Source organism: Loxodonta africana, chromosome 11 (genome assembly GCF_030014295.1).
Source record: "Loxodonta africana isolate mLoxAfr1 chromosome 11, mLoxAfr1.hap2, whole genome shotgun sequence".
Lineage (NCBI taxonomy): Eukaryota > Metazoa > Chordata > Mammalia > Proboscidea > Elephantidae > Loxodonta > Loxodonta africana.
Genome location: NC_087352.1, coordinates 92,375,418 through 92,663,775, shown reverse-complemented (window position 1 = coordinate 92,663,775; position 288,358 = coordinate 92,375,418). Strand labels below are relative to the sequence as shown.

Genomic DNA, 288,358 nt, shown 5'->3' with positions numbered 1-288,358 from the left:
AAGCAGAGTGGGGACTAGCCAGAGTAGACATGAAGCCAAGTGGCAACATCTCTCTTGTGTTCCTCGTATCTCATTAAGAGCAGCACTACTTTAGCCAATCGCCCCCTTTAATAACCAGCAGAAACAGAAGGCAAGGCTGCTCTTAGGTGCTTTTGTTCCTCAGAACCAGTTCTTGAATAGTCTGAAAACTGTTAGCAAAGAGCCTCTTGGGAAGCAGAATTCTCAGGTTTGATTTCATTTCTTTCTGTGTCTTAGGCATTAAAATCCTAGGAAGAAGGGGAAAGTGAGGAACATCAATTCTGTCTGGTAACACCTACCTGCCAGAGGCATTTATTTCCCTGGAGGAGGAAAATCACCATTCTCAACCCAGTCAGCTTTTTGGTAATCTGGTTCACATATCTGAGGATCAGGGGCAGGTGCACCAAGCTTTGTCATTAGCTATGCGGATGTCATTAGCACTTCGTCTAACATATGCTCATTTTGTACAGATACTACAATGTCAATTTGCCTTCTGGACATTTCCTTATTTATTGAGGTTGCCTTAACTTTTTTTCAGGTGTGAAATAAACACTATTTTTTAAAAAGTTAGATGATTTTATTATTTATTTAATACTGAAATTACTCATTTTTGCATTCCTCTTTGACTATGAATTCTATATTAAACAATGCATAAAACAACTATACAAATGCAATTAAGATTCATTGTCAAGCTGGTCTGTATCTGGTAAGAATTTTTTTTAGAAACGCTTTCTGAAATATTGGTTTTGGATTCCTCAATTAGAATTAAGTCCTTTTTTCAAGTGAATAGGTGACACTAATATAAACCAAACTGAGTTACCGTTTAAACCAGTGGATCAAAAACAGATTTTAAGTGTATTATTTATTTTAACAAAGATAACCAAAAGAAGAAAAGCAACAACAAAAAAACCCAGTCACCTTAAGATGACCCCGAGTGGGTGAGAGTAGAACTGTGCTCCATAGGGTTTTTAATGGCTGATTTTTCAGAACTAGATCACCAGGCCTTTCTTCTGAAGTGCCTCGGAATGGACTGAACCTCCAACCTTTCAGGTGGCGGCCAAGCATGTTACCCCTTTGCACCATCCAGCGAGTCCAACAACAAAATAATAATAATAAAGCTGCTGTTGTCAGTTGCTGTTAATTCTGACTCATGGCAACCCCATGCGTGCAAAGTAGAACGGTTCCATTGAATTTTCAAGGCAGTGACATTTCAGAAGCAGATCACCAGGCCTGTCTTCCAGGGCATATCTGGGAGGATTTGAACCCCCAAACTTTCAGCTACTGGTAGAGTGCTTAACCGCTTAATAGCACTAATAAAATTTGAAAGCGGAAGAGGGCTTAGAGGCTAGTGAAAATGAGCTATTCCTTCATATTTCAGCATGAGAACTCAATAAACCCGTTGCCATCGAGTCAATTCTGACTCATAGTGACCCTATAGGACAGAGTAGGCCTGCCCCATAGAGTTTCCAAGGAGCGCCTGATAGATTCGAAAGGGCAGCCTTTTGGTTAGCAGCCATCACACTGTTTAAAAGTTGATAAATCAAGAAATAAAAGTATAAACATACTATTAGATATTCAGGTGGTAAATCTGCAGAAGAACTAAAAAAGCAATATTTAAAATATTTATCATGGAACTGAGTATTGGTAAGGTGGAAAACTGCAGAAATTTGCTTTTTATTTTCTAATTGAAAAAATATATACTATGTTTTTTTTGTTTGTTTTTAGAAAAAAAACTCAACAAAAAGCTATACAGATTTTTGTGACAAGTGTAATTCAGATCTTTCTGGGTAATGTTTTAAATTGCTTGCTAATATTGAAATTTGCCACAATTTGATCTTTTAATAATAATGTGGATGCTTTTCTTTCTTTTAATGTTGACATCGTACATTTGAATGGTGGCAACATTCAGACTAAGATATTCAAATAAGATTGGATTTGAGTTTGGTTCTAACCTTCAGAATTTCAGAGCATCCTTATTATTATGAGTTTCCTGTGGTTTTTCTATTGCGGTAGAATATATAAAACATAAAATTTGTCACTTTAGTAGTTTTTAAGCATAGAATTTAGCGGCATTCATTATATTCACAATGTGCAAACATCACCACTACCTATTTCCAGAACTTTTTCATCACCCCTAACATGACTAATGGTATCGAGCGTCTTTTCAGGTACTTAACGGCCATTTGTATATCTTCTTCAGAGGAATGTCTATTCAAGTCCTCTGCCCATTTTTTAATTGTGTTGTTTGTCTTTTGGGTTTTGAGTTATAGGAATTAAATTTCTACTTTTTGGTAACTAAAGTATATGATAAAATAAAATAATTAAAATATATATTTAAGAAGTCTTCTTTCCATACATGTCCCCTGACTCCACTCCCCAGAGGCATCCTTTGACACTAATTCCAGACACAGTATATCCCCCATATCTTTTCAGAAAAATTGTATGAGTATGAAAGTATTTGTATACATTCTTCTTAAACACACACACACACACACACACACAAATGGGGGCATATTATACACGCTGTTCTACTTGTTGCTAGTTTTGTTATTTTGGAGATTATTCCTGTATCAGCACACTGATAGTGTCTTTTTTAGTCATCCAGCGTGGCTATAACAGAAATACCACAAGTGGATGGCTTCAACAAAATTTTCTCACAGCCTAGTAGTCTAGAAGTTCAAATTCAGGGCATCAGCTCCAGGCAAAGTCTTTCTCTCTCTGCTGGATCTGGGGGAAGGTCCTTGTCATCAATCTTCCCCTGCTCTAGGAGTTTCTCAGGGCAGGGACCCTGGGTACAAAGCATGTGCTCCACTCATGGCTCTCGTTTCTTGGTGGTATGAGGTCCCCATGTCTCTCTGCTCACTTCTCTCTCTTGTATTTCAAAAGAGATTGGGTGTAAGACAAGATCTAATCTTGTAGATTTCATCAATATAACTGCCACTAATCCTTCTCATTGACATCATAGTGATAGGATTTACAACACATAGGAAAATCACATGAGATGACAAAATGGTGGACAATCACACAATACTGGGAATCATGGCCTAGACAAATTGACAGATATTTTGGGGAGGCACAATTCAATCCATGACAGTGTCCTTATTTACTTTTTGTTTCTAATGCATTTGCCTATTCTAGATATTTTATATATATCTGAGATCATACAATATTTGTCCTTTTTTGTCTGACTTATTTCACTTAGCTTAGTGTTTTCAAAGTTTATCCATGTTGCAGCATGTATCAGAATTTCATTTTTCTTTATGGCTGAATAATATTTCATTGTATGTATATACCAGTCAGAGAACCAACTAAGTTGACCCCATGTTTGTCAGAGCAGAACTGTGTCCCACAGGGTTTTCAGTGGTTGATTTTTCAGAAGTAGATTTCCAGGCCTTTCTTCTGAGGCATCTCTGGGTGGACTCAAACCTCCAACCTTTTGGTTAGCAACTGAGCATGTTAACTATTGCACCACACAGGGACTCCAATGTATATGCCACATTTTGTTTATCTATTCATCTGTTGGATAGACACTTGGGTTGATTCCATCTTTTGGAAATTGTAAATAGTGCTGTGATGGACACCGATTTACACATATCTGTTTGAGCCCCTATTTTCAAGTCTTTTGGGTATATACCTAGGAGGGAATTGCTGGGTCATATGGTGATTCTGTGTTTAACTTTTTAAGGAACTGTCAATTTTTTTTCCCTAGTGGCTGTACCATTTTACATTTCCACCAGCAATGCAGGTGGGCTCCAATTTCTCTACATTCTTGCTAACATTTAATATTATCTGCCTTTATGATTATAGTGATCCTAGTGAGTGTGAAGTAGTATCTGAATTTTTTTTAAAATTTATTATGGTGAAAATGTACGTAATAAAACATATGCCATCTCAACAATTTCTACATGTACAATTCAGTAACATTAATCATTATTCAAGTTGTGCATCCATTGTTGCTATCCTTTTCCAAATTATTCCACCACCATTAACATAAATTCAGTATCCCCTTAGCAAAAACTCCCTCCTTTTCCTCCCACTCCTGGTAACCACTAATAATCTTCGGTTTCTAAATATTTGCATATTTTATGTAAGTGAAATCATATAATATTTGTCCTTTTGCAACTGACTTATCTCAGCGTGATATTTTCAAGATTCATTCATGTAGCATGCATCGTGACTTCATTTCCCTTTGTGGCTGAGTAGTATTCCACTGTGTGTATAGACCACTTTTCGTTTATTCAGTCTTCTGTTGATGGACATTTGAGTCCTTTCGGCTATGGTGAAAAGTGCTGCAATGAACATTGGCGTACAAGTTTCTGTTTGGATTCTTGCCTTCACTTTTTCTGGGTATATACCTAGTCAATGTGGCTTTGATTTGCATTTCCCTAATGAACAATAAAGAGCACAATGGGTAAAGTGCTCAACTGCTAACCGAATGGTCGGCGGTTCAAACCCACTAGCTGCTCCGTGGGGAAAAAGACCTGGTGATCTGCTCCTGTAAAGATTACAGCCTAGGAAACCATATAGGGCAGTTCTATTCTGTCCTATAAGGTTGCTGTGAGTTGGGACTGACTTGACTGGCACACAACAGCAACAATGAATAAGATGTTAAGAATCTTTTACAAATCATATACTAGCTATTTGGAGAAATGTCTATTCCAATTATTTGTCCGTTTTTAAATTGTGTTGTCCCTTTATTATTAAGTTCTAAGAATTCTTTATATTTTTTAGATATAGGTCCCCTATCACATATACCATTTGCAAATATTTTCTTCCATTCTTTGGGTTGTCTTTTCACTTTCTTGATTGTATCGTTTGCAGCACAAAAGTTTTTATTTTTACATAGTCCAGTTCATCTATCTTTTTTTCATTTTCTCTTGTGCTTTTGATGTATTATCTAAAAAATTATTTCCTAACCCAAAGTCACCAAAATTTACTTCTTTGTTTTCTTCTAAGAGTTTTATATGCTCAGTTTTATATTTAAGAGGCATTGGTAGTTCAATGATAGAATGCTCGCTTTCCATGTAGTAGACCAGGTTCTATTCCCGGCCAATGCACCAAAAGAGCAGTCACCACCCATAAGTGTCAGCAGAGGCTTGCATGTTGTTATGATGCTGGATAAGTTTCAGTGGAGCTTCCAGAATAATACAGATTAGGAAGAAAGGCCCGGTTATCTACCCTACAGATCACAATGGTCCAATCCCATTGTGCATGGGGTTGCCAGGAGCTGGGAGCCAATTCTACAGCAGCTAACAACAACAACAACAGCTACTATATTTAGGGCTATGATCCATTTGAAGTTCATTTTTGTGCATGGTATGAGGTAGGGGTACAACTTCATTTTTTGCATGTTGATATTCAGTAGTTCTAGCACTATTTGTTGATTCTGGGTCTTATCGTTGTCTTTTACTAGATATTTCCAACTTGCATTCTGAAAGTTCTGACTTCAAATTCTAACTAACCGGCTCATCTTACCATATTTTTCTTTTAGCATGGAAAACTTCAAACAGAGAGAATCTCTAAAAGAATTTAAAAGATCACACATATACCCACCACCTAGATTCAACAAGTGTTAGCATTTACCTTATTTGTCTGTCTGTCTATCTATCTGTCTGGGTGGTTTTATTTTTCTGTTTTTTTTTTTTAATGATATGCAAGCAACATGATAGAAAAATATTCTCCTATATAACTACAATACTATAACAACTTTCAAGAAACTTGAAAATAACTTCCTAATATAATCTAATATCTAGTTCATATTGAAGTATATCCCCTTGCCTCAAAATATCATTTATTTCTTAAAAATAAATAATAGATAAGGGTAATGAGCGCTGCATTTGATTGTTATACCTTTTTAATCTCTTTTAATACCAGCATAACACTTCATATTTTTTGTTTCTCACGGCATTGTCTTTTTGAATAGATCAGAGGACTTGTCTTGGAAAGCATGATACATTCTTGATTTGTCTCATTGTTTCCTCATGGTGTCATCCACCTTTTCCTTGAATTTCTGTCAATTACAAGTCAGGTGTAAAGATTTAATTATATTCAGGTGAAACGTTTTGGCTAAGAATATTTCTCAGATAATGCTGTGTACTTCATAGTACACTACATCGGGAGGCATGGAATGTCTGATTGTCCCACGATTAGAAATGCTAAGTTTCATCGCTTGGTTAAGGACATGACTGCCTCATTTTTCCATTGTAAAGCTACTTTATTTTCCCCTCTGCATATAGGTTATCAATAATCAAGTTAACAAAATGATCCACTCTGTGTATATTAGTTAACACCTTTTCCCAGCCACTCTGGTTCTTTACTAATGTGCTTATGCGTGAAATAGTCCTAGCAAGAGGGATGGAAGTTATGCATTGGCTCAACAAATGTATATTCCTCCCTCAAGTCTGGTTTTGGTAACACCACTGTTAGGTGCCTAACATGAGACCATTGCCTAGCCTGTACTATGACCCGATTACTGGGAGACCAGCCAGCGACCTAATGGTACGCTTTTTACATTAAATTCCTTTAATCCTGATGATGGTAGTGATTGGTTTTCAGTGGAGCATCACTTATTTTGGAGATGGATTTCTTTTTTTTTTTTTTTAATTTTGCTTTAAGTGAAAGTGTACAGTTCAAGTTAGTCTCTCATACAAAAATTTACACACATCGTTATGTGACCTTAGTTGCTCTCCCTCTAATGTGACAGTATATTCCTCCTTTCCACTCCAAATTTCCAGGAACCAGCTCCTGCCCCTTTTTTTTTTTAATAATTTTTATTGTGCTTTAAGTGAAAGTTTACAAATCAAGTCAGTCTGTCACATATAAGCTTATATACACTTTACTACATATTCCCATTTACTCTCCCCCTAATGAGTCAGCCCACTCCCTTCTTCCAGTCTCTCCTTTCGTGACCATTTTGCCAGAATCTAACCCTCTCTACCCTCCCATGTCCCCTCCAGACAGGAGATGCCAACACAGTCTCAAGCGTCCACCTGATACAAGTAGCTCACTCTTCACCAGCATCTCTCTCCAGCCCATTGTCCACTCCCTTCCATGTCTGATGAGTTGTCTTCGGGAATGGTTCCTTTCCTGGGCCAACAGGTTTGGGGGCCATGACTGCCGGGATTCTTCTAGTCTCAGTCAGACCAGTAAGTCCGGTCTTTTTATGAGAATTTCGGGTTTGCATCCCACTGTTCTCCTGCTCCCTTAGGGGTTCTCTGTTGTGTTCCCTGTCAGGGCAGTCATTGGCTGTGGCCGGGCACCATCTAGTTCTTCTGGTCTCAGGATGATGTAAGTGTCTGGTTCATGTGGCCCTTTCTGTCTGTTGGGCTCATAGTTATCGTGTGACCTTGGTGTTCTTCATTCTCCTTTGATCCAGGTGGGTTGAGACCAATTGATGCATCTTAGATGGCCGCTTGTTAGCATTTAAGACCCCAGACACCTCATTTCAAAGTGGGATGCAGAATGTCTTCATAATAGAATTATTTTGCCAATTGACTTAGAAGTCCCCTTAATCCATAGTCCCCAAACCTCCGCCCTTGCTCCGCTGACCTTCGAAGCATTGTTTATCCCGGAAACTTCTTTGCTTTTGGTCCAGTCCAGTTGAGCTGAGCTTCCCTGTATTGAGTATTGTCCTTCCCTTCACTTATCCTGCCCTTTTTTGCCTTCTCATCTTGCCTCCGGACAGGAGCTGCCCACACTGTCTCATGTATCTACTTGAGCTAAGAAGCACAGTCTTCATGGATATCACTTTATGTCTTATAGGCCAGTCTAATCTTTGTCTGAAGCGTTGGCTTTGGGAATGGTTTCAGTTCTGGGCTAACAAAGAGTCCAGGGGCCATGTTTTCCGGGGTCCCTTCAGCCTCGGTCAGACCATTAAGTCTGGCCTTTTAACTAGAATTTGAGTTCTGCACCCCAGTTTTCTCCTGTGCTGTCAGGGACTCTCTGTTTTGTTCCCTTGTCAGGGTGGTCATTGGTGGTAGCCAGGCACCATCTAATTCTTCTGGTTTCAGGCTGATGGAGTCTCTGGTTTATATGGCCCTTCCTGTCTCTTGGGCTAATGTTTTCCTTGTGTCTTTGGTGTTCATTCTCCTTTGCTCCAGGTGGGTTGGGACCAATCGGTGTATCTTAGATGGCCACTCGCTAGCTTTTAAGACCCCAGGCACCACTCACCATAATGGGAGGCAGAACATTTTCTCAATAAAGTTTGTTATGCCAATTGACCTAGATGCCCCTGAAACCATGGTCCCCAGAGCCCTGCCCCTGCTACTCTGTCCCTCAAAATGTTTGTATTGAGGAAACTTCTTAGCTTTTGGCATAGTTTAGTTGTGCTGATTTCCCCTGTATTGTGTGTTGTCCTTCCCTTCACCTAAGGTAATTCTTGTCTACTATCTTGATGGAAACCCTGGTGGTGTAGTAGTTAAGAGCTATGGCTGGTAACCAAAAGGTCAGCAGTTTGAATCTACCAGGTGTTCCTTGGAAACCATATGGGGCAGTTCTACTCTGTCCTATAGGGTCACTATGGGTCGGAATCGACTCAATGGCAACAGGTTTGATTTTCTTGGTATTTCGTTGATGAATACCCCTCTGCCCACCCTCATAACCATCAAAGAATGTTTCCTTCTGTGTTTAAACCTTTTCTTGAGTTCTTATAATAGTGGTCTCATACGATATTTGTCCTTTTGTGACTGACTAATTTCACTCAGTATAATGCCTTCCAGATTCATCCATGGTATGAGATGCTTCCCAGATTCATCCTTGTTCTTTATTGTTGCGTAGTATTCTATTGTATGAATAGGCCATAATTTGTTTATCCATTCGTCCGTTGATGGGCAACTAGCTTGTTTCCACCTTTTTGCTATTGTAAACAGTGCTGCAATGAGCATGGGTGTCCATATATCTATTCATGTGAAGGCTCTTATTTCTCTAGGATATATTCCAAGGAGTGGGATTGCTGGATCATATGGTAGTTCTATTTCTAGCTTTTTAAGTAAGCACCAAATTGATTTCCAAAGTGGTTGTACCATTTTACATTCCCACCAACAGTGTATAAGTATTACAGTCTCTCCACAACCTCTCCAACATTCATTACTTTGTGATTTTTGAATTACTGCCAGCCTTGTTGGGGTGAGATGAGATCTCATTGTAGCTTTTGACTTGCATTTTTCTAATGGCTAATGATTGTGAGCATTTCCTTGTGTATCTATTAGCCGGCTGAATGTCTTCTTTGGTGAAGCGCCTGTTCATATCCTTTACCCATTTAGTAACTGCATTATTTGCCTTTTTGTTGTTGAGGTTTTGCAGTATCTTATAGATTTTAGAGATTAGACCCTGATCAGATGTCGTAGCCAAAAATTTTTTCCCAGTCTGTAGGTTCTCCTTTTACTCTTTTGATGAAGTCTTTTGATGAGCATAAATGCTTAATTTTTAGGAGCTTCCAGCTATCTAGTTTCTCTTCTGGTGTTTGTGCATTGTTAGTAATGTTTCGTATTCTGTTTATGCCATGTATTAGGGCTCCTAGCATTGTCCCTATTTTTTCTTCTGTGATCTTTATTGTTTTAGATTTTATATTTAGGTCTTTGAACCATTTTGAGTTAGTTTTTGTGCATGGTGTGAAGTGTGGGTCTTGTTTCATTTTTTTACAGATGGATATCCGGTTATGCCAGTACCATTTGTTAAAAAGACTGTCTTTTCCCCAATTAATGGACTTTGGGCCTTTGTCAAATATCAGCTTCTCATAACCAAAATCAAACCAAACCCAGTGCTGTTGAGTCGATTCCGACTCATTGCGACCCTATAGGACAGAGTAGAACTGCCCCATAGAGTTTCCAAGGAGCGCCTGGTGGATTTGAACTGCCAACCATTTGGTTAGCAGCCATAGCACTTAACCACTATGCCACCAGGGTTTCCATAGGTGGATGAATTTACGTCTGGATTCTCAATTGTGTTCCATTGGCCTATGTATCTGTTGCTGTACCAGTACCAGGTTGTTTTGACTACCGTGGTGGTATAACAGGTTTTAAAATCATGTAGTGTTGAGGTCTCCCGCTTTGTTCTTCTTCTTCTTCAGTGATGTTTTACTTATCCAGGGCCTCTTCCCTTTTCATATGAAGTTGGTGATTTGTTTCTCCATCTCATTAAAAAATGCCATTGGAGTTTGGATCAGGATTGCATTGCATCTGTAGATCACTTTGGGTAGAATAAACATGTTCATAATATTGAGTCTTCCTATCCATGAGCAAGGTATGTTTTTCCACTTATATAGGTCTCTTTTGGTTTCTTGCAGTAGTGTTTTGTAGCTTTCTTTGTATAGGTCTTTTAAGTCTCCGATTAGATTTATTCCTAAGTATTTTATCTTCTTGGGGTATTGATTTGATGATTTCCTCTTTGATGTTCTTTTTGTTGGTGTAGAGGAATCCGACTGATTTTTATATGTTTATCTTGTATCCTGATACTTTGTTGAAATCTTTGATTAGTTCCAGTAGTTTTCTTGTGGATTATTTGGGGTTTTCTGCGTATAAGATCATATCATCTGCAAATAAAGACAATTTTGCTTCTTCCTTACCAATATGGATGCCCTTTATTTCTTTTTCTAGCTTAATTGCTCTGGCTAGGACCTTGTTTTGGAGATGGATTTGCCCTTTTTTGTCCACAATATTTCTGCCCAATATATTTCTGATGAATAGAGGAAATATCTTATTCATCATTTAAATACCCTATACAACATTGCTTCTGATCAAGGAAAGCAATTCACAAGGGAAGACTATAATGGCCTCATGCCATGAGATTCACTGGTCTTACCATGTACCCTATTACCCAGAGGCATCTAACTTGAGAGAGCAGTTAAATAGGTTCCTGAAAATTCATTATGGCACTAATTAAGAGCTAACATGTTGTGAGACTGGATACTGCCCTACAGAATATGCTCTGAGGCAGCAACCAGGTTATGATATCATTTCTCCAATTGATATAACAAATGGATCTAGAAATTAAAAGGTGGATGTGTGAGTGGGTCTTCTCACTATTACACCTAATAACCCACCTGCCAAATTTTTGCTTCCAATCCCTACACATTTGGCTTCTGCTGGCTTAAAGGTCTTAGTTGTGAAGAGGAATGCTTCCACCAGCAAACAGAATAATAGATATATTTAATTGGAAGTTGAGACTGTCATCTGACCATTTTGGGTTCTTCGTGTGTCTAAACTAACAGAGAGCTAGTTGGGGAAATTGATTCTGATTACCACGTGAGTGGAAAGTTGGTTTATTTCATGGCATCAGATAATATTATCCAGAAGCTAAAAGATGTTTTTTAGGGTGGGGGCACCTCTTAACACTTCCCTGTTCATTAATAAAGGTTAATAGAAAAGTACAGCAACTCAGTAAAGACACAACCATTCAGAAGTTAAGGCTCTCTGAAATTTTGGGATTACTCTATCAATCAATCTGTCTTGTAAGATGTGCAACCAGGATGCTCCTTAGAAGGGAGGATGGTGAAACTTCCTCTCGTGTACCTCAGACATGTTATCAAGACGGACCAGGCCCTGGAAAAGGACCTCATACTTGGTAAAGTAGAGGGTCAATGCAAGTGAGGAAGACCCTCAACAAGATGGATTGACACAGTGGCTGCAATGATGGACTCAAGCATAGCAACGATTGGAGGTTGGAGCAGGACTCGGAAATGTTTCATTCTGTTTTATGGAATGATTCGATGGCACCTAACAACATCCACCACCACGTAAACTTCCCATCTAGGTTAGGCTCTGTTGAGGACCCAGGAAACATAGAATGGGAAGTAGAAAAAGGAAGTTGTAAATATCAAATACAGGCTTGCCACCAATAATAGAAATGAAGAATGTAGCAGCTAGACATATTTTCTTCCTTGCTTATGTATGAATTTGCATATTTTAAATACTTTTCATGATCCTCCTTTTCTGTATTACTTTGTATAAAAAGTTTTTATGGTGATTAACTTTAAAATTTATGCTTTATGTTATAAGATATGCAGGTGGAATTTTAAATGAACTAGGGAAGCAATTAACAACACCTTATGATGAATATGTAACTCCTGAGATTTTAAGTTTCTCATTTTGGGGATTTAGGTGAGAATACTTTTATTTGCACAAAAAGTAGTTGTCTGTAGTTGGAAAGAAGCATGAGGTTCTTACTGTTGTTGTGAAGAAGTTTAAATAAAATAAACCTATGTTTACTTATGATAAAATGAAAAAATAGATCTATGCTTAAATAAAAGAAGGTTGTGTATGGTCAATATCTCTTATAAACATAGGTGCAAAAATCCTACACAAAAAATTAGTAAATCAAATCCAAGGTATATAAAAATGATAATTCATCACAAAAAAGTTGGTTTATTTGAAGAACACAAGATTGTTGTAACATTTAAAAAGCAATAATTACAATTCATTTCATTATTATAATAAAGAGGAAAACCTACATATGATCACAAAAAAAGATGCAGAAAAATGCATTTGATAAAATTCAACATCCAAGATCAAAACTTTTTGCAGCTAGTAATGGAAGAAAACTTCCATAATTCATGAAAAACTATCAAAAAACCTGATTGCAAACATCATACTCAATGGTGAAAGAAAAATTTTCTTCTAAAATTAGGAATCAGAGAATGATGCCCACTCTCACCAGTTAGACTCAACATTGTAATGTGTCTTAGCCATCGCAATAAGACAATAAACAAACATGATAGAAAGAAAAAGTATAAGGATTAGGGTGAAAATATAAGTGTCATTATTTGCATGTTGTAATTATGCATGCTGAAAATCCAAAATAATACATAAACTATTAAAATTTAGCAAAATCACCAGGTACTCAAATGTATTCCTTTCTACCTGCAATAAAATATTAGAAAGTTTAATTTTAAATGATTTAATTTAAAATAAGTCAAACTTTTAGGAATAAATCACATGAGAAATATGCAATACCACTTCATCAGAAACTAAAGAGCATTTATTGAGACATAGATAAATGGAAGGACTCAACGTACTAATGGATTAAAAACTCAGTAGTAAAGTCAGTTCACCCCATAGTCATCTGTAGATTCAATACAATCCCAATAAAAAATGCCAGCAGATTTCTATGAAAATTTACAAGCTAATTCTAAATTTGATTTGGAAATGCAAAAGGCCAAGAATATTGAAGACGATGATGAAGAAGGAAAAAAAACAGGAGGATTTACTTGGGTCATAAATCATGTTATAAAGTTACAGTAAAGAAGAGGGTGTGCTAATTTTGCAAAGATAGCCAAATATGCCAAAGGAACAGAGCAGAGAATCCATAATCAGTCCCACACATATATGGATGATTGATTTATGAAAAGGGTCACACAGATGAGCAGTGTGTGAAGAAACATCTGTGTGATAAAAAGCGTTGGAGCAACTGGGTAGCCAAATAAACAAAATGAATTTTGACCTCTACATGCCACCATACCAAAACAAAAAATCAATTCTGGGCGAATTATAGATCTATGTGTCAAAGGAGAAATAATAAAACTGTATAATATAACATAAGGAAAGACTTCTTGAATGGGACAATGAAAGAACTTATCATAAAGGAAAAGTTGGATAAATTGGACTGCATTTAAATTAAGAAATTTTATTCATCAAAATACACCATCGTTAGTTTAAAAACAAGCCACACAATGGGAATGTGTGTACATGTGTGTGCATAATATTGGGTCTGAATCTAGAATATATCTTTTTTAAACTTCTACAAATCAATAAGAAATTGACAGTGTAACAGAAAAATGGAAAGGGGACTTGAATGGGCACTTCACGAAAAAGGCTACCCAAATGGCCAATAGACACACAGAATGTTGAATACCATTAGTAATCAAGAAAATGCAAATTAAAACTACAATATGCTGTACATTATATACATACACATCAGAATGGCTAATTTTAAAAAATGCCAAGTATTGGCAGAAATGTGGAGCAGTTGGTACTCTCATAAATTGCTGGAACTAGTTAAAATGGTAGAACTTTGAAAATCTGTTTAACAATTTTTGTTTAATTTAGAAATTCACATTCCATATATTCTGGGAATTCTATTGTGTGGTATATACCCCTCAGAAATGCGTATATGTGTGCAACAATAGATGTAATATGTACAAAAGAACATTCATAACAGCATTATTTATAAGTCTCAAATTGAAAACAACTTTATTAATCATTTTTTTTTAACAGTAGAACAGATAAATACATTATGGTATATTCATATAATGATAATCTAAAACAATGAAAATAAAAGGACTGTTACATTCAATAACATGTATAAATCTCACATTCTATTGAGTGAAAAAGCCATTTGCAAAAGAATATATACTGTCTGATTCCATTTAATTAGACTTTTAAAACAGGCAAATGTTGTCTATGATACTAAAAGTCAGTATAGAGGTGACCTTTGGACAAGAAACCAAAAACCAAACCAGTTGCCGTCGAGTTGATTCCGACTCATAGCGACCCTATAGAACAGAGTAGAACTGCCCCATATGGTTTCAAAGGAGCACCTGGTGGATTTGAACTGCTGACCTTTTGGTTAGCAGCCGTAGCTCTTACCACTACTCTACCAGGGTTTCCCCTTTGGACAAGAGGGAAGGGTAATCACTGAGGCGGTCGTTTAGAGGACTTCTGGGAATGCTTGTAATGTTCTATTCTCGACTTGGTTTACACACACGGATTTACATTGTGAGAATTAATTGGGAAGTACATTTATGATTTATGCTCTTTTATTTATGCAAGTCACACTTCTATGAAAGTTACTTGAAAGCATTTATTCATTGTCTCATTTCCTAAATATTTAAGCATCTAATGTGTGCTCGGAAACCCTGGTTGCATAGTGGTTAAGAGTTACGGCTGCTAATCAAAAGATTGGCAGTTCAAATCCACCTGGTGCTCCTTATAAACCCTATAGGGTGGTTCTCCTCTGTCCTATAGGGTCTTTATGAGTCGGAACGGACTCAACGGTAACGGTTTTTTTTTTTTTTTTTTGATGTGTGCTAGTCAGTGTGTTAGGCGCTAGGGATATAGATAAACACGAGATAGACAAGTCCCTGCCTTTATGGTATTTACATAGGGAAAGAGAAAGGCCATTAAACAAACAGTATAATAGGAAATAATTTGAGGAGCAACTAACTAGTCTGATGAGAAGATCAGGGAAGTTTCCTAGAAGAAATTGGTGACTGAACTACAACCAGAGGAATGAGAGGAGTTGGGAATATCAGGATGGAGGAGAGAGGGTATATGACAACATTTCTGGCAAAGGCAGCAATGTAGACGAATTTGAAAGTAACTCCGAGGAGAATGAGAGTCAGAGAGATACCGTGAAGAAGGCAGTGCAGTTGCCTGGGATTATGGGTGGCAGCTTGTTGTCCTGTGCTGTAGTTGTAGCAGAAAGGATGGAGAGACAAAGATTGATTTGGGAGTGAGTTTGCAGGTCGAATGAAGAAGGTTTTCTTATCCATGGGACTGTGATTGGTGATTCCCAGGTATACGGTGAAGAATGTGTCTATAAGAAACAAGTGTCCTGTAATAAACAGAGGCAAAGGAACAAGTTTGGGGCTTGGTGGTCTAGAGAGGGGTGGTGGTATTAATTTTGTGTTCTGATATGTTTAGTTGGATTGGCTGTGGAACATCAAAGAGAAGATCAAGTATGTAGTTGAACATATAGGACTAAGATTCAGGAGACACATCCTACCTGAAAATATATATTTTGAGGTCACCAGCATGAACATGGAGACCTGGTTGCACAGTGGTTAAGACCTCAGCTGCTAACCAAAAGTCGGCAATTCAAATCCACCAGCAACTTCTTGGAAATCCTATGGGGCAGCTCTACTCTGTCCTATAGGATTACTATGAGTCAGAACCGACTGGACAGCAGTGGAAACATGAACATAGAGTCCCTATGCAGTGCAAATGGTTAACATGCTTGGCTGCTTACTAAAAGGTTAGCGGTTTGAATCCACCCAGAGGTGCCTCAGAAGTGAGGGCTGGAGGTCTACCTCTGAAAAATCAGCCATCGAAAAGGCTTAGGAGCACAGCTATACTCTGACACACATGGGGTTGCCACGAGTCCAGATTAACGGGACTGCAACAGGGTAGCATGAACCCTGATGTTTAAGTCATGAAAATGAATATATTGCATGATAACCACGTAAGTAGAGAAAGAAGCCTAGGATAAATCCTAAAGAACTAGGCTGAGAAAAGGCAACTTAAAAAGAATTAGAAAAAGCACCCAGAGAAGTGAGGAAGAAACAAGTAGAGCTAGGGAAACACAGTTGTTTCAAGGACGGAGGTTTCAATGGTGCCAAATGCCGCAGGGAGGCAATAGATGATGAGGACTGATTGGTATTTTTGGGATTTAGCAAGAAGGTCTTTGATGACCTTGGCCAAAACAGTTCTGGAAGAATGGTGAGGGTGGAGACCCACGGGGAGCAGTGGGCTGAAATTGAGAGGGCGGGGAGCAGAGGAGCAGCTGTCGTGAGCGTGGGGTATGTAAAAGACCGGGAAGCTTGAGAAGTTAACTGCAGTTCTTCCTCCACCCACTGGCTTCCAACCCCAGCCTCACCCACACACAGTCACAGAGGCCACCAAAAGTAGTATTGGTTGTGGTGGCTTCTTATAGCCTGAAATGTGGATTTCATATGTACTTCTAGATATCTTTCATAATTTACCTCCTCAGTTCCACCCCCACAACCACAGTTCTCCTTACCGCTTTAATGAGTCATTATTGGTTGTCTCCTAACTGGTCTCTCTAATGATAGTCTTGCTTATTCCAGTCCACCTTTCTCATCAATGCCATTCAAAATGCAAACACGATCATCTTTTCCCCTGCTTAAAGCCTTTAATAACTCTCCATTGCATATGAGATAAAGTCAAATTCCTTAGCACAACTTACTAGCCCTTCTAAGTTTTGGCTTAAGCCCACTCCACTGCAAGGCTTACTCCTCTCCCCTCTTGGCCAATTACGCTTATGCCCCAGCAACGAATAGCTTCTCAGACTTTCAAACTGATTACTTTCTTATGTGTCTTTCCTTTTTCCAGGTGTTCTGAAAGATTTCTACTCAGTTCCTAAGATCTGCCTCAAACCATTCTTCCTTTATGATTCCTTCCTTGTCCATCCATCCTTATTTATTACTATTATTGTACTTTACCTTATTTATTTCCATTATTGTTCTCTTGACCCTTTATACATCCTTTATTGTATTATGTGGTTATATTCCCCAGGAGACTATGACTTCCTGGGAGGCAACAACTCTCTTATTCATCTCAGTACTTGGGGCAGTGCCTGGCATGGAGTGGGAACCTTCAACAGCTAAATCTGCTAGGTCAGCATTAGTGATGTTTCTGATATTAGAATCACTGATCTACCAGTGTCAGCAGTGTGTCTGCAGGAGGGTAGAGGATGGATGTTTCTGCAATCACATTAAGACTATAAGGCTCCAATGAGCGAGAACCCCTTTCACATTAGGCTTGGACCTTTTGTTCAAATTCACCTGGGATATCAAATACCTCTCTTTCCATCTCATGTACTTCCAGACATTTATTTTCAACCAAAATTCTCCTAAGGGTTATGGTTGACTTTTGCGAAGCAGGTCAGTCTTGTATTTCAGGACTTTTCAGTCCAGACGGGTCACTGAGGACTCTGCCCCAGAGATCCAGAAGTGTGAAGATACCCATGGGCTGGCTATGAAGGACATACCGCTCTCTCACTGCCTCCCGACTTTTGACTCAATGGCTAAACGTGGTATTTACCTTTAGGAAAAAGAGCTGCTGCAGTTAGTGTCTGAGGCCAGTCTAGGTAAAATTCATAAACAAGAATTCTTCCAAATTCACCTGCCTTTTACTCTTTGTTCAACTGGTTACATTTTCTGCCTTTATCGTGCACACTTGCTTTAGACATTTTTACAGTAAGTGTGAAGTTAATTTCTTTTTCTTGGTCACTACTTCAGTAAATCACATGTAGTGATTAGTCGGGTTTGATTTAAAAGTTCCCCAATTACTTGTTATTACGGTTTAATTCTTGAATTCTGATAATAAAGAAGGAAACGGCTCCATGCAAATGTATTCCTTTTGATCAGTTTGTCATGGGTGAGTTCCCATTGATTAAATTGGTCCCGACGTGAGCCACCGAAGACCATTCTTAACAGGCCAGATTGCAGTAACTGTTCTTGCTATAAAGTGATTTCTACTTCATTTTATATAATAGTTAATTTTCTATGTGTTTTAAGGGAATAATAATCTGACACGGTCCAATCTGATAATATTTCTATACGTAAATTGGAGCCCTGGTGGCTTGGCTGCTAACCAAGAGGTTGGCAGTTTGAATCCACTAGCCACTCTTTGGAAACCCTATAGGGCAGTTCTACTCTGTTCCATAGGGCCACTGTGAGTCAAAATCAACTCAACAGCAGTTTTTTTTTTTTTTAAATACATCAATTATTTCAAAACCCAACAGCTGTGCTTCATAAAAGGACCTTAAGTTGTTTTTACCTCCATGAGGGTTTCTCAAAATTACACTTCCTTTTTTTTTTCATATTAATTTATTATTATTATTTTGTTTTTTTTTTTTTCAATTGTACTTTATTTGAAAGGCAAGCTTTATTTCAAAAGAGCAGTTGGAGGTACCATGACTACAAACTGCTAGAAGGGGGCACAATAAATGTCCATTTGGCAAGCCTTTCAGTTGAAAGGCTCCCTAATTCCCGCTAACTGGCCAACACCTACCCAGTTTCCTTTTTAGGTTGAAACTAAAATGGTCAGCTTGAAGGTGCCCCTGTTGTGTTTATTACCCAAACACACTCTCATTTCAGGAAAGAGGACACCCTGGGTCAGCAGTGAGGGGGGTCTGCTAAGTTATGAAATATGTGCATTGCGAATAACATTAATTTAGTAGCTCTCTTCGCATTTTCACATTTTTAAAAGAGACACAGAGGTTTCATTCATATTTTAAGCAGCTGAGTTGGTAATAATCCTGTCTCCATTTCCTAGGAGGTAAGTTACATTCAATTATTCCTCGTGACAGCCAAATGGAAGATTGTTCCACTGATTCTGCAGCACTGGTTGGGCTGGCATCTGCAATGGTAGCCAAACAAATGAGATTTCTGTGTAACACGTGCGGGTACCGGACGCACTTGTTTGCCCGGCCTTTGTTCTGATACTCCACGATATAGCGACTCAGCTGGTCATTTTCCTCCAGGAGCCGCTGGATAGTCTCTTGATTCACTTCCACCTTGCCCCGTAGCCAGTTGGCACGACGGCCACCAGCATCGTGGGAAGACTGGCGGAATCGTGCCTCAGGCCCCAGGGTCAGGTCCACGCCTCGCCCTTAACTGTACTTTAGATGAGGGTTTACAGAACTAGTTTATCACCAAACAGTTGGTACACACATTGTTGTATAACACTGGTTAACAACCCCACATGTCAACACTGTCCCTTCTAAACCCTGGTTTCCCTATTACCAGCTTTCCTGTTCCCTCCTGCCTTCCAGTCCCTGCCCCACGGCTGGTGCACCCCTTTAGTCTTGTTTTGTTCCATGGGTCTGTTCAATCTTTCGCTGAAGGGCGAACCTCAGAAGAGACCTCACTGCTGAGCTAAAAGGGTGTCCAGGGGGCATACTCTCAGGGTTTCTCCAGTCTCCATCAGGCCAGCAAGTCTGGTCTTTCTTTTTGAGTTAAAATTTTGTTCTAGATTTTTCTCCAGCACTGTCCAGGACCCTCTATTTTGATCCCAGTCAGAGCAGTCAGTGGTGGTAGCCAGGCACCATCTAGTTGTAACTAGACTCAGTCTGGTGGAGGCTGTGGTAGATGTGGTCCATTAGTCCTTTGGACTAATCTTTCCCTTGTGTCTTTAGTTTTCTTCATTCTTCCTTGTTCCTAAAGGGGTGAGACCAGTGGAGTATCCTAGATGGTTGTTCACAGGCTTTTAAGACCCCAGACGCTACTCAAAAAGTAGAATGTAGAACATATTCTTTATACACTATGTTATGCCAGTTGAGCTAGATGTGCCCTGAGACCGTGGTCCCCACAGCCCTCAGCCCAAAAATTCAGTCCCTCAGAGAGTTTGGATGTGTCTATGGAGCATCCATGACCTTGGCTTGTACAGGTTGTGCTGTCTTCCCCAGTATTATGCACTGTCTTACCCTTCACCAAAATTACCACTTATCTATTTTCTATTAAGTGTTTTTCCACCCCACCCTTCCCCCCTTTGTAATCATCAAAGATTGTTTCTTTTTGTATGCAAACCTTTTCTTGAGTTCTTATAATAGTGGTATCATACAATATTTGTCCTTTTGTGATTGACTTATTTCACTCAGCGTAATGCCCTCAGATTCATCCGTTAGGAGACGCTTCACAGATTCATTGTTGTTCTTTATAGTCGCATAATACTCCACTGTATGTATGCACCACAGTTTGCTTATCCATTCCTCTGTTGATGGGCAGCTAGGTTGTTTCCATCTTTTTGCAATTGTGAACAATGCTTCAATGAACATGGGTGTACATATGTCTATTCATATGAGAACTCTAATTTCTCTAGGATATATTCCTAGGAGTGGGAGTGCTGGATCATACAGTATTTCTATTTCTAGCTTTCTAAGGAAGCACTGTATTGTTTCCCAAAATGGTTGTATCATTTTGCATTCCCACCAGCAGTACATAAGAATTCCAATCAACAGTTGTTATTTCCTGTTTTATTGATTCCTGCCAGTAAGGCTGGGGTGAAACGGTATCTCACTGTGATTTTGATTTGCGTTTCTCTGATGGCTAGAGATCGTGAGCGTTTCCTCATGTGTCTGTTGGCTGCTTGAATGTCTTCTTTGGAGAAGTGTCTGTTCATTTCCTCTGCCCATTCTTTAATTGGATTATTTGTCTTTTTGTTGTAGAGGTGTTGGATTTTCTTGTAGATTTTAGAGATTAGACCTTTGTCTGATTTGTAATAGCCAAAAATTTTTCCCCAGTCTGAAGGTTCTCTTTTTGGTGAAGTCTTTTGATGAGCATAAGTGTTTAATTTTTAGAAGATCCCAGTTATCCAGTTTATCCTCTGGAGCTTTTGTGTTTTTGGTTGTGGTTTGTATCCTGTTAATGCCGTGTATTAGGGCTTCTGGCATTGATCCTATTTTTTCTTCTATGGAATTCATAGTTTTTGGCTTTATATTTAGGTATTTGAGCCATTTTGAGTTAGTTTTTTATGTGGTGTGAAGTATGGGTCCTGTTTTTTGTTTTTTGGAGCTGAATATCCCGTTTTGCCAGTACCATTTATTAAAAAGACTGTCTTTTCCCCATTTGAAGGAGCTTGGACCGTTGTTGAAGATCAGGTGACCATAGGTGGATGGATTTACATCTGGGTTCTCAATTCTGTTCCACTGATCAATGCATCTATTGTTGTACCAGTACCGAGCTGTTTTGACTACCATAGCTGTATTGTAGGTTCTGAGGTCAGGTAGTATGAGTCCTACTTTATTCTTCTTATTCAGTAGTGCTTTACTTATCCAGGGCTTCTTCCCTTTCCATATAAAGCTAATGATAAGTTTTCCATATCTTTAAAGAAGGTTGTTGGTATGTGGATTGGGATTGCAATGTATTTGTAGGGTGCTTTGGTTAGAATTGTCACTTTCACAATGTTGAGTTTACCTGTCCATGGGCATGGTATGTTTTTCCATTTATGTAGATCTCTTTTGGTTTCTTGTAGTAGTGTTTTGTAGTTTTCTTTGTATAGGTCTTCTACATCCCTGGTTAGATTTATTCCCAAGTATTTTATTTTTTTAGGGGCTTTTTTTTTTTTTTTATTTTAAAAGGTATTGCTTTCCTGATTTCCTTTTCACCATTCTCTTTATTGGTGTATAGGAATCCAAATGATTTTTGTATGTTTATCTTGTGTCCTGATACTCTGCTGAATCTTTCTATTAATTCCAGTAGTTTTCTCATGGAGTCTTTTGGGTTGTCTATGTGTAGATCATATCATCTGCAAATAGGGACAATTTAACTTCTTCATTACCAATTTGAATGTCCTTTATTTCTGCTTCTTGCCTTATTGCTCTAGCTAGGACTTCCAACATACTATTAAATAGGAGTGGTTATAAAGGGCATCCTTGTCTTGTTCCTATTCTCAAGGGGAATGTTTTCAGCCTCTCTCCATTAAGGATGATGTTGTCCATTGGTTTTGCATGTATGCTCTTTATTACATTGAGGAATTTTCTTTCTATGCTTATTTTACTGAGAGTTTTTATCAGGAATGGGTGTTGGACTCTGTCGAATGCCTTTTGTGTCAGTTGAGATGATCATGTGATTCTTTTCTTTCCTATTATTTATGTGGTGGATTACATTGATTGATTTTCTAATGTTGAACCATCCTTGCATACCTGGTATGAATCTTACTTGGTCATGGTGAAAATTACACTTCTTGAATGATCCAGGAACATCTTCTTGTACACAAGTCACACATTCCGCATCTGTGTGTCTTTTTCTTGAAGGCAGATAAGGTTCTAAAGGGAAAGGCCAAGGAATCCAAAAGCAATCACCAAATGAGGTGTACTGGACAAAGAGAGGAGCTGGTCATTTAAGGCCAGGCCCCATCTCCTCTGATGGCCAGAATGGAGTATTCTTCACTGTCCACTGTGTCTAGTAATGTGGGATTCTCCCTCTGCTGTTTGTGAGGACCAGAGACTTGGGGGTAGGGCCAAACTCTGAAGATGTAAAGAGTATGGCCATCTCTTATTTACCTGTCCAATTCCACGTCTGTGTTGTGCAGGGCTCAAAAGGAGCCTTGGCAGCTTAGTGAGTGGTTAAGTGCTCAGCTGCTTATCAAAAAGTTAAAAAAAGATGTGGCAGTCTGCTTTTGTAAAGGTTACCATTTTGGAAATGAGTCAAAATCAACTCTATGGCAATGGGTTTGGGTTGTGCAGGGCCCAGAGAGTGAAGTACTGTTTACCTAGCTACTGTGCTGCCTTATTATTCCCTTTTTTCCTACATTCCAGTCTTATTTTGGCAAAGGCATGCTTCAAAGCCAAAGATGTCATTTACTGAATTACTTGGTAGTTTCAAAATAAGTTTTGTTAGTCATACTTCTTCCTGAGCCTTGAAATAAAGGATGTAGTTTCCTAAAATTGTGTGCTCCTTGGGCACCATCTATGAGCCCCTTCACCAAGACCATAGCATACAGGAGACACTAAGGACTATGATGCCCACTAAAGTCCTGGCCCATCTATAAATGAGTCAAAATATTCTCTCTGGGAAATATTGCTCTAGGCCCATGGTGCTTTCAAGTTTTATTTGTAGAATTCTCATTCAAGTTCTCAGATCTAATAACTTGTGAGATTTGAGGGAAACGAAGACACTGTAGTGAAGATTTGCAAGGCTACTGAAAGTGAGTTAAGCAAGTGTTTTTATTACTTGGCCGTAGGGATAGCCGTGTTCTTGGGAAATCTAACTTATTCAGTAACAAATCACCCCAGAAAAATGACAACTCATGCCCCAAATATCACAAGATTGGCTGTGTAATATTCCTGTATTGAACCATTTATTGAATAATGTTGATATTCACCTAGAGGTTGTGGTCCAAATTAAAATACCAAGCTATACAAGATTTTATCTGTGGCACATATGTTAACCTCAAAATGAAACCATATTAAAGCTGTTGAGTGTCTTTCTGGAGTCTGGAAAATGATGAACTACTTCTCATACTCAAGTTAGCATTCCCAAATGATGTCCTGTAGGTTCAATGCCAGAAGCAATGCCACAACCATTCCATTCTATGACTTTCCTAAACTTGGGTTGGAAGAACCATTTTCAATTTCCAGGTGTAAATAAAAAATGTCATGCCACGTTAAAGTTTGGTGGTAATTATACCCTGCCACCCTGCCCTCCGCCAAAGGAATAAGAACGCTATTAATAGATAAGAATATGAAACAAGTGTTGAAATTATTTACTGAGTCAAAACCCATATAAAAAATCCTGTTAAATAGTAGTTTGTATATAGTTCAATGATGGGGTCAGAAAGGCCCAGAAGATACCTTAAAGATACCTTAAATACAAAAGTATCATGGAATCTAGATATATTCTGATATCTAAATGGTAATCTAGAAGAATAAAGACAAATAATTAAAAATTATTGACTTTATTGACTTATTGTTTGAGTCCCCTATTTACATTTTGAAAACATTAGCAGTATGGCCACAAAATATGCAGGATTAAACAAATTTCCAGCTTATTCAGTAGCTAAAAGAAAATGCAGCAATGGGAGGAAGTGGTTTGTTTCCAGAGAGAATTCTCAGAAAGATTTCTGAGCTTCAGCTTGTATTATAATGTTTATGGGAACGTTGCCTTCAAAGATTTATTTATGAATGTTTTTGGAGAAATGTGTTTGTAGACAGGAAAAACAGAAATATAATTGATCAATAAAATTTGCCATTATATTTACTCATATATAATATGATTGTACATTTTTTTTTAATAAAACCAGGATCAGAGTGCTGTGACAAAGTACATAGTAGGAAGATTTGGCCTAGTCAGGAGATTGAGGATGAGTTCTCCTATAGAACTAAAGACTACAGGGAGCTCTCAAAGATTAATACAAGGTAAGTGAGCAGAGGAAAGAAGAAAGTCCTATTGCTGTTGTAAGAAATTACCACAAATTTAGCGGCTTAAAACCACATGAATTTGTTATCGTACATTTCAGAAGGTCAGAAGTCTGAAGTGGGACTTATGGGCTAAAATCAAGGTATCAGCACAGCAGCTTTCCTTCTGGAGGCTCTAGAATGTTTCCTTGCCTTTTCCAGTATCAACAAACTCTGCTTTCCTTGGCTCATAAGCCCCTTCAAAGTCAGCTGTGGTACATCTTTCAATTTCTCTCTATTATTATTATTATTTTGAGTTTAATCTGAGCTAAACTCCCCATCTCAAGGTTGTTAACCTAATCACATCTGTAGAGTCCTTTTTTGCCATGTAAGGTACCATATTCACAAGTTCAGGCGATTAGGCCGTGGACATCTTTGGGGGAGAATTATTCAGCCTACCACACCAAAGGAACAACATGTGCAAGGACCATGTGACGGAGGAGGCATGGTATGCCCCTTTGGGACTGGAATTTTGAAATCCAGAGGAGAACGATAGGCAGTGAGGAGGGAGGAACATAGGGAGCAGACCTTGAAGGAATCTGTAGATTTGAAGGATTACGGGGAGAGAAGACTTGATCAAATCTGACCTTCTAAAGATCATCCTGTATGCAATGACTGCAGGGGACCAAAAAAGGGCACAGGGTAACAGTGAGGAGTCTACTGAAGCATTCTCAGTGAGTGATAATGATAGCTTGAGCCAGGATGGTAGAGCTGAAGATGGGGAGAAGTAGGAGATTCAGAAGACATTGCAGAGTCAGCATCGACTGGATTTGGTAATGTGCTACATAGGGTTTTATGTATTTACTAACCATCTGTCATAGATTGAATTGTTCTCCCCAAAAATATCTGTCAACTTGGTTATGCCATGATTCCCAGTATTGTGTGATTGTCCATCATTTTGTCATCTGATGTGATTTTCCTGTGTGTTGCAAATCCTATCACTATGATGTTAATGACATGGATTAGTGGCAGTTATATTGATGAGATCTACAAGATTAGATTGTGTCTTAAACTAATCTCTTTTGAGATATAAAACAGCGTAGCCAGCAGAGAGACATGGAGACCTCATGCCACCAGAAAACAAGAACTAGAAGAACAGCACCTCCTTTGGACCTGGGGTCCCTCCACTGAGACGCTCCTAGACCAGGGGAAGACTGATAACAAGGACCTTCCTCCAGAGCTGACAGAGAGAGACAGCCTTGCCCTGGAGCTGATGCACTGAATTTGGACTTGTAGCCTACTAGACCGTGAAAGAATAAACTTCGGTTTGTTGAAGCCATCCACTTGTGGTATTTCTGTTATAGTGGCAGTAGATAACTAAGACACCATCTTTCAGAATTGCTTGGCAAGGACTTGTTGACAAAATGCCTCCGTTTCTAAAGTTTAAACAATAGCGTACACTGGGAAACATTCCACTATGTTTTAAAAGATATATTTAAGTTAGAATTTTTTATAGCAGAAATAATAAGATCCCCATATTTCTGAGAATATTTTAATTTTTTTTTTTAAATAATAGACTTCTTAACGCCAGGAAAGTTTCAGGTGTCAGATTGGCATAGAATGATAAAGACTTGTTTATTAGAAGGGTCAGGCTTTAGGGGGCATTGAGACGTAAACCGAGTAAATTTGTACCCTCAAATCTGTGTCAGTTCTATTGTTTGTGCCTACCACTCTGCTTTGGTCAGGACCAAATTGGAGTACCTTCTGTGCTTATATATGTAGCAAATTCTCATTACACTGTGAATCATAAATCCACCTTTGTTATACTTTCTTAAGTGCTAACATAGAAGAAATAATATTCCAAGTCTAGAGGTCTCGTGCACTAGTATTATAAAAGCTAGATGGGGTAGCAGTAAAAGAGGTCCCTTGGATCCCTGGGTGCTGCAAATGGTTAATGTGATTGGCTGCTCACTGAAAAGTTAGACATTCAAGTTTCACTCAGAGGCACCTTGAAAGAAAGGCCAGGCAACCTACTGCTGAAAAATCAGCCATTGAAAACCTTATGGAGTACAGTTCTACTCTGACACACATGGGGCTGCCATGAGTTAGAATTGACTCAATGGCAACTGGTACTGGTGCAAAGTTTTCCTCCACCACCAGCTGTGCATGTCTTTATTCCCTTCTTTTGCACCACACACTCTTGTATTTTATTTTGACCTAGATTATGAATGCATATAAAAATCAAGAGTACATTGAATAAAGTAAATTGTGATTTAAGGGCAGGACTTTCAAGAAGAAAAAATTTACTAGCACAGTTCCCATTGAGTATAAAATGATGCAGCATGTTAAAAACAAGGGCAAATTTAGTCATGTGTATACATAGTACTTAAATAGGAAATAGAAAATGCCAGAGACCATCTATTTCACTTTTTTCCATTGCCTGTAACTTCAGTTACTTATAATGGGCTGGGTCAACTTTCAAAGATGCAATAGACCGAGTCCTGTAATTGTAGGGTTTAAGTTGTGGAACAGACAAAAAGGGGTGCATTGAGTTCTCTAACTCTACCTAGAAGCTATTTCCACAGGAGACTTTATTTGGGTCTCATGTCACTTTAGGGGCAACGTACAGTTGAATTTTTTACTTTCTTTCCTCCAAGTTCTACTGTATCTTTAAGATTTAGGTTTTTGGCTTCTACCTCATTCCACTTTATTTTCTCTCATTTAGTTTTTAATCTTTATATATATTTGACATTACAAAACAGCCTGATACTGGTACAACAACAGATACATAGACCAGTGGAACAAAATAGAGAATTCAGACATAAATCCATCCACATACGAGCAGGTGATATTTGACAAAGTCCCAAAGTCAGTTAACTGAGGAAAAGACAGTCTATTTAACAAATGGTGCTGGCATAACTGGATATCCAGCTGTAAAAAAATGAAACAAGACCCATACCTCACACCATGCACAAAAATGAACTCAAAATGGATCAAAGACCTAAATATAAAACCTAAAACAATAAAGATCATGGAAGAAAAAAGAGGGACAACACTAGGGTCCCTAATACATGGCATAAGCAGTATACAAATCATTACTAAAAATGCAGAAGAGACACTGGATACCTGGGAGCCCCTAAAAATCAAACACCTATGCTCCCAAAGACTTCACCAAAAGAGTGAAAAGACTACCTACAGACTGGGAAAAAGTTTTTAGCTATGATATTTCCAATCAGCATCTGATCTCTAAAATCTACATGACACTGCAAAAACTCAACTACAAAAAGAAGAATAACCCAATTAAAAAATGGACAAAAGATATGAACAGGCACTTCACTAAAGAAGACCTTCAGGTAGCTAACAGATATATGAGGAAATGCTCACGATCATTAGCCATTAGAGAAATGCAAATCAAAACTACAGTGAGATTCCGTCTCACTCCAACAAGGCTGGTGTTACTCCAAAAAACACAAAATAATAACTGTTGGAGAGGTTGTGCAGAGACTAGAACACTTATACACTCCTGGTGGGAAATAAAATGGTACAACCACTTTGGAAATCAATTTGGCACTCCCTTAAAAAGCTAGAAATAGAAGTACCATACGATGCCAGCAATCCCACTCCTTGGAATATACCCTAGAGAAATAAGAGCCTTTACACGAACACCCATGCACACCCATGTTCATTGCAGCACTGTTAACAATAGCAAAAAGATGGAAGCAACCAAGGTGTCCATCAATGGATGAATGGATAAATAAATTATGGTATATTCACAGAAGGGAATATTATGCATCAGTAAAGAACAATGATGAATCCATGAAACATTTCATAACATGGAGGAATCTGGAAGACATTATACTGAGTGAAATTAGTCAGCTGCAAAAGGACAAATATTGTATAAGACCACTATTATAAGACTCAAGAAATAGTTTAAACAGAGAAGAAAATATTCTTTGATGGTTACGTTAGGGGGGAAAAGGGGAGGGAGGGAAAAGGGTTTTCACTTATTAGATACTAGATAAGTTTTATTTTAGGTGAAGGGAAAGACAACACACAATACAAGAGAGGTCAACACAACTGGACTAAACCAAAAGCAAAGATGTTTCCTGAATAAAGTAAACACTTCGAAGGACAGCGTGGCAGGGGTTTGAGGACCATGGTTTCAGGGGACATCTAAGCCAACTGGCATAATAAAATCTATTAAGAAAACATTCTGCATCCCACTTTGAAGAGTGGCGTCTGGGGTCTTAGCCCTAGTAAGCGGCCATTTAAGATGTATCAATTGGTCTCAACCCATCTGGAGCAAGGAAGACTGAAGAACACCAAAGACACAAGATAATTATGAGCCCAAGAGACAGAAAGGGCCACATAAACCAAAGACTGCATCAATCTGAGACCAGAAGAACTAGATGGTGACTGGCCACAACCAATGCCTACTGCCCTGACACGGAACACAACAGGGAACCACTGAGGGAGCAGGAGAGCAGTGGGATGCAGACCCCAAATTCTCATAAAAAGACCAGACTTAATGGTCAGACTGAGACTAGAAGGACCCTGGAGGTCATAGTCCCCAGACCTTCTGTTAGCCCAAGACAGGAACCATGCCCAAAGCCAACTCTTCGGACAGGTATTAGACTGGACTATGGGATGGAAAATGATACTGCTGAAGAGTTAGCTTCTTGGATCAAGTAGACACATGAGACTATGTTAGCACCCCCTGTCTGGAAGGGAGATGAGAGGGCAGAGGGGGCCAGAAGCTGGCTGAATGGACATGAGGAGAGAGAGTGGAGGGAAGGAGTGTGCTGTCTCGTTACGGGGAGAGCAATTAGGAGTATATAGCAAGGTGTATATAAATTTTTGTATGAGAGACTGACTTGATTTGTAAACTTTCACTTAAAGCTCAATAAAAATTAATTAAAAAAAAAATACCTGACATTAAATTCTACCTAGGCTGCCAAAGGGTCTTGTTAAAGAGGATTAAGCTCTTTGCTCTATAATCATCCATTTGCCCATCTATCTATCCCTGCACTCATTCATTCCTCCATTCAACCAACATTTAGTTAGCACTTATTATGTACTAGGCACTATGCACAGTCACTCAAGGATGTAAAGATGAGAAAGACATTGCCTCAAGTCCTAAGAAGTTTCAGTCTCAAAGAGACAAGGTACTTTGAGACACGAAAATGAGGGATTTTTCTTCTTGGCAGGTAGGGGTAGGGTGGGCATTGGTCATGGAAGTCTTGAGAGAGAATGATCTTCATCTTAAAGAGTGAGTAGGTGGCTATGGTGAAAAATTTTAATTCAGAAATACAGAATATGAAATGCAGTGTTGAAAGGAAATTTAAATTTCACTCAATCTCATCTTTTAGCTTATAAATAAACTGATGTTCTTACCATATAAGTAATGAGTCCGACATCAAGCAGTTAATGGTGGATCCGGGAAGAGTATTGATAAGAGAACCTACTATGTGCCACGCAGACTGCAAGCGCTTTACCTGCACTATCTCTTTAACCCTCACTCAGCCCTTCCTTCACAATAAGGAATCTTAAGGTTCAGGGAGGGTAAAGTGAATTGCCTATAAAATGGCGGAGCTAGCTCAGAGCTGGGTCTGGCTCCAAAGCAGTAGCCTCAGCAACATTTCATAGCTTCAAAAATTCCTAATCTGGTTTCCCTTCCACTCTCCCACATTGCCTTACAACAATTTATAAAGTATCAAATTAAAACCAGACGGTTCCCTATAATGTAAATGAAAACTTCTTGAAAGAAATTAGCATTAAAAATGTAATTGTGGCTTGAGGCCTCACATTCTTCTAGCCTTAACAGAATGTACTATTCATAAATCATGTGACTGATCCAAGAATATTCATTTATTCATATAAATATTGAAACCAAATTACCATTCCTATTGTCATTACAATCATTACAGATATAGATAAGATTTCTATTTCAAATCTTAGAGGAAGAAAAATCCAATAAAAATTATTGTTATACATTGGTATACAGAGTATTTCTGATACTAAGATTATCCTGTTAAAACAAAAATCATGGCAAGCCAATAATAGAAACTGATTCAAGTTTGTTTAATATACATTTTGGAAATTGGGGTAACATTTCAACTAGGGAGAGAAAAATGTTTGTTCCAGAGATGAAAAGAATTTCCAAAAATTCTTACAGTGCACCTAACTGACATTGCCATGGAAAAGAGCCAGAACAGTCTTTATATAGTAACAATTTACCCTAAAACACAGTTTCTAGTCTGACCCTGGAGTTTGTTTCCATGAAACTGAACTAAATTCTTCAGAAGAGCACAATGCTCAGGGCAAAGTGGTCTGTACCAATTAGCAAGACTATTGTTTGACTTAAAGGTGGCTTTTAGGAGACCAGTCTGCTTAAGGATCAAGGTTCAAAAGATCACCTTCAGGCAATGGCCTGGAGGGTCACCTCAACTCCACGGACCCTGGAAATAGGGATTCCAGGAGAATTAAAAACTGTTTTTCAATTCCCATGAATATTTCCAAACAAATAAAGTTCAAATGCATATTGATGTACTTAGAGTTCAGATTTGATGAGTATATTAGGTTAAAGAGTAAAGCAATAATGAAGGGTTAAACATATGTGGATTGAGAATGAGGTGGGGAAAACTACATAAAGAAAGTTTAAACCACAACATAAAAAAATTCAATATGTAAAGATTAAATTGAGGAGATACAATTTATCTAGATAGAGAGAACTCTAAGTAATTCACCAATTGTTATCCTAGGGTAAGACAGTCTCCCTTGAAGGTGAAGTGGAAACCCACTACCACCGAGTTGATTCCAACTCACAGCAACCCTATAGGAAAGAGTAGAACTGCCTTATAAGGTTTCTAAGGCTGTAAAACTTTAGGGAAGCAGGCTGCCACATCTTTCTCCTGTGGAGCAGCTGGTGGGTTCAAACTGCTGACATTTTGGTTAGCAGCTGAGTGCTTTAACCACTGTGCTACCAGGGCTCCTTGAAGTAGAAAAGTGAGGACAAATTAAAGTAATTCTACTTCAACTAAGAATAGTAAATTAGAAACTGAAAACATAAATAGCTTTACCGAATAAGAGAAACAGAAGCAATTATTGGGATTTTTATAGGGGTAAATCCTTAAGCTTTAGGTTACTATTGCAAAGTATTATATAGAAATTGCTACCTCTTTTAATAATATTGGAAACCCTGGTGGTGTAGTGGTTAAGAGTCCAGCTGCTGACCAAAAGATCGGCAGTTCAAATCCACTAGGCGCTCCTTAGAAACCCTATGGGGCAGCTCTACTCTGAGCATTTTAGGTTTTATTTTTGTGACTTCCCTATCTGGGTTGATATCTGGTTGCTCTGTCCTGTGTTCTAGTCTTGGGTTGTTATTTGATGTTATTGACGTTTTAACCACGGGACTCCCTTTAGTATTTCCTGTAGTTTTGGTTTGTTTTTTGCAAATTTCTTAAACTTCAGTTTGTCTGGAAATGTCCTAATTTCACCATCATATCTGAGAGACAGTTTTGCTGGATGTATAATTCTTGGCTGGCAATTTATTTCCTTCAAGGCTTTATATATGTCATCCCATTGTCTTCTTGTCTGCATGGTTTTTGCTGAGTAGTGCGAGTTTAGTGTTATTGGCTGTCCTTTGTAGATGACTTTTCATTTATCCCTAGCCGCTCTTAAAATTTCTCTCTTTATCTTTGGTTTTGGCAAGTCTGATTACAATATGTCTTGGTGACTTTCTTTTGGGATCTACCTTGCATGGGGTTACAATGAGCATCTTGGATAGATATATTCTTATCTTTCATGATATCAGGGGAATTTTCTGCCAACAAATCTTCAACAATTCTCTCAGTATTTTCTGTTATTCCCCCTGTCCTGGTACTCCAATCACTTGTAGGTTATTCCTTTTCATAGAGTCCCACATAATTCTTAGGGTTTCTTCATTTTTTAAAACACTTTTATTTGATTTTTCCTCAAGTATGTTGGTAATAAGTGCTTTATCTTCAATCTCACTAATTCCGACTTCCATTGCCTCAATTCTGCTCTTATGACTTTCTATTGAATTGTCTAATTCTGAAATTTTGTTGATCTTCTAAATTTCTTTTTGCTGTCTTTCTATAGATCCTTCAGCCTATTAAATTTACCACTGTGCTCTTGTCTAATCTGCTTAAGTTCCTCTAATGCTTTGTCTGTGTACTGCTTGGCTTGATCTGCGTCTTGCCTGATTTCCTTCCTGATCTCTTGAAGAGTTCTGTATATTAATCTCATGTATTCTACCTCTGGAAATTCCAGGAAGTTCTCTCAATATGGAAGATTTCTTGATTCTTTATTTTGGGAGCTTGCTAAAGCCATCATGGTCTGCTTCTTTATGTGATTTGATATTGACTGTTATCTCTGAGCTGTCAATAAATTATCATATTTATTTATGTTTTATTACTGTGTCCTAACTTCTTGTTTTCATATGCCCAAATAGGCTGTTCAAGTGAGCTAATTTGATTATTGGCACCTCTGAAGCTCTAATGTCCTGTGGCCAGGTGGTTAGAGCTGTTATTAGGTATGTGAGCCCAGGAGTCCCTTCACTTTTCTTGTATGGATTCAGCTCAGGTGTCCAGGTAGTCAGTCACCAGTTGTGTGGTGCAAGCTCTTACCTACAGTCCTAGAAGAGCAGGGGTGATTGGTATAGGCACAGGTATCTGGGTGCAGCAGTAAGTCACACGCTAAGCAAGGCAGGGGGCTAACAACCACCCCTGAGTGTCTGTGAGGAAAGTACATCTGTTCCCTAGAGCACGTAGGTGGGTGGATTTTGCAGCTGGACTATGGGCACCCAATGTTGTTGGCTGTAAGAACCGGGAGGCACCACTTATTCTTGGACCCCTGTCATGGGTGGCCAGCTGTCATGGATGGAGCCACCTGTCCTCAGGCCCTTGTTTGTGGGTAAGTGAGGACTCTGCTTAATAGGCAGAGCAGTGTCAAATGTCAAGAATCTGCCTCTCCACCATGTAGCTGAAACAGCTGAGATTAGATTTCAGGTGCATACCCTGTTGCACTGTGTTAATGAGGGCCTACACTGTTGAAATGAGCCCATACAGGTCTATGCAGGGGTGAAAGGCATTCAATGTCCATGGATCCCTTATGCCTGTGCCTAGGCAAAGGAGCTGTTTCTGCCCTGACTTCCCAGCTTAGGGGAGCCAGCAGATTATTTTTTCCCGTTTGTTAATTTGTACCTGCTCCAAGGTGGGGAGAATGGCTCAGGGCAAGTGCAGGGTCCCTCTTCTGGCCCAGGGAATGCAACCACCTGGGACCCAGTGAAGAGTGGGAAGGGAACAAGTAAGTGGGAGAGAGGTTTTTCCTGAAGGGGTATTTTTGAATCTGCATAATAGGTTAAATGCAGATACTTATTTTTTGCCAATTGAGGGCCGTTCTCACTTGTTCTGGATGGTTGAGCAGACTTTCTGCTGCTTGTTCTCTCCCGATGTGGAAAATGTGTCCCAGATGCCACTGCTTGTCTCACTGAGCTTGCACCAGTGGAATCAGCCTGCAGTGTACTGGTTTCTCCTGGGTCAGGTCTGGCAACTCCTTGTTACTTCTGAACCGTTTCTCCCTCCCCCTGCTGCTCAGTCCAATTCTTCAACTGTGCCTTTGATGTTCAGGGTTCCTAGCTTGTCATATATAATCGATTCACTTGTTTTTTCAGGTCTTTGTTGTAAGAGGGACCAAAGGAAGCATCTGACTACTCCACCATCTTGGCCCCACCCCTCACCTTTTGATTTCTTGATTGTTATTTCCATGGGTGTTGATTGTGGATCCAAGTAAAATGAAACCCTTGACAACCTCAACCTTTTCTCCGTTTATCATGATGTTGCTCATTGGTCCACTTGTCAGGATTTCTGTTTTCTTTATGTTGAGGTGTAATCCATACTGAAGGCTGTGGTGTCATTTTTATCAGCAAGTGCTTCAAGTCTTCCTCACCTTCATCAAGCAAGGTTGTGTCATCTGTATAATGCAGGTTGTTAATGAGTCTTCCTCCAGTCCTGATGCCCCATTCTTCTTCACATAGTCCAGCTTCTCATATTATTTGCTCAGCATACAGATTGAATAGGTATGGTGAAAGGATACAGCCCTGACTCACATCTTTACAGACTTTAAACCATGTGGTATCCCATTGTTCTGTTCTAATAGCAGACTCTTGACCCACGTACAGATTCCTCATGAGCACAATTAAGTGTTCCAGAATTCCCATTCTCCACAATGTTATCCATAATTTGTTATTATCCACACAGTTGAATGCCTTCGCGTAGTCAATAAAACACAGGTAAACATCTTTCTGGTATTCTCTGCTTTTAGCCAGAATCCATCTGACATCAGCAATGATATCCCTGGTTCCATGTCCTCTTCTAAATCCAGCTAGAATTTCTGGCAGTTCCCTATTGATATACTGCTCCACCTGCTTTTGAATGATCTTTAGCTAAATTTTCCTTGCCTGTGATATTAATGGTATTGTTCAATAATTTCTGGATTTGGTTGGATCACCTTTCTTGGGGATAGGCATAAATATGGATTTCTTCCAATTGGTCGATCAGGTAGCTGTCTTCCAAATTTCATGGTATAGACGGGTCAGTACTTCCAGCACTGCATCTGTTTGCTGAAACATCTCAACTGGTATTCCAATTCCCAGAGCCTTGTTTTTTTTGCCACTGGCTTCAGTGCAGCTTGAACTTCTTCCTTCAGTACCATCAATTCCTGATCATATGCTACCTCTTGAAATGGATGAACAGCGATCAATTTTTTTGGTATAGTGACCGTGTATTCCTTTCACCTTATTTTGATGCTTCTGGCGTCATTTAATGTTTTCACCATAGAATCCTACAGTATTGCAACTCGAGGCTTGAATTTTTTCCCTGGTTTTTTCAGCTTGAGAAATGCTGAGCATGTTCTTCCGTTTTGGTTTTCTATCTCCAGGTCTTTGCATGTGTCATCATAATACTTTGTTTTCTCAAACCACCCTTTGAAATAGTCTGTTCAGCTCTTTTACTTCATCGTTTTTTTTTTTCTTTTGCTTTAGCTACTCAATGCTCAAGAGCAAGTTTCAGAGTCTTTTCTGACATCCCTTTAGGTCTTTTCTTTCTCTCCTGTCTTTTTAATGATCCTTGCTTTCTTCATAGATGATGTCCTTGATGTCATTCCACAATATTCCTGGTCTTCCATCATTTGTGTTCAATGCGTCAAATCTATTCTTGAGATGGTCTCTAAATTCAGGGGGGGTATATTCAAGGTTGTACTTTGGCTCTTGTGGACTTGTTCTAATTTTCTTCAGTTTCAACTTGAACTTACATATGAGTAATTTATGGTGTGATCCGCAATCGGCCCCTGGCCTTGTTCTGACTGATATTGAGCTTTTCCATTGTCTCTTTCCACAGATATAGTTGATTTGATTCCTGTGTATTCCATCTGGTGTGGTCCATGTTATAGTCGCTGTTTATGTTAGTGAAAAAAGGTATTTGCGATGAAGTCGTTGGTCTTGCTAAATTCAATCATGTGATCTCCAGCATCATTTCTATCACCAAGGCCATATTTTCCAACTACTGATTCTTCCTCTTTGTTGCGAACTTTCCCATTCCAGTCACCAGTATTTATCAGTGCATCCTTATTACATGTTCGATCAATTTCAGACTGCAGAAGCTGGCAAAAATCTTCAATTTCTTCATCTTTGGCATTAGTGGTTGGTGCGTAAATTTGAATAATAGTCGTATTAACTGGTCTTCCTTGTAGGCATATGGATATTATCCTATCAATGACAGCACTGTACTTCAGGGTAGATCTTGAAATGTTCCTTTTAAGGATGAATGCAATGCCATTCTTCTTCCAGTTGTTGTTCCCAGCATAGTAAACCTTATGATTGTCTAATTGAAAATGAATCATTCCTAGTAAATCTTAGTAAATGTAGCGTAGCATCTTCATCTGGTGGCCCAGTACTTGAGACCAATTATCTGAGTCAATCTTAGCATCTACCACCCATGTATCACTTCAAAGACATCTATGGGAAGATAACTGCAAAGAAAGAAAGAGTCTATTTTCTGACTTACTGGAGGCCTTGAAGGGGACATAAGCTCTTTGCAAGGCTGAACATGAGTGCCCCTGTGTGGTCTGCTGGCTCACTACAGTTTGCATTCTGATGTGGCATGAAGCCACTTTTGTCCACCACCACTATAAAACCTCTGCCCTCCCACTGTAGGATGTGGAGATCTGCTCTGGTCTTACCTCATATTTAAGTCTCCCTAATATACTCCTTTGCTGCCACAGTGGAATTGCCTGCCTCTTTCTTTGGTGTCTCAGTACCGCTCATTTTTGGAGACAAATTTCACATTACTGGTCCATGCCTGGACAATGGGTGAGCCAGCCAGGAGACTGAAGAAATGGCGAGTGGGAGTAAGGCCCCTGCAGGGGAAATCCCAGGTTGACCTGAGTTGGGGGGCATGGTTGAACCCAGAATGGGCAGGTCAGACCGCAGACTGCTCACTCACAAGGCTGCAGAGCTTGTGAATCCCAGAGTCCGCAGATAAGAGAAAGGCTGCTGGCTCACGGGGCTATGGGGCTGGTGAATCTCAAAGCTGGCAGATCAGAGACAGGCTGCCGGCTCAGAAGGCTGTGGAGCTGATGAATTCCAAAGTCAGCAGGTCGGGCAACAGGCTACCGGCTCAAGTCCCAGGAACCAAGGGGCAGATGATGAAGAGCCAGAAATAGGATCCAGAGCAAGCAAGATAGCATTGCCAGAGCATCCATATATACATTGTGAGCAGGCCACACCCTGAGAAACTCCCCTTACAACTGATTGGCTGATCACATCAGATCACATCATAGAGGTGACAATTACATAACACTGATAATCATGGCCTAGACAAGTTCACACATAATGTTATCATAGTGACCATTTGAATGTCCTCTTTGGTGAAATGTCTCCTCAAGTCCTTTGTCCACTTTATGATTGGGTTATTTGTCCTTTTGTTGTCCTTTTGTTGCTAAGTTGTCAAATTTTTATATATATTTTGGCTATTAGCTTATTGAGCTTGCAAGCTTTTAAGACCCCAGGCACTACACAATGAACTAGGAGGCAGAGCAGAAGCACTAAACATGATATTAGGCAAATTAACTGGAATGTTCCATGAAACCATGACTAAACCCGTAAACCAAGAAACCAAATTCCATGAGGTGTTTGCTTGTACATAAGCACAAGTCTCATCACTTTAAAAGACAAATAAAAATATTTTAATGCAAGCATGATGTCTTCATTAGAATACTTGTTGCTAATAACATTAGTGACACTTCTTTGGTAACCAAAAAAACACAATACTGATTCTATTTTACATAATCAAGTATACAATACAATTTTTTTTTTTTTTACAAAGTTTCTTTTAGACATCTTACTAGAACTTGGAATCCATTTACCCATTGAAACAATATTTATAAATAGAAGTTCAATTCCTAGACTACTCCACAGTTTATGCAACTATTAAAACTGTATTTTGGTTTAAATAGGCTTTCATGGAACTCATCACTTTTGTAAGAGTATAGGAATAAATGCATTAACAAATCCAATTTGGAAGCCAGAACTCTAAGAACATGTCACCCTGCTTTCTCTCACCATCCCACCACCTACAACAAGAGGAAACGGAGTGTAGGGAAAGGGCACAGTTCAGTTATATCTCCCTCACTTAATAACCAAGTGAACTTGCAAAATTTACATTTACCTCTCCAAGCTTCATTTTCTGTACCATCTATAGTAACAATGCCATTTGTCATTCAGCACTGGTTCTTAACCAGGTAAGCCTGCATCCAAATCATCTGGGGAGGTTTTTATTTTCCTCAAAATAAAGATGCCCAGGTCCCAAGGTCCTACCCCAGATATGTGGGTTTAAAATCTGCTCAGACAATTCTGATGTGGAATCAGGAAGGCCCTCGTTATGCTGTGGCTTAACACATAAAAATTTATTTCTTATGTTACGTGTCCAAGTGGATTGTAATGGGGAGGGAATTCTGCCTCATAGCCACTCATGACCCAGGGCATTCCCATCACCACAGCAGGGCAAGAGAGGGGTGTCATGCAGAGCCAATAAATTTTTGCCCTGGATGTGACCTGCATCACAACTAGCCACATGACCCTGCCTACTAGCAAGACAGCTGGGGAGTGTTTCCTCTCATGACGTACAGAACTCAGTACTGGGGAACAGCAGTCATATCTATGCAAGGAAATCATTATTACTGACCTCCTTTGAGAATTACACGGATGCTGAAAATAAGGTCTGTCACTGTGCTACCCAATATGGTACCCACTACACAGATGTGGCTCTTTAAATTTACATTAATTAAAACTAAACAAAATGTAAAATGCAGTTTCTTAGTCGCACCAGCTACATTTTAAGTGCTCAGTAGTAGCCACATGTGGCTAGTGGCTACTCTATGGGACAGTTCAGATATAAAAGATTTCCATCATTGCAGAAAGTTCTGTTGGACAGGGCTGGTCTAGTACAGAGTAGGTCTCCTTTCCCTTGTTATGTCATAATTCTGGCAGCATACCACACACACATCCTCTGCATTAATGGAAACTCTCTGACAATGGTGATGGTAACCCCTCACATGTCCTCTATAAAGAAGTACATTTAGAGGTGTGACATGTAGGTAGGGGGCTGCATGAAGGCATGTGCTATGTTTCAGGTTAGCAAAGCTAAAGATAAAAGGACAGACCAGAAAAGAGCTGGGGTGCATAAAAAAGGGTCATGTGAAGACTTGTGGGTCAACAAAAGGATAAAAAGGTTTGTAAAGAAAAACTAAAAGAATTATATTATGATTACATAAATTTAGAAGGCAGGAAGGACTGATTTTACATGCTTTTAAAAGCAGAAATCTTATGCAAAAGAAGTGGACTAACCAATGTCTATTTCTTCTGAGAACAGAACAAAAGGAGATGGGCTTAAATTGACGGATGAAAAATTTCATGTGTGTGTATAGGCTAGGATGCACTGAAAGGGAAAAATAGCTAATGGCAAATCCTGATCTACGGTATTGTAAATTGGAAGTCATTTTCTTGTTTTCATAGCATGGAGAATGCTGTGCTTCTTGAAAATTTAAGGATATATGGTGTAGAACTTTATTAAATTACCTCTGAAGTGCCTCTTCCAACATCGTGGTTCTGTCTAAGGGTCTTTTGAATATTCAGTGACCTATGATTCTGTAATCGCTTAGGGCAGTCATTCTCAAAGTGTTGTCCACAGACTCCAGGAGTCCCCAAGAACTTTTCAGGTCAATCCATTTTCATGGTAATATTGTTGTTGTTGTATGCCATCAAGTCAATTCCGGCTCATAGCAACCCTATATGACAGAGTAGAACTGCCCCACAGGGTTTGCTAGGCTGTAATCTTTACGGGAGCAGGTTGCCAGGTCTTTCCCCTGCAGAGCTGCTGGTGGGTCCAAACCATCAACCTTTCTGTTGGTAGCTGAGTGCTAAACTATTGTGCCACCAGGGCTCCTTCATAATACTATTATGATGTTGTATTGGAGTTCTCCAGAGAAATAAAACCAATAGGAGATATACAGCTATAGAAACTTGAAGGAACTACCTCATGCCATTGTGGGGGCTGGTAAGTCTAAAATCTGTAGGGCAGGCTGGCAGGCAGGAAATTCAGGCAGGAGCTGATGCTCCAGTCCTAAGGCAGAATTTTTCTTCTCCGGGAAGGCTCAGCTTTTGCTCTTAAGGCCTTCAGCTGATTAGATGAGGCCAACCCACATTATCAGAGGTAATCTCCTTTGCCTAAAGTCAGCTGATTGTAGATGTTAACCACATCTACAAAACACCTGTACAGCAACACCTAGATTAGTTTTGATTAATAACTACAGGGTCTCTATGAAATGAGATCAACTTGATGGCAACAGTTTTCTTTTTTTTTAAATAGCCTACCTGGAACCCTGGTGGCATAGTGGTTAAGAGTTCTGCTACTAACCAAAAGGTCAGCAGTTCAAATCCACCAGCCACTCTTTGGAAACTGTAAGCGAGTTCTACTCTATCTTATAGGGGTTGCTATGAGTTGGAGTAGACTCAACAGCAATGGGTTTTTGGTTTTTATAGCCTAGACAAATTGACACATTAGACTAACCACCACAGATTTTTTTACCCTTCTCACTGTGCTATTTTCCCTGATGATGCACAAGCAATGGTGTGTAAAACTGCTGGCACATGAGAACAAATATAGACACTGGAACAAAACTGTTCTAGTAGTTATTGTGCTCTTCAACACAATGCATTTGCAGTTAAAAAAAAAAAAAAAGCCAGCTTCACTAAGAATGCCTGTGATGGTTAAGGTTTTGCGTCAACTTGGCTGGGCCATGATTCTCAGTGTTTTGGAAGCTTTGATGTAGTTTGGCAGCTATGTAATGATGTAATCGTTTCCATAATGATATCTGATGTAATGTAATCACCTCCATGATAAGATCTCTTATGAGTAGCCAATCAATTGAAAGGGAGTTTCTTTGGGGGTGTGGCCTGCATCCAATATAGGTGGACTTTCTGGCAAAACAGGCTGGCTTTTGCTCACTCTGGTCCAACAGCTAACTCCTGTTCATCTGACCTCTGGTTCTTGGGACTTGAGCTAGCAGCTTACCTGCCTATCTTGGGATTTGTTAGCCTCTGCACCCCGGGAGCCAGCGGCCTGCTATCTGACCTGCTGATCTTGGGTTTACAAGCCCCTGTAACTAAGTGAGTCAAGAGAAGCCTCCAGTCTAACCCATGGACTTGGGACTTTTCAGCCTCCACAATTGCCTGAGCCATTTCCTTGATATAAATCTCTCTATATATTTGGAAACCCTGGTTTGTAGTGGTGAAGAACCACAGCTGCTAACCAAAAGGTTGCTGGGTTGAACCCACCAGGTGGTTATGGAAATGCTTATGGGGAAGTTCTACTCTGCCCTATAGTGTCACTATGAGTCAGAATTGACTCGACAGCAATGGGTTTGGTTTGGTTTTATATACATATATTTATATGCTTCACTGGTTTTGCGTCTCTAGAGAACCCATCCTAAGACAGTGCCCCTGATGAAGCAGTAAAATTATTAATTTTATTCACTCTCAACCCTTAATATTCTGGCAATGAATTGGAAATATGCAAAAAGCACTTTTTCTGCATATGAATCATAGGGTTGTCCTGAAGAAAAGCACCTGTGGGACCATTTCAGTTGCCAGATGAACTTTATCTCATGGAATATGATTAGAGACCAAACCAAAAACCAATTGCCATCAAGTCAATTCCGACTCATAGGGACCCCATAGGACAGAGTATAGCTGCCTCATAGGGTTTCCAAATCTTTATGGAAGCAGACTGCCACATCTTTCTCTTGTGGAGCATCTGGTTGGTTCAAACTGCTGACCTTTTGGTTAGCAGCTGAGCACTTAAGCACTGCATCCCCAGGGCTCCTTGATTGAGAGAAAAATCATAGTTATCCACCTTGGGTATTTGGCAGACATTTTCTTAAAAACAATAAAAAAGCTTGCCAGTTTGGGAAAAAAATACTTTAACTGGAATTATTTTTTACCAATGATGAAATTCAGACTCTGAGGTGAAAATTGGAATGATGAAATGTCTTTGCCACTGTAAGCTTTTCGTCTTCCTAACACTTAAAGATCTTAAGTATCGTGATATTAGTGGTCATATTAACAAATGAGATTTTTTGTATTGTATAATTAAATGTGCCAATATTTGAAAATTTCCAGATGATCAATGCAAGATGTTACAAAATCGTACATGCAAGATATGCCAATGTATTATAATGTAACAGAATTTGAGAAGTTTGTTGGACATGCTTTGCAGATTCCACATATATCACTTGCAAAGTTTTGGTGTAGTATCAAAGAAGGATGTCCAAAATTATGTGAATGGATATTAAAATATTCCTTCCTTTTCCAATTATATATCTGTCTGAGACTTGATTTTCTTCATATACTTCAACCAAAATGACATATTGCTACAGATTGAATGCAAAAGCAGATATGAAAATTCAGCTATTTTCTATTAAGCCAGAGATTAAAGAGATTTTCACAAATGTCAAACAGTGGTAGTGTTCTCATTAACCTTTTTTGTTTTGGAAAATAAGGCTACTTTTCATAAAATATGTTATTTATGTTAACATATAATGAATTTATTATTCTTTACATAAATATTTTAAAATGCCTCCACGTAAATTTCTGATAATATAAATGTTGATAGATAAAACTGACATAAATCACCTTTCTTTTGGGTCCTCAACCATCTTAAGAGCGTGAAGTCCTTCCTGAAACCAAAAAGTTTGAGAATCGCTATCTCATGACTTATTCAACCTTATAAACAGAATACCATAAACAGCTCCAACAACTGATTTAACAGGATCAGAAATGTGTAAGATCTAGTATCTAGACTTCCATCTATTCTCTCTATAGACCTTAAACTCCTGAAGGCCACAAAATTTTTTTTTTAGAAAATGCTGGAAAAAGATTTCAGGACTAAACTTAGGAAACAGTCATTGGTATTAATCTGCCCCTTAAGAATACATTTAAGCAAAATTGTGATTCAATATCTCATTAAAATGATTCAAAATAAATTTCTACAATGACACATATGTGATGACATGATATATTGTTTAGAAATATAAATAAAACTTAAGAACATCTTGTTAAAAAAGCACAGGAAGGACAGTTTTACAAAAATATGCTAGAATTGCATGAATAGATGAACTAATTGTTTGTTAGCTGCCATAAAAGTGTTTTCAGGTTTTCTTTTTTATATAAAGTGTTCTATTCTTCTACTTGTAGTAGGTGCCTAGTTTTTAAAGTTTTAAGTTTCTATCACTTTGTTAGTATGTGAAATGAAACAGCATGTACGGTGACTTGACAGGACAGTCGTTAAACATAAAATCAGACACAATAATAAAAATAACTGCATAAATGAGCCTTGTTCCAAACCCTGCAGGATGCTAATAGCTTGCAGTTATCTCTAGATTAGAAAATGTTTTGTGATAATTTTGATTCTTCTTTAAAGCAGCAATAGTCCATAACAATAAAATGTGTACTATTTTAAGCATTTCCTCCCATTATTTAAGTAAAATGTACATAGCAAAAGTCTCAGTGTTGTTAGATAAGTACATCCAGAAAACACTGCATCCACGTCTCTTCTTTAAATTAGTATGAAAGCTGATCTTTTGTGCCCTAAACAAGCAAAAGAATAAATGAAGTATAGGTATTATTAAGCGGTTTTATTATACATGATGTTTTACTGCAATAGAAATTTTTATTAACTTTCAGGGATTTTAATTATTCATCAAATTGTATTGACATAGAAGCCAACAGAATGATGTTAACATGGAACATGTAAATATTTAAATATTGGCTTTTATGACAATTCAAACATTGACGTTTCAAAGATGCACAGCCTTTGGAAAAGAATGACCAAACATACTATTCTCGTCCTCTTTGGGATTTATTCTATGTTATCATTGTAGGTTTCTGAATAGTAAATTGGAAAGAATTGAATCTAATATGGAAGTAAGGTTGTCACAATGAGATTTTGTATTTTTCTAACCACATTTCATCCAAAGAATTTAAATCTAATATTGAATATTTACTAAACAATTGTTCATCATACTCTCTGAAGCAAAGAAACTAGTCAACTTTCTTCATTTAGTAGAGTGAAAACTAGAGTTGATGAAACAATCTGTATGTATTTTGCATTTATAGTATGTTGTATATATATATTGTTGTTCTATGTATCAGAGTATATATTGAACGACACAACGTGGTCCCAAACTGCATGAGACTTGTGTGTAGTTGAGCATTTGATGCAAAAGACACAAAAGAATGAAAGAATTAGAGAAGTCTTACATTCTAAGTCATTTGGTTCTCATTAGAATTCAGACAAGGAAGAAATCATTTGGACTATTTGAAGCTGGTGAATAAATTTTATAGCGGAGTGCAGTCTGACTTTCGCAAACAGAGCTAAGTGTGGCAGGACTTGAGAATGTAGAGGTAGATAGGATATCTTTTCTGACCACTGAAAACTTAAGTGTTGGTGGGAAAGAAAGACATATAGCAATACCTTCAATATAATGTTACATCTAATAGTAAAGCAATGCAAAGGAGCACTTTGGTTGGGGTGGTTAGCCATGGACAGTTGGCCATGATGCCTGGATTGAGCCCAAAAGAATGTGTAAGTTAACCAAGTGAAGAAAACAGGGCAGGGGCTCCGGGCAGAGGGGGCAGCTTGAATAAAGACACAGAGGTGTAAAATGACAATGTGTACAGAACAAGAAATTATTTACTCTACAGTAAATGCAGGCAAAGGGTTGATAAAAACTCTAATGGTACACCAGGTCTAAATCTTATTGTAAAGATAGATGGTTATGGGAAATGAGTTAGTGAGGCACTGGGATCTAGCTAGTGATGGATCTGGGTCAGACCGGTGACCCAAGCCTTTGGAGGATGGCAAGAGACTTTTAGTTTTCCAACCCTGTCCTAGATCTAGTCACACACCTCACTCGTGGCACTTTAATTCAGGGTCCCTGAGATACATGCAAGTAAAACACTAGAACTGAAACATTTGTAAGTCCTAATGCACCTTTCTTTAGCTCAGCCTCTAGATACACCAAAGCAGAACTTCCCAACTGACTGGTGTGCTGTTGCCTTGATGTGCTACAAATAGGCCTAAAGGTGTGCTGTGAAATATGGATTATAGTCTGTCATCTCTGGTCTGAATCATTGCAAAGACCTCCTAACCGTCCTTTCTGCTTGAATCCTTGTCCCTTTATAGTCTATCCCTAACACAGCAGAGAAAGTGATCTTTTCAAAACACAATTGGTTTTGTCACTCCTCTATAAAACCTGCATTGGCTTTCCATTTCACTGAGACAGCCAAAGTTCTCACAGTGGCCTACAAAGTGCTCCACAATCTGACCTCTTGTTTTCTCTGATTTCCTTTCTTGCTATTGCCCACCATGGTTACAATGGCCACCATGATGGTTCCTGAACATGCAGGACACACTCCTGCCTCAGGCTTTGCCTGTGCTCCTTACTTCTGTCTGGAATGCTCTCCTCCCACATATTCACGTGGGTCATTCCTTCTTTTTTTTCTTAGGTCTTTGTTCAAATATCACCTTCTCAGTGAGATCTTCCCTAACCACCCTATTTAGAATTGACCAGCACTGCCATTGCTAAATGCCCTGATTTTTTACTGTATTTTTCTCCATATCATTTATCACAGCGTAACATACTAAATATTGACTTCATTGATTTGTTTATCATTTATCTCCTCTGACTGGATGTAAGCTCTTTGAGGGCAGGACTTCATGGTTGTTGTTGTTCACCGCTGAATCATCAGTACTGACGGGAATGCTTGACAAGTAATAAGTGATCAATAACATCTTTTTGTAAGAATATATACATAAATACATTTTGATATAATTGATACAAAAAGTTCAATTGCAATTAAAATATATTAACATTATCCCAAGAATTTAAAAAATACATCTGTCAATATGATATTGACTACCTGGATGATTTTGAATGATTGTAAAATGAATGGTTTGTAAATTTTTTTTTTACTTTTTTAAAATTTATTGTGCTCTAAGTGAAAGTTTACAAATCAAGTCAGTCATATAAAAACTTATACACATCTTGCTATGTACTCCTAGCTGCTCTCCCCCAGCGAGACAGAACACTCTTCCTCTCCACCCTATATTCCCCGTGCCCATTCAAACAGCTCCTGTCCCCCTCCGCCTTCTTATCTCACCTCCAGACAGGTGTCTACTTGAGCCAAGAATCTCACTCCTCATTAGTATCATTTTCTGTCTTATCATCCAGTCCAATCCCGGTCTGAAGAGTTGTCCTCAGGAATGGTTCCAGTCTTGGGCTATGGTTAGCAAATTTTTTTTACCTATTTGTTTAAAAAATCATTTCCCATCAGTTGTCACTATCAGAATTTGAATAAATCATCATTCAAATCTTTTCTTCAGGAATAACTTTAAAAATATATTTGTAGAAAAACATGTCGTTTCTTATTAAAATTTGAAAAGATTTTTTATTATTTAAGAATCAGAATTATTTCCCCTAGTATACTGTTTTTTATGTTTTATCATAACTATATAAAGGAAAGGAGCCCTGGTAGTACAGTGGTTAAGTGCTTGGCTGCTAACCGAAATGTTGGTGGTTTGAACCCACCAGCCACTCCATGGGAGAAAGATGTGGCAGTCTGCTTCAGTAAAGATCACAGCTTTGGAAACCCTATGGGGCAGTTGAACTCTGTCTTACAGGGTCACTATGAGTTGGAATCAACTTGACAGCAGTGGGTTTGGTTTGATTGGTACATAAAGAAAAAGTAATATTTTTTTCATAAGCACTCAGATATCCTGAGGTTCTTCAATTTTACTCCATTTCCTATAGAAAATTATGATACACTGTGAGTGCTATAGGTTATGAGGCACTAATACACAGGGCTCACTATAAATAATGTATTAAAGTGTGAATATGGGCACTGATTTGAGGGATGGTGACCCAATGTATCTATACACAAGGCTATGGGTGAGTTGGGAAACTTCTAATGTTGAAGCCAAAAAGGTGGGCAGATTCTGTGATTGGGCTTGAATGTCACGATGAGGAGTTTGGACTTTATGGGGGCAGAGCAAGTTGTGGCAAATGCTGTTCCTAGCATATTAGACCAGATCTAAGGCATTTCAAAGGCCAAGTGATATATCAATGTATGCATAGTGGCCATTTGCATAGAACATGATTTCCTACTCATTGCTGTTTTGGATTCAAGCCCAAATCCAATTCCTGCCCCCATGCCACACTGCACTACTTCCTATATGAAAATAAATCTGATGGAGATGGTTTCCTTCTGAATTTGTTTGGTAAGCCTAATCATAGTCCATTTTACTTTGGAGGATCAGGTATACAGAAAGGCAAAGCCACTTGTTCTTCTTGATAAAGGTAGGAGAAGATTCTATTTGGGAAGGAAGATGCTCATAATATTTATAGGATTCTGTTTTTCCCTTTCAGCTGGCCATGCCTCATGGTCAGGACATCAGCAGTTGTTCCAGTTCTGGTAAAAGAAATGAGGTGAAAAGAAGATGTGATGGTAGAGGTTGTATGTCAACTTGGCTAGGCCATGATTCTCAGTGTTTATATGTGGATCACTCCCATGACTGAATCTGTTGTGAGTGGCCAATCAGTTGAGGGGGAGTTTCCTTGGGGGTGTGGTCTGCATCCAAATATAAGCAGATGTTCTGCCTTTTTGCTATCTAGATCCTGCAGCTGCCTCCTGCTCGTCTGGCCTCTGTCTCTTGGAACTTGAGCTGCCAGCTTATCTGCAGACCCTGGGGTTTGTCGAACTTCACAGCTTGAGAGAGGGAACCCTGCTCTCCAAGCTGCCGATCTCGAGTTCACCAGCCCCTGTGGCTCCGTGAATCGAGAGAAGCCTCTATCCTGATCCATAGACTTGGGATGTTCCAGCTTCTACAATTTCATAATATGTTTCCTTGATATAAATCTCTCTCTCTATATCTTTATACATTTAACTGGTTTTGCTTCTCTAGAGAACCCAGCCTAAGACAGAAGAGATGTCCAAATATCAGCAACACTGAAGACATTCTGCAATTCCCAACACTTGGAGGTAATTTGGAGTCATTGCCCCTGGATGCAGGGAGTCTACAAGCATTGCACTGTTGGTAATCAGAGAAAAGCATTAGACTTACTCTAGGTGATGACTAGAAGTTTGTCCCTTCCAAAAGACTCCAAAAAGTTCTAGGAAAAGCTGGAAGGTGGTGATGTCTAGGGTGAACACTCTGGTGAAAGACAGTGGACCTTGTGGATGGACTAGGCCAACTGTGTAATTGTCTGACTGATTAAAAGCTGCTCCCAACAATATCTCTGAAATGCGTAAAGTGGTCTCAGAACATACCCAAAATCTAAGCCATGACTCACTTCCACCAAGGTCTTGATCTAGACAAGATAAAGCATGCAATGATCTTGAACTTGGACATCAAGATTCAGGTGCTGGACCATACTGCAAGCACTGGTGGCAGGGTGATGTCTCACTAGGAATAGAGTCAGTTGGGTTCTCTTCACAGTGCCCTGGCTGTCCACAATTCAACTTAGGTGGGCCTAGTTCCCACCCGGGAATAAGGATCAGATCTCATTATGCATATTACACATACATTTATTAAACCACTGGACCACTGGTTTAATAAACATACATGTGCCAAGAATTGTGTTAGCTGCTGCAAATGGAAAAACTAATGTACAGTTTGTGCCCTCTCAAAAATCAGCAGTCTAGTGGGATTTTAGGTTGGAGAACCATGAACGATCCTGCCAGGGGATTCAAGCAGTGAGGTGAGCCTGGGAATACATTTGCTCCATCTTTACTTTGAAGACAGGTGAATCTTTTAAGCAGGACTCTGGCCACCTTCATTTGGGTGAGCTTGCCAAGACTTCAGGTCTAGGGATCTCTTAGGCTACTCTAGACCTGGGTAGCCATGGCTGGTGACTTTTCATAGTCCAGACCCAGGGCCAAGAGCTTGAAGCAGCTCACAGTCTAAAGTTGAACCCTGGTGATGAGAAACCTGAGAGTTGTGGATCAAGAGCTTCTTTCCGTTTGTGCTCTTCACGATGTCACTAGAGTTGGGCCACATATCTTGGGTAGTGGTCCATAGCCACTTTTTAAAATATGGACCAACAACTGAGGCTAATGAAAACACTCATCTTAAAGTCATCAGGGAACACTCTACAGGTCTGAGCTTTATAAAATGTCATACTTGGGTTGGGGGTTAGGAATCACCTCCCATTTTCTTGAGAACCCTGGTGGCATAGTGGTTAAGAGTTCAGTTGCTAACCAAAAGTTCGGCAGTTCAAATCCACTAGACACTCCTTGGAAACCCTATGGGACAGTTCTACTCTGTTCTGAAGGGTTGCTATGAATTGGAATCAACTCTACGGTAACATTTTTTTTTTTCCAGTTTCTCAGGAGGCAGCTAGCACAGTGTCCTTCTGGTCCCATAAATGCCTTACGTAATTGGCTGCTCAATACACAAGGCCAACTACTCTAAAATCAAATAAGGTAGCACACTCAAAAATAAATTCAAGACTCCTGACAAAACTGTTGAAAGTATAGCAAAACGATCTCGGAAACAGTGCAATGTCTTCCAATGTTGTTGCAAATACACTGGAAAATGAAATGTTATACAAATCTGGCACTATTTAAATTTAGAATGTATGTGACATTTTTGTGGGCTAAACCTGGATTTAAACAGAGAAGGAGCCTAAACAGGCCCTAGAACCCAGTACTATCATTTTCTCTTCTCTGAGTTAGGAAAATGAGCTTCACCACTATTTGGATTACCTTGAATATGTAAAATTATGTATCCTGAAAATATAATAGCTTGGATTGAGGCTGTAGTTTGGTAATTCACAGAATTTTTTCTGTGTAAAAAGGAATCAAAACTACAAATATGCAATTTCCTAACTGTATGCAGAATAAAGGGGTGTTGCAAAGGGCTCACGGACTCGCTTAGATGCTAACCTAAATGTTGGAGGTTTGGGTCCATGACGAGGTGCCTCTGAAGAATGGTCTGGTGATCTACTTCTGGAAAATCAACCATTGAAAACCCTAGGAAGCAAGGCCTATTCTGACACATGCAGGGTCACCATGAGTCAAGTCCACTTGGCTGGAATTAGAATGCAAAATGAAGTTGATAGGTGGACAACAAAATTAATTTTAATATATATAAAAAATGATGACGATTGGATGGGTTGTTTTATCAGCCCCTACCTCATTCCTCCACCACACATCTGTCAGTTTGTCATACTGTGGTGGCTTGTGTGTTGCTGTGATGCTGGAAGTTATGCCACCGGTATTTCAAATACCAGCAGGGTAACCCATGGTGGACAGGTTTCAGCAGACCTTCCAGACTAGGAAGAATCTTGGAAACCCAGGTAGTGTATTGGTTAAGAAAAGAACCTGGTGATCTACTTCTGAAAAAATTGGCCAGTGAAAACCTTATGAATAGCAGCAGGACATTATCTGATATAGTTCCAGAAGATGAGCCCCTCAGGTTAGAAGGCACTCCAAATACAACTAGGGAAGAGCTGCCTCCTCAAAGTAGAGTTGACCTTAACGATGTAAATGGAGTCAAGCTTTTGGGACCTCCATTTGCTGATGTGACGTGACTCAAAATGAGAAGAAACAGCTGCAAATACTCAAACATCGGAACATGGAATATATGAATTATGAGTCAAGGAAAACTGGAAGTCATCAAAAATGAAATGGAACACATAAAGATCGATATCCTAGGCATTAGTGAGCTGAAATGAACTGGTATTGGCCATTTTGAATCAAACAATCATGTGGTCTACTATGCTGGGAATAACAAATGGAGTAGGAAAGGGATTGCATTCATCGTCAAAAAGAACATTTCAAGATCTATCCTGAAGTACCATGCTGTCAGAGATAGGAATAATAGGACTATTATTCAAATTTATGTACCAAGCGCTGATGCCAAAGATGAGGAAATTGAAGAGTTTTACCAACTTCTGCAGTCTGCAATTGATCAAACATGCAATCAGGATACACCGATAATTACTGGTGACTGGAATTGGAAAGTTGTAAATGAAGAAGGATTGGTAGTTGGAAAATACAGCCTTGGTGATAGATGTGACACTGGAGATTGCGTGATAGATTTTCACAAGACCAACGACTTTTTGCAAATACCTTTTTCAACATAAACGGTGACTACACACGTGGACCTCACTGGATGGAAAACACAGGAATCAAGTCGATTACATCTATGGAAAGACAATGGAAAAGCTCAATATCATCAGCCAGAACAAGGCCAGGGGCCAACTGTGGAACAGACCATCAATTGCTCATATGCAAGTTCAAGTTGAAGCTGAAGAAAATTTAAACAAGTCTGTGAGAGCCAAAATATGAACTTGAGTGTACTCCACCTGAATCTGGAGAACATCTCAAGAACAGATTTGATACATTGAACACTAATGATTGAAGACCAGACACGCTGTGGGATGCCACCAAGGACATTATACATGAAGAAAGCAAAAGGTCATTAAAAAGATAAGACAGAAAGAAAAGACCAAAATGAATGTCAGAAGAGATTTTGAAACTTGCTCTTGGACTTCGAGTAGCTAAAGGGAATGGAAGAAATGATGAAGTAAAACAGCTAAAAGGAAGAGTTCAAAAGGTGGTTCAAGAAGATAAAGTCAAGTATTATAATGAAATGTGCACAGACCTGGAGTGAGAAAATCAAAAGGGAAGAACATGCTTGGCATTTCTCAAGCTGAAAGAAGTGAAGAAAAAATTCAAGCCTCGATTTGCGATTTTGAAGGATTCTATGGGGAAAATATTGAATGATGCAGGAAGCATCAAAAAAAGATGAAAGGAATACACAGTCATTGAACTAAAAGGAATTGGTCGACATTGGACCATTTCAAGAGTTAGCATATTTTGAAGAACAGATGATACTGAAGAAAGGAGTCCAAGCTGTACTGAAGGCATCAGTGAAAAACAAGGCTCCAAGAATTGACGGAATACCAATTAAGATGTTTCAACAAATGGATACGCTGTGTTGGAGGTGCTCATTTGTCTATGCCAAGAAATTTGGAAGACAGCTACTTGGCCAACCGACTAGAAGAGATCCACATTTGTGCCCATTCCAAAGAAAGGTATTCCAACAAGATGTGAAAATTATTTCACAGTATCAACATCACAACTAAGGCAAATTTTGCTGAAGATCATTCAAAAACAGTTGCAGCAGCAAATCGACAGGGGACTGCCAGAAATTCAAGCCAGATTCAGAAGAGGACGTGGGACAAGGAATGTCACTGCTGATGTCAGATGGATCTTGGCTGAAAGCAGAGAATACCAGAAAGATGTTTACCTATGTTTTATTGACTATGCAAAGGCATTTGACTGTGTGGATTATAACAAATTATGGATAACATTGAAGAGAATGGGAATTCTAGAACACTTAATTGTGCTCACACAGAACCTGTACATAGACCAAAGGGCAGTTGTTCGAAAAGTGCAAAGGGGATACTGCATGTTTTAAAATCAGAAAAGGTGTCCATCAGGGTTGTATCCTTTCACCATACTTAATCTGTAAACTGAGCAAATAATCAGAGAAGAACACAGCATCAGGATTGGAGGAAGGCTCATTAACAACCTGAGTTATGCAGATGACAAAACCTTACTTGCTGAAAGTGAAGAGCACTTGAAGCACTTACTGACGAATATCAAAGACCACAGCCTTCAGCATGGATTACACCTCAATATAAAAAAAACAAAAATCCTCACAAATGGACCAATAAGCAACATCATGATAAATGGAGAAGATATTGAAGTTGTCAAGGATTTCATTTTGCTTGGATCCACAAAATGGAAGCAGCAGTGAAGAAATCAAATTAAGTATTGCATTGGGCAAATCTGCTGCAAAAGACCTCTTTAAAGTGTTACAAGGCAAAGATGTTACTCTGAGGACTAAGGTGAGCCTGACCCAAGCTATGGTATTTTCAATCACCTCATAAGCATGCAAAAGGTGGACAATGAATAAGGAAGACTGAAGAAGAATTTATTCATTTGAATTATGGTGTTGGTTATGAATAATGAAAGGGCTGCCAGAAGATGACAGCACATGACTGGGCAGTGTTTCGTTCTGTTGTACATAAGGTCACTATGAGTTGGAACTGACTTGACAGTACCTAACAACAACAACAGCTAGAAAAACAAACAAGTCTGTCTTGGAAGAAGTATAGCCAGAGTGCTCCTTAGAAGCAAGGATGGTGAGACTTCAACTCACCTACTTTGGACATGTTATCAAGAGGGACCAGGCCCTGGAGAAGGACATCATTCTTGGTAAGGTAGAGGGTCAGCAAAAAAGAGGAAGATCTTCAATGAGACTGACTGACACAGTGGATGCAACAACCGGCTTAAACGTAGCAACGATTGTGAGGCTGGCACAGGCCTGGGCAGTGTTTTGTTCTGTTGTAAATAGAGACGCTATGAGTTGGAACTGACTGAACGGTACCTAACAACAATAACACCACCTCATTTGTAGAATCAGCTGGATAATCCTGTTCTTCAGTCTGATCATATTTGTTCCTCTATTCACCTGGGGCAGACTCTCCTTAGCAACAGTGCAGAAAGTGTTTGTACTTAAAACTGATACAAAATTAACTTGCTACATAAATACAGTGCTTCTCTTGGTTTGAGTTAATTCCCACTACATTTTCCAGATGCGATTGGGAAAACATTCATTCCAGGGAAACGGCAGTACTCTAAATGATGCTGGCTGTGTGCAGACCAAAGCCTGCATAGTGTGTAGGCTGGAAACTGTTTCTCTGGCAGTAGACCTAGTAAAAGTAGGGAGAGATGGACCTCATTAGCACCGCTCATTTTGAAAAAAATAAGGCAAAATGTGCTTTACCCTTCAGCATATTATTTCAGAAAGGTGAGGCGTGTTACCTCAGTTTCTTAATACTGAATTTTCATAAACATGTGCTAAACTCAATCCAGATATGCGGGACCTAGTATCGAAGAGCAGGATTCAGAAGGTTTAAAACTGGGTGTAGACAATTAAAAATGACCTTTGAGAAGCTCTGACAATATTTAAAAGTGACACCTTACATGGGATGGCAATAACTGAGCTGCAAAGACAAGACTCCCATGAGGAGGAGGACAGACAGGGTGCAAAGAGGCACACATGTATCTTTTAATGTATTTGGAGTGCACTTGCTCTGTGGCACACCCCCCTCCACACACACGCCCATAGGCAATTTAGGCAATGCGTAAATCCTGTTTTGGTCACATTTGGCCAATCAGGTAGCTCACCAGCTCCCCCTTTCTCACCCATAAATCCTGCCAAGTTATGTTGATTTGTAGACAGTTTGGAACCCAGAACATATGTTCCAAGAGAAAAAAATTACACAAAGCTTCCTGAGCCACCAGGCAAACCAATGAAAGCCACCTACCTGTAAGGAAACCACAGTGCAATCAGGAATTAAGAGTAACTTAAGGCCTCAAAAAAAAATTTTTTTTCTTTTAAGGCCTTACCTCAGCACACTATGACCAGTGGGATAGGACACCTCCTTCCCTAGACCAACTGGGCTGGGACAAGACCTACTGCCTCTTACCTGCAGCTGCATATTGTATTGAAAAGCGTTTTGAATTTGCCTCTGGGAGAAGGGAGAGAGAGTCCTATAATAAATGAACAGTGTCTGTCTTGAGAATAGGAAGGAGAGGCAGTACAAATTTGCTATCATTTGGCAAAAACAGAATTTGTACAGTCTAAAGGACGTAACCAGAAATGAATAACAGCCTGCAATGTGTCAGGCACTATTCTAACTGCTTTACATTTAATGAATCCTCATAGCATATGAAATTGCCATTTCTGTAGGTCAAATATTGGCATTTTTATATGGTTCAAACTGGCATTTTACAGGGTCTCCCACCTTGCAGATTTGAAAAGAAGACATGATTTAATTAAAAGCCCAATGCCACAAAGCTAATAAGTGGCTGAACAGGTCAGCGGTTTGCAGAAACAAATGCTATACTCAAAAGGGGAGGATTGAAGACACTTAAGGAAAAACTCTACATGTGGTGCTGAGGCAGAATTAAGGGGAACCAACAAGTGTGGGGAAGGCCCTGAAGTCATCCTTGGAGAGTGGGGTGGGGACCTGGGGATGCTGGACCTGTAAGGAGTGGGCTGAATAGAACAAAATATAAAAGGTGTGTGTTGGGAGGGTGGCGTGGTGATGTTAAAAGACACCACTATTCGTGCACAGCCTTATAAATGCTGTTGGCATTTTTCTTTTTTTCAGATCTAAAGGGGCCAAAGTCAGGTGTTTATTCTTTTTAACATATAAAAAATAGCACCTGTCAAAAAACTCTGTGGGAGTCATTCTGGGCCCAGCAGGGGCATTCACGGGCCACTGCAATGGAATGACAACTAGATGATAGCCATTCCTTCTTAAGTAACATCCACTTAGAGTTAACCCTTAATTAATGGGAGCCCATCCCCCCCCATCTCCACTCCCTGCGAACTTACTTTCCAGAAAAAAAATAGGGAAAATGACAAGTAAACAATCGGATATCAGAGGTTCAAAAAGGCGTCTGTACCAGAGTCAGTCCTTGGCAGGTTCCTGGACTTTGGCCCATTAAGCCTGACTCTGTTCTTGGTCCTCCTCCTTCATTCCTGTCTGTTCCCAACTGCGTGTTCTGACGCGCTGTCCCATGTACTCCAACCTTGTCACGTGGTGCCAGGCTTGTCCAGCTTCTGTGACTCCTGCCAGGCAACTCGGGGCCCAGCCCTGGTGGCGCTGTTGCTCTCCCCATTTCAGGTGCTCCTGGGTCCCATTGTGCCCTTCCTCCACTGATGACCACCCGCTGATGCTGATAAGTAGAACAACTGTTCCTTCCCCAGAAACCACTAGAAGAAATCTGAGAAATAGTTCCTACAGACGGAAGCCAGGCTTGCCCCATACTGAATGTCTGAGGATATCTGCCATCCTGAGGATAAACTCACCTGTTCAAAATTGAAGTGAGAACATCCCAATCAATACCGATGATCTCCGAGTCTGGCCTGCTTTCCTGGGATGCTCAGCTAATCCAGTACTCTCCACACATTAAACATGAGAGGCAATGTCATACTTCAGACGGCTCGATCCTATTCCTTTTTGCAGAACGTTCCCCTTCATCTGAAATCCAAGTTCTTAAAAGTTCAAAGGCCTTAACATTTGCCCACACATTTTATGTTACACGTTTATGACAAAGTCACATGACGGACAGACTGTCATCAGGAATTTATTTGGAAAAGCCACTTTCAGGCTCTGTCCTGAGGTCAGTACACATTCAAGTCCATTTCCTTCACCTCCTGCATCCACACCACTATAGGGAGAGCATATATGCTGAAGACTCTGCGATGTGGAAAGAGCCTGGAGGGAGGGTGTGCTGTATCATCAAATAAATTATTCATAGTATTACTGGCATGAAGTCTGTTATACCATAATGTCAGTCTTTAAAAGGAGTCTCAACTCAGGTATGAAATATATGGTATAAACTACTCAGACCATTCTATCTCAACTATTTCTAGTAATTTAGAGTTTTTAATAAAAAAATCCATTTAATTCTTAGTTCTGCCTTCTCAAATAGTTTATTCTCTTACTTTATACTTGAATAAACTGCCCTTTTATTTTTAAAACTTTTTTTCCTTTTAAAACACTGCCACCTGTATGATATAAATCCAGAATTACAAAAATTGGGACTACTACTTGATAAGAAATCTAGTCCAGCTCCAAACCTTCATGCAGGATATCCTAAGGCCCTCCCCAAAGGGAACATTTGTTCTACCTTTTGGTTTTCTTTCAAGACTACTAAAAAGGAGATGCCCCACTATCGTCATCACATGCTCCAAGTCATAAAAATCCTTCCTTCGTGCCCAAACTTCTCTTTCAAAGTCCTGACTTCAGACAGGAGACCCTGCTCCTTCTGATGGCAGGAGCTGCAATCAGAAGTTGCTACCGATGACTTTCGGTGACGGTCATTTGCTCTGGTATTCTTACTCTTGGGACGGTTCCCTCACAGCTCTGCTTGTCCTCATTAAATTCTCACTTAGGTTTATGTTCCCAGTTATCACAGTAGAGGATAGAACAGGGAGTGGAGGGCTGTCTGGAAATCATAATGTCCCAGACCTATGAGCCATTCCAGGGGGAGAAGTTTCCATTTTCTGAGAGTCCTGTTTCTAAGCATGCCAACCTCCATTAGCAATCTGGTGACCCCAATATAACCATACACTTTGGATCAATTCCAATGTCACTTCTTCTATCCTGCCACCTAGGACAGGCTCTTTTTCTTCTGAGCTCTTAACTTTCACTCATCACTATTACATCTTCTATCGCATCATATTGCATACTGATTTCTTGTCTGCTCACACACCTCTTTATGAACACCTTCACAGGTAGCCATGATTGACTATTCTGCAGTGAAGTTTATCCCAAGGCTTTTTGAATAGCCTACATTTCAGGCCTGCCTGGTGTGATTACAACAAACAAATGAATGCTGTAGCACTTGTGGGCACCTTTGCAATATTTTTGGACTATTATTGGTGTCTCCTTGAAAAATTTCTACTTTCTGTCACTTCAGTAATTCTTACCAGTGCTTACAAGGCAATGTCTGATGTCCCTGTAAGATACTTTTTTTTTTTTAAACTGCAACCATTATTTCTATGCTGACTTTGGGTAATACCAGTTGTTGCTTTCATCACTTTATCATCCTTGTTCTCTTGGTGTTCCTGGCAATCGCCCCACTTTATCTCACAGATGCCAATATGTGGAGAAATAACAGTATTGCCTTGTGCTTGCATAGCACTTGAAACATTCTTTATGATGACTTTCAGAATGTTGTCTCAACAAATCTCTACAATAATCTGTAGGTGGTTAAGTTACTTCCCTTTTGTAGAGGATGAAGCAGAAGCAAAATAGGTCAAGTAACTTGCAACTCAGCTCTTCTCACTCCTAAACCGGTGCTCTTTCCACTGGGCCAGCAGTTCTCAGGGTGTGGTCTCTAAACCGGTATCATCAGTAGTACCTGAGTACTCATTAGAGATGCTAATTCTTGGGCCTTGCCCCAGACCTACAGAATCAGAAAACCTGGGGGTGGAGTCCTCCACGAGATTCTGACACAAGCTCCAGTCTGAGAACCTCTGTTCTAGGCCAGTGATTCTCAACACTGCATGTTAGACTTATCTGTGGATCTTTTAAAATATAGTCATTCCTGGGTCCCACCCCCAGACCAATTAAGCTAGAATCTCAGGAGTGAGGCTCACGCACGGTATTTTTTCAAAAAAAACCCCCAGCTGAGTCTAATGCACAGCAAGGGCTATGACCCCCAGTTCTGGACGAGGCTGAGCCTACGTAGCCTGTGGATTCCTTCTGCACCAGTCCTCCACAAGCATCCCCAGAAAAGGTATCTGAAGTGAATCTAGGTAAGCACACGAATGTTTTATGGAATTTTGAGTGCTATCACTTATCAAAGCAGTCCTGGTGTTAACAGTTAAGCACTTGGCTGCTAATCGAAAGGTTGGTGGTTTGAACCCACCTAGTGGGGTTTTTTTTTTTTTTTTTTAGTGGGGTTTAGTGGCTTCCGTGGGAGAAAGAGCTGGTGATCTATTCCTGTAAAGATTACAGCCTAGAGAACCCTATGGGGGCCATTCTACTGTGTCACATGGGGTTACTATGAGTTGAAATAGACTGGAAGGGATCTAACAATAACAACATAATTTATCAACTCAGTATATTCACACAAAATTTGCCAATGCAAATGTAAAACTCTTACAGAGAGTCATTATATCTAATCCACTAATATGTGTATGCCTATATAGATACACGCCTCACCCGGCAAACAATGTGATCATCGTAGAAACGTGCATGTTTAGGTTTTGGACCCAGTGCACATTTACTACATGTTTACTAGTGCCCAGCAATAGTAAACGTTTCTACGATGATCACATTGCTGCTTTCATATTCACTATTGCCTTGACTATGGTAGCTAAATTCTCACCACAGAAAAGCATGAACCACCTACATAAGGGTCACTATATATATATATATTCCTTTTCTGCTCACCTGAACGAAGTGAAAATTGGCCCTGGTACAGGAAGAGTCCTAGATACGGCCATTCACATCTCTGGATCCACAACGAGGAAAAGATTTTGTAGCTTCTGAACTCTTTCCCCAAGATTTTTTTCTTGAAAAGAGGCAATTGCTTATTCCTGAGCTAAGCCTGTTACATTCTCCTATACTGAATAAGTACTGCACAGTGTTGAGAAGGAGAGAGAAGAGGGGAGAAAATTAAGTCATGAGATCACAGTCATTTGACATTTCACAAAGCACTTTCTCAAACATTCCTGTTTGGTCATGAGCTTTCTCACACAGCCTGAGGGTTTTCATCACAACAACTTTTGTCGCTGGCATTTTAACTACGAGTTCCCATTTTAACTATAAGTAATCTGAAGCCCAGAGTGTCTTATGGTACAAAGCTAATAAGTTGCAGGGCACAGGATTGCTGACTTCAGGGTCTGTCTTAGCTTCTTAGTGCTGCTGTAACAGAAATGCCACAAGTGGGTGGCTTTAAAGAAAAAAAAATTTTCTCACAGTTCAGGAAGCTCTAGGGGAAGGCTCGCTTTGGAGGAAGGTCCTTGTGTCTTTCAGCTTGTGGCATTCCTTGGTTCCTTGGTGATCTTCATGTTTGTGCTTGTGTATTTCGGAGTCCATGTTGTTGTTGTTGTTAGGTGCTGCCGAGTCGGTTCCGACTCATAGCGGCCCTATGTACAACAGTGAAACACTGCCCAGTCCTGAGCCATCCTTACAGTCGTTGTTATGCTTGACCTCATTGTTGCAGCCACTGTGTCAATCCACCTCGTTGAGGGTCTTCCTCTTTTCTGCTGACCCTGTACTCTGCCAAGCATGATGTCTTTCTCCAGGGACTGATCCCTCCTGACGACATGTCCAAAGTGTGTAAGACGCAGTCTTGTCATCCTTGCCTCTAAGCAGCATTCTGGCTGTACTTCTTCTAAGACAGATTTGTTCGTTCTTTTGGCAGTCCATGGTATATTCAATATTCTTTGCCAACACCACAACTGAAAGGTGTCAATTCTTCTTCACTCTTCCTTATTCATTGTCCAGCTTTCATATGCATATGATGCGATTGAAAATACCATGGCTTGGGTCAGGCGCACCTTAGTCTTCAGGGTGACATCTTTGCTCTTCAATACTTTGAAGAGGTCCTTTGCAGCAGATTTACCCAATGCAATGAGTCTTTTGATTTCTTGACTGCTGCTTCCATGGCTGTTGATTGTGGATCCAAGTAAAATGAAATCCTTGACAACTTCAATCTTTTCTCCGTTTATCATGATGTTGCTCATTGGTCTAGTTGTGAGGATTTTTGTTTTCTTTATGTTGAGGTGCAATCCCTACTGAAGGCTGTGGTCCATGCTGCTCTTCATATTACTAAGAAGTGATTAGGTTTAGGACACAACCTATACTGGTATGGCCTCATTAACAAAACAAATCTGTTCTGTTGCCCTCAAGTTTATTCCTACCCATAGTGACCCACAGGACAGAGTAGAACTGTCCCATAGGGTTTCCAAGGAGCAGCTGGTGGATTCGGACTACCGATCTTTTGGTTAGCAGTCATAGCTCTTAACCACTGTGCCACCAGAGCTCCAGAAACAAAGAAAACCCTATTTCCAAAAGGATTACATCCACAGGAATAGGGAACAGACTCCAATACATATTTTGGAGGCACACAATTCAGTCTGTTATAGAGTCTATTTTTTTTTTTTTAAACTATGCTGGCTAGTGAGAGATGACTTTTGCAGAATGAAGGGAAGGTTAAGGAAGCCCAGAAAAGAATTATCTTTCAATTTATATGAACACTTTACTTCAACAGTGTACTAAAGAGCCCACTGGAGCCCTGGTGGCCCAGTGGTTAAGCATTCAGCTGCTAACCAAAAGCATGGCAATTGGAATCCACCTGCTCCACTTTGAAACCCTGTGGGGGCAGTTCTACTCGTGCTATAGGGTCACTATGAGTCAGAATTGATTCGAGGGCAACATTTTTTTTTTTTAAATCTTTTTGCTATTGTAAACAGTGCTGGAATGAACATGGGTGTGCACATATCCATTCATGTGAGGGCTCTTATTTCTCTAGGATATATTCCAAGGAATGGGATTGCTGGCATCCTATGGTACTTCTATTTCTAGCTTTTTAAATAAGCACCAAATCAATTTCCAAAGTGGTTGTACCATTTTACATTCCCACCAGCAGTGTATAAGTGTTCCAGTCTCTCCACAACCTCTCCAACATTTATTATTTTGTGTTTTTGGATTAATGCCAGCCTTGTTTGGGTGAGATGGTCTCTCACTGTAGTTTTGATTTGCATTTCTCTAATGGCTAATGATTGTGAGCATTTCCTCACGTATCTGTTAGCCGCCTGAATGTCTTCTTTGGTGAAGTGTCCATATTCTTTGAAAAACCATTTTTTAATTGGTTATTTGTCTTTTTGCTGTTGAGGTGTTGCAGCATCTTGCAGATTTTAGAGATTAGACCCTTATGGGATATGTCATAGTGAAAAATTATTTCCTAGTCTGTATGTAGGTTGTCTTTTTACTCTTTTGATGAGAGTAAATGTTTGATTTTTTTGGAGCTCCAAGTAATCTAGTTTCTCTTGTGGTGTCTGTGCATTGTTAATAATGTTTTGTATTCTGTTTATGCCACATATAAGGGCTTCGAGCATTGTCCCTATTTTTTCTTCCATGATCTTTATTGTTTTAGATTTTATATTTAGGTCTTTGATCCATTTTGAGTTAGTTTTTGTACATGGTATGAGGTATGGGTCTTGTTTCATTTTTTTGCAGATAGTTATCCAGTTATGCCAGCACCATTTGTTAAAAAAAAAAAAGAGACTGTCTTTTCCCCATTTAACAGACTTTGGGCCTTTGTCAAGTATCAGCTGCTCATATGTGGATGGATTTATGTCTGGATTCTCCATTCTGTTCCATTGGTCTATGTATCTGTTGTTGTACCAGTACCAGGCTGTTTTGACTACTGTGGCATATAACAGGTTCTAAAATCAGGTACTGTGAGGCATCCCACTTTGTTCTTCTTCTTCTTCAGTAATGCTTCACTTACCCAGGGCCTCTTCCCTTTCCATATGAAGTTGGTGATTTGTTTCTCCATCTTGTTAAAAATTGTCAGAATTTGGATCAGGATTGCATTCTATCTGTAGATCGCTCTGGGTAGAACTGCCCTTTCTTCAATGTTGAGTCTTCTTATCCATGAGCAAGGTATGTTTTTCCATTTATGCAGGTCTCTTTTGGTTCTCATAGTAGTGTCTTGTATTTTTCTTCATATGGGTCTCTTCTGTCTCTGGTTAGATTTATTCCTAAGTACTTTAATCTTGGGGGCTATTGTAAATGGTATTGATTTGGTGATTTCCTTTTCAAAATTCTTTTTGTTGGTGTAGAGGAATCCGACTGATTTTTCTATGTTTATCTTGTGTCCTGATACTTTGCTGAACTGCTCCATTAGTTTCGGTAGTTTTCCTAAGATTTCTTTAGGGTTTTCTGTGTATAAGATCACATAATTTACAAATAGAGATATTTTTACTTCTTCTTTACCAATACAGATGCCCTTTATTTCTTTATCTAGCCTAATTGCTTTGGCTAGGACCTCTAGCACAATGTTGAATAAGAGTGGTGATAAGGGCATCCTTGTCTGGTTCCTGTTCTCAAGGGGAATGCTTTTAGGCTCTCTCCATTTAGGATGACGTTGGCTGTTGGCTTGGTACAAACGCCTTTATTAAGAAATTTCCCTTCTACTCCTATTTTGCTGAAAGCTTTTACCATGAATGGGTGTTGGATTTTTGTCAAATGCCTTTTCTGCATTGACTGATAAGATCATGTGGCTCTTATATTTTGTTTCATTTATGTGATGGACTACATTGATTCATTTTCTAATGTTGAACCATCTCTGCATACCTGGTATGAATCCCACTTGGTCATGGTGAATTTTTTTTGATACACTGTTGAATTCTACTGGCTAGAATTTTGTTGAGAATTTTTGTGTCTATGCATGTCGTGTCTTTGCTCTTAAACTTACAACACAATTAAAAAGTTCAGACAGCATAGAATAAAGCTGTGTTCAACAGAGTATAATGAAATACCTACCTTAAAAGATTATTGTGAAGATTCTATGTACTGTGTAATGTGTTTAGAACTGTGCTTAACATATAACATTTAATGTGTGCTTTCACTGTCATTAATTGCCAAATGAAGGGCTAAATGCAATTAGGGATCTAAGAAAGGAGAGAAAGTGGAAGGGAGGGTATTCTGCCTGAAGCTGGTGTAAGCAAATGTCCTGTGGCAGGAGTGACTACTGCCCAGCAGGCACTCTGAGGGCATCATGCTGGTGGGCACATAAAGTTGATATTATGGAACATGAAGGAAAAAAATAGAAAGCTGAGGTACAGCATGATTATGTAAGGAGTTCAGAACTGGCCCTTAAGCACTGAGTGAGAAGGCATCACTGAAGGCTTTTTGATAGTGTCATGACGATCTGGAAAGACTGACCTGGAGTGAGCAGCACAAAGGACTGAGGGAGTTGGGGGAGGTGGGTGGATGAATGGGGCCTAGAGACCAGTGAGCAGGTGAATACAATAGCCCAGGTGAGAGATGAAGAAAGCTTAGGGTAGAATAGTGTCTCAGTTATCTAGTGCTGCTATAATACCACAAGTGGATGGCTTTAGCAAAGAGAAATTCATTTTCTCACCGTCTAGTAGGTTACAATGCCAAATTCAAGTGTCAGCTCCAGGGGCAGGCTTTCTCTGTCAGCTCTGGAGGAAGGCCCTCATCATCAATCTTCCCCTGGATTTGGAGCTTCTCTGTGCAGGAACCCTGGGTGCAAAGGATGCGCTCTGCTCCTGGCACTGCTTTCTTGGTGGTATGAAGTCCCCAACTCTCTGCTTGCTTTGCTTTCCTTTTATCTCTTATAAGGTAGAAGGGGGTGCAGGCCACACCCCAGGGAAACTCCCTTTATATCGGATCAGGAATGTGACCTGAGCAAGGGTGTTACATCCCACTCTAATCCTCTTTAGCCACAGGCAGAGATTATGATTCATAACACACAGAAAAATCACAAAATGGAGGACAACCACACATGGCCTAACCAAGCTGACCCATATCTTGGGGGGACACAATTCAATTCATCACAAATAGTAAAGACAAGGCCAGATACAAAGGATCGGTGAAAGAAATGAAAACGTCATAAGTTAAGCCTGTACCACTCTCACTACCATGATACCTTGTTTGAAGCACTGACATTCTTGAGAAACACTTTCTGAAGTGGCGATGACTTCCACTGTCCACAAATTGTGTATGTAAGTAAGTCTATAGTATGGATGTCTTTCATAAAGCAACCTCAGCTTCCAAGGCCACTTTCACATACACAGGAAATTTAGAGCATAATGATAACCAGAAGTAGACCTCAGCCTACTCTCTGAGACCAGTTTAATTGAGGCTGACTTCAGAAGATGAGTACTAATGCCTCCTTTAATCGGGGAGCAGAAACCTACCTGTTACTTCTAATTAATGACAGATCCTTAAGAAGAAACCATCACTTGCTGAAGAGGGGCCTTCCCAGAGAGTGAGTGCCTCAATGAAAATGGTTATAGAGCTGATGAGGGATTTGAAACAGAAACTATTTGCATTGGGAACCTGTTCATCACACTTGCTGGGCTTCAAAGAAAATTATTTTCAGAGACAATTTGATGAGTCTCAAATTTATCTTAGCAAAGAAACATTTATCAAGATGTTCATTCGTTCATGCAAATATTGATAGATCTGGAGCTGCTGAAGAATCTTCGGCTCGTGACGAACTTATATACAACAGAACGAAACATTGCCCAGTCCTGTGTCCATCCTCATGATCACTAGCATGTTTGAGTCCATCATTACAGCTATTGTGCAAATCCATCTCACTGAGGGTCTTTCTCACCCTTGTTGGCCCTCTATTTCACCAAACATGATTATCTTCTTCCTTGATGACATGTCCAAAGCAAGTGAGTTGGACAATGGCCTGTTGTGATCCATAAGGTTTTCATTTGCTAATGTTTAGAATTAGATCGTTAAGTCTTTCTTCCTAGTCTGTTTTAATCTAGAAGCTCCACTGAAACCTGTCCACCCTGAGTGATCCTGATGGTATTGAAAGACTGGTGGCATGGGTTCCAGTATCACAGCAATACACAAGCCACCAGTGTGACAAACTGACAGATGGGTGGTGATACAAATATTGAGCACTACTGTATGAGCCAGACACTGTGTCTGGAGCTGGGGCAGCATCTGTGAGATCCAGGACACCCAGAAGAGATCCATCAAAGAATCTGACAGATAAATGCAAAATTACAACCATGGCATATTCTATCAGAATATGTGGTTCTGAAAGCTTATATGTAGTAGAGAAAGTTGGTCTGCAAAATCAGGAAAGGAACATTTGAGCTCTAAATCAAAACTGCGGGCTGAGCGATCCAGGGCTGGGGATAGCTCCAGTATTTAAGTAATTACGTAGCAGGGGAGAGAAAGGGACCTTGGTACACTGAAGCAACCAAATGAAGACGACTTCCGAGACGAAGTGGATAAATTGTCGGATATGTGGCTAGAAAAGCTGGTGGGTAGGAGCCAGCCAATGCAAGGCTTTCAGGACACATTAAAACAAAAAAGCTTTTTAGGCTTGGGATTGACTGAAGGTTTGCATTTCTCAGAAGATTGCAAGCTACAATGTGAAGGACTGGGGTGTGGGAAGACAGTTAGCAGGCTAGTGGAGTAGTCTAGGTAGAGTCATGGTCAGACTTAAGGCAATAAAATTGACAGGCGGCGGGGGCGGGGGGTGGTGGTGAGTGAGGGAGATGGCAGTGGAGAGAAAGCCTCCCAGGCCTCCGGCTTGGATAACAGGATGAACAGAACACCTATATTCACAAGTTGTTTTATTGAGAGTTACTTCTATGTAAGGTTTGTTCTTGGATTTTTTCTTGTTACTAAGTTAGATGTCCTTTAGTGTCCCTGCACTGAACACAGGAATCCCAGGACAGGCAGCGTTGAAATGAATGGCTAAGGGATGACAGGCCAGAGCCTTTGGTGCTGTCTTTCTGCTGTTCTCCCTCTGAACCAGCACGTGTGCATGTGTGTGCGTGTGCATGTGTGATTACCCACACACAGGGTAATCACTGCTTTTGTAGTGCTTCTTCAGGGTAAACAGCTCTGATAGGCCACTGTCCAAACAAAATGCTGCTTCTAACATGCATCAATGACTTGTCACAAAAACGTAGTTTATCTAAAATAGAATAATCTGGTTTTACTTCATAAGTATTTATTCTTCCCTGAGTAAATGCCCAGCAAAACACAAGGCCACCTCTACAGCAACCAAGGCAGATGCTTCTTAAACTGGTTGATTTAGCATATTGAGAAAGGTTTTTATAAAATGCATTTAACAGAAGGTATAACCCTTTTTAAATTTTTTTTTATAACTCTTATTTTAATTTAGAAGCCATTTTGGAATCATGTTCTAGAGTCCATGTTGATTTTTAAAAAAAACAGCTAGGATTCATGTTGATTTAAGTAACAGGTAACAGGTGTGCTAGGTAGAATTTGATATAATGAAGACAATGGATTACAGTGATTGTTTTAAAAACTGTGCTGAATGTTTCTATAAGGTACATGAGCTAACTCACGATGGCCCAGCACGAGGGACCTGACTGCTCTGTGAAATGGAAAGGAATACAGAGGGGATGGAAAATGCTTCCAGGAGAATGAAACTGCGTCAAATTCCTACGCTGTTCATGTTGCCCCATTTCTCTTGCTGGGGCAGTGAACGGCTCAGCCTCACAGCAGTTGCACCCGCTAATCCCAAAGCTAAGAGTAGAATGTGTCCCCATGAGCAGACACTGTCGCTACCCAGGTGAACCTCCATTCTAACTCCCCTGGAGAGGGAAAACAGGAGAGCATTTAACAGAATGAAGCTCAAGCCGGCTCCCACCAGCACATTTTTAAAAAAAAACAGCCACAGCTAACATGATCTATTATTATAAGGGGCCACCTGAGAAACCATGAGGTGACGATATAAACAACCACACAAAAATGAGAAAAAATACTAAGCTGCTCAAGTGTACACGTTGTTGTTTTTGTTAGCTGTGAGCCCCTACACAGGAGGATGCAATGCTGCCGGGTCCTGTGCCATTATCACGATTGGTTGCAGACTGGACTGCTGTAACCCACAGGGTTTTCATTGGCTGATTTTCAGGAGTTGATGGCCAGGTCTTTCTTCCAGAACATGCATTTACCGTACTGCTACCATCTATGGCTCTAGAGAAAATATTAGGTAGCTTTTTTTTTTCAGGCTAACGCAATAACTAATGTTTTTGCAGATTCTTGTGTGATCAGCATGGAATTGTAGTCTACCAGTGGGCTGGACCACAACGCCTTAAGGTTTGCAATTTGCTTTTCTGCTCATGTAAGAACTGTAAATTCTTGTCTTACGATCCTGGACCCAGTCAAATTGTGAGGGGAGCTTTTCTGTGAGGCAAATGGCTAACTGAAGTGAGATTTTCCATTTCTGAAGGGGTAATATCTGGGGTGTACTTCACACCTAATATAATGCTACATTTCTATGAATCAGTAGTAATAGCTAAAGAAAACAATCTGAGATTACCTAAGAGTTAAACAGTAAGGTGTTAAAAACAAACAAACAAAAAAACTTGCCATTGAGTCCATTCCAACTCATAGTGACCCTATAGGACAGAGTAGGGCTGCCCCCATAGGGTTTCCAAGGCTGTAATCTTTATAGAAGCAGACTGCCACATCTTTCTCCTGTGCAGTGGCTGGTAGGTTAGAACTGCTGACCTTTCAGTTAGCAGCTAAGTGCTTAACCACTGCACCACTATGGCTCCTGAAGTCAGATGCAAACGGTTAATGCACTCAGTTGCTAACTGAAAGGTTGGCAGTTCGAGTCCACCAGAAGCATCTTAAATGAAAGGCCTGGCAATCTACTTCTGAAAAGTCAGTCACTGAGAACCCTGTGGAGCACATCTGATTCACACGGGGTCGCTATGAGTTGGAACTGACCCCATGGCAACTGTTTTTTAGTTAAGTCCAGCTTTAAAACTATCAGGCAGTGTTAGTGACTAATGTCCAACACTTAAAATTTAAAATCTAAGTTTTAAATTTATTGATGTCTGTTTTTTATTTTTATTTGTGACTTGCTTCTGACCAGTAGAATATGGCAAAGGTGATGGCAGGCCACCCCCTTGATTGTTATATAAGATACCAACTTGCTAGCAGACAGTTGCTAGAGTCCCTCTGTTCCTGGCTTCAAGAAGCAAGCTGCCATGAGTCCTACAATGAAAAGGAATGAATTCTGCCAACAACCTGAGTCAGCTTGAAAGCGTATCCTTCCCTAGTTGAGCCCCCAGATGAGAACCCAGCGCTGGCCGACACCAGAAGATCCAGCAAAACCATGCCTGGACTTTTGGCCCCCAGAGACTGTGAGAGAATACATGTCTGCTGTCTTAAGGCACTAAATTTACAGTAGTTTGTTACACAGCAACAGAAAAATGACCAATTTTTGGTACCAGAAGTGGGGTGCTGCTGTAACAAACACTTAAATATGTGGGAATGGCTTTGGAATTGAGCAGTGGATGGAGGTGGGAAGAATTCTGAGGAGCATTAACAGACAGGAAAAGAAAGCTGAAAATGCAAATTCCTTGATAATGTAAATTTTTATAATAATGAATGTGTACTTTTTGCTGAGAAGAAACATAAAAGCACCAATGTTTGGTTTAAAATAGTTCCCACGGATACAACCTGAAGGACACAAACTAAACTGACCTGCTGCAAGCAGTCTTTGGGAGACCACTGACCATTCTTGCATAATAAAGTGTTAACTTTTCTGCAAGCATTTTTGATTGGCCACAAACACAATGAAAATGATGCTTCAGTTTCTAAAATGAATATGTATCACAGACAAGGAGAAGCCAGTAACTTCCTCAGAGGTAGGGGATAGAGATCTGACTTCCTCAATAAGACCAAGATATGTGGTTGAATCTAACAATATTCTGAAAGTGTATCTGTCTTTCTGACAGAATTTTTTTTATCAGGTAGTTAGGTAAAGCATGGCATGGTAGGAAATGCCAACAAGCACAGGGGCTAGACCAGAAGGGGTGACAAAAAGTCTGAGTCTCTGGCGGGAAGGGAGTGTGGTATGGACAAGCTGCCAAAACATGCTGCAGGGGCCATCGCAGGGTGTGTGCTATTTGCCTTTAATGAACTAGAGTGATTTGCCCACAGGGGGTCTCTTTGGTAGATTAATAATAGCACCTAGAAACACTGGGTTTTAGAGCAGAGCCCTTTTTCTTACAAAAACCTAAAACTTTGGAACACAAGATTCTGGTAACTATGCTTTTTAAAGCCTTTGTAGGCAAATATACGTAACTACATACAAACACACTGAGCAGTTTCCATTAACCCAGTACAGGCCAATGTCCTTCCTCAAGCACAGCAATGTGTTAAGTAAAAGATTAATGAGCCTGACTTGTATTTTTGAGCTGATATTATGGTGAAGTTACCTAAAAGATGGGCATCAGATGTTTGGACATTCAATTTCAGTGCTTGCCATAGGTAGCATTTTCTGTAGACACACCACTGGCTGTACCAATTAACAGAAATTGCTCAGTGGTGCCACGTGCCCAGGGCCAGTGCAATACTTGCCACGCCCCAGTTACACCTCTATACCTACACACAAACACTAACACACATACAGGCAGTCCCCAGGTTACGAACAAGATCTGCTCCTTACTGTGTCTTTTAAGTTGAATTTGTAGGTAGGTTGGAACAGATGCATATGGCTCGTCTTTACTATAAGAAAAGGCTCGAAGCCTTTTCAACGATTTAAAAGACGCACGCATACGTGAAAGTGACTGTGATAAAGAATTTGCTGAGAGTAGGTGTTGGTTCAGTTGTTTCAAAGTGAGGGTAAATTTATGTAACATTATAAGGCAAGTACCAGTTGTCTGCAAGTTGGACATCTGTAACCCGGGGACTGCCTTTATATGTATATATATAATGTATTGTTGTTAGTTGCTGTCAAGTCGACCCAAACATTACCTGGTCCTGTGCTATCTTCATGATTGTTGGTGTGCTCGAGTCCATTATGTGTATTTTATGTGACTTCCAACACTAGCACTGTACTGGATATGCTTCTGTTGTGACTCATAGAGTTTTCATTTGCTAGTTTTTGGAAGATTGCCAGGCCTTTCTCCCTGGAAGCTCTGCTGAAACTCATTCACCGTGGGTGGTGCTGCTGGTATTTGCACTACCGGTGGCAGAGCTTCCAGCATGATAGCAGCATGCAAGCCGCCACAGTATGACGAACTGTTAGATGGGTGGTGGATATCTATGCGTATGCGGAGTTATGTATGTATTTTGTCATATGAGCATATATATGTATACACACTACCAAAGGCCCACAGGCTTTGCTGTGAGGAAAGGACAAGCGGCATTTCTCCCCCATCTCCAGTATTTTGAAGGGCCCGGGTACTGCAGAGCAGTCTGGAAAAACACAGGACATCCCTACAATGCAGATGGATGAGGCTCGTCACATCATGCAGATGTCACCTCCGGCCTGAACGTGTTCGACACTGAAATTATTAAACAGAGGAAATTAGGGTTTTAAATGCATTTACCGCTTTTATTTTGCTATGCAGACACATACATTCACCATGGGCTGTGATGCACTTGAGAGTGTAATGGACAATATATCTTTCTGAAGGATATTTATAACTAAACACTAAATAGTTTAATTACAGTGGAAATTCTGTACAATTTAAGGCTTGGATCTGAACTAGATTGTAAATATGGACCAGATTTGGAAACAAAACACTGTTTTTCAAGTAAAAGAAGAAAAATTAATTTAAAAAATACAAGGAAAGAGAAATGAAGAAAGAAAACAAAGCAACAAAAGCATAACAGGTTTTTCTGGAGAAAAATGTCATAATTATCATAAACTAACAAAAATACAGGTTTTCTTCCCCAAATAATGACAATTTACACATTAAGGGCTTGTTAAGGGAGTCTGGAAACTTTCTGGATTGAATGCAGACCAAAGCAGGAGACGAGGAAGAAATGACATTAATATGCTGAAATCAGTACTACCTTCTAATGAATGAAATTAGATCCACAAAGCAAGATTGTAAGCATTAAATATTTTCGTACGATCAGAGAGTTGTTACTGTTTATGGGTGAGAGTAAGAAAACCAGGTGAAACAAGTACAAGATTCAAGTTGTTTACTGAATAAACTTGGTTACTGGCACATCTATTCTGTGATAAACATGCCACGCCAGACCTATACAGCTTCTAGCATTTTAGGATAATTTTCTTTTATCTGTAAACAAAAGATCTGTCACCTAGGAAATTGCAGTTTTGTTTATACTTTAATCATCAACTAGGAAAGGCATGGATTGTTTATGTGTTACATGAGATCACTGTTTATATTGTTGGTTATGAGCGTGCAGGTACGGCTGAAAACTTAGACATTTTGTGAAAATTAAAAATGCTGCTCCTTTGTAATTGTATTCTTGCTTCATGCAATATCAGTTTAGTGATGCTGATTCGGACTGCTTTATTATGGGAAGATCTCTCTGCCAGTGTCTTTATTAATGGTCAAGGTCAATTCTTCTGGATTGAAATTTTCCACCAATACAAGTCAGTTGGGTTAGAAGAGGGAACTCCACATAGGCTCTGGTTTTCCTACTGGTTGGCATGATGGGGCTCATGTGTAAGCTAAGTTATTCCTGTAGAAAAGAGATTTGATAAGTTACTCATTTGCAAACACCCAAAAGTTCTTCTCAGGTCAAGGCCACAAAAAAATATCTTGCAGGCTATTAAATGCTCCTTTGGACCAGATGCTGTAACATTCCAGCTCAAGTCACTGCTGATGATAGGCTTTCTCTTAAATAATTACTCTACCACCACCCGAGTGGCTGAAGCTCACTCAAGAAAACCATTTTTTTTTTTTTTGCTTTCCATCTTCCAAAGTAGTTCAGTAATTTGAATATAACAAGTGATTTTTCTATTTCATTTTTAAGAGACGCCACTCATCAATCTATGCTTCTTAAGCCAATGTTAGAGAACTTTTTATTTCATTTATACATGTAAAATAATTAAGAGTCTTTGATCACATACCCAAGTATGCAGGTAAAGTAGCTCAGCTTTTGCATTCAGCACTCCAGGCCTGCTAGGGATGCTCGCGGCCCCACGAGCTTTGGCGGGAGGGTTAGTACGCATGGCAGGTTTGCACACACATTGAGGGCATGGCCTGCTCATGGGGCCAGCCATGCAGAAGCCGGGAAAGCATGCGCTTTCTGGAGGAACGCAGGGCCACGCAACTACATTTTTGCCTCCTCCTCAGGCACAATGCTACACTAGACGAAAATCATCCCAAGGCATACAGGAAGCAAGACATCCCCAAAGAAAGGACTGCTCAGGTTTCAAATGAAAAAGAAAGAAAACGATCAAAGCATAAACGAGCTATCACCAAAGTTGCAGATAAAGCTGACAATGGGATAATGCTGCCATCAGAAGGAGAAAGGGGCTTGTTTTATTTATTTCCCTAGTAGTTGGAATACACTGCACCTCTCAGACAAAGCTGCCTTAGTTCTGATGAGGCCACAGCAGAGCGAGAATCAAATCTGACATTGCAGGTTTGGATAATGAAAGAGTGCAGAGTCTTTTCTTTATTCTCTAACTGGCAGGACATGCAAAATGTCCATGGGTATGGAACCTCTGAATCCGGAACCAGCACCTGCAAACCAATTCTCCCTTCTCTTGGTAACCAGCCCTACAAATGCCAGTGAGAGAAAAGGGAAAGGGAGGAGTCAGGTGAAGGAGGAGAGGGTGCTCCATGCCACATGCCAGGTAGGCCAAGCCTAGAAATCAGCACTGCCTCTTACCTGTGGTCAATCCTCTCCATCTTCAGGTGTGATCTCGGTCTCTTTATGGACCACTACTTTGGTCACTGACATGTCAGGGTGCTGCTCTTTGGCCTCTTTAATTGCCTGAGCCAGCGCCTATCCCCAGGAAACCAAAGAAGGGCAAAAACAAAAAGGAGGTGGAACATGCATGATGAGAGCAAGGTGGAAACTTATGGGCCAGATCTATATCCCCATCTACAAACAAGGTACAATGATTACACCAGGAATCACACGTTCATATATTGGAAAGTTACTCAGGTTTTTAGAATACATGCTGGACTGGGAGGATAGTATTGAGAACAGTAGGCCTAGCTAGTTTTTATTTCTCCGCAGGGTATTTACCATCTCAAACATAATACCTGGTCATGGTCAATGTCTGCATCCCCTGTGATGACTATTCGTTTCTCAATTCTCGTCTCTGAAATGCCTCCCTTCACAGTCTGAAAGGAACGAAGACAAGCTTTATGAATTTACTCACTTGGAGCAACAGTCATTGTTCAATGGGGGACACAGCAAAAAACACAAATGAGTTTTAAGTTAACATCACTCAGTGTTACTTCAGAACTGAAACAGAATTCTATGGATGTAATTATAATTTGTTAATTTCAGAAGTTACGATCTGGTGGCATCTTTTTTGTTTGGGTGACCTGCATTTGTGGAACACCTACCATACTCCAAACACTGGAAGAAATGTTAAGCAAAGGGTATCAGAATGCCTATTCCTAAAGAGAAACCAGCACATGAGGGCAAGTGCATTGCCAATACAGCAGCTGTCAACGTTCCCCCTGACCAATCCTGGCACCCTGACAGTGAAGGGCCTGCTTGCTTGTGCAGCCCAACCTGTCAGAAGTTCTGAATGAGCACTTTTCTCCAACTTTGAAGGGATGCTCATATGGGTTCCCATTCACTTACTTTGGTGATGTGGGTGGTGGTTGTGGTACTGGTGGTTTCCGAGGTGATCGTCTGTGCACTCATCAGCACGCCTGGCTCCAAATCAGCACCCGTATCCACCTATACCATCAAAGGGAGAGACACCACACTCAGATCACTGCATTATCTTTGCAGAAGCTCACCACTGTTAACTTAAGGCACTGTTGTTAGCTGTTGTCCAGTCGTCCCCAGCTCATGGTGATCCCACGCACAACAGAACAAAATGCTGCCTGGTCCATCCCTATGAGGGAGTGCAGATCAGACCATTGTGATTCTTTGCTTTTCACTGGCTGATTTTTTGACATAGATCACCAGGCCTTTCCTCCTAGTCCATCTTAGTCTGGAAGCTCCACTGAAACCTGTTCAGCATCACAGCAACATGAAAAAAAACCCAGGGCCGTCATAGCAACATGCAAGCCTGGAAATCGAACTGGGGTCTCCAGCTGAAAGGTGAGAATTCTACCACTGAACTACCACCGCCCTATAATTCAAGGCATTACAGTTAATTATCTCCACAATCATTGTGCTTTTCAATCAGTATCTTGGGGCTGTTGTTCAACTAAGTGGTGGTTAACAGCCACAATAAACTGTCATAAAACCAGGACTTCAGAACTGTGGGCAATGGACGGTTGTGTTAGTAGTTTTCCTTATCTATGTTTAGGTAAATAGATTTTGTAGCTTTTTTCTATATTTTGAGATACACAAAGACCTGCTGAAGTCACCTGCTGCTCCACGATCGATAATAAAGTTAAAATTATTGCATCGTTCTTGATAAGAGTCTGGCTATTGGGTTCTCTAAGTCTCATGAATTAAATACCATAAAAAACAAAAAACAAAAAAAAACCCAAACCCACTGCCATCAAGTCAATTCCAACTCATAGTGACCCTATAGTTATACTTAAACCATATACGTACATATATATTATACTTAATACCATATAAACAAACTAAGCTTTAAAAATTACAAACCATCTTACCTGTGATGATTCATATGTTATGGTTTTTGTTTCTGTATGAACTACCGGCACTTCCTTGGTAGAAATTTCTAACTTTACACCTTCTGGTGAAACACTGCCAAAACTGATGGTTTCTGTCTTCACAGTTGATGACTGTGCCAATGGAAGCAAGCAGAGCAGCTTTTACAGTTTGTGCAAATATACGTGTTGGTTTTTTCCCACCTCTTGGTGAGTATAACCATTGGTTAGTATGACACAAGTGTTCACACTTTACTTGGGGGCTAAGCTGAGGAACGAGGCACACACAGATATATGTCAAATGGGCTCCCAGAATTTTATACAACTTTTTATAAGGAATTTTCCAGGTAAAGGAAGGCACTTAGAAGGAAATTTAAAAAAAAAAATTATTTTTAAGCTCCTCTTCCTCTATCTCATGAACTAAATTTGACAGATTAAAAACCATGTCTCTTATGTAGTAACTTCTTAGAAAGCAGGAACAGTAAGACATTAGCTCTCAAAATAGTTAGGACTCTCAATAAAAGAGGACTAAGAATAATCACGATCCTGGTGTTCGGCACCAGGGCAAGCATCATTCTTGGCTCTTCTGGGCAAGTATACTGATGAGAGATAAATTTATCAAATTTTCAAATATTTTCGCTGACTGTGCACTCCCCAGGTTCACTCACTGCCATTTATATAATTATAATGAGAGCAGACATCATTTCCTGGGACTTCACATTAGTAATAATCGACAGATACGTTTGCATGTGGCCCAAGAGATGGAAGCCACTATGGAGACCCGTGCTTGCCATGCAAGAAGAAAGTAAGTGGAGAAACAAGCTGTACTTGAAAAAGAGAAAATTAAACTTAGCTCTACCTTATATTCAATATAAGGGAATGATACATCAGTTTTACTTTAGTGTTAAAAGTAATATTAACTACTAGTTACCTCAAAATGTGGCTTTTGTTCCAAAGTCTCAGAAATGTGGACCGCTACACTCTGCTCCTCCTGTTGTTCCTGGGAAGCAGTGGCTATTTCCTCCTGCTCAGGGAGGGCTCTAACAGCCAGCTCCCTCTCCTCCTCTTTGGCCCTCTCTGTCAGAGCACAGCCCTCCTTCTCCTTAACGCTGGAAGCCTCAGCTGCTGCCTGTACGGCAAGATCCACGTCATCTCCAGCTGCGTAAGACGCATCCCCACTCGCGTGCACGCTCATCACGTGTCTTTCTTCCACCAACACAGTCTCCTGCACAACCTTCTCAGTGCTGAGTGGCTGGTGGTGCTGGGCTGCTTCTGTCTCTATTTCACTGGAGCCCATCTTGGTTTCCATTTTCTGCATGGAAAAAGAAGGTGATGGCAGTGTGACTCTCAACAGAGCAAAGATTAAAACAAAACAAAACAAAAGAAGCCATTTGCCCGTAAGACTAAAGCCAGGGTCAAGTGTGTATAGCCAGAAACACACAGAGAAAATATAAATTATCTTTCATGCCCCCCACAAGCAACTTTGACGCCTGCCTGCTGCTGCTGGCACACACGCTTGAATCCATGCTGCTACTCGAGGATATTCACAAAAGAAAGTAAATGTAGTAGTACAAAACACAATTAAAAAACAAAAAACAAAAGCATTATAACATATTTGCATTGGTCTTGGTTGCTTTCGTAGACCAGGTGAGATAAAATGCTTTTAAAGTGAAATGCCATTAAAAGTTTTAACATGATTGTGTTTTGAATATCTGAAATACATTCTTGAAACGGAATTAAATGCATATGACAGACACCCCAAGCAGGCACAAAGGAAAATAACTGGTGACGCTTTCGAAGTACTGAAGGCAAAGCTAGCTGGATGCAAAACACACAGACACACACCCTTAAAAAGCATAAAGCAATGCAAATGAAGTCAGAAACACAAAGGATGGAATCAAATGGCCACCTGAACCCATTTTTGAGAAGTAGAAGTAACCCCTCCTATGAATTCCGTCGGCTTCCTTGCAGACTCTAGTAAGCTGAGGATCTCAGAGCTGTCCATGAGTTTTTCACCAGAAGACTGTTTAGTCTGAGTGAACCAAGAAATGCAGAGTCAAGTACGAGAGACAGACACAGACATTCACAGATTGTTAGACAAAACCGTAGGCAGAGGAAAAAGGGCGGCGGAATGAAGGAATCTAAGATACAGAGTTTGGAAACAGAAAAGAACGGGAAATAAAATAGCAAATTGAGGTGACCACGAGCTCTTTTTAGGAAAAGCAGAGTTACTGGGGTTGGAGTGGTGCTGGTACAAGCAGATCATTTCCCTTCATTGCAAGCCACAGCAGCACTATTACATCTCGGGAACAGGGTGCTGGAAATAAAACAAAGTATTTTAATGCTTATGGTGGACTGCAGTATTGATTCAACCAGGAAAAATAAAAAGCTGGGTTGGCTGCTCTCAACATAAAGCCAAGCAGCAAGAGAAACAGAAAGGTTCAGGGTAGAAGGGTACTGCCTCAAAAAGAGTCATGCTTGAATTTGAAACTGTGGCCCAAATAGAAGCCATTCGTTACCACCACTTGGGAGGAGGTCGACTCGGTAACGTAATGGGCAGTAGCAACGGTAACGGCAGGCTCCTGGGAATATCGCCATTCAGACAGGCTCTTCTTTCTGGGACCAAAAGGTCCCACTTTCAAGGCCTCGCTCTCAGGGACCTTCTCTGTTTTGCTGAACCGCATGCTTTCCAGGCCACTGTAGAGTCCCACGTCCTTTCCCAGCCTTTGAGCTTTCTTGAGCTCTTCTTCTTCGGGACTCTGCAGCTGTGACCTGGCTTCCTTTATAGGCATCAGGGACTCTGACAATTTCCTCCTGGTTGTTTGGACCTCAGGCTCCCTCTTGGCTTTCTCATCCAAGATGGTGTCCAGGACCTCATCCTCTGCCATGGCGGGAACGATCTTCACTGACTCAGACAGCTCTCTCTCTACCTTCTGAAGAGCATCCAGAGTGGAGATGGACACTCCTTTCTCCCCCTCTTTAGCTTTCCCAGTCATGGTAACGATTTTTCCAGATACAGTGTCATAGGATTTTCCTAATGTGTATATTTTCTGCTTGCTTTCTTCTGTCAATTGCATTTCTCTTGCCAAGTCCTCAAAGCTGTCCATTTCCAAGGTGCTAGATTTTAATATGTCAGCTGGGATGTCACTGGTCTTACTGCTCACAGTCACCACCTTGTAAGTCACAATCTGTTTCGAATCACCATCAACTACCTCAGTGGGTATTCTGTCTACAATAACCCAATCCTCTGTGCCCTATATTTGAAATATAAAAGCTAAATTAGAAATTCTGATGACATCTCACTCCTCAAACAAGAATCCTTTTAAGAAAACCAGGGCAACAGCTACATTCAGGTCTGTGATGTAAGTGTCCAGGGCTGGTCTTATCATTTATGAATCATGGCTGTATCTCTTACCTGAAATTTAGAAACTATAACCTTCAACTCAGACTACATTCTGTGTGTAGAGCTGTTATGTCAGATTTCTTAAAATCTGAACAGACTCTGATGGTAAATTCTGTAAGCAATGTATTTCATCCTAGGGTAAGTGATTGTTTTATATTTTGACATTAAATAGCATTTTGAAGTTGTTGTACAAGTTATTAGCTTTGCTTGGGTGGATACAAACGGATAGTTTTCCATTTTAAACATAGTACTACTTGTCTTTGGTTTTCACAAAGAACTTGCCAGCATCCCACAAATTTCTGTAAAAACCATTTTCCATGTAAGGAAATTATACTTCCTTATACAGGGGAGGGAATCCATGACAATATTATTATCCAATAAATACTGTGTCTGTGTTCTAGGCACTGTAATGAAATATTTCCCACCAATGGGCACTGCTGAAGCCTTTTATAAGTAGGCCGCGGTGATTTGGACAGTGTTCTAACGTTATCTACACCTGTAGTTCATCATGTTGGTAGTCTTTCTGCCACTTTCTTTAATGTTAGGTTCAATAAGGCAGAAGAAATTAAAGTTAAGAAATCTTTGTATTTTGGAGGCCTAACAGCATGCAACCAGTCAGGTGAATAGCTTAACAGGTTATAAACCCATTCCCATTGTCATCGAGTTGATTGCTACTCATAGTGATGTTATAGGACAAAGCGCCATAGCGTTTCCAAGGAGTGCCTGGTGGATTCCAACTGCTGACCTTTGGATAGCAGCCGTAGCTCTTAACCACTACGCCACCAGGGTTTCCTAACAGGTTATAAAGGACCAACAAATCAAACCAGAAGCAGGTAGGTGCCTTGGTTTACATTTTAAACTATGATGTTACTATGTTCTTATTTTTCACAGCCTAAAACTTGAATCTGTCTTGGAAGAAGTGCGGCCAGAATGCTCCTTAGGGGCAAGGATGGTGAGACTGCATCTTATATACTTTGGACATGTTGTCAGGAGGGATCAGTCCTTGGAGAAGGACATCATGCTTGGCAGAGTACAGAGTCAGTGGAAAAGAGGAAAAACCTCAATGAGGTGGATTGACACAGTGGCTGCAACAATGAGCTCAAGCATAACAATGATTATAAGGATGGCACAGGACCAGGCAGTGCTTTGTTCTGTTGTGCATGGGGTCGCTATGAGTCAGAACCAACTCGATGGCAGCTAACAACAACAAAACTTGAATCTAGAAATATGTGTACCTTAGGGAAAAGGGTTACAGATTTATCTATGTGTTGGTGCTTGATTAAATGAAATAAATTGAAAAATAACCTCTAGTGTCGATGGGACAGTTTTCTGGAAAATTATCTGACGAGAAGTGACCACAGTGCCAGCAGAGTCTCCTTCCTGAATTTTCTTTATCACACTTAGCTAGTAAAAAACCAATGAAAATTGAGAACCTTCAGAACCAATCAGGATCATCTACATTAGCATCACTCTCTGGGTAAAACAGAGTAAAAAGTTTCAGTAAGATTATTATTAGAAAGTAGAATCATAATGCTTCCATGACAGACATGCAGATATAACCAGCTCGGAGTAGCAACCATAAAGAAATGAGGGAAAACTGATAACTAAAATATTAAGAAAATTCAGAAAACCTCCCCAGAGTCTAAGCAAACATTACATACTTACTTCACTTTTTCAAAGAAGGTAAATTTAAGAAGGAAAGTAAGAACTAAAGACATTTTAAGGACATTAAGCCTGGAGAGCAATCCCTCTTGGGACGCTCTTTCATGTTTGTTTTTTACCTGAGGCTCAAGGAATGGAGAGCTTCCTTGCTGCAAAAATATAACTTTTTCAGAAATCTCTCTTTCTTCTTTGGTCTGTTTGAATAAAGGGGGTTGGGTTGGAGAAGAGGAAGTAGACAGTTTCCAAAAAGGAAAGTTAGGAAGACAGTCTGTATTGTGCTGTATGTAAATACATCTACAGAGATACATACACTCATAATATTCATTTGTTTTTTCTGAAGTATGCTACTGTTTATTAATCTGAAAAACGGTCTGAAACTATCTCAATATTTAATACTTATCTCCAAAGAGTAACACTGTTTTCTGGAATGTAGGAGTTTATGTGACTTAAATGTTTGTCTTTTCTGCAGAGAACACGCAGGAGTGATATGAAGGGTTCCTTGGCATTTGAACAGTGATTATATGTGTCGTCTCCCTACAAGTGAGTAATTTTAAAAAGATGCTTAGAAATTGGGGGGGAAAAAAAAAGTTACGAATAAACACCCTCAATTCTATTTCTGACAAGTATTTTATTGTACTCCCAATTCCTGCGTTGTCCGACACAGAGTTGTCTACTGCACACAGGGTTTCCTGCATCAGCCACTGATGTGAACAAACCTTCTCATACTGAGATTGTCTGCTTTACTGTTGCAAAATGAACATAAAAAAATACTGGAGGTTATATGCTTTATTTCAACTTTTATAACATGATGAATAATTTTTAAAAGTGAACTTCAAAATAAATCTATTGAATCATACTTTTCTTTAACATGCTAACATAGTTAACATAGTTAAGAGGAAAACATTAAAGTAACTATGTCCCATTAGGAACTTTTTAATAAATTTTGACTCTATTTTTAGTATTTAACAGGCACAAAGCAAATGGTAGTGCATCAGCTACTGATGCTCTCTGACAGTGTACACTCCACAAAGCAAGGGTACACAGAGTGTTGGAGGATTAGCTAATAGCAAAAAGTAAGAGAAAAGTCAACATTTCTAGGAGAATGGAACTCTCTAAATAAAGCCTACCATGGCTTTAAGCAGCATAATTTTATGAGAGCTTTGTGAAACTCCTGTTTGTCAATGATCTGCACGAGGCTGCAGGGGAACATCTGAATACTTCCTGATGGACCCACTGACAGATTCTGACAGCACTGTTCTTAGTAGGGGAAAAAATAAGTCATTTTCAAAAGAGAAAACTAACTTCTTGCTCTACTGCCTTTTGGGGTAAGCTGTTGGAAAAGATATGAAATGCACCGTGTGTAATCATTAAGTGTGAATTTTTGTTTCATATTTTATTTTCAATTGTAGCCTGTTTCTGAAACAGAAATGAGAGACAGGGAAGAAAGGTCAAAATTACAGATGCTTTTCGGGGTAACACTGCTAGGCTTCCAGTTATGACCACTGAGTAAACCTCCTTCCTAAGATGAATGCTTCAAAAACAAAACCAGCCAGCAGCGTGCCCTGTTATCTGACATCAACTAATTTAAAAAATGTGTCCTGTGATTAAAAATGTCAACACTGTCTACATTCAGAACTGGGAATGTCCAATCACAGAAAAAGATAGCATAGGATAGATTTTAAAGTTAAATTCCACATATGGTCAACTCTAACCGAATTTAGGATAGCTTAAAAAAAAAAAAAAAAAAATTTTTTTTTTTTTTTTAATAGAGATGTGAACAGGTTCTGATACAGAAAAGCTGAAAATCTATACATTTATTTTTATTAGGTTCTAGAATATAATCAAAAGGCTCTGGTGCTGCAAACGGTTAAGTGCTCAACTGCTAACGAAAAGGCTGGCAATTTGAACCCACTTAGTCGCCCCTCAGGAGAAAGACCTGGCCATCTGCTTCCATAAAGACTGTAGCCAAGAAAACCCTGTGGGCAAGTTCTACTGTCACATGGGGTCACTGTGAGTGAAAATTGCCTCGATGGCACCCAATAACAGAATACAGTCAGGGGTCCGTTGGTCATGCAAATGGTTCCTTGTATGACTACTAGCCAAAAGGTCGGCAATTCAAACCAACCCAGAGGTACCTTGGAAGAGCCCTGTTGATCTGCTTGTGAAAGGTCGCGGCCTTGAAAACCCTGTGGAGCACAGCTCTACTCTACACATGTGGTGTCGCCATAAGTGGGAATCAACTCTACGCCAACTAACAACAACAACAACAGAATATAGTCAAATGGACACTCCAACTATTTAGTTACTTAACTATCCATCTCTATATCATAATTGGGAAACAAGGCCCTCTACTGCCATGCAGGTTTCATAAAGGAGTCATTCACTCTCCCTGGGTTTTGGTAAGAGCGGTGACCCTCACTTCTGACTGGATCAGTGGTCCTCAGACTGGCGTGTTAGTAGAATCCTGTGAAGAGCTTTTAAACAACAGTCATGTGTGGGTGCACTCCAGACTAATTAGATCAGAGTCTTTGATGTTGAACCCAGGCATGGATATTTTTAAACATTTCCTTAGGTGATTCCAGCAGCATCTGGAGTTGTATCCTGAGGCCTAGGTAGGAAGTTAAATTGAGAAAACGGAGATAATCCTCCCTAATCATAAATCAATCATCCATGCTATACTGTTTTTTTCCCCTCAACTGGAGGCCCATCCAAGACCTGCACAGCCCAAGTGGAGCTCAACAAGAAAGCAGAAAAGCCACAGATACTAAAGGTCCGGCTCAAGGAATCACTGCACAGCGAGTGCTTCTGTCAAACTCACCAATGGAAGAAAGAGGACAAGCTCACCAACAGAAGAAAAAGAGGACAATGCCGGCACTCCGTAAGTGCGAAGGGGTGCTGCATTTTAATTAGGATTGAGAAACTTTTGTTATTGAAGTAACCACTAAGAAATATACTTGTAATATGGACTAGGCCTGGGTGCAGCGGAAAAGGCTGTCAGGGGAAGTATTTGTGGAACCCTTCACACATTGTGTGCCTGCACTGCCTGTCTTAGGCGTCCTATATAGAGGGGATTTGTCTATCTTCCAAAGGTAATGAGCTGATATTATCTGATCCTTTGGGGCCATCCTTACCCCAAATAATAACTCTTCTGCTATTAACTCAAATATTTGAAACTTGAAATCTTTGGCAAAAAAATTTCCATTTTACAGTAAACATATAAAATATTCTCAGAAAACAATCACCTTTACTAGCTCATTAAATATATATATTTCTAACTCTTAATTTTCTAATTGTTCATAAATTGGTAGCATTTTATAGAAATAAACAGAATCACTTGGGATTTATTAACCATAAAGAAAAATAAAGAAAAAGAGGTCACATTAAAAATCAGAGGTCATTAGATTTTTTTTCAAAACCCCATTTTATCACAGAGATTGAAAAACAAAAAACAAAACTAAGCCTGGGATCATAAGGTATTCTAAACCTAAATTTCTTCATGATTCTGATGTAATTTGTAGTATTACTTTATTTGAGGTGTCATTTAAAAATTAAGTTAAATGTTTCCATTTAAAAATAATTTGAGAAACGGTGATGGCTCCATCATCCTGCACTTGGCTCTGGTAAGGCCGGGCCTCACAGATGCTCACTGAGTAGGTCAGGGCCAGCCTGGCCTGGAGGCACCCAAGCCACCAGGTGTATACCATGGATGGCAGGTTGGGTTCTCCTCGGCAAGAGGGGTGGCATTCGTGGTACAGAGCTCCAGGAGCCTCGGAGTAACACCGTTTCTACCTATCGGTAGCCAGGGAGTATGGTTTTCATTCAGTGTGAGGGCTTTCTAAGGGATAATGGAATGCTGTCTGTCCTTGGATTTAAACAGCAAGTTGTTCTGAGGCATTCCCACCTCAAGATTTATGGAACTGGACAAAATGGCAAGAACTGCCACAAAAAAGAAGTGGGAAAGGAAACATCAACAACAGCTTTGGCTACTCTAAGTTGACTGCAGGACCTGGAGGCTGAATTTGGGTACAGTCAGGCTGGGAGCCACCAAGAATGCTCAGGACAGGGAGGTCAGCCAGCCCTCTGTCAGGAAGGACCACACTCCCAAGGTGTCAATTACTAATCCTTCTGCTGTAAGGATCTCAGTCACTAGCTGTAGCCTGGCTCATTAGCACCCAGGTGAAGAGTATGTATTTTCATTGTCCAATTCTTTCAACTTCCTGGGAAAATTAAACAATTTCAAAATAAAAAATTTGACTTTTTCTAAACTGGCAGACTGCTGTTTAAAGTGATCCCTATTAAATAATAAGATGATATCAAATTAGCAACTTACTAAAAATAAAATGCCTCCTAAAATAAAACTTTTTAGGTATATGTTTGCTTTTATGTGCCTTGGTGGGAGGGTAAAATTATCTTTTGTGTTTTTCATGAAACAAACAACAAAACCCATGATTTTAATAGAGAAACTGGAAAGAATTTAGAATGTAATAAGGACTTTCCAATTCGTACTTAAGCCTATTTATACCATGCCATACTAGTTGCCATCAAGCTGACTCCAACTCATGGCAACCCCATGTGTGCCAGAGTAGAACTGTGTCCACAGGGTTTTCAATGGCTGTTTCTTTGGAAGTAGAATGCCAGGCCTTTCTTCTGAGACTGTGGACTTAAATCTCCAACTTTTCAGTTAGCAGCTAAGCAAGTTACTCATTTGCATCAGCCCAGGACCTCTAAGCCTATCTGTAGGACTCTCTAATTAATACAGTATAAACTTGGATGTTAGCAATGACCACAGCGTGGTAGAGGAGGAAAGGGAGGGACAGACAGGTGACTTTCTCCAGTCCCACTGACAATGAAAACAAGTGCCTCATCTTCCCAGGGAGCTCTCTCTTCTACAACTTATAGCTCCTTGGAGCTGCTTCATCAAAGCTCCTTTGATACCAGTGCTTACCACCCTTGTTTTTAAGAAGTTCTTTATATCTAGCCTAGTTCTTTGTGCAATTCCCCTTTTCTAGAGCAGTGAAGGAGAACAGTCACTCAGCACACAGCTGAAAGCAGTTACTAAGTGGGCCTTTGCCTGCGTCAATCTAAGTAACCAAACTGCTTTGCTCTTTCGCAGAGGACATGTTCGCATCCTTTAATCCTTAAAAAAAATCCTTTCCTGGGCTCATTCCAATTTTTCTGCACTACACAGAAAATGCATTAATATCCAGGGCAAGCTCAGTGTATTCAAAGAATAGCATTCTTAAGTTAGTAATGCTCTTTGGGGGCATCTAACGTCACTCTCTCATAATCAGAGAATTTAATCCGAAAAATTATTTTTTACTAGTCTAATAGCCTTTTTTTTTTTTTTTAATAGCCTAGGCTTTTAAATTCCCCCATTGCTGTGAGTCAGTATTACCCCTACCATTTAACTTCTCAAAGGTACTATCCTAAACTCTTCCACTCAAAATGGCTACAACCTATTGTATTCTTAAATAAGCATGGGAAAAGACTTTGTTTTGTGTTAGGTAGCCATGCATTTTGTGTTTTAGTAACTTGATCCAGTATCTTTAGAATCAGCGCTTTCTTGTTTACTTCCAATAGAGGTAGTAGAAACAGCCAGGGTAAGCCAAACTTGATCAGTAACACAACGAAATTTATGCGATCACAACTGTCCAATGGCATTCTAAATAATGCAAGGACTACAATAATGAAATCAATCTGAAAACGAAATTTTTATCTCTTGAGACTAAAGTAATTTCTATGGAACTAGAGTTTAGTGGCACAGGAAGAACTTTGTTAATAAATTACTTTTCATTCACTCTGCATAACAGGGCCCTTTTAAAGTAATTCAAACAGATACTTATACTTCACTTTTTAGCTGGGACTGGAATTGTCATGAACATAGTGATAGTGGATCTTGGTCACTTTTGATAAACAGCTTTAAAAAGAGGTTTAGAACATGATCAACAATGCATATAATTCTATTCTTTTCACTGCAAGGATCTAAGCATCGCATATAGACCACTGTTTAAAGGATTTTTCTCCCATTAAGGCCTAAGTTTTAATTTTTTTTTTTTCTATTTTGTCACAGCTCCCTGAATAAATATCTCACAGTAAAGGGGTCTTGATAAGGAAGTTGACCCATACAAATGCTAGTCAGATGCAGCTTTCAAAAACTACTTGTTTTGAAAGTGAGAGAAAGCAAGACGATATCCTACAGAAGGAAGTCAAATTAGCACTACAGCAATCTGGGAGTCCTACACAGAGGAACCCTCACGCTCCCTGGCTGTCTGTTTAAAGTGGGCTTTCCCACAAGGGAGTGTCTCACTGAAAAAGAAATTTCCGGCCCCTACTTTTGCTATTAAAAATCAGATGTGACACTGATTTTCATTCAACAGAAACAGTCTGGTATAGAATCTCAGCTACACCTGAAACACTATCACCTTGGGATCACCGTTCGGTCAAGCCTTAACAATCTCAACAGGACTTGTAACTGAGGAGAAACACGTATGAGTTTTCAGGACATCTGTGAATGGCGCAGAAGAAAATTTATTTAGAAATAGAGTCAGCTCAATAAGATAGTGTCTCAGTTTCTCCCCATTGTAAAATGGAAGTTTATGGTTGGAATAAGCCAATGTGCAGTGAGCCTCCCCCGCTTCCTTGTGCTAACTCCCTCCTAAGCCACCTAACCATTTCCTCTGCAGCCTTCCTTTAGAGTACCGAGTCTCTCGTTCAGGTAAGATTCTCTATTCAGAAGCTCGCCAACTCCTTCTCCCATTTCCAGGCCCTGTAGAGGAGCGGGGCTCATGAACAGAAAACAGTTCCAACAGAAAGCCGCAATACTGACCTCTTCAGGCACAAGTGGTTCGATCATGGGCGCGTCCTCCTGCCTGGCAGCCAGTCTCACGGGGGACGTGGAAAGCCTCTTTTCCCACTCGTTCGTGATGGCAGTGTCTGTGGAGGTTTCTAAAAAGGTCCTTTTCAGCTCACTAATGTTGGTTTGATGTTTCATCAGGTCATCTTGAGTTTTATCTAGCTCCTATATTTAGAGAATAAAGAATCAAAAAGCCAATGTTTTACATGTTTTTTCTTCCTGTCCTTTTTCTTTATAAAGTAATGCCAATCTCATTAGTAGTTAAACAGAATTTTGAACATCGGGGCTCATGACACTACCACAAGCACTCTGGTGAAAATGTGGTATTTCCAAGGAAAAAAGAAAGAAAGAAAAAAATCTAGTTCACACAAGCAGAAAACTCAAAACAGTCTTAAAAGGTAAACTGTAAATAATATAATTCACATGTAACCACAGAGAATTACATACACACACAGGAAGAGGAATCTACATCTAGGAGTGAGTGAAGAGTCAAAGGAAGCTGAGAAGTTCCCTTTCCCCCCATTCACAGGCAAGAGCACACAGAGCATGCGTCAAAGTGCAAGCCCACAGGTATGCCACTGAAAAGACACCACACACCAACATGCACTGGTATATACCAATACCAACCTCTAACATAAGATTACTATGTTTGACATACACATTTTCACCCTTTATTCGCTTAATCAGACTATTCTGAAAAAAGTGGAGAAGAAAGGGAGAGGTAAGGGACACAGTCCAAGAAGGAACAATGCCATCCTATACTAGCACCAACCAGAGGGCAACTGGCTACGGAGCATGCTTAGAGATTCCAACACTGTAGACAAACAATCACTAATCACACACTGGTTTTTGTTTCTGCTTTTTAAAAATTTTCTACCTGTGCCTTGAGCTCTGCATCTTCTTCCTGGTCCGACTGCCAGCATCAAGAAAGAGTGGGAAACTAAGTCTTACCATGCAATTTATTCTGAGACTAAAGAATCATGGTCTATATAAACTTGCTAAATGTGGACACCAGTTGGCACTTGCATGTGAAGGGCAGTTCTTTTCTTACGCACAAACCACAATATCCTCACACAAACGTGAAGAGGCTTGATAGCAATATGGGAGTAAAAGATTCTTTGCTTCATTGGTCTTGGACATTTCAGCCTGGAGACTTCCAAGTGTGACCAGAAGACACACAGGCGTTGAAAGATGGCAGGTTGTACTTAATGAGTGTTAGAAATGGTGTGATGAGCCAGATTAAAATAACAATTCATATGAAAAGAATGACTGTGATTACACAATAATTAGAGTTCCCTAGCATTGTATGAATACTCAAAACAATCCTATGAGGTTAGCTCTTAACCCCATTTGGTAGACCAGAGAATCGAGGTGCCAAGAATTTAAACACAGAGTTCCCACATTTTACAATTTCTTGGAACTTTGAATTTCATGAACCCATATAATTAAAAACAAACTGGGGAGAAGGATACAGACTTAAGTTTTCTTTTTTTTTTTTTTTTAACAAAACTATCATTTCCTTAAAAAATAGGACGATTTCTGAGTTTTTTTTAAAAAAATGCAGTAAGTTGATCTAAAACCTGCTTAATTCTCCTTATTTTTCTAATTTCAAGGACCTGTCTAGTCCTTGGTTTGGCATCCCAGTACCAATAACCTGGGTAAGGTCAAGCTGCATATCCATGCAGTGGTAAATCTGTGTCTCTCACCACTGTGCTACAAGGGAATGTCCTGAGGGAAATCTTAGTGAGAAAAGCAAACACTCTACTGAGTGGCCTTAAACAATTCACTGAGTCGAGGGCACTGGGTTTTGGGTTATCTGGGTCTTAGTCTTCTTATCTGCCAATGGGGACAAAATTGCCTGCTCTGCCTATGCCAGACTATACTCCTGTTACCCTGGCTACCTGCATAAAAGAAGCGAAAGTGGTTAAGAAATGTCATAGAGAGCACGGTATTGGGGACATCCTACTGTCTGGTAGGTTCGCAGCTGTTCACTTTATTTTTAAGCTTCACAATCCACCTATGTTACATGCATTTCTTTATCTGCTTCACATGTTATATAACAAAATTAAAGCTTCTACAGAAACTTAGGAAACCCTGGTGGTGTAGTGGTTCAGTGCTAACCAAAAGGTCAGCAGTTCGAATCCACCTTGGAAACCCTACGGGGCAGGTCTCCTCTGTCTTATAGTGTCTGCATGAGGCAGAATCGACTTGATGGCAACGTGTTTTATAGAAACTTAAGGAGCCCTGGTGGCACAGTGGTTAAGAGCTCAGTTCCTAACGAAAAGGTTAACGGTTTGAATCTACCAGCTGTTCCTTGGAAACCCTATGGTCCTATGTCCTATAGGGTCGCTATGAGTTGGAACTGACTTGACAGCAACAGGTTTTAGAAACTTAAAGAATTAATAAAATATTTTTCATTTATAGCACACATTAAGATTACAGGGAAAATGTACTGAATCAATTGACATATATCTACATGTAACCAATCTTACAAAATCAAGATATAATTTTGTTGTATTTAGCATAGAGTTATTAACTTGCAATAAATTTACGTATGATTGCTTAGAAGAATCTGGATAATAGTTTTAAAATATTATTTTTAACTTTTTAAAAATGATTTCCAAGTTTTGAATAATAAAACACCATTATGAAATGCTTTTCTGGAGATATTTTCAATTAAATGATGTACAGATACTACTTACAACATTTTTAGTTCTTCTTAAATAAACAACTAGAAAATGTTGTTAGGACTGGATTATGTAAAAAAAAAATGCACAGCCTAAAGGAAACATTCTCACCAAGTAAAAAAATTAAAGCTGCTAACACTTCAGGGAATAAACATCTTGACTTTCATTACTATAGATAGATACTGTTTTTACAAAAATTTTAGTTAATACTGGCAGAGAAGATCTGAAAAACAGCATAAGATACATACATACGTACACGCTTAATGTAGCCCAAAGAACTAATGGAGGTGACGTAATAGCACAGTACCTACCTCTCCCCTATCATTGTTCAATGTGATTACATTTTTTTTCAATAAAGCACTAACAGCCATTTGCTAATTTTCTTTCCCCTAAAGAATTCATTTCTTATGAGTGACCCAGGCTATATCCAGTCTCCCAAATTGAGTGAAGAGAAATGTTACTTTTAACAATTTTTATTTGACCATGTAGGATTTAAAAAATATATCCCTACCCAATCAAAAAACTAAACTGTGACTGCATTCCCCATTCATCATGGCTACTGTACATAAATACCCACTAACTTGGGATAGGGGAGTACATTAAAAATATATATATATATATATTATATATATATATATGTATATACAGACAAAAAACCAAACCCATTGCCACTGAGTCAATTTCAATTCATAGCCACCCTACAGGAAAGAGAGAACGGCCCCACAAGGTTTCCAAGGAGTGACTGGTAGATTTGAACTGCTGACCTTTTGGTTAGCAGCCGAGCTCTTATCTACGTATATGTATATTGAAAATTTATCGTTTTAGGCAAGTGGTTCTCAAAATGAGACCTTATAATTATCAGAGTCGACCTCACCTGGGACTGGTTAGAAATGTAAATCCTTGAGCCCCACCCAGACCTTCTCAATTAGGAATGTTGGAGGGACCCTCCTGGTGGTTCTGATGCTGGCCAAAGTTTGAGAACCACTGGTCTAGGCAAGGGAATGTACTCAATGCCTACTGTTAAAAGATACTCCTGAAACCAATCTGCAAGTTCGTCAGTGCAGAGTCCCCCACAAGGCTTTTCCTCTAGGCAACTTGCACCGCACCCAGTCTGTGTGGATACCAACCTCGGTGGCAGTGGTTTCCCCATCGGCTGCGGTATCCGTCCGCTCACTGTCAGTCTATTGATCACACAAGTGATCAGGTTCCAGGAGGGAGGCAGGAATAGAAAACAAACCCATCCTGTTACACAGAGTATGGCACAGGTCCAATAGCTCATTCCCCTGCTCTGTGATCTGCATGATAGTACCTTCCCACAAGAACGCAGGTTCAAGCAAAAGCAAAAGAAAGGCCAGAGCTCGCTCACTCAACAGAGCAGACTCAGAGGAAGACTCAGGCACGTGCAGTCTTTGGGACTGCACTGGCCAGAACCACCTGTCTCGTTTTATATCTCAGGAAAACCAATTTCTTTCTTCCCTCCCCTTTTAACTAAAATGGCAAAAAAGATCTCCTAAAAATGTATAAGGCAAAAAGAACTGTTTAGATATATTTTTTAATTCTAGTCAGATGTCACATTTGAAAGGTACATTAAAATGCAAATTTAAATAAAAAGCTACTATAACAGTCACCAGACTTTCAGCCCCTCATTTATACTATTTTGATAATTTACATCCATTATGACTATCAGGATGTCTGCATTACTTGTTAATTATAAAAAACACATGCCAGGAACTCACCAGCATATGTTTTATAAATGAATAACATAACTCGATTTTCAAGCAGCATTGCTAACTAGATAATTTTTAGGACTGTATGTTGGGTTTCTTTTGCCCTGCGCTCCAATATAAAGAGGTATATCAAAGTGTGTAAGAAAACATTTTGTTCCAAAAATACCATTCAAACGAAGCAAAAAATGATAATGATAAAAATAAACAGAGCGAGAGAGAGAGACATCTATTTGGGAGCAAATAAAACAAACCACAGCATTGTCAGGGCCTAGGCTTTCGGGGGAGAATTAGAGCAGTGACAATTTCAGAACAGGCTTTTAACCTGTTTCATAGGGTTTATGATTAAAACAAACACTATTTTCTCCTGTGTAGAACAGAGCCATGGACACTGACAGTAGAACATCTAAGTGCCCTGATAGAATACTGACTTTTTCTCCACAAGTTATCAACCTAATCATTAATAGAATTCCCTTGATGGAAGATTCATGATTAATGTTTTGAAAACAATGATCAAAACTGGGGCTTTAAGGTTGTGAACCTGCCTCCTAAAATGACCTCTGACTCCAAAGGTTAAGGATGTCAAGAAGGGGGGGAGGGGTTGGACAGAAGTGTTTACATCTACGTAACTCCTGCTAGGGTGATTTCTTGGCACTATCCCAGACTTTCCTTTTGTGTCTTCCTAAAAGGAAAGGAGTTGGAAATTATGCTTGGCATATTCTCCCAAGGATGCCATTGTGGTAACCCTGCTGCCAAGTCTAAGTGGAAAATAATTTTTATATATCTAGTTGGTCAGTCAAGAAGGTGTCCTGATCAATTTTTCATGACCTGATCACCTCAGGTAACAACTGCAAGGAGGGAAAAGCCAAAAAACCAAGCTCATTGCCATTGAGTTGATTCTGACTCATAGCGACCCTATAGGACAGCGTAGAACTGTCCCATGGGGTTCCCAAGGATCAGCTGGTGGATTTGAACTCCTAATCTTTTGGTTAGCAGTCAAACTCTTATAACCACTGTGACATCAAGGCTCCATGGGGAAGGTAGGGGGAGATATTAATTTTCTTCTAAGGGTGATTACTGCTTATGGCATTAGCCTGGCTTCACTAACTGACAGCCTAGGGGGAAAAAAAAAAAAAAAAAAAAAGGGGAAAGGCCAGGTTGAATTAGTAAGAGAAAGAATTACAGGCTCTTAAAAAAAAAAAAAGATATGGGCTGTTCTTCAAGTGTAGACAGTAACTCAAAGATATCTCAGGCACTGGAGTATACAGTAGTAGTTAAGAGGGAGGTTCTGAAGTCGGCCTGAATGAGCTCAAATGCTTGCTATTCAACCTTGCTGTGACTCACTGGGCACATTTAATATTTTTGACCCAGTTTCCTTCTCTGTAAAATGAGGAAAATAACATCCCTAACCATATGGGGTGATATACACTAAGTGCTTTTATACAGTGCTTGACACACAGTTGAAGCTCAACAGTGCCTATAATAATTTCAATTTATTGATATTAATGTTATATAATTATTACTACTACTCTTTTTCTAGCTATACACAATAGCTTAAACCACATCTAAACTCCATCAAATTCCTTATGTGGCAACTTGTTAGACAGCTGGTTAACAAGCACAGTGTCTGACCGATAAATATTTAATAAATGAAGTACTAAAGGTCGAATAAAGCAACTTATTTATATAATGTGCTATGGCTAAACTCAGGTCCAAAATGCATAGCCTGTCATGAACTATCATGATATAATACTACACTTCTGTAATCTAAAATGTTAAAAACCAGTTGACCAAATGATTTTTTCCCTCTAGATTTGAATTCAGTTTCTTTTATTATTATCATTTTGCATTATCAAAAAAAAAAAAAAAAAGACTCAGAAATCTCCATGAATTATAATCAATAGTACGGTGAGCTAAATTTATCTTATGTTTCTTAATAGATGATTTGACATTCTGCCCCTTTATACGTGACCGTTCTGAAAGTACAAAAGAAAAAAAAAAAAGACTGGCCAACAGGTTTTTAGTTTGCAATGATTTAAGTCCTTCTATACTGGGTTTCTTCTTAAGAAAGGCTGAAACCCACTAAGCCAGTCTGACACTTGAAAAAATGTAAGCAGGATGATAAAATATTTAAAAAAATACTATATAATCACTAATGATTTTGGAAAACAAAAGTGACAGAGCTGAAACGTACGTTCAGAAGTTACCCAGTTTAGCTGCCAGAGTGCTTGAGGCCTAGAGAATAAATAGGTCATGTAAGCAAATGATAATTTTTTTTTTTTTTAACTGAATGACCTAAATATAAGTTCTCCAGCTCAACTTGAGCTAGAATGCAGAGCTCTTAACACTTGGGGTTAAGCGATGACATTGAACAGATGGCCAGATACAGAACCTTGTGGCAGGAGAGCACGGACAGAAGTGTAATTGGCTCACCCCACTGGCAAGGAGGGCTAAGAGGACCGCTCTGCAGCTGAGCCAGGGCCTCAGAGGTTTGGTATAACAAGGGAAGTTGCGCACTGGGACGCTCCAGCCACAGGGTCACTACCTTGCAACAATTAACTGCTGTGATTTGTTTTGCAATGTAATGCAGACATGCCCAAGTTTAACGCTGATTCTCATGCACCCATGACAAGATGTACACCCCTGGATTAGGCACAAGATCTGTGTGGTTTGCTATATCAGAGTGCAAAATTTAGAAAAACATGAAGCTGCAATCTTTTTGATTTATGTTAGCTTGATAACTAATTCCACTGATAAAGGAAAACACTTATTTTCAGGTTGGAAGTCAGCTAATATTATAAATCAGCAGATAATACCGTGTTCGTAACTGCAGTTTGTTCTAGGCCTACATTGATAATATGGCCACTGTAAAAAATAGTGATACTAAGCCTAAGATTTAAAGCAATCGTCTCCTAAAATATATTTCATGTATGTAAAAAAGGTATACACATATCAGTTCCACCTAACAGTCACAGGTGACCCAAGCAACTTGAAAATCGCTATTATGCAACTATCACATTCTAAAGACTAAACTTATATTTAAACACCTGTGAGACCATTCACATTTTCTCCTTCTGCTGCAAAGAAATGGTCACAATACCTGTAAATATAGATACTTACACACCCCTGCAATTCTATATACTCACGGGTGTAGTTCAAATTACGACTTGCTGGCTGAGCATTACACTGGATAGACTTTCTTTCCTTTTCTAGTGTTGCCTTGACTTTGTGACCTTTTTATCACTATTAAATGCTGCAAGTATCTGGCTTGTTTTCTGCCCCGGGGTGCCTGGACGGAGGCAGGGGAGAGGAGTGGGCAGGGGAGATAGATGACCACCTGGTCACTCTGTATACAGCACCTATTCTTCCTTCTTGGGCCCTATCTGAAGCCTGCAGGAGGGAAACTGCTGGACTGCTCACATCCTGGTAGAGTAGGGGGAAAGGGAAGCAACAAAGAGGAAGCACTATCGGCCACAACATGGACTGGAGTAGCATGGTGAGTGACGGGAGCCCAGTGGTTGGTGTGCCTCCCAGAGAGCAGGGCAGGCCTGGGTGTCTTTCCTGACCTTACCAGACTGCCCAAACGTGTGGACTCTGGCATCGTGCAGGAGCTGAAGGATGGCTATCATTCAATATATGCACTGGCATTGCTCTACTGATGGGGTTCAGCCCATGTGGAGAGCCTTGCCCTTGAACATCACTTATCCAGAGCACGTCCCCACTCTGTGGTCACATCAGAACACTTCTTGGTGACACTTTATAAACCTAGTCAAAAGTCTGTTCTGCTTATACGTAATTTATGTTACTAAATGATAATATTGCTTTGCTGGTATTAATATGGATATAAGCAACAATAACCAATCAGAACCTTTAACTTAATCCTGAATTTTTCACATAACTAATGAGTTATTTAAAACTGGCTTAACCCGAGTCCTCACCACACATGTCACTTAGTGGGCAGCAGACAGACTTCGGGTGGGCTCAAACTGCTCCAGACACAAGGTGTTGTGCCTAACCCTGGGGCCCGGTTGTCCTCCCCACACACACGACCTCTCCACACATTGGCACAGACAATAAATGAGGCTCTGAAAGTTGGACCACTATCGCAGCCACCACCTGACATCATTTCGGACCGAAGCACGGAACACGAGGGGAGTGTGTTCTATGCTGAGGTACACACCTCTTCCTCTGAACTGTCACTCGGGTCATTGTCTAGTGAGGCACTCAAGGAGGCCGCCTTGGGCTCCAGGTAGCAGAGGCACATAGCCAGAGGGAAGGAGAGAGTGAGGGCGTATGGCACTGAGAAGGAGGCGGAGAGCAGGAAGAAAAAGATGAAGAGGAAGCAGGGCACCAGGGAGGGAGAGCGGATGGGGAGGTAATGCTGCAAGCTCTGGGGGAGAAGGTTGGACTCAGAGAGGTTGGGGAAAGAGAGGTACCCATCATCATCTAGAAAAGAAGGAAATGACTCAGGAAGCTGCAAGGAGAAGGAAAACAGGGTGGTCCCTCTGACGGCTGGCTGTTTGTAGTTACAAGCCACATCTGGGTCCCCCAGGTAAGGCTTCCCTTTGCCATCAGCCTCCAGGGCGGGCTCACCGTGCACGTGCACGGGGTCGTTACAGGGCTGGGAGCCCATGGCCTCGCGGTCCTTCTCCTTGCACCTCCTGCGGAGCTTTGTGGGAGATGCGGGGGGGCTATGTGCTGATGGCGGTGACAGGGGGCATGGGTCAGTGCCAAGCCCGGGTGACTTATGTGAGGGAGACAGAGACAGAGCGGCAAACAGAGGTGCAAAAGGACAAAAAGAAAACTGCAATTAGTTAATTTTCTCACGGGTATCAATATAAAATCGTCGAACAAGAATTTTAGCACAAGGGTTGTTGCTCATGGATTTTAAAGTATTCAAGCCACATGCCAAAGTTGCCATGAATGGCTACAATTCTCCCATCAGACCGTCAAATATATGTTGTTGTTGTTGTTTTTAAATCAGAACAGAACACATTTGTGGGCAATTCTGAAGTTTACATGTTTCAGGCAATCAAAAAATTTCATTTTCGACCAACAATTCTAGACAGTGGTAGGGTTTTATGAGCAAAATAACTTTCTGACAACTTAAAACGAATACTTTCAATAAACTTCTTCTGATCTCCTGCTAAAAAGATCTGTTACTATAGTTCAGTTGGATTAAAAATAAAAAAGATATCTAAATATAGATTATTTTTTAACATCTCTAGCAATTAGTCCCTTCCTTGCTTAATCAATTAGGTTCACATCAGGTGGGTTTCCAAATCAAAGCATTTCTGGCCTCACTCCTATCTGATAAACAGCTATGATCAGAGACTTCAACAATTTACATTTTAGGAAAACCTGACCCTCCATAAAGAACTGAAGTTCCTTTAAAAACTCTTATTTTGTTTTTAGCTCCTTTATCCACGAGGTCAATGGAATTTAAACTAAAAAGTAACTGGCTTCAACAAGCAAAAAGAATGTATTTTCTTGTAATGTTTTGTAAGTATTTACTTTGTATTATTTGTGGTCCACATATAGCATAAAGATACAATTTCCCAGGCTTCTTTTATTTTTTAGCAGATAAAGAGCACATTTAAACCCCTTGGTTTGAGCCCTCAGTAAAATGGCAAAAGCAGGCATTCCACAATAGTGTCTCCCCCGCCTCCCTCACCCCCTCCACCATGAGCACAGGCTTCTGTGGGGAAAGGAAATCTAGCTCCCATTCTTTCTGGACCTGGCAGTGTCATTATGAAAGCCACTTGCATCTGAAGGTGGCCAGGCACTGCTGAGACGGATGAGGAGGAAGGCATGCAGGCAAACAAACCCCAGCACAACCTGGGCAGCACACTGAAGCTACAAGTCTAGGGAGTTCACCATAAGGTCAGAGGGAGCCTGGGGACAATTAGACTTCTGTTGTTTTTGTTTTCTGTCAAGTTGTGTGTGTGCGCGTGTGTATGTGTGCGCGTGCGTGTGTTTGTGTGTGTATACTGGCGACCTGATAGCATGGAAATTACCTAGCTGCTCTGTGGCAGTTTCCAATCCTGACCATAGAGGCACCCACCCACCCACTGCTGTCGAGTCGATTCCGACTCATAGCGACCCTATAGGACAGAGTTGAACTGCCCCATAGAGTTTCCAAGGAGCACCTGGCGGATTCAAACTGCTGACCTCTTGGTTAGCAGCCGTAGCACTTAACCACTACGCCACCAGGGTTTCCAGACCACAGAGACAGAGGTTAAGAAATTACACAAAACAGTATCATGGATATATTAGAATTTAGAAGACTCTCTTTTCACTATTAGACCAGTATGTCTTTTCCCACATACTTGCATTTCACATTAAACACTGCATTATAAGCAGGAACCTGCACAAATCTCATTCAACCAAGAATCCTGTAAAAATTACAAGCCAAGTTCGGCATGAAGACATTCATCCCCCAGCAGCAAGAGGCTGCCACCACACCTGGGGTGATAATTAGCCAAGGAAACACGGCCTCCTCTCCGGGGAGCTTAGTGGCCAGTATTTCAAGAACTATTTTCAGCAATACATTTTCATTTTGGTTAAGAAATAAGTATCCCCTATGAGACTTTTTGAAGATGGAGAAGAATAAAATTAAGATTTAATCTTCCATGTTGCTTTTTAACGAGAGGTTTAAAAGACAGCCTTGCACTGTGGGAAATAAAGACAGCCAACCACCTATTTAAGCACTAGATCTCAGCTTTCTGAAGGCATTTGAGTCAAAGTGCTGGCTTCTCAGAGACTCAGAACCATGAGGGTAGTTGTTTGTCTATTTCCCGAAGGCATATATGGCACAAGGTGAACATAGCTGACTGCTACATCTTACATAAACAAATTGACGGTCTTTTAAAATAAAATAAAATTGCCTAGAGCTATTTTTTTTGGAGCAAACTAAAAATCATTTACTTTTATGTGTCACATAGTCATATGGATACATCTATCAGAATCAGATGTTGGCATGGGTGATTTCAAGAAATCTGGGAATAACTAAGTATAAAAACCACACATTTGTTTTTTAGATAAACCACCTGCTTTTCACGTCCTATTTAAAATCTGCCTTGACTTAGTTGAAAAGGAAGATTGAATGTTTTAACAGCAAAATGATCCAAATGTCCTGGCTATCATTTTTGTGATTGGATCATTTGGAATGTGATGACTACGGAAATTATATGTATTTGTTGATCTATCCTTCAGGATGTCACTGTTAAATTCTTGTCAAACAGAACATTTTCCTACAGCATTGCAGGTGGTGTGTCTGCTACATAAATAATCTATATTTGAAGAACCCATGTGCAAAAGGGCACTTTTGAATCACTTAGGTAAGTTTTTGTATAACCGGTTGGTTATACAAACATGACGTTACTTTACTTCTTCTCCAAGAGCCATTCCAAGAGCCACTCTGTTTCCCCATTATTATCATGTATAAACTTCCCAATGTGTCTTTTGATTTTTAAATTATTGTTCTGAAAAAGCTGCCTTACAGAGCTAGACATCAAGATCACCAGAAATAAACATCATGTTTAAAAAGAAATTTAACTCTGGGTGAAATGAAGTCATAAAATATAATGAATAAAACACTGGGAGAAACTGCTCCCAAATTCACTTTCTGCCTTCCTTTGTAACCATCTACCTCAATATCTACCACTCACTACTTTGATAAGTAGATTATAAGAAGACTAAGAAAGGAAACAATATAAATACACAGGTTATGGCCACTCAGGATAGTCAGAAGGATGGCAATGTGACAACTGTATATCTAGAATATACAGTACTCAGGCAGGAGAATGGGGCCAGAAACAAAACAGTTTTAGTGAAACTTCTGAAATGTAAGCCAAAATGGAAACGTGTAACCAGCCAATAAGCATATTTTTTAAGATATACATACAGTACAGCTGTTCGAAGTCTTACAAAGCACAACAGTTATTAAAACAAAAAAAATTAAAAAAAAAAAACCTCTCAGAAGAAAAATGTTGAAACAAGAATAATAATTTAAAAATTGGCAATATGAATGCGGCCAAGGCTGAAGTACAAATTACTCTGAGTCTTAACACATTCCTGGTTTCTAGCCTCAGAATTATTTAGTAGTTTTAAAAGTCTGCGTAAGCTGGAGCAGGCAGCTGGGGGATATACCTTTCCTTCATGCCGGACTGCCGCCACGGGTGTGGCTTCCTCAGCCTTTTTCCGATGCTCCTCTTCCTCGTCCCGCTCCTCCTCGGCCTTTTTTTCGGGCGTCACAGTGGTGATCAAGTTGGTCTGAGAGATGCCCTTTGTTGTGGCGTACTGGCCAGTACCAACCTCTGCAGCAGACATAGAATCCTTCATGTATATTTCATGGTTTTCATTCACTGACGCTAAAAGCAAATACAATTGAAGAGATAAAATCTGAAATAGTTAATTCAGAAGACTGATTAACACCACTGATTAACCTTACTACTGGGCGGGGGGAAAATACCAGTACGAAATGCCAAGCTTATCTTGAAAACTGGTGGAATTCAGCCCTGCACGTACCTGCAGCTAAGCACCAGCACAGACTCAGCTTTCTGTTATCACCTATAATAATTGTAAAATTATTTAAACGCTTATCTCCTGAAGCCACTAGAATGATTCCCATCATTCCCAGGCTCTTGGGTGAGAAGGTATCAGGGGGTGGGTGTGAGTGAAGGGATATGAGGCTGAGCTGCAGTCATGCCCATCATCCCACAGAATAGCGGGTAGGGGACAGGCGCCAGACACCTGGTAGCGAGTCCCACAGCTAATCGTGGTGCCTCCAGTAGACAACTGTTATAGTACTCTCATTTTTAAGCAAAGCTTCGGAAAGTCATTCACCGATGAGCACTGAATAAGTTTTTTTGTTGTTGTTTATTAATAATAGTTGAAAAGTTTATTATTCCTACAATATAAAAGCCCCATGAGTAATGATGAAAATAACTGTCTTGGCAGAGACTCAAAAATTCAGACAGCTACTCTGTTCAACTGAAGTCCAGAAATGCTTTAATTTCTACAATCTTCTCTGATATTTTGGGAAAACAAGATCAAAGCTGCTAACTAAAATCCATGCAAAAGCCAAACATGCAAACGTTAAGAGACAGGAGACAGAGCCTTTCATCACAGCTAAAATGTCTTAGTGAAACAGATTTCCATCAATTTTAAAAATGTGGTACTCATGATTTTAGGCTTTATTTAATTTTTTTTGATTTTAGGTTGTAGAGATCATAAAATTTATTAAACTGTATAAAAACTGCTTTCCAAACACACTGTAGCTAATTACAGGCAAAATATAATCTGCATTATTTTAGAAACGTTAAAATATTTATACTAGACAGGATTCTGAAACCTTTTTTAATAGCTATACCATTTCACTAAGCACATGCCTGTTCATATAGAATAATTCTATATTTTAAGTCTCCTTATACTGATGAAAAAGCTTATGAGACAGTTGCCTAATGGAGCAGTTATGCTTTTAAGTAAGATGCAACCTTGCAAAAAGCAGTTTCTGTTCCACAAAGCAGCCACGGCACCCAGCTGAGCAGCAGTACAACAATATACAAGAAGTGGTAGAACCCCAAAGAGTGAGAGACAAACATACTAACATCACTTTTGGGCAGGGAAGAAGAGACAGCATGAAATTAGTACACTTATTTCACAATTGTCTTCTGTCTTCTCAGCAGTCATTAACACACAAAAGGTCATAAGGAAAACAACATTCACAGCAAATGTGTTCCCTTGGGTACACAACATCACTGAACAAAGTAGAGGGTATTCAGAAATAGAAAGGTGTGATTCTACAAAAGTTCCTTGAACATTTACTTATAGAATATAGGCAAAAAAGTTAACTTAGACTCTCTAAAAGAGAAAGAAAAGTAAATGGGACAAAGCAGAAAGAAAAGCTAGAGTGTCAATATAGATATTTCAATATCTTAATTCAACTACAAACCATCCTAATAAACACTTTATTCCAAAAGTTTGGCTCTAAGTTAGGTATTCTGAACATAGGAAATGCTTAGAAGATATATGCAACAGTAACGAACTTCCTGGATCTGTCCAAAAAAACCTATGAGAATAATTATCAATATAATTATTGTTAAATAAGTGATGAATGTGCTTTCACATATATTGGTGGCCTTACCCCCATGTTAGAAGCTCCGGTGGAGTACTGGTTAAGAGCTATCGCTGCTAACTAAAAGGTCAGCAGTTTGAATGCACCAGCCGCTCCTTGGAAACCCTATGGGGCAGTTCTACTCTGTCCTAACAGTGTTGCTATGAGTCAGAATCGACGACGGCAACCAGTTTAGTTTGGTTTTGATTTTACCCCCATTTTACAAATGATGACAAAAACTGAGGCTTGGTGAGTTTAAACCAACTGCCAACAAATAAACAACACCGTGATAAATGGAGAAAAGACTGAAGTTGTCAAAGATCTTATTTTACTTGAATCCACAATCAACACCCATGGAAGCAGCAGTCAAGAAATCAAATGATGACTGCATTGGGCAAGTCTGCTGCAAAAGACCTCTTAATAGTGTTAAAAAGTAAAGGTGTCACTTTGAGGCCTAATGTGCACCTGACCCAAGCATGGTATTTTCAATTGCCTCATATATACGCAAAAGCTGGACAGTGAATAAGGACAACAGAAGAAGAACTGATACATTTGACTTATGCTGTTGGCAAAGAATGCTGAATATACCATGGACTGCCAGAAGAACGAACAAATCTGTCTTGTAAGAAGTACAGGCAGAATGCTCCTTAGAAGAGAGGATGGTGAGACTTTGCCTCCTGTACTTTGGACATGTTATCAGGAGGGACCAGTCATGCTTGGTAAAGTAGAGGGTCAGTAAAAAAGACGAAGTGCCTCAATGAGATGGACTGACACAGTGGCTGCCACAGGGAACTCAAACACAGCAACGGTTCTGAGAATGGCGCAGGACCAGGCGGGTTTCGTTCTGTGTACACAGGGTCACTATGAGTTGGAACCGACTCGATGACACCTGACAACAACAACAGTGCAGACAGAGGGTGATGGCAGGTGAGCCTGGACTTGAATCTAGATTTATCTATGCTAGGTGAGGGTTGTGGTGGTGAGGTGAGGGTTTGTTCTGTGTCACTAATGAAGGCTCAAACATTCAAGTCCACCCAGAGGCACCTCATGAAAAAAGTCTGGAAATCTACTTCTGAAAAATTAACCACTGAAAACCCCATGAAGTGCTCTTCTACTCTGACACACTAGAAGGTGCCATGAGTCAGTCAACCTGACAGTAACTGATGGTAACAGCCATAATATAGCTCTCATGATCCAATTTTGACTTCTATGAACTTTATAAAGTATTCCATTAGAAACACAGTCTTTTTAATCAGGGGATTCAGGGGGTACACTGCCTGAATCATTGTGAAGGGGGAAGGGAGAACTGTAGGAGGATAATCCTAGGCACTTATAACTTTTATTTATTTTTATTTATATTTTTGATTACTATTGAAATTGTACACTCAGGCTAGATAGTTCTAACTTTTTATATCTGCACAGAATAGTTCTTCTGTAAACGACTAATCTCCAGGTAGTCTGAATTAGGACACAGCGGCACATAGAGAGAGGCCTGCCATGATTCAGTCCATAAATTCAGTATTGCTCTAGCTACCAGAAATCACATCCGCATACAACCATGGACAGCAAGACAAAACCACGATAAAATAGAAAAGGTCACTAAAAACGCACTTTTATGTTATTCCCTAGGAAGGTTATTTAAACAATTATCTCCCTGTAGATATCACTACTTACTCATTTGACTTAACAGGAGAGAATACTTATTCCCCATCCCAGTGTTTAGTACTAGAAGAATTTAACTTAGAGCCCTGTGCTGCCATTTGAGAATCATCCTTCCTCCTAGTTATTATTTAACTGGCTGATAAAGGCCACATCTTATTCATAAAAATATTTTTAGAAACATATATTTAACTTACAGCTATTTTTCTGAGTCTGAAACAAATGTGCTGATCATTTAGGATTTGCTGGCAAGAGAACTAAATCACATAAACGTAGAGTATGTGACTACTGCCTTTGGAAGGAGTGCATCTTTATCCAAATTCAGGGTGCCGGACTATGAAAGCTGTGCTCTTCAGTCCCTAAATGCCATTCTTTTATGTACTTTTGTATCAATTTCCCAATAACAGAAATTAGACTGACAAAGGCCCCCTGACCTTTTTTTTTTTTTTGGTTTAAAAATTTGCCTTTCAGCCATAAACCAACAACTACGTTTCAATTCACAATATCCAAAAGGATCTATGTTTATAGGAAGCTCATAAGGATTTCATACAGTTAATGAAAGCTGGTAACGGCTGCATATTCCCGTTTGGATAGCCACTAGTGATTATCAAGGGCCAGTAAGTGAAGCTCACCTCCATCTAAGCTGCGAGACATGGTGTAACGTTTGCTGGATGAGCGCTCGAAGTAAGGGGCTGGACGATCTATCAACGCACTGGCTCTTCTCGTTTGGGCTTGTGTTCTGCCACTATAACGGAACTTGGAACCCAAGGTAAGGAATTTCTTTGGAGGTGCTTCTGGTAACAACAGTCTAAAGACATTGGGAAAAAAAAAAACAAGAAAGACTATTAAGTCAAATATTAGATGCTACCTTATTTTTTTACTCTGTTATGGGAAGAGTCCCTGGGTGCTGCAAACTGCTAACTGAAAGGTTGGAGGTTCGAACCCATCCAGCGCCTCCACAGGAAGAAGGCCTGGCAATACACTTCCGTAAAGCTTACAGCCAAGACAACCCTATGGAGCTCAGTCCTACTCTGTAACACATGGGGTCACCACGGGTCAGAACAGACTCAATGGCACCACTTCTTCTTTTGTTTAATGTGAGGTAAAGTGCTTTGTGATCTAGTGGTTTACCACACAATTTACAGACTAATTTGATATTATACAAAAACATCAATTCACACAGTATGTATCAGCTAGGGATGTAGTAGAGGGGATAAAAGCAAAACGGGGCTTGCGGATGAACTCTAACGTTCTGCACAACTGGGGGGTCTGTGGTTCTATTAAGCTAAAGAGCCCAAGAGGCGATGTTAGACAAGAACAGGGTACTTGATTTTTCAGTAAAAATTTTATGGTCTATATGTGAATAAAGGAGTCTACGGTATTGAGAAATTACTGAAAGTAGTAAGGTACGTATTGTATACATGAAGTGGACACTCTATACAAATAATGAGTCGATACTAGAGATAATAAAAGCAGTGAGGGGACGAGGCAGATAAATACAGGACAAATTAAGGAGAATTCTTCACATTTAGTCAAAAGTCCTTTTAGGATTCTTGTCAAGAAATCCAGTGACAGTAAACTTGAAGGAACAGAAAGGACATACTTTTACATTCTTCTCCCCGCCAGTCTTTTTCAGTATAAGTAATTCCAATCATTGCAATTCTTCATTAGAAAAAACACTACAGGATTCTCCACCTACCTGAAAAACGTATGGTGTTCAACACATACTTTCCATAAACGCTTGGCAGCTCGGTGGTTTGGCAGCTTAAACCCAATCGTGCTTTCAAATTGTTCAAACTAAATGTAAAAACATACTAGGGTCAAGTTTGGAATTACGAATAACATGGAAGCTTTGTAAATAATTTGCAAAATCGATACCACACACAAAGTTTTATTCAACTCACTAAATCAACTGCTATACACAGAATTCATGCTTTAAATAATAAAAAAAATCTCCTTATCACGTAACTCCTTGAAATGCTTACATTATAGATAATCCTATTATGAATGCAGCAAACATTTATGCACGATACAGATTTTATGAAAACTAACATGCAAAAAAGGAGGGTATTTGGTTGTTCACTGGACTTCTCTCCAGATTGAAATTTGTTCTGACCTCATTTGGAACTTTTATTTTCATGGTTTCTTAATAATGACACCATAACTTCAATTAGAATGTACAGTAACAAAATATGAAAAGATAGCTTATTGTATTCTTGGGAATGACATTTTCTCCTAGTAGATGATCAGGAAAAAAGTATATTTCCTAGGTACTTGATGATGTGGTTATCAGATACTGGTGATTTTATTTGAGTGCTCCAATATGGATTATCATGTTAAATGCTACTATTTCTATATATTATACACAAGATCAGAATTTAGGAGAACATTTTCATATTCTTCAGCATGTATACTTCAGATGATGCTCTTAGCAGCCATTTGAATTTCCAAGGTAAAGCGTCTCATCTGATCTCCTAATGTATTTTAATATTATTGCAGACACACAATAACTTGTTATTTTCTGAAGACAGTCTACATCAGGCCACCAGAGGGCAATCATCTTAAACAATAAGGGCTCTTCAAAAGAACACAGAACCACCAGACTGATGCAATCGAGAGCAAAAGTAGTTTATGGAGCAAAGAACCAAGGTGAACAGTCCTGTGCAGGCCACATGAGAGATCATCATGCTTGACCTCTATTTCCTGCTTGTTCAGGACGGTTGGGGAGATTGGGCAAGGTATTACAGGTTGCTCCAACTGCAGTGGCCTTTCCCAATGTCACTTACTCAGGATGCTCATGTGTAGTGTAGCCACTCTTCAACTGACCAAGCCAATAGACACCCAGAGGTACTACAGAGCTTGACTGAACTATCATCCATTGATTAATTCTGTATCGACTATGTATCAAATACTAGGCTAAAGCCAAGGATTATAAAGAAGAGTAAAACTCACTCTCTGCCCTAAGAAGCAAGATGATCTTATCTCCACCCTCCTCACCACAAGGAAGACACATGCCCTTATGCTTTTTGAATGTTTATCTGTCTCCCTGTGCTTTGTATATATTTCTTTCAACCTCTTCTGAGCCTTTGTACCACCAAAAACTTCTTCTCACTCACTCTGCTCAGCCTATAAACATGATCATGGAGGGGGAGGGCTTTCTTTGAGGTTGCTGCTGCTGGACCCCAAACCTCATCTCTTCACTGCTAAACTTCATTCAACAGAAGCCACTAGCTGCTGCCTCTACTCCTTCACTGCTCACCTCACTGCAACCCCTTCCTGAACTCGGGTCTTAAAAGTCATACTTAGATCTAATGTGCTTTTCTCTGTTCTTTTCCCATGTGCCTTCGCTGTTCCATATGGCCGTCCTGGTTGACGACTTCCCCTGAAACTTGTCTCCTCAGCCCAATGTGCTTTTCTCTGTTCTTTCCCATGTGCCTTCGCTGTTCCATATGGCCGTCCTGGTTGACTACTTCCCCTGAAACTTGTCTCCTCAGCCCAATGTGCTTTTCTCTGTTCTTTTCCCATGTGTCTTCTCTGTTCCATATGGCCGTCCTGGTTGACGACTTCCCCTGAAACTTGTCTCCTCAGCCCAATGTGCTTTTCTCTGTTCTTTTCCCATGCGCCTTCGCTGTTCCATATGGCCGTCCTGGTTGACGACTTCCCCTGAAACTTGTCTCCTCAGCCCAATGTGCTTTTCTCCGTTCTTTTCCCATGTGTCTTCTCTGTTCCATATGGCCGTCCTGGTTGACGACTTCCCCTGAAACTTGTCTCCTCATGCGTGGTCTGTGTCCCTCCTTTTATTTCTCTTGCCATTTTTCTTAATATTCTTCCGCTTCATATGTCTTCTGCCTGCCCCTCCCTCAAAGAGTGGTGGTGCCTAGAGTTTTATTTCAGGCCCTCTCTTCTCCAACATGACTTGCTCTTTGGGTAATTTATTCCATATCCACGACCTTGAACAAAATATATACAGTTGATGACTCTGTTTAAGTTCTGTATTTTTTAATACATAAGAATTACTCTCTGAAAATCTGCCCCAGGGAAATTTCAATCCTTTTTCTGAAATTCTTTCTCTTTTTTCCCGTCTTGTCTCCATCCACCCTACTCATCCAAACCAAAAGCCTCTGATTATCCTGGACTCTTCCCTTCTTCTATCCCTTCTCTCATACTGTTTCCAAGACCTCGTTCTACCTTTGAAACCTCTCTTTCAAATTTGCTCCCTGCATTCCTTTCCCACAGCCACGGCTCCAGTTTAGGTCTTATCATAGCTATCATCCTGTTACGTTACTTCCGAATGCAAAACCTTCCATAGCTCACTGTTGTCCACTGACGTTTCTCCAGCTTTCCCTGCTGGATTCACCTAAGGCTGTACTCACTGTGTGCCTGTGGAACATGGGCACATCTGTATGGCAGCATTATCATTCACAGTGTGCAAGTCTGTTTCTCTGCTCAACAGACAGTCCCTTGAGGACAGGAACAAGGTCAGATTTATCATTCTGTCTCCAGTGTCTAACCTACTACCTGGCATGAAACAAGTGCTTACTCAGTAAATGTTCAATGAATTCAAATGAAGAGATACTGGTCATTAAGTATGACATGCAATTTTTAAGTATTTTAATAACACTAGTTTCAGGTATTTACATGAAGAGCTTACAGATTATTTTCAATCTTCAAATATTAAGTATGATTTTGTATCCACATGAAAGATGGTTGCTTGCCTTTAGATCCTGATTTTTATTTTTATCGCGTTTTGCACAAAGAAACTCTAGTGGAGATGTAGATTCTAAAGACAGGAGATAAAGCTATACCATACTGGAAAATGTTTAGAGACACAAATGAGCCAGGTTCTTAGAGCTCTGACTGCCTCCATTACATTAACCACACAAATGAAAAATTGGAGATACTATCTACCATGCTGATAATAGCCAATATTTATTACCTCTTACGTACAAACTGGAAACCCTGGTGGCATAGTAGTTAAGTGCTATGGCTGCCAACCAAAGGGTCGGCAGTTTGAATCCGCCAGGCGCTCCTTGGAAACTCTATGGGGCAGTTCTACTCTGTCCTATAGGGTCACTATGAGTCGGAATCGACTCGACGGCACTGGGTTTGGTTTTTGGTTTTACATACAAACTAGAAATCCTGGTGGTGCAGTGGTAAAGAGATACAGCTGCTAGCCAAAAGGGTAGCAGTTCGAATCCACCAGGTGTTCCTTCGAAACTCTGTGGGGCAGTTCTATTCTGTCCTTTAGGGTCCCTATGTGTTAGAATCGACTCGATGGCAACTAGTTTTGGTTTTTTATGTACAAATCACTAAGGAGGATATAAATGTTAAGTTGATCTTGGTTGCTGTTGACCAAAGAATAAGCATTGGTTAACAATTCTGACTCTTCCATTAGCTTCTCTGATTTAAAAAACAAAAGGCTGGGATACATGGATACATGGCTACATTGGGCTAAGGAAGATTAACAGAACTGAAATTTACACTCGGCATTCTCATATCTTGATGCACATCATTTCTAACCTGCTCAGTTCAGGGTACCACCAGATTTGTTCTCATCACAGGAGAGATAGGAAGAACTCTATATTCACGAAGAGGTTTATCAACTAAGAGTTTCTTTTACACCACAGCCTGAAATATGCAAGCAATTATTCATGAATCTTGGATTCATATTAGAATATGTAAAAAAAAAAACCACCTTTCAATTAATGGATGCAATGAGAAAAATTGGAACAAGATAATAAAAAAGAAAGAAAGTTTTATTTACTACTGCTTATTGGGCGAACCTATAATAAATTCTCTCAGGCATTTAGAAATAATTCACCATGTCCCACAAAACTCAAAATTCACAGGCAAGTAATTTACATTTCTGTTTGGTGCCAGGCACCTTTCCTCCCTACTTACATGCGAACTCAGGTCTACTTACCTCTCCTGGCCTGATCTTAATGTAAAAATTGTTCCGTTTGTAGGAAATTTTTAGAACCTTGGGCCAGGCAAATCTGTTTATTCGAAGTCGGTCACGATATATCAACAGACCACTCGCACAAACTCCTAACATAATTTCTACTCCTTCTGAATCCTGTAAAATAGCAGCAAGAAACCACAGATCAGCATCTTACTTTCTTCCATGTATGGCTGGAGGCAATGGCTAAGCTTCCCTCACAGAACCTATCTACTGATTACCTCAACCTCAATATAAGTATGAAAACGCTACAGCCATTTAAGAAAATGACCATTAATTTTTTGATGAAGATATTCATCTCCATGGAGATTTGACATTTTGAATAAAATCTGCTTCCCACGTATCTTAGACTTACCATGTAAATACGGCACACAGCGAAGACTGGCTCAGTAAAATGTGTGTTAATATCACAAATATAATAACCACAGGTATCAGTTACTGAGTGTCAGGCACTGCTCTAGCCACTTCACATTCTTTTGATCCTCAGTATGATATCCTGAGGTTATTGCTATTATTATTCTCCTTCTACTCATGAGGAAACTGAGGCATAGAAAGGTTGTCTTGCCCAGTTGAACTCAGACAGCCTGGCTTAAGGCAGCACTCTTTGCTTTTTATTTTAATTTTAAGAATTGTGGTCAAAACATAAACAACAAAAGGTAAGTCAATTTGACAATTTCTACGTGTATAATTCAGTGACACTGATTATATTCTTCAAGTTGTGCAACCATTCTCGATGATTGTGTAATTCTCAATACCCTTTTCTAAATTACCCCATCGTCATTAACGTAACTCAATACCCCCTAAACAAAATCCCCTCTTTCTCCCTCTCTCCCACCCCTGGCCAAAGGCAGCACTGACTAACATGGCCACCAGTAAGAGGGCTCAGTTGTTTCCTATCAGTGTTTTGGGGTCTGTTTCTTTAAAAAGAGCCTTAATCTTTTTTTACATACCATTTTTATCAGAGTAAAATTTACAAATTATAAAAAAATTAAATATAATTTTTTAACCTTTTACTGCTTACGAAAGGCTAAAGTACTTTAACCTAGAGACCAAGTATTTTTTCAGCCTCTGAAGGTTTACTGCGAAGCTGCTGTACCACTGACAGTGCAGGCTACCGCAAAGCAGGGGCCTTTATGACGGACTGAAACCAAAGAAACGGGTCTGTGCCACAAATTACTGTTTTTACAGGGTGTTGTATGAGGTGTCTGAATTTTTGGTAGGAAATTGTGAAAACTTTTACTCGTACACGTATGTACCGACAGACCCCGGTGGGGACTCTGGGGCATAATTAGTGGTACTTTACATGCACCACTATACACTTAGGTTAGCCTTGTGGGAGGAGGCAAGAAAAAAAAAAATCTATACTACCCATCAAAAATTCAGACACACTTGATGATTCAGCATGCTTCCATTAATGAAAACACAAATCAACAAAAATTCAAGGCAGAAAATAATTAGTTCACGAAAGGGTTAAAAAAAAAAAAAAGTATGAACACATTCCTCCAACTTCCTTCTCCACACACAAGCACATTGCTCAGTGGTTACCACAGTTAACGATACGGTTCACATACATGAATACAGATACATTTCATATGTGGGTATAGTTTTTTTTAAAAAATAAAAGTGGAATCATACTATTATTACAACTTGAACATTTAATTTTTAGGTCATTTCTTAGGGATGTATGATGGCCAGAGGTCATCACAACAGTCAGAGACAGCTCAGGAGACAGATCAGGTATAGTCTATCCCTCCTAAATTTTTATTCCAGTGAAATCAGGGTAAAATTAACATTGATGGTGGCCTTTAGTGGGTAAAAAAAAAAAAATCACAGAAAGCAGGAGTTTTTGTGAGGTAATGTCTCCCACCCTCATCTCACTGATTATTAGGAGCAAGCACAAGAAAGGTGAAGGGTGGTGGGCTGCTCACACACAGGAGGCTAAGTTCAGGCTCCCTGCCACACTCATAGGCAGGACCGTCCCCTGCTGTCCCTGAGTCAATTCAGTACCACCAAAAGGGAGAGGGGGATGAGAAAACCCCAACAGGAGACTCTGAGTCATCTGTATTGCGGGCATTTACTTCATAAAGGTTGCCAGTACAAGGCACAAGATGAACATTTCTAGAATGAAGAGTAATTATTTTGGTCCATTTTGAGGAAAAGTAAGCTTACAAATAGAATATAATTGGTTTAAAACACAATGTTTTATACTGGAAATGTATCAAATTACTCTAAAACCCACTGCCATCGAGTCAAATTACTCTAGAGGGGTGGAAATAATTAATAGCAGGATATTACAGCATCATAAAATCTGAGGAGAACTCAGCACATTTTAGTCCAAAGACCAGAAGCCGTGTACCATTTATTAAGGGCTTTAATTTGAAAAAGCAATTTGAAGAGCTATAACCCGGTGCTGACAAGTGCTGGAATTATTGATCCTTCACAACCCCGCCACCCAAAATGTGTCTGCCTCCACCACAAGCACAAATGTAGGGGAGAAAAGGCACGGTGTGGGTAACTCCTTTTTCATTCACTTTCTTCTTTGAGAAATCGAGAATAAGTTTAGGAAATATGCCTTTGACTTGCAGAGGACAAGGACATTTAATCCCCCTTGCCTTATTATCTTTTTAAAATTACCCATTAGTTTCTTTGCATGAGAAGGAAGCAGGACCTCCTCATGAGGAAGATCAGGAAGGCTTCTATGAGTCCCCTCTTCTCCGCATCCCACCTAACTCTGCTAACTGTAGCACACCGTGGGCAAAAGGCACCAAGGTGAACTCCTGCTTGCCATCCTTCTCCTCAAGACAGGTCGGGAGCAGAAGCCGCTTTCTCCTGGTAACCCTGCTGTTAGCATAGGGCCTAGCACTTATTAAGTCAGATGTGTGTTGAAAGAAACAGTAAATGAAGAAAGCAAATGTCAGGAATAGTGGGGTTTTTACACTGGGCAAGAGTCTTAATTTCATTCACTGTACGGCAACAAAAAACGAATTATCTTGATACCAAATTTGCTGCCACAGCCCATAGTATACAGGTTAGTTTTACAAATTCTTTTTATTAAAAGCTGTAACAGCAGTCTTTCTTGGGGACATATGTATTTCACTATCAATAAATACATTTAATATTCTCTTTACAGGGAGTACAGAAAAAGACCTGGATAGTTTCCTGCTAGTCTACCATCATTAAAACAAACAGGTATACAGGAGCCCTCGTGGTGCAGTGGTTAAGAACTTGGCTGCTAGCCAAAAGGTCAGCAGTTCACATCCACCAGTCTCTCCTTCGAAACCCTATGGGGCAGTTCTAATCTGTCTTATAGGGTCACTATGAGTTGGAACCAACTCGATGGCATCAGGTTTGGTTTTTGGTATACAGTTCTCTTAACTCAGAATTACTTTTCAAACTTCATCATCCTTCATTACTCCTTAGCCCTTGGAATATCTGATATGGATTTATATCTACATTAAAGGACTCCAAGCAAAGCCTATTAACAAACAAGCAGAGTCAGACGATCCTAATAAAAAGCATATAGCACAGGCCTTCCAAAATGGGGAACGCTCATCTGATGTGGGTGTTTATTCTTTATACAATTCAGAATTTTTAAACGGATCCTGAAGCTCAGGGCCTTTCATGCCATCGACAGAAGAGAAGCATCTTACTTATGGCCAGAAATTAGCTCTAATTTAATTCAGTAAATTTCCTTCTGGAAATGACAGAGTATCCTGCATGAGAAAATGGAGTCTATCACCGAATCACTTGTTATACTTAATATTCAGATGAAATCCTATAGCAGGCTGCATTTGCACTTCCTTAATTCTCTCTTTTTTAATTGGCATAATTTCAAATCATATTACCAGATGAAAAATCAGCTGTATATTTCACTATAGTAGCTCTAGCAACATTAAACAATTTTGCTTTTACTGGTAGGAATACCGATCTATCCTGAGATGCACTTCCCTAAATGTACACCTAATTTTTATTTATCTATTTGATTTTTCTGGGCAGTAAGTGAATCAGTGTGCATGATGGAATTCAAAAATAGCTTCAGATTCACTCAAATGCTCAGGCCACCGTCATTTCCTCCTTCTTTCCTTACTGTATAGCCACTCAACCACCTACGAAAAAAATCTTGAGAGGAAAAAAAAATTTTTAGTGTGTCCTTATTTTTACTTTAAATTCTTCACCTTTCCTTATACCTGGCATAAAATATAGAACAACTTTGTTTTCTGAGCACAAAATGCATGAAGAGTATAACGATGAACGGGCAAGTCAGTGGGGCTCCCCTGCCATTGTGATTACACACAGATGTCCAAGGACTTGGCATGTAACGTACTAGCATGCCCCTGGTGTAAAACCCAGCCAATTGTAAAGACTGTGTCAGGGGCCAGGTCTTGGAAGTGCGCACCCTTTGTGATGTTCAAAATGACTGACAGACTTCACCAGTCAAACCTGCATTAATTCAATAGCCGCCACGTTCTTGTCCAAACTCACTGTGGATTCATCCGCTCCCAAAACACCAACCAGAGAGCAGCCCCACTTGCAGCATCCACAGAACCTAGAGATCAGATTTCTTTGCCATAGGTCTTCAGGTTAAAAGATGCTTGCTTGAGCAGAGCCAGCTAAAACCATCTTTCATTTCTGGGCCCTACACCTGACTGTCTAAGGCACCTGCTTGCCTGGAAGCCTATAACTGCACATTCTTTTGAGCCCTAGACCACAAGATCTATCTATTAGAAGTAAAATACACATTCCCATACAGAAGCGATCTTATATATATATTCACATATTCCTACACAGGATGCTATCTTGTCAGTCCAACTCAGAGGAAGCTGCCCCGTCTCTTAAACACGCTGACCTTTTTAACACCACTCAAGTACCAGAATCTATCCCTAAGAGCCTAACAAATTTCAGGTTCTTTGCTGACACAAGTTCTCATCAAAGCTTGCCTATAATTCCACTACTGTTTACACAGAGGAGCACTGGTGGCACATTACTTAAGAGCTATGGCTGCTAACAAAAAATGTCAGCAGTTCAAATCCACCAGCTGCTACTTGGAAGGGAACCCTATGGGGCACTCCACTGCTGTGGAGTTGATTTCAACTCATAGCGACCCATTAGAGTTTCCAAGGCCGTAAATGTTTATGGAAGCAGACTGCCACATCTTTCTCCTGCGGAGTGGCTGGTGGTTGGCAGCCGAGTGCTTTAACCACTGTGCCACCAGGGATCCTAAACCTTAGGATCCTAAAAAAAAAATACAGTCTAATTCCTATTTCTTTCTCCCCAAGACTTTGTGCCCAGATACATCTTTTAACATTTTACCAAACACCTATGCAATCCTTAGTCTAGGTGGTTAAGTTGAACTTAAAAAAAAAAATCTTATTTCAAAGTACTAGTTGGTTGTCAGAGTACCTCAACCTTAAGAGAGAAAGTTGTTTAAATTCTGCAAGAATTTACTTAGTGCCTAGAGGATATCCAGAATGGGAGCAACAACAGTGCCCAGCACATAACAGGTGTGACAGTTGGGTCTTGGATGACCGATGCAGTTCAGACAGGCAGATAGCAAAAAATAGGACAGTCAGCAAAGACAGGCACTTCAGAGCAAGGATGACAGGGTCTGAGTGGAGCAGAGGGCCCGCCCCATGGGGTGAGAAATGCCCCTGTGACAGGTAAGGTAGGGTGAGGTAAGAGCTGTGGAGGTCAAGTTAAGTTTTAACTGAATCAGTAGGAGACCTGGGCCTTTGCCTACCGCTGGCTTCCAGGGGGATAAGACCCCAGTTAATGGGAGCGTGAGCCCACAGAGCAGACCCCTTAGTACATATTAGAGAGCTACATTTGCTTCGTCATCAAGCAAGGCTGACAGAAAAACACAGGTGTAAACTCCCAACATTAAACTAACTAAAAGAAAAATACCCAGCTTAGAGCAACAGCAACAGCAACAAACAACAAAAAGTTGAATCACATAAAATTAAATAGAAAGTTTGGGGTTAAAACAAATACATACCTTGGCATGATGTAAATCGACCCCATACATGGATAGTTTTTTGGCATTTTCCAAGAAATGCATCTCTGCTTCTGCTGGTGTCATTCCTCTGATAAGAAAAAAAGGGAGGGGTGTGTTACAGTGCTGCTTCCCCTTTCCCTGACCGGGCTGCAACAGGCCCCACTTAGGCCTCTGCTACCCAACCAATAAGCCAGCACAGAACTGCCAGGGCGTATATCCTCGGGGGATGGGGAGAGGGAGTAACAAAAAGAATGGGTTTCAAAGAAAACATTACAAAGAACTCCTGAATGTTCCCAGTGAGAGACAGTTTAACTATCCCAGGACTTCACCACATACAGGCTCAGTTGGCTGAAGTCCTCAACCTTAAATTTAAGGAAATCAATACTGGAAAGACGGGTTTGTGTAAGTGATGCCCACCCATCAAGGTTAATGTGAAATGCAAGCCCCCCCACCCCCCACCCTGGCTTCTGGGACTGACCTGTGGCTCTTGTGCAGTTCAATCACTTTGTCTTCCAGTTCTTTAGTGTGGTTTGGTGCAAAGCGGAACTCACTCACATAATCGTTTCCACATTCGTCGGGGTCATAGTCTCCCAGCTCTGACTGTACAGTGTAAGAGCCCAGCAGGGCCAGAGTCACAAAGGAGCAAGGCAGCCTCCCAGACACGATGTCATCACGCAACTGTAGGCAGAGGTAGTACCTTCCAGGGGGCAAGAGACAAATAAAAAAGCTGGCATTAGGACGCGGGGGAAGGAGAACGCTCAGTATACATCGTGTTGTAAACAATTCCTCCCTGATGAATCACCTCTCCAAACAAATTTTCTAACACTGTATTTTGATCTAGATATAAGGAAAAAATACTTGGCCACAAAATGTAACATTTAAGAACATCCAGAAGTAAGTCGGAAACCCTGGTGGCATAGTGGGTGAGTGCTATGGCTGCTAACCAAAAGGTCGGCAGTTCAAATCCACCAGGCACTCTTTGGAAATTTTACAGGGCAGTTCTACTCATTCCTATAGGGTTGCTATGAGTAGGAATCAACTCCAAGGCAATGAGTTTAGAAGTAAGTCAATGCTCAATATAAAACAGGATTTTATTACTAAAATATAGAGTAAGAGAAACCATGCCTCTAATTATCTTTTAAAATAATTTTTAAAGTCAAATGAACAGTCCCCAACAGATTCCCTGAAATCTTTGGTTAGAATAATCACAATGAAAAATGGTGCTCTTAAATATAATTTTTAGGCCCCAACTAGAATTAAGGAAGTCTCATTTTGGTATCTAAATGAAAAGTCTTCCCATATATACGACCAATCAAGATTTCAGGTAATTCGACAGCTATGCCATCATAAACTCTGATCTCAATTTCCTGCGTTCCTGATTAGACAGTCTTTTACAAAGAAGAAATAATTTCTCCTATTTTAAGTTCTCATTTATTGGTTTAATTAAGTTCCCAGAATCTGATGTAATGACTCATTGTGAAGAGCTACTATCTTAAATCTGATAATCTTGTCCCCACAAGTCGAGTTTCAAATTGGGGGAATGTAAACCATTTTCCATGTATAAAGTATCTCCACTAAGAGATGCCCTGACCTCTGTTAGCTTGTTGTCAGGGTTTACACATGTCACACAACTGTAGAAGGCCTCACAGTAAGTATTAACACTGATGAGCTTTACTAATGCCCATCATGGCCTCCTATATGGGTATGAAAATAAAATACACCTTGAACCGTTCACAAAAGAAACGAACTGTAATCCGCTGGAGTAGGTAATGTCTGAAAATCCCTTCTAAGCATGATTTTAAGCTGGTGATGTAAGTCCCTTAACCAAACCCGCTGCCGTCGAGTCGATGATTCCGACTCATAGCGACCCTATACGACAGAGTAGAACTGCCCCATACGGTTTCCAAGGAGCACTTGGTGGATTCGAACTGCTGACCTTTTGGTTAGCAGCTGTAGCTCTTAACCACTATGCTACCAGGGTTTCCGGTGATGTGAGTAAATCCCACATAATTTAGATACAAAAATTCCCAAACATTTAACAGGCTCCAAAAACTTTCCACAAGTAGATAAAAAGGAATCACACACTAACTTTTCAAATGCAGGAACATACAGGCTCTATAAGAAGCCCTGGTGGCACAATGGTTAGGTGCTCAGCTGCTAACCGCAAGTCCTCGGTTTGAACCCATCAGCCACTCCATGGGGGAAAAGACCTGGCTACCTGTCCCCATAAAGATTAGGAGCCCTGGTGGTACAGTGGTTAAGAGCTTGGCGGCTAACAAAAACCCTAGGAAACCCCAGGGCAGCTCTACTTTGTCCTAAAGGATTGCTGTGAGTCTGAATCAACCCCACAGCACACAACAACAACAGAGGCTCTATAACCACAATTTAGCCATAATTAAAGTGTTCCTAAACCATTTAAAGGTATCTTTAAATAACAAATTACAAACTTTCTCTGATTTAATGCAAATACAAAGCAGATCCTCTGGAACTTGTTTTTATCCTCCTAACATGTCTGGTGAAGTTATTTTAATCAGATCAAGTGATTCAACCTGTTTTGAGTAACTTCACTTTTTTAAAAGCCCTCCAAGAAGGATGCCAGGCTTACACAAAACTTTCAGCACACACTGTACACCATCGCTTTGACTGGCCACAGATGTACACAGCAGGAGTGTCAGGGGCCCCAGGCAGAATGCAGAGAGGCCTCAGACAAACCCCTTTCACACTTGCGGCTCCATCACCAAACCGGAACGTTTTTATGTTAGGTGCTTAACAGCTTTTCTCTTTGAATAAACAACTCTTAAATGTATGTGTGTGACTGTGTATCTGTACACGTGTATTTGTGTATCTGTACATATGTGTGTATGTGTCATTTTTTAAATGGCTTCAAATACCAAATATAAAAAGCATTAAGTATCCAATGATATATTTTCCCACCAAGTTTTAAAGCAGGAGTACTAAGTAGTAGTACATCGTTTAAGGCTGAATCCCATCCAATTTGGCTTTGGTAGGTAGATTACAGCCTCTCATTCGGTGTTTTCCCACCAGGGTCAGGCAGAAGGAAGTATCAGCCTAGGACCAAAGATTCAACTGTGAACAGATATGGTTTGGAAAATCCTCTCATCAGATGTGTGCTCTCAGTTAACCGCCTTTTGTTTGCCCTGAGTGTGGACGGTTGTGAGGCTACCAGATGTAAGCATGTTCTTCTCCACAGAGTTTCTGAGAAGCACAACTCTCCCAATAGGCCTGCTTTTTTACAGCCAGAGTTCAATTACCTGGTGATATCTTCAGAAAGCTGGGCGGGGTCTGGGGGGTAAAACTTCACGTTGAATGAAAAGTGCCAAGCACCACCTGCAGGGAAGGGAGAAAAGGGTAAAACAAAACCTCAGAAATTCTACTTAGGATTCCTAACTGATAGCCAGAATTGCCTTCACTCCAAGCATTAACATTCAGGAAACCTTTGATCACCTTTGCTACTGGAGCACACGGATGTCATAAACGTCCTATAATTACTCATCTTCTTCCCAACCAAATCCTTTACTGGTGCTTCTAACTAGCGAGGAAATTGACTAACCTTCCTTCCCTTTTCCAGGACAAAGGTAAACATTCGGAAGAAGGAAAAAAAGTTAAGATATGGATAATCCTCGATTGGACAAGTCTAGAACTGACTGAATTTATTGCTATGAATAACTGGTTGGCTCACATATAAAAATTACAGCCATAATTCCCATTTTCTTTGTCCTTTTTACTTTGCTACTGTAGGTCAAATTCCATTATATGTCAAAGTACTATTCAAACTATTTTTATTTTATGGGAAAGGCTTGTTATAGTGAATATTGCTTTAATAAACAGGCTGCTGAAAATTCTTCCTCAGGGAAAGTTCTGATTAAACAGACACTTGAATCTATTTACTTTGCATCCCCACATTCCATCTGTCCTCAGCCCGTGGTGTGGGCGGGTCCTCTTTACATTTTGCCATTCCTTCTCCCGTTTTTTTTTCTCCCGTGTCATCTACCTAAGTCTTTTCCAGCAGTGAGGTTGTTAGCTCTCAAGTACCTGTTCTCTGTATTGTCTACACACACACTCCAGACACTACTAAGTCTTACTAAGCTCCATATTTTATTAGTACTATCTCTAATTGTGTATGGTTCATCATTATAAACATGGAAAAAAAAAATCCCTTTTTTCTTTCTAATTTAATCTCTATGTGATCATTCCTTTATCTCATACTCACTTTGTTCTTTCCTCCTGGCCTCTAAATGCAGTAACTTACCAAGCTCTGGGGACTCTTTCTCTGGGGCACCATTTACACTTGTTCCCTCCACCTAATAAAAGCTCTCCAGCTTAGGTCCTGCTTGTATTCTGCACGGATTACTGGAACATTCCTCACCATCTCCCTGGCTTCTCCAGTGGGGGCCCTTTGTTTACCGTAGCCATTGCTCTTATTCCATGATGTTGTGGCCAGCCCTTGTGCTTCAAATACTCTCCTAAGACTTTCAAACATTCCTTCTTCCCCTTAAATGGCATCTGGAAATTCCTTTTTTCCATGAACCCTTCTTCAACAGTCAGTAGAAAGTACAGTATTACGAGTACTTCCTAGCTCCCTGTCTTTGCACTATTCTCTTGCATATGTGCCAAGTTAAGCACTTCATAACCCCAAAAAACCAAATCTACTGCCATCAAGTTGATTATGACTCATAGCGACACTACAGGGCAGAGCAGAACTGCTCTATAGAGTTTCCAAGGAGCGCCTGGCAGATTCGACCTGCTGACCTCTTGGTTAGCAGCCATAGCACTTAACTACTACGCCACCCGGGTTTCCAAGCACTTCACAGGTTTCCTAAAAGGTCTGTCATCAACGGCACAGATTCATTTATTAATTCTACTTTACTCTTGACACTGAGATTCCACATGGCAGGAACAATACCTGAGTTGCCTTAAAGGCCTTAGCACAGGACCAGGTATTACTTAGTGCTTAAACCATTTTTAAACCATTCAGCAAATATTACATGTATTCTGACCCCCAAGACTATGTTAAAAGCAAATATATTTTTAGTATTTTTTTCATTGTCAAAAAGGGCCTTTTGTTATTGTAAAAATAGTCTGGTCGGGTCTCACTTTCCTATTGATTTCCTACTGAAATAGATCCCTTCAACATTTGCCAATGGTGAGGTTCAAAAAGAGATGTGGTTTCCTCAACCAAGTGGAATTAAGACTAATGGGTAATTACGAAAAATATAATTTTTATCCACTTCAAAGTATGCCTTATATGCAATGAATAGTTTAGCAATGTAACTAAATTAACTTATAATAAATTTAGGGTAAAAAAATTTTAGGTTGGAAACTAGTAAGGAACAAAAGTATAGGAAAGATATTTCAACGCAAAAATCCTCACCCTAGGAAAGTGACTTTTGAACCATAGTTGGCCCAAAAATCTTCTGTGGTACTTGTTAAAAATGCTAATTGGGATCCAGCCCTAGTGATTTCTATTCCAGAGATTTGGAATAGAGTATTAAGAACTTGCGGTTTTTATAAGCCCTCTTATGGTTCAAATACAGTGGGGCCTTGGGGCCACACTTTGAAACTCACTACTTCTAAGGAAGCCAAATCACCGCAAGTTTTCAAAAGGCATTATTTTGAAAGAGTGGGAAAGTTTAAGGAAACTATAATCTATACTCTAATCAAGAAAAAAAAAATCCAGTTAAATCAGGCATAAAACTAGAAATTGAGAAAGGCAGATTAAAACTTAAACATATATTAAAGTGAAGTGAAGAATCCCATAGAAACAAGTCAGCTGGAAGGATATGCTTATGCGATGAATTGGGTTGTGACCCTGTATCTCTCAGAGGATGACTGGCCCTATTTAGAAACAGGAAATGAAATAGCTTGAATTCATTAAAATGAATATATCTATATGGCTGATACAGAATTTCAAGCGGCAAATTTATGATAAACAGAAAACTGTGAAACTGAATAGAATTCATTCTAACAAAGAAATTCTAATTTTAGTAGCCTATGCAAGCTGATGGAAACCCTGGTGGCATAGTGGTTAAGTGCTACAGCTGCTAACCAAAGGGTTCGCAGTCCGAATCTGTCAGGCACTCCTTGGAAACTCTGTGGGGCAGTTCTACTCTGTCCTATAGGGTCGCTATGAGTCGGAATTGACTCAACGGCACTGGGTTTGGTTTTTTTTTCTTTTTATGCATGCTGAATCTTAAAGTTTCCTAGCACACTGCATTTATATCATAAAATCACTATGAAGTATACTCTGTTTCAAAATTATTGTTGTTAGGTGCCTGTTGAGGAGGTTCCAACTCATAGTGGCCCTATGTACTACAGAATGAAACACTGCCTGGTCCTGCAACATGCTCTCAATGGTTATGCTTTGAGCTCATTGTTGCAGCTACTGTGTCCATCCATCTCCTTGAGGATCTTCCTCTTTTTCTTTGACCCTGTACTTTACAAAGCATGATGCCCTTCTCCAGGGACTGATCGATCCTCATAACAAGTTCAAAGTATGTGAGATGTAGTCTTACCATCCTTGCTTCTAATGAGCATGCTGGTTGGACTTTTCCCAACACAGATTTGTTCCTTATTTTGGCAGTCCATAGTATATTCAATATTCTTCACCAACACCACAATTCAAAGGAATCAATTCTTCTTCAGTCTTCCTAATTCATTGTCCAGCTTTCGCATGCATATGACGTGACTGAACATACCATGGCTTGGGTCAGGTGCACCTTAGTCTTCAAGGTGACATCTTTGTTCTTCAACACTTTGAAGAGGTCTTTTGCAGCAGATTTGCCCGATCCAATGCATCTTTTGATTTTTTGACTGCTGCTTCCACGGCTGTTGATTCTGGATCCAAGTAAAATGAAACCCTTGACAACTTCAGTCTTTTCTCTGTTTATCTTCATGTTGCTTATTGGTCCAGTTGTGAGGATTTTTGTTTTCTTTATATTGAGGTGTAATTCATACTAAAGGCTGTAGTCTCTGACCTTCATCAGTAAGTGCTTCAAGTCGTTTTCACTTTCAGCAAGCAATGTTGTGTTATTTGCAAAACGCAGGTTGTTAATGAGTCTTCCTGCAATCCTCATGCCCCGTTCTTCTTCATACAGTCCAGTTTCTTGGATTATTTGCTCAGCATATGGACTGAACAGGTATGGTGAAAGGCTACAATCCTGACGCACATCTTTCCTGACTTTAAAACACACAGCGTCCCTCTGTTCTGTCTGAACAACTGCCTCTTAATCTATGTACAGGTTCCTCATGAGCACAATTCAGTGTTCTGGGAATTTCCATTCTTTGCAATGTTATCCATCATTTGTTATGATCCACACAGTCAAATGTCTTAGCACAGTCAATAAAACACAGGTAAATATCCTTCTGGTATTCTTTGCTTTCAGCCAGGATCCATCTGACATCAGCAATGATATCCCTGGTTCCACATTCTCTTCTGAATCTGGCCTGAATTTCTGGCAGCTCCCTGTTGATATACTGCTGCAGCCACTTTTAAGTAATCTTCAGCAAAATTTTGCTTGCATAGAGTATTAACAATATCGTTCAACAACTTCCACATTTGGTATCACCTTTCTTGGGAATAGGCATAAATACGGATCTCTTCCAGTCAGTTGACCAGGAAGCTGTCTTCCAAATTTCTTGGCATAGACGAGTGAGCATTTCCAGCACTGCATTCATTTTTTGAAACATCTCAGTTGATATTCCATCAATTCCTGGAGCCTTGTTTTTCACCAATGCCTTCAGTGCAGCTTGAACCTCTTCCTTCAGTACCATTGGTTCCTGATCATATACTACCTCTTGAAATGGTTGAACATCAACCAATTCTTTTTGGTATGATCACTCTGTATTCCTTCCATCTTCTTTTGACGCTTCCTGTGTCGTTTAATATTTTCCCCATGGAATTCTTCACTATTGAGACTCAAGGCTTGAATTTTTTCTTTGGTTTTTTTTCAGCTTGAGAAATGCTGAGCGTGTTCTTCCATTTTGGTTTTCTATCTCCAGCTCTTTGCACATGTCACTATAACACTTTGTCTTCTAGAGCTGCCCTTTGAAGTCTTCTGTTAAGTTCTTTTACTTCATCATTTTTTCCTTTCGTTTTAGCTATTCGATGTTCAAGACCAAGTTTCAGAGTCTCTTATGACATCCATTTTGGTCTTTTCTTTCTTTCCTGTCTTTTTAATGAACTCTTGCTTTCTTTATGTATGATGGCCTTGCTGTCATTTCACAACTCATCTGGCCTTCGATCAGTACTGTACAACATGTCAAATCTATTCTTAAGATGGTCTCTAAATTCAGGTGGGATATACTCAAGGTCGTACTTTTGGCTCCTGTAAATTTGTTCTAATTTTCTCCACTTTCAACTTGAACTTCCTATGAGTAATTGATGGTCTGTTCTGCAGTTGGCCTCTGGCCTTGTTCTGACTGATGATACTGAGCTTTTCCATCATCTCTTCCCATAGATGTAGTAGATTTGATTCCTGTGTGTTCCACCTGGCGAGGTCCATGTGAATAGCTGCTGTTTATGGTGGTGAAGAAAGGTATTCGCAATGAAGAAGTCGTTGGTCTGGCAAAATTCAGCATGCATGCAATCTCTGGCATCGTTTCTCTCACCAAGGCCATATTTTCCAACTACCAATCCTTCTCCTTTGTTCCCAACTTTTACATCCCAATCACCAGTAATTACCAGTGCATCCTGACTGCATATTTGATCAATTTCAGACTGCAGAAGTTGGTAAAAATCTTCAATTTCTTCATCTGTGGCCTTAGTGGTTGGTGCATAAATTTGAATAATAGTTGTATTAACTGGCCTTCCTTGTAGGCATATGGATATTATCCTATCACTGACAGCATTGTACTTCAGGATAGATCTTGAAATGTTCTTTTGGACGATGCATGCAACACCACTCCTCTTCAAGTTGTCATTCGCGGCATAATAGACCACATGATAGTCTGATTCCAAATGGCCAATACCAGTCCATTTCAGCTCACTAATGCCTAGGATATGGATGTCTATGCATTCCATTTTTGACATATTTCCCATTTTCCTAAATTCATACTTTGTACATTCCACATTCAGATTATGAATGGATATTTGCAGCTGTTTCTTCTCATTTTGAGTTGTGCCACATTAGCAAATGAAGGTCCCGAAAGCTTGACTTCATCCACATATTAAGGTCAACTCTACCTTTGAAGAGGTAGCTCTTCCCCAGTCGTATTTTGAGTGCCTTCCAACCTGGGGGGCTCATTTTCCCGCATTGTATCAGGTAATGTTCTGCTATTCACAGGGTTTTCACTGGCTAAATTTTTTTTTAATTCTTTTCAGAAGTAGACTGCCGAATCCTTCTTTCTGGTCTGTCTTAGTCTGGAAGCTCAGCTGAAACCTGTCTGCCATGGGTGACCCTGCTGGTATCTGAATACCGGTGGCATAGCTTCCAGCATCACACCAACACGCAAGCCCCCACGGTATGACAAACTGACATGTAAGTAGGGGATATAAAAATTAGTATATCATAAATGTAGCATATAGTATATTTAAAAATTTTAAGGTTCAGTATGCATAAAAGTTTGTTAAAACTACAATTTTTTTTTCATAAGAATGAATTCTTCAGTTTCACAATTTTCTATTTATCAGAGATTTGTAATTTAAAATCCTCTATCAACTCAATCTCCATTCCCTTGTAAGATCTCATTCTACAAACATACACTAGACTTACAGCATAAAAAAGATGAAACATCCTTTTACGGTCCATATTGAGGAACAGGAGGTAATGGTACAATACTTACACTAGATATGGGAAACACTGTCTTGGTAGAATACAAACTTTGTGGAAAGAGGGCATTTTAGTGGATGTGAAACAAAGAATATAGATAAAAACATTAAATTCTGTTTTTAAAAAATATTCCAATTTTCCTTGCCTCTTCCTTTATCTGAAAGACTGTCACACTTAGGGTTCTTTACACTGCAGTCACACTGCCTAATCTGTATGATGGAAAAATCCTTTAAATCTCATGTTCTGATTGTGCTGTTAGGTTTTTTCTCTTTGAAAAGAAGGTAGGGGACAGGTAAAAAAAGAATTCTATTAACAATAGAAAAGAAAGACCATTTTATACAGACTTCTTTGTAACAGTATTACAGCTTATTCTTGAAAATTTTATATGTACAATTATTAATCTGCCAACTACAAAGCAGTATTTCATTAATTAGATGAATATGGAGGATTTCATATACATAGTGTTATGATATATACTCAGCATATCTGCTTTTAAGAACTGTATATAAAATAATCCTTAGAATATATTCATCATCTTGAATTTTTTTATTAGCACTCTCCGAAACAACAAAAAAGTAGTGTTTCCACCAGGGCTTCAAACCACTTCAAACTGGTTCAGTCATGGCCAACAAAGTAAAACCGAAATGAACCCAAATTTTTACAATTTAGGTGCTCCTGAACGATAACCGGAATGAGAAAAATTATGGGTCGAAGCGGTGGAATGGAAGACTCAGAAGAGGCACAGTGAGCCCTTTCAGGAGCCTAATGTGTGAGACTGGATTAGTGGCAGGACTGCGGAGAGCGGCACACATCAAAGTGGTACAGTCGGCTGCCATTTTTGAGTGGGGCACTGCTGTTTCTGACTCTGCTCAAAATCTGATGGGCAAGAGATTTGGTTGCTATACACGTATGCTGCCCTTGTTTTCTAAGATTAGGTGTCTAGCAGGGTTTAAACCTGTAATTTTTCCTGTTCTGGTTATGGTTCCTGTTTACCCCAATTTTAAAACTTTGGATCTCTTCCGGTTTCGCTTCCTTGGCCATAACTGCACTGGGAAGAACTGGTTCAAAGCCCTGTTTTCCATTTATTTATCACAGCTGTAGCTGTCCCTGATTTAATCCCAATTCACTTATTTCTATCAAACTACTTCAGGACCAAATTTCTGGTGAGGGGATAAATTTCTCTAGAAAATACAGTAAGGATGTTTTAATTGTCTAAATAATCAGCAAACCACCTAATATTTTGAAGTATGATTTTTTTCTTTTTCCTGAAATATTATACGCTATCAAACCATTTCAAACTACTCCTCACTTTTTTATTAGCACTTTGGATATTTTGATATCTCAGGACTTTCAAGGGTACTAGAAATATTTGCTGTCTCTTTTAGTTATAAACTGTTGAAAACTTAAATGATAGTGATGCTCTTATTAATAAACTGGTCTTAAATTCATTCTTCAACTAGAATTAGTTGGACAGGAGAATTAATCTAGATTTTATTGGAAGAATATAAATTGTTTAAAAAAATTAACACATTATTTCAAATTATAAAGATTATTCATGTTTATGGTAAAGTGAGAGCTACAGAAAAATGTAAAAACTAAAAAAAAAAAAAAAAAATTCTCTTTCCCAATTCCCCACACTGCAGTTTGGATGTAATTACTGTTAATATCTTTCATGGCCTTCCAAAATTTTTCCATAAATTTATATGCATATGTCTTGTTTTAAACCAACCTGATTTTCTCTAAGGAGAGCTAAGACATTTTTAATTCTACCTCATTCGTTTTTAATAGCTGCCTAGCGTTTGATGGTGCAAATATTCTATGATTGATTTAACCATTTCCTGACAAACGGACACTTAAGACGCTTCTAGCTTTTTCCCATTGCAAACGTATTATGATCAAGTTTCGTGTATGTACACACACGTGCATTTTTCCCTCTTGCACATACGCTGAATAAAGTTTCCCATGTAGAATTAAGGGTCAAAGACTGTGTACATTTTTATCAATACTGCCAAATCGCCCTCTTAAAGGGTTACATCACTTCTACCAACTGTATACATTATAGTTGCCAACGCAGAATATCATTAAACTTTTTAAATCCTGGCTAATACAAATATGTGGAAAATGCCTTTTTAATTTGCACTCAATTATTGGCAAGATTTAGCAACTTGTTACATATTTATTAGCTACTTATATTTCAATTTTATGAGGTCCTCACACAATTGTTTGATTCATTAGAAAATAAAATACGCATTTCTTAACCCATTTTTAGGGACCAAGAGAAGAGGTTGTCACAAGACAGTAAATTTCAATCTGATTTGCTATTTCATTTCTGAACTATCAAATGACTATTTCCTTTAGCTTGATTTTTGTGGCAGTTAGGTTCAGGATATCATTAGTAAATAAGTTTGGAAATTTTAATTGGCTAATTGCCATTTGTGCAAACCCTGATGGCTTAGAGTTTAGAGCTACGGCTGCTAACCTAAAGGTCGGCAGTTTACCAGGCGCTCCTTGGAAACTCAATGGGGCAGTTCTACTCTATCCTATAGGGTCGCTATGAGTGGGAAACGACTTGACGGCAATGGGTTTTTTTAAAATGCCATTTGCAGCTTCACTTGATGAAATCATGTATTTTATATCACATGGGGGAATAGGTCGAGTGTAATTCCTGGGTTGTGCTTATTAAATACGAACACTATCTGAGCTAGACCAATCTGCCAAAGATCAAATTTGAGATTTTAATCTGTCTTTCAAAAAAGTTTATAGTCACAGTAGTCAATTAGTTATATACTACCAATGTCTTCATATTTCCATTGAAAAAAAAAAACAGAACTTACTTCGAATCTGTTTTTTTATTTCCTTAGACGGGTCCAGCCAATTCTGAAAAGGAAATAACATTCTTAATTTGAATGAAAGAAGAATAAAAATTACTTCATGTTGATCAGAGATAGACATCCACTCATGTGGTCATCCCCTAACAATGATATCCACTAAGGAGCTGGTTGTTGGAGGGTCTCTGAGCAGCGGTCCTTCCCTGCCAGACACCGCAAGGCCCGGGTCCTGGTCTAAGAAAGGATAATAAGAAAACCCGTGTGTGTACCCAGTTCATGCTTGACAAAATTCTCTTCCTTTTACAACCATTGCCTTCAGGGATTCAGGCTACCACAGAAATAAAAAATTCGAGGATGATTCTATGTTCATACATGTTATCAGAATAAGTTAAAGATATATGTAACTTGACACACTGATGTCCTGGCCATTTGGTCCCATGTCAGTGGCTCCTGTAACTGCAGGTTCTCACGCACCCACTCATCTGGAAAACTTCCCTCATAAATGAATGCTTGCTTGAGATTTGTGATTTTTCTTACCTGGAGAATCAGATGCTTAATCATAAAGTTAGAAATGGTCCCCTGAATTCAGCTGGCATTAAGTATGACTTATTCCACAATACCAAAACAAGTAACCTATGAAAAAGATTTCTGTGACTCCATTTCCACCACCAACACAATGGAAACATACTTTATTTTTCAGGTAGTTACAGGGATTAGTGAGGCAGAGCCCTGAGTGCCTGCATTCGTGACTCAGGCATTACAGTCAACTATATTACACACTAAATGCCCACTGAATGCAGCAGACATATTTAAGTCAGCTAATGACCCATTCATCCCATCTACTGATTTGGAAAGGATATGAAAGCATAATGACATGAATTAAAAATAGGATAGCAGCCCCAATCTTCAACTGCCCTAACAATTTATGTCACAACCCTGATATCCTCATAGAATTTTGGGATATGAACCTGTTTTCTACGTATGTACCAATGTATTGATTCTCATTGGCTCCAATAATCTGGTGTAATATGTCATAAAAAAAGCATCACATAACATGCTTCTCTGGAATAATAAATCACTAAAAACATGAAAAACAGAACAGCTGACTTACCGCTTCTAGAATAATTAAGATTTAAAAAAAAAAAAAACTCGTTGCCATTGACTCATAGTAACCCTATAGGATAGAGTAGAACTGCCCCATAGGATTTCCAAGGAGTGGCTGATGGATTCAAACTGCTGACCTTCTGGTTAGCAGCTGAGCTCTTAATCACTGTGCCACCAGGGCTTTCTTTAATCTTAATCAAGATTAAAGAAAGCTCTAAATAATTTCCTTCACAAGGAAGTAAGGTGATGAACAGCACTTAGGGATTCAAAGTAGAAAGTGCAGGGACGGAGGGAAAATGGAAAAAAATGATCCACCTGTTTAGTTTTAGCTCACCTGTGCACAGTAACAAGCAGCTCAATCCATCTTATTTTGTATTGCTTTTATCTCTCACCTTTTGGTTTTCAGCATCTCGATATGTAAGCCCAAAGTAGTCCTTTTCTAGCAGGTTCAGGTGTTCACATACTTTATCAAACAGCACTTGACCTCTAGAGCGCTTCTACAGAAAACAAGACGGGAAAACAAATCAACACACAAAAAGTTCTGTCAACTGCCAGGAATAGAACTGCATACAATGTTAAATACCATTTGCTGTGACTGTTCAGGAAGCCAGCGACAAGTGTGATGACTTTACCATCTCATGTTTATCTAATAGAAAAGCTCAACAGAGTGGACCTAAACCTACAGAGGGGGTTTGTACCTGGGTGGTAGAAACAGTTAACGTGCTCAGCTGGAGGTTTGAGTACACTCAAAGGTACCTCAGAAGAAAGGCCTGGAGATCTACTTCTAAAAAATCAGCCGCTAAAAACCCTAGGGAGCACAACTGTACTCTGACATACATGGGGTCGCCATCAGTCAAAACCCACTTGATGGCAATGCGTTTGGTTTTTTGTTTGTTTAGCTTGGGAAAGTGATGTGAGGCCTGGAAGCCTCAAACATATTGTAAAATACAAAAATCCTGACAGTGAAAGAGAGTACAAAGCCCTGATGAAACTCACGTTTTAGGATGTCCTCGCTCAATTCACCATATTATAAGATTGTTAGCCTGAGAAGAATTAACTCTATTCCTTGAATTAGGCAGATTGTCACTTAAAACTTTCCATTCCAATCCTTACTTAGAAGTTCTAGCTATGAGTCACTTTCTAAAGCCTGTAAACTAGCCTCATTAGATATTTGTTTTTTAAAGTTTCTCATGAATTTCAGTTTTGTATTACAGTTTTCAACGTTCTCTTATTTTAGAGCAAATCTTCCTAATTAAAGGCAACAAAACCTTTATTAAGTTTAAAGGAGATTTTATCATATATAAATATAACATATAAATAAACGTGCTTTATCTTTGACCAGGGAGCCCTGGTCATGCAATGGTTAAGTGCTTGGCTAGTAACTGAAAGGTTGGCAGTTCAAACCCACCCACCACTCCGTGACAGCAATGGCCTGGAGACTGTTCCTGCAAAGACTTGAGCCTAGGAAACCCTATGGGGCAGTTCTACTCTGCCCTATAGTGTTGCTATAAGTCTGAATCTACTCAACAGCACACGAACATGTCTTTGACCATAAAGCAATCATATGGAGAAAGAAAAAAGGCAGTCAAGTGGGGAAAATCATCCATCAGCCTAACGTATTATAATATTTTTATAAGTCCAAGTTATATTTTTCTAATTGGAAGATCAATTTTCATTAGAATCCTTTGGTAAAGATGAGCTTCACTAACATGAAACTGACCACATTGTACCATATTTTCATCTACTCCTTTTAAGGTCTTAAAACACGGCCTTGGAGTCTGCGGTGGATTAACTAGCAATAACTAAGCTAAATTACTTTCACTTGTTGGCACTAACATTTCACATCTAATGTATTAAGTATCTCTGCCTTTAAGATTTAATGTAATAAAGACATACGAGGAAATGACAAACTATCTCTGCCTAAATAATAAGCATTTTAAAGACTATATGTGGTTGTGTATTACTGTGCAACCACTAATTATACTGCAATTTAATTAATTGCTCAGTTCCTTCAAGCGTGACTATTTAGTAAAAAAGATATTTATGATACAAAAGTAAAGACTAAATTCTATCCAGTTAAATCAATGATGGTCTTGAAAAAACAGTTCAGTAAAGGAAGAAAATAAATTAATGTTAGTAAAACTACATAATAACATTGCTTACTGGATATGAATAAATGATATGACTATGAAATGCCGCTTGTTGGCTTAAGTCTTTTATTTATTAATAACTGCATATTATTTCTAAATAAAGCTTGGTAAATTATGAAGTTTTCATTAAAAAAAATTGGTTCTCCTGATGTGCATATTTGGTGTTATCTCTAGTTTACAAATAAGAGCACACAGGTTCAGAGAATTTAGATGCAAATGGCAGTATTATGTAATGATTATGAGCAGAAAGAAGAAACACTGGTAGTTGGAAAATACAGCCTTGGTGTTAGAAACAATGCTGGAGATCGAATGATAGAATTTTGCAAGACCAACGACTTCTTCATTGCAAATACCTTCTTTAACCAACATAAACGGTGACTATTTTATACACACGGACCTCGCCAGATGGAACACACAGAAATCAAATCAACTACATCTGTGGAAAGAGACGATGGAAAAGCTCAATATCATCAGTCAGGACAAGGCCAGGGCCCAACTGTGGAAGAGACCATCAATTGCTCACATGCAAGTTCAAGCTGAAAATGAAGAAAATCAGAGTAAGTCCGCGAGAGCCAAAATATGACCTTGAGTATATCCCACCTGAATTTAGAGACCATCTGAAGAAGAGATATGACGTATTGAACACCAGTGACTGAAGATCAGATGAGTTGTGGCATGACATCAAGGATATCATCCATGAAGAAAGCAAAAGGTCACTGAAAAGACAGGAAAGAAAGAAAAGACCAAGACGGATGTCAGAGGAGACTCTGAAACTTGCTCTCAAACATCGAGCAGCTAAAGCAAAAGGAAGAATCGATGAAGTACATGAACTGAACAGAAGATTTCAAAGGTCAGCTCGACAAGACAAAGTAAAGTATGATAATGACATGTGCAAACAGCTGGTGATGGAAAACCAAAAGGGAAGAACACACTCGGCATTTCTCAAGCTGAAAGAACTGAAGAAAAAATTCAAGCCTCGAGTTGCAATAGTGAAGGATTCTATGGGGGAAAATATTAAATGATGCAGGAAGCACCAAAAGAAGATGGAAGGAATGCACAGAGTCATTATACCAAAAAGAATTAGTTGATGTTCAACCATTTCAAAAGGTGGCATATGATCAGGAACCGATGGTACTGAAGGAAGAAGTCCAAGCTGCTCTGAAGGCACTGGTGAAAAACAAGGCTCCAGGACTTGATGGAATATCGATTGAGATGTTTCAACAAACAAGTGCAGCACTGGAGGTGCTCACTCATCTATGCCAAGAAATATGGAAGACAGCTTCCTGGCCAACTGACTGGAAGAGACATGTATTTATGCCTATTCGCAAGAAAGCTGATCCAACCGAATATGGAAATTATAGAACAATATCATTAATATCACACACAAGCAAAATTTTGCTGAAGATCACTCAAAAACGGCTGCAGCAGTATATCAACAGGGAACTGCCAGAAATTCAGGCCGGTTTCAGAAGAGGACATGGAACCAGGGATATCACTGCTGATGTCAGATGGAACCTGGCAGAAAGCAGAGAATACCAGAAGGATATTTACCTGTGTTTAATTGACTATGCAAAGGCATCTGACTGTGTGGATCATAACAAATTATGCATAATATTATGAAGAATGGAAATTCCAAAACACTTAATTGTGCTCATGAGGAACCTTTACATAGATCAAGAGGCAGTTGTTCAGACAGAACAAGGGAATACCGATTGGTTTGAAGTCAGGAAGGTGTGCGTCAGGGTTGTATTCTTTCACCTTCAATCTGTATGCTGAACAAATAATATGAGAAGTTGGACTATATAAAGAAGAACGGGGCATCAGGATTGGACAAAGACTCATTAACAACCTGTGTTATGCAGATGACACAACCTTGCTTGCTGAAAGTGAAGAGGACTTGAAGCACTTACTAATTAAGATCAAAGACCACAGCCTTCAGTATGGATTGCACCTCAACATAAGGAAAACAAAAATCCTCACAACTGGACCAACGAGCAACATCATGATAAATGGAGAAAAGACTGAAGTTGTCAAGGATTTTGTTTCACTTGGAACCACAATCAACAGCCATGGAAGCAGCAGTCAAGAAATCAAAAGACGCATTGCATTGGGTAAATTTTGCTGCAAAGGACCTCTTCAAAAGTGTTGAAGAGCAAACACGTCACCTTGAAGACTAAGGTGCCCCTGACCCAAGCACGAAAATGGTATTTTCAATCGCATCATATGCACATGAAAGCTGGACAATGAATAAGGAAGACCAATGAAGAATTGACGCCTTTAAATTGTGGTGTTGGCAAAGAATATTGAATATATTGTGGACTGCCAAAAGAACGAACAAATCTGTCTTGGAAGAAGTACAGCCAGAATGCTCTTTAGAAGCAAGGATGGTGAGACTGCGTCTTACATACTTTGGACATGTTGTCAGAAGTGATCAGTCCCTGGAGAAGGACACCATGCTTGCCAGAGTACAGGGTCAGCGGAAATAAGGAAGACTCTCAATGAGGTGGATTGACACAGTGGCTGCAACAATGAGGTCAAGCCTAACAACGATTTTAAGGATGGCTCAGGACCGAGCACTGTTTCGTTCTGTTGTGCATAGGGTCGCTATGAGTTGGTACCGACTCTATGGCACCTAACAACAACAACATGAACAGTGGCTTCAGAAGTGGGTAAACCTGGTTTGATTCTCATTTCATGTCCCTTCCAGGTATGTGAAACTTCGTTTTTCCCTCTGTAAAATGGGTGAATGGTTTCTAAATAGAAATTGTTTGGGAAAGCAGTATGATGATTTGAAGCCTCAAAAACAGATACCACCTACTGCTTCAGAATGACTGACATTAAATAACACATGAAAACTCAGACAAGTGGGAGCACATACCAAGCATTCGACAAGTGACAGCCATTATTATAGCACAAGTATCTGACAAATGGCAGAATACCTAGTGTAGAATTTAATCATACATCTCTTCCCTTGGAGCACCTATACACCTTCCAGTGGTACCACAAGCAGCTTCAGTGTTAACATGTCCTGCTGTCTCTTTAGACATCTATTTTCTGCTTATTACCTAATTAAAATTTTTTTTTTTTACCTAATTGCTTAAAAAAAAAAAATTTTTTTTTTTTAAAAAAAAATTGCTTTAGCTACACTATATTATTTACACATACACACAAAACACACAAATACACAATGCTGTCTGGCCAAGTACTTTCTCAATGAATAAACAAAACAAAAACGTTACAAGGTTTCTCTCCCCTAACTGCGTCCCACAACTCTGACCGACAGACCACAGCCAGCCCCTCCGTGGAGGGACAGACAGCCTTGGTCACTCTTTACCTTGGCTGTCTTGAGCTGCTGCATCCCTCTGTTTGCCTAGTGGTGGCAAGGATACCTCAGGCAGACTGCCACCCGAACTGGCTCCTCACTTCTCCAGCTTTTCACAAGTTACCTTTTATAAATGACCCTGAACTTTCACTACAGTAGTCCAGATCTACAGCGTATTTTAAACACTGTGACTACTACAGTTTCTTTTGTTTTTGGCCCTAAGTACTTAGATCAGTTGTCTATAATCTACTGTCAGTGGTTTATGGAAACAACGAAATTCCTACCTCCTAAATATCAGCACAGCCACTAGGTAGTGGATGACTTTGGTAATGTCTTTAGATTTTGGGGGCCTCCATTTCCTCGTTCCTCAGGAAGGATTTAAAGCCATGGATCAAAGTGATTACAGGCTTGAGGGTGTAACTAGGCTCCCTCGTGGATATGGCAAACGTTACGAATGAATTATCACTCTCTCTGTTGGAGCCCAAATGGGGCTTCAGTTCCCTTCTGCACACAGCAATGAGCAAAGTGAGCCATTGATGGAGATGGAACATGATGTGACATATTTTTCAACCCTGGACTGGATCACCTCTTAGATCTCTACAAAATTTCTGGTTCTTTGGAACTCAGATGTTTTTTTCCCTACCACATTATTCAAATTTTCAATTCAATTATTTCTATTTGTCGACATCTGCATGTATCTTTAGGTGATAACATTTAATACATAACTAAAGCTCAACAATTGGAATGGAAATGATAGAGAAATTACATTAAGTCGTACGGTTACCAAAGACATGATGTTTATTAAGTGATCAAATCTAGGTGCCTTACTGCCAATGGCTGTGGTTACTCACAGCCATTTGTGAGTCGAGAATTGACTTGTTGTTGTTAGCTGCCTTCAGGTAGATTCTGACTCCTGGCAAGTCCATATATGTCAGGGTAGAACTGTGCTCCATGGGGTTTCTGATGGCTGATTTTCTGGAGTTAGATCACCAGGCCTTCCTTCTGAGGAGTCTCTGGGCGGACTCAACTCAACAACCTTTCTATCAGTAGCTGAGCACGTTAAGTGTCTGCACCACTTACGACTCCTACTTTAACCTTAGTATATGAAAACCAAGCTTTTATTAACACTAGACATTTCAGAAAAATTAAAACTTTACTCACAACACATAGCAATAAGAAAACTATTATAGAAAAAAAACTGCCATCTTCCTCCACCCCACGTACACACACCCAGGAACCTCAAGTCTGAAGTGCCTAAGAGCTAAGCCAAGATGATCTGGGCAATAGATCCATGTGACTTCTCTTGAGCTACATTGAGCAACCAGGCAATCCAAACCAGACATAACCGAAATGATGCATTAGCTAAGGCTCAGAGGCTTATTTTTTTCACCAAATTCAAAAGGATAGGCCCACCATCACCACTCAAATACAGCATTCATGAAATTTCCCACAAGGGTCATTCAGGAAGCTTTTTACAATAATTTATGTAAAACACTGGTTATCAAGGTATGGCTCACCAACCAAATCGCCTGGAAACTTCTTGGAAGAGAAAATTCCCAGGCCTCACCCCAGATCTATGGAATCAAAACCTCTAGGGGTGGGCCCAGAAATCTGTACCTTAAGAAGCCCTCAGGTGATTCATATTTGCACTCAGGTTCCAGAACCTGTGATGCAAAAGAATCACAATCTACAGAGTTGATAAAGTTTGTTTTAAAATTGTTATTTTTATTTATGACTTCAGAGGAGCAATTTTTTAAAATTATTTTTAAAACTTTTAGAACGGGAGATTTCAAACATGTATAAAAATAGACAGGATAACATAATGAAACTGCAAAAACTCACCACCCCTTTTCAACAACTGCCATCTCAGAATCACAACCCTGCTGCACCTACAGTTACACTCAACTGCTTTTCCTCCTGGTTATTCTGAAGTATCTCAGAAGTGAAGAAATTTATGCATATGTATAAACAATTGTTTTATTATAATTTAAAAAATATTTTACATTTTTATTATTTATTTTTATAAATGAAAATTATATATATATATACATATAAATTATTTACCTGTGACATATATATATGCTTGCGTGCGCACGCACACACACACACACACACACACATTCCTGGCATAGTAGGCCATATGATTGTCCAATTCTAAATGTTCGTATCAGCTGACTAACGTCTGCTGTTGTTGTTGGGTGCCATCAAGTTGATTCCAACTCATTGTGATCCTATAGGAAAGAGTAGAGCTGCCTCATAGGGTTTCTAAGGAGTGGTTGGTAGATTTAAACCACTGACCTTTTAGTTAACAGTGGAGCTCTTAACCACTGTGCCACTAGGACTTCTACTAATGCCTAGGATACTGAAATTTATACATTCCGTTTCACTTCTGACAACTTCCAATTTTCCTACAGTCATACTTTACACATTCCATTGTGTGTTTGATCAACTTCAGACGGCAGATACTGGTAAAAATCTTCAATTTCTTCATCTTTGGCATTAGTGATTGGTGCATAAATTTTGAATAGTAGTTGTATTAACTGGTCTTCCTTGTAGGCTATGACGGTTAAGATTGTGTGTCAACTTGTCTGGGCCATGATTCTCAGTGTTTTGGCAGTTGTATAATGCTGTGGTCACTTCCATGCTGAGATGTGATATGTGATCACCCCCATGATGGGATCTGCTGTGAGTGGTACTGATGCAGGTTGGGCCTGTAGCAGCTCACTGCCCCCTCAGCCTTCATCTCTCGGCCCTCTGTCACCTAGTCCTTGCTGCTCTTCTTGCCAGGGCTTTTGCTTGTTCAGGATCCTGCAGCTGGCTCCTGTTCGTCTGACCTCCAGTTCTTGGGACTTAAGCTAGCAGTTTACTGGCAGTCTTGCCTCTAGATCTTGAGATTCCTCAGTCTTCACAGCCTGCAACAGCACTGCTCTCCGATCTGCGGATCCTGGGTTCTCCAGCTCCTGGGGCTGCATGAATCAGCAGAAGCCTGCAACAGCCCTGTTTTCCATTCTGCCGACCTTGGGTTCGCCAGCCCCTGCAGCTACCTGAATCAGAAGGAGCCTCTCTCCTGCCCTACAGACTTGGGACACTGCAGCCTTGAAAAACTGCATGAGCCATTCCTTGATGTAAATCTCTCTCTCTCTCTCTATACACACCACCCATGCATTTGTCACTCTGTCGTACTGTGGGGGCTTGTGTGCTGCTGTGATGCCACAAGCTATGCCACCAGTATTCAAATACTAGCAGGGTCACCCATGGCGGACAGATTTCAGCTGAGCATCCAGACTAAGACAGACTAAGAAGACCCGGCAGTCTACTTCTGAAAAGAATTAGCCAGCGAAACCTTTATGAATAGCAGCAGAACATTGCCTGATACAGTGCCGGAGGATGAGCCCCCCAGGCTGGGAGTAACTCAAAATACGACTGGGGAAGAGCTGCCTTCTCAAAGGCAGAGTCGACCTTAATGACGTGGATAGAGTCAAGCTTTCAGGACCTTCATTTGCTGATGTGGCATGACTCAAAATGAGAAGAAACAGCTACAAACATCCATTAGTAATCGGAACATAGAATGTATGAAGTATGAATCTAGGAAAATTGGAAATCGTCAAAAATGAACTGGAAGACACAAAAATTGATATCCTAGGTATTTTAGTTAGCTGAAATGGACTGGTATAGGTCATTTTGAATTGGACAATCAAATGGTCTACTATGCTAGGAATGACAACTTTAAGAGGGAAATGATGTCAAAAAGAACATTTCAAGATCCATCATGAAACACAACACTGTCAGTGATAGGATAATATACATACGCTTACAAGGAAGACCAGTTAATACGACTATTATTCAAAATTACCCACCAACCACTAAGGCCAATGATGAAGAAAATTGAACATTTTTACCAACTTCCGCAGTCTGAAATTGATCGAACATGCAATCAGGATGCACTGATAATTACTGGTGATTGGAATGCGAAAGTTGGAAACAAAGATGAAGATCCGTAGTTGAAAATATGGTCTTGGTGACAGAAACGATGCCAGAGGCTGCATGATTGAATTTTGCAAGACCAATGACTTCATTGCAAATACCTTTTTTCACCAACATGAATGGTGACTATACACATGGACCTCACCAGATGGAATGCACAGGAGATGACAGAGAAGCTCAATAGTCAGAACAGGCCAGGGGCCAACTGTGGAACAGACCATCAAGTAAGTTCAAGCTAAAACCGAAGAAAATTAGGACAAGTCCATGAGTGCCAAAGAGAGCCAAAGTACGACCTTGAGTATATCCCACCTGAATTTAGACACTATCTCAAGAATAGATCTGAAGTGCTGAACACTAATGACTGAAGACCAGACAAGTTGTGAGAAGGACATCATCCATGAAGAAAGAAAGAGGTCACTGAAAAGACAGGAAAGAAAGAAAAGACCAAAATGGATGTCAGAAGGGACTCTGAAACTTGGTCTTGAACATAGAACAGCTAAAGCAAAAGGAAGAAATGATGAAGTAAAAGAACTGAAAAGAAGATTTCGAAGGGCAGCCTGAGAAGACAAAGTATTGTGATGACATGTGCAAAGACCTGGAGATAGAAAACCACAAGGGAAGAACACGCTTGGCGTTTCTCAAGCTGAAAGAAATGATGAAAAAATTCAAGCCTCGAGTTGCAATAGTGAAGAATTCCATAGGGAAAATATTAAATAATGCAGGAAACATCAAAAGAAGATGGAAGGAAGAACTGGTTGACGTTCAACCACTTCAAGAGGTAACATGATTGTCAAGGACTACATTTTACTTGGATCCACAATCAACAGCCATGGAAGCAGCAGTCAAGAAATCAAAAGGCGCGTTACGTTGGGCAAATCAGCTACAAAAGACCTCGTTAAAGTGTTGAAAAGCAAAGATGTCACCTTGAGGACTAAGGTGTGCCTGACCCAAGCCATGGCATTTTTAATCATCTCATATGCATGCGAAAACTGGACAATGAATACGGAAGACCAAAGAAGAACTGACAAAAAGTATGCAGTTTGAATCCACCAGGTGCTCCTTGGAAGCCCTCTGTCCTATAGGGTTGCTATGAGTCACAATTAACTTGATGGCAAAACACAAGTAGGTGTTATCCATGCTGATGGTCTTAGTGTCTTGGTGGGGGCATCTTTCCTTCAGCTCCTGCCCAGAGCCAATTTCCAACTGCTCTGCACAAGCACCATGTGAAGAGTGGCTTCATTATTTCTTTGACTGGGACACTGCTCTCCCATGTCACCAAGATGACAAGCATTATCTTGACTCTGCTCTCTCCTTTTCCCGCACTGCAGTTTTACCATGGAGGACTCATTCTACTTTGGCAGTAATTGTTAAGCTTTTGTTCCTACCCTAATTCAGGCCCTCTTTATATTTTGTCTTCTAAGAGATTCCCCCAACTAACTGTGTCCTAATCTACCCTAGTCACAACAGCCAAACTTTGGAATAGAAACTTAATTGCCTTGCTAAAAAACTCCCCATGGCACCTTGCTGCCTCCTGAGTTAGGCATGATACTCTCAACATGGCAATGAAGGATTACCAACAATGAAGCCTTCACCTGATATATCTATACTGACACCTAGACCATGCCCTATGACAACTACACTCTGTGCTGGAACAATTCCCTGAAAAGGCAGAACTTCCCTCTGTTTCTGCTCAGGTAGTTGTGTTCTATCTGAAATGCTCTGCCTTGCCTGTGGCCTGTCAAGTCCTCTCATCCTTCAAGACCTTTCGTGAGTGTCACTTCTTTAAGGATTTCCTGTCCTCCCAGCCAAATGTGACTTCACCGTCCTTTGAGCACTGGAGCCCTTGATACCAGGACGAGGACACTTACATATTCTTCCTGTATCACAGCCATCTCTGTGCATCACCTCATAGTCCTCCTGACTGCAGACACACAGGGACTGGTACTGTGGCCCCTATATTTTATCTCTTATATGGCCTCATATTTGGTCAAGTGCTATTAAGAGATTAAAAAGGTAACTTGATGAGCTTCGTATAAAAATTTTCTTATTCTTAACCAATGCCACAGAAGCAATATTTTAAACTAATGGTTTTAAACTGTGGATTTGGAAGCAATTAAAAAATGCCAATGTCCAGGCCCTACCTCAGGCATTTCTACAGCAGACTGTGGGAGTCAAAGTGACAATTTCTGGAGTTGTGCCCAAGGCTTCTGCATTTTTTTTAAGTTCCCCAGGTAGATTCATAAAAGCACGGGTGAAAGGCACACTTTAAGCTAAATTATGTTTTTAAGTTAAGATATTTAAATATGAACGCTAAAGTAATGCACTTTTTTTTTTTTTTTAAAGTAAATTTGCAATGTTTTCAGGTTTAGTTTAGAACTGATCCAGTTCCTTTCAGGCTTCTTACACCAACACTCATTTACCCACATATACATACTTGTTTAAAAGCTGAAGACATCCTTTTCAATAAATTTTTGTGGGAAATGCTCAAGAAATGATAAATCAGCCAAATTCTAAAATAAAATAATTCGAATGAGAATAAACCACCAAACACTGAGGAAAAAAAAAAAAAGAAACCTAGCTCACATTTAAAGCTATGAATAAAACATGAATTAGAAATGTTTTGACATTGAGAGTTTTAATATGTTAGCCTTTGTATATCTGGAGCCCTGGTGGCACAGTGGTTAAGAGCTCAGCTGCTAACCAAAAGGTTGGTAGTTTGAATCCACCATGCGCTCCTTGAAAATCCTATGGAGCAGTTCTACTCGGTCTTACAGGGTCACTATGAGTCAGAATCAACTCAACGGCAACGGGTTTTTCTGTATAGCTACAATAGAAACTTTTACTCAAGATTCTGCCATGTTACTAAGCAATGACGCCAGGTAGGTTAATAAAAGCTTTGCTCTTTGTTTATAGGGCAGATGTGTTACCGGCTTCCCTAGCAGGTATCTGAGGCGACTGCAAGGAATACAGCCTTGGGCCCAGAGAGGGATGACATGAGGGAGATGCCTGGGACCTAATGCGAGGAATACAGCCTTGGGCCCAGGAGGGATGAGATGAGGGAGATGCCTGGGACCTACAGCACACAGGGCTTCCATGAAATGTGCAAAATTTCCACACACAAGTCCCTCAAAATCACTTCGTAAGTTTGTGCTGTAAAACAAGGAGTGCAAAAGCAGGAAACACAAATTGCGCTCAATCTCAGCACAAGGCTATAATAGAATTACCTTTTTCCTTCAATCTCACAAGACTATGAATCAGCCTGAGTAAAGCTCTCTTTGGGCAAAGTTGAAAAGGTGAAATTAGAGAAATTTTTCAAGTCAAATATAATCTTTTATCCTTAGAAGATGGGGTACAGTTCTTCTCTCTCCCAAGCTGCACAATCATGAAGAAAATGAGAAAGAGCAAGTTGCTTTGCTCAAGAACTTGAGCTAATCAGCAGTTGCTCCTGCTTAGGAAGGGAAGGGGAACAAGACTAAAATGCCACCAGGCCAAGCACATATGCTAAGGCTCCTCAGAGATGTATGCCTGCATTTCTTTAAACTATCGCATAGAAGAAAGAAAAAAGAAGCCTTGTTATATTGACTTAGGCTTAAACTACTCATGTTAATATAAGAAAATATTTTAGAGCTATGATAATCAAGAACTTTCAGGAAGATGGACACTTTAGTACCCTTTTATCACAGAGTGCCAACACGGTTAAGTACTTTATTCTTCCTTTCACATATTGTCCTCAGACAGACCCCTGATTTTCTTCTGGATATTCTTCCATGTGTTGTAGTATTCTGCGAAGTTGTATTTTTGCTCGGAGGACAGCAAACTGTTCAGCCTTTTTAGTGCCCTTGATAGTGTCCAGAACACAGAAAGCACTCAACATATGTGCCTACCATGTGCTACTGGCATGAACTCAAAAAGGCATTTTCACATTATCTTAATCTTGAAACAAAATGCCATCTTCTTTTTATTTTTTTTCATGCTATCCTCCTCAACTGCATTTTTCCTTACTAAATTCTATTCCATTTCCCTCATTTCTGAAGAACAATCAAAAGTCTCTATTTCTAAAATGATCTGTACCACCACTTCACCCAAGTACAGGAGCACAGGAAAAGCTCACCGAACTCTCTAGGTCAGTGCCTGAGCCCAAATCACACACCTGGACTCTGGGTAAATCATCTTTTCTTGGGCTTGCTTCCTTTATTAGATTCTTGATAAAAAAAATATAGTCTGCTCTTAAATTTCAATGGAGAGGTTTTTTTGTTTTGTTTTTGTGTGTGTGTGTGTGTTTTTTATTCACACTGAGAAAATATTAAGGTTCACACCCAAATGGTATCTGATACGTGAAACAATTCATAAACCTTTTCAAGAGAGCTACAGCCTGGAAGTTCTAGGAAGCAAGACAGGGCACAAGTGGCCTTACAGGTATCTAATTCCTGTCTCAGGTGTACATTCAATGACAAATTTAATAAGTAGAGTTGTTGTTAGCTGCTGTCGAGTCGGCCTCCCCATGGTGACCCCATGTACAACACAAAGAAATGCAGTTTCGGATTGGTTCATTGTGATCCACAGGGTTTTCACTGGCTGATTTTTGGACGTAGATCACCAGACCTTTCTTCCTCGTCTGTCTTAGTCTGGAAGCTCTGATGAAACCTGTTCAGCATCACAGCAACACACAAGCCTCTGCTGACAAATCGACGGCTACACACGAGGTGCACTGGCTGCGAATTGAACGGACCTGGGTCTCTAACACGCAAAGTGAGAATCCTACCACCAAGCCACAAATGCCTCAGAGTAAGTATAGCAGAAAGTCCTTTATCCATATCACTGCTGCCAGAGTCCATTCCCAGAGGGCAGGACTTGATATGCCTGCCCAGGTGGCTCCTCCGCTCGACAGGGTCTTCCCGCCTAGGTACTAATCCCCAGTGTGGTCTGGGCAGCATATCTGTAGAGGGTTGACATCAGGGGCAGAGATCAAATTTTCTCTCTCTAGGTGCTACTTATACTGCTAGCCTTTCTTGAAATTCATGAGCAATCAGCTTTTCAGAAAACCAAGATGGTTACTTCTTTCAAACACTATCAATCAATCGATAATTATTCTACCATGCTCTCAACCAAGTTAGCAATGATTATCTGGGGGTACTCTGTTAAAGGAGGAACAGGCTACTATTTCCTAGTCTTGATAAGGTTTTAAACACAATAGTGAACATAGGTGATTTATTTCCACATCTAAACTATCTAGAGACTGGAATTCACCTAGCATTATTTAAACACCTTTTAAAATGGATATTCTTAGGTATTCAAGTTTGCTTTCCCACCATTCTATTACAAGTGGGGTATATCAGACAGTTCCATGGCTGGGTCCTGGCTCTACTTTGTGAAATCAGACAAGTTATTTAACTTTGCTGAGCTTTACAGCCTTGATTATAAAATGGAAACAATACTGGCACTTACTTATAGAGCTGTTGTATTAAGTAAGGTAAAACACCAGAGAGCATATTGCCTAGCTCATGGGAAACAATAAGCACTAAATGCTGGTGGCTATTATTACGGCCTTTTGACAAGGAGCCCAATACATTTAGAGTCTGTAATGCTAAAATTTACTATGTATTTCTTCTGCAATGAAATAAAAAAAAAAAAAAAAGTCATATCACTCTTGTGAGAAAAAAATCCCTTCTTATTGTATAGGGGCTAGATGAAAAAATCAGTCTCTGTCGAGTCAACTCCAACTCATGGTGACCCCGTTTGTGTCAGACTAGTGTGCTCCATAGGGTTTTCAATGGCTGGTTTTTCAGAAGCAGATTGCCAGGCCCTTCTTCCAAGACACCTCTGGGTAGATTCAAGCCTCCAACCTTTTGGTTAGAAGCCAAGTGTGTTAACTGTTTGTGCCACCCAGGGACTCCACTATATAGATAAAACTGGGAAATTGTTCAAAAAACAGTATTATCATCACTAAACTGAATGTACATCCAATTACTTTTTACTATGCCTCTCCCAAGTGGTCTTTACAATATATTGGGTATATTGGTACATTCTAGGCTAAAACATACGATGGTCGCATATCATCATAAATGTGGCATATAGTACTGCCAAAAGAAAAATGAACTGTTCAAATGCAATAGTGACCTGTTTTCAATGAGATTTTTGCATTGAGTACACAGATACTTCTAGCACTTTGATGACAAAAGTCCCTTCCTGCACATTAAGCCCCTCCACTTTTTTCTAAGAGGCCTTTTTCTTTCAGCCCACAAGCCCTTTCTGCCTTCATTTGCTGTAGCAATTTCAGCCTCTATTGGAAATGAGACTTTTGTGCTCAGAGACCCACAGTGCTGTAGATAATAGCTTTCCTCTGAAGCATGCTTCTTCTTGGTCAGCATGAACATTAAGCTTGGTTTTTGACAAAGAGTTTTGCATCGCACACATGAGACCTCGGCACTGAACTCTCAGACAACGTTTCCTGCTGCTAATCTGTAAGAATTCAGGTCATTAAGCCAATGTGTGCAAAACAAATGCAGAAAAGAATGCCTAGGAAAAAGGAATGTTTGAGAGAGACACAAACTTGAACCATGTTAATCATGTTAGCTAACTGAGTGACATGGAACTTGGAGAATTTTTTCTTGTATGAGGAAATACTTAATCTCCTTTCTAAGGTAATTCTCAAAAAAAAAAAAAAAAAAAGACAAAACAATAAAACTCAACCAAGTGGGATTATAATTCATTTGGTCAAATAAAAGAGCTGTAGGCAATGCATATACCTGGCAGTGAAAACACATTTAATAATATGAATTTAATGAGTATAAACCTGCAGTTCTATCACTTTTCAATTCTGGAAAGCAACGATGATCAAAAAAATATAATAATACTGTTATTGCTTTAAAACATTAGTAACAAGTGAACTGTGCCCTCTCCATCAACCATTTCAGCCTGTTAATAAGGCTGTGAGTAATCAGGAAACGGAAGGATATCAGTGTTATTAAATAGCCTACCAACATAATTAACAAATGTAATTACATCATTTTACCAATAAAAGTTTTAAAATTAAAATGATCTTATTAATCAACGTAAGCCTATAAACCTGTTGCCATTGAGTTGATTCCAACTCATAGCGACCCTACAGGGCACAGCAGAACTGCCTCCATAGGGTTTCCATGGAGTGGATGGTGGATTCGAACTGCCAGCCTTTTGTTTAGCAGTCGAGCTCTTAACCACTGCACCACCAGACCTCCATACAGCCTACAGTGAAGTACAAATAAATATCTGGTAAAAAAAAAAAAAAGAAAAAAGGCAGGACAGATGATCACATTAAGTGACACTCCGATCAGTCTCATCTTTGAGCATATATCATATTTTGGATTATCAAGCATTTAAAATCCATTACATAACGGGGAAAAACCCTTTTCGATCATTAAATATTTTGATTATATATACATTTTCTTCACCTTTTCCTGATGCTTTTAATACCCAAAATGTACCAATCTGGGATACAGCTAAATCAACACATCAAAGTCAGTATCGGTTTCCAACACTACTCTGTCAGGGGCATCCTGGCTTAATACTGCCTGAGCTCACAATCCTGAAAAGCCACCCCTAATCCTCTTTGCCTGGCTGTCCTTACTCCTGTGAGTGGGGGTGGGGACAAGGCTGCTAAACCCTGCTATGAGACGGGAAGCCTGGTTCTAACTCTGGAGCTGGACCAGTCAGGCCCACATCTCCTCCCGTCTGCAGAGTCAGGAGATGATGGCCTGCACAAAGGCACCCTCATTGCTGCAGTCCCAAGATGGCTCCTAGCCTCTTAAGGAGCTTAGTCACGACTATTATCCAGAGCTGTGATGGAGACTTCTTTAAGTTTTATAGTTAAAAGTTTTAAAAGTATGAGTAGGTAGGAAATGGTACTAATAAGTCACATGAAAATTAAAACAAGGCGGCAAACAGAATGAAGGAAAGCATATGGCTTTTTAAGTAGGTACGACCTTTTACCCTGACAAACAACTGTAACATTTTTGCTTACAAGGGGAAAAAAAAATCCTATTCAAGCAAATAAAGGCAACCTGGCGGAGCAGTGGTTAAGTGCTTGGCTGCTAACCAAATGGTCAGCGGTTTGAACCCATCTGCTGTTCTGTGGGAAAAAGATGTGGTGGTCTGCTTCTATAAGGAAGAAAAGCCTAGGAAACCCTATGGGGCAGTTCTACTCTGTCCTATAGCATCGCTGAGTTGGAATCGACTTGATGGCAATGGGTTGGGTTTTTGGTTTTTATTCAAGCAAATAATAAAATACTACATACTTGTTCAGATTATTTTGCTTCCAATAAAGCAACTATCTTTTCTGGAGCTTATCTGAACTCATAGGTGAACTGGGGCAGTTCAGGACTGAGGGGCTTTCAAATGCTACCAGGAACTCAGGAAATTCTGCTCCCTTTCTTTCAAAAAAAGGAGTCCCTGGGTGGGAGAAACAGTTAATGCACTGCGCTTGGCTGCTAACTGAAAAGCTAGTGGTTCAAGTCCACCCGAAGGAGTCTCAGAAGGCAGTCTTGGCAATCTACTTCCAGAAACTCAGTCACTGAAAACTGTTTGAGAGGCACATTTCTGCTCTGACACACGTGGAGTTGCCAGTGAATCAGAGTTGACTCAACGAAACCTAGTATGGGTTTGTGTTTTATTCCTCTGGATTTCTTTTAACAAAGCGTTGATACTATAAGGCAGTTCTAGCTGCACTAGCCAGAAGGTTGGTGGTTCAAACCCACCCAGAGGCACCTTGGAGGCAACCTTGGTGATCTGCTTCTTGAAAACCCTGTGGAGCAGTTGTACTCTGCACACATGGGGTCGCCATGAGTAGGAATTAATGTGATAGCAACTAACAACAACAGCCTCTCTAGGCTGGTTTGACAAGGACTGCCAGGCAGAATGACCACAATCTAGGGCAGCATGGTAGGACATGAAGCGAAAATCCACGGGGGTTACTCTGAGACTTTACCTTATTTTAGCTTCTGTTTTCACAATTTAAAAAAAAAAAAAAAAAGGAGGCGGAGCCAACATGGAGCTATAGACAGAAGCACAACGTCCCTCCACAGCAAAGGCCTGAAAAACTAAGTAAAGAGAGACAAACGTCAATCCTGGGACCCTCAGCATCAAATAAAGAACTCAACCAAGCAATGAATGGAATAAGAAACTGACAGAGAACAGAGAGGGTGAGAGCTATGAGTAGAGGTCCCCTATCAGCTAACGCAGCATAGATATACCATCTTGGACTCCTGTCAGAGATCAGTGGACATGGAATATGGGAAAGCAGATTCACGGAGTTCTCAGCAGGAGACAGAGCAGCCGCTAACCAGTGAGACAGGCTTTCCCACTCCCGACCCTACGTCCCCCTGCTCAGTCTTCACCACTTTCTGGCTGGCTGATCTGCCGATTCCCAGTGGGTCGATTCCCAGAGGACCAATTCACTGCCTTTTAAGCAGGCCGATTCCCGGCTTCCCAGACAACCGATTCGCTCCTTCCAGGCAGACATATCTGCAGCTTCTCAGTGGAAGAATTCTTGAATTCCTGGAGGGCTGATTTACAGCTTCCCAGCAGGCCCATCTGGGGCTTCCTGGCAGGCTGATTCGCTGCTTCCTGGTGGTGCGATCCACCACTTCCCAGAGGACTGCGAGTGGCATGGGAAACACTGGTTCTTTGCCATAAGGATTCATCCCACCCATACCAGCGGGCTTCTTCACTGCCATTTCTTTGTTGCTGGTATTGCTTTTTTTGGCCTCTGGTGTTTTCATCCCTGCCTCTCACCTCCTGCCCCTCCATCCTCTTGAACATCTGACTCTGTGTGCCAGCTTTGCTTCTTCCTGACAGGCTGTGAAGCGCCTCTCAGCTGGGGAACAGCTTCGATGGTCCAAACCGCCAGGCTGGTGGGATCCCTGGGGGCTTTCTTGTTTGTTTTCTCTTTCTTTTCTTCTTTCTATTTTTCTTCATTTCCCAGTTTCTTGTCTCTTTCTACTTACCTTCTTTTCCTGTCTCCTGAATACCTTGGGCTGTGTATCATTTCCACCTCTTCTAGCCGGGCTCTACTGCGCAGCTTCGGAGCTGCTTTCCTGGTCTGCACAGCTGTACCAATGGGATCCCTGGGGGCATTTTCTGAAAATTTTTACATACTTATTTTTTTCCTTCTTGTTTTTCTTATTTTCTCGGTTTCTTGTATCTCCACTACAACGGCAGGCTCCCTCAGCCCCTTTTTCTTTTGCTCCTGTTTCTCTCCCCTTTCTCTCTTTTCCATAGCAAACCTAGCTCCACGCATTACGATCTCCCCCTCCCCTCCCTCCCGCCTATCTGCACCATGTGCTGAACACTGCACTCCCGAACAACACAGGCACCGCATACCAGAACCTGCCCTGCATCGACCTCCAGCTCAGATTGTCGGTCACACGATATGCCTCAAACAACCCATCCCAACCCCTCCTCTTCAGCTGGCCCTGCCCTGATGCAACATAGCTGAGCAAGCAAATGGCCCTACCTAGTAGACGAGGAAGTGAAAAATATAGTGTTCACAAATGACCAAATAACAAAGAATGCACACCTCACCTGTTGAGACATAACCAAATAAAACAAAAAAGCAGGATAAAACAAACAAATCTACAATCAATAAACAAACAAAAAAATAACTACGGAACGTCCCAAAGACATCAGACAATATCAAAACACATTAAAAAAAAAAAACAAACAGGACAGGACGGTTCCCGTAGGCATCCAAAATGAAGCACCAAATGACCTTCCAGTAGAAGAAAAAGCACTAGACCACCTGATAGGAAACTCAGATCTCTAATATTCAGAGCTATCCAGAGTTGATGCAAAAAGCAGACAAAAATGAGGAAAAAATAGACAAATTCATGGAAAATGCAGGCAAATTCATGGGAAATACAGACCAAAAAATGGAAGAATTCAGGAAAATAATACAGGTACAAAATGACAAAATAAATTCACAACTAGAAATCATAGAAAAACAAGAACTAGAAATCCAAAAGATAAACAACAAGATTTCAGAACTGAGCAGTGTCATAGAAGGGCTGAGGAACAGGTTTGAATCAATGGAAGACAGAATCAGAGAAATTAAAGGCAAACATTTGGATACAATTCTGCTTGAGAAAAAAATCAGAAAAACAAACTAAGAAAAATGAAGAAACCTTGAGAATTATGTGGGATACAATCAAAAGCAAAAATTTGCAAGTGATTGGCGTTCCAGAACAGCGGGGGCGGGGGGAGGGGGGAACAAAATAGAGAGGATCACTGAAGAATTTCCGGCAGAAAACTTCCCTAAAATCATGGAAGATGAAAAGCTGACAATCCAAGAAGCTCAGCGGATCCCATACAGGGTAGACCCCAAAAGAAAATCACCAAGGCATATCATAATCACACTTGCTAAAAGCAAAGACAAAGAAGGTAGCTCGAGAAAAACGAAACATCACATACACAGGGGAAACAATAAGACTAAGCTCTGACTACTCAGCAGAAACCACACAGGCAAGAAGGCAATGGGATGACATATATAAAACCTTGAAATAGAAATATTGTCAACCACAAATAATATATCCTGCAAAACTTTCATCTGCGTATGATGGTGAAATTAGGACATTTCTAGATAAACAGAAATTAAGAGAATATGTAAAAACCCAAGCCAAATTTACAAGAATTATTAAAGGGAGTCCTTCGGTTTGAGAACAAACACCATCACATGACAGTGTGAATCTAGGACACAAGATCACATCAGCCAGATACTGACCTAGGAAGTGAACTCTCAAGGGCTATCCAAAACCAAAAAATCTGCAACAAGGAACCAGAGGGGTTAATCTGCAAATGACAGCAACATCTGAACAATAAAAGAAGGAATAAACGATGTAGGTGTAGAACTTTCTAATGGAGAGGAACTCAAGGTGATACCAAGTAAGAATACACTGGTTCAAACTCAGGAAGATAAGGGTAAATATCAAGGTAAATAAAAAGAAAGTTAACAAACCTACTCATCAAAATAAAGAAGAAAAACGAAGTTTCAGTAAAAACAAAGTCTAAACCACCAGTACCCAGTGCCGTCGAGTCAATTCCGACTCATAGCTACCCTATTGCACAGAGTAGAATTGCCCCACAGAGTTTCCAAGGAGCGCCTGGTGGATTCGAACTGCCAACCCTTTGGTTTGCAATACTGCTTAACCACTACACCACCAGGGTTTCTGAAACAAAATCTACAAAAACAAAAGAAATGCAAAAAACAAAACAAAAAAAATCCACGAACGAAAGGAATTCAGCACTGGAGAGTAACAGGAACAAAGAAATTGTCAGCACCACACAAAAAAAAAAAAGCACTACAAAATGGTAATAAACTCACACCTATCAATAATTATACTGAATGTAAATGGCATAAATGCATCCATAAAGAGACAGAGAGTTACGGAACAGATTAAAAAACGGGGCCCATCAATATGATGTCTACAAGAGATGCACCTGAGAAACAAAGACTTAAACTTATTAAAAATCAAAGGATGGAAAAAAATACATGGAGCGAACAGCCACCACAAATGAGCAGGACTGGCAATACTAATCTCAGATAAAATAAACTTTAAAATAAAATCCACCATAAAAAATGAAGAAGGGCACTATATCATGATTAAAGTGATGATTCAGCATGAAGACATAACCATAATAAATATCTACGGACCCAATGACAGGAGTCCAAAATATATACATCAAACTTTAACAGCACTGAAAAGAGAAACTGACAGTTCCACTATAATATTAGGAGTCTTTGACACACCATTCTCAGTAAAGGACAGAACCTCTAAAAAGAAATTCAACAAAGACAGACGAGCTAAGGGCACAAATCCGCCAACTTGACCTAATAGACATATATAGAACACTCTACCCAACAGGTGCAAAGTACACATTCTTTTCCAACGCAAGTGGAACATTCTCCAGAATAGACCACATCTTAGGCCACAAAGCAACCCTCAACAAAATCCAAAACATTAAGATAATACAAAGTAACTCCTTTGATGATAACACCATCAAAGTAGAAATTAAGAACAGGAAGAGCACAGGAAAAAAAAAATGTGGAAAAAAAGAACACCTTGCTTAAAATCCACTGGGTAATAGAAGAAATCAAAGATAGAATCAAAAAACTCTTAGGATCAAATGAGAATGAAAATACATACCAAAACTTTTGGGACACAGCAAAGGCAATCCTCAGAAGTCAATTTGTAGCAATAGATGTACACATCAAAAAAGAACGGGACAAAACCAAAAAATTAGATACACTACTCAAACAAACAGAAAGAGAACAGCAAAAGAAGCCTACAGCCACCAGAAGAAAAAAAATAATAAAGATTAGAGCAGAAATGAATGAAATAGAGAATAGAAAAACAATAGAACGTATCAACAAAACCAAAAGTTGGTTCTTTGAAAGGATCAACAAAATAGATAAACTACTAGCCAAATTGACAAAAGAAAAACAGGCGAGGATGCAAATAACCAAAATAAGAAATGCAATGGGGGAACAGACCCAAATGAAATAAAAAGGATCATAACAGAGTATTACGAAAATCTATACTCCAACAAATTTCAAAGTCTAGAGAAAATAGACAAATTTCTAGAAATACACTATCTATCCAAACTATCACCAGCTGATGCTGAAAATCTGAATAGAACTATAAGGAGAAGAGACTGAAAAGTTAATAAAAAGAACTCCCAACAACAAAAAAAACCCTGACTCAGATGGCTTCACTGGAGAATTCTACCGAACATTCAGAGAAGACCTTATGCCAGTGCTACTCAAATTATTTCAGAACATAGAAAAGGAAGGAATACTTCCAAATTCATTCTATGAGGCCAACATAATCCTGATACCAAAACCAGACAAAGACACTGCAAAAAAAAGAAAATTACAAACCAGTATCTCTCATGAATACAGACGCAAAAATTCTCAAAAAAAATTCTGGCTAACAGAATTCAGAATCATATCAAAAAAATAATACACCATGACCAAGTAGGATTCATACCACATATGCAAGGATGGTTCAACATTAGAAAATCAATCAATGTAATTCACCACAAAAATAAAAGCAGCACATGACCGTCTCGATCAATGCAGAAAAGGCATTTGACAAAGTTCAAAAATCATTCCTGATAAAAACTCTCAATAAAATAGGTATAGAAGGGAAATTTCTCAACATACTAAAGCGCATCTATGCAAAACCAAGAGCCAATATCATTCTTAATGGACAGAGGCTGAAAACATGCCCCTTGAGAACAGAAACTGTGCTGGAAGTCCTAGGTAAAGCAATAAGGCAAGGAAAAGAAATAAAGGGCATCCAAATTCGTAATGAAGAAGTAAAACTGTCCCTATTTGCAGATGATATGATACTATATATAGAAAACTCAAAAGACTCCATGAGAAAACTAGTGAAACTAATAGAAAGATTCAGCAGAGTGGCTGGATAGAAGATAAATATGCAAAAATCAATTGGATTCCTATACACCAATAAAGAGAATCATGAAAAGAAAATCAGGAGAACAATACCATTTATAACAGACCCTAAAAATAAAAAAAAAAAAATACTTAGGAATAAATCTAACCAGGGCTGTAAAAGACCTATACAAAGAAAACTATAAAACACTACTGCAAGAAACCAAAAGAGATCTATACAAATGAAAAAATACCAACATTGAAAATGACAATTCTACCCAAAGCAGTCTACATATACAATGCAATCCCAATCTAAATACCAACAACATTCTTCAAAGAGATGGAAAAAACCTATCATTAACTTTATATGGAAAGGGAAGAGGTCGGATAGGTAAAGCATTACTGAAGAAGAAGAAGAAGAAAGGATTCACACGACCTGACCTCAGAACCTACTATACAGCCATGGTAGTCAAAGCAGCCTGGTACTGGTACAACAACAAATACATAGACCAATGGAACAGAATCAAGAGCCTAGATGTAAATCTACCCACTTACAGACACCTGATCTTTGACAGGGGCCCAAAGTACATTAAGTGGGTAAAAGATAGTCTTTTTAACAAATGGTGCTGATAAAAGTGGATGTCCATCTGCAAAAAAATGAAACAGGACCCACACCTTACACCGTACACAAAACTAATTCAAAATGGATAAAAGACCTAAATATAAAACCAAAAACTATGAGGATCATAGAAGGAAAAATAGGATCAATGCTAGAGACCTTAATATACAGCATTAACAGGACACAAATCATAACATACAAACTCCAGAAAATAAGTTAGATAACTGGAATCTTCTAAAAATTAAACACTTATGCTCGTCGAAAGACTTCATCAAGAGAGTAAAAAAGGAACCTACAGACTAGGAAAAAAATTTTGGCTATTACGTATATGACAAAGGTCTAATCCGTAAAATCTACAAGAAAGTCCAACACACCTCTACAACAAAAAGACAAATAATCCAATTAAAAAATGGGCAAAGGAAATGAACAGACACTTCACCAAAGATGATGTTCAAGCAGCTAACAAACACATGAAGAAATGCTCAAGATCACTAGCCATTAGAGAAATGCAAATCAAAACCACAGTGAGATACCATCTCACCGTGGCATTACTGGCTTGAATCAAAAAAACAGAAAATAACAAATGTTGGAGAGGCTGCAGGTAGACTGGGACTCTTATGCACTGCTGGTCGGAATGCAAATGGTACAATTTTGGAAAATGGTATGGCGCTTCCTTAGAAATAGAAATACCATATGATCCAGCAATCCCACCCCTAGTGATATATCTTAGAGAAACAAGAGCTGTCACATGAATAGACATATGCACACCCATGTTCACTGCAGCACTGTTCACAATAGCAAAAAGATGGAAACAACCTAGATGTTCATCAACAGAAGAATGGATAAACAAACTATGGTACATACGCACAATGGAATACTACACAACGATAAAGAACAATGATGAATCTGTGAAGCATCTCACAACGTGGATGAATCTGGAGGGCATTAGGCCGAGTGAAATAAGTCAATCACAAAAGGCCAAATGTTGTATGAGACCACTACTATAAGAACTCATAAAAAGGTTTACACACAAGAAGAAACGATCTTTGATGGTTACTAGGGACTGGAGGGGTAGGGGTGGAAAAACACTAAATAGACAACAGATAAGTAGTAAATTTGGTGATGGGTAAGACAGTACACAATACCGGGGATGCAAGCACAGCTTGTTCAGGGTAAGGTCATGGAAGCTCCATGGACAAATCCAAACTCCCTAAGGGACTGGATTACTGGGCTGAGGGCTGTGGGTACCATGGTCTCAGGGAACATCTAGCTCAACTGGCATAACATAGTTTATAAAGTAAATGTTCTACATTCTACTTTGGTGAGTAGTATCTGGGGTCTTAAAACCCTGTGAGTGGCTATCTAAGATACTCTACTGGTCTTACCCCTTCAGGAGCAAGGTACAATGAAGAAAACTAAAGACACAAGGGAAAGATTAGTCCAAAAGACTAACAGACCACAACTACCACAGCCTCCACCAGACTGAGTCTAGTACAACTAGATGGTGCCCAGCTACCACCACTGACTGACTGCTCTGACAGGGATCGCGATAGAGGGTCCTGGACAGAGCTGGAGAAAAATGTAAAACAAAATTCTAACTCAAAAAAAAAAAAGACCAGACTTACTGGCCTGACAAAGACTGAAGAAACCCTGACAGTATGGCCCCAGCACCCTTTTAGCTCAGTAATGAAGTCACTCCTAAGGATCACCTTTTTAACCTAAGATTAGAGAGACCATAGGACAAAACAAGACTAAAGGGGCCCACCTGCCCTGAGGCAAGGGCCAGAAGGCAGGAGGGGACAAGAAACCTGGTTATAGGGAACCTGAGGTTGAGAAGGGAGAGTACTGACATGTCATGGGGCTGTTAACCAATGTCACAGAACAATATATGTACTAACTATTTAATGGGAAGCTAGTTTGTTCTGTAAACCTTCATCTACAGTATAATAAAAAATAAAAAAATTAGTAGACAATGGGAAAAAAAAAATAGCGCTCAGGGAAAATAAATTCATGTGGGAAGACCAGAACTGAGCTATCAGATTCAGTGATAAGGGATGTTTATGGGACACAGACAGTCAAAGAATGAGTGTGGGAAGATTCCGCTCATGGCCAACCTGGCCTGACTCTTCAGCTTCAACCATCATGATCTCCCCACTCCTGTCCACACTTCAGTCATGCATCTCTCTTCTCCTTTCTAGGATTCCTCTGCCAAAAGGAGTCTGTACGAGTTATTTCTGCACCCGGGAATGCATTTACCTCCTCCTCCTTCAGATCTCTACCCATACACTCATTACTCAGGATACCATCCTTGACTTTCATGACTCTGCCCAGTTCCATAGCATATGCTTTTCTAGCTCCTGCACTGTGCTTGTCATGGGAGCAATTTTACACGTCTGTACTATTAATTGAGAAACGTTAGGGTCAGTCTCCCAGGTAACCTCTTTTCACTCATGATTATACTCTCCACACGTACTACACAGTTCCTGGCACAGAGAAGAACTGCCTTTTTAAAATAGCAAAGAAATTCGAGCTAAATAAATGCATCTGGGATTAACTTCCTGCTTCAAAATTCTTCAAAGACTTATGTGAATTTTGAAATTTGTTCATGACCAATTTGTTTCTATTTCTCTTCCACATAGGTATAATCTCTCCTGGTGAGATCCAGAGTATTGTTGGATTTTTTCTTTTTCTTTCCTATTTCATAAGAAGACACCCTTTTAGTCCCACAAATAAAAGATGTATTTGTTTTTAAAAACTCCGCTCCCAATGTTTCAGGTTAACTTCCTGATAAATTTCTAGTCTGCTCTTCTTAGGTTCAAGTTCTCAAGAAGCAAGTATTTCTGAGCGGTGGTTATTTCATTACTTTCATTTGATACATACTTTAGTCCTTATGGAACAGAAAAACATAAGCTTGATCCTGATTTTTAAGGACCTTCCCTTGGTTAAGCTGCATTAGGTCAACCTCATCTGCCAAGTATTAATGATTCAACAGACCTGAATCTTCACATCACCTGCTTAGTAGGTGCAGTCATTTGACGGATATGGATGGCAGTTCTGTGGCTAGTATAGAGAGGTGTCCTGGATCCCCTTTTCAAACTTTATTTTAAACATTTGGGTAAGTAGAAAGAATATTCTCTTTCCCCTACCCAACTACAGAGAAAAGATAAACATGTGGATAACAGTTTGGAAAGTAACCAATAAGAGCGTCAATTACTTGGTCCTACAACCTAAAAAAAACCAAAACCTAAAACTGTTCTAAAACTGAAGTCAGCGTTTCTGCAGCAGTCACAATATTTAATGAGAATACAGTTAATATTCCTATAAAACAGGTGACCTCATTTAAGTATCTACACAGAAATTTTGCTTCAAAGTGATCTTGAAGGGTATACAAGAAGTTAGACTGCTCAAGTTTAATGCAGTATGTGTGCTTTAAAGGTTTTGTGGGCTAAAATTGTTGAAGTCATGCTCTATCAAGAATAGTTATGAGGTCTTGAGTATCTTTTTGTTTCTACAATGGCCTAGATCCCAAACTAATTTTGGAGGCAAATCTTAACCACACCCCAGGCATTTCCATGGCAATCTCTTTGCAGAAGGTGGTGGTGCCCCGTTTGTGATCATGTTCTTGTCAAGCCCTCACTTCTCATGAGAACATGTCAATATTATCCCTAGTTCTGCTATTGAAATACATAGTTGTGCATTAAACCAACATCGCAAAAATCTATATCCCTGATAATCAACAAAGAACACAATCTCAAACTGTTAAATCGTTACTTAACGTTTATAAAAGGTTTGACTGAGAGAAGTGGCAGTCATTGAGACTTTCAAGGAGGCTGTTCACAATCTATGCCAAGAATAAGCTAGCAGAGAGGAGTTTCTGACAACTGGACCAGGAATAAGCCTGCTTCTTTTGAACCACTGAGGCATTTTCATTGTGTGGATGCTGTGAGTCATGGTTTTCTCACCACTAAGCGTCGGAGAGCTTAAAGCATGCGTTCTGTGTACTGACCTCGCTCCTGGCTTCTCACGTTCTCTTGGTTCTGCTTCCTATAAATATTTTCTTCTCATTATATTCCATACATTTACGTAAAAAACCTTAAATCTTTGCTAGAATATGGTGAGGTATAAAAAAATAGAAGTTAAAATAAGATGTGTTTTTAAATGGATTACATTTCCAATTTTACGTTTTTTCCCCCTTTGATAACGAATTCTTGATTGTACTACAAAAAGAAAGCTCTGCCACTCATGACATTCTGAGCAATCTTTTTTTCCTAAAGGAATAATTGGAGACATTAAAGAAGCATTTTGCTTGGGGTAATCATTTAAAGGCATTCATGTGCTTTACAAGCTCAGCCTAATGGCAGTTCCCTAAAGAATGTGGTGGTTCTTTAGTGACTTTATTTGCTGTCACCATGACATTCCATAAAAAATAATGAGTCTCTTTATTCCTCCAGTTTTCCACACACCATAACAAGCGCCAATTCCTTGCGCAGGCTGTGCGTCTGCACACCATCACTCCTTCCTCTAAGTGGCCAAGGGAAATGAGGTGCATTCCTAAGTACATCCATTTTAGAAAATTACCCCAAATGTGCACACCAGTTAGACACAGCTGTCTGCCACACTGAACAAATACGTTCCCAAGCAACAAAGATATGTTGTTTGTTGACAAGAATAAGCTCCCACTGGCCAAAGCATTTCATAAACTACTATCTAATCTGGCCTAAATTTTAATTTGCCAGTTGTAGAGTTATCCTGACCTAGGTTGCAGGTAAACCGGTCAATCTTGGAAAGAGAAGCAATCGGAAGACCTTAAATTTCACTTATCTAGAAATAAAATATCCATGATAGTTATATGGCAAGGGAAACCATACCAACACATTAGGGAGCTACCTTTATTGATAAAAATGTTATGTGTTCCAACAAAATGGTCTCACAACTTGGAGTCCGTGACCCTTTCTAGGACAAACATATAAGGAGCTTAAAGCACACTGGCTGGTCCATACAACTGACAAATTTAGAGAGGAAAAGGAGTCCTCTGCTGTAGAGAGAGGGGGAGAGACCAGGTGTCCAGCACTAGCTGCCCGTCCGCCCTGCATCAGAGGAAGGTGAGGCCCAAAGACAGAGGCTAGGCATTACCTACTACTATATTCTCCAACTGAAGAAATGCTGGATGCTATGTTTAGAGTTCATTTCTTCTAATTTGAGATAAAATTTTTATTATTCAAGGGGAGGACAAATTTCTTAACACCACCACTCTTTCACACTTTAAAGGATAATAATGGTACCTTAAAAATCACAATTATACAGTATGCTAATGCAAAGCTATCCCAATACTGCTCTTAAGTTGTTCAAAGAAAGTAGGGATCAGTCATTCCTCATAAGCAATGTAATGTTATGGTTCTTATCACTTTGTATAGCTGAAATTCTAATATACAAAAGGCAGCAAAAAGCCAAATTAAAGACATGAAAGGAGAACTGGCATGAACTAGAGGGAGGCAAAGGAATCAATCACAACACATGACAACACGTAATTATTCCTCCATTGATGGTACCTTATACAACCCCCAGCTTCCTGCTGTCTACAGCTAATAGTGGAATGCTTTCAACAGCATTTAGAAAATGATACCCAGAATGTTTTTATATGTAGACTCATTCTTCAAATCATTTGAGGCAGACTCATTCAACTATTGAATAATCGTTACTGAAATTTTACTCCTGGGGTCAGGCACACCCAGAGCACAAGCTGAAAGTATGGCAAAAAGGGGCAGGGACTGGGTGTACAGCAGAACCTGGGGGAGAGGCTTGAAAAGCTCTCCTCATTCCCAACTTTAAATGTTAGTACCCTATCTTATGTAAATAATGTGCACTTTTGGTTGCCGACCACACCCTCCCCCTGCGAAGTATTTTTATAAGCATGCTATGCTAATTTTTTTTAAAGTAACATGTAAAAAAAAAATAGCATACAGGTGCTTATGAAAATACCTTGTAGGGGGAGGGCACGGTTGGCAAACAAATGTAGAAGATGTGTGTTGTTTGTGTAAAATACAGTATTCCCTAGGACTCTGCTATTGAGCCTTTTTTCTTACTACCCATTAATTCAGAACCTACACCACCTCATTCACCTCCATTTGTGAATCACTATAAAAGACAATGGCTTCCAAAAAGTCTACGAGCCTGACCTCTCTTCTAAGTGCCAAACTGTGACAGTAGATTGCTACTTTCATATTCCAGGCACTTTAAATTCAACAGGTCTAAAATTAAACTCATGATCTTTCCCCATAAACTTTTCTTCCAGCATTCTACATCCTAATCAGTTACTCAATCCAGAAATCTGGAAGTCGTTATCAATTACTATCTCTTATCACAACCCATCCGCCCCTTCACACACATCCAATTAATGAAGTCCTCCAGTCTTCAGGGTAAAGAGAAACAAAATAAAAACCCAAACTAGCTGCTGTCAACTCATCCTGACTCACGGCAACCTCACGTGTTGCAAAGTAGAACTGTGCTTCCTTTTTCACTGTGTTCTTGATTCCAGTTCTCGATATGATTTCCTGGGTTCACTGTAACAAAGCTGATCATTCTCCCTGCTGCTAGTCTCTTTCCCTTCAATTACCATTTAGTAGAAGTAAGTTCAAAAAACACAAGTCGGCCAAATGGTTCCTCCAGGTAAAGCCATGCAGAAGAACCCCCATTACCTGTTGTGGTAGGAAGAATGCTAAGATGGTCTCAACATTTCCTACCCCCTGGCGTACAAACCCTGTAACATCTCTGGGACTGTGAATATACTGGATTTTACTCCTGTGATTAGGTGATGTTACATGGCAGAGCTGACCTGAAGATAGGAAATTATCTGGGTGGGCCTGGCCTAATCACACGAGCCTGTAAAAGCACAGTTTTCTTCTGGCTGGTAGACTTGTGGTACATTCTCTGCTGCAGAGATGGAGGGGCCCTAAGGGCAAGGGCCTGAGAGTGCACTCTGTATCAGAGAGCAGTTCCTAGTTGACAACAAGCCAAGAGTGTGGTGACCTCACTCCTACAACCACAAGGAATGATTCTGCCAACAACCTGAGCAGGATGAATGTTGATCTTGCTCTAGTCGAGCCCCCGATGAGAACGCAATTAGTGAATAACCTGATTTCGGCTTCATGACACCAGAGCAGAAGAGCAGCTAAAATGGGCCGGATACCTGACCCATAAATACTCTGAGATAGTAAATGTTGTTTTCAACTCTAAGTTTAGAGTAATTTGTCATGCAGCAGGAAGAAACTAACACACCTGCAGAACACTCTCCATCTTGTTAGCACAAACCAACCCTTCGGGCCTGGCTCTCAGCCTCCCTTTCCAGCCTCACACCCTGTCCCGGCTGCCCTTAATGTTTCAAATACACCCAGGGCTCACTTAAGCCAACTCATTGCCCAAAAGATGAAAGTGTTAAGCAGAATGAAATAACTATCAGAAACATAATTAGAATTATTCTGGAAAGAAGTAGAATAAATAAAACGAAATATGTGAATGCTGCTGAAGTCTATGTTGCCTTAAACACCACTGCAGGGATAGTCAGCCAACATCTTCTAACAATTAATATCTACCTGCTAAATGAAGATGGGAGACTTACTTAACCGTTTTTTAACAGTATGAACTACTGCTGAGGAATCTTTACTCCTCAGGGGGTATTTACTGCCATGTAAAGATTTCCAGTCATGCTTCTTATACAGCAGCCCTATTCTGAAACCAAGATCCTAACACAGAATAATCCAGTAGCCACTGTTAATTTACTTGAGGCAAGAGAGAAAGTTCTCTTCAGTAGCAGAGGAGCTGTTCCAGCATGAAAAGAAAGTGAGCTGGGTAGGCTAACATCTGTTTCCTTCTTCTTCGATGACCTTTAGTGTGTCTGGTTATTTTATTAAAATACAGCATTACACAGAACTTCTAATATGATAAAAGGCAAAAGAAGAGTTTTATTATCCTATACTATTCTATCCTATACAGGAGATCAAATATAGGGTGATCTGTATTTTTAAGACACTTAAAATCAAACTAGGGGCCCCGGTAATGCGGTGGTTAAGAACTCAGCTGCTAACCAAAAGGTCGGCAGCTCAAATCCATCAGCTGATCCCTGGAAACCCTATGGGGCAGCGCTACTCTCTCCTATAGGGTCACTATGAGTCGGAATCAACTCAATTGCAACAGGTTTTTTTTGTAAATCAAACTGAATAGTAAAAAAGGTCTCTTGAAATGCACCAGTCAGAGAAATCAGAAAATACAGTGAGTTCAGGCTTAGTGGAATTAAAAAGAACATTCCATGCCAACTTCCACAGGGAATAAAGATGAAGGAAAAGCAGGGCGACTTCAGGAGACTCCTGAAATAGACCTTCCTACATAGCTGGAGGGAGCCCATTATCTCAGCCAAGGAACACTACCTCCTTGTGTACCTAGAACGTGAGTCAGTTCAAGATAAAAGCCAGAAATGGAGTGCACGTAACTATTTTCAGAACATATTCAGGCTTGCTAAGCACCTACTAACTTCTGACATAACAGCACTGGAACCTTAGCTGCATCTTGTCTCGGCTGAGCAGGCTTCATGGGGCAGTGTGAGGAAAAGCACATCTCCTGTGTCCTTCAAACTGCTTTCTCAACCCTACAGGCCTCTTAGGGAAGTTTTTGTTTTTAACTTAAACATGAGCACAGTGAATACGTCCTCCTTTTATATAACATGTTTTTCTGCATTTCCAAAACCACCAAATTAATGATTAGTTTTTGTGAAAACAGTGATAATATTCTTTCCAGGTAAAAAACCTAAATTGGAGTCAAAGTGAAATCTTCTTGTTGTCAGGTGCCGTTGAGTCAGTTCTGACTCATGGTGACCCTGTGCACAACAGAACAAAACACTGCCCGGTCCTGCACCATCCTTACAACAGTTGTTATGCTTGAGCTCATTGTCGCAGCCACTGTGTCAATCCACCTCATTGAGGTTCTTCCTCTTTTCCACTGACTCTGTACTCTGCCAAGCATGATGTCCTTCTCCAGGGACTGATCTCTCCTGACAACATGTCCAAAGTATGTAAGACGCAGTCTTGCCATCCTCGCTTCTAAGGAGCATTCTAGTTGTACTTCTTCCAAGACAGATTTGTTTGTTCTTTTGGCAGTCCATGGTATATTCAATATTCTTCGCCAACACCACAATTCAAAGGCGTCAACTCTTCTTTGGTCTTTCTTATTCATTGTCCAGCTTTCACATGCATATGACGCAACTGAAAATACCATGGCTGAGGTCAGGTGCACCTTAGTCTTCAGGGTGACATCTTTGCTCTTCAACACTTTGAAGCGGTCCTTTGCAGCAGATCTGCCCAATGCAATGCGTCTTTTGATTTCTTGACTGCTGCTTCCATGGCTGTTGATTGTGGATCCAAGTAAAATGAAATCCTTGACAACTTCAATCTTTTCTCCGTTTATCATGATGTTGGCTCACTGGTCCAGTTGTGAGGATTTTTGTTTTCTTTATGTTGTGATGTAATCCAGACTGAAGGCTGTGGTCTTTAATCTTCATTAGTAAGTGCTTCAGGTCCTCTTCACTTTCAGCAAGCAAGGTTGTGTCATCTGCATAACACAGGTTGTTAATGAGTCTTCATCCAATCCTGATGCCCCGTTCATCTTCATATAGTCCAGTTTCTCGTATTATTTGTTCAGCATACAGATTAAATAGGTATGGTGAAAGAATACAACCCTGACGTACACCTTTCCTGACTTTAAACCAATCAGTATCCCCTTGTTCTGTCCAAACAATGGCCTCTTGATCTATGTAAAGGCTCCTCACGAGCACAATTAAGTGTTCTGGAATTTCCATTCTTTGCAATATTATGCATAATTTGTTATGATCCACACAGTCGAATGCCTTTGCATAGTCAATAAAACACAGGTAAACATCCTTCTGGTATTCTCTGCTTTCAGCCAGGTTCCATCTGACATCAGCAATGATATCCCTGGTTCCACGTCCTCTTCTGAAACCGGCCTGAATTTCTGGTAGTTCCCTGTTGACATACTGCTGCAGCCGTTTTTGAATGATCTTCAGCAAAATTTTGCTTGCATCTGATACTAATGATATTGTTCTATAATTTCCACATTCAGTTGGATCACCTTTCTTGGGAATAGGCATAAATATGGATCTCTTCCAGTCTTTTTCCAGTCAGTTGGCCAGGGAGCTGTCTTCCATATTTCTTGGCATAGGCGAGTGAGCACCTCCAGCTCTGCATCTGTTTGTTGAAACATCTCAATTGATATTCCATCAATTCCTGGAGCCTTGTTTTTCGCCAATGCCTTCAGAGAAGCTTGGATTTCTTCCTTCTGTACCATCAGTTCCTGATCATATGCTACCTCTTGAAATGGATGAATATCGACTAATTCTTTTTGGTATAGTGACTTTGTGCATTCCTTCCATCTTCTTTTGATGCTTCCTGCGTCGCTAAATATTTTCCGCCATAGACTCCTTCACTATTGCAACTCGAGGCTTGAATTTTTTCTTCAGTTCTTGCAGCTTGAGAAATGCCAAGTGTGTTCTTCCCTTTTGGTTTTTCATCTCCAGCTTTTTGCACATGTCATTGTAATACTTTACTTTGTCTTCTCGAGCCGCCCTTTGAAATCTTCTGTTCAGTTCTTACTTCATCAATGCTCGACGTTTGAGAGCAAGTTTCAAAGTCTCCTCTGACATCCATCTTGGTCTTTTCTTTTCTTTCCTGCTTTTCAATGACCTGTTGCTTTCTTTATATATTGACAACTTCAATCTTTTCTCCATTTATCATGATGTTGCTTATTCGTCCAGTTGTGAGGATTTTTGTTTTCTCTATGTGAGGTGCAATCATTCCACAACTCGTCCGGTCTTCGGTCACTAGTGTTCAATGCATCAAACCTAAATTCAGGTGGGATGTACTCAAGGTCATATTTTGGCTCTCGTGGACTTCCTCTGATTTTCTTCAGTTTCAGCTGGAACTTGTATATGAGCAATTGATGGTCTGTGCCACAGTCAGCCCCTGGCCTTGTTCTGATGATATTGAGCTTTTCCATTGTCTCTTCCCACAGGTGTAGTCAATTTGGTTTCTGTGTGTTCCACCTGGCTAGGTCCATGTATATAATCGCCATTTATGTTGGTGAAAGAAGGTATTTGCAATGAAGAAATCGTTAGTCTTGGAAAATTCTATCATTCGATCTCTGGCATTGTTTCTATCACGAAGGCCATATTTTCCAACTATTGATCCTTCTTCTTTGTTTCCAACTTTCGCATCCCAATCACCAGTAATTATCAATGCATCCTGACTGCATGTTCGATCAATTTCAGACTGCAGCAGCTGATAAAAATCTTCTATAACAGAAGTGAAATTTACTTGCTCATATTTAAAAAATAGTTTCCAGTGTCTAACCTATTGTTAGTTGACCAAAGTAAGTCTCTAAAGAGCATGGAGACTATAATCCCATTTATATTTTAAAAGATCATCACCACTTTATAGAGTGTCTCCTATTCATATCCTTACTGTAGTGTGACTGATTACTTATTGATTGCTTTTGTGTGGCCTTTCTAGCCAGGATCTTGTAATTCCCAACCAGGTGATTGGGTGGAATTGTGTGATAGGGTAATCCAAGGGGATTGGCGAGTTTTGTCTTAAAAGAGAGCCAATTTCAGAGTAGAGGAGAGGAGCCCACCACCACCAAGGAAGGAGGGACCAGCGGGAGAGACCCACAGCAGTGACCTGGCAGCAGGAGATGCCCCCACAGAGAAAGAATGCTGAGTGCCTTTGGGCATAGACTGAGGGCCAGGGAGAAGCATGTCTGCAAACATGGCTGGGAAGAGGCTGTGCTAATAGGAGAACAGTATCCTGAGTGTTCCTGTTCCTGAGGCTGAATTGTATCTGTTACTTCTCTATTAAATCCTATAATTGTTGAGTGTGGTCTGCGAGTTCTGTAAGGCCACTACAATGAATAATTGAACCCAGCAGAGAAGTAGGGAATGCTGTGGGAAGGACTGTTGGTGTCAGAATTGGTAAAGATGGTGGAGAGAGAAGGCAAGTCTGAACTCCACCTCAAAGGAATCAGCCTTGGGCTGTTGATCTTGATTCTCCTTCTCCCTTGTGGGACTGGAGGAGGCCAGACACCTCCTCCACACCATTATTACAGTCTTACATACAAAAGTCTGGAAGGATATACTTCAGCTGTATGGGACAGAAGTTCCAGAGAGTTAGTGAATCTATCAAATTTGCCAACCATGGTAGACCCAGCAGGTCCCTGGCATCCTGTAGACACTGAAGATTCACTCTACTACTCAAAACAACCCTGTGAGGTCTACTTTACACGAGGGAAAATTAGGATTTCAAGGGATAAAAAACATACAAATGCCAAAGCCAAGGTGCCAGCCAGGCTAACGTACTATGGCACACTATGTCCCAAAGCTTAATAGTCTTAGAGCCAAAGTTGAAATCTTTGGCAAGAGGGAGGGGTAAAGGGGGCACCGAGTTCTGTTAAGGGTGATAGAAAAATCCGGAAATGAACAGTGGTGATGGTTTCACAACATGATGAACGTAATTAATGCCACTGAACTGTACATATAGAACATGCTGAAATGGCGAATGTTTTGTTACATATATTTGTACTACAATAAAGAAAAATTCAACTCTTTGAAGAGTTGACTGGGAAAACTTATTTTACTGTACAACAACACTTCAATCTGATTTTATTCATGATACTTCCATAGAATTTAAAGTATTCAATTGTTAGGATATTTATACATTATAAGCTTAATGGAGACATTTTAAAAAGTCCGGGAGTGGGTGATCCTTTTAATTGAAATACTAAATGTTGGTTCCACCTTTGGTTGAATGGATTCAGAGTCAAATCAGAGTTCGACATTTCCAACGCTCTGTCCTTAACGAACCCTAGATATATCAAGTAGCACAGCACAAAAACTGACAGGGCAGGATTCTTAGAGAAGTCCCCAGCTATTTAAGAAAGTTAAAATTATGTCAAAGTTGTATCCAATTTTAAATTAATCTAGAATTCTGAAATGATCATCTGTTTGAGTGACTTGCCCTAGATGCTCTCAGAATGTCTGACTGATATGGAAACCTTGAGGGAATAAGTAAAAGAAAAATGTAAAATGCGGGCAAGAATGCCCCGAAAGCCCCAATGAAGCTTCCATTCAAAGACAGATATACTATTAGCCTTGAAATAAGAGCCAAAATCAGCCACTGTATTTATTAATCACCAATAAATATTAGCCATGGCATATGCATTACTAACAAAAAATATAGGAAAGGAAGCTATTTCATTTCACTATGTAACATTTTAGCAGAGCTTTTTCCGGACTTTGTCATAATTTCCTCTCTTTCCCACTGGGTTATTTAATTGCCTTATCTAAACAGCAAACAGGATAGGGCTGAGACACTCCTAAGACCGACTTTCCCTTATTCCTCTGCTATAAAAATGAGCAAGATCATAAGGACTTGTAACACCACAAAAGTTATTCAAACATAAAGATATTTTAATACCTCCTTTTAAGTTAAAAACTTTTTTCAAACCAATAGCACCAAATTCCTTTTGTGATAAAGCGAAGAAGTGCTGCCTTTTTTCACATGCCAGTCGGGCACTGGCCAGTGAAGGACGTGGGCCAGCTAAACCCTGACTCGAATCCCTGCCTCGCCGTATGCGCTTCCTCTTTAGACGGAGTCAACAGGCGTGCATGTGCCAGCAGCCGTGTGAATGCTAGTCCTTGCAAACACTTCACCATATCCCTATGCCAGGCCTTCAATATCATGCTGTGAACCTGCTTCTATGTAACAGCAAAAGGTTTCCTTTGTTACAGTATTTTAATGAATTTGCTGGACATGTGTGTGGGTGCCTGCAGTGTACACACACACACACATTTTTGGGGAAATTGGACTGGAGTTCTTGTCTTCCTCCAAATCTAAGAGCCGGTGTGCTGTGGACTGAATCCTGTTTCCCCAAAATTTATGCTGAAGTCCTAACCCCTAGTACCTGTGAACAGAGACTTTGATGATGTTATCAGTTAACAAAGAGGTGATACTAGAGTAGGGTAGATCCTAATTGCATAAGAGAGATGTCCTATAAAAAAGGAGAAGAGACAGAGACACAGGCAGAGGGAAGACAGCCAGGTGTTGATGGAGTTACGTGTAGCTGTAAGGAAGGAATACCTGGGCTCCCAGAAGCTAGGAGAGACAAGGAGGGATCGTTCCCTAGAGCCTTCGGTGAGAACAAAGCCCTGTAGACACCCTGAATTTGGACTACTAGCCTCCAGAACTGTGAGACCATAAATTTCTGTTCTTAAAAGCCCCTCAGTTTGTCGTATTTTGTTTCATCAGCCATAGGAAATGAATGCACTGTGATTCTACCCGATCTCACCATTATATTCAAAAAGAGGTCACAGGTGCTCACAGTGGTCACACTGGCCTCAGAATTTGGGGACAAGGCCAAAGGACAGCCCCCTCTGAAACTGAAGCTAACAAAAAAGTGATGTAAAATTCAAGAGATGATTCCCCATGCAGAAATATTCCCAGGTTATTCTCCATCTACGAAAAGATTTTCTAATCTTGCGGCTGATGTCAATAGCCTGTTTCCTAAACTTTCTGAAGGGCCAAGGGAACTTTCATGAAAAGAAAGGCATCAACTTAAATGCTAAGGAGAGATGAGCTATAATCTTGAAAATTACAACCTGTCTTTCATGGGGAAAGGCTGTAATTATGAAATAAACTGGCAATTGATTAGGAAAACTGAGAGTCATTGGATGGTGAAAACTGAGAGTCATTGGATGGTGAAAACTGTTTCAGGAAGGGATAGTCAGGGCCCTCAGCTTAGACTAGCCTGTTTTGAGTTGGGCTACTGATGACTAAAGAGTCTTCTTAAAGTCATTCTATACAAAGGCGTAGAGCTGGGTCAAGCTTTGAACCTTGTTCCACATGTCACTTTGAAGAGATTCCATATTATATATCTCCCCAAATATTTTCTTCTCTTATTCAAAATGAAAAGCATTGCTCCCAAACTCTATTTTTCCAAATAGTAGCTTATTTTATGACAGTATAACCAGGTCCAGAGATTTAAAGACAATTTCTTAGAATTCAGGTTGGTTTCAGAAATCTTGAAAGAGTGACATTCTTCCTATTGGACTGTACCTGTCCTTCTTAAATAGGATCTGCTCCTACCCTGAGCCCTTCAGCTCCTTAAAAAAACCAGTTGCTATTGAGTGAATTCTAACTCATGGTGACCCCATGTGTGTCAGAGTAGACTGTGTCCACAGGGTTGACAATGGCTGATTTTTCAGAAGTAGGCTGCCAGGCCTTTCCTCCGAGGTACCCCTGGGTGGACTCTACCCTACAATCATTTGTTTAGCAGCAAGTATGTTAACCATTTGTACTACTCAGGGCCTCACTTTATATTAAAGCCCCCACAAAATTAGTAAAGCTCTTTGGTATCTTTTACCACACAACATGATAACATACTAGCTCTACAGATTAAAAACTGGTAAATATCAAAAAAGAATATGCATTAAGACAAATAACTAAAACTCAAATGATTCACTCCCTTGTTAATAATATTGCAGTACCTCCTATGCACAAGCTGATGCATTAATCTTAGAAAACACAAAGCTTTTAACAAGGTGACTGGTAGAGACTACACCCTGAGGGTCTGAAGAGCTGCACACTGCACCTCCTTCTAGAAGCCTGGAGCAGCTCCTTGGCAGCAGACACTCCCTCCTGGGATCATCACTAGACTGAAGCTGTGTGCATGGGAGGGCATGTCTTCACACAGGGTCTGGATGATGTCAGCATGCTGGGAAGAAGTGTTCCCTGAGGAAGGAAATGAGAAGCCCCGAGGAAGGGGGGCAAGAGCATCCTTTTCTCACTGGGGCGAGGACTGAGCAGGGCCTGGACTGAGGCATGTGAGCTCAGCTTCCATGTGCAGCAGAACACGCAGCAGGCAGGGAGACACTGAGAAGAGACTGTGTGTTTGGGACTTGGAGCAGCAGGCATGCTTTCTGTATACAGCCTTTCCTCAAACCTCTTTCCTCAAACCTCTAGTAAAGCCTAATCTCAGGTATGCCATGCAAATCAGGGAAAGCCCACTCCATTTCTGAAGCAGCAGCCAAGAGGAGCAGTGCCCTCCCCGTGAGCCCAGCAGGGGGCCAGGGGCATTCACAAGTAGCTGAGCTGTGATCTCCTTCAGTCTGTGGCAATAAGGCCACCAACAGAGAGGAGTCACAGGGCTTGCTCCTGAGCACATGGGAAAAGTCCCAGAAAGGATGTCGGAGGAGGTCCTGAAGGAAGATAATTCCAAGCAAGTAAACTAGACAGAAACACTGAATTACAACCTGAAATTTTAGTTGCAGACGGTGAGAACTAGAGAAAACCTGGATTATTTTCAAACCTGGAAGATTGCCTCCTCTAGTAAACACATAGCTGATGAACATCTACTATGTGAAAAATCAACCACTGTGTTGTACAAAATACAGAGATAAATCAGACAGCATCCTCTGCAACAGGTAAGACAATACACATCGTCGAGAGTGGTTTACTTAGGAATACCTCTGCCCAAAGTCAGAATTGGAAACATGCATTTCAAGCAAATCATGGACACAAAGTGGCCCTAAAACACAAAGGTATGTGAAGAGTACTGCGAGAAACCAAACCTAGTGTTTCAACATCACAATTTTAGAATATTAGCATTGGAAAACAATTCCCTATTTGGCCTCACCACAACGTGACAGCTAGGGGGAAACACAAAAGGAATTTCCCAGTGATTTTCACCTTTTATAGAGCACCCAGCACCGAGTGCACACAGCACTCAGGTCCCCAAACTCATTCAATTTCCAAAGCACAACCCATTATGCAGTTGTACACCAGAGGGTTCTACTGTATTTATTTCTGGACATACATGCTCATATTTTTAACCTTAATATTGTTAAGAGTGTTTAGTAGGCCACCGTATATACTAAGGAAACCCTGGTGGCGTAGTGGTTAAGAGTTATGGCTGTTAACCAAAAAGGCCGGTAGTTTGAATCTACCAGGTGCTCCTTGGAAACCCTATGGGGCAGTTCTACTCTGTCCTACAGGGTCGCTATGAGTCAGAATCAACTCTAGGGTAACGGGTTTGGTACTTTTGGTTTGTATATACTAAGGTTTGAAAATGAAAACTAGGTGAATAGATTTAACAATTTTAGTAAAAAGGTTTGGGTTTCTTAATCAAACCTTAACGAGGACAAATCTCAATACCTTGGGAAGAATATTTAAGGCTAATTATGTCAGTAAATGGGGGCAGTGTTGGCTCAGAGGCAGAATTCTTGCCTACCAAGAGGGAGCCCCTGATTCTGCTCCCTGGCCAACGCACAGCAAGCGCGGCCACCACCATCTGCCACTGAAGGTTTGTGTGCGCTGTGATGCTGAACAAGTTTCGGCAGAGCTTCTAAACTAAGACACACCACGAAGAAAGTTCTGACAATCAGCTTCTAAAAGTCAGCCAGTGAAAACCCTACGGATTACAACAGTCCTACCTGCAACTGATCATGCGGATGGCAAAGGACTTGACAGAACTTTATCTCGTGGTGCTTGGGGTCTTCATGAGTGGGGGCAGACTCGACAGTAGCTACCAATGACAACATCACATTGGCAAATGACAAAGTGCCATGTTAATAGTCCTTGTATGTACGGTTGCTCCAAAGAGTCATTACACAAGAAAACAAAGATAATTAATGGCCTCTTTTTTTCTCATCCTTCAGAGTCCCTGGGGGCATCCTCCTTGAAGCAGAAAGCTGCTCTGCTTGGCTGCTTATTCACTATATCACGTGATGGAAGGTCTGATGTGGCACATTATTTTATTGCACACAGACCACTGAAAGAGTGCCATGTCACAGATGGAAAAGAAATTTATAGTTACACAGGATCAAATCCTCTGAGATTCACACATCGAAGGCCTCAAATATTTGCTTAATAAGCAATATTTATACTGGCTTGAAAAAGTGCTTATTTTTTACAATTATTTATAATTTCTTATAATCCAAGAAAGGCAACAGTTGCTCTAATCATCCTTCTGGGTCATGTCTTGTCAAGAACTTACAAAGGAATTGGTGAGTATTTTAATCACGTCATTGTAGAAGTTGGAAAATTCAGGTACTCAATTTGGTTCTCCAACCAAATCCCATTAAGTGAAGTACACAAAAGAGGAGTGTGTTTTGGACAGGTAACTGAATCACTGACAAAAGAGAGCATGTGACAATGTTGTTGAATGGTCCATTCCTCAGCAGGAGTCAGAATGTGACAAAAGCGCACTGACGACATAGTTCCATAGTATTTCCTTATCCTCTCTGGTTCCTCGGAAGTATTGCTGGATGGTCTCAGCAAATGCATCTCCACATCAACTCTATAGTTTGTGTTTACTCCAGGTCTGGTTTAGTACAGAAGACAGGGACCCCTGTTGGGCACGTCTTGGAGGAATCTGTGTGGTCCTTGGTCAGGTAGCCCTCAGTTAACCAGCGGGCCTCTGGACAGTCCTTACCTGGGGCCAGGGTTTAATGGTTTTAGTGCTACACTTAAGTACCTCTATTTGATTTGCACCAGTCAACCACCATCTGTCTGTCAGTTTGTTGTATTGTGGGGGCTTGCATGGTGCTACGATGTAGGAAGCAATGCCATCGGTATTTCAAATATCATCATGGTAACCCATGATGGACAGGTTTCAGTGGAGCTTCCAGACTAAGACAGACTAGAAAGGAAGGCCTAGCGATCTACTTCTGAAATATAGCCAATAAAAACTCTGTGGATCACAACAGAATACTGTCTAATATAGCACTAGAAGATGAGCCCCCTATCATGGATGGCATCAACAGACTCAAGTATGCCAGCTCATGAGGATGACATGGGACCAGGCAGCATTTTGTTCAGTTGTACATGGGGTCACTGTGAGTCAGAGCTAACTGATGGCAACCAATGTCAACAAGTAAACTGAGCTTTCACATGGGGAGAGAAACATGGCTGGACCCTTTTGAGTAACACCTGCAAGATAAGGTGTTACCCTCACTTCTCCGGTCATGCTCTAACAACTCCACTATTAGGGTTTCTAGTGGAAAACATGGAAACCCTGGTGGCGTGGTGGTTAAGAGCTACGGCTGCTAACCAAAATGTCAGCAGTTTGAATCACCAGGCGCTCCCTGGAAACTCTGTGGGGCAGTTCTACTCTGTCCAATGGTTCGCTATTAGTTGGAGTTGGCTCAACAGCAATGGGTTTGGTTTCTTGTTTTGGTTTAGTAGAAAACATAAACCAACTGCATCGTAAGATGGCTTACAAAATTTTACACACAGCAGAAAGCTAATACGGTAAAACCTGCGAAAGCCAGAACCTGTGTAAGGCGGGACCTATCAGAATAGGAAAATTCAAACATTTTTCATGAAAACAAGTAATAGAAAAGTGGTAAGACTGTACCCTGTCAGAGGTGGAAAACCTGTGAGACCCAGAAAAACAAAGCAGTCCTGTCAAGTTCTGGCTCTCGCAGGTTTCACTATAGTATAAAATATGGACTTAAATTTCAGGTCAAGTCTGAATTATTTTCCTAAAGCCAAATCAGACTAGATTAGAAATAATGTTCACACAAGAAAAAACAGACATTTCTAACTGGATGGCCATCAGGGGAAATGTGCACTAACTGGTCAGACTAAGCACGGAGTGATGGTACTAAAATCAATGTGATAAGTCCACTCTATTTCCTCCTCTTCATATGCCTGGTATTTTTGTTTCTCCTTTAAAATTTGTTTAATAAACAGCAACAACAATAACAAACTGGCTATAGGAAGCTGCTTGTGTTCCTTGATAGTAAAATAAAAACAGATGAAGGGAATGACAGCTTGGGTAATTTTTGTTGCCATAAATGAAAATTGGGTAGTATGTAAACATTTCCCAAACATATTTACCAAGTCGCCTGTAAACTAGTTACTTTTATTTTAGATAATCAAGTGTGTGAACAAATTACTGAGGAAAAAGGTCTCTTAAGAGGAAAAGCATCAGATGCTAAAATCATCTACACCTGCTGTTACAAGGAAACTTGAAAAAGCCAGCACAATTGAAAAAAAACTAACATCAAAACATGGGTGTGTGGTGAGGGCCTACTATCTGTCCGGTCACTGCTCTCAGAGAGCAACAGTGTCTTATAGGGTTTTACTCAGGTGCTGCGTTTCCCCACTGCAGCACTGCCGGGACGAGGCAAAGGCTGCTTGGTGGCTTCAGGAGAAGAGAGCTGTGCTACGCTATTCAGAGGTGTCTGTTTTCTGGCAGGAAGTCCTTTATTGGTAATGATAAATTCCAGTGATAAAGTGGTGCCAGGGTTGAACCGTGTTGATTTTGAAGATGACGTAATGAAGACATGAATTAAGCCATGGGAAAAAACACTATCCTGGGCACAATCCATTAAAAATGAAGCGCCTCCTTTGGTGCCTTATTAAAGTTACACATGCTATTGCCTCCCGTACTCTCCTGAATTCACCCACAATTGCATGTCCTGGGGGCAGGGGTTGAGGAAGCAATTCTGCCTTTACAATGCTGAATTTTGTTTGTTTCTCTTCTCCATGGGTCTTAGAGTGGGAAGAGGCATTAGAAGTCACCTGGTCTGAGATGCCACCAGGGGAATTGTTGGTTTCCATAAGGGCACCTACAGGGTCTGCTAATGGCAGGAAGCATACATCATCATGTCAGTAGCAATAACTTAAAAACATTATTGCTCTGTTTATTTAAAACCCAACTTCATGTAACTTCTTCCTTCATTTTTCTTTCTATATGTTAAAAAAAGAAATGTTATGACAACCTTTTCCAGTAACTGAAAATAGTTATACTGTCCCTTCCAAATCTTATTTTTTTCCATATGAAACACATTCTATTTCATTCACCATTCCTCGTGGGATGGTTTCTAGATCAGTCAGCGTCCTGTAATTCCCTGCTACGCATACTCAAGTCAGAGTTCACTGTTATTACTGTTCCCGTAATTATTAAACAGCTAGTATTTTTTTTTTTTTTTATCAAGAGGAAGCCCTGGTGGTGTAGTGGTTAAGTGCTATAACTTTTAACCAAAAGGTTGGCAGTTTGAATCCACCAGGTGCTCCTTGGAAACTCTGTGGGGCAGTTCCATTCTGTCCTATAGGGCCGCTATGAGTTGGAATCGACTAGACGGCCACAGGTTTGGTTTTCTGGTTTTATTTATCAAGAATCTGCTACATCACAGGAAGTATTTAAATAAATTTATCTGCTTCAGTCTTTTCAATAAAGCCTTTTTGAGGCAAGTATTTCCATGCCCATTCCACTGTTGAGGAAGCTGAGGTTCATAAAATTGAAGGGAATTCCTGTAAATCACACAGTTACAAGTGGACCAGCCAGTTTCCAAACCCCCGTCTGGTGACTGTGGAGTATGCGCACGTCTCTGCGGGACACAGCCCAGTAGACGTGCTCTCTGCAGCCTGGCGACAGGGACTACTCACCACCTGCTGGGAACGGAGCACTATACTTACCCAGAAGCAGCCTGTGATTATGTGAACGTTTCTGACAGCTACGCTACACTGTTGGTTCATGTAGAGTTTGTAATGAACTTAAACTCAAAGATGAATTTTACCCAAACTGTTATTAAGCATGACCAGCCCTTACCCCAAACACATTTTTGTTTTGCACTTGATCCTTAAAAACAGAAAGAAGTTTTGCATCCATTCCCGTTAAATGTTATTTTGCTCACTTTGGCTCAGTGTTCCACACTACCTACCCCATAATGAACCTGGATTCTGACACCTGGGGCATTAAAACCATCACCATCGAGTCAATTCCTATGCACGGTGACCCCATGTGTTACAGAGTAGAACTGTAATCCATAGGGTTTTCTTGGCTATAATCTTAACAGAAGCTGACTTGCCAGGCCGTTCTACCACGACACTGCTGGGTGGACTCAAACCACCAACCTTTAGCTTAGCAGTTGTGCTCCAACCATTTACGCTACCTAGGGATTCGAGGCCCGGGGCATCGGTATCTTTTACAGCTGTGTATTACTAAAAACATATCATCGAGCTGCTTTTTGTTCCTTCATTCAAGTATTTGATAAAACAGTTTAGAGGAGAGCAAAAACATTGCCCCATCTTCCTGGGGCAATGTTTTTCAGTCTCTGTTTACCTGCTACACCCCAGGTGTACTTTGCTAGCCAAGCTTTACTTCCTATAGGTTGTATCACAAAAACAAGAGGCGTTTTGAATATGCTTTTTCAACTAGCATGCCACTGCCACCTGGAGAATCACCTCACTGATTCATAACCCGTTTTCTTATTCAGTCAGTTACAATGAATCCATTTAACTTCACATGCCCGACCTTCTCCTCCATTTCCTCCACAAAGATCTCAGTGAACATTTTTTCTTCTTCCAATGCCTGTTGTTGTAAAACTAAAATATTCTGCTAGTAAAGGCTTTATAGTCCAGAAATCTGTCAAATTTCTAAAGTGAATTATAAAGGAAAACAACTGACCAATATTGCCATGCCATTTAAAACGTTCACAGCGACATTAAAAGTAATTGAATTGCATCCAAAGTCAATTACAAAAAAAAATTCTGTATCCCCAAAACACAGTGATTACCTATAATGAACTAGAAGCACAAAATATAAATTAAGTTTGGCAAATATGATCAGCAGTACATGCACCACAGCCATCCCAGCGGCATTTATTCTCCCAACATCAAACACTGTAAACCTTCTTCTAGACTCTTCTTCAGAAAACTCTGGTAGCCATGACTAGATTGTTGTCAGTTTGCTGTTGTTAGCTGCCGCTGAGTAGATTCCAACTCATGGCGGCTCCGTGTGTTACACAGCAGAACTGCTACATGGGATGTTCTTGGCTGTAATCTTAATGGAAGCAGTTCTCCAGGCCTTTTCTTCTGTGGCACTGCTGGGTGGGTTCGAACCGCCAACTTCAGTTGAGTGCAAACCATTTGCGCCACCCAGGAACATATCAGGTACCCCTATTTATTCTATCACATGAGCACAATTAATACAAAGACCCTCCTCAAAGTGAAGAAAAAAGGCAAGCTTCTCTTGACTTATGCTAAATTTTCCAGAAAGTGGATCCACACTGGAAAAACAAAATCTCTTTCAAGGTTATAAAAAGTTCTTTAAGCTTCACAGTAAGACCCACGTAAGAGGACATTATTGGATCTCCCCATGTCCAAAATAAACACCTATATCAATAAATGAACGTTTTGAACTAAGAAATTAGCCAAAATGAGAGCAAGTAAAATGCAAGAAATAGATCTGTTTAAGTACAACCTTAGATAGGGTCCTCGAGACGTGTTTTACCCCTGCAGCAGCCCATCAGCATTTGTCTGGGCTTATTAAGTTAACCAAAAAACCAAAAACTTGCTGCCATTGAGTTGAATCTGACTCATAGTGACCCTACAGGACAGAGCAGAATTGCCCCACAGGGTTTTCAAGGCGCGGCTGTTGGATTTGAACTGCCAACCCTTTTGGTTAGCAGCTGTAGCTCTTAACTACTACACTACCAGGGTCTCCTATTAAGTTAAAGGATGACTAAAATTTTTTATAAATTAGTATATGATAGATTAAAGAACTTTTGATCTAGGAATTTATTTTAAAAAACTAGTAATTTCGCATTTCTTACAATCTGTAATAATTTACTAACCCGCCCGCAACTCCACCACAAATGGCATTTTCAACATGGAATGCATTTGAATTCTCTGTTCCAAGAGACGCATCTGGTGCTTTTATGCAAAATGTTAAGAGGAACAACGTGGCTGTAAGATGCGGAAGAGGAGATAAATGAATGAATGTGGAATGTGGGAAATGAGATGGGCCCGGTGCCGGCTGCCTCCTGAGGAAAGAAGGATAAAGATGAGCGGCAGCACACACAGACGCCGCCCATACTTATGGGGCCAAGACAGGACCAGGATCCAATCCAGCCTCAGAGACAAACTATGCGGGAGTGTGACAAAAGGGGCTGGCTGGGTGTGATGAGCTAACGTCCCTGCATGATGAAGGGCAGAGGCTGAAGGTAGGCAGAATGAACTCCTAGAACGGAAAATCTTACACTTGGGATCAAATCACCTTGCTAAAAAAGCAAGCTGCTCCTTCTAGGCCATGGAGAGAAGATGCTGTGGTAGTTCACAGACCTGCTCCTAGGGCTTGGGTTCGTGCCCTGCGCGCATTCTTGTGATACTCAGACAACTCAGACATCACCTCACCCTGTCTGCAACCATCGACACGTGTGCTCACTGATAACTGGGCTTTGCTGGAACCATGTCTGACAAAAGCCATTCAACTGCCTCTTCTCGGAGAGGAACTTTCATTTTCTTTACAAAAACAACAAGAAGCAGCATACTCTTTTACACCAAAGCTGCAACATCTGCCATGATGTGCACTTAAAAAACCACTCATTCTCCAGGTGAGAAAGGGACAGTCATATTCCGTTTCTCCTGTCTATTGGCATTTATAAGTCTTCCAAGAAACAATGGATTTGGCCATAGAGTATTCAAACAGAAAAGGTGAGATTCATTTAAAAAATAGGTCATAGCCAGGATATTAAAGAAAACTTGATTTTTAAAGTATCAAACATTTTTCTCCTACCATGGAGATTTCCTTTATTTTTTTTTAAAGCATTTGATTGTACATTTTGTGCATTATACATTTGATTTTAACATCTTGGGAAATAATAAATATTATTAGTAAATTGACCTCCCATCATAAATTTATAAATTCTGGAAATAATTTTGTCTTTAGAGACTGGATCTGAGTAACTTTCCAGAGTTTTAGAAAACTAAAAGGGACATCTTGTATGTTTTATAACAACCCCTGCTCTCAATCTAGGGCAAAAAAGTTTTAAAAATACACTCACCTCCACATCACAGGTATATTCTGACCCGTCCAGAACTATCACTTTGCACTGCATGCTTCTAGGCTTTTTGACAATCTTCAATGGAGAACGAGAGAGTTTGCTGCTAGATGATTTCTGAGACAGTTTATCGTCTTCAAGCTGCTGATACTCCAGCTGTTTTGCAGCTTCAACGGCAAAATCCCGTTCCTTGTCAGTGACCTGTGAAGAGCAAACAAGAAAGAGTTTTCATTGCAAGACAGAAAATAAATGCTGCATTGCTTGGGCAATAGTAGAACATGTTAGAAAGAGGCTTTCTTATTTCCTGGAGGATAAGAGATGTCTGAATTAAGGCACTAAGAATGGAAATGCATACATAGATATCCATAAGGCTAGTAGTTTCAAATAAGTAATTTTTGCCATTTAAATGTACCAATAACCAAACCCACTGCCGTTGAGTAGATTCCAACTTATAGTGACCCTACAGAACACAGAAGAGCCCTGGTGGTGCAGTGGCTAAGAACTCAGCTGCTAACCAAAAGGTCGGCAGTTTGAATCCATCAGCCACTCCTTGGAAACCCTATGGGGCAGTTCTACTCTGTCCCATAGGGTCGCTATGAGGTGGAATCGACTTGATGGCAATGAGTTTGTTGTTGTTTTTTTTTTTTAAATAGCACAGAGTGGAACTGCCCCATAGAGTTTCCAAGGAGCACTGTTCTAATTGACTCATGAATATAACCTACAAGGGCTGCATTAACAAATGCCATCAAGATTTCAATAAGCCAAGAAAGATACAAATTGACTCTTGACTTTTTAAAGAGGCATTGGATAGTATACCCACTGCAGTCGCGTTGACTCTGACTCATAGAGACCTCATAGGACAGAGTAGAACTGCTCCATAGGGTTTCCAAGGCTGTAATCTTTACAGGGAAACCCTGGTGCCATAGTGGTTAAGTGCTACAGCTGCTAACCAAAATGTCGGCAGTTCGACTCCACCAGGTGCTCCTTGGAAACTCTGTGGGGCAGTTCTACTCTGTCCTATACGGTCCCTATGAGTTGGAATTGACTTGATGGCAGGGGGTGGGTAGGTAATCTTTACAGAAGCAGAGGTGTCTAAAATAAATCATGCAGGTTTTATCTAATGTACTCTATTTTCTTAATTCATTGATCCTCCTATATTATATGACTTGTTATAATCACTCCATATACACACACGGTATCTTACAAACATTAAGGCCTAGAGAGCTTCAAAAACCTTCTCAGTAATTTTATAACAGTTAAAATATTTGATTTTGCACTAAGTTAATTCCATGAAGTCAGCGGCACTGAAATTCATCACAAAGTGATCCCCTAAATCAGTCCAAACACTTTAATCTGCTTTCAAATCAAAATGCATTAGTACTGGATAGACTCAGAACTGCACAGGACGTCCCATGTACCAATATACCCCCTTGATCAGCCCAGGGCACTGCTTTTCACCTGCTCTCAGTACACCTGTCTCCTGTGTACTGAATGACCACCAACGCGAGCAGTCACAAATGCAATCCATACACCAAACTACCTCTCCACTGGTCTGAAATATGCACTGACAAACACTCCAAAGAAAGACAGGCACCAAAATCCAGTTTGGGCCCCTTGAGAAAGCATGAAATTTCCTCTCTTATGGATACACTACCAGTCTGGTAGCTAAAAATACCTGGGCTTCAGAGTGAAGACTCAGTATGGACAGATTATCATTTCCATTTTTTTATTTTTATTTTTTTAAGTTAGCCTCTGCAATTTTACAACACTCTAATAGAATCTCAAAGTTATTTTTTGGTGTATTTATTTTAGATTTCAGGTATAGATTTCTGCTTTTACAAACATATTTTCTATCTTGTTTGCCATCCAGAAGATTACTAATATAGTCCATTCCTCCATTGCTTTGCCCAGGAATTCAAGGCAAAGTTCTGAAAAGTTCCTAAGAATAAAAACAGGCCAATTTGCTAAGCTTGTAAGAGGAAACTACGAAAAAATGCAATAACCAAATTCAAAGGCCAAAGTCACCGAGAAGGCAAGCCTCGGCTAAAATACACGAACAAACAAAAGAAAGTCTGCTCTAGCAGCTTCGTCCAAGGTTTTCTGACCCTAAGTCTTTCCATACCTATTAAAATGTTGTTGTTGTTAGGTACTGTCGAGTCAATTTTGACTCATAGTGACCCTACATACAACAGAATGAAACACTGCCCAGTCCTGTGCCATCCTCATAATCATAGCTATGTTTGAGCCCACTGTTGCAGCCACTGTGTCAATCCACCTCATTGAGAGTCATCCTCTCTTTCACTGCCCTTCTACTTTACCAAGCATGATGTCCTTCTCCAAGGACTGCTCTTTCCTGATACCTTGTCCAAAGTAGGTGAGACAAAGTCTCATCATCCTTGTTTCTGAGGAGCATTCTGGCTCCATTAAAGTAGTAAGTACAAAAAAGTCATAACACCATTAATTTTGGCCTTGAGGTAGTTTAAGGAGAAGTTCGGTAAACTTGGACTTTATAACTGTTAAGTGCTTTATAATTTATGAGACTTTTACAGACTGAATTTAAATTTTCATCTCATCACAGGAAAGGTCACAAAAAGCCACATTTTCATTTAAATTTTACCTGTTATCAATTTTTTTTATATATATTAAAGAAGATGAATTCCATTTTTCCTATGCTAAAAGTAAAAGGATCTATACAAGAATAAACTTTCTGGGATACTTAAATGTTAATTCCATAAACATCTTAAACCACCATTACTCAAACGGCAGGCCTTCTTTCTGGGAACACCTGACACATGAATAGACCACTGAGGCTCTTACACACAGTTTTTAAACAACTTAAACAACTCTAGAAGAGCAGACCAAGTACTTCAGGGAAATGTCAAATGTAGCCACACAATGCATCATAATTAAGAAAGCAAATCTACTATTTCAGTTAGTCCTCAGAACAGCTCTGTGAGATACGTATCATTACCATTATTTGCAGATGATGAAAGTACAGAAACTTTCTTAAGGTCAAAAAACTAGTAAACTGGAACTCAAGTCCAGCCAAAGCCTGGGTTTTGATCATTGCTGTTGCTAGTTGCCCTTAGGTCACCTCTGACTCACTGACCTGACTATATAACAGAACATAATTTTACCTCCAACATAACTGGCTTCCTGTGTGAATCAAAAAATTTTAGGGTGGAAGAATCTTGGAAAATTTTCTTTCTTGAACAATTCATTTTGTAGATGAGGAAGCTGAGGTCCAGAGGGCTGGAAATTAACTATAGCCAGAGGGAAGACCAACTCAGGTCTCCTGACTTTCCATCTGGTCATTTGGTCTTCAAATGGAGGAGCGTTATTTCTCTTCTTTATTTCAAACATCTGACTATAGAAGATAAAGGAAGCATCTGGATATAAATACTCATCTTTCTCTATAATTATCCCCCATGTTCATGTTATTTCATTTCAGAGGAAAGAATGGAGGAAAGCCAAACACTCAGCAGTAATTTCACATTTTTGAAAATTAAAAAAAAAACCCACTATAACCACCTCTCATCAAAAGAATTTCAGTAACATGCTGATTTCATCCTCTAGAATTTCTAACTTGACTCATAAACTTCCAACCTATAAAAGGCCAATGACTAGAAGGGACTCCAGATTTCTTTACTACATTAAAGTGGATACTTTAAAACAGGTTGATTCTAAGTTTGAAGTTTTAAAAGAAATTTAAACGTGGATTTATTCACAGCACAGGCATAAACCATACTTAATTTTTTGCATGTGTTATAAACAGAATTGTGTCCCCCCAAAATATGTGCTAGAATGGTATTTCTGTTACAGCAACACAAAGACAGTATGTAAACTTTTAAAAGAATTATTTCTATTGTGCATGACAATTCAAATACGTATAGAGAATAGAGTTGAAAAATACACACATATGTAGGAGAGGGAAAGAAGCCTAATAGAGCACCCACTAAAAGTGGATGCCCAGGGTGACCCCTGGGAGAAATCAAAATAGCTCTAAACTCCTTGGCTTGAAATACACGCATGACTAAAGTTTGGCTAGATAGTAGAAGAGGTCTTTAGAACAGCCAGAGGTCTGTGCATTCAGTTTGGCCTTTATCTGGGGTATACCTGGGTGTGTGTGCTAGAGGTGGTGGTACCGACTGGGATACCTGAAAGAAATGGATGTTTGTCAAGGATAGGAATTCCAGGTCACTGTAAAAGAAACAATGTGTCCATCCTATACAATTTATATCAATGAAGTACTGACAAAGAACAGAGGAAGCAATTCAATAACTTATACCTTTATTTAGGAGATAGAAACAATTAACAGAAAAAGCTTTCTTTCTTTGGAAGCCACTTAACTATGTACCAGATAACACTACTATTACCTAATTTACTTTAAAGAACAAAAGAACATATCTGAAACCATGTCAGGACATTTACAGTCTAAGAAAAAAATTGGTGAATATTTCCATTTTTCCAAACCCAGATATAACCGATCATCTCCAGTCTAGATATCAGTGTGAGTTGAAGACTTTTAATTAAATGGAAGTGTTGCCAAGGAAGCTTGTGGAATGTCATTCACTGAGAGCATAAATTTCCCTCTGCCAGGGCCCAGCTGCCCTCTCACAGTTCCCCCCAGTGATAAGATACCAAGGTTAAACCAGACACAGAAGAAGCTCAGTAAACACCCTTTAGTTGCTTTTCTGATTGACTACAAGGACTTGGCAGACGCGGCGGGGACCAGGGTGGACAGGGATGCCGATCCCTCTGTCTGCAGAGCTCACCTCCTTTCTCACGGGGGTGCTGTGTGCAGCAGCGGCCACGAACTGCTCCACGGCTTCCTGCTGCTCCGCTGCAGGCTCCGGGCTCGGCCCGGGTGGCTGTGCCCCAGCACGCCCCTGTGGACCCGCGGCCTCCTGGGGCTCTGCCTCTTGGTCCTGCTTGGACTCTGAGTCTGAACCGGATTCAGTCGTCATGGTTGATTGTTCTGCAAGAAGAGAAAGGGAAAATTCAATCACTCGGTACAATTATCTTCCCTAGGAAAGAAAACTAGGATGCTCAGTGACAGGCTAAAGAGAACTGCAATAAAAAAAATAGAGAAATGCTAAAACTCAAAACACAATCCTATCTTACACACCTAATGAAACCGAAAGACCAAACCTGTTGTCATCAAGTTAATTCTGACTCATAGCAGTGACACTGGAGGACAGAGTAGAACTGCCTCACAGTAAATCTTTAAGGAAGCAGACTGCCACATCTTTCTCCTGTGCAGCAGCTGGTGGGTTCAAACCACTGATCTTTTGGTTAGCAGCTGAGTGCTGAAACTGCGGCACCAGGGCTCCTATACACCTAACAGATGACTTGTTAAATTTACCTGATGAATCTCAGAAATTTATAACAAAGGCCGCTGTCCATGAATGGTTCAAAATTTAACATTTAGCTAGAAGTAAAAGCTGACTTGTAACCATCAAAGGCTTTATTCCTATTAGATTTTTGCCACAGGTGATTGTAAAATGACATTAAAAAAAAAAAGAAAAACCTGTTGCCATTGAGTTCATTCCGACTCATAGCAACTCTATAAGAGAGTGTAGAACCTGCCCATAGGATTTCCAAGGAGCAGTTGGTGGATTCAAACTGCTTGCTGACTTTGGTTAGCACCCATAGCTCTTTACCACTGTACCATCAAGGGCTCCAAAATGACATTAAAGTCATAAAAATTACATAACATGCATCTAATGTCACAAAAGAGAATCTGCTACATCAGCTGAATATATATTTTTAATATGTGGGAAGAATGACATAATAAATGGAAGAAAATATTCTTTCTCAATGCCCTCTTCCCTTAGTATTGAACCACTCTGCCCCTCCTAACCCATGAAAATATGGACTTTTCCATGAAGAGATAAATGCTTTCCTATTATATTTCTCCTAAGTCTACTGTCCTCTTTTGCATTAGCGACCACAGCTAATATGGAGGCTTCTTAAGTGACGAGAAATCTGTCCCCGACTAGACAAGGACTTTCCACTGGCCTGGAGGGAAGCTGGCCAGCACACCTCTCCCACCCTTCCAAGTTGATTCTCACATTCCTTTCCAGCTTCCCCCTATATTTCTTGAAAGTCAAAAGACAAGCTTAACTGTGTCACATCTCGTAAAGAACTCAAACCAAAGATCTTAAAATACAATCTCTCAAATCCTGAAAAAGAAAGAAAACAAGATCTTCTAAAATATGATTATGTTTGCTAGTCAAGACACTTAAGTATCTTGTGCTTCAGTTTCCACATCTGCCAATCCAGAAATTTGACATCTTCACATTGGAGTTACAGCTGCTAACCACAAAGTCAGCAGTTCAAATCCACCAGCCACTCTTTGGAAACCCCATGCAGCAGGTCTAGTCTGTCCTATAGGGTCTCTATGAGCGGCAATCAACTTGATGTCAACGGGTATATCTGTTGTAGGTTGAACTGTGTGCCCCCAAAAGATACACACGCCCTAATCCCTAGTACCTGTGAATGTGACCTTATTTGGAAACAGGCTCTCTGAAGTTGTAACCATGCTAATATGAGGTATTACTAGATAAGGTGAATTTGAAAGCCAATGATTGGTATCTTTATAAGAAGGCCGTATGAAGACGCAGACACACACACAGGAGCAAGGCCAGTGAAGATGGAGGCAGAGACTGGAGTGATGCAGCTACAAACCAAGCAACGCCAAGAATTGCTGGCAACCACAAGAAGTTAGGAAGAGGCAAGGAAGAACCCAGCCCTAAAGCCTTCAGAGAGAGAAAAGAGAGCATGGCCCTGCTGACACCTTAATTTCGGACGTTGGCCTCTAGAACTGTGAGAGAATAAACTTCTGTTTTTGTTAAGTCATTCAGCTTATGGTAATTTTTATGGCAGCCCTAAGAAACTAATACAATATCTCAAGGACTTCTTATTTCCTGCTGTTGCTCCCCTTCCCCAACTACTATACATGCCATGATGCTTAAAGTACTGTTGTTGGTGGTGTTTTTATTAGTTTTGCTCTAAGCAACAAGAAAATACTGTCAGTGGTTACTATGTCTTTTTAAGGAATTTCTTAAGTATGTGAAGTAAACATCTCAAAACCAAGTATCTCGGAGTGTCATATCATTTCCTGTTCTAATTTTAGGGTGAAACATCACGAGCAAAGGAGTAAATGACATACTCATTGGTATAATATAGAATTACACAAAATAAAACTTATAACTCTATTGTGGAAAACACCATTTAGTTTCTATCTTCATAATACACATTGGACTATGTCTAATAATTTGAAGAGAAAAGGAACATTAAAAATATCAATCTATTATAAACGAAACGCTATATCTGTGCTTTCTATTTAGGGTTACTTTTTATGATCACCAGCTATTTTCTTCTGTTGAATAAAAGACATATCAACTTGGCATGCACTCAGCTGCCCAAAACATATGCAAATATCAAGTCCGAAGACAGCAAGATAGTGATCCAAATAAAACTAATAAGTTCACTTTTTTTCTTCTTACATTACGCTTCAGGCTTTCAAACAAATCCTGAAAGTAAACACTATACTCCCTTTTGTATACTCAGCTGGAAAGTGGTATGAATACAGAGAGAAAACGGGGGAGGAGGGGAGGGGTGGCATCGTCGAATTCAGAGCTAACGACCAAATCCCACCTTTTGGAAGGCAGAGGATGAGTTTATAACTGCTAATTCAGTTCAAGAAAAGACTTACTCAGTACCTGACATAACCCAAGCTCCACTCATGGTTTAGAAACAGAGGCTAACATGTTGTAAACCCCCCTCTGCACCCCAAGAAGCTCAGTCTGCGGCAGACTATCAATACGAATACCTACTAATAACTAAGCCTCCAATGTTACTGATGGTACCCCTCCACCCAAGCTGAAAGTTGCAGTCATGTGATTAAGTCTGGACCAACGAGATGACAGAAAAAATGTACTTAATGTTCAGGTCATCTTCATAAAGACAAAGCCAACTGCCCTATATTTTTCTTTCCCAACAGCTAGAAAGTAACTGTAACTCATGGCTGCTCTCTCCAGTGTAGGTCTCTGCATGACCCAACCCCATGGAGCACAGCCCACCTGCTTTGGATTGTTACATGGGAGAGAAAAAACATTCTTATTTCAGCCTCAGTATATTAGCCTACAGAGTCCCTGGGTGGTGCAAATGGTCAACGAGTTCAGCTGCTAACTGAAAGTGGGACGTTTGAGTCCACTCAGAGGCACCTCGGAAGACAGGACTGGCGATCTACTTCTGAAAGATCAGCCACTGAAAGCCCTATGGAGCACAATTCTACTCTGGCACACATGGGGTCGCCATGAGTCAGAATCAACTCCATGACAACTGGTATGTGTGTGTATGTTAGGCTATACCCATTCTACAGACTAACATTCTACCAAAACAGAGATCATCCCAGTGGTTCCCATCTGAGAAAAACAAAGTAGCCTTCTCTGGAGCTCACACCCCTCTCTAGCAACCACCCCATTTCTCTGCTTTCCTCTCATAACTCAACTTATCAAAAACAAAGAAAACGTTGTGACCATCACTGTCTTCTGCTCTCTCATCTCTGTACTCTGCAACCATTCCAGTATGGCTACCAACCCCACCACTCACTGAGGTGGCTCTTGAAGCCAATGCACTGGACTATGGACTTGGTCTGTTCTCATCTCACCTGACTCAGTAGCATTCCAAATGCAGGTGACAAGACTTTCCTTGTCAAAATACTTCCCTCTGGGGATTCAGAATACATCATTCTCTCCTGCCTTCCACCTATCTCTCCGGCTACTTATCCTTCTCATTCTCTCTTATAGGCTGCTCTTCTACCCAACCTCTAAATGTGATCACGTCTGGGAATCTCAATGCTTTCTCCTCAGTTAGGACCTCCTTCCCCCAGGCTTTAAATACTTTCTGTAAGATAACGGCTCCACATTCACCTCTCCAGTGCAAACCTCTTTTCTGGGCTTTAAAACTAGTATCCAACTTCCCACGTGACACTCCCCACACGGATGCCTCTCAGGTATCTCTTATTTTTTCCTTCCCTCCCTTTAAGCCGGAATTCTAGAAGTCACCCCTGACATTTCCCTCTTCTCCTTTATCTAATACAACACCAGAACAATTTGCTGTTCTATTCCCCTGAATTGGTCCCTTGCAACTACACAAGCCATCATCATCTCTTTCCTGAACTCCTTCAAGAGCCTCTAGCTGGTTATTCCTGCTTCCCTTCCTGCCCACCTCTGCCCCTTCCTGCCCACCTCTGCCCCTTCCTGCCCACCTCTGTCCCTTCCTCCCTACCTCAGTCATTTCTTCCACATAAGAGCCACGGTAATCTTCATAAAACATAAATCCAGTCATACCACTCCTGCTGAAAACCCTTTAATGGCTTCCCAACCACTTTAAATAAAATCTGAACTCTTTAAATTACCCTGGTCTTCCAGGATGAGCCTCGGCTCCAACATCCTGCCTACCCAGCGGCCACTATAGCCCACAACAGTCTCCTTTTAGTTTCTAAACCACACCAGGCTTTTCTGCCTCAAGTATTTCTAGAAGGCTGTCCCTTTGCTCAAAACATTCCTTCCTCCCTGTTCAAATGGTTGACTCCCATCAGTCAAGTGTAGCTAAGAGGGACTTTCTCTGATTACATGGTTATTCTAACTGTATCTTATTGTTTCCTTCCTATAATTTACAAAAGCTTGTAATTATCCCCCCTCACCAAAACCTCCTTTCCCTTATACTCAAGGGTATTAACATCTGTTTAGACCCCAGTATACCCAGTACCAACATAGTATCCCGCACATAGCAGGTATTATAATCTTTATTTGACAAACGACTAAATAACATCAACCTCAATCATTACCATACATATGTATTTAAAAGTGTAATAACTCTTCTAGTTGTCTGTAACCACTGCAAAATCTCAAATGGGTAAAGAATAGATACTTTCCATGTTTTATAGCTAAGAAAACAGAACTCAGTTAAAAGTTTCAGGACCCTGCCTTGTCTCCACAAGGTAACAGACACTACTCATGGGTTCAAAGTCCAATGCTTTACTAATAGACCACGTTTCTCAAAGACTGAAAAAGAAAATGTTTAGGTAGTTTAGAAAATCTCTATAAAACAGTAACAAAAAAGTAACTAAATCATGAACTTAAAAAGTACTATAAATGACCACCTACTAGAAAAAGCTTTTTTTTTTTTTTTAATAAAAGATGCCCACTTTTTCTTACAGCAAGAGAATACTTGCATATAAATCACTTTTTATTATTAAAAAAAGTTTGGATAACATCAATATCTTACTTTTTTTTCAAAATTATATTTAGGATTCTGTCAGTATTATATATGATTCAGCAAATAATGGCTATAACTTATTAATAATTAGATGTCAAAACTGTTAAAGGAGCATACCCATACATCTACAGTCAACTGATTTTCAACAAAGGTGCCAAGTCCATTCACTGGGGAAAGAACAGTCCTTCAGTAAATGGTGCTGGGACAACTGGACTGCAACATGCAAAAGAATGAAGTTAGAACCCTACCTCACACCATATAGAATATTAAGTCAAAATGGATCAATGTCCTACATACAAGAAGTAAAACCATAAAACTCTTAGAGGAAAACACCAGAGTAAAACTTCAAGATCTTGTTTTTGACAATGGATTCTTACACGTAGCACCAAAAGCAAAAGACAAAATAGATAAACTGGACCGTCAAAATTAAAAACTTTTGTGCATCAAAAGACTTTATGAAAAAAGTGAAGAGACAACCTATATAATCGGAAAAAATGCTTGGGAACCACATATCTGATAAAGAAAAAAAACCAAACCCACAGCTGTTGAGTCGATTCCAACTCATAACGACCCTATGCCTTATCAGATATGACTCATGTGAGTATGAGTCATATCTAATTAAACCCTTATCAGATATGAGTCATATGAGTATGAGTCATATCTGATAAGGGTTTAATATTCAGAACATATTAAAACTCCTATGCCTCAACAAGAAAAAACAAACAACCCAATAAAAAAATAGGCAATGGACTTAAAAAGACATTTCTCCAAAGAAGGTATACAAATGGCCAATAAGCACATGAAAAGATGCTCAACATCGTTAGTCATTAGAGAAATGCCAATCAAACCTATAATGAGATACCACTACACCCCCACTAGGATGGCTATTATCAGAAGAGCAGAAAATAACAAGTGTTGGCGAGAATATGGAGAAACTGGAGCCCTCATCCATTACTGGTGGGAACGTAAAATGGTTCAGTCTCTGTGGAAAACATTTTGGCAGTTCCTCAAAAAGTTAAACATAGAATTATCATATGACTCAGCAATTCCAATCTTAGACACATACCCAAAAGACTTGAAAGCAGGGACTCAAGCAGATACTGATACACTACGGTTCACTGCAGTACTATTCACAATAGCCAAAGGGTTGAAACAACCTAAATGTCCAATGACAGATGAATGGATAAATAAAATGTGGCAGATAAATACAACGGGATATTACTTAGCCATAAGGAGAAATGAAATCCAAATAACATGCTATAACATGGATAAACCTTGAAAATACTATCCTGAGTGAAAAATGCTAGATAAAAAGGGACAATTATCGTATGGCCCCACTTGCATGAAATATCTAGAATAGGCAAATGCGTAGAGACCAAAGTTTATTAGTTGTTTCTAGGGACTGGGAGGAAGAAGGAATTGAGAATTATTGCTGAGTTTCTGCTTGACGTGATGAAAAACTCTTGGAAATGGACAGTGGTAATGGTAGCACAACACGCTGAATTTAATTAATGTCACTGAATTTACACTTAAAATTGGTCAAAATGGCAAAATTTTCTGCGAGGTATATTTTACAGCAATAGAATTTTTACAAAATTGTTACAGAAGCAGAAAACCATAATCATATCTTAAAATATAAATGCTGCAACTCATTTTACTTTAAGACCCATTCATAATCTTCATAGACATAATACACAAAAGGAAATCAGCAGGAAATAAGTTGCCATGTGTGACCTTGGGTAAATAATTTTTAGCCTCCTGGTTCCTTTTCTATAAATGAGGGGGATCAGACTAGAAAATTCACCATGACTGAGGTTCCTCTCCCATAAATGTGAGGTGGGGGTGGGGGCAGGGGCAAAAGGCAGGAAACTTTGTTCTTTCACTTAAGCCAACAAGTCTTGTCATCTCTTTCATCCCTCTCATATCAACACGCTCTAAACTTTAAGTTAAAAAGTTGTAAGATATGTGTTAAAATCAGTCCCTGGACTTAATATGCAAGAAATAGAAGGAACAAAATTAGTCAAGTGATTATCCACTTTTGGGTTTCAGTGTTTTATTCTAGTCATGAAATCATTTTACAGCTGCCCTTGTCTTTAATTCCATGACTTCTCTCCAGAGTGAATACAAATACACAATGGAGAGAGCCCAGCAACCACCTGTCAACTGCTTAGAAAACTACCATTACTTTTTACCTATGAATGTATCATATAATAACCGCCCCCCAAAAAAAACCCACTGCCGTCGAGTCGATTCCGTATGAAAACGTGTTGTAAATCACAGAAGATGCAGAACCTCAAGCCTGAAAATGAACTCCTGGGTCTTTGTCAAATATTTCCTAAGTCTATTCTTTTGTTCAGCAGTATATGTATAATATGGGGAATAAAGATAACTCTTGTCTTTTGATGAATTTTAATAAAATAAAACAGTGCTACTGAGAATAAAGTAATAAACCTTAAAAATGTAAAGCTTTCTAATTCTGGAATCTCTCTAGAATCAATATTTAATTCCACACATCTGAAAGGGCATAAGTTCATATTGTACCGATGGGTAAACCACTATTGATGGCCCAGATCAGCAAATTCAGTTTCAAAACTTATCTTTTTAAAGTCTTCTTCCCTACCCATATGCCAATATAAACCCTAATACACCCATTGCTGTTGAGTCGATTCCTACTCATAGCAACCCTATAGGACGTAGTAGAACTGCCACATAGGTTTTCCAAGGCTATAAATCTTTATAGGGAAGGAGACTGCCACATCTTTCTCCTGTGGAGCAGCTGGTGGGTTCGAACCCGCTGACCTTTCAGTTAGCAGCCGAGCGCTTAACCCACTGTGCCACCAGGGATCCTTATGCCAACATAAGCAGGCAATAAAACTGACTTTCAAAATCACAAGCAATGAAAACCATAAACACCTAAACATAAAACTTCCAACTTTAACTCATCATTTCTGTGATTTTATACTGCGCTCCTCCACGCTTGGACCTAGGTTTTCATGAAATATACGTTGTTTTGGTTCTTTTTCTTTATACTCATTCCACGTTTTCTTGGATGATCCTTGCCATAAATGGTACATTACCCTTTCCAACTCACTAAACATTACTATTTCCCATGGCTTCTTTCTCTTCTCCTGATACATTCACTTTGGACTGAACTTAAGTGTTAACTATTTGGGTTACTGGAAGTAAACACCACCACGTGCAACCCCAGAGAGTGACACAAAATGCTTATGCTGAGCTTTGACTTTCACTGTGCCTTTCTTTACACCAAATATACTAAATCTCTTTATACTGAATTTACCTTACTTAGTAAATTTTACTTAGGTAAAAAGCCTTTTGCCAAGGCTAAAAAGCTTTGAATTCTGAGAAACACCAAATCCTAAAAAGTTGGAGTAAGGGCATTCGTTAAATATTCCACGGTAATGGCAAAAGGAGTCCTTTGTCTTCTAAAGAAAGGTAAACTATATTTCACCATGCCTCTCTCAGGGGTACATTTATTAAATGAGTATCAATGGTAATGACTTCAAAGGTGGCATACGATTCCCAATCCACTTCACCCACAAAAAGATGGCCACTGCCACGCGTTTCACACTTTGCTCCTTTTCGGCCATCAGTATACATTTTCTTATTCCACAGAATCAAGAAGAAAAGTCAGTTTAGAAGTAGCACCTCTGAAATCTCTCTCTCCTAACTAATGGCTGCTCCATTAGCTTCTATATTCAAATTTATGTTGCTGAGATGAAAATTCCATGGCATTTCATTAAAAAGACACACAACTAAGACTTTGTGCATGAAAATGTTTAATATAAATCTCTATCATTTATGTATAAGACAGGGTTCTTACTGAGTAAAAGTGCTTCGTAAGAGAAAAACCCATCATAGTATTCCCCTGCCTACAGGGATTGAGGAATACAATAAATGAAACGAAACGAAAACACTTTTATTTCCTTTTATATTTCAACAATAAATGTATAGAAGAGAAGCTAGCAGACCTAAATATATATGCAGCGTAAGTCTCTGTACATTATTCAGTAATATCCACCAGTCCACTGAAATCCAGCAATTACCAGCAAATTAGAAAACAATGGCCTCTCTGCTCAATTATTTCTATTTGCATTAAAAAAATGCTCTAGTATCATCCACCTAAAGAACACCACAAGAAACCAAGCAATGTGATTTCAGTCTCACAGTCCACCTTTCTATCTCCACCCCCAGTATGGCCTACCTCTCTGCTCTTCAGAGCCAAGCGTCTGGGAACTTTCCCTCCCGTGTTCTCAGCACTTCTTACCTCTTTTTCACTCTCCGAAGTGTTCCACATTATTCTCGTAAACCTTACCAATGACCTCCCTACAAGTCAATAATCCAAGGCGACATTCTTTCTAGTCTTCGAATTCCCTGCGTGTTTGGTACTGTTGCTTTTCCTTCTACCTTTGCCAGGTACTCTTTCTCATCTCTCATTAGTCGCTTTGCCTCCTCATACACTATCGTGCATATTCTATTTCTAAACGTTGCAGTTTTTTAGCAATTAGTCTCACTCTTCACTCTTTCTTGGAGAGCTTATCCACTCTGTTTCAAATACCATCAATGGCAATTCCATAAGATATGTCTCTCAAGCCGTGTCCTCCCTCTGAGCTTCGAATCCATATATTTAGCTCTACCTACCTGAAAATCTCAGAAGCACCTAAAAAAGCTCAACATTTCTCAATCCAAACTCTCAATTCCCCACCCTCCCAACTCCCTAAAATATTCCCCCCTTTCCATCTCCATCTGTCCAGCTGCTCAGGCTAGGAATCGTGACATCAACTCTCTTCCTCAGGTCCTAACTCCAAACCACTTCAAGCCTGTCAATGTCACCTCTTCTGCTATGTTTAAAGAAAGAAAAGAAGCCAGGAAAAAGTTCTGGGCAGAGTTCACCAATCAAGAAAAGTAGAGCAGCTGGAGAGACTAGGGACAATTAACCTGTGGAGGACATGTGGGCTGATGGGGCTGGAGCAGGAGGTAAATGCAGGGAAGTGATGAGAGGAGATGAAAGGAGCCAGGCAGAAGTCAGTCCTACAAGGCCTTCAGCTCCTCACTAAGGAGGCTTCATATCACTGCACAGATGACTCAGGTGGCAATGGGAATGACTAACACCAGAAAGGGGTGGGTTGACTTTTCTCGTTTCAGCTCATAATCAGACCAAACCAGTTGATCAAACAGGCCTTGAAGGGGCAGCCACAGATACGCTACCCTTCCATGTACAAAACAATGGAATCAAGGATTGGTCATTATTAAATATGATATATAAACAGCAGGGGCAATTCCAGTAGTTTTCAAATAAGCCTCCCTCAGTTTAGCTCTTATAAGCGAATATACCAACTCCTGCAGAGTGGACTGACTTTTTAAGATTGTAGAAGCAGAAAATTTGAATTTTTATGAAGAAGACACAATAGTTCAAAATTACTTTTACAGTAACTGTTGTAAACCTGCAAAGGACTTCTAACATCCATCAATGTGGAGACTAAGATGTCAAAAGAGCATTGCGCATCTACACTTCAGTGCTGGCATCAAAATACTAAAGAAGAGAAAAACAGGGCCACAGTCCCTTGCTTCTATTACAGCAGAGAACCCTGAGAAAAAAATAACTCTGGTGCTCAGGGTGTGAGAACTAAGGCAGGGAGGGGGAGCCCAACAAAGTTTCCACAGGAAATAATCCTTGTTTGATGGAAAAATAACCACTAACCTTCAGTTCCGAGGTAAATGATTAGTTTTAAACATTAGAAGCATTAAAAATCACAGACAACTTGAAGAAGATACATGGAGACTGGGAATACTAGTAGGGCATGGGGCCCTGTCAGGGGGCAGCAGGTCCCGGCCCCAATTCTACTACATGCTCTATGACCTCAATGGAATCTGGCTTCCCGTTCTATTCTAAAGTTCTGAAACTCTAGGATTTCTAAGGAGCACAGATACTTGTATTCATGCTATCAAATCTAGGAAAATTTTTGTCCTCTAAGTGAAGACAGATAATACCTGAACTGACTAACTAGTCCCAAGGGCACAGATTCCTAGGGCAGGCAATCCCCAGCACTCTATGGAGCCTACCTTCCATAGAACTACCATATGACCCAATGTTCACTGTAGCACTATTCACAACAGCCCAAAGGTGGAAACAACCCAAATGTCTATCACCTGATGAATGGATAAACAAAATGTGGTACATGCATACAATGGGATGTTACTCAGCCATAAAGAGAAATGAAGTCCAGAGACATGCTACATGTGAATGAATCTTGAAAACATGCTAAGGGAAACAGGTTAGTCACCAAAGGACAACTATTGTATGATCCCACTTATATGAAATAGCTAGAACAGGCAAATGCAGAGAGACCAAAGCTTATTAGGGGTTACCAGGGGAGGCAGGGAGGGGAAATGAAGAGTCACTGCTTAGGGGGCACTGAGTTTCTGTTAAACGTGATGGAAAAATTTGAAAACGGATAGTGGTGATGGTTGTACAATATGATTAACGTTACTGAATTGTATATGGGAAAACTACTGAGTTGGCAAATACCTCATTAAACACCTCATTTAAAAAAAAGTCCACCTTCTCTCACCACTGTACAAATAGGGAGAAGGCTTCATTTGCTATTTGAGTCTATTAAGGTTTTATTTTATTCACTGAGGCAATACTCCATCCAGGTAACCTGAAAAACTAAAGAAAACACTCCTAGTTTATATACTGGAAAAATCTGGTTTATTTTCGGTTAAGTTTTTAGCTTTTCTTTTTCTGTTCAAAAATGTTTAGACCTATGTGTGAGCAGAAAAAAAATACAGTTTAGAATATGCATTGATATGATGGTGCAGTGGTTAAGTGTTTGGCTGCTAATCAAAAGATCACCAGTTCAAATCCACCAGCAGCTCCCTGGAAGCCCTGTGGGGCAGCTCTACTTTGTCCAACAAGGTTGCTATGAGTTGGAATCAACTGGATGGCAACGGGTTTTATCAGTATACATATATGTTAATATTTCCAAACATCACTGGTGCACAAAATTCCCTATAGTTTTGAAATGCCAAGAATATTTGCTTGTTTCACAAGTCCCCCAAATCCATTTTAATAAACAAAGGAGACAGTTGGCTTCCCCTCCCAAGGGAAGGGACGTGGTTAGTGAAGGACTTTCATAGGGTCCAGTGACAGCATTAACAGGAGGAAAGACAGGGTACTGGAGGGGTGAACTGCTCGCAGACTAGTCTACAGAGAGAGTGGCAGAAGAGTTAATTTGAGCTCTGCTCCAACAGCATGTTCTGTGAACAACACGAAAAGGACATTTTGAACTTGGGACACCTGAACTCCATAGGTTGGGGAAGAGAGGCCTAAGGATCTGAGAGTCTGATTAGATATTTTAAAGGTAACTATATGTTTCGCAACAGCATGGTGGGACAAGTTGGTGAAGTTTCTTCGTTTTGGGTTAGCAATTTATCAGGTAGAAATACTGGCTACATAATTTCTTCATTCATTAACACATCCCCTTTAGCAAACACTGAGTAGCTGCTCTGAGGCCTGGGTCAGGTAAGACAAACAGGGTCTCTGCTCTCATGGAGCCTACATTCTAACTGAAGACCAAAAATATATAAATAAATAAACAGTGCCAGCTACATACAGGTGCTATTAGATAATCCAATCTAAAGTACATGGGTGGCCACTTTAGATTGGGTGGCTATATCTACGGGGGTGACATTTAAGCAGAAATTCAAATATCAAGAAGAGTCAGCCATGTGAAGATACATGGGCTGGGGATAGTGTCTTCCAGGAAGACCAGTACCCAGGGCCTAAGGACAAAGTCAGCTTGGTGTGGACAAGAATGGAAGGAAGGACAGTGCACCAGGAAGGCAGAAGGTGCAAGGAAGAGCGGAACGAGATGAAGTAGAAGATGAGAGCAGGGTTCAGAGCCCGCGATGCTTTGTAAGCCAGTTTATGAAGCTGGATTTTATTTTCAATGCAGTAGAGCGCTTCCAGGTGAAGAATGCTAGGGTCTTACTGGTGCCTTTAAAAGACCACTCTGGCTTCTGAGTGGAAGCAGAGAGACCAGTTACTAGGCTATGGCCACAGTCCCAGTGACAGAAAATGGCTGGCTGAGGCAGTGTAGTGGGCGAGGAAATGATGAGAAGTGGGTCCTTCTAGCGCTGATGGAAGGCTCTGGCTGGAGCTTTGAGAAGAAAGGTGAAACGGACTGAGCTGATAGGCACAATTTCTTATAAATATTAGGTCTCTTATAAACATAGGGATCCCTAGAGATGAAAAGATGGCACACTAACGCATTCTCTAATAGGCCCCATTGCACGGAGTCTGCCAGCAAACAAACGTCAAGTTTCAACCATCTCTTCTTCTAAGGGTGGTGCACCATCACCTTTACCACAGAAAATAACGAGTCAATCCTGTGGCACCAGCAACAATTTCTAAAATCATCCAATTCACATGAAAAGCAATGCCTGGATTTATTTATAATGAATTCATTCTTGCTGTTTAAATGACAGGTCCATCCTTCAGAAAAACCAAACCTAAAACATTAAAATAATCCAAATCTAACATCAATAAAATAAGAGTTTACACAAAAGTATGCAGCCCTAACCCCCCAAATTTCTGGCCTTTGGGGTATAGAATGTTATTTCTATACTTCAACTGAGCACCTAACTAATGGCTCAATGGCATCTCTACCTGAACAATGGTTCTGCACATAATCTGGCCGAGAATTTTCACCTCCGTGAAATTTTTAAAATTTTAAAAAATGTCTTAAGAATTTTTTTCTTTAACAGTTTGAGGTTGTGACACTATAAAAAGAGCAAGGTGGGCAAACCCCACCTTTATCACTAACTGCACAGCAAGGATCTGGAAAACAACCCTCTGACCCTAACCAGCCAGAGTTAAATCAGACATCATGCCTAACTATCCTGAGATGAGGTCATCAGGGAGCAGCCATAGGCTCAGGAGTCTGCACGGCACCCTGTACTTGAGACCAGCTGGTTTCTCCCTCTCTCATTAGTCCCCTGGGACTAGGTCAAAAGCTAGAAGGGCTCTATCCTTCTTCACTGGCTGCCAGTACAGCCTTTCTCCATCATCCTGCCACCCAGAGCTGAGTCGACTGTACTGCCAGTCCCTGTGGGCTCATTGCTCCTAGGCTCCTTAATTCTCTAGGATGGCTCACGAAACTCACAGAGACTGTTATCTATACTTACAGTTACCCATTTATTACAACCAGAAGAATACAAGAATACAAACATAGGGCCTCCATTGTCCCAATGGACACGTCGCTCCTTTTCCTGTGCATGGATGTTCTCACCAGTGGATGAGGCCCCAAAAAGAACACTCCAAGGTCCCAGTCTCCTAGTCATTAGGACTTTAATGAATAGGCATGACTTGAGCCTTAATGCACAGCTATGATTGATCCAATCAATGAATATGCATGACTGCACTGGGCCCCTCCTTTTCTGAAGTTAGTCTGCCATGTGTGGGGCCTATGTAGGCCCTACTTGCCCCATCATTTTGGAAAACAAAGGCACCTTAGTTGCTTGGGTTACTTTCAGAAACTAGAGTAAAAGGGCCAAATCAAGTTCTTTGTCCCAGAGAGGTTTACAAAAAAACTGTGTAGAAAGTATTGAGTTCCCATATACTCCCTCTCCCCAGTATAGTTTCTCCTATCACTAATATCTTGCATTGGTGTGGTACATTCGTAACAACTGAGGAACCAATATTAATACATTATTATTAACTAAAGACCCTGGGTAGCACAAATGATTAAATCCTGGGCTACTCTTGAAAAGGTTGGCAGTTCCAAACCACTCAGAGTACCTCAGAAAAAAAGACCTGATGATCCGCTTCCTAAAGGTGACAGATATGAAAATCCTACGGAGCAGAGTTCTACTCTGCATACTTAAGGTTGCCAGGAGTCTGAACCGTCTCATAGCAGCTGGTTTGGTTTTGGGTTTATTATTAACTAAAGTCCATAGTTTACATTAAGCTTCACTCTTTGTTTTGTACAGTCCTGTGGGTTTTGAAAAATTCATACTGTCACATGTCCACCTTAGAGTATCATGCACAGTAGTTTCACTTCCTCTCCAGGAAATTTAACAAGACTATCACTGATGTTGTCATTACACATAAAGTGAATAGGTACTGTTAAAGTTTCTAAGTGGCCTACACAAGAATCCTATTGGTGCTCGTCATTTTGCCCTTTGGTGAGTCTTCTAGAACCACCTCACAAAGCAGTGTTTTCCCACAGCATATTTATACTTCACTTCGACAAACATTTCAATGTATCATTCAGTATACAGAAGACATATTTTAAAGACCCATTTTGGGGATAGGAAACAGCATATAAATATTTATATATATATATGTATTTATACTTCTTCACTTTGACGAACATTTCAATGTATCATTCAGTATATAGAAGACATATTTTAAAGACCCATTTCGGGGATAGGAAACAGCACATAAATATTTATATATACATATACAAATTTGTTTTTTGAGGAATTAGCACAAATACTTGAATTCTGTTTCCTGGTAGCTGTGCTTACAGAAATTCATTAATGACTCCACTGACTGAAATCCAACTATCATCCACCAGTTTGTCGTATTGTGGTGGCTTGTGTGTTGCTGTGATGCAGGAAGCTATGCCACCAGTATTTCAATACCAGCAGGGTCATCCATGGTAGGCAGATTTCAGTGGTGCTTCCAGACTAAGAAAGACTAGGAATAAGGGCCTGGAGATCTAGTTTTAAAAGAATTAGCCAGTAAAAACCTTATGAATGGCAGCGGAAAACTGCTGGATACAGTGCCAAAAGATGAGCACCTCAGGTTGGAAGGCACACAAAATAGGAGTGAGGAAGAGCTCCCTCCTCAAAGTGCGGTCAACTTTGCAGATGTGGCATAACTCAAAAGGAGAATAGCTGCAAACATCCACTAATAATCAGAGCATGGAATGTACAAAGTATGAATCTAGGAAAACTGGAAGTCATCAAAAATAAAATGGAATGCATAAAGATTAAAATCCTAGGCATTAATGAGTAAAAACGGACTAGTGTTGGTCATTTTGAATCAGATAACCATGTGGTCTACTACGCTGGGAATGACAAATTGAAGAAGAATCGCATTCTATTCATTGTCAAAAAAAAAAAAAATTTCAAGATCTACCCTGAAATACCATGTAGTCAGTGACAAGATAACATACATATGCCTACAAGGAAGGTCAGTTATTATGATTATCATTCAAATTTACACATCAACCACTAATGCCAAAAATGAAGAAATTGAAGATTTTTACCAACTTCTGCAATCTGAAATTGATCAAAAAAGCAATCAAGATGCATTGATAATTACCAGTGACTGGAATCAGAAAGTTGGAAACAAAGAAGAATGATTGGTAGCTGGAAAACATGGCCTTGGTGATGAAACGACACCAGAGATTTCATGATACAGTTTTGTAAAACCAATGACTTCTTCATTGCACATACCTTTTTTCAACAACATAAACAGTGACTTATACACATGGACTTTGCCAGAAGAAATACACAGGAATCAAATCAACGACATCTGGGGAAAGAGACGATAAAGAAGATCAGTATCACTAGTCAGAACAAGGCCAGGAGCCGACTCCAGACAGACCATCAATTGCTCATATGCAGTTCAAGTTGAAGCTGAAGAAAATTAGAACAAGTCCACAGAGAGCCAAAGTACAGCCTTGAGTATATCCCACCTGAATTAGGAGACCATCTCAAGAACAGATTCAATGCACTGAACACTAATAACTGAAGGCCAGACAAGTTGCGGGGTGATAACAAGGACATCATACACAAGGAATGCAAAAGGTCATTAAAAAGTCAGGAAAGAAAAAAAAGACCAAAATGGATGTCAGAAGAGACTCTGAAACTTTGTCCTTGAACGTAGAGTAGCTAAAGTGAATGGACGAAGTAAAGTAAAAGAGCTGAACAGAAGATTTCAGAGGGTGGCTTAAGAAGACAAACTATTGTAATGAAATGTGCAAAAATCTGGAGTTAGAAAACCAAAAGGGAAGAACATGTTTGATATTTCAGAAGCTAAAAGAACTTAAGAAAAAATTCAAGCCTTGAGTTCTGAAGTTGAAGGTTTCTCTGATTGAATGACACAAGAAGCATAAAAAGATGGAAGGAATACACAAAGCCACTGTACCAAAAAGACCTGGTCGACGTTCAGCCATTTCAAGAATCGATGGTACTGAAGGAAGTTCAAGCAACACTGAAAGCACTCCAGGAACTGATGAATACCAACTGAGATACTTCAACAGATGGGACACTGGAAGTGCTCCTTCACCTAAGCAAAGAAATTTGGAAGACAGCTACCTGGGTCACTGACTGGAAGAGATCCATATCTGTGCCCATTCCAAAGAAAGGTGATTCAACAGAATATGGAAATTATCGCACAATATCATCAAATGACGTATTACATTAGGCAAATATGCTGCAAAAGACCTCTCTAAAGTATTAAAAAGCAAAGATGTTACTTTGAGGACTGAAGTGAACCTGACCCAAACCATGGTATTTTCAATCACCTCATGCGCATGTGAAAGGTGGACAATGAATAAGGAAGAGTGAGGACATGATGCCTCTGAATTACAGTGCTGGCAAATAAGACTGAATATACTATGGGCTTGCCAGAAGAACAAACAATCTGTCTTGGAAGAAGTACAGCCAGAACGCTCCTTTTAAGTGAGGATGGTGAGACTTCTCACATGCTTTGGACATGTTATCCCGGAGAAGGACAACCTGCTTGGTAAAATAAAGAATCAGTGAAAAAGAGGAAGATCCTAATGAGATGGACTGTTAAAACAGTGGCTGCAACAATGGACTCAAACATAGCACAGATTGTGAGGATGGTACAGGACCGGGCAGTATTTTATGCTTTTGTACACAGGGTTGCTATGAGTTGGAACCGAATCATTGGCACCCAACAACAACAACAATCATTGAAATAGAGTCCAGAATTGACTATGATTTCATTTCTCTTGGCCAAAGCCACCCCCACAGTATTGAGATTTTAAGCAAAAATTTCCAAGCACCAATGAGATACAAAGGGAGCTAAGTACTCAGCCCTTGTGTCAAATTGAGTCCTGGAAAGTCTAAGTGAATGAACAAAATACAGTAACTATTCACTCCATTTCTGTTAACCATAAATTACTCTTTGCAAGGAAGAAAATGTCATGCCCTGAATCTGTAGAGCCTAATGTAAACACAGCATATTTTCTTCTTAACTAAACTCTTAACAAATACTATAAAATAGTGCCTTACGGTTTCTTAAAAAGAAAGTACAATTTCTAAAATGCATAAGATATTCATGAATATGACAATTTGAAATTATTTCTCATAAGAAATTATAAATCTTTTGTGATCTCTTTTTTTTATTTTAATTAACATGATATGGTGCTTGATAAAGTAAAGGAAGTTGTCACAGGGAATTCAGGGATGCATGTGCTGATAAGCCCCTCCCATTCTCTCATATAAGTGCTACTACCCCCTCATGTGGAGTGCTGTGCAATTTGATGCCACCCCCACAGGACAGATGAGCACAGTAAAATCAGTAAGTGCAGAGCCGAGAATTAAATCTGAGATTCTGCCTCCAATAACAGAGCTCTTTCTTCCACACGAGTTCTACACCTTGGTGCACCAATAAAATCTACTCTGGGTTCACTGCAGCATCATTCACAATACCCAAAAGGTAGAAACCACCCAAATGCCCATCAAGAGATGAATGGATAAATAAAATATGCTACATACATACAATGGAATATTATTCAGCCATAAAGAGTTATGAAGTTCTGATACATGCCACAACATGGATCAACCCTGACAGCACTATGCTGAAATAATTCAGTCACAATAGGACAAATATTGTATGATCCCACTTATACGAAACAGGCAAAGATAAAAAGAGCAAACACACATTATTAGTGGTTACCGGGGTGGGAAGGAGGAGGAAAGGGGGAAGCATTTTTTAGGTGGCAGTGTCTGTTAATGGTGGCGAAATTAACTGGAGAAGGATGGGTTGATGACTATACAACCTGAAGAACGTAATTAATGTCACTGAATTGTACATGTAAAAATGGTTACGCTGGCAAATGTTTCCTTATATACATGTATTTACCACAATTAAGAAAAAACTGAAAACAAAAAAATCTACTCTTGAACTCCTACTTCAGAACTAGACAATTTCTCAAAGTTACTGCTTTATATGATCATCTGTAACTGCACGTAGCCAGTGTGCTACTTTATCCTTTTACTTAACATAAGTCCAACATTTGTAAATGCAAACTTTGACAAAATCATATTTTGTGTTAAAAAACTATTTTCCCTACTACTTACTTGTCTTTAAAAAAACATAATAAAGCACCACAAACACTAGTTTCTACCTTTGTAAAAAGGAATTTCTAATCTAGTGTGAACCTTCTGGATTCTGTCACAGATTGCCATTTTTTATTCCTGGGACACAAAAAAAATAAATGATCACCATTACTTCCAGAGAAAATATGAAATGGTACTGACTTTGCTTCTAGAGTCTCAACGAGTCATCACTTTCCACTGGAGGTGGCTTCACACCTCCACTGGACAAGCCTAACGTTTTTAATCAATTCCAACTTTGAGGTTGTTGTTAGAGTCCAAACTGACAAGAGCCTAGTAACATTCATTTCAAATTATAAATATCCAACTTCACGGCTTACAATTTCCAAGCATCCCGTTGCTAAAATCAGAAGAGAAGGTGGTGCCTTTCCTCTGCATTGTGGACCAGTTCTATCTCCAGGCAGAACTTACTAGCAAAAAGAAATCTTTGGCACTTTAATTCAGGAGCATATTTTTCTGTTACCCAACATCTGACTCTGCATCTGAGAGAAATGAAGTGTGAACTATAGAGAGAGAATAAATTAAAACAGAGAGGATTCTTTGTATAGTCATCTACCACCAAATAAGAGCTCTCTGGCTCCTTCTGAAATGGGTCTTTCTCTCCCATAGAACCATTAGTTTTAAAAACAGGGAAAATGTTACGGCTGAAACTTACAAGTTTTACGTCAGAGGGGCAATATACCCCTGGTATTTTGATGTCTGACCAGGAACCCATGATTCAGGTTTCTCTTTACAGCAACAAATATGGCTGGGTGCCAATACTATACGGTTGAGAATAGAACAGGAATGGCTGTCTCAGAACAACTCAAGGACAAACACCTGCACTCTAATGCCCGTCTGGGAAAATGCTGAATAGAAATAGACCTGAACAAATAATCGATGAATGCACAGTGTGTGTTTCTGAATCCCAAGAAAACAAAGCAGTAGAGTAGGTTTGCTTATCTCTAGGATCTCTGTAAACTTAGAGGAGCTAAAAAACAAAGATTGGGCTGTCCACCTTCTTTAACGTCACACCTGTCTCAGAGCTTTTATCTCTGTGGTTAGTTTCCAACGGCAAACTTCTTTAATGCGGTAACTCACCATAAGGACGTGTGGTGAGAATGCGAAAGAAAACAAAAGGAAATGAGACCTTTCCAGGACCTGGGAAGGTACCCAGTACCCGGTGCCTGCCTTTAAATATTTATATCTTGCCTTTTAAAGGAATTCCAGGTGGTGAGTCCTGAAGACTCAGAGCATGAATCCAATTTTGTCAAATCAGTAAAGAAGTAGGAAGAGGCATTTCTATCACTAAGGGAAAGAAATAAAAAATATGGAAAATTCAGGCATTCTACTGTTATTTCTACTCAATATGTAGCTATTATCAAAAGCCTGGTGCTCATTAAATATTTAAATGAATAAATGACTGGATGAATATATTGATCTCATTTAACATAAGCATGCCTTTAGTCTTATGTCTACACATGATGTCTTAGGAAATCAGATCCAATTCAGTCTGACCCCTAAATCTCTTGGCTGTTCTGTAGCATGCGGCACTGAACAGAAAGGATTACAAGTTCACAGCTCTTAACTCTTCTCCATACGTCGTTATAATTAGGTGCTGTGGAGTAGAGTTTTGACTCATAGTGACCCCATGTGACAGAGCAGAACTGCCTCATAGGGTTTTCTAGGCTATAATTTTTGCAAAAGCAGATCTCCAAGTCTTCCTCTTGCAGAGTAGCTGGGTGGGTTCGACCCATGAACCTTCCAGTTAAAAGCCAGAAGTGCTTAACCGTTGTGCCTTGAGGGCTCCTTCTTCTCCATATAGACTATGTTAAGTTTAATCAGTTAATCTTCGAGCTGACATTTTCTAAGCCATTTCTGTGTCCCAAATCCACATTAATAGAATTTTATTTTCCCCACAGCTCCATATCATGGTGTCTTGGCCACCCCACAATTAATTATTAACAATATTATTTATCACAATTCTTAGAGAGAGAGAAAACGGGGAGCTCGTCTGGCATTCTGGATCCCTGTATAACGTTGGAGTTTGAAAGACTTGAATTTTTTCATCCTTCAATAGAAATGCAAGGCCACATATTTAATTATTCTGTTTTTACTGTAATGCATCAGCTTTTACCTTAAGGCTACTAATGGATGAAGACTATAAAGAAAGTTCTTAAAAGTTGTCATCAGCACACAAATGAGCTTCTTGACAATAGCGGTCCAACAAGTTCTCCTAAGGCGCAGAGGAGAGGATTCCTTACTCCAGGGCCATTTACTCCCTGCCAGCAGATGTGAAACGGGTCCCCATTTGTGTCTAAAAAATGCTCGGTAATTAAAGCTTTAAGAGACTGGCTCAGCTGCCATCTTCTCTCCTGCCCTCAAGGTGACTCAGTAGACAAAAACGGAAGCTCTGTGGTTGAAAATGCGTTCTGATTATGGGGGTTGAATTTCCCACACAATATGCTAAAAATGACTAACCAGCTACAGGTGTGATGTTCCACTTAGACTCTTTTTCTCCAATGGGCAATAAGCCAACAGATAGCTCTTTCCATTTTTAAACCTACATATTCCCAGTTCAACAAGGATTAATTTAAAACCCTACAGACGAAAATAAACTTGAAGAGAAACTGAAAGACTGAAATGCAGTTCATCTTAAAAATTTTTACAGGTTCTTTATGTCTAGATTTTTAAAAAAGGTGTGATCATAGCAAAACCTGTTTTACTTCATATATTGATAATTTTTAAAATTACTGCAGTTTTCATGATGGAATTATTTTAAATTCTTTAGCTTGTCTATTTAAAGTGAAAGCAAAGTAAATCTGTCTATATGTAATAAGAAGCCACAGTAATTCGATTTTAAAACTCTTCTTTTTAATATTATTCAGCATTAAAGAGAAATGAAGTCCTGATACATGCTACAACATGGATGAACCTTGAAAACATTACGCTGAGTGAGGTAAGTCAGACAGAAAAGGACAAACATTGTATGATTCGTCTTATATGAAATATGTAGAAGAGGCAAATGCATAGATAGGGACAAAAGTTTGTGATTACAGGGGCTGGGGGGAGGAGGGGACGGGAACTTATTGTTCAATGGGTACTTTCAGATATAAATAGCGTGATGGGTATACAATATGGTGAAAATGTAATTAATGTCACTGTATTGTACACTTAAACAGAGAAAATGGCAAAGTTTTGTTTTATATTTATATTGCAATAAAAATTAAAAAAAAAAAAAAAACCTGTTCTGAGGGGTACTCAAATAGTCAAAGAAAGGAGTGCTTGGTCCCCTAAAGTAGACTTTTTTGGTAAATAGGCTGAGAAGAGTAGAAAAGTGCAAAGCAAGGGTGCTGCTTAAAGCACACAGGACTGATAAGAAGAGAAGGCATGTAGCAGGGAGCTCAGTCTTCACTGGAAAGGGTCAGAGGTTTGGGCCAGAATGAGAACTTCAGGGCTCCCACGTGTGTTTCTCATCTAAGGTAGGGAAAATGATGGCACAGAGGAAAATAGATTAAATACTCCCTGAGAGCAGGGAGGGAATTCTTTCTAAGGAAAGAGATGGACTACTGACAGGGAGACCATACGGTGGAGAGACGAACTATGAGGGGTTGAGGTTTTCAACATCCGGACTCACCAAGAAAGAGAGATTTAAGTTATAAACCAAAACATTATGAGTGATCATCTCGGAATGGCTGACTCGGTCTTCCTCATATTTTCTACAGTAAGTATTATAATACAATCAGAAGAAAACTCAGTAAGTATTATAATACAATCAGGAGAAAACTCAACAAAATATTCTTAGAGATCAAGAGTAGTTAAAGTTATAATTACCATTTTTAAAAAATACTTTTTTAGGTAGGTGACTATTCTCCTGTTTTAACTTAGTTTTACAGGGGAAAAAAAGATTATTTCCAATATAACTTAGCACTTCTAAAATAAGCCTATTTGTCCTATACTAACAACTTGGCCCACCATGGAGGGAATGACACAAAGGATGATACTTAGAACATATGGAGCTTTATTAAAACTGCATATACCCCAGACCTAAGTGCAGGCCTATGAAACCAGAATCCCTGGTGTGATGCCTGGGTTCCATACTAATTCAACCCAAGTCTCTAGTGGTAGGTCTTAGGCACAGGCAATTTTTAAAAGCTCCCGAGGACTCCAAAATGCAGCCTGGCTTATGGACGGTGAGATAGGTATGCACTTGTCATACACTGCACCAGGTGGTTCTAACACACTAAAGCTGGATATAAGGAAATGAAGAGGCTCCTGACCCCAAAGCAACTGAGTAGCTGCCTTTGGAGACAGAAATGACAAGTAGATAACAACAGATCACTGGTCTTAGTCAAGGTGATCGATGAGTGCATGGTTTGATTACTGTCAAGAAAATGGTCCAGCAATCTTAATCCTTCTTGCACTGCATATGTACATACGCCATTTTGTTTTCACCGGCTTATTCAGAAGGTATGTGAATATTTTGTTCTTGAATTTTAAGATCTTAACTTTAGTAAAATGCAGTACTCATTATAAGCCATGTTCTACAATAAATATATTCTTGCATCTCAGTCACACTCAGTCTTCTCTCCAGCAAAATATTAAATAATAATTTGTGGAAAGGGTATCATCAACCTGTACCAGTGATGATTTTTACCGGAAAAAGTTGAGAAAATATCACTTCTTTAATGTTCAAAAAGTCTCACTTCCTCTTCTTTTCAAAGAAGCTTTGCCTGAGAGGACAATTTGAGAGAAAGAAACAGAGTGAATAGGAAAAACCACCAAAACCAAACCAATTGCCACTGAGTCAATTCTGACTCATCATGAGCCCATGTGTGTCAGAGAAGAACTGTGATCACAGCATTTTCAATGCCTGGTTTTTCAGAAGCAGATCACCAGGCTTTTCTTCTGAGGCACCTCTGGGTGGATTCAAACCACTAACCTTACAGTTAGTAGCTGAATGTTTAACTGACTGCGTCACTCAGGGACTACTGAGTGGATACGAAACAGGGAAAAATAAGATCCTGGTAATTACAATTTACCACCTACCATTAGTTTTTGCCTTAGTAGTAACTTCAGTCTGTCCCTCCTCTTTCCATCCAGCCCTTACCCAGTACTTTCAATTAAATTTGACAAAAACTTGCTGGGCATGTAACACTGAGTCAGGGTCTTGGTCACCTGACTCAGGTAACAGACATATAAAAACCTTTTTATTTTTTTTTAAAAAGCGCATATGACCAAACCTCTTATTTGCCTGATCCTGAACATCATGAGAATCTGTCAAATCCTTCAGCAATAAAATCATGAATGTTCTTCCACCCTGGCCAGGGCCCTGGCAGCCATGTTTCCTTTCCGGAGTAAGGCAGGAGTGGAACTCACAATGGGTCCAAACAGGTTTCCAGCGCCGTTCACCAAACTCACTCCATGACTACAATACCACAACTGGTAACTAGGAGCACAGCACTTCCGTAACCTGAGAAATACTGTTATTAAGACCATCGAACAGTCACAAAATAAGTGCACAGGCTAAAACGTGCTCTATTATTTTCTACTGGTATTCGCTCCAACTGGATTCTTGATAGGTTTGCCATTGAGAGGGTATTGCTTTCTAAGCGATAAAATATTTTCAGTACTTCCCCACCCCTTATTTCTCCTTCACATAACATGCTAAGCCCTTCCTGATTCTCAAGCCTTGTTTTTATTCTCACATTTCAAGCTTCAGCAGTCACGGACTACATGTAGTTCTCCAAGCGCTCCATGGTTTTCTGAGTCTTTCATGGCCCTCAACATGCTGACTGTGTCTAGAAGCCTCCAACCCACCCATTTTCCTGGAGAACTACCAAACCCTTATCCTTCAAATCCTGGCTTGGACCCCACTCCACCCTGCAGTCTTCCCTGAGTAGACAGTCTTCCTCCGGAAAGCCACTGTACTTGTTCATGTCCCTATTACTACATCTGTTTCCCTGTACCAACACTTGCCTCGGAGAAGTCTCTGCTCCTCTAAAACGTGAGATCCTTAAGGGCAAGAGCCAGTTTTCACCCTTGCTCTCTACTGGAAGTCTAATGGACACCTCAAACCTCAGGTGCCCTAAAGTGAACTCCTGAACCTTCGCCCCCAAACCAGGTCATCCCTGAGTCCTCCCCACACGGCCAATCCACCCTTCCAGGGTCTTAGGCCATAGAAAATATAAACAAACAAAAAAATCTTTCCTCACTCTTCACATAAAATCCTTCAGCAAATCCTGTGCTCTACCTTGAAAGCATTTCAAGTCTGACCACATCACCACCTCCACACACCACCTTGGGCTAGGCCACCGTCAGCGCCTGCCTGCTCACTCCAGTAAGCTTCTCACCAGGCTCCCCACCTCTGCTCCTGCTCTCTGTGAAGTATATTTTCCACGCGACAGCCAGGTTGATCCTTTTAGAATAACAACAAAATCATGTCACTTCTCTGCTCAAAGTCGTCCGATGGCTCTAGAGTAAAACCCAAAGTCCTGACATACTGGCCTATAGACATGTTCCACAGGTTCCCCCCGCCTGCCCTCCCCAGTGGCCTCTGCACCTCTTGTTCCTTCTCAGCGTCCACCTCTCTCCCACTCAGCGCTCTGTCCCAGCCTCGCTGACCTCCTGCCATTCCTCTGTACATGCTGTTTCTGCCTGGAATGCTCTTCTCCCCAGCTCATTCTCTCACCTCGTTCACATCTGTGCTCAAATTCCGCTTCTCGGTGAGGCCTTCCCACCCTACCCTTCCACTTCCTGTTCCTCTCTCCTGCTCTATTTTCTCCATAACAAGTATCACCATCCAATTTACTAAATATTTCATTTATTAGTTCAGTATCTGTCTCTTCCAACTGGAGACTCTAAGCCCCATAAGGGCAGGGACTCCTACTTGGTATATTTTCTATCACGCCTCCATTTTACTAAAGAGCAAGTGGCACCAGTAGGTGTTCTATGAATATCTGTTCTATGCGTGAACTCAGTTTTGGGTCTTCAGGCCTTTTAACAGTGCATGCCAGGCACTTAACGGGCACTCATTAAGTTATGTTTGCTGAATTATGACAATCCAGTTGCTAATTCCAAACAGCTATTTTAAATTGTGCCTTCTACTACGGTTAATTTCTCAGCAAACGGAACTGTAATCAATTTGTTTTACAAATTCTTGGAGTAATTTTTCACAGAAGACAGATGTCAGATAGCCACGGGCTACAATTTTAGCTCTACAGCCCATCAATTGTACAAGCTAGGACAGCGTGACTTCTCCATCTCAGGCTCTTCATCTAACGTCTATCTTAGAAGGTTAATGTGAGGATCTGAGATGTGTAGAAAACATGTAGCATACAGTAGCTATTACTATTATTGTTATTAATTTCTCAGACTGTTCTGGACAAATTGTCTAGTGGGGACTATTCTTTAATATGGAGGCAGGACATAAGTTCAGATTTAAAAGGAGGCTTGGTCCACCACGGGAGAAGGACATATCTAGGTCCCTGACCAGATAAAGCATGACCATTGTTATTTCTGTTGCCTAAAGCCTAGAAATCAGAGGTTTAGATCTTTATGCTACAGACACATTGTACAGTAACAGATGTTCGTTGTCTCAAATGGGATGGATTCCTCCCTTAGGGACTCTCTGGAACAGAGATGCAAGATGTCAGGCGGTGTCCAGATCCTGCACCTTAAGAACGACCATGGTACTTTCTCCTAAAGCTCTGAAACAGTCACTAAATGAATGAAACTTGCAGGACAGTTGGATAATGGGGCTGCATAAGATCAGCCCACAATACCCCTGTGTGTAGCTGGAACTGAAAATACCTGTACACCATACATTATCCCATAGGGCCTGGTGGCACAGCAGTTAAGAGCCTGGCTACTAACCAAAAGGTCGGCAGTTTGAATCCACCAGCTGTTCCTTGGAAATCCCATGAGGCAGTTCTACTCTGTCCTATAGGGTCTGAATAGACTCCAAGGAAACAGGTTTGGTTTGGTTTCGGTATACATTACCCCTACTTCATGCAGAAGGCCCCTGATCCACACTGAGCTTAAAGAAGAAACACTCCATTCTGTGTAGGATCAAAAAGGCAAAAGACTCTTAACTATTAAGAAAAGCACTTTAAAGAACCACCCATCTTTTCTAAATCCTAGCCCTGATGTCTCTGCTATTATCTTCCTGTGAATGAGATACTTCATAGACAGACTGCTGCTTACCACAGCACTAGCGACGAATTGTTAAAAAAACAGAGCAAAGGCATCCCTGGGTAGTGCAAATGGTTAACTGTACAGCTATTAACTGAAAGGTTGGTGGTTTGAATCCACCCAGAGGTGCCTCAGAAGAAAGGTCTGGCAATTTACTTCCAGATGATCACAGTCACTGAAAACAAATCACAAAGCAACCAAAGGGTATTCAGAATATGAATGTTATACAAATGCTATATCCAAGAAACATATAGCAAATATTATCTAGCTGATATTTAGCATTAAACCATTTGGTATGAGCCTGTCTCTTTCAAAAAGTATCAATAATAAAAGCCAGGGGGACATTATTATTTAAGATATTATGAGAGGCATTAATAAGCACTATGAATCACTTTGGCCAATTCCTATCAACGAACTCCAACAAAGTGTTGAAAACTAACAGATTGCGTTCAAATTTTTGCTATCTCTTATTAGCTGTGTGAACTGGAGTAAATTACAGCAAATTACTTAAACTCTCTGAAAATCAGTTTTTATCAACTATAAAATGGAGATAAGATACCTATCTCTTACATTTGTTGAGAATTAAGTAAAATAATGCAAACAAAGTTGCATTTAATATAGTACCATATACGTAAGAGGCATTCAATAACTGGGGCCATATTTATTTTTAAACCAGTGGAGCAATTTCTCTTGTTATTATCGCCTGACTAGAATTTATTCCAACATTAGTAAGAAAAAAAAATCTTGTTAAAAATCAACGATAATTGGGGCAAAGGTCCTTAAAACTTACAAACTATCCTCTCCTCCTTCAGAGCTTTATAGGCCTTAAGGACTACAAATGCTAATGTAACCATAATTAATAAACCAAATTAAGGGGCAGGCCAAACCCTCTCCATGCCACTCTGTCAGAAAAATTTGAGCAGCACATATCGCTCGTAGGCGCCTGTCATTCCCAGTAATGTGCTCACATGAACTCAGCTGAAAATCTGAGCTGGGGATAATTATCTGACCCCAGCACTTTCTAAAGAGAGGGATAGGGGGAGAGAGTTCAGGGAAAGGTTACATGGCAGAATGATGTTCTTGGCTATTCAGGAAGACAATGTCAATACAGGGAAAGGTTACACGGCAGAATGATGTCCTTGGTTATCCAGGAAGGCAATGTCAATACAGGGACAGGTTACATGGCAGAACGATGTCCTTGGTTATCCAGGAAGGCAATGTCAATACATTCTCTGGGCATGAAGGTCTTCAGGCTGGTTGTGGTTCCTATAACATCATCATTAACAGCCTGAATCTGATACTATAAACATTCTGTCTTCTTCATTTACCTTCCAAAGGGCATAATGAAACAAACAAACAAAAAAATCCTCCACTTTCCGAACTACTTTCTCCCCTGGAGATGGGTAAGAGAGAATATTTTAACTACACTATAATTTTTATATTAACATTGTCCAAAACAATGGCAGATATAACTCCCACTGAAATATCTTGTTTATTCAAAAACTTTTGCCAAGTATTACCTCTGCCTTCTTTCTATTTTCTCTACACAGTCCTTCATTTCCCATCGCCATGTATCTGCTTCTAATAAGAATCATGGCTACCTGATGTGTACTGTAAGTCTGAAAACAAGACCAGTTAATCAAGGCTATATGTAACATAAAAAAGACAGAAAACTGTGCTTAATCATGTTAGCCTTGGATAGAATGTTGGCATAAATGATGTTGAAACAGTGAGGACAAATGAATTATATTCAATTTCAAATCTAGAGAACAAAAATGATATTTAGTGATTTCTAATCAGTAACATTAGAGTCCCTGGGTGGTGAAATGGTTAACATGCTCAGCTGCTAACCAAAAGGTCAGAGGTTCGAGTCAACCCAGAGTCACCTTGGAAGAAAGGCCTGGCAATCTACTTCTGAAAAATCAGCCACTGAAAACCCTATGAAGCACAGTTCTACTCTGATACACATGGGTTCGCCATGAGTTGCAACTGACTCGATGGCAACTGGGTGGTAGGTATAGTCAATAATATCAGCCTTGGAGCACTTGGTATTCTTTCATGTAAGAATTATAAAACCAACATAGAAGGCCAAATTTCAGAGTCTGGCCAGGCAAGCACACTTGAATGAAATAAAAGCAACAATTTTCATAATCATACATTAGCATAATGACCGGTAATTTTCCATAAACATTCAAACTGGTTTTACATTTGCCCAAAAGGATGCTTTAACAGAAGAATTCAGTTCAGGGTTTCCTTGTGGATTTCTGGGAAAAGAAAATAAACCCAAAGAATCTTTAAGGAGACCAGGGCAGGGAGGGCTCAAGCCCTCACCTACCCAGAACAACCCCTCGCTGCCTTTCTGGCTCATGACGATTTGTACCCTTGAGTTAGAGGACCGTGTCTTAAGGGACCACACCCTCATGTCCATTCCTGGCCACACGTTACCACAGGTGAGTTGATCAGACAGTGGGATTCTGAGGGAACAGAATTAAATGTGAGAGGACGAAAGAAATGGCTGGGAATTTAAATGGGAGCGGAGACACTAATCTTCCTATTTCACGGTTTGGTTCTCTAGAATCACAGTATTTGGAAAGGACTTGAAAAAGATCAAAAAGATACATCACAATACCTTACAATCCAGCAATCCTATCCCTAGGAATATATCCTAGAGAAATAACAGTCGTCACACAACTAGATATATGTACACCCATGTTCACTGCAGCATTGTTCACAACAGCAAAAAGACAGAAACAACCTAGATACCCATCAACAGATGAATGGATAAACTGTGGTACATACACACAATGGAGTATTACGTAACAGTAAAGAACAACGATGAATCTGTGAAGTCTCACATAACATGGGTGAATCTGGGAGACATCGTACTGAATGAAATAAGTCAATCACAAAAGGACAAATGTTATATGAGACCACTACTGTAAAAACTCATGAAAAGGTTTACATATAAAAAGAAACAATCTTTGATGGTTACGAGGGAGCGGAGCAGTGGGGATGGAAAAATACTTAATAGACTATAGATAAGTGGTAACTTCGGTGAAGGGTAAGACAGTACACAACACCAGGGAAGCTGGCACAGCCTGTACAAGGCAGAGCCATGGTAGCTCCATAGATACACCCAAACTCCCTGAGGTACTGAGCTGCTGGGCTGAGGGTTCTGGGGACCATGGTCTCAGGGAATATCTGGCTCAATTAGCGTAACAGTTTATAAAGAAAATGTTCTATATTCTACTTTGGTGAGTAGCATCTGGGGTTTTAAAAGCCTGTGAGAGGCCACCTAGGACATTCCATTGGTCTTATCCCTTCGGGAGCAAGGAAGAATGAAGAAAACTAAAGACACAAGAGAAAGACTAGTCCAAAGGACTAATAGACCACATCTACCACAGCCTCCACCAGACTGAGTCCAGCACAACCAGATTGTGCCTGGCTACCACCACCGACTGCTCTGACAGGGATCATAGTAGAGGGTGCTGGACAGAGCTGGAGAAAAATGTAGAACAAAATTCTAACTCAAAAAGAAATAGCAGACTTGCTGGCCCAACAGAGACTGGATAAACCCTGAGAGCATGGACCCTGTATACCTTTTCAGCTCAGTAATGAGGTCACTCTTTAGGTTCACCCTTCAGAAAGATTATACAGGCCCATAAAACAAAACAAGACTAAAGGTGCATACCAGCCCTGGGACAAGGACTAGAAGGTGGGAGGGGATAGAAAGCTGGTAATAGGGAACCCAGAGTTGAGAAGGGACATGTTGAGAGTGCCGACATATCATAGAACAATGTGTGTATTACTGTTTGATGAGAAACTAATTTGTTCTGTAAATCTTCATCTAAAGTTTAATTAAAAAAAAAAAGGTACATTGTTGCCTCCTAACTGCACAGCCTTCACCCAGAGGTGCTAGCTCACACTAAGAAGCCATGAAATAGGGTCAAATTGCTCTGGCACCCTGTTTTCCAAAATACTGTAAGTAAATTTCTACTAATAGGGTTTTTGCTATGATTCTGCTTTTTGGTATATAATTATTCTGATCATCCTCTGTTTAATCACCCTTCACTCATAACTATTCACTCATTTACTCTATCATTCAATAATACTTGCACATGGGATGCTGGGTCCTGAGGATAGAAGACTGGTTATCTTGCTTTCGATTTGGTCTACTGAACATTTTTGCCCCTGAACATGTTATACACTGCAATAATTAAGATAGCTAAAAATATGCACACACATGATTTAGCTACTTATCCACCTAGACACAGGTCGTGAGGTCCCTGCACTCTTAGAGTGCACACGTTCATCCCATATTACAGGTGCAGCATTTCAGTATGGGTTCAGGGAAGGCTGGTACAATCAGCACCACCAGCTGCCGTTGAGTCGATTCCTACTCATGGCGATCCCATGCGTGACAGAGTAGAACTATGCTCCACAGGGTTTTCAATGATTGATCTTTTGGAAACAGGTTGCCAGGGCTTTCTTTCAAGGCACCTCTAGGTGGACTCAAACTTCCAACCTGTAGGTCAGCAGCTGAGAGCTTGACCGTCTGCACCACCCAGGGACTGGTACTGCAACATGGGGTTTCAAATAACACTTGGCAGTCTGTATCTCTGAGAAAAAACTCTTTCACATCAGGAAAGCCATGAACATGACAGGATCACATGTGTACTGTATAGTTGTTATAATCTAGTATTGGGGACCCAGGTATCACCTGTACCTGCAGGATTTCTGCTCTGCCAATTGGCCACCTATCATGTAGTCTTGACAGGACATTTGCCAGCAATGGGGTGGTCTGCATGAAAAGAGGGCCCAGAGGTCTCCAACTGTCTTCCTTAAGGAGCCAGGTGAGGCACCATCCCTTACATAAAACCAAACCCAATGCCCAGGCAGCTGGGGAGTCCCTGACCTGAGCCCTGGAGCAGAGCCCACATTCTTAGAAAACTCCCCACACTGCCCAGGGTTCTCCTCAGTGTGGAGCTGGCAGTCCTCAGCTTCTACTCCAGCCTGTCACGCAGCTCCAGGTTTGGTCGGTAAATATATACCAAGCAAATTAACACAGCAGTGGTTTTATCTTAAAGTATACCATCACCCACAAATTTTACCTGATAAAAAAGTATTACATTTATATCAATATTTTTACTTTAAATGCTAGCTGCATTTGCCTACTCATTTATGAGAATCAACTTTAAATGAGAAATAAAAATTTACTGCAGGCATTAATCTGCTAAAAAAAAGGGGCGGGGGGAAGAGGGTATTTGAAATAACTACACTTGGGTTGGAAACCCTGGTCAGCAATTCAAATTCACCAGGTGCTCCTTGGAAACTCTACAGGGCAGTGCTACTCTGTCCTATGGGGTTGCTATGAGTCGAAATGGACTCGACGGCAACCGGTTTGGTTTTTAGCATACTTGTGTTTTGTCCCTTTACGCAAGCGGGAAAAAAATTCATTCAACACCCATCGGCACTCAACAGCCTCTGGGAAAGCTGTGCAGTTACAGGGAAGAACAGAGTCATTTGTTGTGAACAAAGACCTTAATTCCTGGCTACACAGCTGAAGACTGGGGTTACCATTCGTGTGCCTCCTGCTTATGCAGCAGGCCTCTTGGTGACTCTGATATGCATTAGGACTTGCATTAGGGGAAGGGGAAAAAGAGAAAGTAGGTGAAATTCAAACAAATTGATTGAGCTTCCCTTCAATATTGCCTTTAAAAAAACTGAGTTAAACAGGTCGTAAGAAGAGGCTAAAGGCACTAAGTTCCACTCTTTTAATAGCTGTATTTTGTGCATCAATACCTGACCTTTCCTCATCTGCAGAGGTAAATAGAGGATCAAAACTCAGATCATCCCTTCTTTAAAGAGAGGAGACTTGACTCAGGCCTAGATTTATGTTTTGTACACTGGTTCTCCGCCACACCCATCTGTCAGTTTGCCAAACTGTGGTGGCTTGCATGGTGCTGTGATGCTGGCAACCATGCCACTGATATTTCAGATGACAGCAGGGTCACCTTGGTGGACAAGTTTCAGCTGAGCTTCCAAAGAGTAGGAAGAAAGGCCTGGCAATTTACCTAAGAAAATTAGCCAGTGAAAACCCTATGGATCACATCAGATTACTGTATGGAAAATAGTGCTGAAAGATGAGTCCCTGGATTTGAAGGCACTCAAAATACACAGTAGCTACAACAATGAACTGGAGTATACCAGTGATGGTCAAGATGGCACAGGACTAAGCAAGGTTTGTTGTTATAAATAAGGTAACCATGACTCGGTGCTGACTTGATGGCAACTAACAAAAACAATAACATTTATTCTAACAAAATAAGGACCACTTTTGGTCAAATATTTAACCCATATTTCACAATACTGAACTGAAACTTTTCAGGGTTTCTCTTCTTTTCTAGGAACCCTGGTGGCGCAGTGGTTAAAAGCTTAGATGCTAAACAAAAGGTCAGCAGTTTGAATCCATCAGCTGCTCCTTGGAAGCCTTTTGGGGCAGCTCTACTCTGTCCTATAGGGCCCCTAGGAGTAGGAATCGACTCGACAGCAACAGGTTTTTTCTTTTCTGAATTTTCATGGAAAACCTCCCAATCATTCTGACACCTAGAGAATACTGTGGGGCAGGGACGCATGCCAGGATCTGGAACAAAACACAGAGAACCACTTTGTAAGAGATTAAGAACGCAACATGCAAAGATTGTATTAATTAGTACTCAAGTCATTTCGAAAGGTTTCCTGAACAAAGCAATATCTGACAATAGCTTTCAAAAAAGAAAAGGAGATCAGGTGGAGATAGAATTATCTTTCCGGTCAAATTTTACAATGCAAAAAAACAGGTACATACTCAGATAGAAGAACTCCAGGCAATCACACTGGATCATACTGCCCAGTTGTGTGTTCACTCTAACACCGAACAGTATGCCAAGGACATAATAACAAACAAATAAGACACAGATATATAGCCCATCCTCAAAGACCTCACAGCATGGAGAGGGCATGGACAAGCAAACGGGCAGTTCTACAACAGAGCTGATAAATGCCACAAGGTGGGGGAGTCCTGGATGCTATATAGCACAGAGAAGAAACATTTAACCTCCACTGGGGAAATCAGGAATTCCTTTCAAAGAAGCTGGCAAGGTGAAGACAGAATGCCTCTGTTTGGTGAGGGGATTGGTATGGTGAGGGTTAGAGTAGTATCTTAGTTATCAAGTGCTGCTATAACAGAAATACCACAGGTGGACTGCTTTAACAAACAAAAATTTATTCTCTCATACTTCATGAGGCTGGAAGTCCAAATTCAGGGGTCCAGCTCTAGGGGAGGCTTACTTTCTCTGTCAGCTCTAGGGGAAGGTCCCGGTCTTCTTTCAACATCTGTGAGCCTGACATTCCTTGGAAATCTCCATGTGCCTTGGCATCAATTTTTCCCTGGGTCTACGAGGCAAGGGCCCCAGGTCCAAAGGATGCACTCTGCTCCCGGCTCTTCTTTCTTGTTGGTGGTAACGTCCCTCTCCCCTCTGCTCACTTCTCTCCTTCTATCTCTTGTAAGGTAAAAGATATGGCTCCAGCAAGAGCGTGACTCAAGCAAGGGTATGACTTGGGTAAGGGTGTAACTTGTCACACCCACTCGTAAGGCTGTGACTCAAGATACACCCCACGCTGATCCTGCCTCATTAGCACATAAAACCAAACAAAAAACCAAACCTGTTGCTGTCAAGTCGATTTCGACTCATAGTAACCCTATATTAACATACAGAGATTAGGATTTACAACACATCAGAACGTATCAGAAAATGGAGAATAATTACATTAGATCACAACACAGAGGACAACCACATAATACTGGGAATTATGGCCTAGCAAAGTTGACTCATGTTTTGGGGGGGCACAAATCAATCCATGACAAGAGGTAAACTGAAATTTAATCACACACACACACACAAACGCATACACACAAAACCAGCTGCCACTGAGCCAACTTCAACTCCTGGAGACCTCACGTATGTCAGCGTCAAACTATGCTCCGCTGGATTTTCAATGGCTGGTTTTCCAGAAGTAGATAGGCTTTTCTTTCAAGGGTCCTGTGGGTAGACTCAAACCTCCAACTTTTTGATTAGCAGCCAAGTTCATTAACCATTTGCACCACCCAGGGACTCCAATCACAAATGAACCCACCAATGCATATTAAGAGCAATGGAGAACAATATAAAAGTTTTAAGCAGTGGAGCACAAGGCCAGATTCATATGTTCGATATATCACAGCGGCAAGAGTAGAGAGAGTGGAGGATAGGGAAGCGGACCTAGGGTAGAAATTAAAGAAAGGAAAACTAGTTACGAAGGTGTTACAAGGATCCCAGAGAAAGAAGATGAGGGCCTGAATAATTATAATGAGGTGGAAATGGAGAAGAGGCTTTGGGGGGAGCACGAGGATGGAGAGCTTTGCCCTCCCAGTTATCTTCATCAGTCCCAACTTCCACCGTAAGTCACCATCACCCCCTCAAAAAGAATTAAATTTAAAATGACTGGCTATGCAAATGCAGGTCTAAGAACAGTCCTCTAGTTCACAGTTTACCTGGCCCTACCTGGATAAAAATTCTGGAGGCATCACTGGACAGACAGGAGTGTGTTCTACAGAAAGAGAACCAACAACTATTGTGTCACGAAGGAAACATGTGAGCCCTGAGGGAGTGTTGGGGACTGGGAGCGTGGTGTGTGCAATTCTCTTGGCTAGGGAAGATCCTGCAGTAGTACTGTCTCCCAAACATTTCTGGTTCTCCTTTTTCCAGGCACGTAATAGGACTGTGCTCCCCGGCCTAGCTATGCTTTAAAGAAAACAATAACAACAACAAAAAAAGGATCTATCAAGTCAACTCTGACTCACAGTGAATCCATGCTTCAGAGTAGAACTGTGTTCCACAGGACTTTCAATGGCTGATTTTTTGGAAGTAGATCACCAGGCTTTTCTTTGGAGGTGCCTCTGGGTGGACTTGAACTTAAAATCTTTCAGTTAACAACAAGTAAGCATACTAACCATTTGCACCACCCAGGACTCCACTTGTGGTTAGATGGAGCCATCAACAAGTTCTGGTCAGCAAGTTGTGAGAGGACATTTAATTGAAGGTGAAAGACCACCCTTCTTCCCCCAGCTCTCTTTCCCTGGGTCATGGGGACTGAGGATGTTTGAGAGGCAGGCTGCCCTGTCAGCCAGAGTCATCAGTGACTGCCATGAGTGAAGACCCATTTGCCAAACTACCATGGACATTTAGCTCAAGCAGGAAGCGAATATTTGCTCTTTTAAGTCACAGAGATTGGGGGTGGGGGAGGGTCATTATGGCAGCATAACCTAGCCTATCCTCACTGACTGAGCTGGAGAAGGCCACACATACAGGGTAAGCAGAGACAAGAAAGCCAGTTATGTTCATGCTGAGTTTGAAGTTCCTAGGGAAAAGGAAAGGGTAGGATGGCAAGAGGAAAGAGGAGAGGGTAGCCGAGAAAATGGAAGGACTTTTCTCTACGTATTTATGGAGCAGCTCCTCTGTGACTATGTCAGGGATTACGCATTGTTCACTGGCCTCCCTCTGTTAAAGAGAGACAATGCTACATAGTGGTTTCAAATCCTGGCTCCACCATTAGTTAGCTGTGTAACTTTTAGTAAGTTACTATCTTAGTTATTTAGTGCTGTATAACAGAAACACCACAAGTGGATGGCTCCAACAAAGAGAAATTTATTTTCTCACAGTCTAATAGGCCAGAAGTCCAAATTCAGGGTGTCAGCTCCAGAGGAAGGTTTCTCTTTCTGTTGCCTCTGGAGCAAGGTCCTTGTCATCAGTCTTCCCTTGGCCTGGGAGCATCTCAGCACGTGAACCTTAGGTCCAAAGGACACGCTCTGCTCTAGGTATTGCTTTCTTGGTGGTATGAGGTCCCCCCTTCTCTCTGCTCCTTCTCTCTTTTATACTTCAACAGATTTCCTCAAGACACAATCCAATCTTGTAGACTGAGTCCTGCCTCATTAACACAACTGCTACCCATTCTGTCTCGTTAACATCATAAACGCAGGATTTACACCATATAGGAAAGTCACACAATACCTGGAATCACTGAACAGCCAAATTGATACACACATTTTTGGGGAGACATAATTCAATCCATGACAGTTAACTTAACCGCTCTGAGCCTTGGTTTACTACATACCAGTTGCAGTCTGGTGGATTCCGACTCATAGTGACCCCATAGGACAGAGTAGAACGGCCTCATAGAGTTTTCAAGGAGTGGTTGGTGGATTCGAACTGCCGATTTTTTGGTTAGCAGCCAAGCTCTTAACCACTGTGCCACCAGGGCCCTAGGAGCTTACTATATGGAGGATATTAATCATATCTGCAAAATGGAATAATTTCTTCCTCACCAGTTTATGAGGATAAATAAGATAATTGATATAATTTATACAATAGCTGGCATATATTAAGTATTTAAACATTAACCATTATTTATTAATTATATTTCAGGCTCCTAAGCCCAATACATAAGAAGCCCTGGTGGTGCAGTAGTTAAGTGCTCAGCTGCTAACCAAACAATCTGTGGTTCGAATCCACCAGCTGCTCCTTGGGAGAAAGATGTGGCAGTCTACTTCTATAAAGGTCGTCATTGTTGTTGTTAGGTGCTGTCAAGTCGGTTCTCACTCATAGTGACCCTGTGTACAACAGAATGAAACATTGCCCAGTCCTGCACCATCCTCGAGCTTCCTGTTGAAGCCACTGTGTCAATCCATCTCACTGAGTGTCTTCCTATTTTTTGCTGACCCTCTACTTTATCAAATATGATGTCCTTCTCCCAGAACTGGTCCCTCCTGATAATAAGTCCAAAGTATGTGAGACGAAGTCTTGCCATCCCTGCTTCTAAGGCGCATTGTGGCTGTACTTCATCCAAGAAAGATTTGTTTGCTGTTCTGGCAGTCCATGGTATATTCAATATTCTTCCCTAACACCATAATTCAAATGTATCAATTCTTTGGTCTTCTTTATTCATTGTCCAGTTTTCACATGCTATGAGGTGACTGAAACCCCATGAGGCAGTTCTACTCTGTCCTACAGGGTCACTATGAGTTACAATCAATTCAATTGCAATGGTTTTTTGTTTTTGTTTTATGGAAGCCTAATCTTTTCCTTTAAATCTGTACAGAATATACTATCTTACCATCATCATAGCTTCACTAGGGTAGAAAATCAACATGGATTTCAATATATGTCCTAACAGAAATGTGATGACGATACACTATGATATATCAGAGCTAAAGCTGCCTTTTAAAACTTGAAATAGACTTTAATAAGAAAAGTAATGAAGACTTTGGTCATGTTAATATGGAAGCAAAAGCAAATTATACGTTTATAAAAACGAAGAAAATGAGCATTTTTCTCAGTATGCCTTGTATATGAAATTACAACTCTTCACAGCGACATAGTTGACATCAACCCTTATGCACTGATTATTTCAGTATGAGACACTTCTTCCTGCCTGCCCCAAACTAACTGAAACAGGATGCCAGAACAGCTGTTAACACAGTACAATCCTCCCCACTGATTACGGTGTGAGGTTCATTTTTCTTTACAGAATAAAACATCAACAAAAATGAAGTTGATGTATATATTTTATATCTGATGTCCATTATAATTGTCATAAAATGTTTTTTTTTACTTTTTGCAAGAGTAATTTGAAGCCATCACCAAACTAATAAGTCACAATACATAAATGGTAAAAATATCACAATTATACACACACACACACACGTATATGCTGTACGACAGTACTGCTCTTGAAATATTTCTTCTTCCATTTGTAACTAAGCATTAGAGTCCACAGAGGAACTGATACCTTTGAATTACGGTGTTGGCAAAGGATAGTGAATATACCATGGACTGCCAGAAGATCGAGTACATCTGTCTCAGAAGTACAGCCAGGATGCTCCTTAGAAGTGAGGATGGCAAGACTTTGTCTCACCTACTTTGGATATTTTATCTGGAGGGATCAGTCCCTGGAGAAGGACATCATGCTTGATAAAGTACAGGGTCAGTGAAAAAGAGGAAGACCCTCAATGAGATGGACTGACACAGTGGCTGCAACAATGGGCTCAAATATAGCAATGACTGTGAGGATGGCACAGGACCAGGCAGACCATGCAATGTTTCATTCTGTTGTACATAGGGTTGCTACGAGTCGGAAATGACCTGATGGTACCTAACAATAACAATTATACTCCACCTACAAATAACTGTTTCTCTTATTTCAAAGTGATTTTCTCCTCTTTAAAAACAAGTACACAAACCTAGCTTTATTTGCATCAGATACTATCAATGTATGGATCTATTGTCTTTTTATCAAGAAATACCAACATACTAACAGAAGTTCCAAAGAAACAATATATTTTCCAGTGCACCTTTTATGAAAAATGCTAAGTCTGAGAAATATATTCACTTGGAAGAATCATCTCTTTCTTGGTATTAGTTCGGGACTTGAGGGTTGTTTTTTTAAAGCAGATGGAATATCTCTCACACCATATGTTTCTGACAAGAAGCTGGGATTTCCTTGGTCCAATAAACCCATTAGTGCAGAAAGGCGACAGCTGTATCCATAGCATTCTGATATTCCAAATTACAGGTATGCAAAGTTTACTTCCCATGCTAGCTTTAATCCAACACGCACTGAACAACCAAATGTTTCCCACACACAACGCTGAACTGTAAAAGAAATGCGCGTTTTCTTCCTCACAGGGTTTTGTGAGTTCAAGTTGTTACAGCGCTTTGCCTTCACTCTATTACTACCAACACTAAGGAGGGCAATTTTCACAAGTGTCTAAAGCCCAACATATGCTGCACAGTACACTTTATTTTTATTTTATATGCACTTTGGCTCCCTGGTGCCCAGGGCAAACAGCTGTCAATTCCATCCAAGCCTTTTGCTAACACTTGATGTAATTCCTAAGGGGCTTCCCCACTTATAATTAGACTTCCCAGCTGCCCCAGTGTTCACTGTTGGATGGTACTAAGAGTTCTTTGCATTACAGTATTCCCTAAAAAGTCCTCTTCAAGATGCTGTTGCTGGAAGAATACTGTTTGGAATTAAGCTTGGATAGCAAATATGAATTCTCAACAACACACGAGAGGTCAGCACAACTGGACTAAACCAAGAGCAAAGAAGTTTCTGAATAAACTGAATGCTTCAAAGGCCAGAGTAGCAGGAGCGGGGGTTTGGGGACCATGGTTTCAGGGACATCTAGGTCAATTGGCATAATAAAATCTATTAAGAAAACATTCTGCATCCCACTTTGGAGAGTGGCGTCTGGAGTCTTAAACACTAGCAAGTGGCCATCTAAGATGCATCAACTGGTCTCAACCCACACTGAGCAAAGGAGAATGAAGAAAGACAGAAGGTAAGTATGAGCCCAAGAGTCAGAATGGGCCACATAAATCAGAGACTATATCAGCCTGAGACCAGAAGAACTAGATGGTGCCTGGCTACAACTGATAACTGCCCTGGCAGGGAACACAACAGAGAATCCCTGAGGGGGGATGAAGACCTCAAGTTCTTGTAAAAAGACCAGGCTTAATGGTCTGACTGAGATTAGAAGGACCCCAGAGGTCATGGTCTCTAGGCCTTCTGTTAGCCCAAGACAGGGACCATTCCCAAAGCCAACTCTTCAGACAGCGATTGGACTGGACTATAAGACAGAAAATGATTCTGGTGAGGAGCGAGCTTCTTGGATCAAATAGACACACGAGGCTATGTGGGCAGCTCCTGTCTGGAGGGGAAATGTGAAGGGCGAGGGAGTCAGAAGCTGGCCAATGGACAGGAAAATAGAAAGTGGAGAGAAAGAGTGTGCTGTCTCATTAGGGGGAGAGCAACTAGGTGTATACAGCAAGGTGTATATAAGGATTTGTATGAGAGACTGACTTGATTTGTAAACTTTCACTTAAAGCACAACAAAAATTAAAAAAATAAACTAAGAACCAATATTTATTTTGACACAGACTGGGTACCCCTCCCCACGCCCAGTTCAAACTAGGAGCATCACTAAATGTAGAACAAAATTAAAATTCACGTAAAAAAGACTGAACTTACTGGTGTGACAAAGACTGGAGGGAACCCCCGAGACTATGGCCCCTGGACACCCTAACTCAGAGCTGAAGCAACTCCAAAAGACAGCTTTCAGCCAAAGATTTGTCAGGCCTATAAAACAAACACCACCACATGTGAGAAACATGCTTCTTAGCTCAATCAAGGATATGAGGCCAAGCAGGCAACACCTGCTCAAAAGCAAAGATGAGAAGGCAGGAATGGACAGGAAAACTGGACGAATGTATATGGCGAACCCAGGGTGGAAAGAGGGAGGGTGCTGACACATTGCAGAGATTGCAACCAATGTGACAAAACAATTTATGTATAAATTTTTGAATGAGAATCTAATCTGTGCTGTAAACTTTCACCTAAGGCACAATAAAATTAAAAAATATATGTATGAATTCTTCACCCATTTGCTCTGAGCAAGCCTGCTCCACATGCATGGTCTCCTTTGCAATGAACTCCGAGTCAGCCATATGAGACAGGAATTGAGACTAAGCACAGAAAATGGGGAAGTAGAAAACAATACCAGAAACTTCCTAATTCAAAGGTGCAAAGATCATCAGTATTGAGTCAGTTACAACAGCTTTCTCAGCCTCTTCCGTAAGGCTCCTTTTTCAGTCCCCCTTATCAGGGTTAACTGAAAAAGCACAGCAAGCAGGAACTAAGAGACAGCAGGCAAAAATCTCACCCAGCTTCAAAAACCTTAGGGTCAACGATGCCAGAAAACACAGAGTGCAAAAGCAAGTAAAATAAGAAGTCAAAAGTAAAAGAGGAAGCAAGCTTTAAATTGGAACGATTCCTTAAAGCAAAAAAGCCTGATTTTAAATGAAAACATTTTCAAAACACAGTGTATACTGCTCTAATCCTGGTCCAAGTACTCATAGAGAACAAAGCACAGGAGCAGGTTTTTTTTTTAATAGAGAGAGACCCCTGAAATTGCAAAGGGAGTGGTGCAGAAGGAGCACCCCTACCCTCAGGGAATCCATCAGCTGCCCAGCTAGAAACACTACTATTATAATGAGCAAGCACACAAATGCCTACAGAAAGCCAGACACCTAAAGAGTCTAGAACTGCCAAGGAGCCCTCAGTCAGGGTGGGATGTTCTTTCCTAACAACTGTCCTGGGTGCTGCAGATGCTTGAGGTCTGTGGACCACCTTCAGAGTCCCAAGTCTTGTGGCCTTGTCCCCAGGGCAGATAATCCCACAATCCACAGCTCACTAACAGTATGGATGAGCAATCAACACCTTGCCATTACTGGGAAGCTACCTAGCTACCAGATTCTTTAACCTGAAAGAACACGATATGGACTACCAAAGACCAGAGACTTGTGTATTGTGTGGGTTCTGGAAATGTCAAAAGTTAAATGAAACTGAGAGAATAACGTAAAAAAATTTTTAAGAAATGGATGTGAGGATAAACTATTCCACCCAACCAAAGACCCTCACTAATTATCTTTCCTATATGCAGAAGATGTATCAGGGAATTCTTGTTCCCTTATGCATTCTACTTCCAGTGAGAATTTCTCAAGCCAGGAATCACGTGGACTACGGAAGAGCAGTATCTCCAGGCTGGTTTCCCAACATTACCAGTTGTTCCTCAAGCAAATTTTCCAAAAAATTGAAGTTTATTCCTTCCAGTACCAAAAAGGGTTTTAAAACTATCTTTAGTGGAAATAATTGTCTCATATTTCCAAGTCTCCTTAAACCAAAAAACCCTGCGAAGAACATCCAACATCCCCTTTTACTCCACAGCACGTGGCTAGACTATTTGTCCTGGAAATCAGTTGGTTTGAATTCAGGGAATGTAAATTCATTTTAGGATTCGCCTCAGCAAAAACAATTAGCAAAACAGAGTTGATTTTTTTTTTAAACTCAGCAGTCAAAATATATATCTATATTTATATATATATAAAAAAATACTACTCCATATTTCTATAAGCAGAGATAACCAATTATTACATGCAAAATCTGCTAATGAAAACAATCAAAACCACAATATGTGAAGTTCCCAGTTTGCGAATTAATTATATTCCAAAATGTTTCTTGTAAAACGGTTATCCAAAGTAAAAAATTGAGCTGTCCACAGAAACAGTATTATAAATCATAGTCAGGCCTCGGGGACTGTCTATGAGTCTCATGCCAAAATGCATGTGGAGAGTATTTTAGTAGGCTCTCTAACACCCCTATGAAAGTCTGTCCTGAAGCCCAGTGTGGATCACCTTATCCCTGTCAGAGCAGTCAGTGGTGGTAGTTGGGCACCATCTAGTTGCACTGGACTCAGTCTGATGGAGGCCATAGTAGATGTGGTCCATTAGTCCTCTGGACTAATCTTTCCCTTGTATCTTTAGTTTTCTTCATACTTCCTTGTTCCCAAAGGCGTGAGACGAGTGGAGTATCCCAGATGACCGCTCATAGGTTTTTAAAACCCCAGATGCGACTCACCAAAGTAGAATGTAGAACATTTTCTTTATAAACTATGCTGTGCCAATCAAGCCAGATGTTCCGGGAGACCAAGGTCCCCAAAGCTCTCACCCCAGCAATTCAGTCCCTCAGGGAGTTTGGATGTCTCTACATAGCTACAATGACCTTGCCTCGTACAGGTTGTGCTGGCTTCCCAGTACGGTGTACTGTCTTACCCTTCACCAAAGTTACCACTTATCTACCGTCTATTAAATGTTTTTCCATCTCCACCCCCCATCCCTTGAAACCATCAAAGATTGTTGCTTTTTGCGTATAAACTTTTTCATGAGTTTTTTGATTGACTTATTTCACTCAGCTTAATGTCCTCCAGATTCATCCATGTTAAGAGATGCTTCACAAATTCACAGTTGTTCATTACCACTGAGTAACACTCTCTTGTGTGTATGTACCACAGTTTGTTTATCCATTCCTGTGTTGATGGGCATCTAGGTTGTTTCCATCTTTTTGCTATTGTGAACAATGCTGCAATGAACATGGGTGTCCACACGTTTATTCATGTGACGACTCTTATTTCTCTAGGATATATTCCTAGGAGTGGGATTGCTGGATCATATGGTATTTCTATATCTAATTTTCTAAAGAACCGCCATATCATTTTCCAGAATGGTTGTATAATTTTGCATTCCTACCAACAGTGCGTAAGAGTTCTGATCTCCCCGCAGCCTCCCCAACATTTGTTATTTCCTGCTTTTTTTTATTCATGCCAGTAATGCCGGGGTGAGATGGTGTCTCATTGTGGTTTTGATTTGCATTTCTCTAATGCCTAGTGATCTCGAGCATTTCCTCATGTGTCTGATAGCTGCTTAAATGTCTTCTTTAGTGAAGTGTCTGTTCATTTCCTTTGCCCATTTTTTATTTGGATTATTTGTCTTTTTCTTGTAGAGGTGTTGGATTTTCCTGTAGATTTTAGAGATTAGACCTCTGTCTGATCCGTACTAGCCAAAAATTTTTAACAGTCTGTAGGTTCTCTTTTTACTCCTTTGGTGAAGTCTTTTGATGAGCCTAAGCATTTAATTTTTAGAAGATCCCTGTTATCTAGCTTATCGTCTGGAGCCTGTGTGGTTGGTTGTACTTTGAATCCTGCTAATGCCATGTATTAGGACCTCCAGCATTGATCCTGTGTTTTCTTCTAGTTTTTGGCTTTATACTTAAGTCTTTGATCCATTTTAAGTTAGTTTTTGTATATGGTGTGAGGTGTGGTTCCTATTTTATTTTTTTACAAATCGACAACCAGTTTTACCAGCACCATTTCTTGAAAAAACTGTCTCTTCCCCCATTTGATGGACTTTGGGCCCTTGTCAAAGATCAGGTGACCCTAGGTGGCTAAAGTTGGGTCTTTTAACCCACACTCCTAACTGGCCACTCTGCATCTACCCTTGTCTCCTCGACCCTGGCCCAACACAAACAGAGCCTGTATTTTACATGTCATTTAGAGTTAACCTCTGAAAATATAAGGTCAGGTCAGGTGACCTCTCTGTTCAAAAGCCTCCAGTAGCCCCCCCATCAAACTCAGTGCAGCCTCGATCCTTTTGATGGCCGACAAGGCCCCAGCAAACGTGGCCCCCATTTCTTCTCTGGCCTACTTGCCCACTCTGCTCCAGCCACACTGGCCTCCTAACAGCAGAGGCTTTAGGCATGCTTCCCTCAGGGTCTTCTCTGAAATACTATTCTCCCAGACACCTGAGGTCCTTTCTCTCGCCTCTGTCCAGGTGCTTTGCTTTACCTCTTTCAGTAAACCCATAAAAAACCTGTCGCCTTCGAGTCGGTTCCAACTCATAGTGACCTTATGGTAAAGTCTTTCCTAACTGCCCTATTGGGGTCTCTGGATGGTCCCAATGCTCAGCACACTTGGCTACTAACCAAAACACTGTCTGCTTGAGTCCACTCTGGGGCACTTGAAATAGGCTGGGAGATCTACTTTCAAAATATTAGCCATCAAAAACCCTATGGAGGCTGACTTACAGCCAACCTGGTGCCACAGACAGATGCACCAAGCCATCCCTCCACAGCAAAGACCCAAAAAATTAAGTAAAACACAGACAAATGTCATGCCTGGAACCTGAAGTGTCAAACAAAGAGATAAAAAAAACTCAGCCAAACACCGAATGGAATAAGAAACTGAGAAGACAGAGAGCAAGGCGAGATAGGTGCGAAGGGACCTTATCAGCTAACGCAGCACAGATTCACCATCTTGGACTCCTGTCGGGGATGGACAGACAGGGAGCACCGGAAAACAGCTTCACAGAGCTCCCAGCAGGAGACAGAGCACCCAGTAACCAGCGATACACGCTCTCCTATCCCCTGTCATCAACCCACTAATCCACCTCCGAGATTCCCGGCTGGCAGCAGTGGCTTGGCTGGCTGGGAAGTGCAGCATCTGTGCCACTTGAGTTTCCCTCACCCACATAACACAGCAGCGGACAGGGAGTATGGAGACGCAGCTTCAAGAAGTTCCCAGCAGGAGATAGAGAACCCACTGGACCTGCCCTGCTACACCACAGCTGAGTGACTGGCCCTGACCACTGGGCAAGGAAGTGAAAAGTATCATGACTACAGTCAAGCAAACAACAAAGAACGCACAGCCCGCCTGCTGAGACATAACCAAATAAAACAAAACATCCAGACAAAATAAATCTCCAAAAAAGAAATGAAGAAAATAACCACTGACTGTCCTGAAGATAGCAGACAATACCAAAACATATTTTAAAAAAAGGACAGAACAGTTCCAGTAGGCATCCAAAATAAAACATAAGACGACTTTCCAGTAGAAGAACAGGCATTAGGACTACCTGACAGGAAATCTGTATCTTTAATATTCAGAGCTATCCAAGAGTTGAAGCAAAAAGAATACAAAAACGAGGTAAAAATAGACACATTTATGGAAAAGGCAGAAAAATTCATGGAAAATAAGACCAAAAAAATGGAAGAATTCAGGAAAATAATACAAGAACAAAATGACAAAATAAATTCACAACTAGAAATCATACAAAATGCTTAGAAATCCAAAAGATCAACAGGATTTCAGAAACTTACAGTGTCATAGAAGGGCTGAGGTGCAGGTTTGAAATGATGGAAGACAGGATCAGTGAAATGGAAGACAAACACTTGGATACAACTCTGAGGAAAACTCAGAGAAAAGAGTGAAGAAAAATGAACAAACCCTGAGAATTATGTGGGATGCAATCAAAAACAAAATATTTGCGAGAGATCAGGATTCCAGAACAGGGAGAGAAAACAGAAAATGCAGAGAGGATCACTGAAGAACTGCTGACAGAAAATGTCCCTAAATATCATGAATGATGAAAAACTGATGATCCAAGAAGCTCAACGAACCCCATATAGGACAGACCACAAAAGAAAAATACCAAGGCATATCATAATCACACTCCCTAAAACCAAAAACAAAGAAAAAATCATAAGAGCAGGCGAGAAAAACCAAAAATCACATACAGAGGAGAAACATTAAGACTAAGTTCTGACTGCGGCAGAAACCATACAAGTAAGAAGGCAATGAGATGACATATACATATACATAGTCTTATAAAAAGAATTGCCAACCATGAATAATACACCCTGGAAGACTTTTGTTCAAATATGATGGTGAAATTAGAACATTTCCAGATAAACAGATGTTAAGGGAATATGTAAAAACCAAACCAAACTCACAAAAATTATTAAAGGGAGCCCTTCGGTCTGAGAACAAACAACATCAAACCACAGCAGGAATCCAGGATGAAAGATTGTATCAGCCAGGTACCAACATAGGAAATGAAATCTCAAGGACTATTCAAAACCAAAAGAATTACAACAGGGAACCAGAGAGGTTAATCCATAAATGACAACAAAGTCAGAAAAATAAACGAGGGGATAAAGAGTGTAGGTATAGAACTTCCTAATGGAGAGGAAGGCAAGGCAATACCAAGTACTAATAGGCTGGTTCAAACCTAGGAAGGTAAGGGTAAATTTCAAGGTAACCACAAAGAGAGTTAACAAACCTACCCATCAAAATAGAAAAGAAAAGCATAAAGTCTCAATAAAGACAAAATCTACAAAACAAAAGAAATCCACAAAAAAAGGGAACTCAGCACAGGAGTGTAAGGGGAACAATGAAAATGTTAGCACCACAAAAAAAAAACCACTACAAAAGGACAACAAAAGACTCACACTTGCCAATAATTACACTGAATGTAAATGACCAAAATGCACCCATAAAGAGACAAAGAGTGACAGAATGGATTAAAAAAAAAAAAGGATACGGGAGGTGGGGCCAAGACAGCGGAATAGCCAGACGCTTCCTGCGATCCCTCTTACAACAAAGACCCGAAAAACCAGGTGAAATGATTATATTTATGACAAGCTAGGAGCCCTAAACATCAAAGGCAAGGTTAGAAGACGGACTTAATGGCAGAGAGAGGAAGAGACGGTTCAGAAGCGGAGAGGAGTTACTGGACCTAAATCTGCGGTGGGCTGGTGGTAGCATTTGGCTGCATTTTCCTCAGGGAGAAACAGCCAGCTGCACAGCCTACTCACACCTCCAGAACCAGAGAAGAACGGCGCACTCAGCAAAAGCTAACTTTTTGCATATATTTTACCGCGCTCCCAACCCCCAAGCCGTCTTCAGTGGCTGTTGATTTCCCTGCATGTGAGATAGGCTCTGTTGACCTCCTGGAGCTATCCTCCTGGCCTTGGAGTAGGAATAAATTCACAACTGGGAGAAAAGATAATTTGCCGGCTCCACTAACCAGGGGAGATCAGGACAGGAGTGGCTCCTGTCCAGGCATAAACAGTCCGTGGACTTTGAATACCTTTCCCCCCTGCATGGACCTGTGTGGGCCAATATCAGGAGAATAGGCCCTTGTTGGCAGACTGCAACCGTTTCAGCTGTGTGGTGAAGAGGTGGGTGTTTGATATTTGACACTGCTTTGCCTATTAATAGGGTCGTCACCTAATGACATCAGGGATCTAAGGGCTGGTGGCTCCACTCACATCACCCAGCCACAAGCAACAGGGGTTTGAGGATAACTGGTAACTCCCAGTCCTTACGAAGAAAAGCACTGGGTGCCCATGGTCCATCTATAGAACCAACCCACCTATATGCTCTAGGGAACAGTGACGTGCTTTCCTCACAGACACTCGGGAGACAGTTCTCAGTCCCTGCCTTGTACAGAGTATGACTTCCTGCTGCAACCAGATACCAGTACCTACACCAAACATCCCTGCCCCTCTAAGACTGTAGGAAACAGCCTGTACCACACACTTGATGATCAGCTACATGGAAACCTGAGCTGAGCTCATACAAAAAAAGAGAATGGACGCCTAGACTGATATAACTGATAATAGCTCTAGCCATCTGATGACAGGACATCAGAGCTTCAAAGGCGAAAATAATCAAGCTAGCTCACTCAAACAATCCATTTGGGCATATTAAGACAAAACAAAGCAAGAATCTAGGATACAGTACGCAAACATAAAATGAACTAATATCATAACTTATAGATGGCTCAGAGACAAAACTCAGTATCATCAATTCACATAAAGAAACAGACCATAATGACCTCAACAAGCTCTCAAAACAAAGAATTAACAGATATTCTGGATGAAGGTGACTTCCTGGAATTTCTGGATGCAAAATACAAAAGATTAAGACACAGAACTCTTCAAGACATCAGGAATGAAATTAGGAAGCAGATCAGGCAATACGCAGAACAAGTCAAGGAACGCACAGATAAAGTAGTTGAAGAAATTAAAAAAGGTTATTCAAGAACATAATGAAAAATTTAATGAGCTGCAAGAATCCACAGAGAGGCAGCAATCATAAATTCAGAAAATTAACAATAAAATTACAGAATTAGACAACTCAACAGAAAGTCAGAGGAGGAGAACTGAGCAATTGGAAGGCAGAATTGGTGAGCTTGAAGATAAAGCACTTGGCACCAAAATATTTGAAGAAAAATCAGATAAAAGAATTATGAAAAAACTGAAGTAACCTTAAGAATCATGTGAGACTCAGTCAAGAGGAATAATCTACAAGTGATTGGCATATCGGAACAGGGAGGGGTAACAGAAAATACAGAGAAAATTGTTGAAGATTTGTTGACAGAAAACCTTTCTGATATTGTGAAAGATGAGAACATACCTATTCAAGATGCTCATCGCACTGCACATAAGGTAGATTCTAAACAAAAGTCACCAAGACATATTATAATCAAACTTGCCAAAACCAAAGATAAAGAATTTTAAGAGCAGCTAGGAATAAACGAAAAGTCACCTACAAAGGACAGTCAATAAAAATAAGTTTGGACTACTTGGCAGAAACCCTGCAAGCAAGAAGGCAATGGGATGACTAATATAAAGCACTGGAGGAAAAAAATTGCCAGCCAAGAATCATATATCCAGGAAAACTGTTTCTCAAATATGAAAGCGATGTTAGGACATTCCAAGATAATAAGAACTTTGGGAAATCTGTAAAAACCAAAGCAAAACTATAAAAATTGCTAAATGGAGGTCTTTGGTCAGAAGATCAATAATATCAGGTATCAACTCAAGACTAGAACACTGGACAGTGCAATCAGAGGTCAAACCAGACACGAAAATCACCAAAATAAATCAAGATAAAAAAAAACTCAAAACAGGGAAACAGTGATGTTATTATGTAAAAGAAAACAATATTAAAACAATAAATAGAGACTAAGAATTGTAGTCATAGAAGTTTCATATAGAGAGGAAGACACGGCAATATAAAGAAATAAAAGTTACGTATAAACTCAGAAAAATAGGGGTAAATATTAGGGTAACCACAAAGAAGACTAACTACCCTACTCACCAATATAAAATACAAGAAAAACATACTCAGCAGAAACAAAATCAACAACAATGAATAAGAGGAAAAGACAATACAAAACTACTCACCACAAAAAATTAAGTGGGAAAAAGAAACTGTCAACAACAAAGACTTCAAAATGACAGCAGTAAACTCATACCTATCTATAATTGCATTGAATGTAAATGGACTAAATGCACCAATAAAGAGACAGAGAGTGGCAGAATGGATAAAAAACACGAGCTGTCTATATGCTGCCTACAAGAGACATACCTTAGATTTAGAGACACAAACTAAAACTCAAAGGATGAAAAAAAAACTATATCAAGCAAACAACAATCAGAAAAGAGCAGGAGAGGCAGTATTAATTTCGAACAAAATAGACTCTAAAGTTAAATCTACCACAAAGGATAAGGAAGGACACTATATAATGATTAAAGAGACAATATGCCAGGAGGATATAATCATATTAAATATTTATTCACCCAATGACAGGGCTGCAAGATACATAAACAAACTCTATCAGCATTGAAAAGTGAGATAGACACCTCCAAAATTATAGTAGGAGACTTCAACACACCACTTTCGGTAAAGGACAGGACATCTAGAAAGAAGCTCAATAAAGACATGGAAGATCTAAACGCCACAATCAATCAACTTGACCTCGTAGGCATATACAGAACATTCCACCCAACAGAAGCCAAGTATACTTTCTTTTCTAGTGCACATGGAACATTATCTAGAATAGACCACATAGTAGGTCATAAAGCAAGCCGTAGCAAAATCCGAAACAATGAAATATTACAAAGCATCATCTCTGCCCATAAGGCCACAAAAGTAGAAATGAGTAATAGAAAAAGCAGGGGGAAAAAATCAAACACTTGGAAACTGAACAATACCTTGCTCAAAAATGGCTGGATCATAGAACACATTAAGGACAGAATAAAGAAATTCATAGAATTCAAAGAGAATGAAAACACTTCTTATCAGAACCTTTGGGACACTGCGAAAGCTGTGCTCAGAGGTCAATTTTTATCAATAAACACACAAATACAAAAAGAAGAAAGAAATAAAATGAAAGAATGACCCATGCAACAAGAATAAACAGAGCAAGAAAAGAAATCCTCATGAACCAAAAGAAAGCAAATGATGAAAATTAGAGCAGAATTAACTGAAACAGAAAACAGAAAAACAATTGAAAGTGTTAACAAGACCAAAAGCTGGTTCTTTGAAAAAAAAATCAACAAAATTAATAAACCACTGGCCAAACTGACAAAAGAAAAAACAGGAGAGGAAGCAAATAACCCAAATAAGAAATGAGACGGGTGACGTTATAATGGTCCGAACTGAAATTAAAATAGATTACTATGAAAAATTGTACTCTAACAAATTTGAAAAGCTAGAAGAAATGGATGAATTCCTAGAAACACACTACCTACCTAAACTAACACAAACAGAGGTAGAACAACTAAAAACACCCGTAACAAAAGAAGAGATTGAAAAAGTAATCAAAAAACTCCCAATAAAACAAAGCCCTGGCCTGGACCACTTCACTGAAGAGTTCTACCAAACATTCAGAGAAGAGTTAACACCACTACTACTAAAGGTATTTGAGAGCATACAAAAGGATGGAACACTCCCAAACTCATTCTAGGAAGCCAGCATATCCCCGATACCAAAACCAGATAAAGACACCACAAAAAAAGATTGCAGACCTATATCCCTTACGAAAAAGATACAAAACTCCTCAACAAAATTTTAGCCAATGGAATCCAACAACATATATAAAAAAAAAAAAAAAAAATCACCATAGCCGAGTGGGATTCATACCAGGTATGCAGGGATGGTTCAACATTAAAAAAACAATTAATGTAATCCATTATATAAACAAAAGAACCATATGATTTTATCAATCGATGCAGAGAAAGCATTTGACAAAGTTCAACACCAATTCATGATAAAAACTCTAAGCAAAATAGGAATAGAAGGAAAATTCCTCAACATAATACATTTATACAAAGCCAACAGCCAACGTCGTTCTAAATGGACAGAGTATCAAAGCATTCCCCCTTGAGATCAGGAACCAGACAAGGGTGCCCTTTATCACCAGTCTTATTCAACATTGTGCTGGAGGTTCTAGCCAGAGCAATTAGGATACATAGAGAAATAAAGGGCATCCAGACTGGTAAGGAAGAAGTAAAAGTATCTCTATTTGCAGATGACATGATCTTATACACAGAAAACCCTAAACAATCCTCCAGGACACTACTGAAACTAATAGAAGAGTTCAGCAGAGTATCAGGATACAAGATAAACATACAAAAATCACTTGGATTCCTCTACATCAACAAAAAGAACATCAAGGAGGAAATAACAAAATCAATACCACTCACAGTAGCCCCCAAGAAGATAAAATACTTGGGAATAAATCTAATCAGAGATGTAAAAGATCTATACATAGAAAACTACAAGACACTACTGTAAGAAACCAAAAGAGACCTACATAAGTGGAAAAACGTACCTCGCTCATGGATAGGAAGACTTAACATTGAAAAAATTTCTATTCTACCAAAAGCTATCTATACATACAATGCAATTCCGATTCAAATTCTAATGACATTTATTAAAGTGATGGAGAAACAAATCACCAACTTCATATGGAAGGGAAAGAGGCCCTGGATAAGTAAAGCATTACTCAAAAAGAAGAAACAAGTGGGAGGCATCACTCTATCTGATTTTAGAACATATTATACTGCCACAGTAGTCAAAACAGCCTGTACTGGTACAACAACAAAGACACAGACCAATGGAACAGAATTGAGAATCCAGACATAAATCCATCCACATATGAGCAACTGATATTTGACAAAGGCCCAGTGTCAGTTAAACGGGGAAAAGATAGGCTGTTTAACAAATGGTGCTGGCATAACTGGATATCCATCTGCAAAGAAATGAAACAAGACCCATACCTCATACCATGCACAAAAACGAACCCAAAATGGATCAAAGACCTAAATATAAAATCTAAAACGATAAAGATCATGGAAGAAAAAATAGGGACAATGCTAGGAGCCCTAACACATGGCATAAACAGTATAAAAAGCATTATGAAAAATGCAAAGAGAAACTAGACAACTGGGAGCTCCTAAAAATCAAACACCTATGCTCATCCAAAAACTTCACCAAAAGAGTAAAAAGATTACCTACAGATTGGGAAAAAGTTTTCGGCTATGTCGTTTCCGATCACCGTCTGATCTCTAAAATCTACAAGATATTGAAAAAACTCAACTACAAAAAGGCAAATAACCCAATTAAAAAATGAGCAAAGGATATGAACAGGTGCTTCACCAAAGAAGACATTCAGGTAGCTAACATATATGAGGAAATGCTCATGATTATTAGCCATTACAGAAATGCATCAAAACCACAATGAGTTTCCATCTCACTCTAACAAGGCTGACATTAATCCAAAAAATACACAATAATAAATGTTGGAGGGGTTGTGGAGAGACTGGAACACTTCCACACTGCTGGTGGGAATGTAAAATGGTACAACCACTTTGGAAATCAATTTGGTGCTTCCTTAAAAAACTAGAAATAGAATTACCACACAATCTAGCAAACCCACTCCTTGGAATATATCCTAGAGAAATAAGAGCCTTTACATGAACAAATATATGTACACCCATGTTCACTGTAGCACTGTTTACAATAGCAAAAGATGGAAGCAACCAAAGTGCCCATAAACAGATGAATGGATAAATAAATTATGGTACATTCACACAATGCAATACTATAAATCAATAAAGAACAATGATGAATCTGTGAAACATTTCATAACATGGAGGAACCATGGAAGGCATTATGCTGAGTGAACTTCAGTCAGTTGCAATAGGACAAATATTGTATAAGAACACTATTATAATAACTGGAGAAATAGTTTAAATAGAGAAGAAAATATTCTTTGATGATTATAAGAGTGGGGAGGAAGGGAGGTAGGGAAGAAGAGGGGTTTTCAGTAATTAGATAGTAGATAAGAACGGCTTTAGGTGAAGGGAAAGACGACACAAGACAGGCATGGTCAGCACATCTGGACTAAACTAAACGCAAAGAAGTTTCCTAAATAAACTGAATGCTTTGAAGACCAGAGTAGCAGGGGCAGGGGTTTGGGGACGATGGATTCAGGGGACATCTTATTCAACTGGCATAATAAAATCTATTAAGAAAACATTCTGCATCCCACTTTGGAGAGTGGCTTCTGGAGTCTTAAAAGCTAGTATGTGGCTATCTAAGATGCATCAATGGGTCTCAATCCGCTTGGAGCAAAGGAGAATAAAGAATACCAGAGACACAAGTAATTATGAGTCCAAGAGACAGAAAGGACCACATAAAGCAGAGACTACACAGGCCTGAGACCAGAAGAACTAGATGGTGCCTGGCTACAACCAATGACTGCCCTGACAGGGAACACAACAGAGAACCCCTAAGGGAGCAGGACAATAGTGGGATGCAGACCTCAAATTCTCATAAAAAGGACAGACTTAATGGTCTGACTGAGACTAGAAGGACACCGGAGGTCATGGTCCCCAGACCTTGTATTAGCGCACGACAGGAACCATTTCCAAAGGCAACTCTTCAGACAGGGATTGGACTGGACTATGGGATAGAAAATGATACTGGTAAAGAGTGAACTTCTTAGATCAAGTATAGACATGAGGCTATGTTGGCCATCTCCTGTCTGGAGGGTAGATAAGAGGACAGAAGGGCTCAGAAGCTGGCCGAATGGACACAAAAAGAGAAAGTGGAGGGAGTGTGTTGTCTCACTGTGGGGAGAACTATTAGGAGTATATAGTAAGGTGTATATAAATTTTTGTATGAGAGACTGACTCAATTTGTACACTTTCACTTAAAGCTCAATAAAAAAAATTTTTTTTAACTAAAAAACAAAAAAACCCAGATCCATCAACATGCTTTCTAAAAGAGACACATCTTAGAAACAAAGACTTGAATTTATTAAAAAAGAAAGGATGGAAAAAATATATATCAAATAAACAACTACCAGAAAAGAGAGGGAGTGGCAATACTAATCTCCAATAAAATAGGCTTTAAAACAAATTCCACCATCAAAGACAAAGAAGGACACTATATAATGGTTAAAGGGACAACCCATTATAAAGACTTAACCATAATAAATATCTATGCGCCCAATGACAGGGATCCAAAATACATAAAACAAACTCTAACAGCACTGAAAAGAGAAATTGACAGTTCCACAATCATAATAGGAGAGTTCAACATACCACTCTCCGTAAAGGAAAGAACATCTAAAAAGAAACTCAACAAAGATGCAGAACAGCTAAAGGCCAAAATGAGCCAACTTGTCCTCATAGACATATATAGAATACTCCACCCAACACTTGCAAAGGGCACATTATTTTCCAGCACACATGGAACATTCTCCAGAATAGACCACATCTTAGGCCACAGAGCAACCCTGAAAAAAATCCAAAACATTGAGATAATAGAAAGTATCTTCTCTGACCACATCGCCATTAAAGTAGAAATTAACAACAGCAAGAGGAAGGGGGGAAAAAAAGTGAACTACAGGGAAGCTGAATAACACCCTGCTTAAAAACTACCAGGGAATAGAAGAAATGGGAGTTGGAATAAAAAAATTCCTAGAATCAAATGACAATGAAAACATATTATACCAAAACCTTTGGGACACAGCAAAGGCAGTGCTCAGAGGTCAATTTATAGCAATAGATGCACACATTAAAAAAGGAGGGACAAAATCAAAACAGTAGCCATACAACTTGAGCAAACAGAAAGAACAGCAAAAGAAGCTCACAATCACCAAAAGGAAAGAAAGAATAAAGATCAGAGCAGAAATAAATGAAATAGCAAATAGAAAAACAATAGAATAAACAAAATCAAAAGTTGGTTCTTTGAAAGGATCGACAAATCACTAGCCACACTGACAAAAGAAAAACAGGAGAGGAGGAAAACAACCCAAATAAGAAATGAAATGGGGGACATTACAATAGACCCAACTGGAATAAAAAAGGATCGTAATAGAGTATTATGAAACATTATACTCCAACAAATTTGAAAACTTAAGAGGAAATGGACAAATTTCTAGAAACACACTACCTACCCAAACTAACACAAAACTGATGTTGAAAATCTGAACAGACCCATAATAAGAGATTAAAAAAAAAAACTCCCAACCAAAAAGCCCTGGCCCAGGTGGCTTTATTGGAGAATTCCACCAAACATTCAGAGAAGAGCTTACACCAGTACTACTCAAACTATTTCAGAACACAGAAAAGAAAGCGATACTTCCGGATTCATTCTATGAAGCCAGCATAACCCCGATGCCAAAGCCAGGCAAAGATACTACAAAAAAAGAAAATTACAGACCAATATCTCTCATGAATATAGATGCAAAAATTCTCAACAAAATTCTAGCCAAGAGAATTCAGCATCATACAAAAAAAAAAAAAAACAAACACACCACAACCACGTAGGATTCATACCAGGTATGCAAGGATGGTTCAACATTAGAAAATCAATCAACATAATCCACCACATAAATAAAAGGTAAGAAAAGAATCACATGATCATCTCAACTGATGCAGAAAAGGCATTCAACAAAGTCCAACATCCATTCCTGATAAAAACTCTCAATAAAATAGGTATAGAAGGAAAATTTTTCAACATAATAAAGGGCATGTATGCAAAACCAATGGCTAACATCATTCTTAATGCACAGAGGCTGAAAACATTCCCCTTGAGAACAGGACAGAGATGCCCTCTATCACCACTCCTATTTAATATTGTGTTGGAAGTCCTAGCTAGACCAATAAGGCAACAAACAGAAATAAAGGGCATCCAAATTGGTATTAAAGAAGTTAAACCGTCCCTGTTTGAGGATGACATGATAGTCTACATAAAGAACCCAAAACAGTCCATGAGAAAACCACTGGAACTAAAAGAAAGATTCAGCGGAGTCACAGGATACAAGATAAACATAAAAAATCAGTTGGATTCCTATATACCAATACAGAGAATGATGAAAAGGAAATCAGAAAAACACCACCATTTATAAGAGCCACTAAAAAAATAAAATACTTGGGAGTAAATCTAGCCAGGGATGTAAAAGACCTATACATAGAAAACTATAAAACACTACTGCAAGAAATCAAAAGAGATCTACGTAAATGGAAAAACATACTATGCTCATGGATAGGTAGACTCAACATTTTAAAAATGACAATTCTACCCAAAGCGATTTACAAATACAATGCAATCCCAATCCAAATAATAACATTCTTTAAACAGATGGAAAAACTTACCATTGACTTTATATGGAAAGGGAAGAAGCCCCAGATAAGTAAAGCACTACTGAACAAGAAAAATAAAGGAGGACTTGCACTCCCTGACCTCAGAACCTCCTATACAGCTACGGTCGTCAAAACAGCGTGGTACTGGTACAGTGATAGACACATTGACCAATGGAACAGAACTGAGAACCTATGACCACCTGTGTTCACCTGATATTTGACAAGGGCCCAAAGTCCATCAAATGGAGAAAAGACAGTCTTTTTAACAAATGGTCCTGCCAAAACTGGATGTCCACCTGCAAAAAAATAAAACAGAACCCATACTGCACACTACATACAAAAACTAACTCAAAATGAATCAAAGATCTACACAAAAAGCCAAAAACCATGAATCTTACAGAAGAAAAAACAGGATCAATGCTAAACGCCCTAATACATGGCATTAACAGGATACAAACCACAATCAACAACACACAAGCTCCAGAGGATAAACTGGATAACTGGGATCTTTTAAAAATTAAACTTAGGCTCATCAAAAAACTTCACCAAAAGAGTAAAAAGAGAACTTAACATACTGTTAAAAAATTCTAGCTATTACAAATCAGACAAAGGTCTAATCTCTATTATCTACAAGAAAATCCAACACCTCTACAACAAAAAGACAATCCAATTAAAAAATGGGCAAAGGAAATGAACAGACACTTCACCAAAGAAGACATTCAAGTGGCAACAGACACATGAGGAAATGCTCGAGATCACCAGGCATCACAGAAATGCAAATCAAATTCAAAATGAGACACCGTCTCACCCCAGCATTACTGGCATGAATCAAAAAAAACAGGAAATAACAAATGTTGGAGAGGCTGGAGGGAGATCAGAACTCTTACACGCTGCTGGTGGGAATGCAAAATGATACAACCATTTTGGAAAACGATATGGCACTTCCTTAAAAAGCTAGAAATAGAAATACCATATGATCCAGCAATCCCACTCCTAGGACTATATCCTAGAGAAATAAGAGTCATCACATGAACAGACATATGCACACCCATGTTCACTGCAGCATTGTTCACAATAGCAAAAAGAGGGAAACAACCTAAGTGCCCATCGACAGATGAATGGATGAAGAGAATGTGGTAGAAACACACAATGGAGTATTTTGCAATGATAAAAAACAACGATGAATCTGTGAAGCATCTCATAACACGAATGAACCGGGAGGGCATTATGCTGAATGAAATAAATCAATCACAAAAGGACTAATATTGTACGAGACCATTATTATATTATAGAGTATCAACAAAAGGTTTACACATAGAAAAAAAAAATTCTTTGATGGTTACCAGGGATGGGAAGGAAAGGGAGGGAAAATTATCAGTCGATATGTGTTAACATGGTGAAGGGAAAGGCAATACATAGTATGGGAGGAGTCAGCACAACACGATCAAGGCAAGAGGGGACACTGACAGGAACACAGGAATAAAGAGCAACTATGGAAACTGCTGCTATACCATAGACAATCCTGCAACGAAAGTACTAACAAACAATAATTTACAAGTGGATACATAGAGAGAGAGAGAGACAGATATGCCAAGAGGTGTAGGTGGGTATACGGGAGCACACCCACTGGCCGATACAGGTGTGGTGGTGGATATTTCTACATACATGACTGTAGGTGCTCTCATATATTAATATAGACAATAGAGCACACAAGGGACACAATCATGGAAACTTCTTAGACATAACCAAGCACTTCAAGGGATGAAGTTCCTAGGCTGAAATGAAAAGGACTATAGACTTGGGAGATGTCTACATCAACTGGCACGACATAGCTCATAAAAACAATGTTCTACATCCTACTTTGGTGAGTAGCGTCTGGGGTCTTGAAAGTTTGCAAGTGGGCATCTAAGATGCAACTATTAGTCTCTACCAGTCCAGAGCAAAGGAGAGTGAAAAAAACCAAAGACTCGAGAGCGATGCATCCAAAGGAGAATTGAACCACATGAACCACAGTCTACACAACCCTGAGAGAAGAAGATGTAGATGGTGCCCAGCTACCACTACTGACCCCTCCGCCTGGGATCAAAACAGTGGGTCCCAGACACATGAAGAGAAAAATGTGGGACAAAAAATCAAATTCACACCGAAAAAGAGACTCACTGGTCTAACAAAGAGTGGAGGAACTCCTGAGACTATGGCCCTAAGACTGACACCATTCCCAGAGGCCACCTTCCAGCCAAACAATAGACAAGCACTTATGATAAACAGTAACACCTGAAAGACATGTACTCGAAGATGAGCCGGCAGGAAAGGGTAGAAACTTAGGACGAAAGGAAACAGGGAGCCCAGGGTAGAAATGGGGAGAGTGCTAACACATTGTGGGGAATGAAGCCAAGGCCGTGAAACACTTTATGTACAAACTAGCAAACGGGAATCTACTTTCCTCTGTAATCTTTCACCTGATGCACACACACACACACACACAAAAAAAAAAAGAAAGAAAGAAAATCCTACGGAGCACAGTTCTGCTCTGACACACATGCGGTTGCCATGTCAGAGTGGTCTCCACACCAACTGGTTATGGTTTAAGTGCCTTATTTAAGATCCCAATCCATCCCTTCCTAGTCTTCTTTCCTGCTTTATTTTTCTCCATAGTACTTACCAGACCTTCTATATTGTCTAATAATTCACTGTTTATTTTCTGTTTCTCACCTCTAATGTAGAAGCTCCTGGAGGGCAAGAATTTGTTTCCTGCCCTATCTTCAGTTCCTAGAATGATGCCTGGCATTCAGGAATAGGCACTCAATAAATCTTTGTTGACTAAATTAATGAACAAACAACATATTTTGAATATTATTACTCATTGGTGAATCTTTATTAGATGGATAAAATGGTCTTCCTTCTTGCTTTTAACATATGACTATTCGTCCAATGAAGGAGCCCTAGTTGCACAATGGTTAACCACTTGGCTGCTAATCAGAAGGTCAGTGGTTCAAGCCCACCAACCTCTTCACAGGAAAAAAGGCCTGGCAATCTGCTCCTGTAAATATCACACCCTAGGAAACTGGGGGGCAGTTCTACTCTGTCCTACAGGGTCACTATGAGTTGGAATCGACTTGATGGCACCTAACAGCAAGAACAGTTGTCCAATGTAGGAATGTACAAATTTATGTAATCAGTTCCTTTCTGGAGGACATTTGGGATTTTCCCGTTCTTTTATCATTTACAAATGGTACTGAAATGAGCATCCTTTTATATGAACATATTTGCAGATAAAAAGAAATGAGTATAAAAATTGAAAGATCTGAGCTTTTCCTTGTGATCCAAGTATCTCTTTATCACAAATTTAACAAGAATAAGCAGAAGAGTATCGCTGTCACCAAAAAAATGTCTGAACCCGTTTAGTTTGGCAAGTTAGCAGACAGTCTGTTTATGAGGCAAAGACGGTGGAATCATTATAAGAAAATTATAGGGTTGGTAAGAGAGAAAAATTGTAGGGAAAGGGGCTCATATTAAGCTTTGAAGAGAGGGAAACAATGACTGAAATGACAGCAACAAAACCCCCAACAGTTGTTTTATGGTAAAAGTATGCTTCACGTCCCTAGTTAACACTGTCTGCATGGCAGAGGTATCCGTGTGGCCCTGTTCATACGTGGAGAGGCAAGAACAACATGGGTGACTTTAAGACGGTTCAGATCTAGAGCAAGGTGAGTGGAAACAGACATGACAAACCCGTTTCTTACAAACGGTTTTCACTACTATACTTCCACCCTCCTATATCGGTTACTCCTAACTTGTCCACGTTGTTTCCTACTTTCCAAAATTTCTCACAGAAAATTCTCAATTTTTATCATGTATAACCAAAAACTGCTGTATCTCAATAAATCAAAGGCAAAATACCTTTTTAGAGTCTTTTTTTTTTTTTGAAAACCCTGGTAGCACAGTGGTTAAGAGCTATACCTGCTAACCAAAAGGTCGACAGTTCGAATCCACCAGATACTCCTTGGAAACTCTATGGGGCAGTTCTACTCTGCCCTATAGGGTTGCTAGGAGTCGGAAATGACTCGATGGCAATGGGGTTTTTTGGTTTTGGTTGGTTTAAGACTGTTGAACTCCTCCTTCAAAAGAAGGCACTGAAGCCAACAGCTCTGTGTCCCCCACCCTTGGGGTACGGTACCTATGGGGGCTCTGGGATGTGCCTCTGTTGGAAGATGCCTTTGGTAGTGATTCCTCACTGTACTATTCTAGGACCTCTTGCCAGAGATGAATGTGAGACAGACCTACGAGAAAATCACTGGTCCATTCAACCAACACACGGCAGTCTTTTTTTTTTTCCTTAGAAAGGATTTCCCTTCCTTTCCCTGCATTTGAAGTAGACTCAGCTATGTAATTACAGGACACTTCTCCTCCAGCAGTTATCACACAGATTTATGCTGCTTTGTTTTCAACAGAATTATGAGAATGATGCATATCATTACCTGCATAGCTCTATACAAATGTTCATTAGTACACCCAAAACCTAAAATGTCCACATGGATTAAAACAGTAAATAATTCCCCGTAACAGAACTGTTGTTTTGTTTTGTATTTTGAGGCAAGTCAAGGATCCTGTTAGTGGTACACTGTGTGATGGTTAAGGTTTTCTGTCAACTTGGCTGGGCCATGGTTCTCAATAAGTTGGCAGTTATGTAAGGACGTAATTTAGCAGTTATGTAATGATGCAGTTTGGCAGTTACTAATGATGTAGTTATCCTCCATTCTGTGATACAATGTAATCACCTCCATGATGTGATATGATGTGATCAGCTAATCAGTTGTAAGGGGAGTTTTCTCAGGCATGTCGGCCGCATCCAATATATAAAGACTTTCCAGCAAAGTTCACCAACTTTTGTTTGCTTTGGATCCTGCATTTGGCTTGTCATCATCTAACCTCCAGTTCTTGGGACTTGAGCCAACGTCCTGCAGATCTTGGGATTCGTCAGCCTCCGCAGCCTGTGAGCCAGCAGTCTGCCATCTAACCTGCTAATCTTGGATTCATAAGCCCCTGCAGCTACATGAGTCAAGAAAAGCCTCCAGCCTGAGGCCTGACCCATGGACTTGGAACTTGCCAGCCTCTACAACCGGTGAACCATTTTCTTGAGATAAATCTCTCTCTCTCATTTTCTCTCTATATATATGCTTCACTGGTTTTGCTTCTCTAGAGAGCCCAGCCTAGGACACACTGCTACAGCCAGCCCAGCTAGCCCTGCCTAGCCCAGCCTAGGACACACTGCTACATTTCCCACTTCACTGTTTGCGCTCACGATGACAGAGCCTAACAGCGATACGTGTTAAATCAGCAACAACTTCAGGATTCAGAAATGTCAAAGAAGAGATGTCCCAAAAGTAATATACTTAGAATCAAGGAGAAAATAATCAAAGCCAAATAAACTATGCCATGAGATTTATTTCTGAGTTATGTAAGTTAGGTATTTTTCTGAGTCACAAAGTACTAATATAGAAGAGAAAATGGAGTTGCCTGCCTCATTTAAGAGAAGAAGGAGCCAGGGTCTAGGGAGATTAAGCACCTCCCCTGAAAGTTAAAATGTTCTGCTTTTAAGATGTCATAGTATAATAATATATTTTCCACATGAATATTACTTTGTTATAAAGGTTATTGCCAATAAAATTAAAAATGAAAGATAAATAACAAACTATTGCTTTACTTAAGATACCTTCCAAGAATTTAAACCCAGTATTTTTGTTACCAAAATGCTTTTTAAAGAAAAATATCTAAAAGCTGGTATGTGAAATCTGATTAATAATAAAACAGGCTGTTGTTGTTAGTTGGCATTGAGTCAATTCTGATCCACAGAAACCCCAAGTGTACAGAGTAGAATTGCTCCATATGGTTTTCAGGGCTGTGACCTGTCAGAAACAGATCAATCAGGCCTCACTTCCAAGGTGAACAGGCAACCTTTCGGTTCGTGGTCCAGCATTTAACCATTTGTGCCAATCAGGGAGTAACACTTTAAACTAGATTTTTTTCCCACTATGTTACACAGGATCACACTCTTGTTAATATCTATTATTCGGGGGCACAAAATTAGAAAATGCTAATTCACTTTGGGTTTTTCTCTTAAAGTAACACAGCCCGTCCACCATGCCCCACCTCCCAGAGTAAAAACAGCACGAAGCTAAATATTCTATTCAGAACTTAAACACAGACAGTGAAAACATACAAAGGTACAACCACAACAAAATTAAACTATGGAATAATGCAAACTCCTGCTACAAGGATGTTGCTGCTGTTGTTAGCTGCTGTCAAGTTGGCCCCCAACTCACAGTGGCCCCACGCACAATGGATAAAATGCTGCCCAAAATGCTGCCTGGTCTTGCGCCATCCCCATAATCAGGTGGAGACTGGACCATTGAGATCTACACAGTTTTCATCAGCTGATTTTTGGAAGGAGATTGCCAGGCCTTTCTTCCTAGTCTGCCTTACCTTGAAAGCTCCACTGAAACCTGTTCAGCGTCATAGCAACACACAGGCCTCCAACGACAGATGGGTGGTGGCTGCATATTGAGGTGTGCTGGCTGGGAATTCAACCTGGGTCTCCTGCATGGAAAGCAAGAATTCTACCAATGAACTACCACAGCACATGTGCTGCCAGGATGCTGTTGTTAGGTGCCATCGAACCAATTCTGACGCATGGTGACCCCACATGTGCAGAGAAGAACTGCTTCATGGGTTTCCAAGGCTGTGAATCTTTACGGAAGCAGATTGCTACATCTTTCTCCCTTCGAAAGGCTGATGGGTTCAAACTGCTCACCTTTCAGTTAGCAGTCAAGCAATTTAACCACTATGCCACCAGGGCTCGCTGATGTGGTGAAAACCAGGTGAAATTGTTCACTACAGATTAGTAAGTAAGCACGAGTAAGCCCATGTGTACCTTGCTTAAGGGTAATCCGTCCACGGGAGCAGTTCCCCAAAGAACTAGGGCGAGTGCTGATCAGAGTGAAATGAAAGATGCCCACGATAAGAGTTAACACCATGAGATCAGTTTCTAGCTTATTTCAGTCCTTCATGTTTATCAGTCATTGTAGTAAATAAACCCAGCTTTAACACAGATACGCCGTATTTCATTTCATTCCATTTCATATGACATGCAAAAGTGAAAAAAGCCAAGAAACATCAAGTTCTTCCCTGCTTCCTTCCACTGTCTCCTTGCAGGGCCCAGGAAGAGAGGTCCATGTCCACTTGGGAGGCTCAGAGCTGGTCCATGGGGACCAGACAACCCAAGCAGTGAAGAATCTATCCAGGAGGACGCCACAGCCAGAAGAAAACTGTCTCATGGGTCAAGACTCTTCCATTAACTGGCATTTTGAAACAAGCCTGATAAACTAATAGTAATCAATATTAATAATAACCCTCATAGTAACACAATGAGGTAGATTCTATTACAATTCCCATTTTACACATGTATTTAGGATGCAAATAAACTTCACATAAACTCAATAAGGCTAGTATTACTATCTACACTGTGCAGTTGAAGAAACAGATTGAGAGGTAAGATACCTTGCCTATGACTGCACTGCTAGTAAAAAGTGACTGAGCGGAGATTAAATACAGAGATTATACAATATATAAATATGGAATTTACTGCATAAATAACAAGTCTGATCTAAAACTATCACACTATCACACGTATAATTATTACATACATAATTATAATACATAAACATAGTTTTTATAGCCACAAGTCCTCCAGTTAGTTATTATATGTTGTTGTTGTTAAGTGCCACCAAGTTGGTTCCGACTCACAGCAACCCTGTCGGACAGAGTAGAACTGCCCCATAGGGTTTCCAAGGAGCAGCTGGTGGATTTGAACTGCTGACCTTTTGATTAGCAGCCGAGCTCTTAACCACTACACCACCAGTCATTATATACAAATTATTATATATATGTAGTACATAATAATACAAAACATATGGGATGAAGATTTACAAATATCTTCTTAGAACTTAAAGATCTAAGGAGATAATTCCACAGAGTTCAAGCTTCCTAAATCTTCAGTTACCAGAGAATATCTAAATTGTTATCAACTGCCCTTTATCAGACAGATGCATTAAAATCATTGCAGTATTATGATGAGATACCATTTCACTCCCACTAGCATGGCTAGATTAAAAAAAAAATTAAAAACAACAAACTCTGGCAGGGATGTACAGAAACTGGAACTCTCATCCATTCCTGGTGGGAATGCAAAATGGTACAGCCATCGTGAAAAACAGTCTGGCAGTTCCTCAAAAACTAGAGGCAGAGCTGCCATATGACCCTGCAATTTCACTCCTAGTTATATTCACTAGGGTCCTAACACGAGTGATGTGGACAGACATATGCACACCTCTGTTTATTGCATCACTTTTCACAACTGCAAAAAAGATGGAAACAACCTAAATGCCCATCAATGGATGAACGGATAAGTGAAATGTGGTACATACATACACACTCAGTGATAGAAGAAAAATGAGTTCCCAAAACATCTGGAGGACATTATGTTGAGCAAAATAAGTCAATCCCCCCCAAAAACAAACATTGTATGTTCTCGCTTTTATGAAACGCCACGAACGGGTAAATATACAGAAACTAATGTTCATTAGTGGTTACCAAGGATATGGGGAGGGGGCAGGGAGAGTCACTCTCTAGACAGTAGACACTTGTTATTTTTGGTGATGGGAAAGGTAACACCAAATGAGGGTGAAGTGTGCACAGGAAGACAAAGGCAAACAATGTCACTAAAATGTACACAAGAAAAAAGAACCTTTTGGTAACTGCTATGGCATATATAATTTTGAAGAAACAGCAATAACAGCCAAAAAAATATATGCACACCTTCTACGTTTGTTTGCCAACCATGCTCTCCCCCTGTGAGGTATTTTTGTTAAGTGCATTATGCTAATTTTTCTACAACATGTTAAAAAAAAACAAAAAATTGGCATAGCAGCGCTTATGAAAAGACCCTCATGGGGAGGGCGCAGTTGGCAAACAAAAGTAGAAGGTACATGTTATTTGCATAAAAATGATACGTAGGCATATATATGTATAGATATGTATATGTGAATATACACCTCATACATACTGGTGCAGATATATGTATATGTATGTATGTGTGCATATGTATATACACTGATATACATAATAAAGCACATGGAGGCAGAGGTATGAATACTTCTTAGACAAGACCCAAAACCCCACAGGAATGGTTTTCTGGGTTTGAAGGCTTAGGACCATAGCCTTTTATGGGACAACTTGGTGAACCTGGCATAATATAATTCATAAAGTTTATGTTCTACATCCTGGTTTGGTGAGTAGTGTCCGAGATCTTAACAGCTTGCAAGTAGCCATCTAAGACACAACTATTGGTCTCTACTCATCCAGAGCAAAAGAGAAAGAAGGAAAACAAAGTCTCAAATAAGAAACTAGTCTACAGGACTAATGGTCTACATGAACCACGGCCTCATCTACCCTGAGACTAGAAGAACTAGGTGGTACCTAGCTATCACTACTGACTGCTTTGATCAGGGCCAAAACAGACAGGATTCTGATATAATGGGAGAAAAATGTGAAACACAACCTCAAAGTCTTAAAAAAAATCCAGAGTTACTGGGCCAGTTGAGACTGGAGGACTCCTGAGACTGACTATTGCCCTGAGATACTCTCTAAACCTTAAACTGAAACTAGCCTTGGAGGTCACCTTTCAGCTAAAGAACAGACTGGCTCACAAAATGAAAAATACCACCCATGAATACTGTACTTCTTAGAAATATCATTTATATGAAGTCAACAATTACTTTAAAATAAAGGTGAGAAGGGCAGGTAAACTAATTAATGGAAATAGAACAACTAGAACAGAAATGAGAACGTTCACACTTTGTAAAGAATGTAACCAATGTCACTGAACGATTTGTGCAAAAATTGTTGAACAGGAACTTAAACTGCTGTGTAAACCTTCACTGAAAAGATAATAAAATATTGTTTTAAAAAATGTAAAAAAAAAATCACTGCAGGGATGTTAGTACATCATCTGAGAAGATGTCTTCTATATGAGAAATAGTCAGTGCATATTTAATGCTTACAAGGATGATAATGATCCTGGCATTTCTACTGAAAAATGCTCAACATTTTTCAACCTCATCCTTTTTTCAGTATCAGATAAAAGGCCACCAAGAAACAAGATAGCTATCAGGCAACTCCATTTCACTAGAAAGCCATAAAAACAATTATCTGTGCTATTAAGGACTCTTTAAAAGTAGCTTCAAGACATCCAATTTGCTGATCCAGGCCAGAGATAGGGTCCTGACTACCCAAGCTCAAGAATAATAGCTCCAAATTGAGTAATGGTTGTAGTCTGACATCCCAGAATAAAGGAACCCAAAACAGATGAATCCAATGAGGTAAACCGCCTGCACTTCCTGGTCAAACCTGTTCATGGGGATTATGTTTGAAGTAGTTCACAAGGAATAATACAGAGGGTCCAGGTCTCCCAAATCTTCAGTTATTACAGAATATCTAAGTTGACATCTTCTTTACTACTCAACTTCTGTGAACAACCAGACCCATTAAAATCATGGCACTGATCATCGTGCCTCATACAAGAAGTTACTGTTGGTATAAAGGAGAAAAAAGGAATGTAACTATATAAAAATTTAACAATGACAAGAGACCATTCAATTTCACCAACACTTACTGAGTACCTGGAGCTAGATAAAGAAAAATCACAGCTCTCTATCCTCATAAAATCTAGACGTGATACTCAGATTTAGAGAAAAATTTCCTATGAAGAAACAGAAGTAAGTCAGCAACAAAAACTTGCACTTTGGATAAGAAATGCTTCAAAACACAGTTATAAAGGATTTTGCCAATGGAAAAACAAAAATATCTATCTTTAGAATAATTTCCTACAGTAGTCCAAATGAAAAATTATCATTCATTTTTCTTTAATCAGAATGCGTATCTAATCAAAATCTCACTTATTTATCTGCAGTCTAACTGAAGAGCTCAGGATTGAAAACCAACTACACTTTGATTTTCCTAGCACTGAATACAGACAGTGAAAATGAGACATGTACAAATTATTTTCCAAATTACGAGACAACTGAATATTCATTGGTAAGAAAAAACAACCCTGTTTACCTTAGATGGTGCTAAAATTATAAGGAAAAGAGAGGGGTAGGCCAGATGGTATATCTGGGGAAGTGTTAACAACGTAGAAGTGCTAATTCTTGGGGAGGGGAAAAAAATTACTATACTCTAAGGAGTATAAAGAGTCCCATCTGCAAGTTAATTGAAAATGGCTAAAGAACAACTGTCACAATGGGAAACATTGCTGAGCTCACTGCTGAGTGAAGTAAGGTCATGATCCGCACCCACAGAAGATCCTGAGGGCAGTACAATGAGGTCTTCTCAACAGGGACTCCCGTTTTTAAAGATATTTAGTATTTGGATTTAAATTACCTTTGACAAAATCACACCCACTAAGTAAAAAATTTTATAGGTTATTCATATCAGCTTTAATCATAATACAAAAAATGAGAAGTCCTTAATACAAGCTATGGTGCACCTACACAATGGAGTATTATTCAGAGATAAAAAGAAATAAGCTATCAAAGCCACAAAAAGAAATGGAGGAAACTTAAAAGCATATTGCTAAGTGAAAGAAGCCAGTCTCAAAGAGTTACATGCTGTTTATGATTCCAACTATATGATTTCTGGGAAAGGTAAAACTACAGAGAGAGTGAGAAGACAGTGGTTGTCAAGGGATGGGGTTGGAGGGGATCAAAAGGTGGAGTACGGGACGTTTGTAGGACAGTGGAACTATTCCATATGATACAGTAATGGTGGACCCATGACATTATGCATCTGTCAAAACCCACTAAATTAAATGTACAACACAAACTCTGAACCTAGTGGGAATGGACTGGACAGCAGTGGGTTTGGTTTGTTTTTTTCTTAATGGACCTTAGCTAATAATAAGGTATCAATATTGGTTCGTCAATTGTAACAAATGCAGCACAGAACACAAGGTGTTAAAAGGAGAAAGGGAGTGGGGGTCGTCTTAGTCATCTAGTGCTGCTGTAACAGAAATACCACAAGTGGATGGCATTAACGTAGCGTTTATTCTCTCATAGCTCAAGAGGCTAAAAGTCCGAATCCTGGGGGCTGGCTGAGGGGAAGGCTTTCCCTCTCTGTCGGCTCTGAAGGAAGGTCCTTGTCATCAGTCTTCCCTTGGTCTGAGAGCATCTCAGCACAGGAACCAAAGGATGCGCTATGCTCCCAGGGCTGTTTTCTTGGTGGTATAAGGTTTCCAACTCTCTGCTTGCTTCCCTTTCCTTTTGCGGCTTGTAAGATAAAAGGTGGTACAGACTACACCCCAGGGAAACTCCCTTTACACTGGCTCAGGGAGGTGACCTGGTAAGGGTTTTACAATCCCGCCCTAATCCTCTTTAACATAAAATTACGATCACAAAATGGAGGACAACCACAAAATCCTGGGATTCACCACCTAATGAAGTTGATACACACATTTCTCGGGGGACATAATTCAATCTGTGACATATGGGTACATAGGAACTCTGTACTTCCTGCACAATTTTTCTATAAACCTAAAAGTACTCTAAAATATACATTCTATTTTTAAACAGTAAAGGCTTATCTAGAATTCCTCTTCCTACATTCATGGGATTGTTTCACATTATAATTAAACTATTCATTCAGTTAAATATTTATTACCAAGCCCAGTGCCCTCGAGTCGATTCCGACTCATAGCGACCCTATAGGACAGAGTAAAACTGCCTCATACAGTTTCCAAGAAGCGCCTGGCGGATTCGAACTGCCGACCCTTGGGTTAGCAGCCGTAGCACTTAACCGCTATGCCACCAGTGTTTCCTGTTAAGCACTTATTATATGCCTAGCACCGTCCTTAGAGCTGGGGTCTCCACCAGTGAACAAACAGATACATGTTCTGTCCTCACAAAGCTGATATTCCCGGCAGGGAAGACAAACACCAAACATATAGAAATAAAACCTGGAGTGCATCAGAAGGCAGTAAGTAACATGAAGGAAAGTAAGCAGGGAAGAGGAGGAGGTAGCGCAGGCAGGTGAGAGGCAAAGACATGAACATGATGTATAAATGCACTGGGGGAGAATGTTCCAGGCGGAGGGAACAGCAAATACAACACCTGAGGTGGAAGCATGACCACGTTCAGGGACCAGTAAGGAAGCCAGTGAACCTTCCTTAAATATTCAGTACATCTCCTGAATGAGAAACAGACAATGAAATACTACACATATCAACATCCATGAATTGCCAAAACGATGTGAAAAAAGCAAGCTTCAGAAGAACATACACAGTACATTGTTAGCTGCCATCAAGTCAGCAGGCGACTCCTGGTGATCCCACGCACAGCAGAGCAAAAGGCTGCCTGATTCTGCGCCATCCTCGTCATCAGTTACAGACTGGACTGTTGTGATCCATAGGGTTTTCGTTTTTTCACTGGCTGCTTTTCAGAAGTAGACTACCAGGCCTTTCTTCCTAGTCTTAGCCTGGATGCTCTGCTGAAACATGTTCAGCGTCACAGCAACACAAGTCCCCACTAACAGACAAGTAGTGGCTGCAAGTGACGTACACTGGCTGGTAACTGAACCCCGTCTCATGTAACCACTGAACCAACACTGTGCCCACACACAGTATACCATTAAAATTTTTTTTTTATTGAAAAAAATTTAAAACATCCAAAGCAATACCACAGATAGCTGAGTGAATTATAAATCGTTTACTGATATGAAAAGGTATAAAGAAGTTTGTAGTTATGATACGCACATTCAGAAGAATGGCTACTTCTGGAAGGAAGAAAGGGAGACTCAGCTGTTTGGATAATAACATTTTATACTTTAAGCTGGATGCGGGGGAAACAGGTGCTTATTTTATTATCACTCAACCTTTTTTGTATTAGAAATATGTCACAATTCTTTTTTTTTTTTTTAATCCTCAAACCTATCTCAGAGACCTCTAGTTTCTTAACCATCGTTGGGTCATCTTAAAACTTACTTCTGAGTAATGCACAAGAGGGCACCCATATTTGTGTTCAGCCATGATCAAGAATATTTACCACTGGTAGAGTCATTTCTGTCACTGTGAGAAGGGGAGCCAACTGAGGGAATTAAAAAGCTGTCAATACTTTTCTGGCACTCCGAAACTATACATTAGAGTTTTTTATGGTCTACAGAAAAGGACAGCATAAAAGAAAATACAGCAAATCTATGTTCAGTGCTTTAAACTCAGCCGCCTGTCACAATTTTAAATACAGTCCCTTAACTACATAGGAGGTAGGTATTTTTAGCAATGTCACCTTTGCTCCTCAATATGCTTCCTTTAAAAAAAAAAAATACCACGGGTAAAAAGGAGATTTTTAAATTTTTATATGTCGCACCTCACCTCCAGGATGGCAGAGACTGCCATGTGAACCCCTGCCACAAGCACTGGCTCCCCTGCCCTTACCGCCCAGCCACCCCTCCACCCCCGGCAGTTTGCATAGACGGAATATATGGAAATGGAAGAACTGAACAACAGCAGCGAACGTGGACACTGCTCCTCTACGCTCCTTACTGCGAAGTCACCACCTTCATCACTGCTGAATGCTAGAGTCCTGGTACTACCTGAGCACTCAGAAGGGCACGTGGAATGAGGGAAATCATTGGTGATGTCAGATGGATCCTGGCTGAAAGCAGAGAATACCAGAAAGATGTTTACCTGTATTTTATTGACTATGCAAAGGCATTCGACTGTGTGGATTATAACAAATTATGGATAACACTGCAGGGAATGGGAATTTCACAACACTTAATTGTGCTCATGAGGAACCTGTACACAGACCAAGAGGCAGTCTTTCAAACACAACAAGGGGACACTGCGTGGTTCAAAGTCAGGAAAGGTGTGAGTCAGGGTTCTATCCTTTCATCATACTTATTCAGTCTGTATGCTGAGCAAATAATCCAAGAAGCTGGACTATATGAAGAAGAATGGGGTATCAGCATTGGAGGAAGACTCATTAACAACCTGTGACATGCAGATGACACAACCTTGCTTGCTGAAAGCAAAGAGGACTTGAAGCCCTTACTGATGAAGATCAAAGACCACAGCCTTCAGTATGGATTACACCTCAACATAAAGAAAACAAAAATCCTCGCAACTGTACCAATGAGCAACATCATGATAAACAGAGAAAAGACTGAAGTTGTCAAGGATCATTTTACTTGGATACACAATCAATGCCCATAGAAGCGGCAGTCAAATGACATACTGCATTGGGCAAATCTGCTGCAAAAGATCTCTTTAAAGTGGTAAAAAGCAAAGATGTCATTTTGAGGACTAAGGTGCACCTGACTCAAGCCACGGCATTTTCCCTTGCCTCATATGCAGGCAAAAGCTGGACAATGAACAAGGAATAAAGAAGAACTGATGGCTTTGAATTATGGTGTTGGTGAAGCACACTGAATATACCATGGACTGCCAGAAGAACAAACAAATCTGTCTTGGAAGAAGTACAGCCAGAATGTTCTTTAGAAGCAAGGATGATGAGACTTTGTCTCACGTACTTTGGACATGTTATCAAGAAGGACCAGTCCCTGGAGAACAACATGCTTGGTAAGGTAAAGGATCAACAAAAAACATGAAGACCCTCAATGAGATGGACCGACACAGTGGCTGTAACAATGGGCTCAAACAGAACGATTGTGAGGACACTGCATGACCAGGCAGTATTTCATTCTGTTGCATATAGGGTTGCTATGAATCGGAACCAACTAGAGGGCACCTAACAACAACAAAGTGGCCTTTGTCCTTGGTTCCAAAGAAAGAACCCTTGGTCTGAGGTCACACCTAAGGATTTATGCTGGTAAGTCGGACCTCACCAGACCAGGACAGACTCACCTGGCAGGCTCATATCAAGCAGTCTTAAGAGGCATGATTGAGTCTGTGGTGCAGGACTGGCCTATAAAAGCCTGCCACCCTGAGCTTCAGAGAGCTTCTGGGTATGTGAAGGGAAGGTGACTTGCCCTCTCTGAGACATAGCGGCTCCACACTGGGAACCATCCCAGACCTCACCTGTGCATCTCTTCCTTATAATGATCTGGGTTTACGTCCTTTTACTATAATAAACCTGGCAATAGTAAGTATAGTATCTTCCACGAGTTCTGTCAGTCATTCCGCAAATTAACCAACCCCAGGACAGTGTCCTCTTAACCTGTAAGGTCTGACCTAGTCCAGATGGCTAGGGACAGAGTGTCATGTAGGTGGCTGGTGTGAGAAATGACAGAGAAGTGGGAAAGTGGGCGTGTGATTGATCTCGACCTCCTGGGAATGCACTTCATGGTGATTCTCGTCCAAAAGCTATAAGTACAAACCTTAGAAAAGGATTCTACAAGGGTGGTGGTGGGGGGCCTGAAGCTTCATTATCTTCATGGTGAGACCACCTCTGAGTGTGACAGTAAAGAAATTAAACTTGCATAAGAAAGAAGAGAAGGTAGGCTTTAAGTCATAATATCACAAGGAAATGTAATGTGCACAAAAGAGTGGCAACAGTGATATTCGTCAGGTAACGAGGACTGCTGTAATGCACCGTACTATGCCCAAAGACACAAGACAAGCACCTACGTCTAGAACCGACACCACGCACACAAGGAAGGGATACACACAAGAATGAAGAACTTAATAAAATGTTAAACACCCCCTAAATGACAGTAGCCCTCTAACCCCAGTCACTACGACCTGATCCTGCTTCAGAGCATTTATCACTATTGGAAATCATATTGATTTATTGCCTGTCCCCCTGATAAAGTACTGGTTCCAGGAGAGCAGAGGCCTCATTCATCACTGTAATTCCACCATAAAACATGATACCAGGTTCAAAACAAGCATACCATAAATATTTGTGGAATAAACAAATGGATATACAAACAAAACTTTACAAAGGCTCAAAGTGTCATGTTTTGGCACATGTCATCAGTCTTTTCAGTTTAAATCTCTATTTCGGTATACTCTGGTCAGTCCTTTAATACTATTACTTTCACCAAATAGCTATCATGTCTGAACAAATCATAACATCAACAAAGTTTGGTTCACGGCCAACCAGATGAGAAGAAAAACTGGCAGAAAACTTGAGGAGACTGAGTCAAAGGGTGGGTTTGTGTGTGGTGTGCTGCTCCTTTCTTTAGGCTGGCAGACACCTGAATTACGGTCGTCTGGAAAAGGTCATTGGGAAGCTGTCCTAAGTGGAGAAGACTGGATTCCTCTTGGAGGACAGGAAAGCATTCACTGAGACAAAACCTGTTGCCATCGAGTCAATGCAGACTCATAATGACCCCACAGGACAGTGTAGAGCTATCCCATAGAGCTTCCAAGGAACGGCCGGTGGATTCGAACCGCCAACCTTTTGGTTATCAGCCAAGCTCTTAACCACCGTGCCACCAGGGCTCCTCACTGAGATAGAGAGGGTAGAAATCAGTTGGAGGTGGTGGGTAGGCAGGTGCTTACCTAGGGGGCTGTCCTTGACCTGATAAGCAGCACAAACTCTAATATGTCCAAAAAAGATATTTTATAATTCCAGTCAGGAGAACTCACAGGCATGGAGACGACCACTTTGAAATCCAACTCTTGAGTAAGAGTATACAGGAACAACAGATATGATGGTGAGCCAATTAAACCGATCAATGTGAAGACGGAACATGTCACTGGAAATTGATTGGAATAAAAAGGTTTTGAAATTTAATGTACTGATATTTGTATGTTCCATCCTTTACCTAAGCACTCTTAGTGGTGACTCCAAGTCTGCAAGCCTGAGGACACCGCACCAGACCCAGAGAAGATACAATGAGGGGAAGAAAAGTGAATAATTCATCAGGCTTGCTAGCTTTCTGTACCAAGACAGGACCACAATGTCAGAAAAGCTTCTTAGGCTCTTTAAGGCTGTACTGCAACTATAAAAAAAAAAAAGCAACTATAGCTTCAAAAACTGAAAGTGTCCTCTTGAATTTATCTTTGGATCCTAAGAAAATGATTAAGTTTAAATGTGAAAATAAGTGACTTTTTTTCCTCCTCTTCATGATTTATGTGTTTGCATCCTTACTGGATAAGAGTACAGAAAATATGCTAATTAATATAAACCGTAACGCAATCTGACCATTTAACATTTATATTAATAAAAACATTAATATCCTGAAAGTAAACAAAGTTTTTAATCATTTTAACATTTCACATATACAAATTAAGAACATCATAATATCTTGAGAACATCTGTAAGACCTCAAGTAGCTCAGTTTGGTTATTATCAGCGGAATAGCACTTACTCATGGAGGCATCTCTTCTTTACAGTCTGACTTCGTTTTCCGAATCAATCATATGCAAGAAAATTTAACCCAACTGAAGAACTATGAAGAGCCGGGTACTTTGATGCAGAGTCTCATTTAATCCTCCTGACCACTGGCTATATAGTTACTATCGTCCTTGTTTAACAGACAAGAAAGCTAACCCTTTACCTACTTCCCTAAACTCTTAAATTTTACGTAATATCCTAGGATCACAAAACCCAGCCTTTGATTCCAAAGCCAAGCTCTTCCTTCTTCGCTAGCATTCTCCCAAATATCTGTACAATTTATTTACAGAGTTATCTTTGCAGATTAAATGCTTATCTGATGATGACCAGTAAGCTGGAACATCCTTAAAACACGATTAAGACAGCGTACCTCAAAATGCAGCCCAGGGACCACTTGCAACAGAACCCACTGAAGAATCTGCTGGACACACATATGCCTGGACCCAACCCCAGACCTATGCAATGACAATCTCTGGGTGGGTCCCTGGAAATTCCTTTTTAACAAACTCCCCAGGTGATTCTGTTACACACGAAATTCTGAAAATCACTGTCTAATTCTTTGCAAACATCTACTACTGTCATTCAGAGTTTCACATATGTTACAAAATTCTATATTCTCATGAGGGCATCTTTTGGATTATGGCATTTGTGTTAGAATTTCACAAAACGCTATACTCTCCCAGAAGGTAATCTTTGGATTCTCAGATTTCCTGGTAGGGGCCCCTAGGAACAACGAAAGAAGGCAAAGAACAAACACTAATTGAGATGGAAAACCATTTACTACGTGCCTATTTTCATCAGGCATCATTCTAGAAGTCTTTGAATATAGCTCTCCTGTCAACCTGAGGTAGGCACCGGCATCCCCATTTCACAGCCGAGGAAACTGGTGCCAGAGAAACGGAGTAGCCTGCCCAAAGTCACCTAGATCAAGGGTAGCAGACATTTCAATCTGTATCTTCTCTAGCTCATTATATTTTCCTTATTCCACAACACAGCTATCTACATTTCAAGAATTAAGGAAAATAACTTTCCCAATTAGGTAACCTCTGTTTTTCCAATACTATCCTTGGAACCCTGGTGGTACAATGGTGAAGAGCTCAGCTGCTAACCAAAAGGTCAGCAGTTCAAATCCACCAGCCGCTCCTTGGAAACTGACAATGGGTTTTTGTTTGTTTGTTTGGCATACTTAGGCCACTCAGGGTACTGTTCCTAACCTAAAGTTAATAAAAAACCAAAAAAAAAAAAAACCTTGCCATCGAGTCAATTCTGATTCATAGCGACCCTATAGGACAGAGCAGAAATGCCCCATAGGGTTTCCAAGGAGCGCCTGGTGGATTTGAACTGCTGACCTTTTTGTTAACAGCCGTAGCCCTTAACCACTGTGAAAGGTAATAAACCACCCACTGCCACCAAATGGCACAAAAATTCATCAAGAAAAACTCTATGTAATGAAGTTGCCAAAGACTCTACATCTCTGTGATGTGAGCAACTCTAGGTAGAAACTACATGAGATTAGGCAAATCTCAGGCCCCTAACTGAGTTTACAGACTCCGTAATGGCATGACCTAACAGGAATCTAGGTACACCATGCCTTTCAGCACCACCTACAGCACACCCAGTTGCCTTCAAGTCTATTCCGACTCATGACAACCCCATGTGTGTCAGAGTAGAAATGTGCTCTATATGGTTTTCAATGGTTGATCAGAAGGAGATCATCAGGCCTTTCTTCTGAGGCACCTCTGGGTGGACTGAAACCAAGTGCGTAACCATCTGCACCAACCTTTACAATGACAAAGCTATTTTCCTCAACTGTGAACACAGGAGATAACAGATTGGGTGCTGAGCGAAACCAGCAATCAGACAAAACCTTCCTCTTGTCAATAACTTAGGAGAGGGCTCACATTCTGAAGAATTTACATGAAATCTGTGAACTGAATCTTATATTGTTAGCACTCTATTGCTGAAGACAAAGGAAGGGTTCGAACTGGGAACAAGACCAAAGAGAGTTTATTTTTCTATCCTTGGGAGCCCTAGATCCCACACTTCCTAAACTAGCTCTGACTTGAAGTCTGACCCAAAAAAGAGTCAAATTCGACCACAGGCTGTTGTTCTGCTGCCCCTTGGAATATGCTGAGGGGCACACGGGTACGAGAGTGGGCACCTGGGAACCCAAGGTTAGACTGTGCTGGCAGCCGTCCGCCCTACGTGAAGACTCCACATTAAAGCACAAATTAAGAAATCAGGAACTACTGCTGTTACAGTCTGGTGGATTTTGTTTATTAAAACTAAATAATTCACATACAACATGCAAAAGTACATAATTATTATTAGAGGTTGTAATTCTGCTGGTGTCCTGTTCCATCACAAGCCTTTCTGATGTTTGTGCTACAAAGAAGAAAAATGCAGCAAGCAAGCAGCAGGAAGAGGAGAGACTGGATGACAATACTTCAAATAACAATAATCACCACAGTAATAATCCTTTCACCAGTATCACACAGGACCAAGAGAAAAAGATATTTATTTCCCATTTAAAACAACGATGTAAATACAGGTATATAGATTTGTATAGGTGAAAAAACTGCCAAGACATAAGTTAAAAAAAAAAAAAGAAAAATGGTCACATGCTAGTACTTATGCTAGAAGTCTACTCCTGTAAAATATTATGTTCATATCTATGAATCTGTATATATGCAAAATAATGTTACTGCTATTGTGTCAGGCTCCTCAAAACTCCCCCAGGTTTGATGACTCACCAGGAGGACTCAGCATATACTTGTATTCATGACTATGATTTATTACAGTGAAAGGAAACAAAGCAAAATCAGCAAAGGAAAAGAAGCACAGGGAGAAGTCTGGAGAAACCAGGCGCAAGCTTCCAAGAGTCGTTCCAAGTGGAGTCAGACACACACACCCACACACACACCCACAAACCAGTTGCCATCAAGTCAATTCTAACTGATGGTAGCCCCATGTATGTCTGAATAGAACTGTGCTCCCTAGGGTTTCCAAAGGCTGCAGTCTTATTCAGGTAGATTGCTAGGCCTTTCTTCTGTGGTGCTGCTGGGTGGATCTGAACCACCAATCTTTTGCCAGGAACAAACCATCTGTGCCACCCAGGAACCCAGAGTCACACAAACCAAAACCAAACCCACTGCCGTCAAGTTGATTCCAACTCATAGTGACCCTATCAGACAGAGTAGAACTGCCTTAAAGGGTTTCTAAGGAGCACCTGGTGGATTCGAACTGCCGACCTTTTGGTTAGTAGCTGTAGCTCCTACCCACTATGCCACCAGGGTTTCCAGAGTCACACAAGATGTGCTTAATTATCCCCAGCAAGATTTATGATGACACACATGAAATTTGGCCAACCAGGAAAGCTCACTAGAGACTCAGAGCCCAGGGTTTTACTGGGGGCTGGTCACACAGCCAGCCTCTGCCTGAAATATACAGAAGTTCCAGACTCCCAGAAAGAAAGCAGTTGTTCAGCATAAACCACATTGCAGTTAAGGCACAGTGAGCGACTCTCATTACCTGTTCTGTAAAGAGTGGTACTCTCCTGAAATCCAAGTTCCCAGGTGCCAGACAAGGGTCAACCTTGTAAGCAGGCCTTTCAAAGGACAGCAGTCAGGCCTGTTACGTTAACTCTCTTCCACACAGCTATTTACCAGGCACGTGGTTAATGCACTCAGCTAACTAAAGGTTGGAGGTTCAAGTTCACCCAGAGGTGCCTCGGAAGAAAGGACTGGCGATCTACTTCTGAAAAAATCAGGCCCTGAAAGTCCTATGGAGCACAGTTCTACTCTGACATGTATGGTGTTGTCATGAGCCAGAACTGACTCGACGGCAACTGGGGGTAGTGATATGATATACCACCTACTGTGCTCAGTGTCTGGCATCTGAACACAGTATCATTTAATCCTCACAACATTCCTGAGGTGTAAGTATTAACTCCATTTCACAAATAAGCCAACAGAATCAAAGAAGTTAAGAGACTGGACTCACATCCACTGCTATTAAACAGTGAGCCCAGGAGCCCAACCCAGCTCTCCCGCTTCCAGTGCATAATACGCTCTACCATGTATTCAAAGAGGTAGTTTCACCAAAAATGTTAACAATACTTATCTCCAGATGATGAGATGTCTTCTTTTTGTTTTTCAGTACTGTTAGAATATACTTTGAAAGGAAGGATCCCTGGTGGTACAATGGTTAAGTGCTCGGCTATTCGAAGCCACCAGCTGCTCCACGGGAGAAAAATGTGGCAAACTTTCTGTAAAGATTACACTCTTAGGAACCCTATAGGACAGTTCTACTCTGTCCTACTGGGTCGCTGAGTCAGAATCAACTTGACACGCACACAACACACGCATGCTTTGAAGTGTGCATGCATTATTTTTAATATCTTAAATAACAAAGACATTTTAATTAGAATACAAAAAGAAGAAAGAAAACCATCCCATTTTATTTTACCACATTCTTCAACCCAAAATAGCCCAAAAGTAATATTTAATCTCCAAGAAAATAAACCCATAAAAAATATTGGGTGCGAGTTGCCAAAATATCAATTACTGAGAGAAGAAACCATTACGTTCAATTTCTGATGAAATAATTCAATCATAAATAAAAACTCTGGATTAGTCCATTAACGAAACATTTTCTGGCTCTCAACTCCTATTCTTCCAATACATCCTACATTTACTGTCAGATGAGAATTTTTCTTCCCTACTGAACCATTTTAAATGGCTCCCTGTACCATTAGTAGCCACTGAAAACCCTATGAAGCACAGTTCTACTGACACGCATGGTGTCATCATGCACCAAAATCGACTCAACGGCAACTGGTACCATTAGGAGTACCACTGGTAAAGTCCAAAATACTCCCAGCCTCAGGTCCAGAAGTCTTCCACCATCAAGCCCCACATTCCCTTCTTAAACTCATCTCCCCGTTACCCCCAGCATAAAGGCTACATTCCAGCTAAATTTAGACCCCTTGAATGCTCTATCTGGCATGTTTTCTCAAGCACTAATCTCTATCAAAATCCAACCATCCTGTAAGGGCCAAAATGGAAAAGCCAAATTGGAAATGAAGGCTGCTGGATAGTCTTTTCCTATAAAGGAATGTACACAGGAAACGAGTTACCAATCTACAGAATGGCCCATGTAAACAAGCACTGAAGATTATAAAGCATACCTAAAATAATTTTCATAGCCCAGTGACGAAGAGTAGTACTTCATAAAACTTAGCAGAGCACTGGTTATAAGAGAGCATTAGTTTACATAACACTCTGCCCATCAATCTATGACTCATACCTTCTTGAGGGCTAGAGTTTTAATTTTTTCCTCATTTAAAGAACCCTTGTAGACTCATTCAGGTATTCTATGCATATACAAGCAAAATATGAACAAAAGAAATAGCATGTTCTGTCACCAAGAGTACTGAAGACACATTATTTCTTAGGAGAGTGCTCCCTTACTGTCTCCAGGGTTTGCTTCCAATCAGCTGACTTCCTATTTCCCAGTTTTGATGCAGTAACAATCAGACAACTATGTCATCATGACTGTCACATGACTGACAGCAACTCTAAGATACACCCCAATTTCAGAGATGTTAAAATAGGAAAAATGTTTGTTTTAGAAATGATTAAATTTAAGGCTTGAATAAAATATACAGAAACTCACCGTTTGAGAAGGAAAACACTGTATTAAAATGGGCAAAGAACAAATTGGAACAACAGAAAATTAGTTTTTCTCTTTTTAGTTCAATGCCAGATCAATATCATCACCCAGCACAAATCCAGTTCGGCTTTTGTCACACACCAGTGGGATCCCTCTGTCCTCTTCTGTGTATTCCCTCTACGCTGATGCCTTCCAAGACACCAATTAGAGCTGGCACAAGCAGGCTGCCTGCCCTTCTCTCCTCAAAGAAGCTATTCTTTGTTCCCTTGGTACCTGCAGCATCCTTTTCCCAAATATGGCAAAACCTCCAGAACCTACCCAATCTGAGCTATGGGCAGAGGTAGCAAGCTTCTCATGAAGAGGATCATATCACTGAAAATAATGACTGCATAGATGAATCCAATTAATGACTGCCTTTTTAAAAAAGCAGCAGTGTTTTTTAAACATTTTTAAATATTTTTGGTAGGCATATAGAAGTTTCAAAAGGACTCATTTTTATTCACTTCCATAAATATTTACTCAATTCTACACATGTTTAGACCTGTGCTGGGTTTGGGGATAAAGCCCCAAGAGGAATTAAGTTCCTACCACATGAAGCACTCGCCCACTGTAACTGGAAACACACACAGAAGACAGGTTAAATATTTCATTTGTTTTCTAGGTTTAATCTAGACCTTTCTTTTCTATTCTTTTTTAAAGTTTCTAAGGAAGGGCTATAAGAACAATGTTTCAAAGTGTCAGCAATCTAAAAATTAAGTTGTCAGCTTTTTCTCTGTACTGCAAATTACAAAAAAATTAGGGGTTTGGTGCTAATAGAACCTTACGATTCTACAGTGTGCAATTTAACCAATCATCCCAAAGTCTAAAAATGTAGTACCAACGGCATTTCAACCCAGTGATCTGCAGTTTCTGGTACATAATTTCAACTTTTCTACTTTAGCCATTCTTCCCATTTTTTCTTCCTTTTGCTTTTGAAACATGTTGTGGAACAGCTACAGAATCAAGTAATCAAGGACTACCCAAAAACCAAAAACCAAACCCAGTCCCGTCGAGTCGATTCCGACTCATAGCGACCCTATAGGACAGAGTAGAACTGCCCCACAGAGTTTCCAAGGGGCGCCTGGTGGATCTGAACTGCTGACCCTTTGGTTAGCAGCCATAGCACTTAACCACTACACCACCAGGGTTTCCAAGGAGTACCCAGAGCTCTTATATATATAACACAAATACACACACACATACACAAATGACCGTCATCTTAGCCAGGAGGAACAGACAAGATAATGGACACCTGCAGTTACTCTTGTGGTTCTTCATTTCTTTTAGCCCACATTACATTCAGAAATCAAAGCATAAAACATACTTCGGAGTTTCAGAATTTCAGCCTTCCTCTTACAATTTATTCAACACAAGTTCGGGTGAAGTGCATCTATGATAATCTCTTCACCGGATGTCTAAATTAGGATGAAAATGCTAAACTATAACTTACAGATATAACAAAAAATTTAAATGGAAATAAGTTTCCCGAAATCACTGCAGATATCTTAAACTTGTGAAATCCCATTTTTTCTTTCTTCAATTGCCAACTGCAATTATATCAGTTAAAAATAAATCGGAAAGAACACTGCCTGCCCCAAAAATAAACTCTATCTTTATAGACACCAAATACTTACAAGACATCTGAACCTACGATTTAGCAAGAATGCTATTTTAGTACAGTGGTAAGAAATACATTAACTCTATGCATAAATAAAAGTAGATTCATTCTTCTTGTTCTTTTGATATTTCCAATGGTCCCTTTTGAAGATTACAGTATTTTCCCCAATAAAAGGAAAAGTTAATGATTTCTAGTATCTCGCACAATAAGGAAACCCTTCCTTCTCCATCTATGAGACAGACACATCCTCCCAAGCAGTCTTGCATTCATTCTACCTTCCACTTCCCAAACAATACCTTACTGCACAGTTCAACTTGAGAACGGAGTCTCATTCACACATCAGGCAAAGTTAAGCCAGCAAGATGCTTCAGGCTGTCTGGCTTTGCCGGCCCCACCCTTGTTTCCTCTGAGCCATAGTGATGTCACAACGCAGGGCAGAGCAATGACTTCACTGCCCTGGTCCTGGCTTCTGAGCACTTAATTCTCTGCAGCCAAGGCAAATCAATGACAGCAAGTAACAGGAGAACCTTCCAGGAGCCCTGAGCTTCTCGTGAATTCCCAGCAAATTCCCAGCTAGGCCAGCTTTCTGTTACAAACAGATGCAGCAACTAAAGAACTAGTGGTGTTAAAGATAAATTTGATCCGTGGTTTTCAATGCTGGCCCCATACTCACAACAAAGATAACATTCACAGAGAACTGTAGGGGAGTACTGGGAGTAGCCTACAGGAGCTAAAGATGAGCAAGGCAGGCTGCTTAAAAAATTTCTCTTCATTATAGTCAAGTTTTTACAGAAAAGAAACGTACTTATTTTTGAGTCTACTCCTGGAGTTCCATTTTCACCCCCAAGTACATGATTACTAATTTGTGAATGTGAATGCATATTTTACAATACAGGATAGCTTGAACAAGTTCCTGCTATAGTTAGTCCAATATATACCAAACCAAATCCACTGCCCTGAAGTGGATTCCAATTCATAGCGACCCTATAGGACAGGGCAGAACTGCCCCATAAGGTTTCCGAGGGTGAACCTTTACAGAAGCAGACTGCCGCTTCTTCCTCCTGTGGGTTCAAACCACCTACCTTTCACATAGCAGCCAAGGGCTTTAACCACTGTACCACCAGGCTCCTCTAGTCCAATATATAGTAAACCCAAAAAAGATTTGCAAGTCCATGACATCACATCTCTCCATACATAAACGGTTGCTCCTCTTCTACCTATGTGGTCCCTGAATTCATCTGATCAACCAATTTTTTAGAAAACCAATGTATATTTAAAATATCTGATCAAGTTAAAAAAAAAAAGAACTCTCATCTTGTACTTCAACACAGTTCAAAATTGGCCAAAGTCCAAGCACTGTACAAGAATTGACATTCATGCAGAAGAAATGACTTAAAAATTAAATGTAAATATTTCACTAAGACACTGACCTTTGGCCTGAAGCTCTGCAATCTTTTTCCTAAAAGGGGAAATTAAATAAAGTGGGTACTTTCTTCCTGTTATTGAGAAATCATCCACAAAACAGCATATTGTTTTGCAGAAATGATCTGCCAAAAGGGTATTAGCTACATAAATTCTACGCAGGAACTTGTCTATCTGTATTCTACTTTCCTAGGCCGTCAGACAATCATGATGCAAACGACACAGTGCTTACCATTCAACTGCTCCATTTTCTTCTGAAAATAACAAAATGAAGTCACACTTCTCCAATTGGAATTTATTTCCTCCTTTAATAACTTTGTTATATTCCAACTAAAGTTTTACAAGTTTGATGCCAAAATTAACATGCTTTTATTTTTTAAACCTTCTCTGAGCCAAGATAGAAATCACCTCCCAGCGCCCACAGTTCACTGAAGCTTGCTCTTTTTCTTAACAGGGCTTTTTTTTACTGTCATTGGCGCAATGTCTACGGCTCTCAGAAACAAGTGGTTTATCTTTTTCCTTGAGACTTTAAAAATCTCTAAAATTCAAAAAGAATTTCAGCACATGGGGAGATGATCACACCTGGCCGTCACAAGAGCTGGGCCGAAAAAAGACAGGCAGGATATCTGCAGAAGCGATTCCGCCAGAGAAAAGGTAAAAAAAAAAAAAAGAAAGAAAGCTGCAACACCGAACTTAAAAACTTAATGGAAGCTCTGCACTAGCAGCACGCCCGACCGTCTCAGCATTTCCCAGCCCGGCCTTCCACGCGTAATTAATACCACATGTGTTCTTTATCATTCCATTTGTTCTGCAAAAATCTCTTCCCAACTTTAACTCTGAGCTGCAACTGCAGGAAAAACCTCTAGAAAACTTTGGATTGGTAAATACAAAAACATGAAAGGAAAGGCTGCTCCCCCCGCAAAGGACTACAGTTAGAATTTACTAATGTAACCACACCCACCGCATTGCAGAAGCCGTGAACTTGGCGGGGAGAGAGGTGGGGACAAGCGGGAGCGGGGTGGGGGAAGGAGGACAACTAGGGAAGAGATTAGAGGGGAAATACAAGAAAGCAAGCCCCTAAAGCAGGAGCCCGGAAACACCCGCAAGGAATCGGCTAAGAGTAAAACTCCCGCGGTTGGAGACCCGGGCCTCCCCGCCCCCAGCCGCCGCAGGGCCGCCTCCGCAGACACCTCACCCGCAGGCGGCTCGGCTCGGCCCGGCAGGCGCCAGGTGAGCAGAGCCGCTCCGGCCCTGGGCGCCCCTGCCTTCCCCGGCGAGATGCCCTCCGCAGGGTGCCAGGGAGGGAAGGCAGGGGCGAGGCGGCCCCGCAGGTGCCCAGGCCACCAGCAGCCTCATTACCGCCCCCACCCCCGCGCTCCGGCCGGGATGCGGCGCCGCCGCCCGCCTGGGGGCCCCTGCCCCAGTTCAAGGAAGGAGGGAAGTTACATAAAAGCTGCGGCCCTGCTCCCGGCGGGGATGCTTTGTGCCGGGCGCACCTTACCAGCCCGCCTGCGCCCGAGGTCCACCCGGCAAGCCGCCCCCGCCCGCCCCAGCGGCGCCGCAGTGTCGCCTCCCCCTCTTCCCCCGCACCTCCCTGCGGCCCAGGCAGCGCTGCGGGAAGGGCTGCCGCCCCAGCCCGGCTCGCCGACGCCCCGCACCCCAAGTGTTAACTTAAAAAATGGCGCCCCGAATGGGGAATTTGCAGAAATTACGGAGGCACGGCGCCGCCGGGGCAGAGGCGCCCTTGCGGCCGGAGGCCGGCGGTCAGGTCCGCGGGCCGGCCCGGCGATGCTGCAGCGCGGCGGGGCGCGGCGGGCCGGTCCCCGGGCGGGGGCGCGGAGCGCGGCGCGGCTGGCTCGGCCCGGGCCGGGGGCCGGCGGAGGGGGCTGGGTAGGGCGGCGCGGGGCTCCCGCGGTTCGGGCGGCGCCGGAGCCCGAGCCACGCGTCAGCCGCGCAGCCCGGCGCGCCTCGCCCCCGGCCTCGGGCACGTCCTCAGCAAATCGGGAACCGGAGACCCTGTCGGATCACCCCACTCCCGGGCGTAGAAAAGTTACCTGGGACCCGCGTGGACTCCGGGCGCGCGCGGCGTGGGGAGCAGGGCGCCCAGCTGCCTCCTCGTCGCTTAGCGCAGGGAGCGCGGCGGCGGCGCGGAGCCGGGCGTGGGGAGGAAGCCGGCGACGAGGAGGGCTGCTCGCGCGCTCCCCGCCCCCCTTGCAGGAGAGACGGAGGCTCGGCGGGCTGCGGCGGGGCACACGCCCAGAGACGCGCAGGAGCAGCCAACCTCGGTCCTGACTTCCAGATACGGGGGCGGGGGACAGCGCAGTACTTTAGGACAGTTACACGGTAACAGTCCTCGCCAGGCCGGCGCAGGCTTCAGGGACAATGCCTCCACACAGTTCTCATTAGCGTTAGCCCCAGTATTTCCAATTAGATTATTGCCCGTGCTCTCTATTTCCTCACCTTCCCAGATACTGTGAGCGTGTGTCTGTGTGTGGTTGCTGATTAGATTATTGCCCGCGCTCTCTAACCCCTCCCCTCCTCACCCTTCCCAGGTACCCTGTATGTGTCTGTGTGTCTGTGTGTGTCTGTGTGTGTGTTACATGATTTATTGGCTTAGGCATTGCAGTGATTTTTTTTTTTGCTTTTTGAGAGGAAAAAAGAATCAAATTGGTGGTATCTTGCACATGGCGGGTGCTCAAGAAATATTAAGTTGACAGGAGAGACCTGAATTAACCGTTGAGGGAAGAGGTTTCCCGTCTCAGCAGGTCAGCTATTCCTTCCTACACCCCTACCCCAATAAATGTCCCATTACAGGTGATCTCCAAACTCACTGGTCGCAGACTAACAGGGAGTCATTACCGATAACACTTTCCACCGGAAGGAGGAGGAAGGGGCTCACACTACACTCCTGGGTGAAAGAAATAACTCCTGGTCATGGCACGGTATTAAACCAGTAACCAAGGAACTACCGCACGTTTATTACTTATTAAGGCATTCTCCAAATACCCCAATAGTCATCCCTCTGGGAGCTCATGGACTCATGGATTTACAAAAATATTACATTTATAACGGGTGCCAAAGACGAGATCAGAAGTTTAGAGGCACCAGAGATTAGTGTCTGATCTGTCGTTGTGGCTTCTGGAAGGTGGTAAACATGGTGTGAGTGTCCAGGATCAGGAAACTTCAATAGAAAGGGAGTTGGGGAGAAGGGTTGACTACCTTGGCTGGAGTGGAAGGGTTTTTGACAAGTATGGGAGAATGTTGGAAAATTATTGTTATTGTAATCCTATGGAGTTATGGAACTGTATTCCATACACGATGTGAAACCCCCTCCAAAAAAAAAAAAAATAACCAAACTCATTGCCCTCGAGTTGATTCCAACTCATAGAGACCTTATAGGACAGGGTAGAACTGCCCCCATAGAGTTTCTAAGACTATAACCTTTAGGGGAAGGAGCCTTGGTGGCCAGTGGTTATGCGCTTGCCTGCTAAATGAAAGGTCAGTGGTTAGAACCCACCAGCTGCTCCAAGGGAGAAAGATGTGGCAGTCTGCTTCTGTAAAGATTTACAGCCTTGGAAACTCTATGGGGCAGATCTACTCTGTCCTATAGGGTCGCTATGAGTTGGAATCGAATTCATGGCAGTGGATGTTTTGGTAATGTTTATGGAAGCAGATTGCCACATCTTTCTTCTGGGGAGCAGTTCGTGGGTTCAGAAGGCCAACCTTCTGGTTAGCAACTGAGCACTTAACTACTGCACCACCAGGGCTCATTTTTACAGAAGATGTGCAGCTTTGGAAAATTTTGAGTAAGAACATGTGGCTTATGTTATGTTTTAAGAAAAATAGCCTGGTGGCACAGCAAAGACCGGGGGGGGGGGCAAATACCTAAGAGGTGAAAAGATAGAGTATGGCAGTATTCCACGGCCTGAACTGTCTTTCAAGTGACAGATAAAGCGGATAGTTCAAATACAAATACTGGTGAAGTAAGTTTGGGGATTGTGTGTATTAATTTCCTATCAAGCCATAGAGATGTTAACCTGTTGCCATCCAGTCAATTCCAACTCATAGCGACCCTATAGGACACAGTAGAACTGCCCCATAGGGTTTCCAAGGGAAAGATGCCCTGGAGTGGTTCAAACCCACCAGCCACTCTGGGGGAGAAAGGTGTAGCAGTCTGCTGCCCTAAAGATTAAACTGAAACCAAACCAAACCCGTTGCCGTCAAGTCAACTCTGACTCATAGTGACCCTATAGGACAGAGTAGAAGTGCCCCACAGGGTTTCCAAGGAGTGCCTGGTGGATTCAAACTGCCAACCTTTTGGTTAGCAGCCACAGCTCTTAACCACTATGCTACCAGAGTTTCCTAAAGATTATAGCCTTGAAAACCCTATGGGGCAGTTCTACTCTGTCCTACAGGGTCACTATGAGTCAGAATTGACTCCATAGCAACGGGTTTGGTTTGTATTTTAATCTTTCCGACTGCCACATCTTTCTCTCGGGGTGGGACCGCCAACCTTTTGGTTAGCAGACAAGTGCTTAACCACTGTGCCACCAGGGCTCCTCATATAGAGTTGCAGTAAGTAGGAATGAATTGGATGGCAATGGATACAGAAATGTTAGAGACATATATGCATTTGTCAGATGCACATATATGGCTGTGTGCTGTGTGCTGTATATAAGATCTCAGAATGAAGATTCATTTTCCTGTTTTGTGTGCACACTAAAGCACTCTTCTTTAAAAGTGGACTTGAACAAATTGCATCGTTCACAATACACACTAAGTTGACATCATTATTTAAGACAGACAGATGGCTTCACATTTTCATTCATTTTATTGCCTTATTTTTGCTATTTTTTTTTTTTTTAATTGAAAGCAAAATGTTTTCTCCATGACTCATGAATCTTAGTCTTTCTGGTGATGAAGAAAATTCAGCAATACTATATGAATGACTAGTATCTTGGGAGAAAAATGTTAGAATACTAAATATTATTTTAAAAATTACAAATACCAGCTAATGATCCTAATAGTCCATAAATTAACATTTTAGAATAAAAACTGTACCGCTGCAGAGTTTAAGAGTAAATTTGGGAAGCAATTACTATGAAATCCTTTGGACTTGGCCAAGGCTGTCTGCTAACCTTTTTTTGTTTTTCCTAGCACAGGGATGGATAAAAAGAAATGCCCACCCTCCCCCCGCCCCGAAAAAAAAAACTCATGAGCAGCACATAGCTCCCAGTAAATGACTGTTATTACGGGGATGCAGTAATTTGCCTGCATCCCTGTAATAATATGCCATTCTACTTTGTTAATATCATGCAGGAGCCCCCTTAGTCATCTGTCTCCCCACAGTGCCTCACTGGGTACACTGCAAGCAAGCACTTAACAGTTTTGCCAAGAGATGTCAAATAATGAACTAACCTGTCACTTTACTTTGAGGGTTCAGTTTCCTTGTGTCTAAAATAAGGGGTGATTTCTAAAGTCCCTTATGGTGTAGAAATACTAGCCAGTACTAGGATTCCATAAAATAAAAAGGCATTATCACATCTTAGTGCCTGCTGAGTAAAAGCAATAATGAAAAACCTACCATTTAATTAACTTTCCTCAGGAAATAAAATAACAAGCTCTTCCACATGGAAAAGAGAAAACTCCTTGCCATAGATGTGATTCCAACTCATAGCAATTCTATAGGACACAGTAGAACTGCCCCATTGAGTTCTCAAGGAGTGCGTGGTGGATTTGAACTACCAGCCCTTTGGTTACAAGCTGAGTTCTTAACCATTGTGCCACCAGGGCTCCAGAAAAGAGAAGGAAACTAACAAAATATGGTAGAAGGCAAGGTGACAATGTAATTACAGTTTTATTTGCTTGCTTTCTTAAAAGACTAACTTCTCCCTGTATCCCTCTCATTACCAAAAATAAAGCTACCTGTACCCCCTAAGAATTCTTTATTCTTGCCAGTGTGTAACTCCTCATGGTACTTTTTCAATAAGGTACAGAAAAGTAGTTTTGGATCAAGGTAACACCTTTCACACTAACCCAGAGTTAGTGCAGATTTGGCACCAAAATTCAATTCTTCAGATTCCTAGTTTACTATAGCCACACCATACAATATTGAGTGCTATGCAAATATTAAAATAATCTACCAGATTATCAGATAAGACAACAAAAGCATGAGCAGCCAAAGACAAAATAGATAAATGGAAACTCATAAAAATTAAATATTTTTGTTCAAAGAACCTTTTATCAACAAAGTGAAAAGACAACCTACAGATTGGGAGAATATTTTCACAAACTATATAATAAGGGTCTAACATCCAAAATATATTTTAAAAGCTTCTACAATTAAGAACAAAAAAACAAAAACTCCATCAAAAATGGGCAAAGGACTTGAACAGGCATTTCACCAAAGGGAATATTCAGATGGCCAACAAGCACATGAAAAGACACTCAAAGTCATTAGCCATTAGAGAGATACAAATCAAAACCACAGTGAGACACCACTTTACTCCCACTAGGATGATCAAAAGAATGGAAAATAACAAATGTTGGCAAGGATGTAGGGAAACCGGAACCCTTATCCATTGCTGATGAGAATGCAAAATAGTACAGCCGCTGCAGAAAGAGTTTGGCGGTTCCTCAAAAAGTTAAATGTAGAACCACCATATGACCCAGCAATTCCTCTCCTAGGTATATACCCAAGAGTGTTGAAAGTGGTGATACAAACATGTACAACAATATTCATTGTAGCACTATCGTACACCATTATTCATTACAGCACTATTCACAATATTCAAAAGGTAGAAACAGTCTAAATATCCATCAACAGATAAACAAAATGTGGTAATACACACAAAGGGATACTACTCAGCAATAAAGAGAAATGAAGTCATGATAATATGCCACAGCATGGATGAACCCTGAAAACCTTATGCTGAGTGAAATAAGTCAATCACGAAAGAACAAATATGTCATCTCACTCATTCGAAATAACAAGACTAGGCCCATTTTTAGAGACCAAAGATTTTTAGTGGTTACCAGGGGTGGGAAGGGAGGGGAAAGAGGGAGTCATTGTTTAGAAGGCAGTGAGTTTCTGTTTATGATAATGGGAAATTTAGCAACTATTATGTTTGGTGGTTATACAACATGATTAATGTAATTGATATTACTAAAGTGTGTACCCAAAAAATGTTGAATTGGAAAATGACTTATATGCACATTTTACAACAGTAATTTTTTTTTTTTTAAATCCATCAAATATGGGGAAAGATCTCATGACTCAAACCTAGGCCTTTGGATGCCTGCTCTGATCTACATCACCACACTAAGGCTTATTCTACAACACTAATTTCATTTATGGGCTTCCTGAAATTGCTCTGTTATAGATAAAAAAGTACAGATACATTACCTAAGACCAACAAGCCATCCAGAATTTTAGCTGTGGTACAGAGAAAAGGGGCACAGCAGAGGTAAGATATATTGGAGCCCTGATAGTACAGTGGTTAAGAACTTTGCTGCTAACCAAAAGGTCGGCAGTTCGAATCCACCAGCCACTCCTTGGAAACTCCATGAGGCAGTTCTACCCTGTCCTATAGACAGGGTCACTATGAGTTGGAATTGACCTGATGGCAACAAGTTTGGTTTGGTTTAATCCTAAACTGAAGAGATAGGATTCCTCACAAACCTCATCCAACCACAGGTGTCAACTGAATTCTGAGCTTATTGGTACTCACTGGTACTCTGCGACTTGAAGAACAATGGTAACTCTAACCTGGTAGTCAAGGCAAGGACCAAATTTGCAGGTTTCATTGACCACCATGTTGTCAGCATCATGGGAAAGTCTCCAGAAAGAAGCGACAGAGAATCTGTCCAATGCATCCATCTGAACTTTGCCTGGATCATTAGGATTAGGAAGAATATTGACGTTTGACTAAACCATACAAACACTACCCTCATAAGCAAACAAGACTCATTTTCCCTCTGTGACAATGTTAGACAACCCTTACATAAAACATTGAGATATTTAAATTATCTCCCTATTTTTTAATCCTTCAAGATGAATATTTTTCAACCTAAGTTGCCTTAGTAAAATGTTAACAATGCTGACAGTTGTTTATGCTCAGAATAATGTCAGGCCCTTCAATTCCATATCGAGTCCTTGGAATCAAGATGCCTGGTCTTCAGCCATAGTGCTACTAAGGACCACAAATAAGAGAATATAGGGATGAATGCATAATTCAAAGGCAGGTTTAGCCTTCTGAAATAAAAATTCATTCAAGAGTTTCAAGGCTCTAAAAATGGTGTTAGATTTACTCTCATTAAAGCTTCCAGATGCAGACATCATTCCGCATTTTGTATACATCACGTCAGGGGCCTGGACACATTCACAGCACAGATACAAAATGAAAACAAAAAAGAAAAAACTGAGGAATACAAAAGCAGCACAAAAGATACAAAAATGTGTCCATTTGAGAGAGAGCAAGTTTAAACAGGCTATCGTTTAAAAAAAAAAATTCCTATTCATCAGAATTCCATTATTTGCCTCCTTTCTTGCTTTCTACTCTTGGAAAAATATTAGCTGTAAAGGTGGGGCCAATACACATTAAGTAAGTTTCATTGTGTTAAAATATACCCTTATTGAAATTGTTTAACTTTCTTTAGTTTTTCTAGTAAATTTTAGAAATAAATCTCAGAGCCTTTGAATAGAATAATTTGTAACAATAAAATTTTCAGTGTTAGTCTAAATCCTTGGTTCTTTATAAAGCTTAAATGCTCAATAAATGTATTCTCATCGCCTTAAGTGAAAAGAAAAATCCATTAAGAATATTTTATATTTGGGGATTTTGTATATAAATATAAAATACAAGGAACGGAAGTTGGTAATCTGTATCACTACTAAGTAATTGAACACCCAAACTGTTCACCATCTGAGAGCATGCTGACATCCAAAACAGATGATCAGTCTTGGGTTATGCCAAGACACTTAACATTTTAATTACTTGTTCCCCAAAAGACATAAAATAAATGCCACAAGCCTCAAAGTCTCCTGTAAAGTTGTAAATAATCCCAAATAGCTATCATATTTCATCCCAACAGTTACCAACAAGACTTAACTGAGGAGGAAAAAAATGGGTAGGTATTAAGACACATTCAGGAGACTGTTTGTTATTATTAACTTGTTAACCCTATCTCCAGATTTGCAGTCTTTTGGCAAACGTGTGATGGTTAACTTTATAAATTAAGGAACAGTATTTCAGCTTTGTTTCTTAATCTGATTCCTTTTTTCCAGCCTTTACTTTTCCCTTTCCCTTCCCAGTTTCCTTACTGTGTGTCCAGTCTTCAACAGTGTGTGTATAACCTGAAAGCATATTCCATTGTAATCCACAGTTTCCAGAATGCTCTGGGAATCAACAAAAACACCGTGTAGGATGTCTGTGTGCCTTGAAGCAAATCTGCTATTTAATAGGTCAAAGCCATTTGAAAGAAAGCCTCTGCTATTAACTCTCTCCTGTTCAAGATTTTATCAGTGACTTGTTTGAATACCCAAGGCAGTCGCATTTGTGCACAATACAAATCTGAGAAGGATACCAGAGTTTCTCAGACCATGCATGGTCTACCGGTTGTCTAGGGAGAGTTCCCTATGTTTTATGTTTCTGTGTCAATAACAATTTGAGAAAATGATATAAATATTCATACCACTTTTATCTGAAGCATTCAGAGTACTTATTAATAATGTGAATCAGAAGCTCAGAAATGGGGTCCAGGAAACAAATATTTTTAACAAACTCCTCAGCTGATTCTAAAACACACCAAATTGTTAGGACAATGGATGGAGGTGACCGGTATATAACTGAATAATCCCACAGGTGACAAATACTCCATAAATGTTTCATAGAAGCTGGAACAGGGAAAAGTAGTGGGACAAGAGCATCACATAGCAGTATTTAAAAAAAAAAGTCACCGTTGAGTCAATTCCGACTCGTAGTGAGCCCCTTGGGCAGAGTGGAGCAAGTGGTGGATTCGAACTGCTGACCTTTTGGTAAGCAGCTGTAGCCCACCGTAGCCCTTAACCACTGTGCCACTAGGGCTCCGCACGGCAGTATAGATGAGCTGAGAACCTACTCCACAACTGTCAGTACACAATTTACAAGAAGAGTTACTGCTTGGAGCCTGTCCTCTGCATCAGTTTGCAACAGCAGTTCATTAGCAGGGAGTATGGTAATAAATAACAATGAAAGATTGTTCTGTTCTCAATTCCAGCAATAACTGGATTAGATGCCCATTGATTGAAGATCCCAATAACACTGAAACTCTGACCTTATCTTGCAAGTATGCAAACTATCTTTACAAAGCTGCCAAGAAATGTCTCGTTAAAATGGGAAATTGAGGACTAACTGCTGGCAGTTTTGGTTAAGTATGTGATCTGACTATCCTGAACCCAGCACATAAAGACCTTAAATTACAAGCAGAGATGGGCCATGGGCTGCAACTTTCTACCCTTAAGTTCTACATCAGGAATTTTGTTTCAGCAAAACAGTATCATTAATCACAGTTAATGGTAATTTTATTGAGTGAGTCTTGTATTTTTCTATCAATTTGTAGGTTATTTAGGTTCTATAGTTGTATGAGACTTATATGCATGAGAAATTTAAATCTAGTTTTACATCTATATATATTTAAATAACAAAATTTAAGACAATGCGGGACTATCAGAAATATTTTCTTTCTGTAAAAGGATGGTTAAAGAACAAGATTGGAGTTCAATAAAAAAGGACTGTCATTCTAATAGGTCCCTTGGTGGCACAAATGATTTCCACTCAATTATTAAGATAAGGAAACCCTGGTGGTGTAGTGGTTAACAGCTACAGCTGCTAACCAAAAGGTTGTCAGTTCAAATCCACCAGGTGCTCCTTGGAAACTCTATGGGGCAGTTCTACTATCCTATAGGGTCGCTATGAGTTGTAATCGACTTGACAGCAGTGGGTTTGGCTTTTGGTTTGACTAAGATAAATGTTGGCAGTTCTAATCCACCCAATGGCACTGCAGAAGAAAGGCCTGGTGATCTGCTTTCATAAAGATTACAGCCAAGAAACCCTTATGGAGAGGTTCTACTTTGTATCACATGGGGTTACGATGAGTCAGAATCAACTCTAAGGACAATGGTTTGATTTTTCATTTTGCCATCCTAATACAGAACAGGCTGTTATATGAACAGTGGGCTCTCCAGCTAGAATGTTCAGGGAGATACCAGATGATGTCTGTCAATAATAGCACAGAGAGATTCCTCTATCAGGTGGGCGCTGGAGCCAGAGCATCTTTCAGGTCCCATCCAACTCAGAGATCAAATTGTTTTCCAAGTGTTTGGCATTAAGGAACCAGACTTGCCCACAATTCTGCACTGTTTGAGGTGGCAACTCAAACACTGATTCCTTTAAAGTATGCCAATGTATGTATTTACATGTTTTTGAATAGCCTGCGAAACTTCTCTACTGCATGTTGAGATTAACTTGGTTCAAAGCTGAATTTCCATAAATCTGATAGCAACTTCCACCACCACCTTCCGCTCCCTTATGACTCCTCAGATCCCCCAGCTTTAATCTACAAGTCCCACCCTGACTCATCAGACCCTTCTCACCACTGAGTCAGGCTTTATTGAGTTACCTCAAGTGTGAGACTGTTTCTTGAGTCAAGGTATGAAGATTCTGAATGGAAACCATGGTCTAAGCCTTTTTCTGAAGTTTTCCCAGGTGTCCATTCCTAAATTATTCCACTATTTAACAAAATCAAAGAGGCATACACTTGCCATATTACATGCTTAGGAAGGTCATTATGGCTTGATGGACAGAGTACTAAATCATGTTTTAAAGTCACTATGCAGCCTTGGGTAAATCTCAGCTTCTCTTGATATCAATATCATTGAAATATTCCTTCCATTGTCGGTTTTACTAGAAGAGAGCAGTGGTTCTCAACTATGGCTGTGCATTAGACTCACTTGGGAAACCTGAAAAACAGCAGCTAAAGTTACTTATCATGGCTGGGTGACAGATACATATGGGCTTATTATACAATTTTCTCCACTTTGTATACATCTGAAATATTTCATAATAAAATTTTTAAATTAAAAAATAACTTTAAAATACTGATGCCCGAGCTGTACCCCCAAATCAGTTGAATCAGAATATCTGTGGAATGTGCTATCCGTATGTTTTAATGCTTCCCAAGTGATTCTACTATGTTGGCAGAGGTGACAAACACTGACGTAAGGGGAAACTAAAGCTGAAAATTAAATAGAATGTTAAGAATTTCTCAAAAGGAGAATGCCATAAAAGTAAGTATTAATAACAGCCAATTATTTATCTCTCTAAATATTACCTGAAGTACTTAATAGAAGCCACTGGATTAAATGGACATGTATCCATTATCCTGTATTAAGCTAACGGCTTTTTGTTAATTCCTCCATTTGAACACACACTGGGTTTGTTGGACAGGGCCTGCCATCAGATTTGTTGATGCTCACACTCTTTAGGGGAAACCGATTACTGTAGCTGGTTGCGCATTACAGAGTAATGTGTCAATAAAATGCGGGCATGTTTAACAACAGGCATAAAGAACTCATAACACACTAAATATCATGACTAGAATTTCAGTCTCTTCAAACATGAAAAAGGAAAAAAAAATCACTGATGGTTTTGTTCCAAGCTCCTGGACGATGCAGAGAAGATACAGGTGAGAACTCATGATTATCTTAAGTGATTAATGAAAGAAGTTTCCAGCATATACTTTTTGATTAAACAGATACAAATACTTGAAAATCTAGAGGGATCTGCAGGGAATATGTCTAATTAAATATAATGTTAACGCTTTAAGAATTGGCTCTAGAGACTGTCCCTCAGGGATGTCCAGGCCTTGTGATACTACGTGGCGATACACATTCTGGGGACCATGCTTTTTTACAAAGAGCTAAAACATATTGGGAATTTACCTTGTGCTAGGCGCTGTTCTGTTACTGTCCGTAAAGTTTTCGTTAGCTGATTTCAGAAGTAGATCACCCAGCCTTTCTTCCTAGTCTGCTCCACTGAAACCTGTCCCCCATGGGTAACACTGCTGGCATTTGAAATACCAGTAGCATAGCTTCCAGCATCACAGCAACTCAAAAGCCACCCCAGTGTGACAAACTGACAGATAGACATCACGTTCGGTAAAGCAGAGGGTTAGCAAAAATGAGGGAAACCCTCAATGAGATGGACTGACACAATAGGCAGAACAATGGGCACGAGCATACCAATGATCATGAAGATGGTGCAGGACAGGCAAAGCTTTGTTCTCATATAAATGGGGTCCGTGAGTCAGAGCCAACTCAATAGCAGCGAACAATAACAACAGGCACTGGTTTATGAGCTTTATATGGAATAATTTACTTCATCCTCATAAAAATTCTGTGAAATAGATTCTATTATCATTCCTATTTTACAGAGGGGGTAAACGAGGCAGAAACAGTTTCAACAATGTGTTCAAGGTTACTCAGCTAGGAGCGGGATAGCCAGGGGACATACTCAGGTGGCCTGAATCCTGGGCCAGAGCTGTGTGGCCTCTAATGTCATATGAAAACTCTGACACTCAACTCTTTTTGACTTTGATAAACAGTAACTTTAAAGTGCAATAATGTACTGCAGTGGAAAAACATTTCATTATCTATGACTGAAGGGAAGCGCTGAGGTAAGGTATGACTGTATCTACTACTATAGACACATTGTAGAGCGGCAAAAGTTCTCTGAAAAGACGTTAAGAATGCTAACGCAGAAAGATTATTCAGGCTGTTCACAGCCTGAGAAACTACAAAAAAGATGAAGGGAATGATAATAAAATTATAATAATTATTATTGTTGGGATTTATTTAACACTTCGTGCCATATACTGTTTTAAGTGCTTCATGTGTCTTGTTATCTCTTTATTCCTCATAATTCTGTGAGGTAGAAAGTATTATTATCTGCATTTCACAGATGATAAAACTGAGGCAATGGAGAAGCTAACTAACTTGTCCCAGGTCCCGTTTTAGTAAGTACCACACCTAAGTAATTTTATTTCAGATCCTGTGCTCCTATTCACATGCTAGGTCACCACTACAGAATTACATTTGCTCACTGGAATTTCCTCTGCAGAAAAAGAAATATTAAATTTGCAAAAGCTGTACCACAAATGGAATCCATCTGTGTGTGTAAGGTTTTTTCTTTCTTTTTTAATTTAAAGTACCCAACCACTATTTAGGGAGAGACCAATCGCTAACAAAGTGCATCATGTTTAGTCAAGTAAAGGGTTAGTGAAAATGTGGGATAGTCTCAGTGAGATGGACTGACACACAGCCACACCAATGGACTCAAACATACCAGTGATCACGAAGGTGCTCATTGTACTTAAGGCTGCCATGATTTGGAGCTGAGTTGATGGCAACTAACGATAGCTACTACTGCAATTTAGAGTTTGAGAAAAATGCCAAGGAGAAAGCTCAAATCCATTAGTAAATCCTATTGGCTCTGCCTTCAAAATACATCCACATTCTGATCTCTTCTCACCACACCCTCTGCTGGCGTTCTGGTGGAAGCCCTAACCATCTCACCTGGGTTCCTGCAATAGCCTCATCATAGTTCTCTCTGCAGCACCATTGTACCCTTATAGTCCTTCTCCAGACAGATGACCCTGTGATCCTTGTAAAACCTAAGTTCGGGTCATGTCACCCATGGGTTCAAAGCCCCTGAAGTCTTCTGCATTCACTGCCCACCCCATCTGACCCCCTTTCTACCATACCCCATCTCACTCACTGGCCACACTGGCCTCCCTGCAGGTTCTCTAACGAGCCAGGCACTCTCCACCCTGGGCTTTCTCATCATCTGCTCCCTCTGATGCTAACACTTTACCTCCCTTGAGCTTCTGCTCATGTGTCATCTTCCCGAAGAGGCCCACTCCCATGACCTCACAAAAAATTATGACCAGCTACCCCAGCACCCCTATCCCTTACCCTACTGGAGTTGTTTTTTTTTTTTTTTCTTTTTCAGTCACACCAATCACCTAATATACCACCTAATGTCCTTATTTATTACGTTTATTGTCTGTCTCTGCCATTCTGGATGTAAGCATCGCAGAGGCCGGGATCATGGCCTTCTGTTCACTGGGTACCCAGCCCCCTAGAACAATGCCTGGCATATGAAAGGCCTTCAATAAATGTTGACTGAAAGACTAAAGAAAGCAAGAGGGATTATAAAATATGGGGCTCTGGGGAGGGGGTGATTAGAGTGGATAGAAGATACAGAATTGAATAGTTGTCTGGGACTGGGGTTAGAACCAAGGAGGAGGGGGTCTGTAAGGAAGAAACTAAATACACAACGCGTACATAGGTATATGCAACACACCTCCTCCAGCTCCAGTGATGGGATTGATTTGGACAAAACCCTCAACAACTTAAAAGGCTCCCTAGCCTCACTCCTGAACCAACCCAGATACCACTAGGAGGGTCCATCTTCCACCACATACCCAGGGATGAAAGGAAAGAATAGTCTGATGGCATTTGGGGACTGGACCATTTCCTAATGTCAGGGTAGATTTAGTGAACACTCCTGGTGGTGCAGTGGTTAAGAGCTATACCTGTTAACCAAAAGGTCAGCAATTTGAACCCACCAGCCGCTCCTCGGAAACCCTATGGGGAAGGTCTGCTCTGTCCTACAGGGTCGCTATGAGTCGGAATCAACATGACAGCAAAGGGTTCGGTTTTGTTTTTTTTTTCTCAAGACAAAAGAAAACAGGGCAGGATTCAAGTGCAAAAAAAAAAAACCAGTGCTATCGAACCCTCTTTATTCCCTCTACACAAACAATGGAAATGACCACTGCAGTGGAAAATGTCAGATCCTCTGAAGCAGAGTGCCCAGGCTAATATTATTTTTCATATCAATGGTTGCCATGGTGACATTTACAAAGATTTAGCAATGATCAGGCAGTGAATACTTTTAAGAGGCTGTTGGAGAAAAGAAGTCACAATCCAACCTTCATCATCACTAATCATTCTCATCCCACTTGCTCCCATTAAACGGCTCACTTCTTTTGATTACACTTGGCATGCCCACGAAAGATGAATTTTAGATTCTATAATTTCAGGCTTAGAGTCTGTACTGTGTTTTTCCATTTAGTCTGCATTAAGGTTTTATTCAGTGATTCATGGTACCTTTTCAAATGCCAGGAGGTCATTCCTTCATCTGCCAAGGATGTCTCCTGACCCCCAGCCTCTCCGTCTACCAGTGTACCCACATTCTAAGGCCCCCCACTCCCTAATTACCTTTTGTGGGAGAACACCTATGACTAGGACCTTTGGCATGGTCATATGAACAACAACAGCCATACTTCTAACACATTTTAGGAGACAGCAGGATGGTGTATCCTAACTACCCCCCTCAACCCCCCACCACTGGGTTGTAAATTCTGTGAGGGCAGAGGACATGTCTTACTTGTATCTCTATTTTCCAGTTTAAGTAGCATGGTACGTGAGCCCTAAAAGAAATGATAAAAAGTCCTGGGTACTAGGTACTAGAGAGCTTAGTGAGGGACACCTCCAATCCCTAGTTATGCAAGTTGGTGACCTGGGAGCTCTCCTGACATCTTCCTCTCTTGATCCCCTTATTATCCACTGCCAAGTCCTTTCCATTCTCCTGCATCTTTCACGTCCCTCCATCGTCCACCATCTTTCACATAAACAACTGCAATAGTCTCTTAACTGGATACAAATCCAGTTCTCCACCACAGCGAGTGACACTGGTGATGATGTCCCCACAGCTTAGTACACTTGGCATCACCCTGTTCTCAGGCAGGATGAGGGCAGCACCCTCCAAAGCAGCCTCTTTCCCCAGTGCTCTCAGGGCTCACCCTGTACCACGCTCCCTCTGCTCACACCAATCAGACTGCCCACCTTTTCATGTCCCTTTTTCAATTTCCCTAACTAGGTCACATATCTTCAGAAAGGGCCTTGGTAGTGCCAGTCCCCCTGCCTCCAGCACCTGTCACCATGCAGCTGTGCATCTGTGTGCGGGCTTGTTTGATACACGGCTTTCTCCCTTCACTAGATACAAGTCTCCACCCGGACCAGGGATGCTTCTGCTCACTACTGCGTCCCCAGCCAGCACGCTGCCTGGCACAGGTGCCACTCAATGACTATTTATGATAAATGAACGTAGATGGACTGTCAGCACATAATGGTAAGTGTCAGCCTGCATGGTTGGCAGCCGGAGGGCTAAGTACATCTGCTGGATCCAAAAAAAGAAGCCAACAAATAAACAAAAATCCACAAGGCTTTCCAGATCCTGGACACTTAAGTAACGCTCAAATATTTATCCACATCATTTGCAAACATGGACTGAGCTCCAAGTCTGTGCAGGGTCCGAGCCAGAGCTGCTGGTGGCCCTATGTCTTCCAGGAACCAGAGTCTTGACATTTCCCCTGGGTGCAGCAGAAGGAGAACACTGGGCATCTGCCATGCTGCCACTAGGGAAGGGAAGATGGCACCAGGCTCCTCGATTCCGGGGTCAGCCTCTGAACTTCCACACTGGCTCACACTTGCCCTCTGGCTGCCAGTGAGACACCCAAGTAGAGAAGTCAAAGGGCAGAAAAATAAGAGACATCTGTGAAGCAATCCATGATGGACAGAGGGGAGTCCTGATTGATGATGGTGTTCTTTATCTGTACAGGGAATCGTGTGGGGGACAGAGCATGGGGTTTGTAGTCAGTAGACTTGGGTTTACAACCTGGCCCCACCACTCACCAGCTGGGGAACCTGGGATTTGGCCACCCGCATGGCCTCATCTCTTCTTATCTGCTTTCTCATTTACAATCCGAGTGACTCAACCTGATTCAAGGACCACTGAGAGGATTAAATGACATAATGTACCTAGAAAGCACTTAGTAAACTCTAAAATATCATGTAATTGCATGTCGCAGTTATGAGGACACTGGATAGCTCACAGTAACACTACTTGGCCACTGTGTCAGCAAGGAGGTCCCTAAGCTATGCTTTCCTCTGTCTCACTTCTGGACACCAGGGCTTTGAACCAGTTCATGCATTTCCACCTCAGATACACTGAATCAGAACCTACATTTTAACAAAATCCCGAGGTGATTCTAATGTACAATAAATATTGAGAACCACTGCCCTACTTACTAGTAAGGAGTCCTGGTGGCACAGTGTTTAAGCACTCAGCTGCTAACTGAAAGTTCAGCAGTTCAAACCCACCATCTGCTCCATGGGAGAAAGATGTGGCAGTCTGCTTCCATAATGATTTAAAGTCTTGGGAACCATATGGGGCAGTTCTACTCTCTCCTATAGGGTCGCTGTGAGTCTGTGGGCTCTACTAGTGGTTGTCAGAATTGGTCCCTAACCAGTAACATTAGCATTACCTGGGAATTTGTTAGAAATGCAAATTCTCACAGGGGTTTGAACCAGAATGAACCAGATTCAAGTCCTGATAGACACAGAGATGCAGAGGCCGAGCAGGGTGCCCCTGGAGAACCAGCTTTGACAAAGAGAAGAAAAACGGTCATCCACCCTTGGGAGGTGTGCTGAACTTACAAAGCCATTTCACAGAGGCACCGAAAAGAGCAGCAGGAACCATTAACAGCCAGTCTGTGGGGACTGTTGACTTGGTTACATCGAATGTTGGAGAAGAGTGAGTGCAGGAAATCACATCTGCTTGGAGACAACAGAGCTCATATTTTTTAAATAAACATATAAAATCTCATACATCAACGTGTGGAGCTCCTAATATGTTTTTTTCCAGTCTTGTAGCCAATGCTCAAAGCATTTTTAAATTACTAATTTGAGAAGTTCTCTCAAGAGTACAGGCCTTGTTGTTTTGAAATCACTTTAAAAATTGCAAATATTCATGTTTTTGAAGGTGGATTCATGTTTTGAAAGAGTCACAGTGATTTAGCACCAGACTAATGAATAAGAGGGTCAAGTTGGGTCAGAGCCATGGGTATCAAAAAACTGAGTTTTAACTGTGAAGTAACTGAATTCTTAGAATAATTTAATGTGCCAGTTTGGAAGAGACTATTAAAAAAAAAAAAGTCCAATATAAAGATTCTGAGCACTAGAAATATCTTCACTAGCAGTAATCACAATCATTTACTGAGTGCTGACTATGTGTCAGGTACTTTTTAAGCACTTTATATACATGCTAAGCCCTTAAGACCCAGAAAAGTCCTAAGTCTATGAGAAATCCTACACTCAGAGGTT

The 288,358-nt window shown here is 40.3% G+C and overlaps 1 protein-coding gene and 1 pseudogene across 6 annotated transcripts; both read right to left on the bottom strand.

The window, feature by feature from the left end:
• Positions 1 to 18,845: 18,845 nt before the first annotated feature.
• On the bottom strand, positions 18,846 to 19,307 carry LOC100668896 (SS18-like protein 2; annotated as a pseudogene).
• Positions 19,308 to 70,924: 51,617 nt separating this feature from the next.
• On the bottom strand, positions 70,925 to 271,245 carry EPB41L3 (erythrocyte membrane protein band 4.1 like 3). Of its 6 annotated transcripts, XM_064294669.1 has the most exons (23): positions 271,149 to 271,245; positions 183,084 to 183,286; positions 178,312 to 178,509; positions 129,300 to 129,404; positions 127,810 to 127,852; positions 118,460 to 118,535; positions 115,666 to 115,884; positions 115,188 to 115,275; positions 109,160 to 109,312; positions 104,936 to 105,033; positions 103,869 to 104,044; positions 99,612 to 99,832; positions 95,641 to 96,204; positions 90,864 to 90,917; positions 87,927 to 87,962; positions 87,023 to 87,214; positions 77,041 to 77,163; positions 76,063 to 76,443; positions 75,135 to 75,266; positions 74,140 to 74,238; positions 73,587 to 73,667; positions 73,207 to 73,323; positions 70,925 to 72,048 (listed from the first exon to the last, which is right to left on the bottom strand). In XM_064294669.1, the coding sequence occupies exons 2-22, from the start codon at positions 183,273 to 183,275 to the stop codon at positions 73,213 to 73,215; spliced, it is 3,342 nt and encodes a 1,113-aa protein (XP_064150739.1). In that variant the 5' UTR covers positions 183,276 to 183,286; positions 271,149 to 271,245; the 3' UTR covers positions 70,925 to 72,048; positions 73,207 to 73,212. The 6 variants fall into 6 exon arrangements, with proteins under 6 accessions (XP_064150739.1, XP_023399718.1, XP_023399720.1 ...); XM_023543950.2 differs by lacking the exons at positions 77,041 to 77,163; positions 87,927 to 87,962; positions 95,641 to 96,204; XM_023543952.2 differs by lacking the exons at positions 77,041 to 77,163; positions 87,927 to 87,962; positions 95,641 to 96,204 and having other exon boundaries at positions 99,612 to 99,778.
• Positions 271,246 to 288,358: the final 17,113 nt, after the last annotated feature.

What these genes read in the sequence shown, in the direction of transcription:
- EPB41L3 (XM_064294669.1), bottom strand. Translation starts at nt 183,275, where the DNA reads ATGACGACTGAATCCGGTTCAGACTCAGAGTCCAAGCAGGACCAAGAG. An exon ending in GTGACAGTTCAGAGGAAGAG is followed by an intron (nt 90,918 to 95,640) that starts GTGTGTACCTCA and finishes TGTGATCAATAG; the next exon opens with ACTGACAGTGAGCGGACGGA. An exon ending in CCACCACCCACATCACCAAA is followed by an intron (nt 73,668 to 74,139) that starts GTAAGTGAATGG and finishes CGTTCCTTTCAG; the next exon opens with ACTGTGAAGGGAGGCATTTC.